The 288,358-nt window shown below is 37.6% G+C and overlaps 2 protein-coding genes and 1 long non-coding RNA gene across 27 annotated transcripts in view; 2 read left to right on the top strand and 1 right to left on the bottom strand.

Moving 5' to 3' along the window:
- Positions 1-1,253: 1,253 nt before the first annotated feature.
- Positions 1,254-146,772, top strand: Ica1 (islet cell autoantigen 1). 20 transcript variants are annotated; one of them, XM_078040349.1, is made up of 17 exons: positions 1,551-1,734; positions 19,791-19,871; positions 20,275-20,314; positions 23,134-23,296; positions 27,540-27,612; positions 34,420-34,543; positions 38,562-38,760; positions 105,083-105,208; positions 106,211-106,309; positions 118,723-118,820; positions 120,938-120,990; positions 123,894-123,956; positions 124,047-124,085; positions 133,720-133,989; positions 144,175-144,264; positions 145,556-145,600; positions 146,500-146,772. In XM_078040349.1, exons 2-17 carry the CDS (start codon positions 19,841-19,843, stop codon positions 146,619-146,621), a joined length of 1,635 nt encoding a protein of 544 aa, XP_077896475.1. In that variant the 5' UTR covers positions 1,551-1,734; positions 19,791-19,840; the 3' UTR covers positions 146,622-146,772. The 20 variants fall into 20 exon arrangements, with proteins under 20 accessions (XP_077896484.1, XP_077896479.1, XP_077896475.1 ...); XM_078040356.1 differs by lacking the exon at positions 19,791-19,871 and adding an exon at positions 16,512-16,552 and having other exon boundaries at positions 1,552-1,734; positions 23,131-23,296; positions 124,047-124,088; XM_078040360.1 differs by lacking the exon at positions 19,791-19,871 and adding an exon at positions 16,512-16,552 and having other exon boundaries at positions 1,552-1,734; positions 124,047-124,088.
- Positions 146,773-165,323: 18,551 nt separating this feature from the next.
- Glcci1 (glucocorticoid induced 1) lies at positions 165,324-250,632 on the bottom strand. Of its 4 annotated transcripts, none has more exons than XM_078040367.1 (8): positions 249,697-250,632; positions 220,254-220,405; positions 207,489-207,575; positions 195,523-195,636; positions 188,965-189,117; positions 183,314-183,524; positions 169,373-169,493; positions 165,324-168,195 (listed from the first exon to the last, which is right to left on the bottom strand). In XM_078040367.1, the coding sequence occupies exons 1-8, from the start codon at positions 250,133-250,135 to the stop codon at positions 167,850-167,852; spliced, it is 1,623 nt and encodes a 540-aa protein (XP_077896493.1). In that variant the 5' UTR covers positions 250,136-250,632; the 3' UTR covers positions 165,324-167,849. The 4 variants fall into 4 exon arrangements, with proteins under 4 accessions (XP_077896493.1, XP_077896492.1, XP_040147477.1 ...); XM_078040366.1 differs by having other exon boundaries at positions 195,523-195,639; XM_040291543.2 differs by having other exon boundaries at positions 195,523-195,639; positions 249,591-249,727.
- Positions 250,633-250,691: 59 nt separating this feature from the next.
- The window catches only part of LOC110598791 (uncharacterized), a 41,738-nt gene continuing 4,071 nt past the window's right edge, over positions 250,692-288,358 (top strand). The window contains exons 1-6 of one of the 3 annotated variants that reach the window (XR_013435283.1): positions 250,692-250,993; positions 254,053-254,198; positions 255,040-255,180; positions 281,490-281,552; positions 281,641-281,720; positions 281,887-281,992. This is a non-coding gene — a long non-coding RNA (uncharacterized LOC110598791). Of the gene's footprint in view, positions 250,994-254,052; positions 254,199-255,039; positions 255,181-281,489; positions 281,553-281,640; positions 281,993-288,358 lie in introns of all 3 variants that reach the window. The other 2 variants (XR_013435281.1, XR_013435282.1) reach the window with 2 other exon arrangements.

Consider the following 288,358-nt stretch of genomic DNA (forward strand, 5'->3'; position numbering starts at 1 on the left):
AAGGGGAAAAAAATCAAAATAGGGGCTGGAGTAGCTCAGTGATAGAGTGCTCACCTCGCATGTGCAGGACACTGAGTTCAAGCCTCAGCGTCACATAAAAATGAGTAAAATAAAGGTATTGTGTCCAACTACAACTGAAATTTTTAAAAAACCTAAGTAATTTTATAAATCAGCAGCCTTTCTCGATTCCCTCAATGTCTGTGCTCCAATTTTTATCTGCATTTTAAGGTCATGTTTCATGTTCAAACAATCTGCTATTGGACTGACTCTCTCATAACAAATGTAAATATCTGCCTCAGAGATAACTTTTGATATATAGAGTTTCTAATACATTTTCATATGACTGGCAAATCAGTATTCGTAGGAAAAAGAACATTATAGAATTGAAAAAAGAGAAAAAGACATTCCTGGAGTCTTATTCCTTTCTCAATGCTTCAGTTAACTGGTAGATATATTCATCCGTTTATTGAGTACCCACAATGTTAGCAAAAGCCTTTCATTCGGTTAAAAAATAATAATCTCCTTCTTTTTCAACTCCATTCTATCTTGAGATTAAGTAGGTTAAAACCCTTATTGATACTCTACAGCATTCTGGGAAGTATCTTCATCTGTAAAATGGGACAATAACGTTACCCTCAATATTTGGTTGCTCTAAGGATTAAATGTAAACTATACAACATATTCCTGGCACACAGGGAGCAGCACCTCATATTAGCTGTGGATTTCGAATTTGTTTGCATCATTTTCCCAATACCTATGTATTATTCCATCCTCCTAAATTGTTTCCATCAGTGACTGTTCAATAAACTTATTAAAAAATACATAATATAACCCGGATGGTCATTGGGATTTCATTTCAGCACAGATGTTAAGAAACACCTGTTCCAAAACTTTTTTTTCCTTAGATCTGTAAAGTATTTCAGAAAAAATTATTTGGTTCTTTCCATATGACAAAGGATAAGAGAAGAAGTCCATAAGTGTAAGTAATAAGTATAAAATAAATAGGATATATAGATTATTTTAAAATATGTATACATACACAGTAATTTTTGAACACGACCTTTTCCCTTTAAGCCCAAACTTGGTTTCCAGGTTCAGGCCTCTAACTTTCTTGACACCGAAGTCATGAAATCTCCTGTCCCCTAAAACCACCGAAATCTAATGTAGAAGCAAGTCCCACGCACTACACACCACACGGGGAGAATCCTAGGGCGTTCGTCCGCTTAGCTCCCACCTGTAGCCAGGTCATTGTGACGCAAATGCTATGGACACGTGGAACACCTGCGGGAGAGCAGAGGCGGTGACACCCAGGACAGCAGATCCGAGCAGGGGGGATACCCCAGGAGATGGGGGGTCAAGGAAAGACCCCAGGGAGTAAAAAGAGGGAGATTTACTCCCCTAACCCCCGACCCACCCCAAACAAGGTGAGACCATCGCGCCCTTCATACACCAGGTCCCGGGGTCTTGCGGTCCCCAAAAGGGGAGGAGTGGAGGGGCCGTGGCGGCGGGCGGAGAAGGGAGGGCGCCGGCTCCCCCCGGCCGCTGCGCTGCGCTGCGGCGCGCACACGGGCTCCGCCGGCTGCTATTCCGGCTGGCGGTCGCCGCTGCAGGAAGGGCCGGTTCCTGCGCTCCCCCGCCCCTTCCCTCGCCTTCTGCTGACGCTGACGTCGGATGTGGGATCTAGAGGGACACTCCGATCGCGGCCCGGAGGCTCCTGGGGGCCAGGGCTCCGAGGTACCTGCCCTCCGGGGCCGAGGCGGGGGCGCGCCGGGCGGGCTGCATGCTGCAGCGGGAAACGCCCGGCACCCGGGGTGATCGGGGGCGCCAGCCGGGGTTGCCTCCTCTGGCCTCTGCGGGCGGCGGGTGACAGGCGGGTCACTCCTGCGGCCCCTGATCTCCTTGCGGGAACCGCATGAGCTCCTTCCCCTCCCCCGCCTGCTCCCGCTGGCCTGGGAAGGTGTGGAGGATGCGCGCACCCTGAGAGCGTGCGTCAGCCCCCGGAGAGCCGGAGCGCTCCGGCCCCATCTCGCACTGGCCCGGCTCTAGGAGCACCTGCACCCGCACCCGCCTCAGTCCACCTCACCCTCCCGTGCCGAGCCTAGCCATCCGAGAGACTTCGGCCCAAGGATCCCAAGGTCCTTTCTGGGCAGGGACTTGCTTCCAGGGCTGACTTGTTGACAAGTTCACCTGCCTTGGTGCCTGATGTTTGCTTTATCTCTTCGCCCTATTGCCAGTCTTTGGCAGGGGTAGCAGATGGGTACCTTTTTATAACCACTAGTGCCAGGAGGCCTGAGCCTGGTTCCTAGCGGGCGAGGTGCTTGCCAGTCTTGTACCAGTCAGGGGCAAGCGTCCCTGATCAGGCCAAGTTCCTGCAAACGCTAGCGCGCCGGTTTCCTTTGGGTGCTGCTGACTCCGCCTTTCCTGCCCCGCGGCAATTACAGCTCCTGCTTCCTCTAGAAAGGAACACATCCTGTTATGTCTGCCTTTCCCTAAAGCAGCTCTTCATAAACCTTTCCCACTGTCTACTTGGAGTGCCCCAAAGCCCCTCAACTTCTCTTTGGGGGTCTTTAAAGTACGGTGTCCATAGGCTGGCGAAAGGTATTAACTGTGGTTGGGGAAAATTAAGGTTTAGAAAGAGAATCATGTTCTGTGCTTTTAGATAGCATTTTAAAAATCAGCACCAAAGAAAGCGTTTTGTCCATGGACCTGAGTGGCAGCCTTAGTAACTGAGATCTGGTAACTGTATAAAATTATCAGGCCCTGGAAAAATACATCACCAACTGGTTTGACAATGATGCAGAATGGAGGAAGAAAGTCATATGGCATTAATTGGCCATTTAGGCCCTATAAATTATGACTCATTGCAAACATGTCCACGTATGTACACTTAAGCAAAGCCTCTCCAGAAAAAAAAAAAAAATCTCACATTGTTTTCTGTGGCCCTTTGGTTTAGATCTGAAATCTGAACTGTTTGTAGAGGTGAGGAGTGAAGTTGCAAATGCTTATTAGTTTGAAATGAATGCCCCAAGACTCAAATTTCTTACCTTCTGTTTAACACACATCTCTCTCTCTCTCTCTCTCTCTCTCTCTCTCTCTCTCTCTCTCTCTCTCTCTCACACACACACACACACACACACACACACACATGCACACTCATTCTAAAATTGCTTTTTAATAAGTTTTCAAACCAAGGATTTTAGTCTTTATTTTTGAAACATGCTTTGTAGAGAATACAATAGGACAAAATCCTTAATAGTTCAAATATCACTGTTTGCTTTTAGACAAATACTTTTTTTTAAATTGCAGGAGATGTTGCTTTGTAATTGTATCTTTTTGTACTACATAGGCAAACAGTTGTTTTGTTATTAATGGTGGATCTTTAGGAAACAGCAGTTAAACTCCAGAATGCTAATTGTAGTAGAGGAGAGACCAGAGGTTAAAAGATTCACCCTAGCTCTTCTGCCCGAAGATTGTTGAATGCTAAATACACTGGTTGGTAATTGCCTGAGTGGTTTATTTGATAGATATTTTCTGTCTTTTCCATACACTTGAGTACTGACTGTGTTCTCTGAGCATCTTTATTGCTGTGCCTCTCTCTCCACAACAACCTTATGGGAAATAGCAGAAAATTTTGTTACTCTAAAAACACCCTCCAACATTGCTGCATTTTCAAGATATTTGACTAAATAGAAAATCTTTCAAATGTAAGCAGTTTTATCAGAAGTAGACAGGTGTATCAACTGTGATAGGAGGTAGTGCAAACCTGGGTTTGGTGTGAACTCTAGGATTACAGAAATCTTTTATATAAGAGGGGGTGGGGAAGTTGATAAACAAGAATCAGGAAGAATTTTTCCTTTATCATGGTTGAACTTGGAAGCTAGAAGCCTGAGAGTATGTAATAGCACTTATTATAACCTTATTGGTCACTATTATCCTTTTAATTCCATCTGCAATACTAGATGTAGAGGACCTGTGGTCAAGGATGGTATTGAAATGTTTTGGTAACATTACTAATTAATGAGCCTTATCCCTACCTCACCTCCATACAGAATCTGCCTTAGCTGAGCCTTAAACCCAACAACTGATAGAGGAGAAACATTTTCCCTCCATATTTTCTAGACTCTCAAGCAATTATGTTTTTATATTTTAGTCTTATCTAGCACCATGAAGTAGTACAGAGAACATACAGTCTTTGTGTGCCAAGTGGAGCAGGATTGGAACCTCAGTTACAGCATCTAATTAGCCATGTGGGTTTCAGCAAGTTACTTACACTCTCCAAATCACTATATTCTTATCTATAGAACAAGAATATACACCTTTTGGAATTATGGTGACTATTAGGCATTATATGTGTGTATATATGTGTATATACACACATATACAATATATGCTATATATATATAAAATACTGTATATGTATATAACATGTATATATATGTATATATATAAAACACTTTGCATAGTAAAAGACTCAAATAATAGCAATGAATTATTCTTTCATAGCAAAACACATGTGCTATCTGTATCTGAAAGGGATGCTACTACTTTAACTGTGATAGAGAATGTTACAATTTGGTTTTGAGTAGTCCAGGTGGTTTTGTAACAATACTGAGAGCCTGGGCTTTATATAAAATACTCTCTGAAGTTGATGGATGCAATCTATGGCCCAAGAACAAAGCAAAACGTATTTGTTCCTGTGGGGATAGATCTTCCAAGCCCCTGCTCCTCATATGGTTTGTGGATCAGCAGCAAGCTTTCTCTGGGAGCATATTAAAAATGCAGAATCTTGGTCTGTTCAACCCTTCCCTTCAGACCCACTGAATTCAAATCTGCATTTTAATAAGATTCCCATGTGAAAATGTTGCCATTTTCACAAGATATTTCTCAAGTTTAGTGTTCAAAGAGTCACTTGAGGACTTAATGTGGATTCTTAGCCTGGCTTTCCCATCTACCCTTAACACCTCAAGTAGTTCTGTTGCTCAAGATCTTCTCTCTGTTATTTGAGAAATACTGCACCAAACTATCCAGCACAGTGCTCCAAATTGTGCATCTTTTCTCCTCTTTGACAAGCATTTTGACAGACATGATTTGGTACACAATTCCCTTCGAGTTAAGTAGGTATTACAGTTTTACCTATATGATAAGAAAATTAAGATTATAGGCATGAATTGCCTTGGACAATGCATGTTGTAAGAGTGCCGTGGAACCCCCTGTAAATCCTAGTTGACCGTGATTTCACTATTTCACAATCCAGATTAACTTGGGTTTTGTTGTTTTTGTTGTTGTTTATTTTGGGTCTGTAAGTAATTTTCACAAATGCCAATGAATCTCTGGAGGTAAGGGATGACTGTACATGATGGAGCACTTTGTGCATGCTTTTAATACAAAGCCTTCTTTCCATATGACTGTAGCCAAATTACTTAAGATAACTGATTTTGAGCTTCATTATAAAAAGGGAATGGTGTCAACATGGCAATGTTGTGAAGATAAGAAGTGGTATGGGTGAACATATACCTCAGTGTCTGAGAAGTGTCCATTCTCTGATTATTGTTAACTACTGTCCCTTTGTAAACCTGGTGAGAAACAATGAGTTCACAAAAAAGCTGAGAAAAGGATGTCCTACATTGCATTGCACATGATGAGAATAGTGTCTCTCTCCCCCCCACCCCCAGTTAAGGCAGGTGACATCATTCATGAGGCCTTTGACCAAATCAGAGAAATGGGTCATTTGCTCAGTGTTCAATAAATATTTGTTGTATACATACCATGTACCATGCACTGTGCTAAATGCTGGGAATCTCTACACCAGACCCATATCCTACCATGATCTGGAGGAAACTGCATCCTGGTAAAGGAGAAAGCAGAGCCAGATGACAATTACCATTCAGCAAAAGCAGTGAGGGAATCAAGAGAGGCACAGGGAGTGATGAAGCCCATGGCACAGGTACTCCATCCAGGCAGAAGAAAGGGAAGAGGAAACCTGAGAGGGGGTCATGAAGGAGGTTACCCTTGAATCTTGGGGGACCAATAGGAATTCAGCAGGTGGATAGGACTGAGGATAGTGGGAGAGTCTAAACAGAAAATCCATGTACAAAAGGCACAGAGGTAAGGGAGAGAATGCTGGCAGATAGTCCTTTTTCTGGACCCTGATATGCATGTTTGTCCTCTATTTGCTGAATGGCCCTGAATAAGTTTGATCATCTGTGAGCTGAGAGGATTAAATGCATTAATCAGTGTAAACACAGAACAGATTTCAATTATGTGCTGGATAGTTATGGAGGTGGAGGTATCAGTAGAAAATAGAGGACTGATATTAAAAGGGCATTAGAATTAGAGATCATTGCAGGGGTCAAGTTTAGAACAAATTTAGCAGAAAATACATGAAATTAAACAAGGATGATTGAAAAAGACAATTGAATATAATACAGTACTGTGGAGTGGAAAATACAAAGTCTATGTGTTCAGAGATAGATAACTGAATAAATATATTAAGATGTTTAATTGCAACTCTTGAGAGCCCAAAGTAGAACAGTCCTCTACTTCTAGGTGGTAAGAGTATTGTACCAGGAGCAACTCTAGAGTGTTTTAACTACTTTTCAAGAACAGCATATCAAAATCCATTCCATTTTTATCATCACTACCATCATTACCATCACTTACTCCCAATTCTGTGTTCACAGACCAGGACATGGGCATCAATGTCTGAAATTATAGTACCTAGAGGAAGTCCAGCTTTCTGCTTGATGTTTCCAGGGTAGGGCACCCTTAATCAGAGAGCAAGGTCCTTTGATAAATGGCGCGCCCCCATTTCTTTATGTCCATCAGCAGTTGCAGTTTTTTTGTGCACAGTAGCACCATGGTTGCAGCAGACTTGAGTCCGTGATTGGGTGAGATTGTTTTATAGAAACAGCTCTTTTGCCACAGTCTGGCTGGGCACAAAATAACCGAGCCACCACAAAAGCCGTGTAGATTCCAACAGCAACTCTTTATTCCCGAACTCTCACCGGCACTCTACACCCACGTTCTGGGAAAATACACTCCCTCCACCGGGCTCTGCGTACCAATACTCTCAGAACCCCTGGAGAACTCAACTCAATGGGAACTCTAAAGGAGCGGGTGCCTGAGGCAGCAGGATACGCCCTAATCCTGGAGCCCCCTATTCCCATCAGGATCCACCCTAAACCTGGAGCCCTCCTAATCCCAGCAGGATCCACCCTAAACCCAGAGCCACCCTAATCCCTGAGCAGAGTCACCTTTCAAACCAAAATGCCATGCGTCCTACTTGGCTATGGCTCTCAGCACCCTTTAACCCAATTCCTTTCATCCAGGAGTAGAATAGAGTAGTTAAAAACAGGAGCACAGGGATTGAAAGCAGACTTGAGTTTAGTAGTTCTTGACTTTGGGCAGATTGCTTCGTCTTTCTAAGCTTTTTTTTTTTTTTTTTGTCATTTGCAAAGTGGGCTGCTATCCCCTCAATAGTGTTGTGGAAATGAAATAATTGTGTTAAATGCTTTACTCATGTAAAGCCTCAGTAAATGGTAGCCCAAACACATAGACCCTTATGCAGCATGTGTTTACTAAATTCCTATTATGATTCAGGTGTTGTGCTTGCTGTTAAAGAGGCGAAGGATGAACTTTAGGGTCCCTGCTCTCAAAGGATCTCTGATGTCCAACAGGATGTGGATGTAATAAGCCCATTGCAGGAGGGTCACAGAAGGGAAGTGGTACCCCCAGCATGTTGTAGTTAATCCTCCAGGGGAAGACCCCTGGAAGAGAGGGGACAGAGGGCCCATACTGGGTTGAGAAGGCTCTACTGAGGAGGTGATATTTACGGAGAGTCTTGAAGAAAGTTGTAAATTGGTCCACTTGACAGAAAAGGGGAGGGCTTTCCAAGTGGAAAAAAATTCTCTCAAAGCCATGAAATAGAAGAGTTTATTCAGGGAAGCTCTAGCTGTCTGCAATGACTGGAAGGAACAGATCCTTGTGAGGTAGAGTAAAACGGGAAGAAAAGAACCAGAATATGAGATAGCTTTGGGTTTTTGCCAAGAAGTTCAGAATTTCTCTAGTGGCAAGAGAAAGCAATTAAAGCATTTGGAGTTGGAAAGCAGTGTGATTAGATTTGCATTTCACAGTAATATTGCAGACTTAGTATAAAATATTAGAGTGGGCAGATACGGGGATAGTATTGCCTTGAAGGTCTAGTCTAAGGCCTCCCTGTGAAAACAAAAAGAAGAGGCACTTCATTGCTTTTAGGAGGAAGGATGCAGAGGACTGGCTACAAGAGATGAGAGAGACATCAAATTATCTACTTAGGCATTCAGTGGATTTAGTGGTAGCAGTTAACATAGGGGTTATGAGAAGAGTGACTTCAAGGTGGAGATGGGAAGAGAGTAGTTTAGTTTTAGATGTACCAAATCTGAAGTGCCTGTGGAATATCCAGGTGAAGATTATAGTCAAGAGATGGAGAGGCGGATGTGGTCCTCTGGAGAGGTGTTTAATTTTGGAAGATATTGGCACATAGCTGGTAGTTGAAGTGTGGAAGGGTACAAAAGCACCAAGAAAGAGCAAGTAAAGGGTCTTAAAAGGAAGCCAAGACTGAGACCTTATGGATCACTGATATATGCAACATAGATGCAGAGGAAGACAAACTAACAATGAAAATCAAATTTTAGAGAGTGTTTCTTGAGAAATCAAGAAAAGGGAGATTTTGAGAATGGAAGAAAGCATAGTCAAAGGTCAAGTGAGATGAGGATTGAGTTTGACCTATAGTGAAAGACAGTCTCCTGTATGGTGGAGAAAGGAACTAGTCTTTGAAGAATGCTGACTGTGAAGAAAAGGAGGAAGGTGGTAACCAGAGAGGAAAAGAGGTCAACAAATGTGTGTGAGGACAGAAATCTGGGGAGACGGATGGACTTGAAACAGGATTAATAGATGGCCCACCTTGGGGAAGGGTAGCAGAATGGGCCTTGTTCTTCCCAGAGAGAAGAAAGGGAAAGTCAGTGGCCCTGGTGCTGGATAGTTCCAAAGATGTGAGCAGTGGTGACCCAGGATCAGAAGCTTTGAAAGAAGGTGCCCAGCACAGTGCTCAGGCGATGGATTCCAGAATGTGTAAAAGTTCCTTCGTCCATCTGAAGAACGTTATTCCACCTGCTGCTCCCTAAGGGCCAGGAGTTAAGGGTCTTCTCATCAGTACCGTCTGCTCTGTGCTGTTCTCCACAACACTGACATCATTTTGAAGAATGTCCACTTTCTGCTTCTTGCTTCTTGCTTTTCTCTTTGCTATCTTGATCTGGAGCTTGGTGCCTTCATGCAACTTCTTGCTTATTCTACCTAGGCCTGCCCTACCTGGCATATACCCAGTGATTCCTGTCTTTCCTGATCCCCATCAAAACAATCTTTTGCCTTATAAGCACTGGGCTTTACTGTTTAATCTGATAAACTAATTCTGTGAGAAAGTAGAGAGAATCTGGAAAAAGGAGCCTTTATTAGTTCTTAAATAACACCAACTAGATGGCCCAACAGAGGCAAGGGTAACTCTGATGGCTGGGGGTATATGGAGAGTTTCTCATTTCTATCTGCTTCTCTTTGCTGCTGACTTGTCTTCCTGCTGTCCTGCCTGGAAATTCTCCTTCATTCCTTGCTAGGAAGCCAGCCCAAATTCAAACATGTTTTTCTTGCCATGACTTAACCAAAGAAAGTGCTAGAATTCAAGCCATTTCCAGAGAAAGGAGCCACGGTGGCTCATTTGTTTACAGGACTGACTCACGGCATTGACATTTTGTAAACCACACACTGGTGTCTGTTTATGTCAGTAATTTAAGACTAATGAAATGAGGTCTGTTCAGTGCTTTTGGAAATCTCCTTGAATCTCGATCCTTAGTCTCCTGATCCATGAAAAGAGGAGGTTGATCTCTAAATTTTCTCCTAGGTCTCAGCTAGGAAGTACTTGTAAAAAATAGCTTGACCATCTCTTTAAGGGGCTTTAAATTATGAATTTAGCCTTAAAGAAAGAACAGTGTCTCCCTAATTACCCTCTGATTGCTGACATTATGCAGTTTTTTTTGCATGCAATTTTACAAAATCATGGCCCCTACATTCATATTCTTCCTCCTCACTACATGATTAGTAGCTATTCTATTTATATATGAAGTATCTGTATTTCATCTACAAATATATGTGTATACTTTATATTTGTAGCTTCTGATGGTCTTATAGTAATACATACACTACAATTATTATCCACATGAATCTGATATGAAGAAAAAAAAAAACAAGACATTTTTCTCATAGATTTCTACCTTTCTGGAATAACTTATTTTGAAAATATTAAGTGTAACTATTTTGCATACACACACACATATATATATTCATATATATGAATATATATAAATATATACACACACATATATGTATAATTTTATGTTTTTAGTGACATCTCTGGCAGAATAATTATCAGATATTTGGCAGAAAACTGAGTAAAGATACTTGTATCTAGTACAGAATATTTGTGACCCAAGTTGTAGAATTAATTAATTGCTTATTTGCCTAATGCCACACACCAAGGCTCAAGGCTGTCCAACAAAAATATAATGGCATATATATATATATATATATATACACACACACACACAAAATTCTGGTTGTAGTAAAATATTTTTAGTTCAAGTACAAAAACAAGACAGGTGAAATTAACTTGATAATATATTGCATTTAGCTCACTATATCCAAAATATTATTTCAACATATAATAGAAAAGGAACTATAAAATACATACATATATAGTGTATAATATATATAATGTTTATATACATGTATTCTATAATATACATTTATATTTTATACTTACACATAAATGTAGTTACAAAATTTAAATATAAATATATCAATGAGATACAAATAATTTATATAAGTACAAATAAATGTAAAATATAGATTTATTAATGAGATCTTTTGTTTTGTTTTGGTTGCTGTCTTTGGAATCTACTGAGTTTAACATATTGAGCACATCTAAATTCAGAATAGCCGTATTTCAAGTGCTCACTAGCCACATGTGACTAGCAGCTGCTATATTGGATAGCATAGTCTTACAGGGTAAAATTCATTTCTCTCACATTATACTTACGTTAAAAAATTTCATACTTGGTGTCATTTTTTTAAAGTAACATAAGAACCTTCCAAGTTTCATAATTGGATCCCAATCAAAATGTAATTTAAGGATAACATTTAGTTCTATCATTTTAATAATGTTCTATGCTGACAGTTGAAGGGGATAATATTTCCTCCCGGAAGTTGATTGAGACCTTGTCTGACTAGGGTGTTCCTTCATTCTTCACCTTTTGAGGTTAAGCTTTTATAGAAAAGTCCACAGTAAATGCAGATTAAGATCTGTATACTAAATTTGAATTGGCATTTGAAAAGTACATGAACCAACCTGAATAAAGTCAAAGGTAAATACATTTTATACAGTAAATTTCAGGTTTCTTCCTTTTTAACAAGTACTCTTTTCTTTAGCAAAGGCAACGTATTTGTTCTTTGTTTCTACTCTACTAATCCATTTTATATGATTAGCTCTTGTAGATTTCCTTCAGATTTACTGTGCAAATGCCAGCCTCTTTGTTATTGCTGCTACAATTTTTGTTGGAACACATACTCACAGGATCATCCTTTGAAAGCAAGGCTTTACACAGGAGAGAGGTATAAGAATTAGACCACACCCTCCTTGAACATTTTGAGTTTGTGGTTTATTGTTTTTAATTTGTTTACTAAGGATATGGTATTTTAAAATAATACTAATGTTGAAGATGATAGCATTTTAAATAGCTTGCCCCCTTTATCTTCTGTTATATTTGATATTTTCCTTTGAGAACCATCTTTTGGAATAGATGAAAGGCTGAGGAGGTTATTAATTGGCTCATTGGTGTTTCATTTTCAGCATTTCTCCTTGTGAACTTGATCTTGAACCTGATCTTGGACAAGTTATCTTCATTTTTAGAACCCAATTTCCTCATCTTTTTTGTTCTTGTTATTTTTTTTTTTTCTGGTGTCACAGGCACTTAACCACTGAGCCATATCTTTTTTTTTTTATTTTGAGACATGGTCTTGCTAAGTTGCTTAGGGCATGTGCACCACCACATCAAGCTCCAATTATCATTTTTTAAAGAGAAAATGTGTTTTTTTATCTGTAAGCTTTTGCTTAGATGTAAATGTTTCTGAAAGCAGTTAAATAGTTTTGGTTACTGAGGACATCCTAGATGTCAACTAGTTTGGTCTGATATTTTAAAGATGAAAAAAGAGAAGCCAAATGGGTGAAGGGACTCAGAGGAGACACACATTTGTGGCATGGTCATAGATGTATCAGTTTTTACTAAAGAACGTATTGGGAGACATTAAAAATATTTACAAGCACAGTGGCACATGCCTGTAATCCCAGCACTCAGGAGGCTGAGGCAAGATGATCACAAGTTCAAAGCTAGCCTCAGCAAAAATGAGACATTAAGCAACTCAGTGAGACTCTTATCTCTAAAAATGCAAAACAGGGCTGGGGATGTGGCTCAGTGGTTGAGTGCCCCTGAGTTCAATCCCCAGTACAAATTATAAATATATTTACTTTAGGAATAGATTTTAATAGTTTTAGGGAATCATTAAGCTTCATTACTGCTTTTATATAACACCCGAGTTCCTTGGAAATGTAAATAAAATGATCTTTTGAAAATATAAGACCCCAGTAAGTGCAAATTTTAGCAGTGACTTGCATCTGTAGGGCTTAAATAAAAACTCATCCATCTTTTAGCTTCCTCGAATAAGGTCACGATTCTGTTTTCCTCTTGTAAGATTTGCTGACTCAGAAAATTAAGGCATGATCCTGCTTCACATTTGCTCATGAATTTATGAAATGTCAAAAAACATTTGCAAGAGACACAAAACCCAGAAATAGCATCCATTGGCATGCTCAAGTAATCAGAACCTTATCAAAATGTGAAGGAAATTCTGTGTGCTATCTGATAGGAAAAAAAAATCCCTAAAAACTAATCAAAATCAAATTACTTCAAAGTTTAGCTTTTTTAAAAAAATGGAAGGCTAATTGAACTTCCTACCTTCCCTGAGGATCTCTTTTCAATCACATGAGGACACCAACTGATGAATCAAGATTTTAAATCAATAGTAAATGCAGTTAATTATGGCCTGGAGAAATTGTTCCCGTTTTTTTCACTGTTTCTACTGAAGCCATTGCAATATTTATATTCAAAACACACTTAGATCACCTCATAAGAAATTACAGAAGACCTTCTTGACAGAAGAGAAAGTGACCAGGATCTAAAAATAATAATAATAACAATAATAATAATAACAACATATTCCACCAAAAGAAACCTGTAGACATTCTGTTGGTTTTTACCTTGTCACGTAGGACCTCTGGTAGATCTTTATTTCTTCTATTCATGAGGCTACATAGGAGCCAGCCTTGAAGCCCTGGCTTTGCACTCCCAGGCTGGCTGGCCCTTGCAGGATCGCAGGTTCCCTACTTCAGGAGGAAGGGGCTTCGTTCCGTTGTTTCTCACCTCACTTTAGGCTCTGAATTATGACTTCCCGTCCTCCTGAAGTGCCTCTGTGACTGGTGCCTGGGTTTGCCCTCATGCTTATGCTTGGTTACAGGCACCACCTGCAGCTCTACTGTGGAAGAATTTGTTCCTTTCTTTCTCTCTGCTTACTCTACACACACACTCCCACCCTTTGCCTGACCGGCAACCACCAATTCTTAGAGAGAGTTCAGAGCCTGCTTAGGAAGCCAGCTCTGCCCCCAATCCCAATGTCCCTGGAACCCCAGGCACCTTCCTCTATTGTGGCACTCATACTTAGCCACAGGCAACCTGGGGATTCTCTTTTCCAGCTATATGCAAATAGCATATAGCTGGGTGATGTGCAATTTCACTGAGGTTTAATTTTAAAGAATTGTTTTGCATTTCATCAAATATAAGGAGGTCTTACCATCCTATTTTCCTTTAAGAAAGAAAAATGACTGCCAAATACTTGACAAGGACATGGTCCTAAACTACCTTCAGTTTCAGGAATGTTGCAATGTGAAGAGATTTGCATCTTAAATTCAATGTCATGTGGCATTGAGACACCGGTATTTGGGAAGGAGTGATTTCAGTGTGGGTTGGTTCGAATGTACAACTTTGTACCTACATCACTGTAAGACTGTTCTTTTCTTCTGGAAAGTACATGTCTTGTGGGGGAAAAAATAGTTTACTTCCCAAATAAAACTAAATCCCCGTATGTACATCAGAACTGGAGAGCTACAAAGTTGCATCCATTTTTATCCAGAAAAAAAAGAGGAACTTTGAATAAATTAGAAAGGAAAATTACAAATTTAGCATTTGTTCAGGTATGTAATTCAACAGATTCTACCACATGCTCAGTACAGATGCAGGAAAGGGGGATTCTGGATTTAGGGTTAACTAGTAGTTCAACTAATGGAAAAACTACTCACTGAATGGAAGAGAAACTTCTACTACTAAAGTTGAAAAGGCAATTAATTTTAGACAAGAAACCTTGCAAAAGAAATACACCATGCTTAGAAAATGTGATTCAAGAGGAAGCCAGTTGTCTATGCAAATATTTTTGTGGATTGAGAGTACCAATATGGTGGTAATGATGACTGACCTTACCTTTTCTCTGAGTAAGGTTTGGTTTAAGAATTTTAGATTCTTCACACAATTCCAGTGTAATCAGAGGTACCATCAGCTAACTCCATTGTCTTGAAGAAGCTCATAGGAAAGGGTTTGAGGCCACACCAGTGCTCATTGCAGCTGAAGCCAACCTATATGAAATGAAGGTGCCTTCTTATATTTCCAAGGAGTGAGTCTAGTATCAGGTTCAAGGCAGCCAAACTTCTCTAGTTGGACTTCCTTTGGCATTCTGTACTTAAGGGTGATAAGGAAGACCTTTAGCTTATATTCAAGCTGTTCGTTTGTCCAAAATGGTTTCTAAGTGACACCTGGAAGTAAAGACAAGTGATACAGTTATTGCTGTCTTTTGTTCATCGACATAGGAGACTAAAATTGAGGACTCAGCACAAAAAGTATATAGAAAGAGGGAAAACGGGGCATCGTTATTTACATAACCCCCATACAAAACCTGAATACAGTATCCCTCTTCTCTGTTCTCAGTTATCTCTCAGGGCAAGATCTCTCAGCTGGATGGTGTGGCTGAGAAGAGCTGTGGCTTTAAAGCCTGGCCTTGGATCATGAGGTGAACACATTGCAACCCCATTGAGATGCAGCCTGCAAAGTCTCATGGGATTGGGTTGGTCATTTTAGTGTCACATAAGTAGAAGGTTCCAACCCTGAGCGGAAAGACATCCTCCCCCTTTACTGCTGTCACAGACTCACAGCCGGCCTCTCACCAATGTGTTCCCACCCTCCCAGGGTTATATCAAAATAAGATATTTCACTTCCCATTGATTTATTAACTTTTTGACCTCGACTTCTACAGGTCTTTCATGTTATTGGTGCAACCACTTTGTCTTCCTTGAGGAGATGATTAAGAGTGAAACAGACATTCACAGGGCACAGTACTGCTGACGGGGTCAGTACTGTTGCTTCAGGCTTTTTCTTTTATGTATTTCTTTTGGTCCTGGGGATTGGACCAGGTGCCCTTTAACCACTGAGCTATATCCAAGCCCTTTTTATTTTTTGCATTGGACACAGGGTCTCACTAAGTTGCTTAGGACCTGGCTAAGTTGCTGAGGCTGGCCTTGAATTTGCACTCCTCCTGCCTAAGCCTCCTGAGTTACTGGGTTCGGCCTTTCATCATGGTGCTCATGGTCCCTAAGCAATGATCCTTGCTCTCCTTTGTTTGTCTGCCAAGGTGAGACAGCTGCTGCAGTTTCAGGCATTCTTCTCTGTGCCCTCAGGAAGCTTGAGACAGGACACCATTCATTTGGGGCTCGTTTTGTGAGTGCCTTGTGGATGAACAGGAAGATTCCTTTGTAGAATTGTAAATTGAAGTATTAATCATAGACTTTACTCCATTTTATAGGGAAATGATATTTAAACAGCAAAATTTATTAAATGTTGAGATTCATAAAGGTCTTATTATAGTTTGCTTCCAAATGTTCAAGGTCTCCTTATTCTGGAAATTATGCTTATGCATCTGTCTTTACTACTAACCTTTCACTAAATACTCTAGTCACTAAATTATATTTTGGACACAAGGTATCTCCTCAAAGCTCATGTGAGAGACAATGCAAGAATGTTGAGAGGTGTAATAAGTAGATTATGAGAACTGTAACCTAATTGGTGAATTAACTCACTGGACTGGATTAACTGGGTGGTAACTGTAGCCAGGTAGGGTATGACTGGAGGAAGGAGGTCACTGGGGGTGTGACTTTGGGGTTTATATTTTGTCCCTGATGAATGGAGCTCTCTGCTTCCTGGTTTTCAAACTAAGCAACTTTCCTGTACCACTCCCTTCCACTATAATGTTCTTCTCCCTCACCTCTGGCTTAGAGCTACGGAGTCAGCTGACCATGGACTGAAGCTCAGAAACAGTGAGCCAAAATAAATTCTTTCCTCCTCTAAGTTGTTCTTGTTGGGTCTTTTGATCTCAGTGACGAAAACCTGACTAAAAACACTAGCCCTATGTAGCTACTGAATATGTAACATGTCAAGTCTGAATTGAGATTCACTCTGAATGAATATATTTCAGATTTGGTACAAATATACAAATGCAAACATATTATTAGTATTTTAATAATGATTATATGTTGAGATGTTTTAAATATACTGAATTAAATAAAATATTAAAATTTATTTCACTATTTCTTATTCATTTTTTAATACAGCTAAGAGATCATTTAAAATTACATATTCAGTTGATAGTGTTTTTTCTGTCGAACACAGCTATCTACATTACAAGTTCCTTGAGTCCAGAGACAGTGTCTACTCTAGATTTATTAGATGCTCAGTAAATGTTTGATAAACCAAAGTGTTGGACAGAAATCAGTGTTTTAGGATTATAATTATTTTTGAATTTTTTTTAGATGTTGATGGACCTTTGTTTTATTGATTTTTTTTGTTTGTTTTATGTGGTGCTAAGAATTGAACCCAGTGCCTCACACATGCTAGGCAAGTGCTCTACCACTGAGCCACAACCTCAGCCTCAATGATGATTTTTAAGGTAGTGATTTTGACAGTGTTGGGTTTGAAAAGTGATAGAGAAAGATGGGATGGATTGGGTCTCGTTATCTTAAGAATGTCTCTAATGTGGAGTTGGGACAGGTATAAAAAGAGATGTGAACACTGGCTTCTCCTGAGACCTTCACATGTGCTCTGGAGAGCTTACCTGACTTGGCCATCCACACTCCTTACTCTAGAGGCATTTAATACAGCAGTTTGTTGAAGAAACAAGGGACATATCCTGTGTGTCATTTAACTAAGGCTCTTAGGCTTTAATGTGCTTAAAAAATCACTTGTAATTTTTGTCAAAAACATGGATTCCCAGACCCATTCCTAGAGACTGTATGTCAGCAGGGAAGGGAAGGGGATCATAAATCTGCATGGTAATACTCCAGAAGGTTCCAATGGTTTGTAAATAGTATGTCAGCAAAAACTGCCACAAGCCATGATGATCTGGGAATAGCCTGGAAATCTACCTAGAGTAAGCAGTTTTCTCAGTAATTTTTGTCATTAACATAAAAAATTTCAATTGTTAGATATTTTAATAATCATAAAGTTGATTCCTTTGAAGCAATTAACAGAGACAAAATCAAAGGCAACCTGCAGAATGGGAGTAAATATTTGCAAACTATGTATTAAATAAGGAGTTAAAATCTGGAATACAGAGAGAACTTCTTTACCTCAGTAACAGAAAAACATAATCCAATTTTTAAATGGGCAAAGGATTTCAAAAGGTATTGCTCCAAAGAAAATGAACAAAATGGCAACAAATATGAAAATATACTCAATATTGCTAACCATCAGGGAAATCAAAACCATAATAGGCTGTCACCTGACTGAAACCACTAAAACATGAAAATGAAGATAAGCATTGACAAGACGAAGGGATACAGCATCATCCTGTGCTGTTGGTGGGATTGTAAAATTGTGCAGCCACTATGGAAAACTGTATGAAAGTCCCTCAAAAAGTTGAAAATAGAACTACCATATGATCTTCCGATCCCACTTCTGGTTATATATCCAAAAGAAAGATATATTAAAGAGTTATATAACATCCATCACCATTGCACCATTATTTATAATAGCTAAATGGGGGAGCATCCCAGATGACCACTGACAGCATGTGTTGCATGCAATGAATAATCATCCAGCTTTATCAAAGGAGGAAATCCAGTCACATGCTACGATGTGGATAAACTTGAAGAAGGTTATGAAAAGTGAAAGAAACCAATCATAAAGCCACAAATACTGCATGATTCCATTTATATGTAGTATCCAAAGTAGTCAACTCATAGATTCAGAAAGTAAAAAGGGAGCTGCCAGGGACTGGAAAAAAGATACAGAAGAGTTGCTATTAGGTGGGTATAATGTTTTAGTTATGCAAGATGAGTAAGTTCTAGAGATCCACTGTACGGCAGTGTTCATATATTGGACAATACTGAACAGGGTGCAGTGGCACACATCTTTAAGGGAGGCTGAGGCAGGAGGATCCCAAGTTTGGGGCCAGCCTTTGCAACTTAATGAGAGGCTGTCTCCAAAATTTAGAAATTAAAAAGGAGCTGGGGATGTAGTGCCATTGGGTTCAATCTCCAGTACCCAAAACAAACAAACAAAAAATATCCTGTATACTTAAGAATTAAGAGAAAAAAAGTGTTTTTGATCACAATAAAAACATTAATCAAAAAACATTAACTATCCTTATAGTTCATGGTAAAATGAAACTTAGGCAGAACCATGGCAATTTCATTTGTTTTGAACAACTTCTTTTTGTGAGAAATTTTGTTGAAAATCTTGAGCTAAAGGAAATGCGTACTTGCAAGCAAGCTGTGTGCGTTGTGAGAGAAATGGAAGTTTGTGGTCCCTCCATGGCCACACTGAGGGCAAAGCTATAAAGCACACTCATGCTGAATGTCATCCCCAGAGCCACTTGTCCAAATATCTGAGTGTCCTGCATGAGGAACAGAGGTCAATTATGGGATGCAATCATTACAGAGACATTTAAACATTCTTTCTCCTCTTCCCTCCTCCTCCCCTTCCTGAAATCTGGAATTTCAACACCTTAAGTTACTTCCCTAAACCACTTTTTTAAAGCCTAGGAAATTTCTAATCATTTTAGGGGTATGATTTTGAGGACCCTGTCTGAGACAGAAGGATTGGGTTGATTTTGTGGAGCATCTGAAGTAGTCACATGCTGAGCACTCACTGTGGCAGCCTGAGGCCACTCCTTTGGGGCAGTGAGCTCTCTATTTTTTCCAGTATCTACATAGGCAGGTGTTGCTCACGTAGCTGGGGCTGCTTGGCTCTGCCCCTGGGCTGGCTAGCTTCCCAGCTTCGAGCAAATAGAGTAAGGACAAAGGCTAGAAGTGGCTCCCATATTAAATAATGAAATGAAAATTCATTGCTGGGCTGCTAAATATCACATTGCTTCCTCCTTTAGACTCTCATTGGTATCTTTTGGTTTGGGGGTTTAAAATTTTTTTTTATTTGTTTTGTTTTTGCAATGTGCTTGTTCATTTCTTTAAAACATTGAATATGAAATATTTCAAATCTGGATGCAATAAATTCACCATTGAACCTAACATGTTGAAACTTAAATCATATCCCTTGCAGACAACCGCTGTCTGGAATTTATTGTTCTTCAGTGCTAAGAAATTCTTTACATGGAAGCATTACATGTTACCACATTAATAGGTACAATTTTATGTTTTTATATGTCAGTTAAAATAAATTTAATTTAAAAGCTAATTAAAACCATGGTGGTTTTATTACACAGCTCATTGTACATAATATTAGTATTATGTCAACAATAGGTAGTATTATATTGCCTGTTCATTTCTTAAGCTCCATTTGGGATATTTTTTCCAGTGTAATTTAGCTGAGCTATTCTCCACACTGATATGCAGCATTACTATGGAATAGTGTTTGGCCCTAAAATACAACCAGAAATGGATTGGGTTGACAATTTTTATGTGTCACATTAATATTTAATTGTAACATAATGTGTAACTGTTAAACACGTTTGTTTTATTTCAGGTTTAATATAACGTATCCTCTCATGCTTTTTCCCTGCCCCTTCTTCCCGCATCAACAACAGTAGAAAAAGAAGAAGAAGAAAACATGTCAGGACACAAATGGTAAGTAGTGTGTTGTCTTAACTAAATTGGGATAGGCTAATAAGGTAGAAATCACATAGTTCTTGCTCAGCAAATGTCTATTGAATGGGACAATTGAGACACATTAGCAGTAAATAACCTTTCCAGGTTGATGCATTTTTATTACTTTCTTATTTATACCTTCCACCTTTGGAAGGCATAAGGAATGTTATATAGGGTATCTATGAAATAAAGTTTGGTTCTGCTGTCATACACTATTCAGACTTACTAACTGCAACCTTCATGAACATTCGGAAGCCAGTCGTGGTTGAAGTGTATGATGCTGAATAGAACAGATGTGGTAACCAAGCTAGCTCTCCCATTTATGTAGAAATAACACATTATATGGAAATAGCATATTAAACCCCTGGGAAGTTCTAGAGCCCTTTATGCAGTGCTTCTAAACCTTTTGAACTTGTGACTCAACAAGCAAGCAGATTTTTGTCAAGTTGTACCTTCTTTAATTTGATTCATGAGAATGAATTCCATTTTATTTTTCAAATATACAATTAATTAAAACAAGAAATACACTTTTTAATCCCTCCTTTCGCATTAGAGAAGAAATTAGGCCCAAGTCCTTGGTAAGAACTTTTGCATATCCTAAAATGTAATTATTTTTTAAAAGTAATTAAGAATCCCCATTTGACAGTCATCTAAGAATTGTCAGACTTCTTATTCTCTGTCTTACCTTGCCTCCTGATCATGGGCTGGTTCCATCTTGTGACTCTCTTAGTGGCTGCCATATGCTGGCAGGAGTCTTGGGCAAATAGTTACTCACCTAAGGCAGATGGGAAAGCCCCAAGAAGTAGGCCCTCCCAATCTCTCCTGCTTACTATACTTTAGAGCTTGCTGCTAAAATACAAGGGCTAAGGAGTACATCTAAATGACTGAACTGTGGAAGAAAACATCTGGATTTTAATCCTGGGTGATTTTGAGCAAGATTCTTAAACTTTTGAAATCTGAGATTCTTCTTTTTTATGAGTGGTAGAGGCTGGTGGGTATTCATTAGATCTCTTTCCCCTCCTTTTTTGTTCCAAAATAAAATTTTTAAATTAATTCTTTATTTATATATGACAGCAGAATGCATCACTAATTCTTATTATACATATAGAGCACAATTTTTCATATCTCTGGTTGTACACAAAGTATATTCATGCCAATTCATATCTTTATACATGCTGAAATAAAATTTTTGTGTTGTTGTTGTTAATATGATGGCTGGAGAGAGAAAAAGAGAGAGAGAGAGAATGAAATTAAATCCATTTTATGCCCTATTCTTGAGACTCCCATTCCCCTGGAATAACCTTAGTCTTTGGGGTCAATCCTTCCAATATTTTAATGTGCATGTTATATAGACAGATTGTCTTTTACCTAAATGTTATGCATATTTTTATCTTATTTTCTCCTTTGTGAACTCATAATAAAATGTTTAAATACTACAGAAGGGTATAAGACCCACCATGAAAGTCTGCCATAAACCTACTTCTCTTACCAGCAATCACTGTTGTTAAGGAAATCATCTGAAATGCTGACTTCTTAAGACATGTGAATTAAAAGTTATAGATTTGATGAAAATGTCAAGGAAGGAGAGTATAAATCACTGTGTTTTGAGATTCTGGTATTTTGATCTAATTCTATGAAGCAGCTCACAGGACATAAGCTGGCATATCTAGAGCTGGGGTCGAAGAAGTTACATATCAGCAGAGGGCAGTTGTCAAGGGCCCTGTGTGGCAGTTAGGAACAGGAACTTTAGACATAGGAGGAACACAGAGCAGGGGGAAGGACGGAGCACCAACAGGAAACTTTGCGCCAGCATTTGGTGTACTCATTGCTTTCATTGAAGGAATCCCATTTCATTCTAAGTTTTGTTTCTAGTTTTTTTCTTTACATTCTTTTTGATTTGCTTTATGACCTTCCTGAACAATGGCTTTCTATCTGTGTTATTTGAAAAATTTATAGTTTATGACATCAGAAATCAGTAACAAATTTTAAATTTTTATTTATTTTATTTTATTTTTTGGTACTGGGGATCCAACCCAGGGCCACATTCATGAAAGGCAGGCACTCTACCCCTGAGCCATATGCCCAGCCCCATTAGTTTACTTTACTGCGGTAAGAACAACTAACATAAGACCTACTTCTTAGAAAAGTTCAAAGTGTACAATACAGTATTGTTAATTATAGGCACAGTATCATACAGCAGATCTGTTGAACTTATTCATCTTTCATAAATGAAAGTTTTATGCATGTTGATTAGCAGTTTATCATTTTTTTTTCCTCAGCCTCAACTACCTTTCTACTTCCTAGTTCTGAGTTTGATTATTTTAGATTCTTTTTTAACAGATGTTAAGGGTGTTATTTTTCAGCCTCTTTCTACTTTGCCATCACTTCATTCCATACAGGGGGATGGAGAAAGTGTGTGATGGTGTCTTCCTTCATCCCTGATTCCCCATGGTCCCTGGAGCCAGTCACCTGGCCTTCTTGGCCTTACTTTCTCCACCTCTAAAAGGAGTGTGTCCACTTATTGATATCTAAATTCTCCTGAAGATGGAGTTTTCTTGATTTCCTACAAATGATTCTAAATTTCCTCACTCTAACTTATGCAATTTTAGAGCAGGTTAGAAATAATTGATTTAATGTTCTTGGTGTAATATCTACATAAGAAAGTATTTACATGTTTATGAATGTTGTAAATGTCAGTGTATATTAGAACACCATATCTAGATAAATTTTTCATGCTATAATATCTTAAATCTTTATGAAAGTATCGAATAAAATAGCTCTTTATATGTTTTCAGCAGTTATTCCTGGGACTTACAGGATCGATATACTCAAGATAAGTCAGTTGTCAATAAGATGCAACAGAAGTACTGGGAAACGAAGCAGGCCTTCATTAAAGCCACGGGGAAGAAGGAAGATGAACATGTTGTCGCCTCTGATGCAGACCTGGATGCCAAGCTAGAGGTGAGCTCTTTACAGCTCACAGCCCCAGCAAAGTGTCTTGAGAGCATCACTTCACCCGGGCAGGCCTAGGTGTGCTTTATATTTGAAAATCTGGAAGATCTAGAATCAAATAATTATACCCAGTACATTTTGTTAAAATCAACACATTCTCCTGTAGCCACCAGCATGCCTTAATTTGTTTTTCAAGCTCTTAGTTGGAATGCATGGCATGTGGTAAATTCCCAATAAATGTTTACTGTCAAAATTATTACAAAGAGTTGCTGCTATTGATAGCTGAGGAGTCAGAATTGGGGAGGGTTCAGAAAACTAAGGTTCCTGTAGATGTTTACATTTAAAAATAATAATAAAATTAAGAGGACATGGGTAAAATAATCTGGAAAGTAGAGCCTAATAAGATGGTATTAAACCCTGGAAAATTCTAGAATGAATTAACTAAGCAGATACTTTGACTATTTAGTAATATAGCAAACTGAATTCCTACCTGGTTGATCAAGAGTATTAATGTAACTAGTAGAAGGCCCACTAACTGTCTTGCTGGACATTTATGCCAATGGTTTAGATTACAACTTTGAAACCATAACATTTCTGTGGGTGACAGGGCATCAAAAGGAGTAATACAATACATGGTCTGATAAGGATTCAACAGATTCTCTATATTTAATGTGCAAAATAAAGTTAATGAATCTAACATTATTTAATGGAACTAAAAAAAAAAAAAAAAAAGAGCTCCAAATTTCCCAGAAGGGTGGCTGGGGTGGTAGAAACCATGGTTATTCCAAAACAGAGAGGGTTAAAGGGAGACTTAGTTGTCAATTACATAGGAAAGTCTGTTATGTGGAAGAGGGTTTCCATTCATCTGAGGATAGACCTAGACTCAGGCAGAGCTTTCTCAAGTATAGGCTGCCCAGTGAGAGATGGGCTGACTTTGAGCCTGTGAATTCCCTGTCCAATCAATATGGCTACAGTTGCACCTGCCAGCTTTTGTGACCTGGGGAGAACGACCTAAAAAAAAATAATAAATTTCTCTTATCCTTGTTTTTTTAGTGCTTGAAATGGAAGCAAGAATAATTATTTACTTACAGTTATTATGAGAATTAAATTAGGTAATAAGTAGAGTGATAGCTTATGTTTACTTAGTTCTTATTATGTCCCAGGGACTATTCAGAATGCCTTCTGTAAATTATCTCTGGAACCTAACAAAGCTCCTGACACACCTGGCTCTGCCTCCCTGTCCTAAGAATTCTCTCCCATAACACTTACACTGCCCACACCACCCTCCGGGCATAAAGGCCTTTTCCTAGTTCTCAGGCCACAATCAAGCAAGTTCAAGCTTATCAAAATATTTCCTGTGGTCCTCCTGGATACTCTTTTCCCAAACCTTCCCTTGAATGGCTCCTCCTCATAGTTCCAGTCTGGCCTAAAGGTCACCTGAACTTGAATATGCTGTTTAAAGTCACTGAGATCCACCCCTGTTCCTCATGCACTCCACCCACTCTTCTCACACATGGCCTTGTTTTATTTGCTCAGGGTCTCATCTCATGGAATTATCTCAGGTGTTGGTTTGTTTGCCTCCCTTATCCCCAGTAAAAGGCTAAAGTCCGTGCTAGCATACCACTTTATCCCCACCAGTCTCACAGTACACATTCAACAGGTACTAAATGAATACCTGTACATGTTGGTGCAATTAATATCAGCCCTGTCTCTCCTTCTGTAAGTGGAAATTCTGCGAAGAAGCTGGGTTGACAAGGATTTTCTAAAGGATATTCCTACATTGGGGAAAAAAAAAAGTAGAATCAGGAAACATGTTCTGATTTTTATATTATAAATGCAGGGTAAATTGTTATAAGTTATAAATGCTTTTCATAGTTCATAGCTTTTTCCTTTTTAACAACCTAGTAAATACAAGTCAATCATTCAAAAAGAAAGATGCTAATTACTACTATATTAAATATTATATTTATATGTTGACTTTTTCCACAACACTTTTAACAAACCACTGTACTTTATTCCAAATAACTGCTGTCCTAACATGTGACTTTCAAAGTAGTTAGCAGTGAATAGTAATTTTACCCATGACAGAGGATTCTGCAGAAATGTTCATACTGATGTTGATGGTTATTGAGAAAATTGATACCATCAATAAAATATAAAAATGATATGCAAATCATTATGACATGTTTTTATACTGAGTTATCCATAGAAGCCTTGCTTATGAACCAAGACCTTGCTGGCTCAGAAAACTTGTGGGCCAAATTTTAATACAGGTCAGATACTATTGCAATTCATTGAGAAGTTAATATAGAAATGTTGTGCTAAGTTTAACATTTATCCACATTGCTTGATATTAAAATGATTTTCTCAAAAGCCAGTCCTTAGTACAAGGTCATAAAAAAAGAATCTATGGTGATAGAAGTTTTTAGTGGCTGCCAGAGTACAGTGGACAGTATGGATGGGGAAATGTTTCTTATCTTGCTTTGGACATGATTACACAAATGTTTATAATAATAAAAATTCATAAAACTGAACATTAAAGAACTGTGCATTTTATTGCATTCAACTTCTATCTTAATTTTTAAATAATGAACAGTCAGAACAGAACATCTCTTAGCTGTTATATTCAAGAATGAGAAAAAGAACCAACTTGGTCCTTTTCCGGTGGTCTGTGGCCCAGACTACTGACATCAAGCATTTGCTAAGGGACGGATTCAGACTGCCAGTTTTCTGTTTTGTTTTATGGTATAGGATTTTTTTTTCATATCTATAAACAGGTTGAGGATGCAATTTAGTAAACTCATATATTTATATTCTTCATGACCATGTTTTATTATATTAAGTATTCCTAGGAATGGTTTTAATCTTTCATGTACATGTGCATGCATCCATTTTTATTAGATAATTTGGTCAAATTTATAATGAAGCAGATCATCTGTTTTCACTCAAATATTGAAGTGCTTTGTAACATAATTTCTACAATGTGGCCAGTTAAGTAGGGAGAGAGGAAGAAAGAAAACCTTGCCTGGCCTCACTGAGTGACTCCGCAAGGCAATATGTTTGTCTGCCAGGTTTTCTAATTGTTCCCAGCCCAGGTCTCTTGAGTCTGTGGTCAGAGGTAAAGAAAGTGTGAAGTATGTTATGTTATGTTTGCTTTCTGTCACTGTAACAAATACGTGAGATAAATCAAGTTAAAAACAGGAAAATTTTTATTTTGCTTCAGTGATAGAGGGTTCATTCCATGGTCACTTGGCCCCATTACTTTGGAGGCTGTGGTATAATTGGAGGAAACGTGTTCCTTAGGACAGCCAGGAGGCAAAGACAGTGGGGAAGAGGCTGCAGTTCCTTATCTCTCTCAAGGGAACATGCCCCCCCCCACCAATACCTTCTGCTTGGTCCCACCAGCTCCCAATAGCACCACAGGTTGGAGACCAAGCTGTTAGCAGATGGGCCTCTGGGGGAACATTTAAGATTCAAACCCTACTATCTCTTCTGTCTTTCCTTGAGCTATCTTGGTTTCTGAAGCAAAAACTGAGACACCCCCCCCCCTAGTTAAAATCCAGTTAGATTCTTCACAATTCAATCCTGCTTACCTTTCCCCCAGTTTTCTCCAATATGACCATAGCAATGGCATTAGGTTGTCTCACTGTGTATATTTTATGAAATCATTAGGAAAATAAGTAGTGATGTTTGCTCCTAACTAAACATCATTTTTACCAGATGCCTTTCAAACAGACAGGACACTCAGATGATTGATTTTTGTTTGCTTTATCCAGTTTTTTAAGCTTGCCATAAAATACATTAAAATCATAAAACAAGTTGACGTCATCTTTTAAATATAATGTTTACTTGACAAACCTTCCATTAAAAAAAAGACAGCAAATGGTGAAGGGAATAAATTAGGTTATGAATGAATATTGGGTCTCTGGTTTACCAACTCCTCTAATTGGGCCCTTCACTTAGTTTTCTGTTTTCAGCTATTATTTCAATAGTCTGGCGGAAATAATTGTTGCTGTAGATCTTAATTTAGATCACAGAGATGATGAATTCCAATAAGTAAAGGAAAATAAGAACATATTTAATGGTGCTGGTCACAGTCTCTATATGATACTCTACATAACACCAAACACACTTAGACAGACATGTTATCTTGTTTTAGGTGGATAATTTATACACTATGGTTTTGTTTAGTGTAATTATTTTTTATTTCACTGCTATCTGTTTTATTCTGTTCTCTTTTTTTTTATTACAGTTGTTTCACTCAATTCAGAGAACCTGTTTGGATTTATCTAAAGCAATTGTACTCTATCAAAAGAGGATATGTTGTAAGTATATCATAAGTGTGACAGATAGACCCTAAGAAAAAGCAGTATGTTTCACCTTCATATATCATTTAACATGTTTAAGGAACTCTTTATGGGTATTTATTTGTTTAAGCCACGAAGAGAAAGGTCTCTAATAATTTTACCTAATTTACATAGGTTGTTTATCTTTCAAAGTAAGAATCATACTAGGAGAATATTGTATTGGATGTCCCATGGATTTAGACATACCATTTATTTTCCCAAGTATAAAAAAGTTTTCTCAGTTTTATGCCTTGGGCTTTTAAATTGGGGTTATTTTTATTTGATTGCCCTGGCTCTCTTATATCCAGCGTTGTCCCTTTTAAAGAAGTCAGGTGGAGAGAGAAGGCATATACAGTTAATTCACTGGTGATATTTTGTTGACAGTATGTCCCCAAGAACATTTCTCATGTCAGACATAAGGTATTGGGCTGGAATGAGAGTTTCACACAGTCATCCTGTCTTAAAAGCATTCGCAACAAAGTTATCCCTGAAATACTAAATATCAAGTTGTATGTTGATATGTTTTTAAACTTCATTTTAAATCATAATAAATATAATAGTATAATTTCTATATTTCTAAGACTAGAATACAGTGTGTCATTTTATTTCTGATGCTCTGCCAAAGCCCTTTTCTATAATCACAAGTTAGGGATCAGTTGTTTTTCTACATTAGTAATGTTTCATTGAGGAACTGTTTGAGGAAAGCCCAAAATTCATAGGACTTAGAGGAAGAATTATATAAATTATCTTTGTTAATATTTACTAAATGTTTAGGCTAAGACTTCTCCAGGGCTCTAACTCCAGGATCTTGAGCTATGAGGAAATTGAGGCACATGCGGACGGCCCTCACATCTCCCTGTCTCACATTTAGTCATTCTCAGTGCTGGCCTGATTTGTCTCTTAAATAGCTTTCAGCTTTGCCCTCCTCTTCTGTATTCTCTGCCACTACCCTAGTTAGGCCCCACCATCACTCCCCTACTTGGTTTACTAAATCAGCTTACTATCTGATCCCCTTGTCTACACTTCTGCCTCCACTAGCCTGTTGTCTACACTGCAATCAGAGTACACTTTTAAACCAGACCAGATCATTCCTTTGTTTAAACCCCAAGTTCGAAGAATTATTGGTCAAAATTGCTTTTACTCTACCTACCATGCTCTTCATACTTAGCATGAAATGGATCATTTTCTCCTCAGCAGAAAACAAAAGATATTTATAAAATTATGATTGTTTTATATTAAGTGAGTCACATGAAGTCAGTTGCCATATATATATATATACATATGTATGTGTATATATATATATATATATATATATATATATATATATATATATTCATAAGGGAAGAAAAGATGGGTGCTTGCAGATTCTATGTAAACAGTGATTCTCCGAATAGAAATTATAGAAATTATGCTTACCATCTATTTGAATGTTCCTAGTAGAACACTTGGAAAGATCTTTCCCCTCAACTATCTCAGATTAGTTAATAGAATTAGGATTGAACACTGTAAAATCTCATGATCATCTTGTAAGGGCCTGCAACAGTGAGCCCACCCTTGAAGGAGTCATCTGGTTGTGCCAGCAGAGCTTGGCTGTGGGTTGTGGATGAGCCCTTTGTGTCTGCCCACTAAGCTCCTGTGAGCCATGCTATCACAGTAGGGATGAGAAGGAGGAGTTCTGCACTGCTGGGATGGAAAGGAATCCCGACTTGGATGGAGGGCTAAAAATAGGGTAGCTAATGTGAGGGTGTTGCTATGCAGCTGTCAAAGAAAAGAAATGAGGAAAATCTCTATGAACTGATGATATGAAGTAATTTTAAGGGTATAATTTTAAATGAAAGGAGCCAAGCACAAATGCATATGGATAGTATGCTACCCTTCAGCAAGAAATAAGGGGGGTATAATAAAATAGAAATGTAAAGAATGAAAAGTACACACACAAACACACACTCATACACACACACACACACACGTGCACACACAGTCTTCTTATCATGCTAAAGAATTTCAGGAAAGATAAACCAGAAATTAAAGAGACTGGGGGTGGGTAGGGAAGTGTTGGAAAGAAGTAGGGATGAGAAAGGGGCGGAAGGGTGAGGAGGGAGCTGTATCTAGCAAGCTTAGTGGTGTTTCACATACTCAAAACATGCTTAAGACCAGCCAGGACCTGGGAGGCTCCAAAATGGAATGCAAGCAGTAACAAACAAATTGAATTGCATTACAAATGAATAGCATCACCACACTGACTAGAGTGGAGAAGAAAAGAACTAACCTTAGTAATTTGGAGCAACAGTATTTTTTTACAGGATTCTAAACCTAAACACAAAGTGTACATGGAAACTGCTTTTGTTAATATATTTATTTCTTATAGGGATAACGGTTAGCAATTCTGAAACTGTGTGTGTATATTGAGGTAAATACATTATAGATAATGACAGCCTGGGTTCTTACTGCCTATAGTAGAAAGAAGTTGTGAATAAAGGGAGAAGGCTAGAATAAACATGAGGTATTGGGCTGGAATCAGAGGTGTCAATGAAGTCTTTGTTATTAACATAGATACAGATGGAGAGATTCAGAAATGAATACAGATGAGTGAGTATACATGGGTTCCTGTGCATTCATATATTTCCTGCCTTTGCTGACAATACCTCAAAGTACTAATGCCCTGTAGTACTAATGCCATGTAGTAGTGAGCACACCAACACACAGTTCTTGGTTTCTAAACACCCTTATTCATATAAGCAGTGCTTCTTGAAGAAATGACTGATTTCAGGGCTGAGGAAGGGAAAGTTCAAAATGAGTCTGGAATATTTTATAATGGCCAACATATAAGAAAGTTTTTGAAAAAGGGTGCAAGTTGAAAGGGCATAGCAGCAAGCCTATGGTCCAAGCTGGTACAATTTAAGTATCAAGATAAACAATGATATTGTTGAAATATAACACATGGAAAAAAAAATGATTACCCATTATGTCTATCTGGATGTAGATGGATGGAAAGGCAGGTAAGAAAAGGCCTTATAAAATACTTCCAGTTAATATATATATATATAGAAAAAATACCACAAAATCACCATTAAGTAAACACCACAGTGAGAATCATGGCAGGTCAGAGTCACTGAAGAGTGTCACAATTAGTGAAAGTTTGTGGAAAGAAAGTTTTGTGTACTCTTTCCTCAAAGTTACAAAAAAATTACAAAATAATAATTGCAAAAGGAAAAAAAAATGTAACTTTACAGTGAAGAAACCCAACAGATACTACTTTAACCAAGTAACAGAAGTCAACATCCCCAGTGATAATACATGTTGTTATGTAAACCTGATACCATCCACTAAGAGTGGCTCTTCACCTCTGTATACTTCCCTCAAGTCCATAACCCCAGTCTTATCATGAGAAATCAGACCAAGCAAAATTGAACGACATTAAAAAAAAAAATATTTCAGGAAAGTTGGGGCTGGGATTGTGGCTCAGCAGTATAGTGCTCACCTAACATGAGTGGGACCCGGGTTCAATCCTCGGAATCACATAAAAATAAAGGCATTGTCTTATATCCATCTTCACCTAAAAATAAATAAATAAATAAATAAATAAATATTTAAAAATATTTCAGGAAAGCTGAAATGGGAAAAAGCATCAAAGTCTTGAAAGACAAGAAAGATAAAGGAACTATCAGATTGAAGTATCTCCATGCTGGAACAGAAAAAGGGCATTCCTGGGAAAACTGGTTAAAAAGAAATTAAGAAAGCCTGTGGTTTCATTGGTAGTATTATTCCAATGTTAACTTCCTAGTTTGATCTTTGTGTCACGGTCATATAAGATATAATATTAGGGGAAGTTGGGGAAGGGCATATAGGAATTCTGTATACTATACATAATTTTTCTATAAGTCTAACATTATTTCAACATAAGAGGTTTCATAAAGGTCTAAACGTAACATAAATTGGATTCTATTGCTCCCTACCTTTTAAAAGCATCCAGTAGTACTTAAAGTAGAATCCAAACTCCCCTACCATGGCTGATAAACAGCACACACCTCTCCAGCCACATTTCCCCACCTGACATCTGAAGCCTTGAACTTGTTGTTCCCCTTCTTGGCATGGCTCTGCCTTAATGGTATCTAGAGCAGCCCCTTCATGTCATTCATAACTGAGCTTAATGTCCTATTCCAAGATGCCTCTCCTAATCACCCAGTGAAAGACAGCTTCCAGTCCCTCTTATTCCCCATCTCTCTTTTTGTATTTTTCTTTTTGTTTTGTATTTGTGATTATGTATGTTTTGTTTTTCTGTCACATGCTGCTTGAATATTAGATCTGTAAGAGCAGGGACCTCATGTGTCTTGCTCATCACTGTATCCCCAGGGGCAGAAAAGTGTCTGGTACGTATGGAATCATCCATAAATCTGGGCTAAGTGAGTTAATGCTGTCAAGCTAATTGGTTTCATAGTTCTTTAGTTGCATTTTGAGAGAATATATCTGAAAATCTAATTAGCAATTAAATGTGGATAGGTTTTTATTTGAATTTTTAAGCCCCAGTTAATTGAAAACTTTGTACAAGTAGAAATTTTTGAGTTATCTGATACATAAGTTGCACCTGAATTTAAACTTCTACCAATTAATTTTAGTATTTGAATTGTTTAAATTAAACAATGGCCATCACTAATTGGAAAATTCCAACCTTGAGCCCCATGGAGCTCAAACCTCCTTTCACCTCTCTCAGAAGCACTGCCAATTAATCAGAGTCAGCACTTAAATGAAACTTGTTTGCCACCAGGTTTAATCCTCCCATGTATAAAATGACCAGAAAATTATTTTTAAAAGCTTCAATCTACCTAGATTTTTTTTTTTTTTAGGAAATAGTACATTTCATCAGCCGTGTAATCATCAAGGTACCATGAACTGGTTTCTTCCTGACCTTAAACTAAATGTGTTCATTCATACATGAGTTGAGGCTTCAAAATTAAAAAAAAAAAAAAGAAAAGTGACAGTAGCCTTATGATCTTAGGAGCAAAAATGGGAAATTGCTCTTCATAGAGAAAGATTCATTGTGGAATTGATTGATTGATATAATAAACAGTGGAGAAGAAAAATGGAAGGTACTAAAAAACAACAATAATAACACTTTTTATAGTTACAGGAATTTTTAAGGTACTTAGGATCGTGGCATGAATATGAAATAAGCTTTTAACTTAAAATAAAATGTACAGGGATAACAAAGCAAAAATTATCGTTAGTTCAACCTCACAAACATTTAATTACTTCCATAACTATAACGCTTCATATTTAGACTGGGAAATATAAAGCTTAGATGAGGTCCCTGTACTGGAAAGCCGAGTCTCATAGGAAGGTCACATGCTCACCCATGCACACTCTGACATGGGTCCTACCACAGTAAATGCTAACACACGTGCCCAGGAGGCATTGCTGTCCTGAGAAATAGGAATCCACTGCTTGACAGAGGAAGTAGCCTTCCTGCTTTGATCTGTGAGCATGATTTTTGAGCGACAAAAGTAGGAAGGAGGAACATCTTTTACCTCTCAGGAAAAATGGATTCTGAAGCCTCGTTTCCATGGGGCCCTCCCAGGGGACTGATAGAGTGAACTATAGTCACAGATTAAGAAGGAAGCTGTAGTGAGTTTAGCTGTTATCTTTGTATTCATGGGTCCTGGCCAAACCTCTACATTATGGTTGGAGAGATTTTTAGGAATGGGGTGCATTCTCAAAGAAATCTGTATGGCTCATGGAAATAGACAAGAATCCTAGCAGCATTTAGAAAGCAGTTTGAGATACACATGGTGTGGAAATGTATCAGTACAGAAATGAGGACAAGAGTGTTATTCAAAGTATGTTGATAGTAAATGTTGTGTTTAGAAAAAGAGAAAAAGACAAACAAAAAAAATCCTGGGAAGCTTGGTGGCATTTGGGTCTCCTTTACTCTATTATGTGGATGCTCTGTATTTTATCAAATTAGTCCCTAGAATAGGAAGCAAGAGTTTTTTCACCATAATAAATAATCATGCTGATTATTTTTGTGCTCACTGGACTACCTCCTTAGGATGTTCTAACACCCTAACAGTAGAAGCGCAGTGTCAAAAATGTTGCAATTCTATGACTATATCTACAGCCAAATCAATCTGTAGAAAGCTTGTAACAGATCACTTACCAGTAGTCACATCTGCAGTTGTATTTAAAAAGGAGACCAAGATCAGGCAGAACCAATTCAGAGCCGGTTCCAGCATGTGTATTTTAAAATCCACCAAATGATCAACCTGATGGCCTACCCAGCCTCCATTCCCACCCCCACCTCCTACCCAAAACCTGTGTCATGAGTGAGATATTTGAGTTTCTTAACCATGAGTAGAATGTAACTCAGGAAGCACAGATCAAAAAACCAGACAGATAGAATAATAGGAGGCCACTAGCACAGAATTCTAGGAGCCACAAAAGATTCCCACCGTCAAACCCAACTCCTTCATTTCAGCTGGAAGCAGCACATTATGGGCTGGCTTTTCAGTACAGAGGTCATTTTCTGGTTCTGATTACAGGCACCAAACTCACTGACAGATGTATTCAAGTGAATTTGATCTCTGGTATTGTACGTGGAAGAACAGCATGAACATTAAATGGCAGGGTGCGGGGAGGTGGGGAGAACTCACCTTGAAGCCTGCCACTTGGATTTAATTTCATCTCATCTTTGCCTCTGGGAGAGAGGGGACCTTGTGATTCGTCTCTCTCATTTTCTTTGTAATAAAAATGCTCATTGTTCATGGCTCCTTTCTGTCTTTTCTTCATCAGTCTTGTCTCAAGAAGAAAATGAACTGGGAAAATTTCTCCGATCTCAAGGCTTCCAAGATAAAACCAGAGCAGGAAAAATGATGCAAGCCACAGGAAAGGCCCTCTGTTTTTCTTCCCAGCAAAGGTGTGTGACCTTTATTGGGGCTCTGTTTTGGGGGATCTGAAGAGAACCTGGGAATCACCTACTCATGCAGGGGAATTTCGCTGTCTTTAGAAAGCTTTTGCCTGCAGTTGAGGAGCTACTCCGTTTACTTGATTTCTTCTGAACTCTTATGAATAAAATCACATGTAGGATTCCTTTTTTCCCTTCTTGTTCATTTTTAAATATTTTTTTCTTATTTCTCCGGGCCTATAGGGGGCATTCTAGGTGCCAATCACTGTGAGTGCTGTCCTAGGCTTATATTTGACCTTCAACATTGCTCATAACGATCAGTCTGCTTCCAGCAGCTGATTAAAGCAGGAGCCTAATGAGACCAGCTTGAAGGGTTTCCTCCCTGCTCTCTGTGGGCCAATTAACTGCAGAGGGGTGTTATTCAGGATGCCCTGGACCACACTGCCCAGACCCTGGGCCAGCAGCAGCAGCAGCAACACCTGGGAGCTTATTAGAAATGCAGAAACAGGACCCCACCCCCCAGATCTGCTGACTCTGAAATTTGCATTTTAACAAGATTCCCTGTTGATTTTGATGTACATTCAAGTTTGAGAAGCTCCAGTACAGAGAAAACTGTGAGTGATCACTGGCATTTTTTTTTTTTTTTAAATACAACCAGGATTCATTTTTATGGTCAGTATTAAATAAGCAGGAGCCCCAGCACACAGTTGCTCCTTGTGCCTGAGAAAAGGACACTGTTTCTCTCAAACTCCTCCAGTAACTAACAAGCCCCCAAACTGTCATCCACTAATATTTGGCAGATTCACATCTAAGTAAAGCTTGTAGGTAATTTCCAAAATATTTAGGCTGTAGAAATCTTACTTACACAAATTGTCCAATATTTTCTTCTCCTATTAATTTTTCCTTCTCATTCTCCTTCCCATGGACATATTGCATGGGTGTTCCTATGAAAATCCAAGATGGAGTAGAAAAGAAACCAGCTGTGTCAAGTTTTTAGTGATCCCATTCCTAGAGATTTGGGTTCTTCCTCATGACATTTGGACCCTGACTGTGTGGACCATGCCAACTCTCATAGTTGAAGGAAACCATTTCCAACAGTTCTCTACCCTAGGTTTCCAAGAAAGATACTTATTTTTAACCTTGAAATGCACCTATTATACTTATTTATAGTAATTATTGTCCTTGTAAAAACCGTACATACTCATTTTAGAAAAATTTAAAAACAGACAAAATAAAAGGAGAAAATTAAAATCAATTTTACTAATGGGGATAATCTCCTTTGAACCCCTTGATAGATGCTTTATGTATACATATGAGCTTCTCCAACCTTAGGAGGATAAATAATTCCTAAAGTATCTTTCATAGAGTAAATTCTCATATGTTGAACATGTACTATCACTAATTAGAAGAAATTCTTATGTATACCTACATACAAAAATTAGCATCTATTTTATGGAAAACAAAGCCAAATCCCAGAACACAATGCAAGGGTTATTATTACTGATAACATTGTTAATTATTCTCTTATATGACTATCCAGTATATACCCTTTCATAATTATGTACCAGATGATCTCACAGAGCACAAATATTGTTTATGTAACCTAAGCTTCAGATACAAACACAAACAGTAAAAGAAACCAACAAAAACAATGCGAATGGTATTGAAAGTATAAGCGCTGTGTGTTAGCAAACTGTGCTGTGTCCATAACTTAATGAGGTATGACAAGCTTTACCATTTGGAAGGTGGCCTGCACACTGGGGTCTGGTTTCCTGACACTCAACTGTTGCCAGGCACATGAAATCCCAACTAGTTCTCCTAAACATGAAGGAAACAGGAGGATTAAATGCAACTCTCCTGAGGATTAAATGCAACTCTCCTGACTTTGAATTCTCAGTCCTAAACGTGATTTAGGGTATGCAGGAATATATTCCAACACAGATAGCTGATATCATAATTTCTAGTGTTTGCATCTTATTGTATATAGATTATTTAGCAAATTGATTTTTTTAACGTCAAATATGCTATCATTTTAAATTTCAGTGTATACATTTTAAACAGCCACACCTTAGCATTCCACTGAGTACGTGTGAATAAACATATGCCAGGTATACATTTAACCTGGGCCCTGCTGTGCATTTCTTTGGTCATTTCCACCTTTTCCTGCTAAAGGATAACTGTCCTTGGAGTAGACCTTTAGGTGCTTTATTATTACACTTGGATGGATTCTCCTGAATGAAAATGTGGACCAATCTATCACTGAATCCGGATATTTTTTATTTATTTTGAGTCATGATCTAGTCTCTCATATCACAGTGATTGGGTTTTCACCTTTCTGATTTTATATGGAGTAAGTTACAAGAAAAAAATGGGGTGAGTCTATATGCCTTCTTTTCCCCCAACACTGGAGATTAAACCCAGGGACTCTCAACCACTGAGCTACACCCTTGAACTTTTTATTTTTTATTTTGAAACAGGGTCTCACTAAGTTTCTGAGACTGGCCTCACACTTGAGTTTCTCCTGCCTCAGCTTCCTGATCAACTAGGATTAGAGGCATGTGGCACTGAGCCTAGCATGCCTTTTTCTTTTTTATTACCAAGCTTTACAACTTTAAATGTATCTGTCCAATTTTACAATAGTGCAAAAAAACAAGAATAGTTCATTCACAAGACCTTTTTACAGCCAGTTTAGGAAAATAGTTGAAATCCAAGGGAAGAGAAAAAGGAGTCCAGAAATGAATACCATACTCAGGGAGACATCTGAGGACTGTTTGCAACTTTTCATAGAAGCCTTCAATTATACAAACCTTCACACCAGTGTTTGTTTAACTGACTTATTTGCTAGTCATTGCAACAATGGCTCATTCTGTTTGATGAAAGGTGAGTATTAAATTTAAACCAATAGGATAAAGCACAAGTTTCCTCGATGGGGTAACAATATGTATTTGAAAAAATTTCCAATGTCTAGGTAGGACAATGTGGGCAAGTTATTTTTCTAGAAGTTCTCAATATTTAAAACATTACAGACAAGAGGAAAAAGCAAAGGGGATTTTTTTTTTCTTATTGAACCATTTATACTCTTTCAGGTCTGCACACATAAGGTGGCATTGCAGACACTGATGGAGCCTCCAGGAGTCGCCCTCAGCTCCCTGGCACCATTGTTCCCTGAGATTGCATTTAAATTGAAATTGAAATATTCATCTCATTTTTTATATTTTGCACCTGTGCCCTGAATCTTTCTGGAAAAGAATGTATTTTAAAAGTGTAATTCATCTGACACTGCTCATTTTGGGTAGGAATATGAAAGAAGCAATATTTTCTACCCAAAGTAAATATTGTACTTAGAGTTTGATATATCGAAAATTTTTTTTTCTGAATAAATGACAGTGTGCTTGGCTCATATTATAATAATTTTACATTCATATAATATACATTTCTGATGTATATCTTTTAAGTTTGGAGAGGTTTTTCTTTTTTACAAGAATTAAATTATATACCCTATCTCCGAGGTAGAGCCTCAATAAATGTGCTTATCTCTCCTAACCACCTGAAAATGCTTCAGTTCATGCTTCATTTCTCCTGGAGCAAGCAGCACATGCCCCAACTCCTGAAAAGTAATCAAAATGGCCCTGGTCACATACAGTCTCTTCAAGGAGCCCACCTTTAAGGGATCAGGAGACAGGAAGTGGCCAAGATTGGAATGGAAATGGCATGCCTTGACTGTCCATCATTGATGCAGGATTGGTTCCAACTTCACTGCCCAAGCTTGAGGCCACCCCCAGCAACACTGAGAGAGGTGTTTCCCAATGGTCCACATTAGTCCCAGCAAACTGAAGTATGGAACACGGGTGGTCGTCCCTGACCAACTCATGGATTCACATACATTTTAATTATTATTCACCAAATCTGAATGGAGCATCTTCTCTTCCAGGCACTGTTCTAGGTTCATAAGTTTAAGACAAAGTGTCAAGGATTCAAACTGTGATTGCCTTGGTTTCAAGGTTGTCATTTTGTCTTTTTTTTTTTCCAGATTGGCCTTGAGAAATCCTTTGTGTCGATTTCACCAAGAAGTGGAGACTTTTCGGCATCGGGCCATCTCAGATACGTGGCTGACGGTGAACCGCATGGAACAGTGTCGGACAGAATACAGGGGGGCATTATTATGGATGAAGGACGTGTCTCAGGAGCTCGATCCAGACCTCTACAAGCAAATGGAGAAGTTCAGGAAGGTAGGAGGTTTTATGAGGTTTACCAAAAGGGGTACCTGCTAGAAGGTAATGAGGTGTGATTGAATCCCTCTGGTGAAGAAGGCTTAGCTCAAAAGCACCAAGGATGCAATTAATCATTGCTGACGTCTTTTTATGTGACAGAATACCAATTAATGTGATATATAATTCTCTAAGGATAAGATAGAAGAGACATCTGGAAATTGCTGGGATTCAGTAACTGGTTTTAATTGAACTCAGATTTTCATATAATGTGCACTTTTTGTACGGTTGTCACTTTTAAATGCCTTTTCACGCATAAGCATAACTAAAAATCAAGATCAGATAAAATGAATCTGGAAGGTGATAACACAATATTGGGGCAATCTTTTAAAATTGCTAATGTGTATTAAAATTAATAAGACAATAATACTCCTTTGTTTTGTGATGTGTTCAGAAGCAGTGGGGTTTAGTTGTAGGATTAGCTAATGTGGCATTGACTTTATCTGATATTGGCCTCTTCAGAAATTTCTTTGAGGAAAATAAGTACCCATAGAGATGAGTATGGTCTTAAATTGCCCTGAAATAACTGGTGAGTAGCAGAGCTAATTTCCAGTTAGTTTTTTAATTACCTTGTGTCAATGTAGGGTTTGGAGATTTTGACATACAAGGATGCATCCTACCACTGGGTGGCAGTGGTGCACTGAGTATTTATGAAAACATGGAGAGGGTTGTTTTTCTTGTTTTGTTTTGTTTTTTTTTTTTTTTTTTTTTTTGTGTGTGTGTGTGTGTGTGCAGTCTTGGTAGTTCTTTGTTTGGTCAACTGGATGTATTTCAGAGGGTGAAAGAAAAAAAAACATCAGCCAAATGTTGAGCTTGACATAATATTGTGTCAACTGTCTTACTCATTTAAAATGATCCACATGTAATTAGAGATAACTACTTAAAATTCCTGGATTTTCTTTTAAGTACATCCTTGCAGAGCTACTATGAATAGAAAAACTTACTGGTTTTGGAGGCTGGATGTGGAGGTGGGGTAAATGGAAGGAGGGACCTTCTATGTGTAAAAGAATGATCACCAGATCTTGACCTACACATTAGATGGATACAAATTCCTCTAAAAGTCAAATTTCCTCTTGGTTTGTAATTTAGAATCCTTCCGTAGGAAGGGAATCAACATCCATTTTCTTTCTGAACACAGAGGTTAGAAGGCAGACTTCTGAGTTCGTGGAACATCAAGATTGAATTACCTCTCTCCTTTAGAGATGATCTTATGAAATTCAGTAATCTTTTAAAAGGGAAAAATCAAGCTTTTGAGATAGTAAATAAAATTGTCACAGTTTGAAATGATACGGGTGAATCTAAGCTACTTTCGAAGTTTTCTGGCTTTCTAACCAGGCTGGTAACTTGCTTTATCTTTCATACTTTGGGGGAGAGGGTGAGAAAAATGGAATGGAATAGGTATAAAAAAGGAAAGAAAAAACATTATCTGCAGGGCATAGTGCTGATCACCCTTGTATCTGCTACTCCCCTAGCCCCTCAGTAATCAACACACAGATTTAGTTTTATAGATGAGGACAATGATGCCCAGTTAGGTAACTAACTCAAGGTCAGAAAGGGATGTGAAAGTCAGAATCCAAGAAAACATGCATAATTTTTTTCCCTAAGAGACAAAAAAAAGGAAGTTGAAAAGCATACCTAAAATGGACGAAAGCATTTTCATGGTAATTCCTCTCCTCTGATTTATTCACTCAATTAACAGTTATTGAGTCCCTCCCCTGTGCCAAATAATAAAAGTAAGCATACAGATATTCTAGAAGGCAGAAGAATTTCATGTGGAATTGTGTTTATTTGGTTTTGTTTGGTGTGGGGGAAGGTGGTTACTCTGTAAGAATGAAATAGAAACCAAGTCCTTCGTCATTTGGTTTGAACATTGAAACATTTCCCACCATTTAGTGTCATCAATTGGTTGACTTTGGAAAATATGGTTTTTTAAAAAAATCCTTTGCCATGCAGAAGTAGCTAAAACTATGGCTTACTCCCTAATCCTTGGTGTGCTGGATTTAATTTAACAGCTGAACATGGTGTACTCAGAATTTAGGGGAAAAGTATGTTTTTTAAAAGAAGCCTGTTTTTAAGTGTGTATTTGATTAGGCTGGACCCTCCACAGGACAAGGGACCATGTTGGTTCTCCTGAGAGCCCTAATCCCAGCACCTGGCCCCAAATTCACACTCCTCTATTGGGTGGCAGAATGCCAGGCCCCCAGTTTGAAGTTCCAGAGCCGTGTTTTCTCAGACCTCTCTGGCATTCCCACCACATGCAGCTGACCTCCCCATCTTTTGGAAATTGACATACATGGATGTGGGAGTAAGAAACAGAATTATTGATTTACAGGTTGCTGCCCTATTTGATGGATGACTTTAAATTGTGAAGTTTTCTGTTCACTTGAGTTTATAGCACGAAATCCAACTTTGCGTGATCGTTAGTGTTTTGTCCCAGTGGGACTGCGTTTTACACAGAGTCTCCATTGATCTCTCAGGAATGTGTTACCTAAAGGTGTTTCTGAGTCATCTGGGATAGCGATCCAGCTGCCGGTGGCTCCTCAGGAATTACCAGTGGGAGTGGGAGTTTCGGGCTCCTCTGTGCCAGCTCCTGCCTTCACATTTCATGAATCCTGAACTGTGGCCCTCCCTATCTGGAGTCTTTAGTGTGCCTTCCTTCATTCATGTGTTTTTTTTTCATTAGACAAATGATATTATATAGTAGTAGATACAGTAGTAAATAAGAAGGCATCATCATCGCCCATCCTGTCTTGTGTGGTCATTAGGGGCAACATGTAGTGCCACAAGAACACCTGAGAAGGGGCATCCTGGAGGAAAGGGCATCTAAGCAAGATGTGAAAGGCAAGAAGGAAGAGCTTGGGTTGAGAGTGTGAACAACAGAACACAGGACTCTATGGCGGACACAACTTGAACAGGCGCCCTAAGGGAAAGATAGCAACAGGGCATTTAGAACCACAGCACAGGAGAGGTGGGCAAGGGTACAGGGGTGGCCAGACCGTGGAGCTGGATAGGAAAACAGGGCCGGAGAAGACAGGACATCTGCACAGCAGAAGGCAAGAAGGGAAGGGTGTTGAGAAAGGGAGGGGCATGCTCAAATTTGTGATCTCAATGGCTCACTCAGATTTTAAGGTGGAAAAAGGATAGGAAGGTCCCACGTCTTGAACCTGGCACATCTGCTAGGAAGCTTTTATACAAACCCAGGAGAGACATGGGGTGACTGTGTAATGAAGCAGGAAGTAGTCCAGAAAGATAGGCACTGTTCTGACTCTTTAATTACAGAGCCCTTCATTATTTTTAGAAATAAGCAGAATAAGCATAAATAAATAAATAGCAAGTTCAAGTGTGTTTTCATGTCCAACCAAGATTTTTTTTTCAGTGTTTTCAGAATGCCAAGAAACCTTTTAAAGAGTACACAGTGAGTATAGCTGAAATGATGAATGAAACTTAAAATCAAACAAAGTGAATAGTCTGTTTTTCCTTCTGGCACCTTTAGAAGCTCAGCAGCTGAAGACAGAGCTGTAGCATTGACGTGGGACAATTTTTACCAAGCCTGTGTTACAAGGGGGTGGAAACAGAGAGGGGAGAGCTTGAGCCCAGCCTACAAGTAAGACCCTGCTAGTCATTTGCTCCTTGTGGAAATGACCCTGATCAGAAAGATACCTGGAGAGTGTGGCCACACTTAGCTGTTCTCCTCTGTCCAAATAATGGACTGTGGTGGGTGAATCTAAATGGGCCAAGGCTGGGTGACTGTGTGCAGCCTGAGGCGGCTCCTGACAGCGTGATTCACCCGGGAACACGAGGTATTTTACGAGCAAAGTTACAACGTGTGATATATGTGCCCTTTGAAGGCAGAGTAAAAGGGTATAATTTAAAAATAGAAGTCAGCTTCTTGTAGCCGATTACATCAGCTGAAGTTGGGAGCTTGCAGCCGAGCGGGTGCAGCCTGGTGCCCTTGAGAGAGTCCTCCTGTGGTCAATTAAGTGTCTTGTTTTTCTTGAAAGTCAGAAATGGGATGGTGGGTAATTATTCTAAATGGAATAAAAGCTGTGTTAGGTGTAAGAAAATAGTTCTGAATCCTCTAAAGAGAAAGTATGGAAATGTATACGTGGGCATTTGCAGGAGTCAGAGTCTTCATAGACAAGGACAGGGGACCAGTGTTTTAATGAGGGCCATCTATTAAATGACTTGATGAAATCCTACAGCATTTGTCTAGTGTTTCATCACCATAATTCAAAAGGATATCTGAGAAATATTATAGGAAATATCTTTGGTATATGCTGGTATTTGCAGGCTTGTATCTATTTAAAATAGTGTGAGGTTTTAGAGACCTGTTAGTCCACTGGTCACATCATCAAAGGATTATATTATGGTGAGAAGGTTTAACAAATGTCAGCAGATTACTAGGTAGGGGCTTATTAGGGCCATCAGTCAGTGGTGTCCCTGTGTCCCAGTTGAGAAGGTTTGGGTCTATAGGCTTGGTCAAGGACTGGTGAACAACAGTATTGATACTAGAGGGGTTTTTCCCTGTGAACAAAGACTTGGGTTAATTAATTTGACAGTTCCATTAATTACTGCTGAAATCATTGGTCTTTGTCAGAGGTCAGGCTCTTTGAGCAATTGAGGGCAGGTCCTATGGGAGCTGGAGACGCCACTTAATGCAGGGACTGTCACTGCTCGGCCATCTCCCTGCATTGTGATGAAGGCCTTTCATTTTTGCCTGGGCCATCAGCTCTCCAGTTGAAACCAGTTTTAGTTCAGTACCTCCATAGGTCTGGAACCCCCAACAAGTTGAGTTGAGTGAATGGAGAGTGTCTTAAGCTTGGATCTATACAGTAGACCAATGTGAAATGTCTAAGCAGTATCTTAACTCTGAGAGGTTTGCTGATATTTGTCTCCATTATCTCCTTTGCCTCTGTTAGGTCTAGAACGCTTACACTGAGCTGAGTTTATGAGACGAAAATTCCTTTTGTCAAGTTAAGGCTGTCTTGAATCTGTTTCACAACTCTGTGTTTTCATTGATTGGTGTTTGGTGTGTGCTTGTTGTTTGTTTTGTTTTGGATGTTTAACTAGGGCACTTGTTATTTGTGGTCCCCAATCAGATTGAATCTAGTTGCCAACACACCATAGGAAAAGCCTGCCATTTTCACATGGTACAACTCAGAATGGAACAAATAATTACACCCTTGCTTTCATTTCTGAGTTTGATGAGATGCGGCCTTTGGGGCTTTGTGTGTCTTTACTGATTTTCTCCCACTGAATTTGGTAAACAGCAAAGATGAGTTCCAGGGTCAAACCAACACCATTTAGAATAACATGTATGAAACAGATAACTCTTGCCAAGCTGGTGGCTGACTGGCTGGCTGCTGCTCCTGATTGGAAATAGAAAGGAGGCTGGAGCACATGATCTCAGAATCAAGACGCCCCCTCCTCTGGTTCCCTGTCTGCCTACACGAGCTATGGCAGCTTAGGTCTGATAAGTCTATTGCATTTTTCTCATCTACCAGACTCGCTTCTAGCTGTAATATTTTTATTATTTTTTATCTAATCACTAAATTCTAAAATCTTTAAGCTCATCTGTAGAGAAGTGTAGACACTGGAGTAGGGCTAACACATGCTTTTATCAGTGTAGTGTTTTCCTCCTACTTCAAGTAAATAAGGTCGGGTCTTGCTGAGTTTGCTCACCTTATTGCTGTTGCTTATAATCTTAGATGCTGGAAAAATATGAATGTTTCATCCATAATTTAGGGGTAAAGGAGACTTTGATGTTAACAAGCTGATAATTCTCCTCCCTTATGCAGATATATTAATGCTTTTGCAAGGATCAGCAACCTGGGGCCTACAGGCCAACCACCTGTTTTTGTAGATAAAGTTTATATTGGAACATGCCTGCACCCATTCATGCTCACTGTCTGCTGTCAACTTTCACAATACCATTGGCAGAGCTGAGTAATGACAACAGAGCTTCAAGGTCCTCAAATTTGGAAATATTTACCCTCTGCTCTTTCACAGAAACAGTTTGCTGGTAGCTGATTTCAGTAGCCATCACTAGTGCAAATGAGGTGAACGACTTGACTTTTTGCTAAATTTTTAATTAGAGTGAAAAAAATACATAATTTTAGCCATCTTAACCATGTTTGGGTGCTCTGATGAATAGCATTAAGTATATTCATATTGATGGACAATAGATCTCTAGAGCTTTTTCATCATGCAGAACTGTGACTCTTTATCTCCTACCTCTTTCCAATCCCTGGTAACCACTTTTCCACTTTTTGTTTCTATACATTTGACTACTTTATATACTTACCTATATCTAATATGAGTGGAATTCTACAGTGTATATCATTTTATGACTGGCTTATTTTGCTTAGTGTAAGGTCCTCGAGGTTCATAAGTGTGTAGCTTGTGATAGGATCTTTCTTCCTTATTAAAGCTGAATAATAATCCGTGACAGGTATATGCCATGCTTTGTTTATACATTTTTCACTAATGGGCATTTGAGTTGCTTCTCCCTTTGCTTTTCAAGAGTGCTGCTATGAGCATGGGGGTGCCGATATCTCTGAGAACCTGCTTTTAATTCCTTTGGACAGATACTCAAGGATTGTTGGATCATATGATAATGCTACATTTAATTTATTGAGGAGCCACTGTACTGCTGAGGTTAAAAAGTTTCATAATAGGAAGTTGTCATTCATCCTGATTTCCCTTGTGGAATATTTCCAAGTTTTTAAAACAAGTAAGGTCATGGAATTTCAGAGATGTGTGTGGTTCCTAAATATGCTATTTTAGAGTAGTGGAACTTTGACCTCTTAAGTCTCTAAGACAATTGGTGTTATTACATGTTTGAAATATTAGGAAATGGCCATGAGTAGGACAAGAAGACATGTATAATTAGCATATAGCTCCCTTACTTCAGACACCAGTCCACTCTTTATATTCTCCATATAACCAAACTCAGATAAAATACAAAGTCCACCTCTACATCTACATCTAGAGGACATTGAGGAAGGCAGAGAAAACTGGAACCATGTGTGAAATAAAAGCAACTCTGATACTTGTCCTCTCACCCAAAAATGAAAAGAAGAAAAAACACAGATAGATGAGATTAAAATTTATTTCAACATACCCACATTTATTAAACATCCTCTTTTAGATGAGGGACTAAGAAATTGTGCATCAAAATCACTAAAATCATTGGGAAGCTTTTCCCTAAGTAAACATGGAGCACCAGCATGTATATCTTTTATAGCATTCTCAGTAAAGAAACATTTTTATTAGACAGTACAGGTGGGAGTGAAATTCCAAATTTCGTTCTTTCATTTTGCCTGATCTTCACGGATGGCCTGCTGCAGTTCATGACTCAGTAGAAGGCGGAAATGGGTAGCACCACATGTATGGCAGGAAGACCAATGTTCCACTGGACAGATCTGCATGGAAAGGTAGATTCATGTACAAATATAAACCAGGAGATGATGTCCATTCATATTAGGTACTTAGCTGAAAACTCAAAACCTTTATTATAATAAGTGATGGTTTGGGTATGAGTTGTCCCCCAAAAGTTCTTGTGTTGATGCAAAAATGTTGGAAGATGAAATGATTGGATTATGAGAGCTGTGATCTAATCAGTCTATCCTAGTTCAAATGGCATGACTGGGTAGTAACTGTAGGCAGGTGGTGTGTGGCTGGAAGGGTAGTCACTGGGAGTGTTCCCTCGAAGGGTTCATCTTGCCTGCATCCCCTTCCCCTCTCTTGTCTCTGCTCCTTGCTGCCATGAGAAAAGAACTTTGCTCCTCCTTGGCCCCTTTGCCCTGATGTTCTGCCTCACCTTAGACCCAGAGAAATGGAGTCGACCATCTATGGACTGAGACCTGTGATACCATGCACCAAAATAAACTTTTCTTCCTCTTAAATTGTTCTCGTTGGGTATTTTGATCATAGTGACAAGAACCTGACTAAAACAAAATATGATCGAGTCAATACACTGTACTTAGTTTTTAAAGACATTTTTGTAGTGCAGTCTTTGCATCTGGCACCATTCCAAGTTATTTGCTAATATGAAATTTTTAAAATCCTGTTAACAAGCCTATCAAGCAGATGTAGTTATTATCGTCATTCTGCAAATGAGGAGAAATGCATGCAAGGTAAGGAACTTACTTGCCTTAGGCCATTCAGTTCACCTTGGAATCAAGTCATCCACACTCTTTCCCTGCTGCACAGCACTGCCTCCTTCTTAAGGCTCCTCAAATTCCACAGTTGACACTCTCACTATGGAGGCAACCCAGATGTCATCCCCATTTTGCAGATGAAGAAATGACAAAGCCCACGGTGTTAAGAACCTTACTTTGGTCTCAAACAGTGCAAATTCAGAGCTCAATCTGCAAACCTAGATTCTGTCTAAGTGTCAGACAACCCAGGACAACAAATTTCCTTTGGCCAGCATTGTGGGGGCAATCCAAGGTTGTCTAGGTATGACTGGTCACCACTGGCTTCCTCTACCACAAGTCAGCGACTTCCAACCCAAACTACAGTGACTCCCAAAGTGCCAGATTGTCCTAAGAATCCAGCTAATCCAGTGTTTCCTTATTGCCTACATTGTCTCTCTCTTGAGCTGCTGGTGTCCCTGTCTATTTCACTTTGAAATTTCCCTTGGCTCCAATGTGGTTAGACAACCCACCTCTGTGCTCTTAGGACTGTTTTTCCCCACTTCTATAATCTACTTTCAACTGAATGAAGTCTTTTTTAAAAATTAGCTGTCGAGCATAATTCTGCATTTATAAATGGATGGGCTCATTTGTGTCTTCTCTTCATGTGTGTCTTTCCTACTTGATATACCTTCACAGCTTTTATATTATTTCTGGTTTTAATTAGATTTCTTGGCAAGAAGTATTTCAGCTTAAGGAAATAAAATGTTCGTGGTGTGTTTATGTCCTGAAAAGTTTCAGGTTATTTCTGTGCAAAAGCAGTAAACAGATTTACATACAGCTCCAAAATAACAAGGAAGTGAAGTGCATTTCTATGGCATCCTGTTCCGTTTCCCAAGCTGGAGGTTTATCCTTAGCTGCTGTCATCAGTCACTGTCCACATGCAGGAGGTCTCTCATTTCTACTGATTCTACTTCCAAAGTATCTCTTGAATGGGTTCCTTCCTCTTATCCTCACAGCCTTGTCTGAGCTGGGTCTCTCTCTCCAGTTGGAGGACTGCCCTCAGTTCCCAGCCTCCACAGTAATGCTAGTCCCATTTCTGTAACACAAAGTTGATCCCATCATTCTCCAGCTTAGTGATTTGAAAAGTCCAAACTTAGTTAGCTCTGTAGGCCCTTCAACTGCAGGCCCTAACCCATCACCCCCTCCCACCTTCCCTCTTGAATGATACCCCTGCCACCTGCCTCTGTTGCCTGCTGACACCACACACATGCATACCTGTATTTCTAGCCTTATTAAAAGCTGTGCCGTTCACCTAATTCTTACATACTCTGCCCTTTGCAGACCCTGCTTTTCCTACCAGAAAGTCCCTTCTTCCTTCTTTTGTGCCTATAAAACTCTGAGGCTTCATTTAAGGCCACATCACTCTAGGGAGCCTTTGCTGACTGCCAAGGCAAAGCTTTTACCCTTTTGCACTTTTCCCATCATATTTGTGCATGTGTCTTAGCCTGTCATACAGTGGGATTCAATAGGTATTTTTATGTGTGAATTAGTAAATATAGACTTATAGTTTCTTTGAAGCAAGAATGGGGTCATACACATCTCTGAACCCCAAATGCACAATAAACAAAACACAATATGCATCCTATAAGTGTTTGTATTACTGAGTGAAATTTAATCCTATTGTTGAATAAAAAGGAGACTCAGGTGTACAAGTAAGGTGTCATATGATTTGAACATTCTAGAAGATAGCATCCACACATTCATATTCATAATTTCTATTATCTAAATTCTATAGAAAACAGGAAATATTGGTACAGTTATTAAAATAAGAATATTTTGTAATACCCGTAAGAGCCAATGCATTGACTTAAAATAGATTTTTTTGAAGGGTGGGGTGGGTGGGAAGGGCTGCTTCCCTCTTGAGAGGCATAGAGTCTAGAGTTGTTATATATGGCATTTCTCTAATTGTTTTGGGGGAAAACTTGCATAATTGTCAACTTTCAGAATGGACCTGGACAAAAGTAAATTATCTAAGTGTGAACTGATCCGATCCAAGATAGTTTTTCTTTTGCCAGATTGCCTGACTTTTTATTCCCAAGACTTACTGTACTGACTGGGTGGCATATGCAAGTCTGGTTTCTAGAATTTTATAGATGACAACACACAAAACATACAGACTTTTATCCAGTGGAACCATTAAATTCTAAAAATGCTGCCATATATGGAGCCCATTTCCTAAACAGGGCTTCTCATTGCCTCAGTAGCTAGAATTTGAAGCATCAATTCATTATTTCCATGTTTCCATCTTGTGCTTTTAGCTAGGGGGCCAGGGATATCTGGTGCCTGTGGTAGTTCCCCCCACCAACCCACAAATTGTTCCATTAGCCTCTGTCTTCTTTTAGAAGTTCGTGAAGGTGTCGTGTTAGATTTTACATCAATGGAAATTTATTCTGTCGAAATTGTATGGTTTACTACTTACTATCTCTTGCCTTTATAGTCTGTCTCCAAGTTTATCATAGCTACAGATCCCTCTAGATTACCCTCTTCCCTTGGTTAACAGCTCAAATATTAGCTAGTCTTTTTATTCTTCTTGATGAATTAGTTGCCATTTTACCATTTGCTAGACTTCAGTAAAGATGAAAACAAGTGCACCCTGCTGGGTTAGCCTAGCAGTCTCCTTTTAAAGTACTTATGCATTAGGGATCCTCTACACTACTATTTGCTTTTATTTTTTAAAGCAATGATTTACATAGGTACGTAAAATAGAATGTGGGTTTTATTTAATTTCAAACAGGAGCGGTGTATCTACTGATTCCTAAATACCAACAGCTTTACAGTACAAGTTGCTTTTATTAAGGTCAAAGAGAATTTTCTTCAAATCCTTTCTTCTTTGCAGAATTTTCAGTGACAGCAAGAATAATGGTTTGATGGTTGTCTAGACTGTCACTTTTACATCAAGCTGGATTTATAAGCTGGCTACAGAGAGTTAATATTTCAGAAAGATAGATCTAAATCACAATTGCTTTTGGGAAAAAAATGTATTCTCTGTTTGTCGTGGAGGGATATTAGACAGTTTTGAATAATGCTTTGTTAAATGATTGGATTATTTTTGTTAACCCCCAGCAAAGAGTTTCTAACAAGATTATGAAAGCAGTATTGACCTGTAATGGAGTTATGTGAGGTTTCACAGGTCTCCCAGTTTCTCAGTGAATCAGAATCCTTTTACATGCCAAGACCTGCATGTATTTGTATTTTAGTATTTAATCCATTCAAAAGAATGACTGATTAGAAAACTGGATTTTCCGTTCACAATTCTGAGATTAAAAAAAAAAAAGAAGTTAGATGATTTCTTGTTCTTTGATAATTGATATAATCCTCATCTAACAAGGACACCCTGAAAGAAGGGAGGCCCACATATTACCCACTTATGTCCTGGTCAGTGGGGACTCTGTTCTCTGAAAGTGCCTGATTCTCGAACACTTTCATCAGTCTTTTCTCCAAGAGTGGCTTCACTTTTCCTCCATGGTTTTTTGATTAAAGGAAAACCTTAAACAGAAAACAACTTTAAATTTTGCACACCATCCTTCTTTAAGCATAAAATTTTTAGAATAGTTCCATGTATAGGAAGATTATCGCAAGTGAAAAACTTCTGTTTTATCTTCAGCAGTTAGCCCACACTCAATCATTAAACAAGATCATCGAAACTCATAGATAGGAGCCCTGAAGTCTTAAATGGGCCAGTGTTACATGGACTCCGGAGCCCTATTAGAAGCAAGCCCTAAGAGCCCATTGGTGTAACTTTGAAATGAAATTCCCACATGCATTAATCAGACTCTGTTGTTACCATCACATGAAATATGATTTTAGAACTTGGTAACACTTCACAGTTGATTGGTTCTTTCTATCCAACCACCCATCTATTTGTCCATCCATCTTTTAAAATTCTCTCCCCAGCTGTGATTCCAAGACAACTATTGTCATTTAGATGCTGATCCCTTACTGTGGTTCTGCTGGTGTCTTCTGACATGGAAATAAGGGATATTTCTCAAGATAGATTAATTATATAAACAGATTAAGGGGTGAGGGTCTTTTCTGCTTTGTTCTTTTTAATAATTTCTGTCCTGGGCCTCTAGAGGTGGAACACTACAGTGCTTACAAGCAAAAAAATAGTTCACGTGCAGTGAAAGGTTCATGGAGCCTTAGAAAATATCCACTTAGGAGGAGGAAGAGCCATAAGCGAGAAGCCTTTGGATTAATGTGTGTGAAATAATGAAGAAATTCCTTAAATAGAGAACCTGAGAAGAAGCTAGCAAAGTAACACATATGACCCTTAGATTCTGGTTCCATTTTATTTTATTTTTCCATTTTAAATAGGGGGGGGGCACACAAGAGCAGCTTGTACAGCAATTACTTCCAGGGTAGGGAACCAGGTTGGGGGATGGGGTGAGAGGAGTAGAGATGAGAATGAGGTTGAAGCTTCACCATGTGCCCTTTAAATTTTGTGCCATGTACGTATGTTACCCATTAAAATAATCTATACTGAAAATAATGAGAATTAATAAGACTAGAGTAAGAATAGATGAGATTTGGTAGAAGAAAGAGAGAATAACAGAAAATTCTCTTAAGCTGGCAAAAATTGGAATGTTTTGTTTGTTTTTAATAATAATAAAGGAAAGAGAAAAGGCAGGCTTTAGGGGCAAAGAGGGGAAGCTGAGTCCCAAGGTGATGTCATTTGGGCAGCCGGATAGAGGAGGAGGGAGGATGAAGTCATTTTCGAAAGCCATCAGCAGGGAGAGCCATGTGAGGAGGTTAAGTCACTTGGGGATGAAAGGATCAGAAAACAGCGCCTGAGGGAAACCCACTGAAATCAGGAAAGATGAAGAGAATTTTTCTTCTGAAAGCCCTCTCTGTTCTCTGAGGGCTTCAATAAGCAGAGTTATGCTTATCCTGAAAGGGGGAAAAGGTGAGAACGTAGGAAGATAACTCTCCCCATGACAGCCTCAATTTTGTCCTAGAAGCAACGTGTCCGATGTTTTGCACCAGTGAGAACCTAGAGAAAATCTTTTCTCAAGGAAGAGTGGAGAGGGGGAAGGACGGCCACTTCCGAGGGGTGGCCTGCATGGTTCGCTTTCACTGGGGCCTCCGAGCTGCTTGCAGCACCCTCCCACGCTGACCTGTGGGCTCTTGAGTTTTCTGCTGGCTGCAATGACCTGTTCTGCTCTGGTCAGCCACTCCCGATTCTCACCCATGCCATTTCATAAGCTGTGACAAAGTCTTTCCCCACAGTGTCTCTCCACTCTGTTCTCTATGTCTAGCAATTTCACCAATTCCCTCTTATTGGTAGTCCTCCATGTCTTACAAAAAAACCCCAGAGTGTTTGTGCTCCTGTGAACCCTAATTTTGTCATTAACATTCTTTTTGAGAAATGGTATCAGTTGCCATGAATGACACTATATCCTTTTGGCTTCAGAACACTTGCTTCTTACTGACTTACTTTTTAATATTCTCATGAGGGTCTCCTAATGCTCAAGTTTAAAAAGAAGTTGAAATACATGCAGATTCTAAACCACACATCTTTTTGCATGCACATGATTGATTGGGCTCCTACCAACAAAGTGAGTGAACTTGTCAAAATAAGGCCCAACTAAGAAAACACAAGAACATAGTTTCCCACCACCAGGGTGTTCAGACTGTGGGGTGTACTTTGGTTTCCCTGGAGTTTTACCATGGCCATCACAAATCAAGTGGTTTAGAAGAAGATGCTGAAAGCATCTTTAATTGTGAAGATTTTTCATATCTTCCTCATCCAGGCTATGCTTGCAAAGCTTTCTGACCCTCTTTCCTCAAGTCCTGCCAGGAAAAACCAGTGATTTCTAAATTGAAGCTATGTCAGCTAAAGCTTTTATTGGTACTTATTATCTGGGACTCCGTCTGCTTTTAATTCTCTTCTGAAAGAACTAGCTTTGCTTTAAAAAAAAAAAGTCTTCCATTTTAAAATATAAAGGAACAGCTAAAAATCATAATGTGAAGCCAGACAATGGTTAGGTTTATAAATTAGACTCCCTCTTCCTATCCTTAGTAGATTTTAAATTTTAGGCAAGACCTCTTGGATTCCATATGGACTTACTAGTTATTCTCTCTTCTCTCCCTATCATTTTGTATCCAGCATTCTATAATTTCAGCTAATAAATCATGCAAGCAAAGTTGACATTAAGAAATTGATGTTATGAAAGAGTATATTGAAAATAGAATGAAGATTTCATAAACTTTTCCCTTATCCTTTAATCCAGAAAATAAGAACAACATATTTTAAGAAAATGTTAAACATGAGCTGTTCATTTTTTGTTTCTGCATATATCTTTTTTTTGTAGTACAAAAGCACAGCAGATATTTAAACTGCACAATGAATAATATGATAGGTTTATTTATATAAGATAATTACCATATTTGAATTTTTTCCCAGTCTAGGGCTTTTCTTAGCATTCTGCTTTATAGATAAATGCCACAGCCATTTATATTATGTACATAATGCAGAATATTTCCAATTAAATATTTGTAAAATTCTCTCCAGTTTACAAAGATGTTTCGTATCCATTACTTCATTAGAGCCACACAGCATTTCAGTGAGGGTGTGAATTCTCTGTCCAGTTCTCAAATAAGTCCAGTCAGTCACCTGGGTCTTACTGACTTGCCCACAGCTACACATACCAGCCTGCATTCCTAGCCAAGTTTTGCAACTCCAAAGTCCTTCCATCTCTGCTGTCCCAATTCTTCATAATCTAGTGGATGGACTGGCGTGTAGCACTAGGTCACTATGAGAAAAGGTATTTCTGTGGTAGAGGAGACACAGCTTCCCATTAAAGTAGCAGCCATGTCTTCCAACATTCTTTATTCTCTGAGCTCATTTTCACTGATCCCAAGAGCTCATTGGATAAGCACCTTAAAGGACTTTTTGGATTTTTTTTTTTTTCTCTCACAAAGCTGTCCATCAACCGTTATGTCTTCTGAACATCTGGTCACATTTCTGTGTTTAGTATTTAGTTCCACTTCTACTGTTCCACCTTGTTCTGTTGGGCTGAAATGACTGGTAGGCTTCAAGCTTCAGGCCCCAAACCTGGATGGAGGTAAGAGGCCCATGGATGGAAAGTAGATATCACAAAGGCCAGGATCTCAGCCAGAGATCTGTGCAAACTGGCCTAAACTTGTACTCTCTGGGAAGGTTTCCACTGTAGAGGAAAGTAACAGAGATTTCACTAAAGGAGAGCAGCTACCTGTGGATATTTCTGGGAAAGGACAGCTCCCTCAACCCTCACATACCCCTGAGTCATGTCCTCTCTGGCATGAGTTATGAGTCCTCTGGGAAGCAGGTTAGATACTTCCTGGGTGATAGCCCAGTGATTTGAATTAAACCTTGAGAAAAATTTTACCAGGATGCCAACATGAAGTAACCAATACTCAAATGATTGATCCATCAAAAACAGAAATGTTCCATTTAAGAAGACAACCCACGAGGTGTGCCCGTAATCCCAATGGCTCTGGAGGCTGAGGCAAGAGGATCAAAAGTTCAAAGCCAGCCTCAGCAACTGTGAAGCGCTAAGCAACTCAGTGAGACTCTGTCTCTAAATAAAATACAAAATAGGGCTGGGGATGTGGCTCAGTGGTGGAGTGCCCCTGAGTTCATCTCTGGTACTCTTCCCACCACTGCCCCACAAAAAAAAAAAAAAAAAAAAAATTGAAGACAATTTAATGAGACAAGTGTCTTATTTATGATTCCTTATTTTTATTATTTAAGAGTAAGCATGAGTTACATGGAAAAATCACGTACACCACATGATCCTGCTGTATCAGGCATCATTGTGCTTTTTTTGTACTCACCATACATGTTTGCCTTCCCCTAGAGCCTAGAGATGTATATACCACAGTCCACCAAATCTCTTCCTCTTTTAACTAACCCCCCCTCAGTGTTCACCAGATTATCTCAGAAAACTGAAAGATCTAGAATGAAGCCTCAGTTTAGTTAATATCTGGAATTCTCCATGGCAAACAAGTCTGAGAATTTCATTATAGGGAATTTTCTGGCGTGGAAGTGTTCTGTCATGCAGGTTGAAAATGCCTGCAGAGTCACAGGAAGTCTTCCCCTTGGCCATTTTTCTCCATCCATGAGGTTTGTCTGTTGCCTGTAGCTGGCTCATCTTCTGAACAGATCCCTAAGACAGAGCAGATTTCACCATCAGGTCCCACAAATACCTCCGTCATTTTACTCTGTCTTGTTGCAGCTAACATTATTCATAAGAAATATCATCCTAGTTTTGAGTTAGTTTCTGTACCATTTTAAGGACCATGATGTTTACCAATCTGAGAAAGAATCAGGGATGGTATAAAAGCAGTAATTCTTATTTATCCACAGAATGACATTTCTATGCTTGTGGGAATGCATTAGAGCCTATGAAATCATAAATGAGGAATGTCAGGAATATAGTACTTTGACACTTCTTGACAAATGTTCAGCCATTCTGAAACAGGACAAAAGGAACTTTGTTGAATGTAATAGTAGAAATGCTAACAAAATTGGGAAATACTTTATTTAAAGTTAATCGTGTGCAAGCATTTTACATGAATGGACTCATTAAGATCCCCCAAGGGAAGGATACTATGATGTCTTCACAGGATTTTGAAACTTAGATATGTTAAGTAACATTCTCAGTGTGACACAGTTAGAATACAGCAGGGCCAGGTGGGAAAAGTTGTAAATTTATTCAGAACACACACACACACACACACACACACAATCACACACAATCTCCTTATCTTCTGGAACTGAAGTGCTTTTTTCATAAATGTGTGTGATGGGGTTTTGAAGACTTGTCAATTAAACCAGGTTTAGTAGCCTCCCTTGTTTCAATTTAAATGTTGAGTCTATTCAATATTTGGCTTCCTATTAGCACTAATTTAAATAGTCTCTTTTTCAGTGGTATTTTAGAAGTCCTCCTCCCTTTTCTTCCCTAGGAAGGCATTGGGCTGACTGTCCTGAAAGTGGGCAACACAGGTGGTATCCTTGAAGCTATGGTGTATGCCATGGTTTCTTGCTGTTATGCTCTGGATGGGTGGTGTCCCCCAAAGCTCACATGTGAGAAGATGCAAGAAGCTTTGAAGGAGAAATGACTGGGTTATAGCATTAACCTAATCAGTGAATTAATCCCTGATGAGATTAACTAAATGGGAACTGGAGGCAGGTGGGGTGTGGCTGAAGGAAGTAATTCATTGGGTGGGGAGGGCATGACTATGGGATATATATTTGTATTTGGCAAGTGGAGTCTCTCTCTGCTTCCTCATCATCATGTGAGCTGCTTCCCTCTACCGCTCTTCTGCCCTGATGTTTGACCTCACCTTGAGTCTTGAGGAGTGCAGCCTACTGTCGTGTGAATTGAGACCTCTGAAACTGTGAGCCCCCAAATAAACTTTTCCTCCTGAAATTTTTCTGGTCAGATCTTTTAGTCACAGCAACTAAAAATCTGACTAAAACACTTTCTTATCTTGCTCTAGCATGGCTAGTCTGGGCTTACATGGTGTGCCCTGAAACGTGCCTAGGGAAACTCTGATCTCTTTCTTCAGTGCTAGCAATCATCTAGAAGCCTTAGCCATGTTCCTTTGATGAATCTTCCCAATGATGACTCAGATTACTTTACTTCAGTTTGGACTGCAACTCCATACCACTCCCTGACACTACTCTCCCTTTTTTCCATACAACATGTGAGATCCTCTGGATTTCTCCTCCTCGTACCCTCAAATTCACGTAAATGCTAGGGGAGCTCAACTCTTTCCTTTTCCATTGACTGCAAGGTCTGACTCTGGTGTAGCTGATCTTATTTAGAAACAGGTCTGAGAGGAACGTCTTCACAAACCCCCAAGCAGGTGGTGGGCTAGAAAATCTTTGTCAGTACTTTTCATCTCTGGCACAAAGTTGGGCCCCAGGTCTCCTTGCCAGCTTCCCTAACTGATGGCCTACCCTGAAGGAGGTGAACAGGCTTTTTCTCTTTCTCTCCTTTATCATTAACCCCATCATCACCACAATTAGTTTTTAAGTTTATGATTAATTCCACCTGCTAAAGTGGATATAAGATCCTGGAGTCCTTTATTGTCTGGCTTAATATATATGAGTGTCAAGGTTATTATCTTGCACCTTTGAAAACCCAATTCTGAGTGTAAGAAGCTAGAGAGTATCAATTTGTATTTGTCTGCAACATCCCAAAGGCATTCTCCTCCTACATTATCTCAGGCAGGGGACACCTAGACTGGCCATGGAGATCAGATGTGTAGACATGCAGGCAGGAGAAATCATGTGGATGTATTTCCAAAAATATTACCTCACTATCCGCTGACTAGAACATAGCAATCTCATTCCAAACATATATTTTTATTAATTCTTTTCTGCTATACTCACTGACCTCTTACAGCTACTTTGTTTTGTTTTGTTTATTTGGTTTGGTTTGCATTGACAGAAAAGGAGCATGAATATAAAGAGATCTGATACAGTCAGTGCATAACATCTACAGTTACAAAAGAAGCTAAGGCTAGAAGTGGATTTCTCAATGGTAGACGATGGGAGCATAGAGCAGAGCGACAAACTGTGAAAGGGCACCAGCTGACTGGACATTTTGATGAACCCTGAGTCATTTTCTCAAAACTCAACGAATGTTCCTAACGGTGGCTTCAGTCTTCAAGAAACTCTTTCCTTCTGTTCAAGGATCTAAACTGGCCTTCTGTAGTGAGCTGTATTACCTACAGTTTCCTGTAGTTAGTCAAGTGTTCTTTAGCTCCTATTCATTATACCTCATCAGTGTCAACATTTTGATTCCCAACAAAACCCCTTCCACACTCATCAGCCTCCACATGGCAAACTCCCGCTCTGTTCCTGTGCCCCTCCTGGGAGCATCACCCCAAACAGGATGCTCTCTGTCCCTTCACTTATCCCTGGTTAAATTATGGGCACTAAATCCCCTAACCTGGCTTAAAACCCAGAACTTCCTGGAGCTCACTTTTTAACCAATATACTATGTCATTTTTCTAATACTCTCTTCTGTGGTTGCTCTGATACTTTTTCCTTTCCTTCAACTGTGCTAAAGGATCTCAAAGACTTTAAGAAGCCTCCATTATCTCTGTGTCACTCTGAGATGAGCACTGTGCTTTATGTCAATTAATATTTAGGAAGTACTTTTCAACCAACCTGCTTTCTTAATTTAGTTTTATCTACAGTATATGGGTAGAGTGATCTTGGATTAAAATATTTCTAACATTATTTCCATCCCAGTCTAGCTTTCTAATATTTCATTTTGTCAGAACACTGAATACCTGTTTGGGGCTCCAAATATAAGTACACATCACCTTTATAAGAGAGGAATCTAAAATTAGGAGGTGCTTTATTTTGAATGTGTGTACAATCATCAACACATGAGGGACCTTGGGGAGTGATGAAGGCCTGTATTTAATTGGGTTCAATTTATTCATTCATTTTTGAGCAATGGCTCTGTGCCAAGAATGTGCTAGGCACTAGGTGTGCAGCATGATCAATGATTTTGCTGTTACGGGTAGTGACGCTAACACGTCTGGCTGCTTCCTGTGGGCCAGATTCTAGGCCAAGACATTTTTCATGCATTTCTCTGTTAATCTTCCCTACAGCTCTATGAACCATAGTATTAAAACTGCTATCTTTGCCTTTTTGAGTGGAATATAGCCTAAATCTGTAACAAGACTTTTTGTGTGTGTCTCCATGTATAAAACCTTAACTGAAGAAGTAAGAAGACAGGGGAATTTCTTCCTTTGACTAGGGTAGCAGGGGGCACATTGGAAGGGTCTGTAAAGGAGCAAGGGTAGAGAGATCAGGTTAAGGAGAAAGGAGGTCCTGAGGTGGACCTCTGGATCTGAAGTTATAGCTTCTTTTCAGTTTTCTTTCTTGATGCCAGGGAATTGAGTACCTGCAAAACTAGCAGTGTCACTGTATAGGCAGCCACTTCTCCATTCTCCACCTGTGCCCTTGATCTGGATGTCATGGCGAGTAGGCTTCCACGGAGGAGGTGCACTGGATAGATACTGCAGGAACTGAGGAGGGATGCAAGGACCCTGCCATGAACAGGCTTCTAGACAGACTGGAAGAGTGGTAGACAGGTAACTCCAGTGCAGTGAGCTGCACTCACAGTCCTGGAAATAGAGAAGAAATTGATCATTTCCTCAGCATTTCACTATTCGGCTGCTTCTGATAAATTGCCTCTCTCCTTCTCTCGATTTCACTGATTGGTGTCATTTTCTTATCTTAAAAGTTCAACTCCACATTTTTAGTACTGACCCCTCAATATTCCCCTTTAAGTCTGATTTTTCACTTATAATGTGAGAACTTCTCGGAAACACCAGGTCACCTCCTCATAGTCCACATTCTGGGTTCAAATAACTCTACATAGCCCCCTCCGCCTCTCGGTTTTTAGTCTTCTCCCCAGATAAGCTTTCTTTCCTTCTTCTTCTTCTTTTTTCGTTTTTAAAAATTTATCTGGTTTTACTGATAGCCCCACACAGCTGCTAGACTCCCAAACTCAAAAACCTCACTCTTGCCTCGCCTTCATCTCTTTTATCCAATCAGACATCATATCTTCGTGAGTCTTTCTTCTTCAAAATGTCCCTTATATGGACCCCTTCCTCCTGCTTCTCACTGTATCCATCCATCGAAGTCTTGAATTTTCATCACCTGGAAACTGGAAGAGAGACCTCCCAACAGGCAGGACTCCCTCTCTTTTCTTGCCTACTTCTTTCCTACTCTCTCTTTTCTCTTCCTTTTTCTTTCTTTCTTCCTCTCCTTTCTCCCTTCCATCTCTCTCTCTAAACACACACACACACACACACACACACACACACACACACACATACATATACTAATTCTACCTTCTTCAAATAGTGGCTTTGTCATGCTGAGTGCTGTGTATCTTCTCTAGGATCTGTTAAACCTTCCTCTCAGACCCCATACTCAGTGTTCTCTGTGACCTTGATGACCTTGTCCACCCAGTGCTGGCCACGCTCCCTGATAGTAAAGCAGGAGCTGCTCAGGTTCTACAGTCAGGCCAGGTTGCAGCCCTGGGTAGCCGTAGAGATCTTGAAGAAATAAACTATAAATGTGGAGAACCTCTAAGGGAGTCAGATATATCCCCCCTTGACTGTAGATTTTAAAAGAATAAGAGTAGAATTGTTTGGATGTTTTAGATGTAGGAGCCTTTGGCTAATATGGTGTCCACTTCAGATTTAAGTGTGTACCTGGCCACATAACAGATGCATTTTCTACTGACAAATTCTGAAAAGCCTTTGGCAATTAAGCCAAAGAGATAATTTCTCTATCAGCCCTTCCTGGCTGCATTGCTTCTACTTTATTAATGAAATGTACATGTTTACTCCAGGGTCAAGCTTCAGTAGACCCGATAAGAAACTTGAATTAAAGGGGCTGTGCTTTGTGACTCCAATGAATGCTCTCTATTGTAATTTTTTCCTCTCCTTTTGGTTCAGTCAGAAATTTGTTCCTTCTTAATTTGTTCTGTTGAGAATTTGGTATGCCTGTTTGAACATTACCTATGAATTCTTACTCCTGTCATTCAAGAGCATCGTAGGGTCTTACTGCTGCTCCTCATCCTCCTGAGAAGCAGGTCAGCTAGGCCTGCCTTGTTCTTCACATAGCCTTCTTATTCTGTTCCCTTTCTAGGCAGAGTTTTTCACTGAAACAGTAGTCAGGTTTCTGGTTCCCAGAGGGTCAGAATGACCCTTCTATGAGGATCACTAGCTACAAAATTAGTGCTGCAGAGATGGGAATGTTGATGTAAAAAAGAATGAGGTCTTGACAAAATGTTTGAAGACTACCACAGCATGAATCCCTCCATTTCCCTTCTCCATGGCAATAGTATGCCATATACCATTTTGCTGTTATTCTGAAGCACAAGTTATGTTTAGCAAAGAGAACATTCACTTAAAAAATAAATTGACCGATTGGATCAATTTAACAGCAATTTCCAGGCTTATTTTCTGTTCTTTGGCCTTTTTCACTGGCTTACATGCTCATTTTTTTGAATTTTTTTTATAATTGTAGGTGAACACAATAATTTTTTATTTTATTTATTTATTTTTATGTGGTGCTGAGGATGGAACCCAGTGCCTCACAATGTGCTAGGCAAACGCTCTCCCACTGAGCTACAACCCCAGCCCCTACATGACCAGTTTTGATGACTGTTATGGGAGATAAAACAGAGATACTGGGCAGTCCTCTCCTTGGTTGTACAGTTTAGATGGGAAAGAAGACATGACAGAAACAGAGGGAGATAAAATCTGCTTTTTTTTTTTTTTTTTTTTTTTTTTGGTGATCAGCAAGTAGTAAGGACCATGTGTGTCATTTATTTAGAGACTTCTGTCCCCCCAGAACTTTAAGGGGAGGGGGGACATGAGGTGCCATATAAATTGGAGAAAATTGCCACTTTATTCTAAACTAACTGTATTTCTACTAAAATTAAAATTCACAAGCCAGATGAAGGAAAGATCCCTAATAATAGCTAGTCATATTTAAAATACTTTCATCTTCCATTTTTTTAAAGTGCCAGCTTGAGTGCCTCTGAGAGACATGGCAGGATCAAGGAGAGACATGGCAGGATCAAGGAGAGACTGCCAGAGTCTGGCTTGTATGTGGTTAACAGCAGAGAGTCTGATGTAACTGGAAATCACTTCCCGCCCCTGGCTCCGGATCCAGTGCCCCTTGCACTGGAATGCAATTCCTTGGTGGAGGGATGGTTGCAAAACGGCTCAGACCAGCCAGAGTTTCTGGCTGAGAAATAGTGGGAGAAAAGCTTTTAAGTTCCTGGTGAATGCTAAGACTCTGCTATTTTTAGGGAAGATAATAAGGAAAAACAAGCATTGTGGTAATGATCTTACTTGGGAAACCTAGAGATTTCCACAACAAGTGGTGTGTTTATATTTGTGTGTAACAAAGTGCATGCATGTGCCCATGTGCAGACACAGATATACATAGGTGCTTACAACCAACAATGTAGCTGCTTCTTAGCAATTTTCTTGCCTGTCCTTCACCATTAACCCTCAGTTGAAAGAGATGAGCTTCATCAGCTCTGTACTCCCACAGGACACTGTAATCAGCAGCTCTCTCCACAAAGCAGGACCTCTTCTTCATTTCTTAGCATTCCATCTGCCTCTTACATCTTCTCAGTTGTTCCAGAACAATCCTGGGGTTTCTTTGTGCTATACTTACAGTGCTTTGGAAGTTCCTTCACATAACTCATTCCTCCAAACATGCATTGGGTTTCTCCCATTGAGTATATGTGCAAAGCAAGGTTCAGGCCACTATCCTTGATTGAAAGGCACACAGTTTAATAGCACACAGCAGTAAAAGGAGCCAAGACATAGAGGACAGGTAGCATCCCTTGAGGTGTTTCCTAGATAACTGACCATCTCATTACCTGTTAACCAGTTTGTCTATATAAAATAATAACAGTGATGATATTTTTTTATTTATTTTTAACAAACTTAAATTGTTATTTAGTCCAGTGTAACGATTCCAAGGGAAGGGCAGTACTTCGGCTTACATGCGCTATTGGATATTAGTATTCATTTCTTCAACAAATATTTTGAGCCCCTTCTATGTGCACAGCACTGAAGACACAATGCTGAGCCAGTCATAGGGTGACAGATATGTGATCATACAAGAACACATAATTAAAACTTGTGACATATGCTTTGAAAGGAAATCACAGTGTGCTATGAGAGTGCATGGTGGAACCTCACTTATTTGGGAAGGAAAAACAGTCTTCTCTGAGTGGAGTCACTAACATTGGCTAAGGGTGTGGGAACATATTGGTGACAGCCAGGAGAATAGATGCAAGGATGAGTGTTGTGTGAGACGACAGCATGTGTAAAGTCCTGTGCTGGGAAAGGGTTGGAAGACCCACATTGTTGGGGTGTAGTCAGTGAAGTTTAGGAGCCAGTCCACAAAGGACTTTGCAAAATGGGTTAAGATTTTGGAATTTAAACCAAGTACACTGAGAAATTATTGGAGGATTGTAAACAGGAGAGTGAATTGTTCAGATTTATGTTTTTAAATGGTCTCTCTGATGCACTTCTATAATATATTGAGAAATTAATGAGGGAGGGTGTAGGAAGCAAGAATGAATTGAGGGAGAACATTAACATAGAGTTAAGATGACAGTGATGGTAGTTTGGAGAAACATAAGACAGTGTGGGGGAAAGTGGAGGCATTTGAAATCTGCTTTGGGGTTAGCATGCACAGAATTGATGTTGAGCTGAGGATGGAGGAAGAAGAATCGAAGATATGTGCTCAATGGTTGGCATAGTGAATAGATGTACCATCTAGTGAACCATGGAAAACAGGTAAGAAGCAAATTTGTGACTTAAGAACAATAATTTAGTCTTTGGGTATCCTATCAAACAGATGCATGTAAGATAGATACAAATGGAATTGTGTCTTTAAGTTTGGAATGCTAAAAGAGGTTTAAATGTTGGTACCTGGAATCAGTATATATAAGAAAAGGTTTAAGGAGAGTTTGGAATACGAAGAGGAAAAGACCCTAGATTTGGGGCACTTAAGGGTCAAGTAGAAATGAAACCAAACAAAGAAAAAAAATTATTTATTGTTATGATAATAGAAACAATGAGAGATTTTTCAATGAAAAAAAATCTGTCAACTCTGAATTATAGCACTGTTTTATCAGATATGGCAAAGAAACAGATATGTTGCTAAATTTAGCATCAGAACCCAGGTAGCAGCCATTGCTGACCACTTGACCTGTGTGCCAGCTGACTTTCCTCACAGCTTGGTACCATCCGTCAGAAGTTGTGTTGCTGTTGCTTTGGAAGTCACACTGCATCCTTTCTGCACTCTCTTCAGGGAGAATGAAGTTGCAAAATGTCTCCCATGTGGAATTAGAAATATTGCTGTGGCTATTTTGGGAAAAATACCCTCTGCCACATAGACCTAAATTTCCTGTAAGCATCATTTACAGATGTCTTCCTGTGATCCATTGCATACCCATTTAAAATATTTATCATTTCCTGAATCTGTGGTTGCAAAATGCTCTGGTTATATGAAAGAGCCCAAGAGACAGACAGACCTCTCAGAATTCCTAGAGAACAGTTACCTTTCCTGACACCTTCATAACCCTCCTCCACCCTCATTCTCAGCACATGACCATTTCATTTTAGTGAGGAACTTGTGATCATGAGCACCTTTGAGATACTGCTTGGTTTCTTCCCAGGCTCTTTCCATCAAAGCTCTTAAAACACATGTCTCCATTTACCTCCTTAGAATTCAATGCAGCTACTCTCCTCAAATGTATATGGCTCCCCAGAGGCCAAATCCTGTCACTGTTGTTGGGGCCTTATCTTAAGAAACTTCCTCAAATATTGACCCTTCACTCTTGCCTGACATTCTATGCCCTCGTCTTCCTCTTACATCACTAGCCCTTCCTCCACTGCCCTTTATTACCACTTGTTTCTTTTCTCAGCAAAACATTGTGTTGTTTTTTTTTTTCCCTCAAGAAAAATGTTGTATTTCCCAGAGTCCATCGTTGGCTAGATATTTTGTTTAGCTTTCACTTTTTCCTGTGTGATCCATTTATATTCTTGATTTAAGTAAATATAACTCCATAATCATTATCTCTAGCCCAGGCCTCTCCCTCAAAACCAACCTACTGAACATGTCTGTTTTCCTGTAGAGTTGGGCCACAGCTTTGCATACAGTGCATCAAAACCTGATGTCATCTCCCTGTGCTCCTGTACCACACCACACCCATAACAGCTCACTGTATTCTAAAAAAATCTAAGAAACATCCTGATGCCTTACTTTCTCTCATACCTCCTTAATCCAACCAATCACTGTATTTGCAGAATTTGACCTTTTGGTGTTTTTCAGTTCTGTTTCTCCTTTAAGCCTACTACCCTGGCTCTTGTCCAGGCCTGGCACCCACCCGGACTACTCGTCTCTGCCTTGGCTCCCTACTTCAAGTCTGCCTTCCATATAACCCAGTATGCTCAAAATGAAACCCAAGTGCAACCACATCACGTCTCTGCAAAGATGTCTGCTGAGGACACAGGATCAAATTCAAGCTCCTCCACATCCCACAAAGCCACTGTGGTTTCTCTCTTGTCCAAATCTAGGTACTTACCTCACACCACTTCCAGCCTCGTATTTTATGTTGCAAAAGCATTAAGCTGCTTAGTTTCCTCTAAACAATGAGCTATCTTTTATATTCATTCCTCTGCTTGTGTTGTCTTCTCTGCCAGGAGAACAGGTTGAGGTTGATGTCTCATCAGGTATGTGGTTGATATTGCTTCAGCCTTGAAAAAAAGAATAGAAGTATGCAAGGGAAGGGGTGTGGGGTGGCAGTGTGTAGGGCAGGATGGGTGGATGTTTGTGACAGTGGGTGACATTTGCTCAAACCACATTTTGTGCCATAGGCCATTAGCTTGCTTTCTACTTCCGTATGTTGGCCTGTCGTATATAATATCAGCATTCGTTACATGCACAATTTATGGAAATTCGATGTTTCAAAAGAAATTTGGTAGAAACATGCCATTCCAAAATATATTCCATACTCTACCAATAAAAGCATCTCCTATAGCACTGTTTGTGTTTGATTCTCCAATGTCCATTCTACCCCAAATAGTTTAAGACAGTAAGTTCTTAAAGTGTGGTTTCCAGACCTGCTACAACAACATCACCGAGGAACTTGTTAGAAATGTGAATCTTGGAGCCCTGTCTCAGACCTATGGAATCAGGAATTCTGGCAGTGGAGTTCATCAGCCTCTGTTTTAATAAGGTTCTCTGGGTGATTCTGATACATGCACAAGTTTAAGAACTGCTAATCAGACAATCCTGATAGTTCCATTCTCTCCACTATGAACTGACTTAAAAATATATAGGTAACCCAGTTCTGCCCAGTGAGAAGTAAAACATTGGTTAGGGCAGTACTGAGCCTTGTGGAATAATTATCATTGCTCCTAAGATGGAAATGCAGAAAAAAGTTCATTCTGTATTTATCTGGATGTTGTCATGTCTGGATGTGACATGACAAGATGCTAAGAGTGGTGAAGCCAGAAAATGGAAAGAACCTGAGCCTGAGCCTTTAGATTCTCTCAGACCCATCAAATGAGCTAACTTTGGATCTTGTCCTGCCTCTGGAATACGAATTAACGTTTCCTGATGATTACTTAATTCTGTTCCAACCATTGTGAAACCAAGTGAAAACCAGATATCATATTCACTTCTAGAATGTAGAGGTCATGCTTCACTTGAATGATCAAGTAATGATGCTCCAAACACTTTTCCTGGCTTCCCTGAAACACAGGACTCTTCAGGAGTGCCTGCCCAAGCTTTCTCAGCTTCAGGAACACTCTGTGCCCCTTCATTCTAGTGTGGCTAGAACTTGTATCCTTAGGCTCTCATTAGCCTCCAGTCTACCAGGCTGCTCTTCTGCAGATGGTCCTTTGTCATCCTATAATGGAAGAGAATTATAATGCACATGTGTGACTCATAGAATTCCCCAACCCAGTACTCCCAGATCCACTGTAGGGCTCCATCCCTCTCCCACCTAGGAGTGGCCTCAGCCTTATCTTACCTCCTGCTAAGATCTTCAGCAAAGATTAAAGTCTTACTTGTCTAAAAGGAAGTAGTTTGAGACACAATCCACCCACTAGGATGATTAATATCCACTTTATAATGCAGAATCCTGTCGCTCTCCAGGTCTCTGACTTCTGCTTCCATCCCAGATTATGTTCTTGGCTTTGCCTCTGTGACATTTTGAGATCCACTGAAGTGTTTTTTTTTTTTTATTGTTGTTGTTTTGTTTGTTTTCCAAAAACAACAAAAGATCAGGTGAATCAAGGTGAATTCAGATCTTAATTCCAAGGCATTTTCCCTGCTTTTTGCCATCAAGATTTTCAAACACATGGAGTTGAATTTTTGCTGCTCTCTGAGGATTGCTGATCAGCATGGGGATAAGGATTAGAAGGAGGAACTGGAAATCAAGCAACAATTGGAACCACTGTGCCAGGCCTTTAAGAAGATAAAGCAACTAGACCTCGAGGACTGTAGAACTAGAGGGTCCACCAGAGCTTGCAGACTAACTCACCACGTGTCTCCCTCTGCAGACAGACCTCATGGGTTACTTAGAGTGCCACCATGCTCTGGGACTGTCATACTCAGTTCTCCACTAATTGTCTAATAGTCCCCTGTTCAAATTTCCAGGAGAGAGAATTTGAGCTAGTTCATCAATGTCTTTTGTATTCGAGCAGAGCCTTTCGCACCAGTTGACCTCGCAATCATTCACCCAGATGGAGTGGCCTCCCTAGGTCTTCCCTGCACTGGTGACAACCCCAGGTCTAATCAGCTGAGATGATGGAATGAGGACGAGGATGAAGGACAGGGTCACTGGGCAAACACAGAGCCACTCTTCCTCAGGGCAGGTGAGGACCATCTTACAACTGAGACTGGATTCAGGCAGTTTTCCTTAGAAGAGCCGGTGGGCCTGGCTAGGACAAGGATGACAGTGTGACTGTGTCATACAGTGAAGCTTTTCCCAGGGAGCACAAGGGAAAGCTGACTTCCAATGAATGCTTGACATCCACACTTTGACTCAGCAAAGTGCCCTTTCTAGGCCTTCGTTCCTTCACTGTAAAACCAGTTCATCTTGGTAATTCCTTAAGGAGCTTCCATTGAGGGGGAAGGCCCAGGCTTAAATAATGTTCGAAGTCTTCTTTAGGAAAAAGAAATATAAAATTGAGGTGCTAAGTCGTGGCAAGCTTCCTTAGCTATGTATAAACCCTCCTGTGCTTCCATCCTCCAGGTCTGGGATTCCTCTGTGGTCATTGCTTTGAATTCTGCCCACCTCTTGTGCTTACAGCCTGAAGTCTTTCTGATGAGCTAGCCACAGGCTAGTCTACACCTTCATTCCCCAAAACAGTGATACCCCCAAGGGAGCCAAAGTAGACTATAGGCAACTTGGTGTTTTGAGAGGACACAAACATGTCACAAATTTCAAATGTATTATTATGATATTGAGTTTAATTATCACTATTTTGCCAAAATATTTTTACTTTCTAGCTAGTCATTCTTCAAAATGCACCCATGCCTCAAAGTTGGAAGTGATCAATAGTCAGTGGTCTTTGTGATTTGGCAAACATTCATTTATCAGGGGACAGTTTGTCATAGCAAGTGTGTCTTCAAGCTCTTGATGTGTTGCTGCTTGTATTTGTTGAATTTGCATTTTTTTTCCTGAGACCATTATATTGTATTATACCTACCGATTCACAAACATGGATCAGTAGATCCAAAGAGATTCATAGTGATGCAGATTTTGAGACAAAAATATTGATGTTTTAGCTCAGAATAATTGCTAGCTTTATAAACATTGAACAGCACTCCATTTAAAAGGGAAAAATTCTAACAAGAAATATGGCACTATGGGAAAAAAAAGAATGACAAGCACCATGGAAAAGCTGAGTTGACTAGATTTCGTTAGCATATTGTGTAAGATGAAACAATGTTGGATGGGGGCAAGAACTATCGATGTTTCTGTAGTGGCATTTCCACAAAATGCTCACTGACATATCTGTAAACTAACTGAGGAGTTTTGTTTTGTTTTTTCCCTCAAAAGGAGACATGTCTTTTTTCTCTATGAAGAAACTGAATTACCTGCTTTTGAGTTGCCCTCTGAATCAGTACTTTAACAAGCACAACTGCTCATTTCTGGGTGCAGGTATGGACCAGGCTTGCTCAAGAAGACTGAACAGGCATGCAAATGCCATCATTGCCTTGAGTTTATTCTTTACCAACACCTGATGGAGAGCACAATGGATGGCCTATTGTTTGGCACAATTTAAAACCATGATTGCTTGAACTGTAAAGGCATGTTTTCCAGAGCCTAATGTAACTAACACCTGGATTCAAATGTTTGCCTCCATCATCCAAGTAGACACAGTCTTCCCATGTGAAATGCCAGTCAGTGGTCTAGAGAATTGAGAGTGGTCTTTGGTTACCATTCTTTCTATAGTATTGATTCATTTGCTCAATAAGAATATGTAAATTCACCTGGCTAAGTTGTCAGGTAGTTTTGTTGTCATTTCTGCTGACTTAAAATTGGGAAACAGAATGAGAAAATTTAGAAATAAAAAATACATTAGAGCCAGGCACTGCAGTATATTCCTGTAATCCCAACTACTTGGGAGACTGAGGCAAGAGTTTCATAAGTTCAAAGTCAACCTGGGCAACTTAACAAGACACTGTCTCAAAATAAAAAGGTCTGGAGATGTAGTTCAGTGGTAGAGTACTTGTCAAGAATGTGGAAGGTCCTGGGTTCAATCCCCTGTACTGCAGTTCAAAAATAATAATAATAGTAATGTTATCCAGCTTCCTGTTAATGTAACAAAATGCTGCCTGGGATAATCAACTGAGAAAGCTTAATATCGGCTTGTAGTTTGGGAGGTTTCAGTCCATAGTTGGTTGGCCCTGTTTCTTTAGGGCCTGTAGTGAAGTAGTATATCGTGGTGGGGAGTACAGAGTAGAGCAAGCTGCTCAGCTCATGGTAGATGGAAGAAAAAGAGAGGAAGAAGAAGAGAACAGGGTGCCACAATCTCATTTGAGGGTATGGACCCAGTAATTTAACTTTCTCACAGTAGGCCATACCTCTTCAAATTTCCACCACCTTCCAGTAGTACCAAGTTGAAGATTGTGTTAGTCTTTCATTGCTGTGACCAAAAGACTCAACAAGAGTGACTTAGAAGAAGAATAGTCTATTTTGGTTTATGGTATCAGAGGTTCAGAACATGATTGGCCAACTCGGTATTTCTGGATCTGAGGCAAGTTAGAACTTCATGGCAGCAGGACATGGTTGAAGAAAGTAGCTAAGGATATGATAGCCAGGAAGCACAGAGAGAGAGCTTTGCTTACCAGGGACAAAATATTAACCCCAAAGTCACACCCGAATGACCTACTTCCTCTAACCACACCCTGCCTATCTTTACCACCCAGTCAATCCATTCAAGTGGATTATTGCAATGATTAGGTTACATCTGCCATAATTTAATCATTTTACCTCTGAACATTCTTTCATTGTCTTAAACGTGAGCTTTTAGATATGAGGGGGACACCTCATATCTAAACCATGGCAAGGACCAACCTTTATTAAACACATGAGTCTTCAGAGGCATTCCAGTTTCAAACTATACTAAAGAATAAGACAAGAAAACAAATGGATATGGAGCTTTCCTATAGCTCAAATGTTCATCTGTTGCCTGTTGCCCATTGATGTGAAATTACAACTACTATTATTACTATTGTTTTTAATTTTTTTATCCTTTTTTTGTCTTCTTGCTCCACTTTATAAGAAAACAGTTAAACTTCATTTTCTAATCTATTGTGGGAACTTTTTTAAAAAAGAGGTTTTTGCTTATTTTTGAATGTCCCTATTTTGTAACATTTTGTTCATGTTTAATGAGTAAAATATTTTTCTCATCTGCATAAGGATATGACTTATTTAATTTTTCTTCTATCTGAGATAGCTCTGTTGTATTTTCTCATTTGCATCTTTCAGTTTGCTATTATTTATAGGATATGGAAGCTTCCCTCAGATGGCTAAAGTCTTTGGCTACATGTTCATATTAAAGAATAAGACTCAGAAAAGCAGATTAGAATGTCATTCTATATATATTGGTGGATTTTGTCAACTGTGCTTTATTTTCCAGGTTTGATAGTACAGGCCTATAATTCCAGTTTCTCAGGAGACTGACAAAGGAGAGTTGCAAGTTCAAGTCCAGCCCCTGTTTAAAATAAGAAAAGGGAAAAAAGAAAGTAAGAGAGAAAGGAAGGAAGGAAGGAAGGAAGCAAGTTCACTCAGTGGTATAGCATTAAATAAAGAAGAAGTGATTCGGCTGTCAGTATCTTTAGTGTAGTCTAACATGCATATTATGTTTAACATATATTTTTCTGACCTTAATGTTTTCTACACTGAGACTGTTCCATTTCTTGCTTCAAAAATTGCCAAAATTGTGGCAGCCAGAGTAGGCGAAGTCATGATAGTCAACACTTAGTATGTGAACTCCCTCTATCCCTCTCTATTTCTAATTACATCCATTCCTCTGATGGTGTCTGGATTCTCCAGACCACAATCTCCTCTGTCTTTGTTCATTTTGTGTTGCTATAACAGAATATCACAGACAGGTTGTTTATAAGGAAAAGATATTTATTTCTTAGAGTTCTGGAAGTTGGAAATTCCAAGGTCAAGAGGCCAGCATCTGGTGAGTGCATTATCCCATGGCAGAAGGCAAAAGGGCAAGAGAGCATATGCACTCACTTGCAGTTTCTCATAAAAGAAAGAGGCAGAGGACACATAAGAGAGGGCTGAATGTGAATTGATAACAAATCCACTCTTACAATAATGAACCCACTCCCACAATAACATGAATCTGTTCACAAGCGTAGAGTCCTCATTACTCATGAGGGCTCTTAAAGATTCCACCTCTCCATATCCTTGCATAAAGTTTTGAATACTCAAACTTTGGGGGACACATTCAAACCATAACACCCCATTCTTACATTGTCCAGAAAAGCAGCCTTTTCTGCTTGGTATAGAAGGAGGAATATGGACATTTAACTACCTAAACATATTCATCCAAGCTTCCCGTTAGTAGCTTCCATTTCCAAAGGTATCCAATCCTCAGCTCTTTAAAGTCTGAGGTTTATGGATGAACCAGGTGATTCCTAGTTTTTTCCCATTGCCAGATTCAGGTTCAGCTTTCTTGGATCTGTTCATTCAGTTAGGTATTTTTCCACTTTGCAGCCTTCCATTTTCAGTAGTTGTAGTCCCCCTTCCCACTTCTCATTCTTTGTTCTTGTTTGTGCCCCTTTTTAATTTTCAATGGATTTGCAGGGGTTAAATAGAGCTAAATGGATGGCTTTCACAGCCCTCATCTTTAATAGAAAGACTCCATTGTTTCCTCTTTTGTTGTTGTTGTTATTATCTTAAGTGTGTTTGACAAATGGTAGACATTATTTTTTAAGAGTTTTATTATCTTTTTTTTTTTTTTTTTGGTGGTGCTGGGGATTGAACCCAGGGTCCTTGTGCATGCAAGGTAAGCACTCTACCAACTGAGCTATATCCCCAGCCCCCTTGTTATCCTTTTTTTAATCTTTACCATTTCTGGTTTTTTCTACCCTTTTCATAGTTGCATGCATTTTAATTGCTCATTGTAGAAAAAGTAGACATAAATATGTTATATACATGTTAAATTAATAGATTATTTTTCAAGCAATTTTAGGATCATGGCAAAATGGAGAGGAAGGTACAGAAAGTTCCCACATACCCACTCCCCTCTTCCCTCCCCTCCCTTGTATACACACTGACTCCTCCATCACCAGCATGAGTCCAATGCGTTTGTTATAATCAATGAGCCAACATTAGCACATTTTATCAACCAAAGTCTGTGGTTCACATTAGGGGTCAATCCTCATGTTGTACATCCTGTAGGCTTTGATAAGTGTATAGTGACATGTGCCATGACAGTAGCATACAGAGCCATTTTGCTCTCCTAAATACCCTCTGCACCACCTATTCGTCCCTCTTTCTACTCAAACATATGGTTTTTTGTTGTTGTTGTTGTTTCACTCCCCAACCAAGAGGTAAGCAATTTTTTCTACCTCACCCTTCTAATACAGGCCCCAAAGAAACAGGCTCAACTGATCATGAACTGAAACCTCTAAAACCATGAGCCAAAATGAGCCTTTTCCCTTTTTAGGTTGATTACCTCAGGATTTTTGTTATAGAAAACTGATTAACATAACACTGAATAATATTCCATTATCTGGATATATCACAGATTATTAGTCCATTCATCTACTGAAGTAGGGCATCTTGGTTGCTTCTATTTTTAGTATCTATGACTAAAGTTGATATAAATTTTGATGTGAACATTTTTTTATAGATTTTTTTTCGACTCTTTTAGATAAATACCAAAGAACACAGTCACTGCATCGTATGGTAAAAACTTTAGTTTTATAAGAAACTGCAAAATTGCCTTCCAAAGTAGCCATACTATTTAGTATTCCAACCAAAAATTCAGAATTCTTATTGCTCCACATCATCTCTAGCATTTGATGGTGTCAGCATTTTGGATTTTAGCCATTGTAGCAGATGTATAATGCTACCTCATTGTTGTTTAATTTGAAGTTCTCTAATAAAAATCTTTTCATACGCTTATTTTCTATCTGTATGTCATCTTTGGTGAAGTGTCTGTTCGCATATTTTTCCCATTTTTTAATTGAGTGGCTTATTTTCTTATTGCTGAGTTTTAGGATTTTTTTTTTTAATAACAGGCCTTTAAACCATACAAGTATTTTCTCCCAGTGTCCAACACTGCATGCACTTCAGGATTCAGAGAGAACCAGACCCAGTCCTAACTTTAAAAAGACTTGAATTTGTTATGAGCATTTCCCTGTGTCTCCCAAAAAACTCAATTAAAAAAAATTGATGATTATGACCCAATGCTCAATTATATAAAATTCCCTAACATTGGACCATTAGTTTGCTACATATGTGAAATACTTATGAATAATGCTGCCTGAAACTTCTTTGTGCACAAATCTTTGCCCATATTTCAGAAAATTTTATTGGAATTTTGTAGGGATCTGCTCAAAAATAAATAAGTAACTTGGTCAATAGGAAGAAACATTTTGAAAGTTTTCCATGACTGAAAGAAGTATTAGGTCTTACTCTTGCTTGTTGATAAAATTAATTAAGCCAGGAATGGTAGGAATTTAAAAAGGATATAGATTCTTTCCACAAATAACTAAGCTGTAGTTAATAAACTGTTAGCAGCCTAAATACAAAATTAAGTCAAAAGAGTATTTTGAAAGATGTGTGTGTGTGTGTGTGTGTGTGTGGACAAATATGATTTTTTTAAAGGGCTGTTGTTAATTTTTACCTGAGTTTGTCATTTTCACTGATATTGGTATCAATTGCATTTAGTCTTGAAGGCTGAACTAAGTCAATTCAAAATGCTTATCTTAACAGTCACTCTCAAATTTTAAAGTGCTTCAGAAGCAGCCAGATATCTTGTTAATGATAAATAGGGTCCCTTCCTGAAAATTCTGCTTCAGCGAACCTAGGGCATAAGGGAAGCACTTGGAAAGTGTGTGTGGTGTGTGTGTGTGTGTGTGTGCGCGTGTGTGCGCGTTTCTGTGCATGCACATGTGCGCACATGGGTGTGTTTGTGTGTGCAGGATTCTAGAGCAAGACAGATGGGAGACACTCTTCCAGATATGAAACACCATCAATCAAACCTGCTATCAGTTTACCAGGGCAAAGGTTTTAAAAAAAAAACATGTTCACTATGAAGATAATTATATAAATACACACAGAGAGAATGAAGGTGATCTTGGAACAACAGAGAGAGTGGTGAGGGTATGGTAATTGAGGTAACCAGAGGCAAACACGGGCACCACCCATCATAGTCACTAAGTTTCCTTCTTGTGAGCTTTGTAGCAATCCCTGATCCACATAAAGTCATCTTCCTTTTCTGGGTAAAAAGCATTTATTTTAGCGTTTCTGCTTAGATAGGTTATTGCTCTAAGGTTTGTTATTGAAGCAAGCAAAGTGTAATTTGATTATTGAAAAACATGTAAATGGAACAAAAGAGTTTTTTCCTTGTCATACCTGGCCGAGCTCTAAAACTTTGGTAGAACATCACACACTTGTGGGAACTACACAGGGAAGAATTTAAAGGATAGAGTATTTTGCCACCAAAAGCATTTTCTTTCTGGTTTTGGCAAGAGGACTCACTTAAAAAAATAGATATTTTGGCACGTTTGACCAATGTCATGCCTATTGACTCCCTGGGAACCTTCAGTGATAGTGAGTAGAACTCTGTTTGGTGAAAGCATGAATTAGTGATTCTGAAATTACTTTTATACATTCTTGAACAAATAAGTTGTGAATAATGGAGTCTGTACTTTGGGGGAAGAGAACTATAATTATGCTAAAAGGAGAAGATAAAATAAACTTTCAGTATTGAATTAAAATGAGAGACACAGGTATGAACTTCCAGTTTCTAATATACACATATATATACACACATACATATATGCATCTAGATATTGACATGCATGTATGTAGAATGGATATAGATTAGCATGGATATAACATGTGGATGTGCAATGAGTTTTGGAGTGCATGTGTGTACATACACCTCTGTTGATATGTGTGTATTGTATTCCCCAGCTCTGAGCTCCAAGATGCCCTTGGCACAGTTTCACTGCAACAGTGGTGAGCATACCTGGATCTCAGAGCTTTGACTCTGTAAACCTATTCTTCATTAAAATGTACCCAAGTCTTGGAGAAACGACTAAATGCAAGGAAAGGATGAGATGGTCTGGAACATCTTGTTATGCCAGAAAAATAAGGAAGTACTTAAAAAATAATAAGGACATGTCAAAATGACACAGGAGCCAACGTCAAGGGACCCTCATTAGCCAAATGTGGGAAAGTTTAAGCATTTAAATAAATTATTAAATTAAATAAATAATGATAATAATTTTAATATTATTGAATAATATGAGTCCATGAGCTATTTTGATATAAACAAAGATGATGGGACCAGTTCAAAATCCCACTAGTAGATACAGAAGAAATGATGAAATTAGAAAAATCACATTTTGCAAACAACCATAAAAATAACTGATTCAGGCATGAATCCAAAACCAATGTGTGGAAGTTTAATAAGAAATGGGATTTTAGCCAGGTGTGGTGCGCACTTCTGTAATCCCAGCTACTTGGGAGGCTAAGGCAGGAGGATCACACGTTTGAGGCTAGCGTGGGACATTTTTTGAGACTCTGTCTCAAAATAGAAAATATATATAAAGGGCTCTGGGTTTAATCCCCAATACCAGAAGAGAAAGAGGAAGAAGAGAGAAGAGACAGGGAGACATGTGTTGTTTACATTGTCTCAAAGTATATCCCCACAAGATACTTGCTATTAACAAAGGATAAAATAGTAACTCTCAATAGGGAAACCTGGAAAATACCACCTTAAACAAAAGATTAATATTAACATCTGTGGTAATGGGACTAACCATCAACACATGACTGATGGACAGCTACTGAGCAAAAGCCAGAGTCACTTTGGCATGCAGCAAGAGGCAAAAACCATAATTTAATTATGAGGACACATCAGACAACCCAGAATGGTGGGCACTTAAAATACCTGGCCTGTACAAAGACACTGTCCCAGATCAAAGAAGATTGAAAACATGATAACAACTGCATACCATGCATGATCTTAGATATTCTTCTGCTATAAAAGATCCTGTTGGGACAATTGGTAAAAATCACAGTAAGTTATACAATTTAAGATCATATTATTTCAATGTTAGTTTCCTGATTTCAAAAATTATAGTATTTATGTAAGAGATTCCATATTTTTGGAAATACACAACGAAGTATTTACAAAGAGGGAAACATTGAATCTGTAATGTATTCTTAAATAGTTCAGAAGAAAAATCCCTGCACGCGTGTGTTTAGAAAAAGAAAAGACAGATGTCGTAAATGTTAATGTTTTGAAAATCTGGGTGAAAGGTATCCAGGAATACAAAGATTCTTGCAACTTTTCTAGAAGTCTGAAATTGTGTTTACTGACTTTGTGATTTGAACTTTCATGTTGTTAAAATTAAGAAATTAAGCATTTAATGCATGAAAGCGTAAAAGAAATGACACCAAAATAAAAGCGACATTAGTAAAGATTTATATTAAGTGCATTGTTGTTATAATATTGAACAATATTTTAATGCATATACAATAATATTAGAATATTGTATTTATATTGTAACTTTTGTGATATAATTACTATAATGTGCCAGTATGATTTTTTTGCAAGTTTAGAGAAACCTGGCCTGTGTCGTTCAGACACAGTCACCTAAATAAAACTGGATGGTATCAGTCACATCATGTGCCAAGATAGTGATTTCAGTTGCTGTGGTAGGAGTCAGTGTGGGAAGGCAGATGGGCAGCTGTAATCCTAAATGCTGCTTGGAGTCAGACAATGGTTCCTTACATCTGCTGACTGTTCTGTGACTGTGGAATAAACAACTCTGATGGACATTTAGTCACCATCATACTGGAGTCATGTCCCTGAGGAATCCCAGGGCAGTAAAAATTTGGAAGCTAAATGTTTAACTTTCCAGAATGTTTAACTTTTCTGCGCAAGACAAAGCAAGGCTCACAGAAGCAAACTTCCTTGTTCACTAAACACTCAGCCCAGAGAAATTGAGAGATCACACATGCAACTGTGAACTTTGCACTGTTGGATTTATAAACTTCACAAGCCAAAAATAGATTCTGTTGTTGGTCCAAGAGCCTGCGTTCTAACGACAAACTTATGGTGGTTAAAACCTGTCAAATGTTAGATTTCACTCCTCCTTTCTCTTTCTCCCTCTGTATGTGACTGAGCCAGGTTAAGTTGATCTGAACTGGGGAAGAGAAACACATTGCCTCCGTAGGATTTTCTGGGCCATGTAAAGGTACTATCTAACTAGTTCCATTAGGTTTTAGAATCCTCCAGGGGGCACCAGAACATTCCAATGTAGTTGACCACATTTCATTAAGTCCAGAAAGGCTAACTGAATTACCTTATTATAATTGATTCCCCTACTGCAAAATTTTCAGTCCCATTAAGATTTTTTTTTCATATATTTGCTTTTACAACATTTGTGCATTTATGGAATATTTCTGCCTCTTTGAGGAGGCGGAGGAAGGAAAGAGATCATCTCTTGGATGAGTCCTTAGAAACTAGAGCCATGTCTCCTCTGGGTAAATACGAAAGCTTTCATCCCACACCGAGGGAAGGATTTTCCAAATGTTCCTAATCTTGCTGGGGGAAATAAAACTTGAGGAAACTGAGAATTCAATTCATTTTCTTAGCCTAATGCTATGCATAAGCCACCCTGTTATTATCATTATTAATAATAAACGTCGTGAATGTCAGACAGGCACTTCATGGTAGATTTTTATATGAATTTTATGCAAAAGTTAAGGGGTTGCCAGGCTACTGCATAATATTACTCAGTTCTGGTCCAGGAGTACAGAATTCCAGCAGGCCTCCTGAGCCTGTCCCTCCAATTAGTGGCTACTTCATTACGAATAAAGAACCCTCATTACTGTGGGCCTTCAAGTGAAATAGGATCCCCTACCTCTTGAAATCCGCCTTTCTAAGTACAGACAGTTCCCAACTTACAAACAATCCACTTAAGAACCACCAAGGCATTCAGAGGCTGCAGTAGCCTCCTGCAGCTGCCGCCCGGGCCCCCTGCCCAGCCCCCCTGCCCAGCCCCCGCCAGCACTCGTGGTCTTCTCAAGGGAGCTCTGCCCCCCCTCCACACACACACACACACACACACACACACACACACACACACACACAGAGCCAGCTGCCCACCTGCCCCTCAGACTGTGGACTCTAGCTGGGGGTTCAGTGAGGCCTCAGAGCTACCGCTGGTTTTATAGTTGAGCTCAGCTATGGGGTAAATAAGCTTTTGTGGCCTGGCCTGGGAACTGAACTACCATTTAAAAAAAAGAAGAAGAAGAAAGAGGAGGAGGAGGAGGAGGAGGAGGAGGAAAAACCTGCCTCCATGGGAAAATGTATTCCAAGATCCCTACAAGGAGCCAGCAAACATTAGAAAGACTGCGGGAGCTGTCTTCATGCTCCTCATGGGGTGGGGAAGACAGGGTGAGCCTGTGTTCTGGTTATAGGTCCAGCTCTTAACTCTAGACCCACAGTGGGGCCTTAGGAAGCCCTTTACCCCCTCCAGATCTCACATCATCGGTAAAATAATAAGATTGGTGTAAATGAGGTGTAAGCATCCTTCTAGTATAATGACTCCAACTAATCAAAGCTCTGGCTTCATTCATTCATTCATTCAGAGGCATTGTGCTCAGGGCCCCTGCACTGTGCCAGACTCTGGGCTTAGTGGTGGGGATACAGGCAGAAAAGGCAGACCCAGCTTTCAAGGGGCTCACCGTTCAACAGGGGAAATAAATACCTAAGTAAATGCTTATAACAGTGCTGTGATAGAAATGCGTACTGGGTGTTTTAAAAAAACGTAGAGGGTGGCATCTAAATCACACGTGGATTTCCTCAGAGGCCAGGCCTCCCTCCTCCCTCCTCCTCCTTTCTGTTTTCATTGTCTCCTCTCCCCAGTTATCAAGGCTGGCTTGCTGGGAAGTGTGGCTTCTGCATCTGTGGCTCCAGAAGTTTGGCTTAGTCTCTTGGGCTCTTCAGGGAAGTCTTGCCATCCTCCTTGCATCACTGAGAGGGAGAATTCAGGGGATACTCCCATCAAACTAGAAGTGCTGTACTGAATGCTGCTTTCTTCCCTGCCCTAGAGAGCCACAACCTAAAAGAGTCTCTCTTTTCTTGGGGCCTGGCTTGCCTTGAGACGTGGAAGGATGAACCGCTCTTTGATTGCCAGCAACTCTGTACTCCCAGGTATAAAAGTTCTGTACTCACCCCCCCCAAAAAAAATAAAAGTTTCTGGAGGCTCAATCACCTCCTACTCTACAAATTAATCTGTGATTATAATTCTGCCAAAAATTCCCATCAGGTTTTCATTCTTCTCCACACTATTAAAAATAACAACAATAAAGGTGATTCAAAATGGTCACCTATCATCTGGATGGTGACATAACAGAATGGTTCAGATTTGAATTTTGACTCTATGCCTTGATGTGTCTGACATTTTGAAATGATAACATTTTGATGTTCCTCTAGCAAGAAAATGATGGTAGTAGCGTAGTTTGGGGGAGATTACTTCGGTAGTCCCATGTAGGGTGTTGCAAGAATGGAGAGTAGGGAAGAGATGAGAGAGAGATTTTCATGGTGGAAATAATGAGACGTACAAACCAAAGAAATGTGTCACGATGCATTATGAAATACATAGCTTTTTTTTTAATGTCCTCAAATGATTCTATTTATTTTGCATGTATGAAAACGGTTTGATATTTACAACTGGAAATAATGCCTCAAAATCCTTCCCTTTGAACACAAACACCCCAAGAAAATATTAGATAACATTTCCATCATAACCTTAGGATAGCTTTAGTATAAGAAATCACCTGACTCTACAACCAGAGTCTCCCAGGTTCAAATCATGGCTGCATCACTTCGTAGCAATCGAGTGGTAGACAGACCTCTTAACTTCTCTGTGCAATGGAGACAATATTAATTGTATCAACCTCTTAAAAGATTTTTACATGGATTAAATCTGTTATGTCTGTGAGACTCTTAGAACAGAATGAGCCCCATATTACACCCAAGAGTTCATGTTGCCCAATTTTAATATAAACAAAATAGTCTATATGTTGAATCAAGATAATGAATGGCTTATATGTTGAGAGATAGAGAGAATAATACTGAAATACTTTTAAGTAACTATAGCATAATTCCCCATTTCAGGGGCACTTTGAGGCAGAGTCACACATAAGTGATGGAGCCCATCAAACAGAAAACTTACATATGGAATTTTTATCAAGTTCCTTTTAGCCTGCTCTTGCTCTTGTTGACCTAGGCTTGAAAGCTTCGGGTCATCATTTCCCTCCTTCTCTCATCCATTTATTTGGTTTAAAAAAAATCTCTCTCACCCATTCCTTTTCTCCATTCTTGAAGTAGCCTGCACAAAGCTGCTAAGTTATCTTTCCAAATAACTACTCCACTAGGAATAGAGGACCTTTTCAGTAGCTTTATTACCTAAAGAATGAAGCCCTCAGATTATCATTGGAGACCCTTTAGAATCCAGCCAGTCTCGAACCCTGTTTCCAATATTCATCTCCCCAAAAACCTGTTCTCTAGGGTGAATACATGATTGGTTTGTCAGCAGTGGTCCCCATTTTTATCTTTCGTTCTGACTTAACTATTACATGGATGCCCCCTTTCACTTGCAAAGTATTCCTGTTTAGACAAAAATTATGGTCACTCTGCTGTTCTCCCTTTGGTCATACTCAATATTCCCTGCCTCCTCCCTGTGGTCCCTTCACCTGGAAGATTGTGCCTTGATCGGTGTTTATCCAAAAGCTTCCCTTTTCAAAGCCCATCCAAATGTTTCTTCTTCTGTCCTTTCAAAATTCTCCCAAGGTACTTTATGCACCACTGCAATGCCACCTAATGCTTTCAACTTTGTACCATATCTATACGCTAGTATAGCTCTAAGGTCTTTGAAGAAAGAAATCATATCTGATTAATAATATGTTTCCTGCAGCATCTAACACAGGATCTTACATGCCTGGAAAAAAATGCATATGTTTGTTACTGAGTGATTACTGTGCACTAAGCACTGTGTTACGATATATAAATTCTGAAGATACCATCTTATATATAACTTCATTTGATCCTAACAATAGTCTTAAAACATGCTGTTTACTAATGTGGAAATTAAGACTTGGATTAAATGACTTTTCCAAGTCACAGAAACAGTAAGTTTAAGCGTGAACATTTGAGCCCAAGTTTCTCTGACTCCAAAGAGCATGCCCTTCACGTTTTCACTCTAGATGCATGGTTTTCAAACTTCAGCATGCAGCAGAATTACCTGTGGGGCTTGTAAAAAGATTGCTGAGCCCATCTCTGTTTCTGATTCAGTGGGTCTAGGAAATTATATTTTTATCAAGTTCCAAGGTGATGCCCATGTTGCTGGTGCAGGAAGCACATGGAGAAAGCACAATCACTTGTCAGTGAGTGGATGGATGGATGGACAGACAGACAGACTTGAACACAATCACTTGAATTAAAGTTCAGTAGATCTCTTTCACACTTTATACATTAGTCACAATCTTCACAAGCATATATTTACTTAAAATTCTTGAAATTTTAAGGATAAAGTTGTTTTACCTTACTTAGTAATTTTTACTCTCTCTTTTGAGTCTGAATTTGAGCTTTTCAATTTTTCTTTTCTTTTTTTTTTTAATCAGAGGAGGTTAGAATTCTCTTCGTTTATATTTTATGTTTTAAAAATGTATAATCCAAAATAATGCTAAGGATGGTTTTCAGATCTCTCCCATCTCTCTCCAGTGCAAGTTTATCTTCTCTATACATCTGGGTATATATTTACTATACAATCCATTTATAATCCACAAAAGGTCATTAGGTTTTATTTCAAGTATGAATTATTCCTCCAAACCCAAAGGTACTCTTAAGAGATTATTTGTAAGTGACCTAGGAAGAAAAAAGGATATCTTGTAATTTTTAATTGTGATACATTCCCCAAGGAATATAGTCAAAGCAAGCCCCCCACCACCACCACCATCTCTTCCCCATGGTGTTTCACTTCTTAACAAAATGACCCATCCTATGAATTCAGCTGTTATTTTGAAGAGCAGAGCCCTTTCACTGTTAAGCTTGGTGCATCTTATTGACAAAAGGTACAGCTGGAGCAGCAGGAAGTGTGCCTGCTCTTTCTCCAGTCCTTTTGGAGCCTGAGGATGACACCAGGCAGTAATGTCTATAACTTCAGGCCTTACATTACTCTACAGAAACGGAATGAGATGTGCATTACCCTTAGGAAATGCAAGCCTTAAAAATGCACCTGAGCACTTTTCTGTTTGACTGGACGCTACATTTACCAATTCAGAATGCACAATGATTGTGACCTTGCCTGTTTGTGGAAGTTAAAAGCCCATTGATTTCTGCATGCAGAAGATGCTGGTAAATTAACTAGCTCTTTTTATTTTATCAGTGAGAGAAGCATCTTCTTAAACATTAATAAGTAACTTCCTGTGTCAGTGATAATATACAACATAAAAAATAAATGTATGCAATTCCTATTCTATGTTTATTCCATTTTAGGGCATTTTTTTTCCAAAATGTTTTTGTTTTATATTATTGTTACCCATGTCTCATTGTCCCATCAACTTGAAATTTCCTTGAGTGAAGAGTATGGCTTACTCATAGATTCTAAGTGTTTATACTTCCTATCACCCTCACAACCACCCTTGTAGAAAAACTTAATTGACCATCATGATGCAAAATACAGGATTTTTGCATATAACTCCAATTAATAATATTAAGCATTGCAGTATTGAAGAGAGCTACATAAATGCATTCTCTCTCCTATTTATATTATGCTTATTTCCCAGATCTAATGGCAGAAATTCAGAAAGTTTAGATAATTTTCCCAAGGCTTCAAAGCTATGCAGTCTCTTATCCAGGCAGTGAACCCAGAACATTTAACCCCAGCTTGGATGCCTTCTCTGGGGGATTAGTACTTATTTGTCATCTTACTGCATCAAGTTGTATCAAAACAACCCCCTCTGCAAAAACTTCTTCCTCCCCTCCAACCTGCATTAGCTTTCTGATAGGGCTGCATTGTTCAAGCTCTAGGATAAGACCACATCTGCAGATGGGGGTTAAAATAGCCTTTAAGGGAACAAGTATTTGGGGAAGAGATTCCTCAGAATGGTGTTTAACAGTCAAGATAATCTAATCTTCCCTTTCATAGGTAAAGACGTCTTTTCATTAGAACTTTTAAATTAATGTATTATAATTAATTTTAAAAGTGGGATTCATTGTTACATATTTATACATGTACACAATAGAACAATAAATATCACTTGGTCAACTGTGTAAAGACTTTTAAGATCACAAATGAATTTAGGTGTCAGTCTCTACTTGATGATTGCTAAGCTGATCTGCTTTCAATCCCCATGGGAAAGACAAATTTTAGAAATGCACTAAATATTTTCATCTATCTGTTTAGCTGTAGCTTCCGCCTCTTAGGTCTGTTCCCCTTTTGTTATTCTCAAGTCTTTAGGAAAAGTCACGGTCAGAGACTGTAACCTGCACACTATCATGCCATGGAAAAGTGAGGGAATGTCATTGCACAACCCTATTCACATCAGTGTTTTCAGTAGGAGGCTGTGCTCTAAGGACGCTATGATGGAGGCAGCCAATGCACGGACATGCTGTCCAAGGACATGGTCTCCCCATATGGAGATTCTTAGTCACATTGCCTTTGTAAGGTGACAGCAGGTTTCCTATTAAAATGAACTATATTCTCCAGAAGTGAATTCAAAGAAAGCTATAACACACCAAAATCAAAACAAAATTGAAATACTGTTTAGTATGATATAAATGATACTAGTATTTAGATTTAAATACTATTGGTACTATTTATGAAGCACTTGCTTATTTTTAGCCACATTTACAATTTTAAGGTGAAAAATACTTTAAGGATACATTTAACAAAAGATACATGAGGTTTCTCTGCTCAAAATACCAAACGTTGCTTAGAACAATCAAAGTGGACTTTAAAAGGAGGAATATACCATATTTATGTTTTAAGAGATTCCATCTTGTTTAAGATGTCAGGACTCTTCAAATTATTCTACAGATTGAAAGATCAAAATCTTCAAAGGAAATTCACAAGATGATTATAAACTTACACAAAAATACAAAGTTCATGAAATAGCCTTGGTAATTTTTAAAAAGAAGAGCAAAAATGGACGATTTGCTTTGCAGGTATTAAGATTTATTATAAAGCTAAAGCAATTAAATTAGTGTGCTATTGGCTAAAGAAAACCTGACAGACCAATAGATCAGACTAAATAGTCCACACAGACTCACACATAAAAGGCTACCTGATTTATGTCAAAAGCATTTCTGCATTTCATTGGAGGAAATGCTGGTCTTTCTCATAAATGGTGCTGGATTATTTGGATGACCATAAAGAAAGCAATGCACGTGACCCTATTTCATATCATACACAATCATTAATTAGAGGTACATCATAGCCTTTAAAGTTAAAACAATAAATATGTCAGAACAAAACATAGGCAAATATCTTCAATGACCTTGGAAAAGACAAAATGTTCTTAAACCAGACACAAAATGCACTAAGCATAATAGAAAATAGTAAATGATACTTTATGAACATTAAAAGTCTTTTCACTAAAAGACACCATTGAGAAAAAATGAAAGCAAACTGCAGATAGGATGAAGATATTTTTAATGTGTATATCCATATTTTTAATGTGTATATCCATCATGGGACTTGCATCCAGAATATTTAAAGTTCTATAAATGAAAAATGAAATACTGACTACTTTAACAAAAATGAGGAAAACTTATGAATAGGCACTTAGCAAAAGGAAACATCAGAGTTGCCAAAAAAATATGCAAAAGTACTTAAAAATTGTCAGTCATTGGGTAAATAGTAATTAAAACTCACCAATGGTTAAAATTAAAAGCACTGATGATAATAAGGTTGATCTCACAGCCATGATGTTAAATGGAATAACTGGACATTCCAGAGTATGTATTATATGATTTCATTTAGACGAAGTTAAAACTCAGGCAAAACTTATATTTGGCAATAGGAAACAGTGTTTATATTTTTGAGGCAGTACTGACTTAAAGGAGTGTTCTAGAGTACGGAATCTCTATATAGATGTTCCTAAGTGGTGGTTATATGTGTGTGTAGATATTGAAATGTTTATGAAAATGCAAACTCATATTAGTGGAAACTAGACCTCAATAAAACAGTAAAGAAAAACAGTTGACTATGAGGAGTAAGGAAGGAATATAGTTAGAGAGCATGCGTGAAAGAAACCAGAAAATGAATTGAACTTCAGTAGCATGATTATTTAGAAAAACCTTGAAAAGCACCATGTAATTAGGGATGTCCTTCTTATTCACATATCCAACTTTTTAATTTCTTCACCATTTCAGCCAGAAAGCTTCCAACCTTACATCTTAAGAGATCTATTTTCTGTAAAACTGTAAAAACAAATTTAAAAAAAAAGGATTCTCCCTTTTCTTGGAAAGTATGCTTAGCAGTTGGAAGCTGGTTTAGAGAGTTAGAACAATACATTGAGAATAACAGAAATTCTCTAGAGTCATCCAGTTGTTTTCAGCCCTAATTATTAAGAGAAAAGAAAACACTGAAGAATTATTTACCAGTTTCAAACATCTTCAGATCCATTTCCTCATACTCACACCCCAACAGTTGTGGCACAACATTTCTAAAAATTTAATGGGATTAAAATGAAGTTAGAGACTTTCTTTAACACATCAGCAATCACCTGATACTGTTGATGATATTTTTGTTGATGATCAAACTAGTATCTGAAATAACATATTTTTGGATAGTTGTCAACTTTCTGTGGGACTGTGAGACTTTAACCGACTTCCTGTGTTGTATCTAGAAAATGAAGTCATCTAACTAAACTTTCTTAATGCCATCCTTGCATGGGGCAGGATAGTCTAAACCAGCTTATGGTACAAAGAGACATCGAGAATCCCTTGATTTAAACCAATAGAAGATTTTTTTTTACTTTTCATTCATAAAATAGTCTCACACAGGTGTCCAGGTCAGTAGGGTGGCATTCCTGTAAGAAGTCATTTAGAAACCCACACTGAGAACAGCTTTCCAAGCCTTAAAACGTGCCTTTCATTATTGCCTGGATTTGAACATCCCAGTCATCCTGGAAGGAAAAAGAGGACACCACATCTGGAAATGATGCACGCTACTCCTGTTGGCATTCCATTGGAGAGAACTTTGTCTTGTGGCTACATTCATGTTCAGGGAAGTCTAAAAAATATTGAAGAGTGAATGGATTTTGATGGATGGCTAACTGCCTCAGGTGCTTGCTCATCATAGTGAAAGACTGAAGTGTTGTCAGGCCTGTGGCAACAAAAGTCGTCATGGTCGGAACAAAATGTTCATGGATCAAATAAGCACCATGGACATAGAACCCAAGGCTTCCAGAACAACTGATGTAGAGAAAATCGGAAGGCAGAGATTTCCAGCACAGGAAGGAGCCATGAAATCCTCTAACAATGTATCAAATATGAGTATGGCAGTAGGGGGGGGGGCATGTGTTTAATGATGGGAAATTGAAGCAGCTGACCCAGCTTTTTTGCTGGCACATAATTACTATGACAGTATCAGAAAGAAAGAGAGAGAGAGGGAGAGAAGGAAGGAAGGGATGGAGGGAGGAAGGGAAGAGAGAGAGGAAGGAAGATAGATTACACCAAGTGACAGAATGTCAATCATCAAACTACAAAAAATAGAAGCTATAGACCCAAAGCCCAGGATGGAGTATATTGTTGTGCACCTGGTTAAAGACTATTTAATTAGCATTTTTAGCACCGACTGTCAGTACAGAGACAACAAAATCAAGATATGGTCCCTAGGGCTGGGAATGTGGCTCAAGTGGTAGCGCACTTGCCTGGCATGCGTGCGGCCCCCACGTACAAACAAAGATGTTGTATCAGTCGAAAACTAAAAAATAAATATTAAAAATTCTCTCTGTCTCTCTCTCTCTCTCTCTCATCTCTCTCTTAAAAAAAAAAAAAAAAAAGATATGGTCCCTAACACAAACTCCCTGGAAAATAAAGAAGACAGTCAATTAAAACAGCAGTGCCCCATACAAAGTGACAAGTGTCATGTGAGGAAATAGAAGTATATAACACGGTGCTGTGGGAGCCCCAAAGTGGAGCATCAAAGTCAGAGTTGGGAATCAAGAATTGAGTTGTTTTTCCTAGAAGAACAGGCACTATCTGAATTTTTGAAGAGCCAGCAAAGAAGAAAAACATGTCATCAATGGAAGCAACGTGTGAAGAGGAGGGGGATGATTCCCCTTTGTGTGTTAGGAGTTGCACACAATTTAGTTTTGCTGGGGAGAATTACGAGAGAGAAGCCAAAGGTGAAGGCCGAGAAGTAGGTCAGGGCAGATCACAAAGGCTGCGTGCTCAGGTTATAGAAGCTGGGTTTGTCCGTGATGTTCTGGAGATGCTCAGGGTTGTTCAAACACCAATCTTTTCACACACTTTTGAACCCCCAGATTAGCCACATTTTGCAACTCAAGGAGGGAAAAATGGATCCATAAAGAGAAATGCCTAATCCACCCCTTGCCATGTTCTCTAGGCAAACCACTAGAGAGTGAATAAACCCTTCTCCCCAAACAGGAACACACTCTGCAGATCCATTCGCCTGTCAATTTATTGGGTGATTTGTGTATGGAGGTTACAGTTACTTACAGTGATTGGCCATCAATAAGCATAATAAAAGGAGATTATAATATAAAATACGAGCAGGTTGAGCTTGGGCAGCCAAGAGACACAAGAAAATTCTTTGGCCTCTCACATGACACATCAACCTGAATAAATAATCAAAAGAAAGAGTAACAAAAATAAAAGGAATAATGATAAATTTTTTTAAAACCACAAGAGTACAAGAAATACTGGAAGGATAAAGAGACAGCATCATAGGCTTTTAGTGTCTGCTGAAACATGTGCTTCTTGGATTAAAGAGAAATTGATAAAGTGGCTACCCTGGGCTCCATCTTGTGATCTGAGTTAATACTTCCACTGATGACCTGAAAGAGGAAGTGACCCCAGTCAGTTAAATTTTCTGATGACAGAATTGCTTTCTTAAGTTAAAAACAGAAAACAGGAAAAACAAAAAAAAAAAAAAAAAGAAAGAAAGAGAGTCACCAGCTGAGCAAACATTAACAATGCTGAGAGTATGATAGTGGGCTAAATTAATAGGAAATGTATTTGCATGCTGTATTATAAATTATATGGTTGTGAAAGTTTTCAATTGTATTTATTTCAACTTGAAAGTAGAAGTTGAAATTGCTCTTTGATCCTGCATCAGTGCATATAATTGCACCATGAGTTATAGTTTGTATTTTACAATAAGAAGCCAGCATCTCAAACTTTTAAGGCAATAGAATATTTTTATGTCATCACTTGACCAAATGATAAAGGAAAAAGAGCAGTGGACGAAGTGCTGACCCCTGTTTTGGGAAAAATATAGTTAATCTCACTGATCTGGTTCAATTGGGAAGGCAGAGTGATTTAGTGAAACGGAATGTGGACTTTCACATCCTGACCCCACCCCTACTAGTTGAGGGAGCTGGGCAAGTTGCCTAATGGTTCTGAAACCCAATTTCCTTCTTTGTGAAATAGAAATAGTAACAAAATTATGCCGTAGGCGTGTTGTGAGAACCGAATGAGAATATGTGCATGTATGTATAACACCTACACAGTAAATGGTGGCGGGAGTGATAAGCAAGAGTGGTGGTGACTGAGGAAGTTTGAGCAGTAATTCAGCAAGCAATGCATGGTGTGCACTTTGCAGAGCAATAATAGGTGGCCGGGAAGTGAAGCCTGAGGAGTGATCAGTTCATTCATGCCAGTGTCCTCTCTTCATTCATTCAATGTTTGGCATCTCTGCTACCTGCATGGCCCATAATTATGGACTCACACACACACACAAAATTTGAATGCTGTAGATTCCACCCTCATGAAGCTTATAGTGCAGAGGATAGCCAAGCACACATGGGAGCACTTATTGTAGTTTTGAGCTGTAAAAGGGTGTTTGCAGAGTATATTGCCTGCAGAGAGGAAAAGGCTGCAAAGTTTGCAGAGGAACATTGTAGGAAAACATTCTCAGAGGAACAAAGCTTTGAGCAGAAACTTAAAAGGTGAGTAAGGGTAACCATGTGGACCAGAAGGGGTGGGCTTTCCAGGTGGTGGAAATGTGCAGAATTGCGGAGGCAGAATTGGCCTGGCATGGTTGGAGAGTGGCAGCTCAGTATGCTGTGCTCCAGCACCTGGTGCCCAGGAGGCGATAGGGGAGAGGAGGCAGAGAGGCCAAAGGCATGTAGTGGGGTTTGTATTTCATTTCAGAATAGAACTTCCAACCCAGCCCAAGTAGCAGCTCTTCTGTTATTGGGCTGTTTTGTTTTGGGCAAATTATTTGTGCCTTGGTTTTCTCCTCTATAAAATGAGCAGAGTTGCATTATGAAACAGTTGTATAACAGGAACCATTCATAGTGTCTTTTGGACCCATTTAACCTTTGTTTTGAGATCAGAACACATTATAAGCATGAACTTCTGAAGAGCATTATAGGGAAGAAGTTGGGTGGGTTTTTTTTTCCACATGAGTATCTGAAAATGAGCCTCTAATGAAAGTTGCATGCCATTGCACATTGTACCAGCTGCATGTGTGCCTTATCCTGATGTCACAGGCAGATACAGAATCCTTGTCTTGTAGAAACAGTTTTCGTGTGTGTGAAGATGCTAGCTGAAGGATTCAATTTAATCTCCTGTAAATTCAACAGAAATGTAGCTGGAAAACCTAACATTGTCGCCGTTTATTTATTATTGCTGAATCGTTCAAGTTCAAAGTGCATGTGTGAGAGGAAATGAAGTCAAATGAGAACCACATCTTCCTTGTTTTTGTCAAGATTCTGATTATCTATTATCATAGCATTAAACATGTACAGATTCCTTCCGTTTTTTGTTTTTGTTTTTGTCTCCTTGTTTTTTAACTTCAGCCTCCCTCTCCCCCGTGTCTGCCTACTCCCGTCCCTCCTTGAGTTAGACTAACACTCAACATGGCCAATCTGTTCTGTCCCCCTCCTTAGATGGCCTCTCCATGTCCTTCATACTCCTTTCAACCCCTGACTTGAGACCCTGCCTGACATGGCTAAGAGTTGAAGCCGTCTCCCTTCTGCCTTCCAGACTGTGGAGGGCTGTCTCCAGGGTCATGGTTAACCACCCATCTCTCTACTTCCTTGTATCTGTGCAACACGCCTCTCTTCATGGCCTTGTTCTAAAATCTCTTATTCTTCAGGATGTTCCTGCCAGGATATAGATAGAATTTTCTTGGGTACATTGCTAGGATGGTACTGCTAAAAGTGGAGGTGTTCCCCGTCCCTTGGAGTAGGAGTTGTCTCATTTTTTTTCTTGCCTTCTTGGGGAAAACACCATATGGTAACCTAAAAGGGCAGGGGGAAGAACACATTTAAATATGCTATTCCTGTGGACTAGACCCATTATAAAAGCATAAAAGATGTGTATATAAATGAGTTTTCTGTGGATGAATAGTACAATCATTCATGTTGCCCTGCGCTCATTTTCATAGACTTTTATTGAGTTAGGCTAAGAGGATCCATTTGTTAACCATTTGCTGATGAGCTTATAAGGAATGTAAAACAGATGAGAAAAGGAGCACACAATTAAAGAGAATGACCACAGTCTCTAGAACAAGCCAATCGTACTCTAGCCTCAGGGCCTTTGTACCTGCCATTCTTTCCCCTAATATCTATATGATTTTCTTTTCCACTTCTTCCAGGTCTCTGTTCCAATATTACCTTCTCAGGGAGCCTTCCCACAATACTATATAAAACACTACTCTCTACTACCCCTCCTAAAATCTGCACTTATATTTTTCTCACTCTCATTTTCATCATTGAATAAACTATATATTAACTTTTGTCACTTATTATCCATTTTTATGCACTACAGTGTACTCTTGAAAGCAGAGACTTTGCTTTATGCCTTGTGTAAACCAAGCACCTAGAACTGTGGTATTCATTAATATTTGGGGGAAAGAGAGAGGGAATTAAGTGTGGCTGGGCACAATGGCGCCTGTAATCCCTGCTACCTGGGAGGATGAGGCAAAAGGATGGCAAGTTTGAGGCCAGCCTCTGCAACTCAGCAAGATAACTTAGCAAGATCTTAATAATAATAATAATAACAATTAATAATAATGGCCCCTGGGTTCAATCTCCAGTTCCACAACCAATAAAAACAAAAACATTAAGATTAGCATTTGGAAAAGCTAAAGCTTAGAATGATCTTAGATTTATGAACATTGTAATTTAAAAAAATTGTGAATGTGAAGCAGTACCTTGGAAGACATGCTCTCTATTGGGAACAGATGGGTATAATGTATTTCTTATTAATTTTTTAAATTTATATATGACAGTGGAATGCATTACAATTCATAGTACACATATAGAGCACAGACTTTTCATATCTCTGGTTGTATACAAAGTGTATTCACACCAATTCATGTCTTCATACATATACTTTGGATAATGATGTCCATCACATTACACCATCATTTCTAATCCCATCCTCCCTCCCTTCCCCTCCCACCCCTCTGCCCTATTTAGTCTCTTCCTCCCATGTTCCCCCTCCCTACCCTACTATGAATCAGCCTCCTTATATCAGAGAAAACATTCGGCATTTGGTTTTTGGGGATTGGCTAACTTCACTTAGCATTATCTTTTCTAACTCCATCCATTTACCTGCAAATGCCATGATTTTATTCTCTTTTATTGCTGAGTAATATTCCATTGTGTATATATGCCACATTTTTTTATCCATTCCTCTACTGAAGGGCCTCTAGGTTGGTTCCACAGTTTAACTATTGTGAGTCATGCTAATATAAACATTGATGTGGCTGTGTCCCTGTAGCATGCTATTTTTAAGTCCTTTGGGTATAGAATGAGGAGAGGGATAGCTGAGTCAAATGGTGGTCCTATTCCCAATTTTCCAAGGAACCTCCATAGTGCTTTCCATATTGTCTGCACCATTTTGCAGTCCCACCAGCAATGTATGAGTGTGCCTTTTTCCCCACATCCTTGCCAACACTTATTGTTTTTTGTATTTAAAATAGCTGCCATTCTGACTGGAGTGAGATGAAATCTTAAAGTAGTTTTGATTTGCATTTCTCTAATTGCTAGCAATGATGAACATGTTTTCATATATTTGTTGATTGATTGTATGTCATCTTCTGAGATGTGTCTGTTCAGGTCCTCAAACCTTTAGCCATACTAACGAAGACAAGGAGAGAGAAAACTCAAAATACTAACATATGGGATGAAAAAGGAAAAATCACAACAAACACTACAGAAATACAGAAGATAATTAGAACTTATTTTGAAAACTTGTACTCCAATAAAATAGAAAATATCAAAGGCATCCACAAATTTCGAGAGTCATATGATTTGCCCAAATTGAATCAGGATGACATAGACAATTTAAACAGATCAATTTCAAGTGACAAAATAATAGATGCCATCAAAAGTCTACCAACCAAGAAAAGCCCAGGACCAGATGGATACATAGCCAAGTTCTATAAGACCTTTAAAGAGGAACTAATACCATACTCCATTTATTTCAGGAAATAGAAAAAGAGGCAGCACTTCCAACTCATTCTATGATGGCAATATCACCTTAATTTCAAAACCGGGCAAAGACACATCAAATAAAGAAAACTTTAGACCAATATCTCTAATGAACATAGATGTAAAAGTTCTCAATATAATTTTGGCAAATCGAATACAAAAACATATCAAAAAGATTGTGCACCACGATCAAATGGGATACATCCCAGGGATTCAAGGTTGGTTCAACATACAGAAATCAATAAATATAATTCATCACATCAATAGACTTAAAGACAAGAATCATATGATATCTCAATAGATGCAGAAAAAGCATTTGACAAAATACAGCACCCCTTTATTTTCAAAACACTAGAAAAAAAAATAGGGATAACAGGAACATATCTCCACATTATAAAAACTATCTATGTTAATCCCCAGGCCAACATCATTCTAAATGGAGAAAATTTGAAGGCATTCCCTCTAAAAACTGGAACAAGGCAGAGATGCCCTCTTTCACCACTTCTATTTAACATAGTTCTTGAAACACTGGCCAGAGCAATTAGACAGGCAAAAGAAATTAAAGGGATACACGTAGGGTAGGGTATAATGTATTTTCTATTCCTTCTTCATTATTAGCTTAAATGCATCAATACTGAATCACTTTACTTCACCTATCAGGTCATCCTTAAGTACCAACAGTTTAATAGGAAAGGCAGAATAAACATTGGTTCTTTGTCAAAGTGTTAAATTGGTTCACTGATATTCTCTACAAGTGCCCTATGAGATTTTCAGGGTTCCCACTTATTTGTTCATTTGCTGATCTATAAGTATCATTATAAAATCATATACTTAAATGTATTTGATGTATTTTAATCATTGCCTTGTGAATTTTGATGTTCAAATTGTCTCATTTTTGGCTAATAGAATCCTCTTCAGTTACCTCCTGTGTCCTTTTAACCAGACCCCAGAAATAGTCTCCCTTGCTTGGTGTAGTACAAGATATTTCAGAATCTACCTAAATGCTTCCAACTCCAGCCCTGGCTACCTGAAGAGGGGCATGTTAGTAAGAGGCCATATCTGGATGCTAGGGGTCTTCATTGCTTCTGAGTTAGCCATTATTCTTAGAGCTTTATAATACACAGAGCTAGGAAATACATTTTATGGGATTTAATCTTAATAATGGAAGCAAAGAAAGCAGAACTAAGTTCCTCTTTTACTTTCGTTTCCATTAAAGAAAGTGGTATTTAAACTGGAGAGGATAAAAAGGTGCTCTTAAGGAAAAGTGGAAGCTCAATCTATCAAAAGAGCTAATGTGCACTAGTTATGTTTAGATGCATTTAGTCACCAGATTTAGATGAATTATGTCTTAGAAAGAACTCATGTATGCAAGCTTAGAAATGCTGCCAGTGAGCTTTAAGAAATCAAAGATTCCAGAAAGAGCATAACAAGCAAATATTGTCCTGTTTTTAAAAGACAAATTTTTAAACACAGAAATTCAAAATGCAAATTGCACTGTGATTCTTAACCAAGTATAAAGTTGATTATTGTATAGATAGTATATAATCAACTTAGGAATAAAGTGTAATTATTCTGATGCAAAGTGGTTCACCTAAATCCAACAGAAGACTAACCCCATTTCTTCTAGTTATATTTTGTATGTCTCATAGGTGTTACCTGTAGAAAAAAAAATGGAGGAAAGTGAGTTAGATATTGGATTTTTTTTAAAAAAAAGCAAGACTCAATTCTATGCTCTTTAAGGATCTACTTTAAATATAAAGCCTCAGGTTAAAAACAAAACAGGATAGATTAATATGTAGTCTATTAATCTGTAGTCTGCAAATCCCAATTTTTAAAAATCTGAAGTGGTTATAATAATATTAGACAAAATTAGGGACTCTTACTAGAAATAACGAGTGATTATTTATTAATGGTAAAAGGATCAATTCATAAAAAGCTTCTGTCAAACCCAGTTTTGTTATAACTGAGTATCAAATGAAGCAAGGACTGGTAGGAAAAATAGACGTTCATACTAATAGAGATTTCAGCACTCTTATTTCAGTAATTGATAGACAGGGTAAACAGAAATCAATAAGCCTATAGAAAAGAAAACTATGAGCTACCTTGACCTAATTTAGATCTACAGAAACTTCTATTCATCCAACATCAATTGTACATTCTTTTCAAGCACACATGAAATGTTCAAATAGCCAGTGTTTTTTTCCTCTCTGTTTTTTTGCAATGCTGAGAATCAAACCTAGGGCCTCACAAATGCTGGATAAGTTCTCTACCACTGAACTAGACCCCAAGCTCTTGAACACATTCATAAAAATTGAAATCATATAAAGTTATCTTCTTGAACTACAACAGAACAAAGTTATAAATCAATTAAAAATAATTGGAAGTTTAAAAATATCCATCCAAATAACTTGTGAGCCAAAAGAAGACATCACAAGAGAAATTTAAATATATTTTGAATTGGAGGAAAAACACAGCATATCAAAATGAGTCAGATGCAGCTAAAGCAAGGTTTAGGGGGAAATTTATACAATTAATGTTAATACTAGAAAACAATGATGTTCTCAAATGAATAAAATTTTATCCTAAGAAATTAGAAAGAAAGCAAATTAAACCTAAGCTAGCATAAGGAAGAAAATAATTAAGAGAGCAGAAACAAATGAAACTGTAAACAGAAAATAGAGACACTCATAATCAAAAGCTATTCCTCTGGGAAAAAAATATTTTTAAATTGTTAACCTCTAGACATATTGATCAAAGATATAAATCATCAATACCAAGATAAAAAAGAGGGCATCACTAAAAATACTATATTCATTACAAGAATAATATATATTATTTAAGCCAATAAATTCATTTCACCATAATTCAGGTAAAATGGACAGATTCCTTGAAATACACAAAGTACCAAAGTTACTCAAATGGAAATAACATGATAGCCCTATATATATTAATATATTAGATTTATAGTTATAAACCTTCCTACAAAGAAAGTTCCAGTCTCACATGATAAAATTTACCAAACATTAATGGGAGAAATAATATCAATCCTATATAAACTCTTTAAAATATAGGAATAAACACTTCTCAATTCCTTTTGTGAGACCAGCATTATCCTGACAGTAAAATCATAAAGGACATTTCAAGGAAGTATAGACTAATGTCCTTCATTAGAACAGCTTTTATTAAAATTTGTTTATTACAAAATAACAATTCTTATTAAAATATTAGCAAAATGAAATGAGCCTGGGTTTGCTTTGGGGCTGATGAAAGCATTTTAAAACAGATTCTGCTTGCCTGCACATATCGGGGAATGTATTGACAATAATTGAATTTTACACTTTAAGTGGGTGACTTGAATGGTACGTGGATTATGTCTCCAAAAAGCTGTAAAAAAATATTAACAAGTTGACCAGCAATATATAAAAAGTGTACTATATCTTTACTAAGTGTGATTTATTGAGGAATGGAGATCAATTTAAAATCAGTCATTGTACTCTGCTCCATGAATAGAATAAAACAAAGGATATAATCATCGAAATAAACCAAGAAGAAACATTTGACAAGATCTGATATTCATTCCTGATAAAAATTCTCAAGAAAACTAGAAATTAAAAAAATCAATCTGATAATGGGAATATATGAAAACCATCGTACTTAATCATGAAAGACTAGCTGTTTCTCAACTAAGATCAGGTGCAAGACAAGTATATTTGCTCACATCAGCTTCTATTCAGCATTATCATAGCCAATTCAATAAGACAAGAAAAAAATAAAAGACATATAAGTTGGAAAAGAAGAAGTTGTCTTTATTCTTGGGTGACATTCACTGGCACACACACACACACACACACACACACACACACACACACATACACACACACACAGAGATCCATCCATGTTATATATTCTAAGGAATCTCAAAGGAAATTTTAAAACTAATAATCAAATTTAACAATGTCACAGGATATAAAATTACGTTACAAAATTAATTGTATTTCTAGTAATAATTACCAATAACTTTTTAGAAATTGCAATAGCATAAAAAATATGACATGACAAAAAAATAAATTTAACAAAATAAGTATGAGAACTGTGTATTAAAATCTGCAAAATAAAATGCTAAGACCACATTTAAAGCCCAATAAATGGAGAGAGATACCATGTTCACTGGTCAGAAGATATTGTTAGCTGTCAGTTCTTTCCAATAACTGTGGGTCCCATGCAATCCTAATAACATCTCAAAGGCTCTATTGTAAAAATTGATAAGCTGTACCTAAAACATATGTAGAAATGGAATTACCTGGAATAGCCAAAACAATTTTTTAAAAGAACAAAATTTGGTATGGGGTTGTAGCTTAGTGATAGAACACAAGCTTATCACTCAGAGAAAATAAAAAAGAACAAAATTATAGAACCTTTACCACCTGACTTCAAGACTTATTAAAAGTGATAGTAAATAAGACAGTGTAGTGTTGGTATCAGGTTAAACATATAGATCAAAATAGTAGAATAGGAAAATGTAATCAAGAAATGAGCCCATATATGTACGACTTTTTGATTTTCCTGTATGTGTCAAGTTAATACGTGATTGAATAGTTTTTAAATAAATAGTGCTACAATAATTGGCCATCTGCATGCAGGTAAAACAAAATGAACATTTACTCCTATCTCACACAGTATCCAGAAATGAACTTTAAATATTATAGATCCAAAGATAATAACTAAAAACACTAAATTTCTAGAAAAATAAGTATTTGTTGCCTTGGAATAGGGAAAAGTTTATTAAGGCACAAAGACTGTAAACCATAGAAGAAAAATATTAAATTGGACTATCAAAATTAAAATCTTTTTTCTTATAAAAGAGTATTACTAAGAAAATGAAAGGCAAGTTTCACACTTAAAGAAAACATTTCCAAACTTATGTCTGATAATGACTCATTCAGAACATATAAAGAATCTTATAATAATTCAATAATAAAAAAGTTTAAAAACTAGGCAAAATATTTGAATAGATATAAAGTTATATAGAGGCACATAAGACACAAGAGTTCATCATCACTAGGCATTAAACAAATGCAAGTAGAAATCATGATAACTATGACTCATAACCACTAGAATGGTAGAATCTAAAGGACTGAAAATATCAAGTGTTAATGAGGATACGAAGCAAATGGAACTTGCATTTGTTACTTGTAATGCAAAATGATATAGTGACTTTAGAAAATGGTTTGGCAGTTTCTTACACAGTTAAACATACATGTATTTTGTTCCTGTTTGTCCAAGGAAATAAAAAACCATGTCCACACAACGATTTGTATTCAAATGTGCATAATAGCTTTATTCAAATTAGCCCCAAATTCAGAAGAACCCTAATGGATATATAAAGTACACTCTATCCATACAGTTAAGTACTACTCAGAAATTTTTAAAGAATATACTACTAATATAGCCAACAACACAGAGCTCAAAAGGATTATACCAAGTTACAGAAAGTTGCCATTTATGCCAATCTCTAGAAGAGATAAATCTAATCTGTAGAGACAGAAAGAAGATGAGTAGTTGGCTGGGACTGGAAGAAACTGACTGGGAGATTTCAGGGTGGAGGAAAATGATCTATATCATGAATGTGATAGCTATAGTAAGGCTGTATATATTTGTCCAAAAACTCCTAGAATTGGTCACCTACGATTAAATTGTAGCACAGTGAAGCAGATTAGTCATGATGATGGCAATGAAGGCAGCAATAGTGTCTTCTCCCAGGGCCCAAATATACAAGCACCCTCTCTACATATTTCCCTTAGAAAACAAGGGATCCATTGACCCCAGTACACCTGAGAGAATTGGATGGGCCAGCCAACTTCTTTCCACTGTTGAGAAGCCTGAGCTAACAGCTTTTAGTAGATTTCAGATAACAGAAGTTCTGCTCAGGTTTCATGGCTTGAAGCCTCCCATATTGCATCCAAATTGATATGGTCAGCATTGTCCACAGGGAGTCCTGAGCTGGTGTCTTCACATTTTGGAAAGGTCTAAGACTCAGGATACCGTGTCACATGGTCAATGGTAGAGAATGATCTTCGGTCTCACAGATTTGTGTAAAAGGATGAATCATAGAATCAAACACACCTGAGTCTAAACCAAATTTTTATATGTTAGGTAAGGATGTCAGTCTTAATTTCCTCTTTTGTAAAACAGGGATTTTGAAAATTTATGGCATATAATGGGTGATATATGATATATGAAAAAAGGCTATTTCAAATTTTTTTAGAAATACTGGAATAGTCAAAGTTAAAAGGGGATCTTCATCATAGAACTTCTTAGGGTCTCTCAAATGAATTTCCAAGAATGCAAATGTGAGTAGCTTGGATCAGTGCTATGTTGGTTCCATGTAACAGAGATCTTGAGTTCATTAAGGCAAAGGAAGGAGTTTATTAGAAATCTCATGTAGCCATAGGAAGGGCAAATTGGACCCAAGAACTTGTGTGCTACGAGGGCTCTTTCTCCATCTCTTCTCTATTTTCCTCTGTATATCACCTTTATTCTCACAGATCAATTTTCTTCACACCACAACCAACTCAAATGACAGGACTGTCTCCAGTGCGTTAGCCATTAGAGAAGGATTGAGACTTATTTTCTGTAGTTTCGAGTTCAGATAACCTAAGGAAGGGTTCTGTTTCACCTAGCTTGGATCAGATGTCTTTCACTGAGCTAACAAACCTTGGTTCAATTCAATTGATTCTACTTGGGTTAAGGTACCCATCCTGGGCCAGTCAGTGGGAGTGGCCTATAAAAACACCTACCAACTCCCACATGAACCACATTGTTAAAGAGAAGGAACATTTCTAAAAACAGAATAAGGCTGTAAGTAGCTCCTAAGATCTACACCTGCTACTTACCCAAATGAACGGTGCACACAGTCACACGGACTTCTTTGCATAATACAGTATCTTTGCATAATACTATATATGATAGTGTTTTATCATATACATATAAGTATATGATAAAACACTAAAGCGTCTGCGTGATTCAGCAAGGCATTTGATTTATCTGACCATTGAGAACACTTGCTTCATTAGCCTCAAACAAAGATCTTCTTTTAATGAAGCCACATATCTGCCTTTCTTTTTTGTATGTGACTTCGGAGTGCTCCCTTAGATTTTCTCTTGTGGCCCCTTACCACAGAGGAAGTAGTTGGTGTCTCCTATGATCTTAAATTTTTTCTGAATGAGAATGCTGCCTCATAGGAAAATAGGAATGAACAGATCAAGTTCATGAGGGAGGAATGCTGAGGGCTGATTGGGAAAGCAAGCCAAGAATTCGGCTGTGGTCTGAGGATAGCCACAAGAATGGGTATGAGTAGAATCAGCTGGAGGAGAGGCAAGTTCAACAATAAGGTGGGCGTTGGGATGTCAGATACATAGGAGTCCTCCTCCAAATCTCCGACATTTAATTCATCATCAGTTCCCATTTCACCCTCTAAAGATCTCTCAGATGAGATAATTCTTTTCTATATCCAGCGTCACTACCCAAGTCTAATACCACCATCGTCTTTCCCCTTGACTTCATATCTCTCCTTATCTACCTTCATCTCTCTCCTCCAGTTCATCTCCACAGTGCAATGAGGGATCTTTTCAAACTGAAAACAGAATCCTCTCTCTTCCTTGCTTAATAAGAGACTACAGTATTTTTCTAGGTAGGACAAAACTAAAATCCGGAGCATACCAATAAGGTCCTGCTCCAGAATGTGACCCAACCCACCTCTCCTGTCTCATCTCATACCACTCTACTGCAGTTCTCAGCAACCGAGGTACATTAACCTACTGTCAGTTCTAGGACTTGCCCTATTCTCCTCCACCCGGGGCCTTTGCACATGTTCCCCCCCCCATGTCTGTCTGTCTGTCTGTCTGTCTGTCTCTCTCTCTCTCTCTCTCTCTCTCTCTCTCTCTCTCCCCCCTAGCATCATTAATCATGCTTAGTCCTTCAGCTTACATGTTGAGCACCATGTCCTTGGAGGACATCCATTGAGTCAGAACCATTAGCCAATCATTTTGTGAGAGTGTATGACTTTTCTTCTGAGCATCTCACTTAACCTGTAGTGATATCTGCACAAATATCAAAATATCCACAGGACTGTCAGACTCAGGAGGGCAGAGACTATCTTCATTTGTTCTCATTGCTATCAGCATAAACAATATACTCAGTAAATATTTGACTAATGAATGGATTGAGGGATCCGAGATATCTTCTGAAAGAAGATATAAAAATGAAATTATTTTGTGTTATTTTGTTCTTAACGGAAATAAGCACTAAGGAGAAGGCAAAAGTACTCTCTGATTATTTGATTGTAGAGTAATACGAAGACCTTGTCCACTGGATAGGAACTGAGAAGATGAATACCTTTGGCTTCCCTCTGTGTAGTTCAAGCTGGGGCTTAAGAGGTAGAATTTCAGGTTAGGAAGAATAAGTACAGAGAAGTGCCCTGTAGTTTTGGCAGTCAAAGTCATTGCTGCTTTCTCCAGTAAATTGAATTTCTGTGGCCTGGGGAAGGCAAGACCCAGAGTAAAGAGATTCTAATATGCGTGGTCATTTCCTAGTTTGGGGAATAAGAGGAGACAGGTGAGGTAGCTGAAATAAAATGAAGAAATAAACAAAGGGTACATTTATCTGAGTGAAAAAAATTTTTAAAGAGCCTTGAAAACCCCAGGAGCTCCTCAAGATGTTTATGTAATTGAATATAATTTATCTGGGATTGAGAGGAATAATAATCAAAACATTTTTCACTTAAGTGCATCTGGAGGCATATGAAATTATACTCTTGTTGGTGGCCTGTGCTGGGTGGTGTCCTTGGTGTTTTGTCCTTGGGCTGCGGGCTGGAAATGTGTTTTATAGAACAGACATGGAGCACAAAATATTAAACAAATTTTACCGTATTCAAAATGCCCAACAGTGAAACATCCTCCTTGTTTGGCAGGGAGAGAGCTCAGCATTTGGAAACTCAGCAGTGCATTAAGTATTTTAATAATCATTGTTGACACACAAAACATATGGCCTTTCAGAACTCACTGGGTCAAGTGTTGAAGTTGTCTTCTTGGTTCCTTAAGCTACCTTTCAAAATTCAATCAAAATTTAATTAGGGCACATTTCAAACTATATTAATACATGAATTTTGTGTTATAAACAAGTGAAGTTTTTTTGTTTTTTTGCCCTAGGATAATAGAGTATTTTATGAGTAACTGATTGTATTAATGTACAGGGAAAAGTGAAATTCACATCCCTGCCAGTTAATTTGCATTTAGTTAAAAAATCTAGAACCTCCACATTTAAGTAGTCAAGTCTTAGAGTACCTCCTAGCCATGCTTTAGGGTCCACCACAGATATCCCCTCATCCCCAAATCCTTCATTGTCTGTTCCCTTACTGTTTATATCCATGATTTTTGGCTATAGCAGTGCCATGTGGTAAGCAGCCATAATATGCAGTGGCTCAAAACAGCACGCATCTTTTTATTGCTCACAAATTTAGAGAATAGCAGGGCCGTTCTGGTCTCCTATAGGTGCATGGAGTCATGCTGGTGGTCAGCTATGGGCCAGGTAGGGGCTCTGTTAATAATGGCTGGGCTGCCCTACAGCTGGGCTCTCCTTTTCATGTCTCTTGCATGCACGCATCTCTCACACCCCTCCAGATGGCCAGCTGGGCTTATGTTCAGGGCACTGTCAGAGAAGCAAGACAGAAAGTAGAAACATGCTAGCTTTTTTTCAAGCTCCCAGTTTCATTACATTTTGTTAGCGAGCTCTCGCTAGCCAAAGCCCATCACCATCAAGCCCAGATTCCATACAGGAGGAGGCTACAGAGTTAGAAGGCAAAGGGTAGGGATACGGAAAGGACATTACTTGGGGCTTTAATGCCATCACCCTCCAATGCCGCCCCAACTCTACCAGCATTAATCATTCTCTGTTCCTCACTCTTAGCTCTGCTGTTATAGTTCCACCATTGTGTGACAGTTGCTGACTTAACTGTCTTCCTTAAAACATACTGTCCCTTATGGCAAGGTGCATTTGTTCCTAGACATTTCTTGGTCACTTGTTTTATGTCTAATCCTTTCTTGCCACCCCAGTGCCCAGCACTAGTCCTGACACAGGACAGACACTCAGTGAGTGAGCGTTTAACAAATGCACATGTGAAAGTCCCTCCCCTTCAGAGTCCCACTCCTCCCCTCTGGAACGGGGCTTTCTCTCCCCACCCCCATGCTTTTCAAGGAAGGTTGAAAATCCCTGATACTTAGCTCATTTTAAACTCTTTTTAGTCAGAGTTCCTGAGTAGCTCCCAAGCTCCCACAGCTCTGCAAGCTTCCGCGGTGAATGATCGGGCACCGGGATTGTGTGAGCTCATGGTGTGGGCAGTTGCAGAGGAGCTGATGGCTGCTATTTTCTGATCTTCCCAGATCTATGGAGAGAATACAGAAGAATTCTTAGGAAATGCTTAATACAGCTATAGATGCTGCTCATACAGCTTCTAGTCATATAGGATATTAATTCTATTGATATGGTATTAAATGTACCCCTTCCTTATTTTCCAGTTTCATAGAATCCTACAGGGATTAAGCTTTTTTGTTTTATTTTCCAGGCGGTAATAAGTTGATTGAGTGGCAGAGTAGCATGACATTGGAGTCAGGCAGGCTGATTCAGGATGCCAGCCCTACTCCTAAGTTACTTTCCTGGTGAAGCCTGTCTTCATCAGTAAGAGAAAGTAGTCAGAATGTCCAAAATAAAATAATGTTGGAAGGCATGTGGTCAGTCAGTTGTATTAATTGGTAATTTGGCTCTTGTTGTGTAATGCCCTATACTTTGATAAGCTGAGAATGTGGTAGTTGTATTAGTGACACAAATTATTGTATTCTATTAAAAAATAATCTACTTGTTTTCTTAAGAAAATAAAATCACCACTTCTAAAAAGACTTCAAACATTCCACTTCTAAAACCACTTCAAATATTATACTTTAATATGAACCCTTAGAAATGACCTGGAAAAGTTACTCATTCTGTCAACAAGTGTGTACTGTGTACCTGCTTCATATCAGCTTGTCAGGTGGTGAGCATGACGGATACTGGCCATGCCACCTGGTTTACCATCAATGAGTCATTGTTACCTCCAACTCTGTTACCCACCTATATCTAAACTTCACGAACTACCTGAGATAAATTAATATTTTAACTCACCATGTTGAATATATTAAATAGCTACAGCTTCTTATTTATCAGTCATACCTCAGTAAAACAAAATTGGCTGGCTTTCCCTGGTGAGAGTATGATGTGCTGACACCTTTGGATTGGAGGAAGGAGAACTTTTGACTTAGCAATTCTTCAAGTAGCTGCATTAAATGTTTAAACTTTTTATTTTATTGTGAAATAATGCAGAGAATTAATATTTGTGAATCTTTTCCTGGCCTTCACTCCCTCCTTGATTACTCTTTGGTGCAGGGAAAGGTGGAAGATTGTTATTGTACATTACTATTAATAAACATTGAGTTTGTCAGTAAGGATAATTTTTTTAGACTGTGGCAAAAGTGTAATATCGTAGATTGGCTCCTGAAACAGAAGAGAGATATTCATGGAAAAACAGGTGAAGTCCAAATAAAGTCTATAAATAAGTAAATACGTATCAGTGACGATTTCTTTCATTTTAACAAGTGTTGTGTGAGATATTATCATTGGGGAAAGCTAAGAGAAGAATGTATGGGAATCCAGCTTCCAAGTACTATGGGAAAACCATAGGGAAAGACTAATTCCATGCCACCTTGGACTTCTCCCCCTGTGATTAATTTGTAAATGCCCTGAGAAGGCATAAATTTTAACACTAGTCTTAAGAAAATCGTAATAAGAATGATAAGTCGGCTGTAAAATTATAATATTCAGTACTCTTATTTGGGCCTTTGGAAGTAAAGAATGGATGTTGTAGGATCTTTTCATTTGTCTGGAATGTTCAAAGGCATATTCTGGTATAAAAGAGAAGCCCTGCTATTGGTCTTTTGTCACCTGCAAATTTTAACTATTTGAGGGTCTGAGTGGTTCAGAGATGTCCTTTTACTTTCATAGGTACAGACACAAGTACGCCTTGCAAAAAAGAATTTTGACAAATTGAAGATGGATGTGTGTCAAAAAGTGGATCTTCTTGGAGCAAGCAGATGCAACCTCTTGTCTCACATGCTAGCAACATACCAGGTAACAAAGTGATGTCTGTCTCAATGAACAAGGAGTGGCATGAGGCTAAGACAATAGAAAAATGATGTTAGAGCTCAAAGTATGGTTTAGGAATTAGTAAGTTCTGAAAGCCTTTCTCATAATTTATTTCTGACATCTCTGCCTTCCTAGCATCTCACGGTTTCATCAAACCATGTCCAATAGTAGCTGTTCCCTTGTACATACACTGTATTTTTGCCTTCCCTGTATTGACTTGGGGAGTCCTTTCTGCCTCCAGCACCTTTCCCCTCCATCTTTGTCATTCCAAATTCGGCTCTTTTCAACGTACTGGACCAAACGTCAAGTTCTTCAGGAAGCCTCCTCTGGTCTCCCTTAGCCCTGTCCTTTCTATGTCTCATGGCCTTCTTTCCTCCTTAGGTTGTCATAATTCAACATACTTACTTTTGTCTCTCCTCATAGCCTCTGAGTTCCTTCAGGATAGCATCTGTGTCTATCAACAGTGCTGTCGACACCAACTGAGTGTGAGAGACTGAATGCTGAGTGTTATAGGGAATATAAAATTAATAAGACCAGGTTCCTTGTCCTCAAGGAGCTCACAAAGTTTTAAGAAGAAAAGTGGAGAGAGTAGGGTCTGACTATAATTCCTAAACCTGTTAGACAGAACAAAGGGGACACTAAGCAGAAAGTTCTAAAAGCCAAAGAGGGTTTAAAGAGGGAGTAATCCAGTCATTGGAGGGATCCCAAAAATAGATTCATGACCAGCCCTGGCTTTTGGAGGACAGACTGAATGAGAAAGAGAATGGAGAGAGAGGGTCCCAGGTGGTGGGAGCCGCAGAAGCCAGGGACGCATTTACTTTGGCTGAAATGCAAGGTGTCCCAGGGCAGAGAGGGAAACTCAGTGTAGAAAAGCATCAGAATCACATCTTAGAGGATCTGGAAAGTGACAGATGGTACCCTTCTCTGGGGCACAGGACTGGGACTGCACATTCGAAATATTAATAGCTTTACCATCTCTCTTGACAGACCACTCTGCTTCATTTTTGGGAGAAAACTTCCCATACGATGGCAGCCATCCATGAGAGCTTCAAAGGTTATCAGCCCTATGAATTCACTACACTGAAGGTAGGAAAACTGAACAGTCCACCAGAGAGTCTTATGAAAAATCCAGTTTTGCTTATATTACTAGCAATGTCCATTACAGTGAGGTTTATTATTCAAAGACCCCAAGTGTTAAAGAGAACTGTGATCCCTGGCAGAGTCTCTTTTACCCTATCTGTAGTTAGTACCATGATAGCCCACTGCAGTCCTAAAACATAATGAACCTTGGGACTCACATGACTGGGAGGTGAATTGTGGGAAACTCAATTACTTCTTCTTTATTTGATTTTATGGTGCTGGGAATTGAACCCAGAGCCTCTCACAAGCTAAGCTCTGCCATGAGCTACACCCCCCGCCCAGTCCTACTTTTTAATTATTAAATTCAAATATGCTTACTTCAGAAGGTATATCTTTTTTCCTTCTTCTGAAAAAGACCTTTTTTTAATTCTGAGAGTGCCATCCGATGTAGAATTGGATTTTTCCATAAGACTGGTACTAGTTTTTCTAACTGAAAAAGCAACATTAGACACAAGGTCTTCTCAATTCAGAAGGAATGCATGCACACTGTCTGATTCTTACTGTTGAAACTGAATCGGAATTGTTTTGCTCTCTAATGGGTACTAGAGATGAATGCATATCAAGGTAAGGAAGCATTTGGGTTCCAAAAGGATTTTAAGAATGCTAAGAGAGTAGTGGGTGCTTTGTTACTAGATCATATCTTTGAAAGAAAAGTTCACCTTGAAATTGCCTTGCTTCTAATTTTTTAGGCAATTTGTGTCTTATCACCTTGCTTGCCGTAACATCAAAACATTAAAAAGCTGCTTTTTCTTAAAATGCTTCATTGATTTTGAGATGTTTATAGTGTATCCGCACTTATTGAAGTACTGAGATGGAAACATTTTAAGACCTGCCCTGAAAATGAAAGTCCCAGGAAGAGGAATCCAAGAAAATCTACTTACCCTGTGAGACACCTGACCTGACTCTAGGCAGGACACCTACTCCCCCCCTCTCCCTTTCACTGGTGCTGACTTGCTGCGTGGTAATTACATTCAGAATATGCTCTGTTTGGCTCTGTGAACTATTAAATATGTAAAGGGGAAACATTTGTGTGTGTGTGTGTGTGTGGGTGGGTGTGTGTGGGTGTTATTAGGGATTGAACAACCCAGGGGCATTCTACCACTGAGCTACATTGCCAGTCCTCTTTATATTTTGAAACAGGGTCTCACTAAATTGCTGAGGCTGGCCTTAAACTTGCAATCCTCCTGCCTCATCCTCCTGAGTAGCTGGGATCACCACCATGTCTCACTGAGGAGAACCAAAAGATTGTATGTATCCTCCCTTGTATAGCCAAATTTTTTGCACACAGTTAGGCAGCAGATGTCTTTACTCTGGCAATGTTGCTGTTGTTAGTAGGGCTGTGTTTCTACTCTGTGATTTACTGCTGCTTTCAGCACCTCAGAAAGTAGCCATCCACCCCAAGGCAGATGGGTCAAAATGATAACTCGTGCCATTCGCAGTTCTTACACAGGCCTGAGCAGAATCCCGTGGATCACTCTTCTATAAGGCACATTGAGGAATCAGATTTGATTTTATTTACAATACCCAGGGTTATTTGCCTTTTGAAAGTCAACTGTACATAACATAAATTGACCAACTGTAAGATGAAATGGTGCCTACCCTAAACACAATTCCAACGAACTTCATATTTGAGTTAGTTGCATATGAAGCACAACATAAATTCATGAGATTGAGGCTGTTACATGAATGAAAAAACCCACATGTATATCCTTGGCTTTCTGTGCTAAGGAAAACACAGCTCTTCAATTTTCATCCTGCTCTTTATCCTGCAGAGAGAACCAACCTGATTGCATCAGAGGATCTCTGAGCAGAGAATTTAGGGAAAGGTTGACAGCCATGGTTCAGGTCATAAGTCCACTCTGGGCAGAGGAGTTTCCATTACCTTTTATATCACCAGAGCCTTCCTTAAGTTTTGGTTTAAGTGATAGCTCATAGATTAATTATAATATATTAGGAGGAGCGCTACATCATTAAAGTATATTGATGTTATAATAATATTAAGAATAAGTTTCAGGCTGGGATTGTGGCTCAGTGGAAGAGCGCTCGCCTAGCACGGGTGGGACCCGGGTTGGATCCTTAGCACCACATAAAAATACAAGCATTGTGTTGTGTCCATCTACACCTAAAAAATAAATATTAAAAAAAAAGAATAAGTGTCTCCAGGCATGGTGGTGCACTCCTGTAATCTCAGTGGCTCAGGAGGGTGAGGCAGGAGGATCACGAGTTCAAAGCCCACCTCAGCAAAAGTGAGACACTAGCAACTCAGTGAGACACTGTCTCTAAATAAAATACAAAATAGGGCCAGGGATGGGGCTCAGTGGTCCAATGCCCCTGAGTTCAATCCCCAGTACCCAAAATAAATAAATAAAAATAAAAAAGAATAAGTGTCCAGAAACCAACCAAATAAACAGTTCTTTTACTATCTCTCTAGAATATTATTCATCTTGGCTTTCAGTGATGACATATTAGAATCTCAAGCTGATAGCTAATTATTTCATTGGATGAAAATCTGAAAAACACAACTGAATCCTGTTGTACATGTCTCATTATTTTATAGATAGAGGCATGTGCATATCAAATTATCTGCTACAAAACATAAAAACAAAGACCATAAATACCTTATGTAAAATGATCAAGTCTAAAGATATTGACTTCTCAACCCTCTTAAACCACGTTTTTTAAATACATGTCCTATATTTATCAGATTTTTATTTTATCAAGTCATCTTTTAACATGTATATTTTTTGAATGGCACCTTATGTTGATAATGGCTATTTTGAAATTTAAATAAACGTTTTCACGATTAATTTGTTCTCTGGGTTTACCTAAGCAAATAGCCCCTTAAATGCCTTTTGGGACTCTGACTGGAAAGAAAACATTGTCTTTGGAGAGGCTTGCCAAGCTCTGTTAATGAAAAGCAAGCCATTTGTTTTCTTTGCTTCAGGGTGTATTCTGAGTGTGTTGGTAATTGTGCCATTGCAGCTGTATTTCCTGACTGTTAGTTTTATGCTTGATGAAGGATGATAATTAATGTGTTAAACACTTGGTGCATCCTGTTTGGAGGGAAGACTCTTGCTGCAGTATTGCAGGGATAAAATGTGTACCCTAAGAAGTTCAAAGTTTCACTTAAAGTGAATCTTCCTCTAAGAAATATATAGTAACTTCTTTAAAGCTAATTGTATTATAAGAGTGAATTGAGTCTCCACCTCATACAACTTGAAAAATAACCAAGTGACTCTTAGGACATTTTTGTGGTGATGTTTTATGTGAAAACAGCTATTGCTTTTTACCCAGGCCTGATGTAATTATATTGATTCTACCTTTATTAGCATATTCCTTCATATTTTAATTTTATAATTAATAAATAATAACTTGTGGCATTTTAACTTTATAGAAAAGTTAGCTTTGAAATTTTTTTATGTTATATGACAAATTGCCCTTTATTTATGTACAATTAAATGGATATGTGGATATATTCATTATATTACCTAGCTTTGACACTAGTGCTCACAACATAGATAAGATGCTTTAAAAGAAACACAAGGTGAAGTAATGATGCAAATAGCTTTGAAATTTAAAATCACAAAAAAGTTTTTAAATCTAATAATTGTAAACAGCTCAGATTTAGAGAGACTATCTTCTAAGTAGTTTCTCGTAAAAGAAACAATTCCCTCAACTTATTTTCAGACAACACTTTTTGATTCATTAACATGCGGCTAAACATGCACATTTTGCATGCATTATCATTAGTGTATGAATTTTACACTGATTCCAGATCATCTGGGAATGTCTGTCTTCACATGGCAGAAATTACCAAGTCCTGGGGACATGAATGGAATATGTTACTTGCCAGATCTTGAAAGCATTGCCCCTTCTTTGGGAAAAGTAATTGAGACTGAGTGTAAAGCATTTTTTAAAAACTAAATGAAATTCTGTCTTATTAGGAAGGCAGAAGCCTGTCTTAAATTGCCAACCCTCAGATGTGGTTCTGTTCACTCCCTCCTTCTAGGATCTTATTTACTTACTCATTTCTCCATGGACCCCAAAAGGGCATCAGCTGAAAAAGAAAAAGAAAAAAAGCTCCTTGGAAGTCAAGTGTCTTTTCCCTGAAAAATCTACAATTCTGTTTGTGTCAGTGATGGTTTCCTCCTCTCTCTGGCATCCCGGCAGTGGGTGAGGTGGGCATCTTCACAGAAGAGTGAGGATTGGGCCCTTTGCTGCCCAGTGGACACTCTTGCAGGGCTGACTCGGGAAGGCATGTCCTCGAGTGCCTGTGTTTAATGAAAATGGTCAGTAGTGAAGTATATCCTGTGACATGCTCCACCCCCTGTGTTTTTAGAAGAAACACCAGGTTTTTGCTCTGCTCTTTACGTTCTCTGCTCATGTGATAAAGAAAAGTTTGTAAAAGCACAAGCAGCTAGACCTGGTTTTGAGTCCAGCCCAGCTGTATGATGGTGGAGATGGTGGTAGGGCTGGTGTGACGGTGGCACTGGGTGGTGGAGGAAGTAATGGTGATGGTGGGTAGTGATGGTGGTGGTGGCGAGAGTGGTGGTCACAGTGGCGAAAGCTCCAGTAGCACAATTGGGAGTGGTAAGGGGCATGAACTTGCCAAGAATTCTGTAGTGGATCCAGAAGTCAGCCATTGGGAGCATCCACACAGGAAGGCGTATTGAGGTTGCTGGGTTCAGTAGCTCAGCTTAAGTTACTTTTATCCTCACTGTTTTCATTCTAGATTGTTAGTTTTGTAGTATACTTCACAGGCAAGCCTGTGACTGGCTGCACGATAAGAGGTCTCCCCAGACCTTGCCTCAGGGTAACCCAACCCACTCCCTCCCTGGCTCCCACAGACACTCTGGCAGCTCCATTCTCAAACCTGTCCTTCAGCCCTGCAGGCCTTGGTCTGGCTCACAGAACTCCCATCCAGGGCTAGGAGAGGGCTGGGCAGGCCTGCAAGCCAGCAAGGCAGGAGGGCTTGCCTTTTTTGTAACAGGGCTAATTCTAAAACATGCAATTTGGCTTTGCAACTGGCTCTTGATCTGTGCCAAGGCTTTAAGGAAACCTGAATTTGAAAACAAATCTCTGAGCCTGTTCAAAAATAACCGTTGAAACAGATGTGCCCAAGTTTCCTTTTTTCTCTCTCTCAGGGTGTAAGTCTCAGCACTGTGATGTAGGATGTCATCCTGAAGACCAAAATGTTTTTAGTGTTCCAAATTCGAAAAAACATCCTTTTCTAAATTTTGTTTTTCTCAAATTCATATGCCTAGCAGCCTTCTTCCACCCACCTCCACATTTCTCAGTTAATCATTTGAACATTTACCGACAGGCCACATGGCTCTGTAGTTACTTGCTTTGAAAATAAAGCCATAATAGTTTTTATGAAAATTGGGTAAATATCCCTGCAATGCTATTTTAGTTACCAGTCCCAACAAGGCAATTACTCGTGGCCAGCATCCAGAATATCCTTTTAGACTTTCAAGTTTTCTCTCGGTGTCATTACTTTACAAGGCATTTAGCAAAACCTATTTTTTTCTTTTCCTTTTTTTTTTTTTTCCCAAGCTGCTCTAGGCCAGATCATTGGAAACAGCAAGTTGGGAAGCATCCAGGTCACTGGGGAAAAGGGAATAGATGAGCTGGGTGTGGCCTGTCATTGATTCATCTCTGCCTTTTGGTGATTGGCATTACTTCCCCCAGGCAGCTGGTAGCTCACTCTCCTTGCAACAACCTAGGTCATCTCCTTCACCCACCTTACTCATTGAGGGGAAAGGAAAAAATATTTCCGTTTCATGGAGAGTTACTCTGTGCCAGACACTCTGCTCAGGGTGAGGTGAAATAACGACTAGGAGAGTTTGTCATATGATACATATGACTCTAATGTACCAAGGATAGTTTTCTAATTAATGATACTGTGAGGTTCTACATAGTCAGATGGAAAGTGCATACATTTTAGCCTCAAATTAACCTTGGGACATTGGGTATACTTGATTTTGTTCTCATGTTTCAAATGAGGAAACTGGAGCTCAGAGATGTCTAGGAATTTGCCCAAGGCCACATGCAGTACGGGTAGATGTGGGAACCTGGAAGCTCACACTTTCTCCACCCTGACTGCTTCCCACAGGCACTTCTGGCTATGAGGCAGGTAGGCAGGAGAAAGAAGAAGTGCCACCTTTAAATAATACAGCCAGAAACTTTCAATTAAAAACAACACTTTGAAGTGTTTGCTTATAGATGAAAAACTTAATTTATATGGCAGTCCCTCAGACACCTGGGAACAGGTGGCTCTTCTTTTAGAGTTTGGAATGAACCCTTTCCTTCTCCTCAGCATTTGTCATTGAAATGAGAGTTCAGTGGAGCATGGTGGCACAAGCCTGTAATCCCTGTAATCCCAGGAACAGGGGAGTCAGAGGAAAGAGGATGGCAAATCCAAGGGCAACCTCAGCAAGCTAGCAAGATCCTGACAAAATAAGGACTGGGGGCATAGCTCACTGGTGGAGCAACCCCCTGCATGGCCAAAAAAAAAGAAAGATAAGAAAAGAAATAATACCAAGTGAATTACTCCATAAATATCCTTGGCTCTTCATTTTTTTAACAAACAGTAGAATTTCTAGACCTGGACTCAAATATTACTTCTACCTATTGGCAGTTGAACAGCCTGAAGCAAATTATTTCATCTGAGTCTCCATTTCCATGTCAGGAAGTCAGGAATACAGTGTTTATCCACATTTCATGAAGATTAAATGTAATGTGTAAAACTTGGAGTGCAGCACCTAACACAGCAGGAGTGGTGAAGACACCTCACTCCTGCGAGACCTTTACAAATGATTGATTAGGAAGCTGTTTGGAATTCTTACTATGAGCGTGGTGCTGTGTAGATGCATCGTCTCAGTTCATCCTCACAAACATTCCAAGATAGGTGTACTTGGCCTTGCATGCTCCAGTGTTCTGATGGGTAAACAGAGGCCCACAAGCCGTGAGGACCATGTCCTTGTCCCAATCCTGTTTGATCTACTTCCAGAGACCATCTCTTTCCAGGACAGTATGATGCCTTCCCTCTGCCAATTTTCCATCTTATTTTTCCCCATCTTATTTTAAAGAATAAGATTATATGTCCTGTATGATTGTAATTATTTTTTTCTAATTTTATTTAATTTTTCCCCCTACAGTATAATTCAAGATTACCTCTCAGCTTAATAGCTTTCCTTGTGAGGTGTCTTTATAGGTGTCTACGTGCATGGTATGGGCTAAATGGCCATAAATTGGGAGGCTCATCCACATGATGGCCCCTGCTTTTCATTTCTCATGTGCTACTAATCATATAAACATACAAACGCCCAGCTGAGTTCAGTGTCTTTTAGCCATGCCCGCCATTCTGAAGACTTTTATTTCCTTCTATTGACAATTATTTGACACCTTCCTATTCACACAGTGTAATTAATGGAAAGTAGAATAAGGAAATTAAGTTGTCATAATTAAAGATCAGAGGAAACGCTACTCAGTCCTCTAAGTGAGACTTTAAATTTAGATTATTAGAACTGGCTGCTGGTCTTTTGTCTGGGAAATTTGTTTTGCTCAGTAGTTTTGCATCTATTCAAATGAATGTTGTTGTTGCTTTTATTTTCCTAATACAGGAAGTAGTAACTCCCATTATTCTATTAAGCTGTTTCCTTTCCAAGACGCTTTTGCAAGCTGGGTCTGCTTATTTCCTCTGCCATGATGGTCTTACATATTGTGTGTGTGCTTTCCAAAGCCATTTAAGCCTTGATGGAAACTATTAGCATGTTGGGGCAGCCCAAACAGAGCAAGTTACTTAGTCTTAGAACATTCTTTCCTCTGCAAAGAAGCTTTCTGTCTTGTATGATGTTGTGTGCTGCTAATACCAGTGATTTTCACAAGCGGTTTTAATGATGGACTGAGGGGGTTGAGGGTTTAGAGACAATGCTTTGGAGTCCTCATTTCTGGACGTGAATTCAGACGTGGCTTCTTCAGCCAGCATTTGGAAACAGTTCCATCGGATGCCGCCCCATCTGCATGCGGCCTGCCACACCTGACTTTCCCTCACTAGGCCTGAGCAGGTGTTCATGTCACATGAAAAATGCTGTCACCCCTGACTTCCACGAATGCTGTTGAGTTAAATGTTTTCAGCTGAGCGGTGGACTTCAAACTGATCTGACAATTCACCTCAACCCTCTCGCCCAGGTTGAGGCTTTGTAGTCAAACTAGGGAGAGGATTCATGCGCCCTACAAATCTAACAGTCACACCCAGGAACTAATTTTCGGGGTGGAAAGCTACATGATCTGATCTGTCCTCCATGATCTTTCTGAGTTCCCTAACTCAGCCTCTTTATATCTTCAATGTGTACCATCTTTAGAGAGAAACAAGTTCCATATGTGGTGTTACTTTATTCCTTGCTCTAGAGAAGAGCATTTAGCTTAGCTTGATCTAAAAACTCCCTCAAGAGATGCCCTTTGAAAATGTTCTAAAATTAAACATTTTGACAGAAAAAAATGGAAATTATAAAAAATGATAGATGATTTGCAAAATATCAAATCTTAAGACAAACTTTTAAAACAAGTACTTCTTCTGTATTAAATACTTCCCGATATATTATCTGCTTTTACTATAATAACAATAAATATTTCCATTAATAAATACTAGTATTGTGAAGACTTTAAAAAGAGAAAATGTTCTAAAATTGATTATGGTGACCATTGTGCAATTTTGTGAACATGCTATACATTATTCACTTATACACCTTAAAAATATCCAAATTCTGGGGTTTGTGATCTATATTTTGGTTAAGCTCTTTTGGGCGCACAAAAGAGTCCTTGGTTCAAAATTCTAATATTTAATAAACAAGCTCACATGCTCATAATAATTTTGCTTGTGGTTTTATAAACCTTTCATATTATTCCCCTGGGTCTTTACATATCCTAGCTAAAGAGAACTAATTTTTTTTTCATTTAACCTTTTGCACATTAATTAATCAACCAACAAGTATATATTTAGCACCTCTCTCAAACTTCAGAAGCCAAATTGTTATAGGGACAATGGTGAGTAGGAGGAGAGGCACAATTGTCACAGGAATTATTAATAATAAATTAAAGTAGCAATTGGAACTGCAGCCATTCTGTTGGGGAAGCACAATAGTGTCTTAACTGTGATTGTGGTGACAGGGCGCCAACAATTGAGTCCCTGCTAATGGCCCAACAGGGGAAGGGGTTGAAAAGAAGGAATGAGTGGTTTACATTACAAAGGGATTGTCTGAGAGCTGCTCAAGTGTGGTCAGGAGGGGAGGTCAGGCTAGAGACAGAAGGGATGATAACCGTGGAGCTGTCAAGGGCATCTCAGGGGTTTAAGCAAGGGCTGTGGCAGCTCGAAGCAGCCGGCTGAGGCAGACATGTCCTGGCCCTGCCTAGCGTTGATTGATAAAAAGGAAACACAATGAGAAGATAATTGAGCAAACCAGGAGGCCTGGGCAAGTGTCACAGAATCTGAAAGTGAGTCCTGGGAGGCATCAGAACCTTGGCTGAAAATATTCCTGGCTTTGCTGTGACCAGAGTTGGACCATTCTGTGGGGAATAAAACTGCTGTAAAGGGTGAATGTTTGTGTGAATAAAATGCTGTGATTGGCAGATCTATTGAAAAGAGCGCGTTCTTGACGTCTGATCAACTCCTGCAACTGCACATTTCCAGAATGTGTGTGTGTGTGTGTGTGTGTGTGCAACCTCACTTTTACCGGTTGCTGGAGTAGATAAAAAAATCATGACTGTCCAGACTGAAGTTCATACTCACAGTCTTATTTGTTCCAACACTGTCCTTTGTAGCATTTTTCCCTCTGGTCTAGGCTGCAGCAAAGGATCATGGGTTGCATTTAGTTATTCTTTATAGAGAGACACATCGAGCAGAAGAATATGATGAAACGAATGGGGCAAATGTTAAATATTGATGACTCTGAGTAAAGGAATGTCTCGCTGTGTGACCCTGCCGGCCTCTTCATCCTGGTCTCATAACACTTGTACCCTTGCCAACTACATCACAACCCCAGAGGCAGCCTTTTTGTTCCTTAAACAAGCGAAAGCCATTCCCACCTTTGGACCTTTGCATTGGGGGGCCCTCTCTTATCCCTGAGCTGCACAGGACTGTCTCCTTGTCATTGAGCTCTCAGTTGAAATGTCTCTTCCAAGAGAGAACAACCCTGCTCCCTGAAGTAAAAAAAAAAAGTCCTCTCTTTTAATTATCTGCCTACGCCTATTACTAGCTGAGAATTCTGTCTTCACTAGTGCATCCAGAACAGCACCTGGCACTTGGTAGGTGCTCACCAACCAGCTATTGAATGGATGTGCTAATTTAAATGTCCAGAAGGAGGGCATCATTAAAAATGATAGTGATGCCTTATAGATGGGCATTATGCAAGAAAATGCTTCAGAACTCCAATCAGAGGACAAATGCTCAGAAAACCTTGATCCTATGTTACAATATAGGTGAATAAATGCAGAGAGATATAATCATCTTACATTCTCCACCATAATAAACGTTATTTATTATGAATACTTACACTGATTATTTTGGTTAAGAGGACCTCTACTCTTCTACAAAATATATAGATAACAATGATTCCAATATCTAAGTAGGATGAGTACAAAAAAAAAAAAGGAAATGTCTAAAAAATAACAACTCATCATTTTAAAGGAATGAAATATGAGTAATTTTTATTTTCTGTATTTTTCAAACTTTTTGCATATGGATTTTATTATTTTTCTAATTTAAAAAAATATTTTAAGAGTAAACAATACAAGATAGATACGGTCAGGTATTAATAAGACACTAAATGCAGATTGGAATCAGAAGGACTCTTGAATTTGGCATGCTTAGTGAAGCTTTATGGAAAATAGTAGTCATCGATCTGGGCTTTGAAAAGACTCATAGGACTTTTGAGGGAGGAGACCCGAAGAGGAACAAAAATAGTAAGGGAGAAACCAGCCGACTGTGGTGACAGGAGGAGACAGGACTAATCAAATGGAAAGCTGGAATTGGGTTGGAGAGTGTGGATAGTGGGATTCCAGCTGAGAGAGGAAGATAGGGTCACATTTTAGAAGATCTTTAAAATCAGGTAGAGATTTTTAGATTAGAAGTAAAAATAAATTAGGAACTATTGTAAGTTCTTGCAGATAAGGGTTAACAGGAAGGCTTGAGTGTTTGGGGAAAATTTCTCTGTGCAGGGCATAAAACGGAGCTGGCAGTTAGCAGGATATAGCACCAACATCCATCTGGTGTCCATGGCAGACTCCAGAATCAGTCACAGCTCTGCTCTGCCTGGACACAGCCTTAGAAGCCTCTCCACCCAGGCTTCCTGTCAGCCATTACTAATTCATCTGCATTGGCTGTGAAACTTGCCTGAACCTTCTGTGATTGTCACACTGGAGATGTGAACCATAGGAAGGAGAAAAACAAGAGAGATGAAGGCCCAAAGAATTAAGACATTATATTCTAGGAGTGTAAGAAGGCTAAGCATCTCGAGATGTTTCTTTTGTATTCATAGGTCTGTATTTTAATTAGGGCCAGAAATAGAGATCTTTTTGTATAAGTCATTACTCCGTTGTTAAAGAAATGTTTTGCTTTTTCTTTCCCACTCCTTTGTCACTAGTATACAATCTGTGGGCCCTTGCTTTAAAAAAAAAAAAAAAAGAGAATCGTTCCTTAAATATTTAATGAACCTTGAAAACAGTAACTTTGACAAATGATGTGAAAAAAAAAAGACTCACCCATTTAATCTACAAAGATTTGGGCCCACCTGCTCTGTCCATTTGTGGGAGTTAAGTTGTCAGAATATGTTTAGACACTATTTGGGGGTTTTTTAAAAAAAGGTTTTGTTTTCTCTATTTTTAACACAGTTTTTAGATTACAAAATAGCAAACAAAATTAAAAATAAAATGAAGTTGTCTCATCTTTGGTAGCAGTGGTAGAGGAAGTTTCGACTCTGTCAGTGTGTGGGCTGAAGGAGAACAGAATGTTTATCTTAGCTGCATGTCGAAGTTGGAAAATAAAGTTAGCAATAGCCAAAAGGCCTTCTTTTGAATAACTTATCACAAAAGGGAAAACATGAATCTAGTGGCAAATCAACTCTCCTTTAAAATTGCTTGCATTGGGCCTGGAAATATTGTTACTTTGCCATATAAAATTTCACTTCTGTCCACTTGATTGGTTCATGGTAACCTCTCAGTACCTTGATTCAAATGTTGGGTCTCAGGGACCAATGGCAATTGGTTTTTATTGATGACTTTTTGTTCTTTTTTCTTTTTTCCTTTCTTCTTTTTTTCTTCCCCCTCTTTTTCTTTGTCTTTATCTATGGCTCGTGATCCAGAGCTTACAAGACCCTATGAAAAAACTAGTCGAGAAAGAAGAAAAGAAGAAGATGGCCCAGCAGGAAAGCACAGAAGCAGCAGAGCAGGAGCCGAGTCAGTAAGTCAAGTCAGCCCTCCGTCTCCTGAGGTCTTTCTTCCCACGGGTGTGGGCGACACAGTCTTGTCCACACAGTCCTGACGGGGGTCTCAGCCATGTAGCTTCCTCACTTCTTTACCTTGAGGACAAGCTCCCTCAGCCCAAGTTCCTGCTAGACCTGCCTCACTTGTCCCATTTAGAGACCCATTTCTGGGGTCATTAGAAGGAGCACACTTGTAAGGAGTTGATTGGGACAAGAAAGAGCAAATGTCCACATACTGTCTGGCTCCCTGTCTTGTGGCCTCAGCCTCAGCTTCATGTTCTTTCTGGCTTCTGTACCCTATCTGGTCCCATGGTCACCACTGTTCACAAGATGCTATGATGGAGACCCCCCTACACACACACACTGCCTGGGGCCCCGATGGCTTTTCTCCCATTGAAGCTGATGATGTAGGAGATTGCCTTAGGAATGCACATAGCATCGCCCTACAAAAGTGTTGGGTTGTGACATTTTGTTTTCACTGCTCAAACTTTCAGTTTTCTCCTCTGTGAAGCGGAGAGCAGCTTCCTGTGCAGGAAGTGAGGGCCCATCCCATCTATTACCTCTTCACAAGCAAGGCGCCGCCTGTTGTTATAAATACCCAGATGAACTTTTCAACATAGATGGCTCACCTATCCCACACAGTGAGGAGGTTTAGATGTGACTGATCCCACACAGTGAGGAGGTTTAGATGTGACTCCATGTCATTTTCTATGGAGATATAGCAGCCTTCAGGAATGCAGTTAATCTCTGAACTGGCTGACCCAGGAAAGCGAAGTAGATGACATTGCCTCTATCCACTGTTCTTTACACACACACACGCACGCACGCACGCGCGCGCGCGCGCGCGCGCGCGCGCGCGCGTGATTTAGGTGACAACTTTATGGCAAAATGGGATTATATTTTTTACTCCATCTCTGAATATAATTTCAAACATATTTTTGTATCCTATAGAATTATTTGCTGTCCTTATAAAAAAAAAGAAAAAAAATTTGCTGCCAATATTAGCTCTTTTTAATTTCAAAACAAATACTAGAAAATTTCTGAGGTGCAAAACAAAGACAAATTTCAATTTTTCATCATAAAACAGATGTAGAATATGATCTAGATCTAGTCCAATTGACATTTTAGGGGAAACCTATTCCTGGTAAGGGTAATAATGGTAGCTACTGTTTGGTGAGCACCTACTACATGCTAGGCATAGTGCCAACTGCTTTATTTGTTATTCATTCTCATATTAATCCTCCAGGTAGGCCTTTCCCTGATGTGTATAGTAGGGAGATGAGGCTGAAAGAGGCTAAGGGACTGCCCTCTGCCCCTTGTGAAATAAAAGACAGAGCCCAGAGCAAATCTTAGCACTTTCTTTTCTCCATATAAGTTAATGCAATAAAAATAAAGCACTAGCCATTATTCAGAATAGAACTACTACCTAGTATTTTTTTATTCCTTTTAATTAATTTCAGGTTTCTCAAAAATGATTGGAAATTTAATAAGAATTTTTTTTCAGAAATAGCAGGTAAAAGTGAACCACAGTGCTAAGAGGATCATTTGGAGGAACCAAAATGGTCTCAGGACTGTAACGTGTCTGTCCTTAAAGACACTGGAAGAGTTTGAGTAGTTGCCTGTCCACCTGGATTTAGAGTGGTGCTGTTGTGAGCCTTCTGTGGTCTGGCTCATCTCCTGAGGTGACCTCTTCATAACACCAGGAATCAGAATAAACCACTGCTGGGCCATCAGTTTTTTTTTTTTTTGTTTTTTTTTTTACTGTTTTAAAAGTAATAATTGTATGTATCTCTCTTAGTCATCCCTAATTACCCTCTAGATATTTACAGAAAATGTGCCTTATTAGGAAACCAAACTCATAAATTAAGATGTTACAGAATGGAAAACAAAGCCAGCAACATTTATTTCTCCTTTAGAAAATATACAGCATATAAATGACTGTGTGTGTGTGTGTGTGTGTGTGTGTGTGTGTGTGTGTGTGTGTGGTTATAATTGAGGTAAAAGATATTGTACTGAAAATCTGGCTGTATCATAACTATAATATTTGCCAGACTTGATGACTGAAAAAAACAACTTTTTTTTTTTCAATTTTAAGGTTAATTTCATTAGAGGATGAAAACCAACACAAGGAATCCTGCAGTTTTAAGAGTAAGTATTGATTTTCATTTAGAATTGCTTCTGAAACACTACCTAATGCTCAACTGCCAACTCATTTTCTTTTGGGGGGAGCTCCCTCTAGGCCTTTCTTCATTCCCAATTGAAAAAAGATTATATGGATTAGCTTCCTGCTATTTCAGGATTTTTTTTTTTTTTTTGGTGGGGGAATGCTTGGGATTGAACCCAGGGGTACTTTACCACTGTGTTACAGTTCCCCAGTCCTTTTTATTTATTTTGAGACAGGACCTGGCTAAGTTACTGAAGCTGGCCTTGAACTTGTCATCCTCCCATCTCAGCTGCCTGAGTTGCTAGGCTTATAGGCCTGTGCCATGGCACCCAATGCAGTTTCAGTTTTAAATGTTTAAATATCAATGGTGTCAATCAACTGCATGGCATTACTGAGAGATAGTGTATATTTTGAACCTGAAAATAGTATCCTTGGTCTCTCCAACAGCAGCCCTTCTGAGAAGTAACCACAAATGGGCCTAGCAGAAAGCTCTCTCTTTCCATAGAAGACAATATGATTATGATGCCTTTGCTTGTTCAAACTGTCGTGTGGGTGCAGAGATAGTTTTAGCAGGGTCACATTACTACGTGGGGAGGGTTTGTATGTGGGTGTTGGCCATTATTAGGGACAGATAGGGAGAGCCCCGACTCTGCTCTGTTAGGCAGGTCTTCAGGCTGCCTGTTGTGAGTGGCACCAGCTCCCTTGGGTTAGGGAACAGGGTCAGAGCTTTGGGAGGTGACACAATGAACAGAAAAAAGCCTCCAGCTTCTTCTGTCTCCTACATTCCTGCCAGCCTTCGTTGGCTCTTCACCTCATGAAGGCGTAGAGGGGAAAATCACAGTAGAACTAAGGTGATGTAAGACTGAGCCTTAAAACAAGGACTCAAAAGCCTCAGAGCTACAGGGGAAGGTTGTACAAGTTTTATGAAGAGAACTGAAATCACCGGATCCTGTGCTATGGCAGCCTATCCAGGAGGTGGCAAAGCAGATTCTAGAACTTTCCCTCTGTTTCATTCTTCTCCTTCTTCCTCTCTTTTCTCTCTGTCTTCCTTCAACTTTTCCAATCACTTGCCTCAACTATATTTTTCTTCCCCCGCTTCACACCTTCATCTGCCTTTCAACAGATTTAAAAAAAAAAAAAAAAAGAAAGAAAAATATCAAAAAACAAGGGCAGCCCACTGTTGGTCTCCAGTGCCTGGCTTCCTGTCATCTGCTCGTGCGTGTGAGCCTTCACGTACTCAGAACTCACAGACTGCTTTGTGTGTGTGGCAGCTGTGTACAGGGATCTGCCTCTGTGCCAGGCACAGCACTGGGCTCCAGGCAGACCGTGGTGTAACACACATAATCAGGCCCCTCCAGGATGGGGCTTACAGTCAAAAGGGGAAGCAGATGGTAGCCTAATAATCACACAACCGGGCAACTACAACTTTGGTAAGAGCTACAAAGGAAAACTGCAGGGCTCTGGGCACATAACAAAGTTGCCTCACCTATTTGAGGGGATCAGGGACACATCAAAGCCAACTACGATTGCAAGACTTGTCCAAGCAAAAGAAACAGCCCAGGCAAAGGCTATGCTCCAGGAAGGACCACGCAAAGTCAGAAGAATGATATTCTAGACCCTGAGAGGGGGCAGCAAACGGTGGAGAGGCTGGGCCTGACCTCCCTGGCCATGGAAGTGCTCTCTGTCTGTATCGATCCAAGCTTTCCAGCCTCAGTGACCCTCAGTGGACCTACAGCATGCATTATTAATGTTGTGGGACTCGAGGTCATAGAATAGGATAAACTTAGTTCTGTGGTAAACTGTAACTCCAGTTTATTATATTTGTATGCAAGTTAAAAAATCTATACAAATTATGTATTCATACAATATGTGACTATACATATTGTATGAATATATAATATGCAAATATGGAATATGCAAATCTTCTTATTCCTTGTACAGTATAATTGCATGTGGTATTTGCATAATATTTTGAGACTGCAAATGTCTGTCACCTTGTTTATATATACACAGGATGGAATTCATTACAATGAAGTGGCATCTGCCTTGTATTTTGTGACCTGCAGAAAGTCTAATGAACATATGGGCAAACTGAGTTCTAAGGTGGTTCTATTACATGTGCACGGGCACACACACATACACACAATTTATTGTTTAGAGCAGTTTTTGGTTCACAGCAAAATTGAACACAAAGTACAGAGATTTCCCATTTGCCCCTGTCCCCACATAAGCAGAGCTTCTCCAACTGTCGAAGTCCTACACCAAAGAAGTGTTTGTTATAATCAATAACTCCACATTGTTTTACATTTTATGGATATTAAAAACATAAAAGGACATGTATCTACCCTTACAGTATTATACAAAATATTGTCACTGCCCTAAAAATCCAATGTTCCACCCATTCATCTCACCCTCTGCCACGCTCTTGGCAACCACTGACCTTTTTAGTGACTCCATGTTTTGACTTTTCCAGAATGTCATATTGTGGAACTTACACAGTGTGCAGCCTTTTCAAATGGGCTTCTTTCACTTAACGATCTGCCTTTTTATCTTATCCAGGCCCATGTGGCTAAAGTTCATTGGCAACATCAAGTAACAGCCAGTTAACTTAAGTCACACATTTGTCCACGGAAGGAGAATTGTTAGGCCTGTGTCATATCATTTTGAGGGTTATCCACCAAACAAAGCAGAGGTTTAGGATTAATTCTACATTCATTGAGAGCCAATAACTGAAATAAAACATAATCTGAGGACCCCTGTTTCTGCATGAGTGAGTTTATGGGTGCTATTTCTTCCTGAAGCTGTGCATTTGCCAATACTGCTGTCAACCATGCATGCACACAACATTTTGAGTTGGTGATGACCAGTTGCATATGTTTGCTTACAGGTGAAGAAGGAAAAAGTATTTTATCTGCCTTAGACAAAAGCTCCACACATAATGCATGTTCAGGTAATCTAGATTAAGGAAAATGTAATCATTTTACTCAGATTCCTTATAAAATGACACTAACTCATAATTTTTCTTTCCCCTCCTCTGAAGGACCTCTGGATGAATTATTAGACATGAAACCTGAGGAAGGTGGTAAGATTTATGCAGTTCTTTGAGGCTGTGATTTGTTTAAGTTTTAGTTCCTTTTTTATATGCAAGAAAATATAATATTTATCTTTTTATGCACTCCAAAGCAAAAATTTTTAGGTGACAGTCTTTATAAATGACCTTAAATATGCCCAAACACATATTAGTTTGTGCTGAGCTGCCATTGCTACTATAGTCAATTTCATAATGTTCAAACTACTAAAGCTAAAAGTTATATCAAAAGTCACATACTGTCAGAGAAAACAGTGGCTATGGATTATGGTTCTACCATAAATGGCCTGTGTGGCCTTAAATAATTTGCTTCATATTTAAACTCTTTACTAAGCCTCAGTTGTTCTCATTTGTAAATGGAACTGATAGCAACAATCTTGCTGGATTACTGTCAGGATTGGAGCTCAGGTTTGTGAAGGGGTAGTTCATGGTCACTGATACAGAACATTCTTGATTTTGAAACAGTGGGACGAGGGGTTTTGTATAGGGCTTTGCTTTGCTGCCTTTCCATTGAAACCTCCAATGAACACAGGAACAAACTGAGTTTTAAGGCTGTTCTAGTTCATGTGCACACACATGCATGCATGCACAGTTTTTATTCCCAGCAAAATCGGATAGAGATTTCCCAAGTTCCCCTGCCCCCACCTAAGCATAGCCTCTCCCACTGTCAACTTCCTGCCCTGGAGTGTGTGTTTGTTATGATCAGTGAACCCACATTGACACGTCTTTATCACCCAAAGTCCACAGGTTGCATAGGGTTCACTCTTGCTGAAATACATTTTACAGATATTAAAAACATCAATGGACACATAATATTACCATTATAATATTATAGAAAACATTTTCACTACCATAAAAAATGTAGAGGGAGAGTTTGCCTAGCTAAGTCTGACTCCCAGGTTGACCAGCCTGAAAATCCCTTACTGTATAAATCCTCAGGAGAGAATGTAGAACCATGGATTCATATGTGACTCTCCAGGGCCGAGTGATCCCACAAAATTGAGTGTGCTTAGTTTAATCATAGCCTTTGTTTTCCATCTCACCAAGGGTTTCCTTTTAATGATTTACCCAGGTTCGAAAATATTCCTGAGATTCGGAGTCAAACATCAGAGCATCTTTGTCTTGGTGACTGGGACACAGTCTGCCCTGGTCATGCAGGTTTTTTACAGGGTTGAAATAGGCCAGAGTCATCCAGTGGGCCTCAGTTAACTGGGGTGGATGACTCAACTCACTCTGAGCTTGATGTGGATTTAATTCACAAAGTGTGAGAGGAAGGAAGTCTCTGGGAAACAGAGGACATTGATGAAAGATTTTTCAAAGGTGAAAAGCCAGGCTGGGGTTGGGGCTCAGCGGTAGAGCGCTCGCCTAGCACATGCGAGGCACTAGGTTTGATCCTCAGCACCACCAAAAATAAAATAAAGGTATTGTGTCCAACCACAACTGAAAAACAAAAATATTTTTTTTAAAAAGGTGAAAAGCCACTATAGCTCTGGTGTTACGTTTCCAGGGCTTGGTGTGCATAAACCTGAGAACAGAAGTCTGTTTTCTTATTATCTTACTGCAGGCAACATATTGTGCAATATTTTTTGAATGTCTGTGCATATTTAATCAATATGACTAGTCATTTGTAAATGCTGATATTATATCATGTAATGAAATTAATAGGTAAAGAGTGCAGATTACCATACATGCTTCCGTGTTTGTAAAAATGTCCTCTTCTTGGCTTAAAAGTAGAATATTTTGGTGGAATGAAGGTGTCCTTTACAAGTTATTATTATTATTTTTTGGACAGGGATATATTTTAACCTTACCAAAATAATATAAAGAGAACAGCAAGCTCTAGATACCCACCACCCAGTTTCACTTAACAAATGTATTTATAATCACACATAACTTCAGCTTGTTTTGATAGACTGACATTCCTCCCAATCTCAACATTTTGTTTATGTCATTTGTTCTTTGACTTTATTCTTACCCTATATAAATTTGTTATTTTAATAGATTAAACTTTTGAATAGGTAGCATATTCACATTAATATTAAATGAAAATACTAATAAAAATGGTATTAAAAACACTCGCTCCCATTCCTATTCCCCACCCCACCCCCATTCCAATACTCCCAACCCTGGCACATCCTGCCAGTATTTTCTGTACTCAGACACAGTAATCATGACGCTACATCCTCATATTTTCCCCCTTTCTTACAAAAATTGGTTCTTGGCTTTGGGTTTTGGATTTTTTTAGAAAACTTGACAGTAATTCTATAACCCTAACCCACTATCCAGCATTTCTTCATAGAATTAAATCAAAATGTTTCTGCCTGAGATATATACTTACTTTTGTAAGTCTCTGTGTGTGCCAAGAGAGATTGCAGTAAGCTGGGTATCCTCCTACTCAAAACAGCCTCCAAACCTCATTGGTTTACAGTTACCATGTTTGTTAGTATTGTAGAATAGAAACTCATATCCTTTTGGGGGACAAACAGTGTAATTCTAAAGATGCAAATACAAACATGCTCTTCCCTAACATGTGTATTTGTTCTCAGGCAGAAATACTGATTTGCAAATCTTCTAAATTGAACAAAGTGTCACATAACTCCTGCTTCCCCTTTGTCACGCCAGCCCACAAGGCCCTTCTCTAGGCATGAGTTATACGTCCCCACTGTCTCTTCTTGTTGCCAACCCATAGGGTGGCATCAGCTTACATATTAATGTGACCACTGGTATAAGTATCTTCTCTCAGTGTTCAGAGAACCTGTGATGGCCAAAGAGAAAAATACTCATTAATTTGTTGGCTTCCACATGTGTGCCCTGTGAAACGCTGCCTGAAGAACCAAACCCTGAATTGAAATACTGATTATAATATGCAAGATATTAAATAGTCAAGAGATAAAAAGAGCTTAATCCAGGAATGGCTGGTTTTATAGGACTCCAGGCTACAGGCTCTAGCACCCTGCTGCTTTGGGGCCGGTTCACTCCCAGTGGTAATTCTGCCAGACATAATGACTAATCTGGGGTACAGTGTTATCAAAAAGCAGACTGCTTATGACAACAACAATGGCTCTCAAAGCGCCACTACCCAGAAAATTACTGTAAGTTAGTGTCCTAATGAAATTTGCTTTCTCCTACTAAATGGTAATGTAATAGGGAAACCATTATTTGACCACAGTTCCTAAAAACGTTTTAAATGAAGAAGAAACTCAGTGACATTTTTGAGATACTTGAAAGTGGCTCTGAAATCACTTTGTGTAATACATGTGAAAATCAGCTCAATTCAGGAATTATATAACATGTAGAAGTATTGGTGTTCCTCAAAGTTTGGCCAAGAGAAATAACTAGCATGTAAATGAACAGAATATATATATATATATATATATATATATATATATATATATATATATTTTTTTTTTTTAAAAAAGACAAGATTTGGATAAATTCAGTTCACCTAAACTTTATCACTTGACCTTCCCTAAAAGGTCCCTCTCTAGGACAAGACTTACCTACTCCATTTAAGACACAATTTAATTGTTCATGTTGGAATAACATATCTGTTACTCCCTTGGTTACTACTTGGGATTCTAAACTCTGGTCACCTATCAGAACGACAGTTCATTCAGTCGCTGCCAGAGGTCTGGGTGAGAACCTTTGACGTGTAGTAATCATACCGGTTTCTCAGCGCTTTGCTTCTCCTGAGTCACTTAGAACTGTCTCGTGCAGGCTTCGTATAGTCAGACTAGGGACCTGATTGCTTCCTCACACGCAATAAAGCAAGTACTAAGCTGCTAAGCTCTTTATCTTTCCTCATACACTTGTCCTCCTTCCTGCCTCCCTCCGTCTGTATTCTGGGGTGTTCTGCTGGTTTTGTCCTTTCATGAATAATGACATACTTTAGGTTTGGAGGTTTTTTTTTTTTTTTTTTTTTTTTGAGGTGTTGGTGATGAAACCCAGGGTCTTGCACACACTAGGCAAGTGCTCTATGACTAAGCTATGTCCCCAGCTCAATAATGATAGACTTTTACAATCAAATGCTGTTTGTACTTAATAATCATGTAGGCAATAGTGTTCTACAAAAATTTATCACTATCAAGATTCTATAAAGACTCATCCTAGCCCCACGTGTCTTGTTTTTCACTGAGACTGCTGGGTTGCTAAGATCTAAGACTAAAAATGGAGGAATAGATTGGGGGATCAGAACAAGAACTTTTTTAGTGCCTATTCAGGCCTAGCCCTATGAGACTGTTGTTTCTTTTCTTTTTATTTTTTAGAGTTGGTAAGGATGGTTCCCTCCCTCCCCTTACCTGTTCTTATAGTCTGTGTTGTTGTTGTTGTTGTTGTTGTTGTTGTTGTTGTTTTTAAGCCAGAAGTGACTTTCTAGAAGCAGCAGTCTAGAATTCCAAATTAAGCACAGTTTGTTACCAGAGTCTTGTGTAATGAAGAATATTTTTCTGGTTAGACATTTTTTGTAAGGTGGTTTCCTACCCATCTTCCCCCATTCTCTTTTGGGCGATGTGAGGATGGTGTTGGTGTTTGGGGTTTTCATCGGCAATGCAAGCATGTGGCCTTTAAGATTAGTCATCAGGTTGAGAATGGGGGCCAGGGAGAAACCCAGAGAAGTGACTCTTCCTGTTTCACACACAGATGAAGGTAAAATAAGTGACATTTATCTGTTTGTTTTCCTAGGCTATCGTTTTCAGTCTGTGTTGCTATGTTTCCATCTTCTGTTTTCCTAATTTATGCTGAGGTCATGAAACTCAGTATGACTTCAAAAATAACACCTGTACCAGCTGTCACCGGTTTCCCACACTGAACTCGAGAGCTGCCTCTGTATTTGAGTTCTCAAGAAATAGAGCCCATTGGTTCGGGACCAGTTCTCCTGGGGAATGTTTTCCCAGGGCCTGGGGCTCTTACTTCTGAACCTGGGCCATGTGTGCTGCAGTCCTGCCCCAGGGCCTGCATGGTACCCAGCTGCCAGCAGAGTCCTCTGACCTTTGAAATTCTCAGCACTTTACAAAAGCTTGGCAAAAGCTTCTTAGTATCTTTTTTGTATGAGATACTAAATGGGTTTTTAACAAAAGAAAGATACCACAGTGAGAAAATTGACCTTTAAGTCTAGGGTCCATGGTTAGATTATCAGTAACATTATGTGACCTTCAGCAGGTCATCTAACCTGGGTGTCTTCTTCCTCGTTTGTAAAATGAGTTAAAGGAAATGGTTTTTAAGGTCCCTTTTGGATGCAAGAAAAAAAAGAGAGAGAAGGAGAACAGGAAGGGGAAGGAGAAGAAAAACAGAAGAAGGAGGAAAAAGAGGAGGAAAAAGGAAAATATGATTCTTATTGGGAGAAAACATCAGGTCTCACACAGGAAAGCAGGAAAGTGCATTTGAGCAATGGTAAGCAGACTTTTGCCAAATTGTGCTTCCCAGGAGAATGTTGATATACGGCTGAAAGAGTTTTATTAGAGCTTGACTGTGGAGGTCCTGAATGCCAGTATTGGGAGTCAAAGGGAACCACTGAAGGTTTTTGAATGAGGGAGTAATCTTACAGTCCTATTGAGCAATGGTGCACAGTAGGAGGCTGCCTCATGGGGCACCAGAAGCCCCTCCAGTGGGCAAAGCAGAAGGTCCCTCTGCCCCAATTTGTCATCAAAATTGAAGGAAGAACATGGAATCAGAGCAGAGATTTGGAGATTTTTAAAGATGAGTTTGGAACCATGAAAATAGATAAGATCTCTGATAGAATTGTAGGGAAGGGAGGCAATGGTTTAGGATGAAGGCTAAGGGCTACCAGGGTAGGAAGAGGCAGCAGAGAAGACTGCCCAAGAGGGCCACCGCACTGGGACTCCCAGGAGATGATCACATTTCCAGAACAAGGCAGCACTGCAAAATGCTAGAGGTCTCAAGGCCTGAAAAACGGAGTTTGGTGGATTGGCCTTTAGGATCTCCCCAGTAACCTTCCAGAGAGTCACTTCAGTGTAAGCATGGGGATGGGAACTTAATTGCCAGCAGCTGAAAAAAAAAAATAGAGACACAGTAGAATAAGTGACCATGGAAATGAGAACAGCAGGGATAGAGGTGGCCGACAGCAATATGAAGCCAAATATTGATTATCACTGGCCAGAGGAAAGAAGCCCTGGAGAAGGAAAGGCTAAAGCTACTGAAGTAGCATATTGGTAGGAGCAGGGGAAGCTTCCGGAAGGAGGGGGGGAGGGCATGGAGAGGGCTAATTTCAGAAGGGCAGAGAGAATGCACAGAGGGTCACAGAGTTGGAGACAGAGAGGTGAGCCTGTGTGTGCGTCATGTCTGTCGGCTTTTATTTGTACAGTAACGTCTGCGGCTAGGTCATCAGATAGGAAAGCAAACGTGGAGAGTGGGAGTCTGCACCAGAGAGAAGGGGGCTCGGAGTGGCATCTGCGGGGCTGGCACCTGTGTGTGGCACGACCTTTGCTTGTCTACAAGACAAAAGCAGGCTGAGACACCACCCAGGAGCAATCCCTGCTTGTCTCCATGGGCGGAAGCTCTGACCCCAGGTGCGGCTCCCACCAGGGCTTCTCTCCGAGAGCTTATCATATCTCTCTGTGTGTCTCCATTTTCTCTCAGTTGAGTTGAATTAATTTCAGAGAAAATGATAGCATGATAGCCTAATGACTGATGTTATTTCTCAAGTCTTGACTTGTCCAGTTACAGACCTAAACCTGTCCTTTTCTACTTGCAATTAAGTTTTTCTTACGAGTTATATGTAGCAATTTCAGGCATCTTAATTATCAGTGCAATAATTGGGAGGTTTCCATGTTTTATGGTTCAAGTCAGTGCCAGTTTCATTGCTTTCAGCTAAGTAATAAGTTCTCTTAAAAGAGAAAATGTTCACTGGGCAGCCGCCTTTAACTATTCAAGAGCCAGGATGCTCTATCAGAGGGCAATTCCAGGACTGGCCACTAGTGGTGTCATCCTGACAAAGGGGGGGTCTTTTCCTCATTTCTGTGACTAAAATGTTTGAGTTAGATAAGACAGAGTATTAATCAGGAATTGTTTGGTTGCAAGAATAGAAAGAAACCCTTCTTGAAATAGGTTAGGTTGAGAATTTTTCTTTAAAAAAAAAAAAGAATATATTAGTTTGTGTAAATGGGGACCCATAGTAGTAGATTGTCTTCAAGTAAGACTGGATCCAGGGCCTAAAGCTGTCAAGTTTCTCTTCCCAACTCTTTAGGTTGTTTCCTTCTCTGTATTGGCTTTACTACTATCAGAAGCCTCAAGTCTGCATCTTTGAATTCTGGAATCCCAGAGCAAGAGAGATAAACCCTCCTCCATCCGATTCCCATATGCCCAACTCAGGGAAGCCTCCTGGCCTGTGCCCTGAGCCAGTCACAGTGGCCTGAGCAATGCCTTGGCCACAGCATATCTACCTGGGTGGAGGACGATGAGGCATCCTAAGAAATGCCTGGCCAGGATCACAGGCTCATGGCATTCAAAAAGAAAAACTGAAGAAGAAGGAAGAGACGCTAAGTTAGCAAAGACACTCAAGTCCACTCTAAACACCACCCCACAAAACCTAAGCAATAAAAGTGAAAACAGAGCCTTGACAGCCTGTGGTTCTTTTGAGAGGGCACAGAATGTCTTACTTGTCGTTGGCATGTCAGCAGTGGTCCTCCCTGCGGGGCCTCTGGATTGCAGCAGAGAAGCCTCCCTGGGGCTTGACCCAGCCGAGGCCTGAGTAAAATGACTGTGGAAGGCACACACTTCGCTTCTGAGGCTCATTTAGAGTCATCTGCCCATTGACTTGAACTGGTTCCAATTAAAGGAGTTTGGCTCAGTAATCGTCAGGTTTCAGTCAGATCAGAAAATAAACCATGAGAAAGATTTGGGCATTCCAGTCCCACCTGAAAGTAGGAAGTACAGAGATTTTGAAAACTCCACATAAATTTGAAGGCATGACTGAGAGAGACACTGAAAGAGGATGCGAGTGTTGATGGCAGCTGAACAGTGAGTCACTGTCCCACACAGAGGTGGGCTGCCCACCTCACCCCGCCAGCCCTGCCTTCCCTGGCTGGTCCCTGTGTGCCCCCATTCCTACAGCACTGTCTCAGAAGTCTGTTTAAGGTGCCATCTCCACATCTTCCCACCCACCACACCTATAGGTTATGTCTTGGTGAACATGTCTTTGATAATACAAACAATAAAAATGCTTAAATTAGACAGATGTCTGATTAAAGTGATGTTTTGCTACTCTTTTAAAACCACAGTGATATGAGTGACTAGACTTCTCCCTTCCCTGATTTATAGCAAGTCTGCTCAGCACATCAAAAATCCCCTTAATCTTTAGATCTTTAAGTAAAAGTGTGGGGGAGAAAATAGATCCAGTAAAGCCTACACAAGGAAGCTTCAAGAAAAAGGAAAAAAAAAAAAAAGAAAGAAAGCAAGAAAAAGCCTCCACTTCTCATATATATTTGAGGAAAACTTGATACTTTCACTTTATATGACTATATCAGAATTCCAGTGTAGCTCAGAAAAAATGTCATGATTTTTTTTTCCCCTTCACTTTATGACTTAACCACCAAAAGGTTTAGTTTCCAGGTGGCCATTAGATACCACAAACAAAGCCACAGTTAATCAAACTATCAGTTTACAAAATATGTAGAAAACTCAATGAGAGAGTTGCTATAGGATTTCTGATATTAATACTCCCCCACCACCATTCTACATGTATTGACTACTGTTTGCCAGTGTTCATCTGTGAATAGTCTTCTTTAAAGTTTTCCTTCCACACATGCAATGAGTTGTGAGGTGGTGTATTCTTTCACTCACACTGACCACACTCTGAGGTGGGCATCACTAATATCGTAACTTTTAGAGATAAAAAGACAAAGGCTCAGAGGGGTTATGGATCTTGCTAAGTCACACAGTAAGAAAGATGTGGAGTTGGGCTCCTGTTGGGTCTGGTGTTCATTTCTACCCTCCAGAACTGTGTCCCTGGCCTTAAATCCCAGCCTCTGGGTCAGTCTTTCATTTGCCCGCTTTCTCTATTTCTCCCTCACTAGGACCACCAAACTAATCAGACCCAATCTTCTTTGCTTCCAGCAGTTGTGTTTCAGCAAAGAAGCAAAGATGCTTTTCTTGGGCTTCCGACACTCTCCCCTGGGCCAGGGTGTGGTGAAATTCTCTCCCCAGCTTGGGTGGCAGGACAGGCTGCCACATGGTGTGTTGGCTGCTCCAGCCCAGGCAGTGTGCATTGAGGGCTTGTGTGGGAAGGTTCAGGAAGCTTCACAAACAAGGAACCAGGATCTCCAACAGGCTTTCAGTCCTGGCTGTGTTTCAGATCTGAGAAATGTTTTGGTAAATCTGCTTTTATGTTAAAGATAAAACAAAACCCTAGGGTTTTCCTGGAAAATCGTTCAATGCAATTCTATTGATACTCAGAACCTGGGCTTGCTCTGGAGGAAGGAGTATAAGGGAACATGGAATTCAACGTTTAATTAGGAAATGTGTTAAGAAAGGTTATTATGGAATAAATTCATATTGTGATTCACTTTTTTCTTAAATCTAGCCATAACCCAATCTGTCCCAATTCAGCCCCTGTAACAGTTATTTCTAAGGCTGAGCCCTGGGAAGTCACGTGTGTTATGCTCTACTCCAGCTTGCCTGGGCCCAATGGCAGGGACCCCAGAACCCGAAGGTGCTGACAAGGATGACTTGCTGCTGCTGAACGAGATCTTCAATGCATCCTCCCTGGAAGAAGGCGAGTTCAGCCAGGAGTGGGCCGCTGTGTTTGGAGACAATAGGCTGAAGGACCCAGCACCATCGGGGTCCCTGGGAGAGCCAGACTCCAAGCCTCAGACAGGCTCTGGATTCCTTCCTTCACAGCTTTTAGACCAAAATATGAAAGACTTACAGGCCTCCCTACAAGGTATGTACCACTATAATTGAAATTAGTTTTTTACTTGTTCATTCTTTGCTTTCTCCTTTTAATCCAAAGGCATATTCATTCTTTCTTTGAATTTGCTGTGCGGGCATATTTTCTGCTTTGTTTTTTTTTTTTTTTTTAATTTTATATCCAGTGTCTTGTCTTTGTTTTGTTTTTAGTTTTTGTATTTTAATTTTATATCTACCGACATTTTTTTTTAAATCTGAAGTTCCTAAATTACATTCCAACCTTAAGATCTGTTACAAGGTTTAAGATCCATTTCTGCTCATGATTTTCTCCTATGTTAACATGTCTTATTAGGAAAATATTAGAGGGTCCGTTCTCTATTTTCTTGTCATACTTCGATTTCAGGGTTTTTTTTTTTTTTTTTCGTGGCACATAGGAGAGGATGTGGCCGTCTGTTGTCTTGGCCTATTCTGCCTGGCCACCAGCCTGAGTTTAATGTGTATTCATGAGGCAGATGTGTTAGTCAGCTAACCTCTCTGTGACCAAAATACCTGGAGTGAGTGACTTAAAGGAATAAAAATCTATTTTGGCTCATGGTCTCAGCCCCTGGTTGGCTGGTTCCTTTGCTTTGGGCCTGGGGCAAGGCAAAACACCCTGGTGGAAGGATGTGGCGCAGAGCAAAGCTGGGGAAGCAGAGAGAGTGAGAAGAGACTGGGAAAGATGTAGGAGTGGGCATGTCCCTCAAGGACCCACTCCTACCATTAGGTCCCACCTCCTTCAGCTCCCAGTAAGGACTTCAAATTATAAATCCACTCGTGAGATCATAGTCCTTGGTTCATTCTCTTCCCTGCTGCACTGGGGACAGAACCTTCAACAGGTTGTCCGAGCCTTTGTGAGGTCTTCCAGATCTGCACCATAACAGCAGAATTCCCCACTTTCCCCTAAACATGCCCTTTTTGGGGGTGTGCTGATTGACATTTTGCTGGGCCTTTTAACTTCTTGTCCATCTAAGTTTTGTCCCCTGCTGGCTCTTGCTCTCTTCTCTGTCATAAGCCTCCCCTGTCCTCAGTACTCCCTCAGCCCAGCTGCTCCGATTTTGCCTGAGATACATGGACAATGAATTTCCACCCACAGCTTCAGCAAAAATAAGAGTTCCCACGGTGATCAAAAGTAGTCTGCAACCCTGGAAGGGTTCAAGGTGTGTGAAGGCTCCCTAGCAGGCTATGTGCTGGCTGAGGATGGCTGGCATGTCCTCACAGTGATTTAAAGTTACAAACACAAAAACTCTGATGGAAATCTTAAAGCTTTGCGTTTCTAAATAGACCTTGAAAAGGAAATCATTTTCAATATTTTTTTCCTCTTTTTATATGATATTAATTATGAGACAGGAATTATCATGAAGAAATTCTCGAGTTGTTTTGGTTTTTCTACAAATTTAGACTATCTCCTTCATAAACAACGTGTTTATCTGGCGCTTAAAGCTGAGAACAAACGGCAGAGCTAGAATGATTAAGTAATTATGGTCTATTAAAATCTCAGGTCTTTAGAGATGAGATCATGGATACTAGAGTTGGTGGGCAAGACCAAAAAAAGAAAAAGGAAAGAAAGGGCTTCCCTCTTTTTGATGACATACCTGATTCCTTTTCTCGTCACTGGGGGGTCCTGTTTTATAGCCCTCTCATTGATGAGTGGTAATGGGGATAGAGATCACAGGGATAAATGAAATCCCAAAGTGCTTCTCCACCTGAGTTTCATCCCTGGGTTTTCACCATCTCTCACTAAAGCTCCAGAGAGCAAGCTGCCAACTGACTTGGTTTCACCCCCACCCACCTGTGGCAGAGGTGCTAACAGGCGTGGGAGAGTCAGAAGGCCAGAGCCCAGGATCCTCAGCCCGTATCTTTGGGGTGCTGGAAATTCTCTAGCTGTGTTGCAGAATGAACCTCACTTAGGCCCCCAGCTTTAGGGCCCCAGATACAAGAGCCCCAGTGCAGAAGAGAGCGGTGGTGGATGAGTGTCCAATGCTGTGAGCCCCACACCCCCTTCCTGAGCAGGCACAGAGAAAAGAACTCAGCTCACAACCCGCCAAGGAGCTAAGACAAGGGCAGTCTTGGCTTAAGACATGGGGCTTGGCTTTGCACCTCAACCTGGCTGCAGGTCCAAAAGAGAGCCAGCAAATCACCTGTGGGGCAAAAGAGGGAGGTGCTCTGACAGCAAGAGAAAGATGCGAGCTCTTCTAAAATGAAGAGAAAGAGGTTCTACGTGGAAGGCCATTTGTTTCTCCAACAAAGCCTCATTTGTGGTTGCTATCCTACCAGCACCCTAGCAAGTGGCTTATTCATTAGCAAATATTTATTGGGTACCTGGGTGTGCTGGACACTGGGGACTCATCTGAGAACAAAACAGACAAAGCTCTCTGCCTTCCTGGCACTCACGGTCTCCTGAGGAGGAAAATAGTGAACAATAAACGTAATAAACAAACAAATCACATAGTTAAGAAGTGATCCACGTTAGGGAGAAAAGAGAAAGTGAAAGATGAGATCCAGACAGAGACTTGCAGGGGGTAAGAATTAGCCACATGGACAAATGGACAGAGGGGACATCTTGTACTCATGCCCTAAGGTGAGGACATGCTGCATGATCAAGGTGCAGGCAGAACACTCTGGTTGGAGCCTACTGAGTAAGTTGGGGGGAGGCGCTCAGAGGACTCGGAGGCTGAACCACGAAAGCTGAGCTGTGGAGGGTCTTGTAACTATTGGTAAATATTGGACCTTCTTCAAGTCCAAATGAAATTGGGAACCAGCACAATATCTTCAGCCAAGAACTGAAGTGATTTTTGTTTACTGTTTAAAAGGATCATTTTAACTGCTGAAAGTTTCCTTTTCTCGGTTCTATCAAGGTCAGCATTAAAGGAGTTATCTTATAATTACTGAGTGATCCTGTTTCCTCTGCAAACAAACATCTTCCCATTGAATACCTGTGGGACTCAAAATGAGAGAAAAAAAAAATTCCATAGCTAAGTGGTTGAAAGCAGCCCCTTCAGCTTCTACCACCCATCTAGATTCCTGCAGGTGCAGCCCTGATTCTACTCTGACACTGCCCTGATGCAGGGAACCTTCAAAACGTGTGTGGTACAAATAAAGAAGGGGCTCCCTGCTTCAGTGATTGATTATGTCATCAGACTATAACCACGTTCTGTGCTTCTGTCAGGACTCCTCCCACCTCCAAAGAGGGAAGATGAATGTTGTCTTGAGATTTTTCTACACTATGTTCATGGTCCAAAAATCCATCTACAGGAACATATGAACAGTCACATATATAACAATTTAATGATAACTATTAAACTGTGGCCACCTTATATTGAAACTGCTTCCCCTGATTAACCAGATCATCTCAAAAACCAAAGTCAATAAACCCCTGAAATGACTCAGTGGCAAACTGAGCACGGGAGAAAGGCTTGTTGGCATATTGGTTCAGTGAAACCAAGAATATGGCAGGGCATTCAGAGGCCAGTTTCATACTGCACAGCCCCTCCCCTGCAGCACTGCTCAGGCCCCTACCGCTCTCCGAGTTCTTCCCTTCTCATCTGTAAAAGGAGGTATCAGGCTCAGCTTCTCATCCCTGTAGCATGTTCCTATCCACGGATTAACTCCGTGTCAGTGATGCTGAGGACTGACGATTAGCATGCAGTTCTGTGACTCTGCCATCTGTAGATGGTAAGGTAACGTTAGCCATTGCTCAAGATGGCACACATTGTGGCCAAGAACTGTCTCATGTGCTTTTTTTAAAAAATAGTTCTTTAGTTGTCAATGGATCTTTTATTTATTTACATGAGGATTGAACCCAGGGCCTCACACATGCCAGGCAAGCACTCTACCGCTGAGCCACAACTCCAGCCTCTCCATGTGCTTTTTACATGTGTCGATTTATTTAATCCTCACCATGCCCTTCCCAAGCAGGTGTTATCATCTCTGCATGTTAATCAGGAACATTGAGGAAACTAATGGCTAAGCCATTGGCCCAAGGTTACACACGTAACTTTGGTAGGGGCAGCTGGACTTCAAATCCAGGCTTCTGACTCAGGAACCCATCCATGCCTTTCTCCAGTCCCTCTGTGGCCACTCAGTCCAGTGCGTCTGATTTCAGCAGTGGCTCCCCAGCTGGGCCCTTCAGGCAGCTCCTTGGATCCTCGCAGAGGAGCTGGACTTGTAGTGAACAGCCTGGCTGTGGGCATCCTGGCTGCACATGGGCATGGGAACTCCCAGGTAGCCAAAAAGGGATGTGGGAATAGAGAGACAGGATTCCTGGCCACACAAAAGCTGAACGGATGGATAGCATATTGAAGTTGGATTGTCCAAGGAAGCGTTTATGGCTTGTACACACCCATGCACAGCTTCCCGGAGGGGCTGGGGCCACATTCAGGCTCAGGGAGTCAGGGGTCTGTCAGAGGTGGAGGGCTCCTGCACCTCCATGGGTTCTTAGCCCCTGCCATAGCCTACGTTCCCCTCTCCCTCCCCCTCTTCCTCCCTCTCCTCAGTCTTTCATCTCACCTGAGTCTCCTCTGCCCACCCTCCCCTCTTCTTTGACCTCTTTCCTCATTCTGTTCCCCAGCCTTCTGGGAAGATGTAAAGGAAAAGGGATTTAGGAGGAGAAGAGTTACTCCTCCCTTCCCTCCTACTCCATGCTCTAGAAGTCCAAAACAAAGGAATACATGTCAGATCAAGTTGTGCTGAAAACTTGAAGAAGTTAATTTTAGCTGAGATTTCTAAGAGTTTCTGAAGTTGTCAGCATGATAGGGGCTGGGGTTTCCTGTATCATGCAGTAATGAGAAAATTGGGCCTTTCTGGTGCCTCTTAAAGAGAGTAGGAAGGAGAGCCGGTCCAGACAGACTAGGCAAGGTAGGGAGAATTCATATTTGACCTTCTCAATTTTCCACCAATGTCTAAAATTTAATTTAGAAGTAGACTTTGATACTAGAAAGATTACCAGCTGCTCAAAATAAATGCACCAGGAAATCTTTCAATTTAGGATTCTGCAAACCAAAGCTAAGAATCTCATTCCAGATTCTCAAAAACAGAGCCTCGTGTTCCTTCAGGATATTGATTTATCTAATTCTCAGATGCCGTTGCCCTCTGGGTGGGTTTCCATTTAAGGCTAGTGTTACATCAAGCTTTGGGTTATATCAAGTAAACCTTCTCATCCAGGGCTCATCTCCTGCCATTCCTGGCTGAGCCCAGTGCTGGATAATGGACATTTCCAGTTCTCAAATGGAATAATACAAAAGAAAGACTGTGAGTGTGTTGATAGTTTGAATGAGAGGCAGGCACTCCTTGCACAAGCCAATGGAGTTGTCAACTTCATCAAAGTACCAGCATTTTCTAAGCCCACTGAGGAGTATCTGTAAAGCAGCTGTCGGAGACCTACAAGATTCAAGTGCCTCTCTTAGTCCCTAGAAGGAATCTTGACCATCTTCTCCAACCATATTTTGTAGTTGAGGGAACAGAAAAACTTCAGAAAGATCTTGTGATTTGGCAAGTTTCTGTGGCTTTTCGACCATTCAAGTATGGTCTAGATTCCTCAACTTGGTTTACAAAGTCCTTCAGGACCTGATCCCAGTTTCACAGCTGCCCACACCACCCACACCTTTACTTACCCTGACTTAATGACCTTGTTCTGCTGGAGAACTGAGTATTCTATCTGCACACTGGACTCCAGCCATATGGAACTTCAGTGTGCCCTGCTCTCCCCACCCCCGGGGCCTTGGCATGTGCTGTCCTGGTGTATACCACCCACCTACACATGCACAATGCTTTACCTGGCTGGCTCCTCATCCTTCCGGGTCAACAGTGTCATTTCGTCCAGGGAGCCTTCCTCGACTCCTCCGCACCCCAGCAGTCAGTGCTAGGTGTTTCTGCTCCCCACTTCCATGATGCCCCACACCTCATCATCGCACTTACCTCACCTTATTAGAAAACGGAATTCATTTCTGTCTCTTGCTCTGGGTTGTCATAGGAACGAAGTCCGTATTTGTGTTGCTCACTGTATTTCCAGAACGCAGCTCAGTGTCTGGAATTCAGTAGATGTTCAAAAAGTACTATTGGACGGGTAGATGGATGGATGGGTGGATAGCAGGCAAGAAAGGAGAGAAAGGGACTGACAAATGACACTAGATTAGAAGAAAACAAGCCTCAGATGTGAATTCCTGAGCATAATGCTCTCAGGGGTTACTCCAGATGCCTGCTGAGTTACACAAAAACCCAGTTGCAGCTTAGATTTATTGAGGTCCTGTTCTCTAGCCTCTCTACTGCCTGGTCTCATCCACAAATCCCAATTTACTCATGCAGTCACCTAATAAGGCAGGAATTTTTATTTATCCCTCACAGGTATGAAACTGAGGCTGCAAGGGGAAATGTGGATGGCAGGGTGATGCTTGGCCACCGTGACTATGGTGTTCCTACTTTGCCCTTCACAACCAACCCCACCCCCGAGCTCCCCAGACTGTGATTAGCTCCCCAGACTGGACTGCTTCTCTCTCTGCTGGTGAATTACGTTCATAGCAAAGCACTTCTCTGGGTGGTGTGATTTGGCTTCGCCTGCAGCTCTTGCTGGCCAGTGTTACTTCTGGCCAATTTATATTTTCCCTTATGTAAGTAAAGGGGGGAGGGTTGCTCTAATAAAATTTTATATGTGTTTTCTGCAAATGGGTAGCACATTTGACATATCAAAGGAACTGAGAGCTGAGATGGTCCATTTGTTCACAGAGCTCACTGTGCCCTCCTGCCCCGCCAGCCTTCACCATCCCTCCTGACACAATTGCATCTTTCTTGCCACACCTTCGTGTTACAAACGTCTCAGCCAAGTAACACCGACTAGAGAACAGTTGATGGCAATTACTAGAATATTAGCAACACTAAGTTCTCTTTAGCATTTATTTTTTTTCCTGACAGAAGCCAAGACATTTGAAATCTGGCTTGGCATTCCGTCCCTAATTACCCACATTGCACCCTTCCCCTAAATAATTTCCAAAAGTGATATGAGTGAGGGTGACATTGCAGCTGAGCTTCGTGTTTGTTTTCCTCTTTATTTAAATAGCTGGTGTCACAGCCATGCTGTTTTATCCCTTCATGCATGTATAGTCAAACTGTTAGATGGATGCTTAATAACTGTTCTGGGGAGGGAATGTGACTTGGCACAAGAGGCTGTTGTCTCTGCTTCGCACCATGGGTGTCTGCAAAAAAGCTGAGATAAACAGTCTCCAGAGATCTTTAGGCTCATCCTCCTCCATGTCCTCTGCTGAGGAGAAGCCCCCCAAACTATGGATTCTAGATGTTGCTTGTGGGTAGGCAGTGTTCAGAAACCTGTAGTTACAAAGGAACTCAATTATAAGACATTTGTGGACTGGGGGTGTAGCTCTGTAATAGAGTACTTTAGCCTGGCATGCACAAGGATCCAAGTTCAAACCCCAGCCAGTATGCAACAACAACAAAACTGTTTTCTTTATAAAGAAAACATTCTTTAAATGATATATTTGAAAATATTGTTTACATTTCTGGCACTTCCAAAATATAGTATGATGTACAGATTTTGCTTATTTCTGGTTTTTCAGGTACATGCACATTACACAAAGGATGGTCGCACTCTATTTTTGCATGTAGATTATTTTCTGTCTCCTTTGAAGAATGTGTTTCATTTCATACTCTGAAAACTACAGTGCTCTGAATCTGCCTCTTTCTTCCAGTTCTCGGGAGCTGTTTTTGAAAATGAGTGTTGTGAATTTTTTTTTTTTTTTTTTTTTTTTTGCAAAAGGGATGAATTTTCTTGATGTGCTCCCAGTGTACAGAATAGCATGTGGAGATCAGGGACCCCTGTACCCCTCACCTGGCCTTAACTACTAGACTTCTCTCTTGAAAGGCGCCTTCATAAACTCAGAGAGCACAACACAAGCCAAGAACTTAAAGGAAGGTGGGATCCTGAAGTGGGCCTTCTGCTACCTAGGAGGGCCTCTCTCCTTGTCCTGGCTCTGGCCTCAAAGACCTGCTACAGTCCTAAGGGATCTGCTGATGCAGGCAGCTTCTGCTCCCTCTAAAGCAGTGCTTCCTATACTCCATTCACATAACAGTTGCTGTTGGTTAAAACAGGTTCCTGGGCTCCATCCTAGGGATTCTGATCCTGTAGGTCAGCACTGTCCCATGAATTTGCATTTCTAACGAACTCATTGTTTGATGCTCATAATGCTGGTGAGGGTTTCACACTTACCAACCACCAACCTGGGAGAATGAGGCCAGGCTGCAGGGGTTAGTGGAGAGGCAGCAGGGGCTCTTGACTGCACTTGGTTGGGGGCAGGACTGCAGTGGAAAGGGTGTTGCCCAGTTAGATTAGACCCCTCTCAGCTTTCCCTGTGACTGGTGTTATTTGGCACGCACTGGAACCACAATGTTCACTTTCCACATTTACCACTTTTATGTGATTTGGGTCCAGAAGGAAAAATGGTTGTGGGCCAGTTTTCTAGGAACCAGGAGGTTATGTTATTCCTGGATCACACCAAATACTGGTAATTTCTTTAAAATTGTTTTATTAGAGTCTAATTTATATGCTGGAACAGTTCAAAGTTTTCTCATAAATGTACATTGTACAACTGTCACCGTAGCTCAGGGTTAGAACCTTTCCATCATCCCAGAAGACTCCCTGCACATCCGTGGCTTTGGTTGTTTATGAATCATGTTAACGGTATGTTCAAGCACCTCTTCAGTGGATAGCAATGGCTTTTAGAACCGTTTATAATTTTTTTTCATTGTTTTAGACCAAGTAAACAGGTCACAGTCTGTGTATTTCATTACTTATTGGTTAGTCTTCATAAACAAGCTGGTATGCCAGGGAGTTAGTAGTACAGCACTTACGGGGTTCCAGGTACTGCTTTGTCAGCTCTTCAAATACTTCAGAAGTGCAGTCCTCACACTTTACTAGTTCATCCTAATTCAATGGTCATACATTTAAAAACCTCCACGGAGTCCCAAGCAGAGTGCTAAGGAATCTAAAAAGAAATAATACATGGCCCCTGGCTTTGAGACACTTGTGGCTTGCAGAGAGGGGACAAAAATACAAACTAATAAATACAGTAAGACTCTATAATTAAGTCTTCTGCAAAGAATGAATCTTAGAATGACAGGGTAAACAAATGGCATTAAATTCTACAATTTTGTGGTATCTACTGAGTGGCTTCTTGCACTGGAAACTAACTTCTCTGCTCCATCTGAACTCTTCCATCCAAACATAAGTCTCTCTTGAAGGTCAAGACAAAACCTGATGGTCCATATTTTACAGGGAGAAACAACAGGACTTAATCAGCAAATGTCTACCTGTTCTGTGTTAACTATTTTGGAGCCCATTGAAGAAAAATTCCTTGTCTCTCTCAAAGGACAAGACTTAACACACAAAGAATTTAAGCAGAGGTACAAAGAAGTATATGGTAAAGTTCTAATTAAACATGAGTCCTGCAGAAATATCCAGGACACACAGTAGATGGTGCAAGGTATCAGGCTTGCATTTCAAGAACAGGAGTGTTGAATCCCTCATCCATTGGTAGGTTTGGCACATGAGCCACACAGCACGTTGAGTTACAAAAGCTAAGTGCCATTTTAAGTTATAGCGTAAAGATATAAAGAAGACTTTCTTTCCCCTCATATGTTTGGGCTAGGCTGCCATTTATTTGTCAATATTAATTAAGCCTCCCAATTTAAATTAGCTGTGTAGAAAATAAATGAACTGGACCACATTGGCAGTAGACTTGGAAAGTCTACTAGTGCTACTGCCACATCTTCTCTTTTAAGCTTTCCCTATTTTTGACAGAAAAGCAAGGGCCTTGATTTCCTTGGTGCACTATTGATGATCTTTGGTATGATCATGAAAGGACCATAGTTGGGAAGAAAAAATGGGCGTAAAACTAAAAAAAGCAAAAATACTTAAATTTTAGTAATTTCTTGTGTGCCTTTCAAAATCTGATCTTTTCCTTAGCTTTCCATATTTTTGAATTGGGCATGATTATACCAACCTCTTGTCCCCTGAAACATATTCCAGTGCAAGAAACATGGAGAAGGGTCTTGTCATACCATCCTTTGCCCTCTCTTTAGGAGCCACCATGGTTGAGAACCATGTCTGTGCCCAGCAGCTGGTGGGTTGGTGTGACTGCTTTTGTTAGATCTAATGTCCTCTGGTTTTGAATATTAGGCTGGTCAGAGAGCAATGTCAAACCTCCTCCTACTCCATGGTCAGCACCAAAGACATGCAGTTCAAATGACAACAGCCCTGCACTGAAAGGTAATACGGTGTCCTGTCCCCTGATGTGACATTTGCCTCTTTTTCCAGCAGCCTAACACTATTTTCTGTTTCTTTACTAATTTTCTATTTGAGCATCTAGGGCTCAAAGCAGGACTATGGGGTAAAGAGTTTTCGATGATCTTACAAATTAAATTCAGAATTTTTTCCTGGCATACTGTCCTAATTCATAATCCCCTTTGTCAAATTGTATCTGCTGAGGATGAATCAAATCTGTCTCCATGTGATCAGGTGCTCCCCAAGATTGGCTGGAAATATTAAGGTGGGAAGGGCCACTGAGGTTTGCTATCATTTGCTAAAAGCACCATTACCACCACCAAATAAGGCATCTAATTAGTGCTCCTCAGAAACGGGGAGGTTTCTTAGTTGTCAAAAGAGGTCCTTTTAAGCTCAGGAGATCTGTGCTCTATGGGGACAGCTCCCCACCTGCTAAACTGGCCCACAAAGAACATCTGTTTGACAGATTATCTTGTGTATCTGCAGCTCTATCTCTTTTCCTTTGGTCATCACCCACTTTCTCTTTGGCCTCAGGAAGTTAAATGAAAATGTCTATTTCATCATCATCAGAAAGGGTCCCTGAGATGTTCTTTTAAGGGTTGTGCAAATAAGTCACACCTGGTTTTGCCCTCAATAGTGGAGGCCTGGGGAAATGGAAAGGTCCCCAGAGTATAAGCATCTGGCTCCTCACAGGTGAAGGCCATGACCACTTTCTGATGATCTCTAAGATCTTTTACAGAGGTAGGAGGAAGGGGAAGTGAGCTTGTAACCCATTTTCGCTGGAGATGTCTTTAAGATATCTTGACAGCCTATCAAGAACAGAGACTAAACCACCTAAGTCAGTCTTGCCCCATAGAATATCCTTGCATAACATGATGAAGATGAAACTCCCTTTTTAAAAGTAGTTCCCACATCCCCCTGACCCTCAATCAAACTATAGTGAGCTTTCTCAAGTACCAGTTTATCACAGCAAAAGAAACCAGGTGTTTTGGAGGCTGACCACATGGAATTCAATTAAGGTTACATATAGGAGTAACTTGCATATTATCAGCTCTTCTTGCTGGCAGTATTTTTCTTTCTGTAATAGATACTTTGATTATGTCACTAGAAAGTAATATAACTCCTAGAGATTTTGAAGGGAAAAAGGGTGAAGGAAATCAGGAGTCTAAAGTGATCAGATCAGTTCAGTATCTTAGCATTTTGGTGTCATTTTAATGAAAGGACCAAAGTCCCTGTGGATATAATCCCAACACTTTCATCCCTTCACCACTTTTAGATACTTGCCCTACCAACATTTCTGGAGACTCTTCCCAGCCAGATGGTAAGCACATTCCTAGCTGCTCTTGGCTAGAAGGACACCCTATCAGAGTGATGCTTTCTTTTTTCAGGCTCTGACACTCCCACCTGTCAGAGAAGAAGAAAAGCATGGGTCATCCAAGGCAGTGAACTTAAGATTCTCATGTGGAATGATTTATATATAAAAAAAAAAAGAGCCATGACTTATTTAGAAATCACTTGCATGAGGCCCTCTTTTGAAAATGTTCTCATCTGGAAAATAATTGGACTGTATGATGGTGCTATTCAGGAAGTTAGGTGTTTTGGTGAAAAAGCAATAGAAGGGAATGCTCCCGGGATCTTGGAGATGAGGAGATTTTGAGCTCACTGGGGAAAGAAAGGCACATCCAGAGTCTCCTTCCTATGGAGTGAGAGGGTGAGAGAAGAAGGTAGTGACTCTGATAGAAGAGGAGAAGCCAGCCCTGGGCACAGCTCACTGTGCACTTATGGCTTGGAAGGGTAAAGAGAGAGGTCACCATCTCTCTCCTGACCCAGGAAACTTGAAGGAAGGGATTCCTCCAGTACACACTGGAAAGCACCCTGCTCCCTCAGCCTGATATCTGAAATAACTATTTCCTGGTTGTGGTAAAGCAAGAAGGGTCTGAGGTTTTTGGCAGCTAACTCCGTGGGCTGTGGTCATTAGCTGGGGTTGGAGTAAAGGTGAGATTAGTTAACACAGAACTTTGTTTTTCACTGATCTTCAGGCCATGGCTTAAAAAAGTGAACCAAGCAGCCAACCAGGGACATGCTATTTCCTGGCTCATGAGAGACAGGGTAATGGGATTTAGCCCTTTTTAAGATGTTGCTAGACTGCCTGCTACCAGCATGGTGGAGGCAGGCATTCCTACCTCCTGGGTTTATTGACCTTCTCTCTTCTCTCCCCAGAGCCTGCCAAGGCTGCCTCGGACCTGACTGCCTGGTTCAGCCTCTTTGCTGACCTCGACCCCTTATCAAATCCTGATGCTGTTGGGAAAACCGATAAAGAACATGAGTTGCTCAATGCATGAGTCTGCAGCCTCTGAGAAGGAGTTCTCCTGCGGCTCCGCAGCACCTCACCTGGGGCTAGCAGAAGTATAATGCGATCAGTATGCTGTTTTCATATTTACGTGCCATTTTAATAAAACAAAAGGGTCAAGGGCCCTGTTTATATTGGTATAATTATTTACTCTGATTTGGTATAGAGGGTTTTAGTGTGTTCTCTATGTGGATCCAAATAGTACAAGAGTGTCCAGGAGCAGTGTCCCGGCCACTGTTCTCCTGCCGATGTCCCATCGTGGCCACTGTGGTGTCGCTGGGCTACTGTGAGGTCAAAGTTCATACCATAAGCCTACTTGGTAATAGGTTTAAATATCACGTCCCACAGTCCTTAGCGGCAGCAGGAGGCTAACAAAGCTTAATGTGTCCTCCTGTACCCCCGCCTCTGTGTGAGGGGGTCTTCTTCCTGCCAAACCAACTTCCACTGAGCTCTGGATGAAGCTCCAGCCAACCAAAGACACTGTCCCCACAGCACTTGCCTGGTGGGCCACATGTTCTCCCACTGACGGAGGAGCTGGGTGTCTCTGCTGCACAAACCTTTCTATGGAAAGCAGCCATATTTCAGATATCAGTGTCTTCTTTTGTCCTCTTCATGGCTGGAATTTAAAAGCATGTATTTCTAGAGCCTCTTGTGACTTTTTTTTTAATTAAACAGAAAAAAAAAAACATTTGACATGCAAAGTCATGGAGTCTGTTGTGGGGAGCCAGGGTTGTGTGCTGAGGGAGACACCATGGGTGTGGGGGATTGGAGTGGCCCAGAAGAGGGGGATGAGTCCCACCTGCAGCCTTGAAGCTTCTGATTGGACCTGATACATCTCTCTTTCAGAAAAGGCAGCCTGACTGGTGGCCATGGAACTTTAGGGGGACCCAGGCAGGGGTGGGAGCAACAGTTTTGTATTTGGGCACATCATCAGCTCTGACTCTCTACCAGTATTACAAGTTCCAGAGCTGGCACCACCCCTCCCCTCCCATGTCACAGGTGACTTGATAAGTGAGGGCCACACACACTCACAGGAGCCAATACACACCCCTTTCACTGAGCTCAAGGCCCTGAGTGGGAGCAGAATCAGTGATCAGCCAGGAAATGGTCCTATCTGCTGAGGGAGGTCAGGACACCTGTCGTAGGCTCCTGAAGCTTCAGCCCTCAGCTCTGAAGGGGCTTCCTGAAGTGATCTCCAGAAATTCCCATGTTCACAGAAGCGCCCTCATGGAAGGGCATGGCCCACGGCAATGAGTTTTGTCCTCTAAAAACCTCCCTGGAGGACTGGAGGCAGACTGGTGAAGGTTTGCTCTTACAGAAAAGGATCCACGGGTGATGGATGGGCTCTGCTGGCTTTCCAGCCCAGCACAGGCCCCTGGGGAGTCTCATTTGTTAGAATTTCACTTCACAGATCCTTTACCCTGTTATTCATGGACTTTGAGGATATCGAGATACAGGACCAGGACCCTACCTCACACCCTTTCTTGCACCCATGGGAGTGCTTGCTGTGCCCAAAGCTCCCCTCTGTGGACCTGTGTGCTGGTGGTACACCCCATCTGGAACACCATCATAACACCTGTCCACCTCAAAAACCCCTCAGAGACCCCTCTGCCCCAGGGACCTCTCCAAGTACAGCCCCCAGGTCTCCTTCCTCCTTGAGCATTCATCAGTTCTGCCCTCCTGTCATGCCAGGGTGGCACTCTACCTGGTTGGGTCACGCCTGTGCTTGAGGCATTTGCCTCTACCATGAGACACTGCAACCCCAGAGAACAGAGTCCCTGTTTCCCCAGGTTTCTGTCTCCCCGGCAATCAGTACCCTACAGTCACCAATGGGAACAAGGGATTAATGATTGAAACCGAGCTGTCCTGCATGGAAAGCTGGCTAAGGGTCCAGGTTCCATCCTGGGTCACATTTGTTTGTGGCTGCGAAAACCCACAGCCGCCTCCAGGAGCAGAAGCTGGAGGGCCTGGCTCACTCTGCCCAGGGGGTGGGGTTCTTCTATTTTGAATGGATTACTTTAAATACTAACAGGCTGCATTTTAAAGTTGATCTGTGGGTGGAGGGGAGAGCATTGTGGTGGCTTGGACAGGCTTAGCTACAAGGAACAGGAAAGAATTGCCCTTGGAGACATTTTCTCCCTGAATTTTCTTTATATTTTTGTAAAAAAAAGAAAGAAAGAAAGAAAGAAAAGAAAAGGATTCCATTCCCCTTCCCATCTGCAGTCCACTTGGCCAGCCTCTTGATCCCTTTTGATAGGCGTGTTTTGATCGGGGCTCACACAAAGCCCCTCAACCACCTCTCCAGTTTAAGGAGAAGCAGCTGCTGTGTGCGCCAGCCCGCCAGGGGCTTCCTCTGGGATCCTCCTCAGGGGCCCTCCCCAGCTGCCCACAGCCTGGCTCTGGCACGGAGATGACAAAGGTGCTTTACCCTCTCAAGTCCAGTCTTGTTTCTCCCTTGTTTTCATTCCATGCCATGAGGCCAGTGTGAGCCACAATGGTGGTGGACCCCTGGAGAAGTGCAGAGTTCCTGTCCCTGGACCACTTTCCATGGTCTGAAATGCCTCCCCGCCAACAGATAAAGAATACACACATTTGAGGGAAGGAGCCAGAAATGATTCTGTTTCCTCCTTTTTTTTCTTCCCCCGGCTGGCATGTGTGCTTGGTGCACTTTATAGATTCATTCCCTTCAAAATGTAATTTTAGAAATGTCAAGTTGATTTTGAGTTCTGGGAGAGTGAGAAAAGCATCCGTCAGCTGCAGAATTAGAAATGCACCAACTTAGGAAAAACCAACACTTTCTGCTGGAGGTTCATGCCTTGAGAAAACGTGACGTGCTTGAAGCTGACAGCCCTGGGAGAACCCTGAGTGGCCGGTGGGCCTTGAGGATCAGGCTCACCCATTGTGCTTTAAGCCAGTTTTTTACAAGTGGTGTGGGGCCAGAGCTGAGCGCTGAAGGTGCCATGTGAGGCTGCCCAGCCATCTGGGTGAAGACAGCACCTGCCAGGCCTCTCTCGCTTCTGCCCAAGCTGCATGCAGCTCCTGAGCAGGCTAGCTAGACTCCAGACTTCCCTGCCTCAGTGGCTACTGCAGAGACCCCTCCTGGGGAGCCACTCTGGCCAAGACTCGGAGCTAAATATTAACACTGTTTGATTTTGCCAATATATCAAAGTTGCACCTGTCTTTGTGATCAACGAGTGTCCTCCGGACAAGCCATGGAACTTAATCCTATGCTTTGATGTCAACGGGCTTCCCGGTCCTCCAACTGGCACACTCACAATGCAGTGATGCAGGTCTCTTCAGCTCTGTTGGAAAACAGACTTCAGCCTGGACACAGCTCCAAATGATTGGCAAAGGCTGCCAAGAATTCTGCACGGAGAAGGAATCTTGTAAATGAGCAGTATTTATGATGGGTGTGGGACAGGGAGTGGCAGCAACCAATACTGCCTTAGACTCCATTTTTTCATGGGGCTTTTAGAGTTAATGTTTTTTTGTTTGTTTAAACAAAAGTAACTGGGATTCCAGAAGAGAGAGAGAGAGAGAGAGAAAGTTCAAAGAGCACAGCATTACTGAAGTGTAACCCAACACAAACTGACTTACTTGCTCAGGTAACTTAAGTCTAGGTGAAGGCTTCAGGCACAGCTGGATTGAGGAGCAATGGGACTCAGCTGATGTCCTCCACAACTGTCCCCTCAGCAGTACCCAGCTCTGTTTCCTTCCATTTCTTTCAACAAACTTCTCACCAAGAGGCAAAATGGCCACCAACATCTCCAGCCAGTTTCTTGGAATTGAGCCTGCTTTGGGTCCTGTGTTACTCCTCCATTGGGGTCCACTGGGGTCAAGAGGCAAGGTGGGGGTGGGGTAAAAATATGTTGTTTCTTTATTTCTTTGTGGTGCTGAGGATTGAACCCAGGGCCTTGTTCAAGCACTCTACTAACTGAGCTATATCCCCAGCCCTTGAATGTGATGTTTACCAGCTTTTATATGCCTGTCCCTGGACTCTGTCTTCCATGAACTGAGAAAAAGAGAAAGAATGATTACTCCAAGTAAAACTGGGATGCTGTTGCTAGAGGGAAAAAGATGGACATAAAAGGCCTGGAAGGTTTTGGGGGAAAACCCCCTGCAGGGTCCCTTTTAGAGGCTACCCCTCCTCCCCATCTCACCCCTTCAGGTACTTGTGCTAGAAGTTTAGAGTTCCCAGTGGCTACAGAAGTTCTCCTACCTTCCAGCCCACTGCAAGGCAGCACAAAAGGAGTCCTAGGGCCTTTTGCATCCAATACACTTATCTCCAGATGAGGAAACCCAGGGACCAAAGGTTTACCAAAAACAAACTCAAAGTTGGTGGAAAACCAGACCTAGAGCCTATGTCATCCGACTCCCAGGCCAAGTTTCTTCTACATCCAGTTATTTGCAAGAAATTCAGAGCTGTAGGAAAAAAAAAAAAAAAACAACTCAAAGACAGGCAATGTTCCCTTAAGAACCAATCTTTCTTTTCCTTCTTCACACCCTTTATTTTTCTTTTCAGAAGCCAGTTATTAAATACACCCCTGAAGGTGGACTCTAGGATAGCAGGTTAGAGCAGTGTCAAGAGTTTACTCTGAAGCCAGACAAACCCATGGTCAAACCAAGACTCCCCCAGCTGAGCTTCCATTTTCTCACTCATGAAATAGGGACAGTAGCAGTCGTCCTCCTCATTATTTCAAGGATTATGTGCACCCAAGACTTTAGCATTGTGCTTGCACACAAATGCACAAAAATGTGGTCACAAGTGTCCCCGGGGTTTACTTGGTAAAATGTTACTGAAGTGGGAGACAAGGGCTGCTCCCTCAGTTACCTTAAGTTCCATTTTTCTCTCCCCATTACTACTTACTAACTCATTCTTAAATATAATGGGAATGGAGTGGGGAAGAAGACAAGGCCCAAAAGTCTAACGAATAAGTTGTCGCTGATTTTTCCATAAAGCTGAACAAGATGTGCGGAGGCTAGGAGACATGAAGCAGGTTCTTGGCTGGACTAGAGGGGCACACTGCAAAACTCACCCATCTTAAAGGTATTTTTAAATGCATCAGTAACTGGAACACTGATCAAAAGAAGTTAGGAGACAGCAATGAGAACACTCCTGTGTTGTTGCTGGGGATGCAAAATGGAACAGCCACTTTAGGAAACAGTTTGGCAGTTTCACAGAAAGTTAAACACAAACTTTCCATACAACCCAGCAACCCCACACCTAGGAATTTATCCGTGGAGAGAAAAAAAAATTATGTTTGCACAGAGACCTGTCTATGAATGTGTAGCCGCTTTATTCATAATCTCCAAAACTGGAAACAACCCAAATATCCTTCAACTGCTGAAAGGATTAAAAAGAAAAAAGAAAACCTATGATATATGCAAATAATGAAGTATTATTTAGCAGTAAACAGAAGCAAGCTATTGACACCACCCAACATAGAAATTCACACTGATATCATGTACCCCCTCCTAGGATGCAACTGGAGCGGCATTTTACCTCTGTGGTGTTCTTCCCCCCAGACACACACCCCCCAATCTAGAAAGAACAATTTCAAACAAATCCAAATTGAGAGGCATACTAAAGAATACCTGATCAGGGTCAGTGCTTTTCAAAAGTACCAACATCACAAAAATAAATAGATAGATACATAGATAGATAAAAGAAGGAAAAAACTGAAAAACTATCTCAGATGTGAGAAGACCAAGGATCCATGAGGACTAAATGCTATGTAGAATCTTGGGTTGGATTCTAGAGTAGAAGAAGGACATCATTGGGAAAAATGGGTGTGATCCAAATAAATATTACTCTGTAATTAAAATGCACAAATATAAATATAATGCACAGGTGAAAAAATATGGTACTGCACCAATGTAGATTTCTTGATTTTTACGACTCTCCTATAGCTATGGAAGATGTTAATAAGAGGGGAAGTGGGAAAATGATAGTATATGAGAATTTAGTATTATCTTGGAAACTTTCTGTAATTCTACAAGTATCCCAAGGCAAAAAGTGGTCAGTTGTCCTTTGGCCAAAGCTTCATATTGTGTGATTCCATTTGTATGACAGGAAATGGCACAGCTATGTAGACAGATATCAGACCAGTGTTAGCCAGGGGCTGAGGTTGGGGGTGAGGGTTGACTTCTGGTGGCCCAGGAGAATTTGGGGGTTAATTGATTATATTGATGGTGACACCACTGTTAGTGTTTGTCAAAATCCATACAGCTATACACTAAAAAGGATGAATTGTACTGTATGTCATTTATGCCTCAATAATGAAGTATGACTCTAACAAAAGAAAGAAATTCGTTTCTGGATCCTCCAAAAGGGACGTCAGCACTCATGGGAAAGTAGAGCCTAAGACATCCATCTCCTGAAGCAGAGAAAGTCAGCCTGGGATGCAGATCGGGGTGATGGATGCACCTCCTGGTGAAGGAAAGTGGTGGTATTCGTGGGGTGTCTGCCAACACCCTTCCGAGTGTAAGTCAGGATAGGCCAGAGCGTGCTTCAGTGAGAAGCTGATCACATGAAACAGGTGAGTTTCACAGTGTCCTCAGCAATAGAGGTTCTGTCGGCTGTTCTAGGCTTCATCGTAGTAATGGCACCCTTATTCTCCCTTCATTACTTAAGAATGGCCACATGGCTTTGCCTCACTGCAGGGGCTGGGAAATGGGACAGGGTAGCTGGAATATATTGCAAGAGTGCTACCATCCCTTTAAAAAAGACTCTGGCCAGGTGTAGTGGCACATGCCTTATGCCTCTCAGGAGGCGGAAGCAGGAGGATCACAAGTTCAAGGCTAGCCTCAGCAACTTAGCAAAACCCTCAAAATATAAAATAAAATAAAAAGAGCTGGCGATGTGGCTCAGTGGTAAAGTGCCCTGGAGTTTAATCCCCAATACAAAAAAAAAAAAAAAAAAAAGAGAGAGAGAATAAATAAAAAAGAATTAAAAACTCTTGATCTAAAATTGATTTTGAAAATCCTGCAACAGTGGAGTCTATTTAGTCTGAAGGAAAGACAAATATATTCATGTAATACTTAGAAGAGGTTTTATTTTGTTTTGTTGGTGGTGTTTGGGTTTTAGTGTACCAAGGTCTTGTAATATTGGCAGTTCTGTTTTCTCATGGGAGATAGCAAAAATTCCATGAGAAAGTACTGTTACAGACCAACATTCAAGATGCCTGCCACACCCCTGTCCCCACTTTTAGGCATTCCTGGCTCCTGTTCTGCCAGGAAAGACACAGTTGTAGTCAAGTAAGTCATGCTGTCAGCCACAGACCTCCTGGTCTCAGCTGACTAGCTCAGGAAGCCAGTGCGGTGGGCCTGGCAGAATAACTTTTCACCCAGAGAAGTGTCAGAGTTTATCAGATTCTCTCCCCTTTGATTTTGGGCTGGAGATAATATGAATGAATCTGTCAATTACAAAAGCAGTAGCCAAAATTAACTGAAGAAATGAATAGTTACCACAAAGCAATAGGAGCCTTAAGCCATTGCAAAGAAAGAGCCAGCCAGCCAAGTAGAAAGGTGCAGAAAAGATGCGTGGTGGGGTGGTAAGATGGCTGGGAGTGACTGGAGCATGGAATCAGACCCAGTTGCTGTATCACTTTAAGGACACAGTGTCACTGAACACCCACAGCTCATCTAAGCCCCTTTGATGAGTTGCATCTCTTTACGTTCTCCTCTGAAAATAGAATCTTTGCCCTTAATATAAAATGAACACTTATGTTATGCCTTCTGACCACTTGGAACAAACTGAACTGAGGGTCTTGTTGTCTTCAAGTTCCCAAAGTCTTGCTTTAAAACTTTCAAGCACTCAGCAGCAGCCATTGAGCCCATGTTCATTCTCCTTGAGAACATGATTAAAAGCAATCAAATTCTGATGTCCCTCAGGCTCCAATAATCTCTTCCCTTTCCGCCTTGTCCGGCACCCTGAGCATTTCAGTAGAATGCCCAGGGTCGCTAGGATGCCCCTTTCTCTGTTGCTGGATAGACCCCCTGAACACAGCCTCAGCGTGGGATAAGTACCTTCTCCATGACTTATTCAAGAAAAGAGTTGTGCAGACGTGCTCAGGAGAACTCTGAAACCAGAGAGAGACCGACACTTTGCTTGCTAGTGAGGACACCATTAATTTTAGAAACTCCTCATCAGAAGAAGTTGGATTAGTGTCACCTCTCTGGAGTTTCCTTTTCCAGCTACTCTGCAGGGAGTCCTCTTATTGATTTTGGTCTGAGGTGTCTCCTGCTGGTATATCTGGCCCTGAACCTCACTTCCGGCATCCTCCACAGCTTCCCTGACCCGGCACTGAGAGATCCACACCCTGCTTCCATTCTCTTCCACCAACTCATCTCTATTTCTGATGGCTGAGTTATAAATTCTCTCTGCCCTGTTAGAAACTCTATTCTGGTCTGGGGATTTATGGGTGTCTTAGTTTCACGAGTCTGTACATCCTCTGAGATCATATGTGAGTTTTTGAAAATGCACCTACTGTGGTTATTTAACCCGAGGAAATGGTCTAGACCTTCCATAAATTCTTAAAGAGGTCGATGAACAATTAGAGTCAGAAACATTCCTGTCCCCTTTCTCAGCAGGGAAGCCCCAGCCTTCTGTACTCTTTCTTTTCTCCTTGCCCTGAAAGGCTGAGATGGCCATGCGTGGGCCTCAGCGGTCACACTGAGGTGTATTTTTATCCTGCCAATAGGAGCTGTGTCCTGGGTGAGCTGTGACTCTGGCTCCAGCTGGAAAGGAGAAAGCTAGCAGGGAGACAGCAAATCCTGAGCGCACACTAGCCCAAGTGCAGCTACCTGCAGTTTGCCACCCATCTGTTACCTGCCCTCAGAACCAGCCCAAGGGGCGAAGCCCAGAGCCGAGCAGGCTAGTTTTCTACCCTGTAAACCAGGTCCCTGATTAAACAGAAAGCACCTTGAAAAGACAGAAGTTGGTCCAGACTGAGACTCAAGAGTCCTGGACTCCTGGCCTTGTTTTCCAGGCCTGGTCAGGGTGAGGGCACAGGCACTCAGGATCTCAGGGAAGATGGTGGAGGAGTTCTATGGGACGTGCTCCTGCTCTGGCCTCCTCCCTGGGCAGCCAGGGAAAGTGGAACACCCTCTGCACACCAGTGAAGACACTATTAATTTTAGAAACTCCTCATTAGAAGAGGCTTGATTAATGTATGGACTCTCGGGAGCTTCCTTCTCCAGCTACTTGGCACGGAGTCCTCAGACTGATTTTCCTGACTGCCCACTCCCCGCCCAAACCAAGGAAAGGTGCAAACAGTTTAGAGTAGACAGTGGAGGAGGAAGTTTGCTGCACACTTGTTGGGTGACTGCCCTTGAGCTCTGAGCAGTGTGTATGTGTTTACTCCCTTACTTCATTCTGATCCTATGTAGCCTATGGACAATAAAAACAGCCACTTTCCTGACACAGTCACTCTATACCAGGCACTGTGCTATATGCACAAAAACCCACTTCCTTTTTTTAAATTGCGATTACTTCACATGCCACAAATTCACCCTTGTAAGTGTATGATCCCATGGTTCCTGGTATATTCACAAGGTCACACAACCATCAGCATTATCTAATTCCAGGTCATTTTTTTGTTATCCCCAGAGGAAATTTGTATCCATTGGGAGTGACTTCCTATTTCCCCAGGCCCAGACCACTAAATTCCTTTAGAACTCTAATTATTTTCTTATCATGGACTTTTCCTATTAGTGGGATTATACACTTTGTGGTCTTTTAGCCTCTTTCACTTGGCATGATGTTCTCAAGTCTTATATATGTAGAACTTATCAGTATTTCATTCTTTCTTATTGCTGAATAATGCTTAATTTTATGCAATTGACAAACACAGTCATCAATTACTGAATATCTGGGTTGTTTCTACTTTGGGGCTATTATGTATAATGTTATTATGAATGTTTGTATACAAGTTTTTATGTACATATACGTTTTTATTTTCCTGAGTGTCTACTCAGATGTGGACTTGCTGGGTGATATGGTAACTCTATATTTAGTCTTTTGAGGGACTGTCAGCTTACTTCCCCAAGTGGCTCCATCATTTTATGCTCCCCCACCGGTAAGCAAGGGCTCCAATTTCTTCAGTCTCACCAATACTTGTCATTGTGTGACTTTTTCATTATGGCCATCCCAGTGACTAGGAAATGGTTTTCATTTGCATTTCTTAATGGAAGTAAGTATCTGCTATGGACTGAATTGTGTACCCCTCAAAATTTATATGTTTGAAATTCTAATCTCCAGTGACACTGCATTTGGAAGGTAACTAAGTAAGGGAAAATGAAGTCATAAGGCAGAGGGGTGATCTATATAAGGAGAGGCATCAGAAAGTTTGCTCCTAGTCTCAGAGAAAAAGCTTTGTGAGGGCAAAGCACCCTCTTCAAACTAGAAAGCACTTCACCAGAAGCCAAACCTGCCAGTGTGAGCTAAGACTTTCAGTCTTTAGAATTGTGAGACAGAAATTTCTGTTGTTTAAGTCACTCAGTCTGTGGTATTTTGCTATGGTAGCTGAGGAGATCTAGACAGAAGCATTATCTCCCTTATATAAATGAAAAATCCCAGGCTAACAGGGCCATCACTAACCCCTGTCTGAGGTCAATGTCTGGCCCATTTCTTCTGTGTCACTTTGCTACTGAGTTCCCTAATGAAGAAGAGGCATGTTCTACCAGGTGCAGACTGCCAGCTGACCAGAATCAGCACAGAGTGTAGACCCGGTTTTGTGAATGAGGGGCAGAAACTTGCCAAGAAGAATAAACGAGTCAATGTCTGAATCCCCAAGTTGTTGTCTGGCTTATGCCAGCTGTAGATTCAAAGACTTACTAAGAACGTCCCAAGGTCTTTTCCACTGTGATTCCCAACCAACATTCCACTGCAGCCTGTCTAGTGCTCTCATGCCCATCATCTCTAACACAAATTCCAGGGTAACAAGCTCCATGACTAAAGCATCCACGTCTGTCTCACAGGAACCCACTTCAGGCATCTCTGTAAAACTAGATCAAACAACACTGGATAAAATAAAATCACATAGAAATGTGAATCGTGTTCAATAATCATCTTTCTGCCATTTTCAGGCTTCTATGGTTTGGTGCTATGGGAGTGGGGGTAGGGATCTCTTTTCAGTTTTCTAGATGAGGCAGTTTAAGAAGCAGAGGACAGATTTCTGGGCTTCCTGGTGCCCACTTCACAAATCCATCTCCACTGAGCAGAAGGCTGTCAGTATGGGCCACACTCCAGGAAACGCTATGTGCTCTCATTCCCCACAGGCATCTTCAACCTCACTTCAGGCCTACATAATTTAATCCTATTTACCTTTGGGTAGGATGATGTTGGGGCCATTTTCTCTGGAAAAAGGGGATAAAGCCTGAAGCTCTATGTCACGTGTGGATTCTCCCACTCAGCCAAAGTTCACGCTGCCAACGAATTCTCTCAAGCTACCTTGGTTTCAAGAGACCTGCTGCTTATTTCGATTGAAATGAAATCCTTTGCTCCCATTCTTTTTCTCCTTTACCTTCCCCCCTTGATGTTTGGAAATTATCATGCATTGTTTCCTAAATTACAAGGTTATCAGGTGCTAATACACAAAACTTAGAAAACAGGAAAGCAAATGCTATAGAATTACCCACCCTTATAAAACCACCGTTAATTTTTTATACCTTCTTTTTACTCACATATTTTCACAAAACATAGGGATCACACAGTTTTTTTAAAAATTCTTTCTAGATACACATGACAGTAGAGTGTATTTTGACATATTATTCATACATGGAGTATAACTTAATCTATTTAGGATCTCATTCTTAGGGTGAATCACGCAGGTTTGTGACCTGCTTTTGTGCCATGGTGTTGAGTGCTGCCATGCTGTTGTTCATAAAGGATATGCCAGTTTATTCTTCTCACAGAAAGATATGAGTGACTGACTGTGTTAGTCAGCTTTCTGTGCTGTGACAAAATACACAACATAAATAACTTATAAGGAGGAAAGATTTATCTTGGCTCATGGATTCAGAGGTCTCGCCTATGATCACTTGACTCTGCCACTGTGGGCCTATGGCAGTACAGTATATCATTGTGGGGAGCACATGGCAGAGGAGATCTGTTCACTTCATGGTGGCCAGAGAGCAAAAAGAGAGGCAGGAAGGGGTTGGGGTCCCAAGATCTCCTTTGAGGGTATGGCTCCCCCCAGTGACCTAACTTTCTTCCATTAGGCTCCACCTCCTCAAGTTTCTACCACATTCATAATCCCACAGGCTGGCAACCAAGTCTTCAACATAAAGGCCTTTGAGAGATGTTGGAGATCCAAACCAAAACAGTGACCAGACCCCTGCCCTCAGCATTGAGATTTATATCTTCTATTCTTTGCCAATTTAAAGGCAACAACCTGTTGTAATTTGCATTGCTTTGATTACTAGTGAGGCTAAGCATTAATTTTCATGTTAATCACTTCCTTGATTTTCACCTTGACTTTATGTTATAAATTATATAAAATAGCCTGTTAAGCCATATCTGCTTTCTGCTGCAAACTGGTTGACAGATGGAAAGTGAGAAGGTGGTACGGGCAGAGGAAAGAGGACAATTGTCAACAGTCCAGCAAAATGAAGTTGGTGTTGCCTCCTTGTCTTTTACCAAACATTACAACAGGAATATATGCTTGTTTTATGGAAAAAAAATCAAGTATTTCAAGAGGGCATACAAATATTGGGAAAGCTCACCTTAACTATTCCTTCACCCACCAGAGCAAAGTCCTTAGTCGCCTGTCTTCCTTCCAACCTCTGTATCAGCCATATTCTATCTCTCCTCCCCATTGTTTTCCCACAGGATCTGCTGCACTGCCCATAGACTTAGGAGAGCAATCAGGACAAAGACTCAGGGATTTGACTAGGAATAGCTTCTACATACACAGCTCCTAGGCCTTGCTCCAGGGTGGTCCTTGGGAAGGGAAGTAGAAGAGACCACACCAGGTGTTTATAATCAAAGAGGCAGATGAATGGAGAGTCAGATAAGATTACCCTGTCTGCCTTGATTCCAGTCCATATGAAAAATGGCAGGCTGTTTATTGCAGCACATGAGCAGTGTCCTTTGTTAACTCCTGTCCCTCGAGTGTAGCTCTTTTCCTTTACAAAGTGGAATAGAAAACCTAAGAAAAGGTTGCTTTTCCAGCATGAACCCTTCTCCCCCCTTTGGCAGGTCCTGGCGGAGCCCTACATCCACCTTTTATCCACCTTGCTTCCAGACAGGGGTTTGAAATAACATCCATCACTTGCAGGGCCAGACCCAATTCTGGCTAAAGGAATGTCATCAAAGTCGTGCTACAATCAGATGCCAAGAGCGAGTGTAGTGTGAAAGGGAACCCATTCCTTGTTATCAGAAAATCTTTTGGAGGAAAAATGATCTAATTGTTCAAATTCTTAGTGCTAAGAAAATGGCTGTTAAGAATGAGAGAAACCATCATGACACTGATCTGGAACCTTTGAAAACATTTATTTTCTTTCTCCTCTTGGAGAGATACAGATGCCTATGGAATGGAATAGGCCATTTTAGAGCCAGTAGGTCATCGGACTCCTGTCAAGTAAAGGAAAAAACAAGAAGTTAAAGCTAGAAATATTTCTAATTTTCTTGAGAAATTCTGTCCTTACTCCTTTTTGGCTTTAAGAACTGATCACCTATCTCACTATTTCTTGTATCCTCTTCCACAGGAAATCCTTTTCTCCAAGGATTTTAATTCCCACTCCTCCCCCCCGCCCCCTCACACTGGATTCTCTTGTTTCATGTTAGACAAATTAAGTTTTAGGTTTACACAACAGAGACAGAATATCATATGAGCTGTTCAAATTGCAAAATTTTGTATTGGAAAGTTTTATTTGAACCTAGTCCAAAAGGGCTTTTTTTTTTTTTTTTTTTTTTTTTCAAAGTACCCATTCTAAAACTGCAAGTCTCATTTTCTGGACCCAGAGGACAGAATTATATAGAGGGCTTTGGGTAACATTAATGGTAATAATGGGTATATGTGTTTGGAGGGGAAAGCTGCTGCATGTTTTAGTTCTCTAACACTACATAACAAATTTCCCCTCAAATTTGTACCTTAACACAATGTGTATTATCTTACACAGTTTCTGAAGGTCAGGAACTCAGGAGCACAAGGTGTCATGATATTGCAGTCATCACAAGGCTCAGCTGGGCCTGGAGGATGTTTCCACATGGCTGTTGGCAAGGAGCCTTAGTTCCTTGAATGCTGGTGACCAGAGGCCTTCACTACTCACTACTGGGGCTCTCCATTGACTTTCTGAGTATCTGCACAATATAGCTTCCTCTGTAGCAAGTGATCGAAGAAATCAAGCACACCCAAGGCAAAGCCAGTCTCTTCATCACCTAATCTCAGACATGACATCTCATCACTTCTTTCATATTCTATTCATAATAAGCAAGTCTAGCCCACGCTTAAGGGAAATTAAGCTTTGCATCTTGAAGGGAGGGGTATCAAGGAAACTATTTTTAACACAATTATGTTTTATTACAAAGGATATTACAGAAGATACAGAGGAAGAGATGCATAGGGCAAGATACAGGAAAAGGGACACGGAGCATCCATGACTCTCAGGAAACACTACTCTCCAGCAATCTTCACACGTGGAGCCATCCAGAAGCTGTCCTAACGCTGTCCTTTTGAGTTTGATGACAATTTTATTACATAAGCATGTTTTATTTTTTAAAATAGTCTGGTGAGGAAATCCAACAAAGTCTGTCTATTTAGATTCTTTCTGGTCTTTCTTGTGTGAAGTACTCCTTCTTCTAAGGCATAGGGCAGGACCCCTGTGGAATAAGAAGGGTCTTATTGCCTGTTCATGGCAAAGGGTGGGTCAGAGGATTTCTTTATGGTTAGCTTCTAGAGTTTCTCTGACTCACTTCAAGAGAGAGGAATTCTAGTTTCTTTGGCCTGACTTAGAGAGGAAGTTATGGGTTAGGAACCATGGATAAAACCCCCAAAATGTCTATCCTATCACAGGTCACCTCTGGGTTTTTCAATAGATCCCTTTCATCAAAGGGGTATACAATTCAAGAGGTAACACATTATTAGATCCCCTCAGTGACTAATAACTAGTATAGTTTATCATCATATTGAAAGACTATGTCTCCTGAGGCCATTCAGGTTCCCAGGCTTTCACATGATCGCCTCAAGTCCCAAAAGCAGAGGTTTCAGCAAACATGCAGCTTCACCCTTTCAGGCAGTTGAGATAATAGCTGTCAGAGACAATGTCATCTCCTGCTCTGAGCCTCTTTTGAGGTGTTAATACTGAATCTCTCTCAATTCAAAACCCGTTTATTTATACTTTTGCCTTTGGCTTCTATTTATTCCTCCTTCTTTCCATTAACAACCTTTTTCACCTTTGAAAAAGACATTAACTGCAGCTATGGTGCTGGTCTAGAACCTAGGCAGCAATACTAGTCTAGCAAGTGCTTCACTCTTAGTCCACTCCCATGCAGAAGAATAAGGTTAATGGGTACAGAACTAGTGGGCTATTTCTGCCTCCAGGCAACATGGCTGCATTCACCATTAACCCCCCATTTTTGCCAGATGCAGTGAAGATACAACCCACACCCATGAGGCCCTTAGGAATTCTGACATAGGTTTAAAACTACACTTAAAATTTCTTGCTGAGGAATCATCCTTACTTCAAGTACATACTGTTCTGTGGCAGTATATATTTTCCTTTTCAGGTGATGTGGGGGGAAAAGAAGACATTATCATAGTTACACCAGCATCCTTTTCCAGCATTTCTCTCTCCAAGGTGAGTTCCCCTCTCCTCCACATTCACCAGAAAAACAGTAATAACATCTAGTGGGGACACTCCTCCAGTTCCTCTCAGGCCAAGTGGGGTCACATGTGTGAGAAGGTGGAAGCCAATCCTCCATGCTGTTCTCTCTCCACTTTAGGTGATCTACTCCTAAAACTGTTACTCAGAGGATGTCTCTCTGCCCAGCGTTGAATATTATGAGCTATAGTGTGTGTTCTTTGGTTTGAAGCAATGATGGTTGCTGATCTAAACTCAGGCAGTCTTCTGCGCTGAGTCCTCTTAATGTTTGTATCCTTCACTGGCTAAACAGCCCAGCCTGGAATTGGTATCTATTCCTGTCAGGACCCCCCTGGGGCTAACAGCATCAGTCTCACTTGCCAACTCTGATGAATGCCTTCCCACCAAGGAAGCTGCACATAGCCATCCCTTTTGCTGGTTCTTGTTGCAATTTTGTGTTTCAAAGGGTGTGAGAGGAACATGTCTAGATTCAGTCCACTTTCACTGCTGCATCTCCCACCATTTCTTCTGATTAAATGAACCCAGGAGCCAACTTAAAGTGACAGCACAGGGATATCTGCTTGACAATTCTTTGGTAAGTTCTTTTGGTGAACATCTTAAATGTACCCGTCAAATTTCTATAGGGCTGTGGCTCACATGGGCATTTCTTTAATAGGCCAGGTTCTCACTGCTTTCTACATGACCATGTGGCCAGGTCATTGGCCACTGCTTGTAAGTCGGTGAAGACCCCCAAATGGGTCTTCAATTTTTCAGCATTTTATTCAGTCTGCCAGGTTATTTTTGGCTTCTTTAATCAGGTGGCATCTTCTCAAATAAGTTGTTGTCCATTTACCTTAGAACTGTCATCCACACAATAAGCAGCTCATGGTCAGTCAGTTGAGAGCTACTGTGGGGTACTGTCCAAATGCTGACAGAATCCAGTAGTTTCAAAGGGAGTTCTAGGATCATTCCTAGGGGAACAGAGACTCCCTTCTCAGATCTCCTCCTTTTGTTCCTTAGGTAGCATGATCTTATATAAACCATTTAAAAATTCTCTAGTCATGAAAATAATCACATATGATACCAGCTACTTACATCTAGTCTCTAGTCTGCTCTTTAGTCTACACCAGAGGTCAGCACACTTTTCTGTGAAGAAACAGGTAATAAGTATTTGAGGTACTGTGGGGCAGACTCCCTTGCAATGACCTGTCATTGTACACTAGAATAGCTACAGGCAACAGATAAATGAGTGTGGCTTCAGTCCAGTAAAACTTTTATTTGCAAAAATAGGCAGCTAGCTGGCTTTGGTCTATGGGCAGTAGTTTTTCTAACCTCTTGTCTAAGATACCAAGGTTTTTGGAAGTCTACCATACTCAATGATTTTTGTCTCCTTACTATCAGAATCTTGTTCCAAAGTCATTCATCTAGATGGAACAGCTGTCCAGCACACCACCATCATGTCCCCACAGCTTGAAATTCAGTAGTGAGATAACTACTGGCACATTTGAGATTTAGGTGGAGAAAAAAAAATCAGGACATAGTCCTTGTCATGGGAAGGAGGAAACAGTGTAAAGGAGAATTGGCTTGGTACACAAGGATAAAGACAGTGCCCTCATTATGTTTAATCACTGAGGTGGAGATGAGGTGAAGTCTGGGAGGAGGGGTTCTAGAACTGTGGGACCAGGCTATAGCATCGAGATTTTGTACTAAGTAAAGCTTCTGCCATTACAGAATCCCTATTCACCAAAAGAGTAAAATACTGGTGGTGGCAGGGAGGAGGGTGAGACACTAGACTTGTGAGTACCAAAGATGTGGTAAGGTAGGAGCTGCCCTCAGAGCCACAGGGAATATGTCGGGAAGAATGAAACTTCAGTGCTAGTTGCATCTCAATGTGGGATGGGAGATAGGGGCAGGGGGTAAAGGTAACTCCTTGGTCTGCAATGTTCATGGATATACTTCATGTGATTCTTTTTAATTAACATCAGTTACTTAGCACTGAAACATATAAGTTATTTGGCCTAATTTATCCTTTTTTGATTCTTAAATTTTATTTTGCACAACACTAATTTCCCAGGGGCATTTTTATTAAGCTTATTATGCAATCTGAGTATAAGGGTGAAAAACTGCACTTTCCTTCATGTTCATTTGCAATGAGATTTTTTTTTAATGGTACAAGGTAATTTCCTGCCTAAATTATATATTATCCTCAGGAAGACAGCTGATAAATCACACCCTTTAACTTACATTTTACTTTTCTCAAAAACATAGCTACTAAGTAGTCATTTCTAAGTTAAATTTAGAAGCCAAATCTTATCAATGTCTTTGATGAAATGTCCTTTGGCAATGAACAGCACTCTGCTGGAGAATTATTTCTTAAAGTTATTTTTTGCTGAAATTGAATGCTACCCACATGGATCTCATGACCCTATTTGGATAGCAGGTTTAACGTCAACCTTCTTTTATTTTGTAAAGCTTTTCTCCCTCTTATTTTGAATCTGATAAGAATTTCAATTTTATTGCTACAATTTTCTTTGAAAGAAATGTACAACTTCCTTTGAAGTGATTTCACTGAATTTAAACTCATTTCCATACATTCTTAGGTATAAAATAATAATATAGGGAACAATGTTTTTTCTATTTAAGGAATTTACAGTTGGGAGCATTACAAAGGCATGGAACTGAGACATCTAGCTTCCTACTTTTTGATGGAAAATATGCAAATTAAATGTTAAGAGGAAACCAAGTTAGAGAAATTGAATGCATGTGAACACCCTGCTCTAAAGACACAGGCCAAGAACTGAGTGAGCATTAACTACCCTGAATACTGCCATTACCCTGAGCTGTGGGTAATGTGCCAACAGGCCGTCCTGCCAAACGCATATGTGAATGATTCCAGTTTTACTAATAACTTTATTTAAATAAGACACAGGAACTTCTATACTGAAAAAATACAAAACAGAAGCCACACATTTCCTTGTGTAAAGCCATATTGTATGATAACTCGAATACTGTTCAGCGCAGTGGCTAAAATTAAACAGTACAACTATATACAAAATTTAAACAATTTCTGACAATTTTCTACAGCTGGATGTAGGATACATTTGAGCTCAACAACTTCTGGAAAATTTACATGGCAAAGCACAAGCTTTAACACATTTGGTTCAAAACTTTAATATATGCTAAGAACAAATGTACAACACAATATTTAGTTTCTCATGAGAAAATAAAAGCACATCACTATAAATATCGTACATCAGATTTCATCACGAAAAAAGCATATTCAGTCCATCTTTCTGAAATTGATATTGATACTATTGCATCTTATTTGGACAAAGCAGAGCATAAGATCAACACATCATGTAATGCTAAACCAGATATCAGAAGTTAAATGGAGCTCATATTTATCTTACGGAACTAGCAATTCTCCCTTTAACCATAATCTACAAAATATAGTATTTTCATCAAGGCCTGAGATTATTAGGGTTAAAGGTGTCTGCTGCTGAAAGATTGTTTTAAAAGGTTCCCCTGTGAAAAATGGCAAAAGTAAACTGAGTCTTTTTCTCCATGACAGTCTCCTACAATATAACACTGACTAATTTAAAGGAGCCAAAATGCACCTTCAGGAGAGAATATTACTGCAAACTTTGGTGGAAAGAAGAGAATTGGGATCATGACAAAATAACACATGGACCACACATACACACAAACATTTACATATACATATAATTTCTTTGAAAAAAATAATGGTGTTGCTTTCTTTTCTATCATCTCATCCTTCTTCAACCTCCTTAGCAAATAAAGAAAAACTGAGGAATGACTGAAGAAAACTGAAATATTCCTTTAAATATAGGCACCTTGTTCTCCCCTTCTTCTTAAGAAAATATTGTGCCACACACTTTGGGTGCAGATAAGACAACTCTAGGTTTTCATAACTGAAATCAATGGAATAAAAACACAAAGCTTCCTTTGACTTTTGGATACTTTTGTTGTGCTGCAGAAAACTGTCTGAAAGTCAGGTTCTCCCACTGACTGATCAGGAATATCTAGGGCTCTCTTCACACTTTACAGAAAACTTATTTCAAGTCTTCAAGTTCAAGGCTACTTACTTGGATATATTCTCTACTTCACATATCCAAAATATTAACAAAACTATTCATGATAGTATTATGCAAGGCTTAAATTAGCTTTGAAATATTGCTTTTGTAAGTCACCAAATCACCTGCTTACTTATGTGGCACCAATTCTGAGACCCAAGTATTCTCTGCATGAATGCAACTTCATGCACCTCAACTGCTTGAAGAAACTAATAAACAAAACTTTGTCACTTTCTAACCTGGAAATTAAACAATTTCCAAAAGAGAAACTAAGCATAAATATGCTTTCAGATAAAAATGGTAGCAATTATGACCCTGATGGCCAACATAAAAAACCTCAATCATCCCCTGTGAAACTTCAAAACCCTGTTTTGAAATTAAACCTAGACATTCTTGTCTTTAAATTTCATCACACATAATGTGGAATGTTTATGTACAATCTAGTACTGAATACTTTATCTGCAACATTGTAACAGTCACTAACTGAGCAACACCCAAACTTTTAATTAAAACAGCCACATTTACACATTGGAACAGTGAATGCAACAGTTGTTTAACTTGTTACCACATGACAAAAGTGATGTCACACCACAGATTTGCTGGTTCTCCTCATGTTCACCCATGTCCAGGATTATCATTCTCCTAGGGTTGAATGCACTTCTTATTTTAAGAATGTGGAATGTAATGAGGAAAGGGAAATGCATAAAATAAGGAAAGGCAAGAGTGATGTTCCCTCTTTAGCTTTTTAGCTGTGAAATATTTAATATCCCAATATGATATACATTCCAAGTTACCTGAGTTTAGACTTCAACTGAAGTACCTGAAGCTAGGCCATAGGGTGGGCACTGTGCAACTGTTGTGGCCATTTTTTTTTTGCATTGTATGTATTACAGAAATTAGAAACAAACACCTGGATCAATTGTAAACATAATCCTGAAGTACAGTATTTTCCATAGGACAAAACACAGCAAGACATTTTCTATTTAGACAGGCAACTTTTTGATATAGAGCTTATTTATACTGAAGAATCTGGAACAACACACAGGACACAGTACTAATCTGTCAAACATACCATGAAATGCATAGTCTCCACTTAAACGCTGAATGACATACACATTTTGCAAGCATTACTGCTTTCCACAAAAACTGCTGAATAGGAGTTCCGTCCCTGCCAAGATCAGTGTTAAGAGATACTTTATGATGCTGATAAGTATTTTGTTGTTGGTGGTGGTGTTCAGAAAGTTTGTCACTCCATGCAGATAAAAGTCTGAGACCTTTTCCCAGTCCATGGAACATGGGGTGGAGGCCAGCTCCCCCTATGCTTAGATCATCACATAGTTCTGAGCAGAGATGTGTTCCTCACCCTGCAGTTCCTGCAGGAGCTGCTGCTGCTGGGATGCCTGTTGGACAGAGGTGTCTAAGGAGCTTGCTGTGCTGGTGTCATCTGAAAGAGACGTGAAGGAAACCCGGGAAGAGAGCTGCTCAACGGTCAGAGTTGCCAGAGTTGAGCTCTGGCCAGAGTTAGGAGAGTTCTTGAGCATCAGGTCGGAAGCAGGTAAGAGAGGGCCTAGAAGTTTCACAGGACAGAAAGCTGATCCAGTTGGGATGAAATTAACCTTGTTTTTGTCAGGACATGAAAAGAGAGGGGCCGAGAGAGGCTGACGAGACCTAAAACCATAAAACAAAATTAGGTTTACGATCACCAAGGAGTTAAGCACTTTCTGATTAAACTGGAGTTCTCTAAAATGGCTAAAATGTGAATGGCAGGGAATGAGTTAAGTGTACAAAGAGGAGTAAACATCTTCCATAGCACAAGTCAGCTGGCAGATATTCATGTGCACAGCACTGAAGTGATATTTGAGTCAAAACAACTTTCAAAAGGACTGGGCAGAGAATTTTTTTTTATAGAGATCATTAGTTTGTTTTCAACCATTTAGGAATATGAAAAAATTGTCTAAATTATAGTTGAAGATTGTGCAAGGTTAGGATAACCTTTTCTGTATTTTTAAAAGAAAAAAAAAGCATGGGGATAGAGAAGCATTTTTTTGTTGTTGTTTTTCTCCATCTCTAGACATACTCCGGCTGGCACATACTGGGGAGAAAAAGTTTCAATGGTCTCTCCAAGAGCCAGCCACCCAGCAGAGGAGGATCCATAAGCCCTTCCTCTCCTATTCCCAGAACTAAGCCATCAACTCCCGCAAGACCCATCTCTATCCCCTTTTAAGTTGCAAGGGTATAACAGCCTTCATTAGGCACCTGTGATGGGACAAAAGGATGATAGTCCAAAAGCCAGTCTTCTTCTGAGCTATTCTGCCCAGGTTTATAGCATGAACCTCTTTTTTGAATTTATTTCTAATTTATACATATTAAAATTTCAAAAAAATAAAAAAGAAAAGAAAAAAGAAAAACCAAATCTGTGAAGAGAAAGTTTGAATTAATGAATAAACAAGCTAGAAGTGTCTCTAGGGAAGGAGACTTTCCCTCTGGCTTGTGGAATACACTGTGTAGGCTAGTCATGTGTGCTAACTTTGCTCTTAAATGCCTTTTTGTCAGGCACCTAAATTAATACAGCTGTTGAAAGGAAAATTCTTAAAGATTAAAAATAGAACTTTTAGGTAAGAAGGATGAATTTCCAAGTTTCTCTGCACTGGCTTAGACATCCCCAGCATAGACTTCAATTCTCCTTCAACAGTATCTCCCTTTGCCTATTTGAATCTTTTTTCATAATTTGCTTTGAAACACATTATCAGCTGGATGGAGTAGTTGATTCATCAGTAATCAACTGGTCTCAGTAAAAAGCTTCACAGCTTTGCAGAACCCAGCTGATAGAAAAGACATTACTTACGCCATTTCCTCAAAGACTTTCACTCGCTCACATCCCTCTGGGGGCTCCCGTTTGAACATGTAGCTGTTGTTTGGTTTGGGAGATGAAGCATACTTGGGTAACGGTGAGCTACTCCCACTGTCTGTAAATTTAAAGCAGTTAATATTAACTAGTGATTGAAAGTTCTTTTGAATTAAACCTGATTTCCAAACAGCCTTCTGCACAGTTTATACACTGCTCCCCCTTTTCCTCTTACCACAGAGCCTCTTTTATTGTAAAGTTATTTCTAACATCCTTGTGAAATATATTTCATTTAAATAAAAACAGAAATCTGCCATAAAACACAACATAAAAGGAAGATGCTTTGGTCTGGAAAACTACTTTTTGAATAAAGTGGAGCTATGATACTGAAAATAAATATACTATCTATTATGTACTTCAAAAATGTAAATGTGGCATATATACACAATGGAATATTATTCAGCAATAAAAGAGAATAAAATCATGGCATTTTCAGATAAATGGATGGAGTTAGAGAAGATAATGCTAAGTGAAGTTAGCCAATTCCAAAAAAACAAATTCTAAATGTTTTCTCTGATATGAGGAAGCTCATTCATAGTGGGGAAGGGAGGGGAAGCATGGGAGGAATAGACAAATTCTAGATAGGGTAGAGTGGTGGGCAGAAAAGGAAGGGGGCAGGGGGTTAGAATTGATGGTGTAATGTGATGGTCATCATTATCCAAAGTATGCATGAAGATATGAATTGATGTGAATATACTTTGTATACAACCAGAGATATGAAAAATTTGTGATCTATATGTGTAATATGAATTGTAATGCATTCTGCTGTCATATATAAATTTAAAAATATTAATAAAAAAGACATGTATTAAAACAAAAATAAAAAGAATGTAAATAAATGAGGTAACATGTTATAAGTCATACAGAAGGATTATAACAGATTATAATAATACAGCATTCTCTATATGCTTTCTGTTTTACCAACTGAAATGAAAAATTTAGTATGTGTAATATTTTAGAAATATTTTTACTAAACACCATGAATAACATGTGGAGAGAGGGGAAAAAAGGCTTATAACACTAGTCTTCTTCCATATGCCGTCATAAAATAGGTAATTTGCTCAGAATTTTGTCTTTAAAATGCCTATAAAAGGGCTTTTTTAGCACAGTTTGCATTTTAGCTACTAAAGACATGGGAAATCCAAAAACATCTCTACCTAACATGTTTCCCTCATAATTTTTCACCAAAAAGAAAATGGTCTATTCATGAAAAGCTGTAAAACCTATATGCAATTCTCCCTTTCCTATTTGGCAAGGGATTTTGGAAATTCAAATCCACCAAAATGTGTCATTAACGCTGTAAGATGCCAAGTAGTAAAGTCAGTAATGTATTTGTATAAATCTAACAGTCCTATTTAAACAAATTCTGACTTAATGCAAACCAATTCCCACTGCTAAAATACCAAGTACAAGATCAATGGTGATATATTATTATCATCTATTTTGAAAGATGGCATCACCATCACAATTATATTAGAATTTTGGTACACTGTTTTAGTTTAGGGTACAGAACAAAGTCCAGAAAAGTTCAGAAACTCAGCAACAGGAACATTTTTATCATCATTAATGAGGTTTAATATGAGATTTGGAAATAGACTCTTGGTCTATTTTCCTAAATAATACTTTATTTTTTGAATGATTCAAAGAGCATCTATGTTAGTCTTGAGAATACAGATGAGTGCTTAAATTTGAGTATGGCTATATCTCTAGCTGGAAAAGCCACATAGTTCATCTATCACTGTCATTCATATCCTATAGATTATGCACGGGAGTAAATAGAATGAAGCACGTTTCTTCATATACCATTCAGATTTGAGGATTTTCATATATCCAACATTTATTCTGTATCTTGATTAGATAAATGGAAGAAAAAAAGGAAAATGTGATTTTCTCCGTTAGATCAATACAAAACATGAGACTGAGTAGGGTTCTGAATTTGCTGTTTCTATTTGAATGAGGCTAGACAGACACACTGTTCAAAAACTGGTGTGAATAAGGTCCTGAACTCAATGCAATATCCAAAATATACCTTGACCTAATTTTACTATCTAGACAGCAACAATTCATAAGAAGGAAATAAACTGGGTCAAGAATACAAGAGTATGTCATAAAAAGCCTCCATGGAGATTACAACTGAACACAGCACAGCCACACAGTATACAGAATCAGTAAAATCTTGTGCTGATGCCTATCAGTAAGGGTATGACCATGTCACTAGTCAAGGATTCACTCAAATTATCATGTAAGAAAAGTTATTTCAGTCAGTTGCAGTCTTCTGTGCTCTATTTCTTATTATTATAAGGGCTATTTAAGTTTTGTTATTGGTTTCAAAGGATCTACTCAGAGTTGAAGCTGCAAAACTAATAACCTTTTTCATAAACATTCTAAAATGAAACAATTTTTCTTAAACTTTTTTTCTCATTCTAGAGATTACAAATATATTCTTTTTAACAGAGCTGTACCTACTTAACCATTCTTGCTTTAAAATATTCATTTGGGAGAGGGTAATTAATATTAAACAAAACATATTATCAGCCTAGACAAATAGTATTCAGTGCTATTATATTATTTTGACTTTTCAGTAAAAGAGCATTTGGTTTTCTGTGGACATTTAAATTTTTGGGGGGGTCTGGAAAGACAATGCTTAAAAAATATTTTGAGAATATAAACAAAGATCTGTGAAATCTGGACTTTGCCCCTCAGGTCAGTATATAATCTTAGTGCAAAGAGGAATGAGGAACAGAGACATGTAGTTTGTGGCTTTATCATTTGTTGAATAGTTGTGTTACCTTGAACACAACTTGCCTCTCTGGATTTATATGTAATTAAAGCAATCATCACACATGAATTCTAAACTTCTGTGATTTTTTTCTTCTTTAACAGTTTTAACATACTAAGGAGGAAAATTGTATCAAAATATTTTTTTGCTTTACAATGTAGAATGCTTTAAAAATAACCTATATTACCAAACTGTTCTACCAATTCCATATATGAATGTATAATGAATCACCTATTCAGTTAAAACTGTATTAAATATCATAATTATATTTCAAATATTCTAAATATGAAGCAAGCATGCCTGCTCAGGAGATTCAAGATGAAAAGCCTCGGTAATCTTAATTATATGACTTTTCTATTATCCTACAGAGGAATAATGTGTGTTCATAACTAGAAATAAAATTGAGATTAAGTTAAATGTTACTTTATGGTCTTATAACATTATAGCCAACTGTCAATTAATAAAATTAAATGCAATGAACATGCTTATTTACATATCTTTCTGTACTTACAACAGTCTAATTTATATTTGTAACAGAATCATGAGAAAATCAAGAGCATGAAAACATTTCATCGATTGTTTTATTATAACAGATCATATTTATGTATGTGTACCATATTTATATTAAAATATAAGTAACTTGTAAATATAACTTGTAAATATTTTTAAACATGATAATGAATTAAATCTTGGGAGAATTAGAGAAGTTATTGAATTTGAAATTCTACAAATAAAGAATAAATGATGTGTACTTTTATGGCTTAAAAGTTTCTGAATGAAGAAATTTTCAGAAATGGTCTTTATTATCTTATATAATATATATTATATTTATTATATTACTAGTCTTCATTATTTCTCATATATTACGTCATGTGATCTAAATTCCTGTATTAAAATAATATATATATATAAAGGTTGATTATGTTTATTATTTATGTAAATAGGTGTGTAAATTCTTTGCCATGGTTATATTCAAGCTCTAAATCTTTAGATGTGCTTCATCTCTATCAAATTAACAAATTAAATATGCTTATTCTAAAAATAGCAAGTATAATTATACAATGGTGATTTGTAACCCAAATTCCACATTATTAAAACAACACAAGATGTTTTAGAAGTAAGAATATATAGCCTTCATTCCTAGGAGATTCTAATTTAATTAGTATTGTGAGGAAATACTTCTTTTTTTGCAGGGGAGTTTCCAATTGCATCTGATATACAATCAAATTTTGAGAACCAACCATGAATATTAAGAACACTGGTTTGGAATCAGGTTACCTTTTATGTAGATGTAACTGCATGATCTACAATCATCTCAAATTTTTGATCTATAAAAATGGGAATGGCTACTGATATATTAGCTATAAAAAATGTGTACAGAAAGAACAGTGTCTGAAAACACAGTAAGTTCTCAATAACGTTGTACTGGTGGAAATAATACATCTTATCAAATTTTCAAATTTAAAAAGGCAAACTTTTCAGAAATTAAGTACCTATTCTACTCTCTTGGCAGAAATGGGTAAAAAGAAAAAGTCATTTTCAATGGATTTGCACACTCTATTCAGTTAAGCAAAGATAAAATTTTATTTCTGGCAGGAAAGCAAAGTAATATTTGGAGTACCAGATTCTTGTGGTTTGCAACTGCCTAGCATGGACTCTGTGGGCTTATGATGGCATCCTGTAGTATATAGAAATCTATCATCCTGAAATTAAATTAAATTCCTTAAAGCATGTAGAGAAATAATTTTATAATATACACAGCAATAACCAATAGCATGGAATTCTTATTCTAGCTTTCCCAGGTAACTGACTGGGAAAATGAGAATAGTGTTCAGCCAACACTGTACTCAATGACATACTAAGAGTATAATAAAAGTACCAGTTAACCAACAGAGTTAGATTAGAAATATGATTGAATAAGTAGGGACCAAACAGAATTACTATTCTGCTGCTAATATTACTTATTTTGCTTCAGGACATGAAATTATCAACTGTACTGAGGTTTGATGGCTAATGAAATCAGGAAAACCACACAATCATATAGCGCTTCTTAGCAACAAACTTTTAGAACCAGGTAGCATTACTAACTATATCGAAAGGCCTGCATTTTCTGCTAACTCTAAAACCAAATCATGATATTACATGTAAAGAGAATTTAACAAATAGTCTCCAAGCTTTTTGTAAAACTTCAAAGTTAACCCTTTATGAGAATGCATATGATTTCAAAGAGTTGTAGTTAAGATCTCTATAAGATCAACACTAATCAAAGGGTAAGGAGAAAAAACCCAACATTATAACCTTTTGCTACTTATATTTTTTGAACTTCAAGTCAGGTTATTTTTAGTGGAACTCAAATTGCATTTCAAATGTTAGGCCCATTAATTAAATATCATGGAGGTGTTTTATATTTTAATCACTTGTCATTCTTTTTAGTATTAATTTAATTGCTACCAATTCACAAATTAAGCAAATTATGGTTGCTCTTCTGTTTTTGCATACTGATAATAAGACACTGAACAACAATGTTGATTGTTATCTCCAAATTTGACTGAGTCCTTGATATGCTAAGAACTCATTCTGGAATGATAGTTAAAAATGAAAGAAAATCACCTCATTGAAGACAGTCCTTCAACCCATTTATAGACTAAAATTATGCCTCTTTTAAATATAAATCACAATAAAACTAATTAAACTAAAAATAAATTGCAAATTATACCAAGTATTTTATATCTTGAGAAGTAATGAATTTAAGGAAGCCTAGTAAAATCATGTACTATAACCTTAGTTTTTATATTCTCAAACTTTTTAATGAAAAATTTCCAGGAACTTTGGTTTTAAAAAAACTCAACATATTATTCATATAAAAGGATCCTAAAATATCCTACAGGGGGAATAAAAGAAAAAAAATCGAATACAAGTCTTACTACAATTGTAAATGTTCATTTAAATATTTACTGAGCACTATATGCAAACAGAAGACAAAAGAAAATGCTATAAATGTCATCTTAACACAATACTAGCTATTAACTCAGTATTTTTAAAAAAATTGCTAAAGGGAAATGGTATTATGACATCTTTGAGCAGACATCAATGAGGAATCTTAAACTTACCCTTACAGTCACCTTATAGCCTATTCTTTCTCCAGTATTCTCTGACTTACTAATGGTGGTAATCATTTTCCACCATTCCCACAAGGTTTGTCAGAACCTTGCCATTATATACATCTCCTTCTCCTCAGCTGATACATCTTAACAGCCACAAAATGCTTTTGATTCTTTTTCAGTCCCCTTCCTTTAATTCCTCTGCCCTTGTTACCTTTCCTCATCTTTGCCCTACATCTGTGGCCTCCTAAATGAAGTGTCTACTAACACATGGCAAGAAAAGATGAAACCATTTATATTCATTTTTTATTTTTAAAAGAACAATACACTTTACTAGCAAGTTTATGTAATGAATTTACACATATATAACTTAGAAGTATCTGAACTTATATTAGGAGAACCCTTGTCAAAACTGATGACAAGAGTGTATAATAAATTTTTAAAAGCTTGAAAATTATTAAAAGATCATATTATCTTGCTCTTCTTTATTTTATCTTTATTTATTTAATAAAGTTTATCTTTACTTAACTCCACTTCTATAATTCCACCTGAATTATGGTTCTCAAATATTAAACTGATCATGTCCTTTAGCTGACAAAGGATCTTTCTTGTCTCTTCATTTCTCTTAGTAATTTCTACAAGACCCATTGTGAATTACTAGCCTACCTCTCCACTCTCACTTCTTTCTACTCCTCACTGTTATATGCCTATGCTCCAACCATACAATTTCTTACTATTATCTCATACCAGGCTCATACACCAGGCTCTTTCACAGCTGAAAGTTATATAAAAACTATTCCTTCTGCAAAGGCAGTTAAGATGTAATATGAAGTTCCTACAGAAGGTCTTTGTTAGCGTTTGAACTCCACAGAAGTTAGGAAAATTAATTTCTTTAAGCCACAACCTACCTTTAAATAAAAATATCATCTACTCATGGGTTTGTGATAACAGGAAATAACAAAAGTAAAATCACCTGAGCATACTTACTCATAACAATTCTATGAGGTAACTATCCCCAATTTACAGTGGAGAACATTGAGATACAAGGAGGATGAGAAACTTGTCCAAGGACACATCATTAGTAAGTGGCAGAGCAGGCATTCAGCCTGACTGTCTCAGAGTCAAGAGTCATTACCATCATGCTATCTGCTTCTCTAAGTTTTGATCTACTTCAAACCTAGTGTCTTGGTGAGGACAAGAGGAGACAGCTAGATGATCAAGTTCCTTCCTGTCTAACATTCTGTGCTTCTAACTAAAGGCCTACAACTTGAGGAATAGCTTTCTGGGTTGGCCTCCTATTAATATCACAAGGAAACACTTCTATGAGCTTATTTTTCTTAGAGGAACACAAAAGATAACATGGAGAAAAAACTTCAGATTTTCTTTTCCTTTGAGTTCACATGTTATTATTTTCTCCCCAGGCATGATTAAGGGTGTGTGTGTGTGTGTGTGTGTGTGTGTGTGTGTGTGTGTGTATATATATACACATACACACATATATATATATATGTATATGTGTGTATATACATACATACACACACACACACCTTAAGATAGGTCTTAGTGAAGTTATTTCCTTTCTTCTAATTTCAACTGGATTTTTAAAAATTCTTGGCTTCTTTCCTACCAAAAAGTACCTATCTTTATCTATATATCATAGCATAATATTTGTCTATTCTTTATTGTTTTTATAAAAAGAATTTCATACTCTTCATGAATATCAAAAAGCATAACACACATAATTTAACAACTTAAAGAAAAAGACACTGGATCGGGATTGTGGCCTAGCAAGTGTGAGGTACTGGGTTCAATCCTCAGCACCACACAGAAATAAACAAATAAAATAAAGGTATTGTGTCCATCTACAACTAAAAAAAAAATTTAAAAAAGAAAGAAAAAGACACTGATGTTTTCAACATAGTCACTGAAGATGTATCCTTTTATTTTAAAATATGGACATATTATGAAAAAATGTCTCAATCTTCACTCATCACTACACCATGCTAGACATTCCTGTATTTGCTGGGAATGAAGCAATCAGCAATATTAGGTTACCTGTTTTTGCTATAGTTCACTTTCTGGTAAACAGGTAACAAAAGATTAAGTGAAATATATATGCAGGAATGTTAAAAAAAATTGGCTTCCTTATAATCTAAACTCTGATCTATAACAACTAGAATTGAGCTGTATACTTACTAAGTAGTTTTAAATTATGAATAATAACGTCCACATAGAGCTATCACATTATCTGTCATGGGTCCAATTGTTGAACCACGCCTTTATTGGATGCTTATTATGTGCTGTCAGATCCTGGAAATGCATGTACTAGTACATGTCATCTTGAAAAAGACAAATAGGGAAAATGACATTAAGAACATAATTCTTGAATAGATCAGTTTTAACCTATTAATAAAAATAAAACTCTTGCAAAACTGCAGAATTTTTTAAACAACTACTTAAAATCAACTGTACCAAAGATCAATGATGAGTGGCATGATGAAATCTAGATTTTTGTGGCTTTCCCAGTACCTATTTAATAACTCCTTTGTTGGAACAATATCTTTCCAGTTTGTAATGTTATAAACAATAAGCATCGCAGAACTAAAATGAGACAATCTTTTGATAAACAGATCCAGGTTCAAAAACAGTGATTTTTAGTACAGTCACTAAAAGAGGTGTATCCATCATCATATTTGTTTTCATAATATAAAACACCCCCCAAAAATGTCATAACCTCTTAGTTAGGCTATCTAGAAGACAAAGGGCCAAAACACAGAAGGCAAAAATTTTTAAAAAAGGCTAAGAAATCAAGCCGTAGAGATAAATACAAATAGGGTTGAAATGTACATAGAAAAGAATAGGAAGAGGTCCAGCGTGGGCAATTATGGTTTGGATGTGAGGTGTCTGTCCCCAAAAGCTCATGTGTAAGACAATGCAAGAAGGCTTAGAGGTGAAATGATTGGGTCATGAGAACCATAACCCAATCAGTAGATTAATCCCCTGTTGGGATTAACTGAGTAGTGAGTGAAGGCAGGTAGAGAGAGTATGGCTGGAGGAAGTAGTTCCTGGGGGGCATAACTTTGGGTTATGTATTTTGTATCTAGCAAGTGGAGTCTCTCTGTTTCCTGATCATTGTGTGAGTCACTTCCCTTTGCCACACTCTTCCTCCTCAAGATGGAAGATGTTCTGCCTCACCTCAAATCCTGAGAAATGAAGCCAGCTATCTATGAACTGAGACCTCTGAAACTGTGAGCACCCAAATAAACTTTTTCTCTTCTAAAATTGTTCTGGTCTGGACTTTCAGTCAGAGTAGTGAAAAATCTGACTAAAACATAGGCTATTTCAAAAGTCTGCCTGGGATCAGACCTAGACCTTGAAAAGACAAGATAAAACCCCTATTTTTTTTTTCTTTCCTGGGACCAAGGACTGACTATTCCTAACACTCAAAGTTTGATAATATTTATGACATTAAGTAGGGTTATTTTCATTGGCTTGGGAAACTGTCCAAATAGCATACACTGCTCCTCCAAGAAAACACAGTTTAAATTTCAAGTAATCAATTTATGGACTCTTAGAACACAACTCTCAGTAGTTGGCCTAAATAAAATGATTCCATTTACTTCAAGATTACAATAATCAATGTTTCCAAAATATCTTGCAAAACTGTAGAATTTTATAACTGCCTATGAATTGCGCTAAAGATCAACAATAAGTGGTGTACTGAAGTCTAGATTTTGTGGCTTGCCCAGCACCAATCTGACTACCAATAAATAACACCCGTAGAGCTGCTAGAAGAACTAATTATGACACCGCCATTAGTATTATATAATTGATTTTTTTTTTTGTGCCTTGTACTGTGGGCATTTTGACGAGGAAGACCACCTCTTAGGGTACATTCAGAAAATGTCAAAGATGAGATCTCTTATTATGGATCCCTGAGTTTTTCACACAGAGCCACAGGAACCACAACTCTTATTAGGTTAGTTAGCCTGGCAACTATACACATGTGACCAGGCTACTTTCAGACTTTAAGTTTCTGGGAAAACCTAGGAGAACAAACAAAAATAAAATAGAATGACAACAACAGTAACTACAAAAACAAAGCAAAAACAAACAAAAAACCATAAGACAATCCCCACCTGAAATAAGTCTCTCAAAATCTATAACTTTCTTAGTAGTCAGAGTGTTTCTCTCCTGGCATTGCAAATGATACAAAGAAAAGAACCAATGTGCTATTCAACTAAAATTATTTAGTCTCAAATTATAGATGACTCATGGAGAATATATGATAGAAATAGGCAGAAATAATGTTAGCAAAGTCAGAAAAAGTCTAAGCATATAACAGATGAATACCAGAAAAATAATCAGCTTACCAGCACATTCCTCATTAGAACATACATTCACCATGGCTGTCCCTCTCACCTCCTGTGTATGTCTATCCAAGCTTTTAGGGGTGTATGACAAGCCATTCTATCAAAGAACAAATTTCTTATAGCAACTGCAGAGTAAGTAGGTATTCTAAATTGATCCTAGTTGACTATAAAATTATACCATTCATTCAGTTTTCATAGTTGATGAAAACCAGCAAGAAAGTTATACAGCTTCTACTTTTTCTTTACTGGAAGTAAATAAAAGAACAACTTATAATTTAGTATAAAAATACAAATCATAAGACTGAATTAATATTTTAAAAAGCTCCCAAAACAAAAATGTCAATCCAGAATTTAAACTTTACATAGAGAAATAATGAAACAGAGACTATTCTACAGTTTAAATGATAAAATATATATGCTCCAAAAATTGTGGAATTGACAACTCTTTCCTTTGATTTTTAGTATCCTAAACATAATTATATTATGCATATTATTTGTTCATAAAGACTGAAATCACTTATACTTCTTTATTTCTTCATTCTTCAGTATAGTATGTGACCTACAATAAATGCTCAACACATATTCCTTAAGTAAACTAGAAGTAAAAACTTAGATTAAAAACATAAATTTCTACTCCCAATCCTAAAATGCATAGGCATGTATATATGTACATATACATACATAAAGGCAAAAGATGCTATTTTAATTTTCGCTTTGATTTGCTGAAGAACTAGAAATTTCACATGTAAGACATACATTTTTCTAGGGAACAGTAATATCAACTTGATCTTAATCACAAGCAATGCCTCTAAGTTAAGATATCTTAAGAAACTGATGTTATGTTATAAGGCTTTAAATCCCAAACTGAGGTTGTCATATAGAAAATGGAAAAATATATATATATATATATGAAATTCTTCTGAGACCTATCTCCATAATTTTTAAAGAACTTAAAAAAAGTGTCAGCAACACTCACCACCCTTATTGTTTACTGTGTACCAAGGATTACACTGAATACTTTGCCACAGTATGTCATTTAACCCCCCAAAATGATGAGATAAGTATTATCACCCTATTTTACTAAGAAATATCTTTAAACTATCAGGAAAACAACTCTTAGCTTTAGGAATGATCTGGACCAGCATTCACATTTTAAACACTGAACAAAAAATAAAGGAAGAATAAAAAGGTATCCACTAAGGGCAAATAAATAGACATTGAGGAAAATATACAAAGGGCAAAGTCTTAGGAAAAGGTCTAAGTTGTCTAAGAAATGATCAGGATGTAGATCATTAGTTAACTAGCAGGAACTATGTAGACCAGAGAGAGAAGTTTTGGATAAGCTGCAGAGGAAAAGTATTTTTTATTTTTTCCTGAAAGTACTAGGGAAATAAATAGGTAATAATAATGATGATGATTTTTATAGTAGCAGCTACTATTTACTGAATAGAATTAATGTAGGATTTATGTCCAAAACTTCACAGAATTCAAATGCACTCCTGTGTTGTTTCAAAGCCAGTGCTGTCCTTAACTTGTACGTTATAATGTCTCTTATAAATATAAAAGATCCTGGTAGGTCACATAATTATATCATCTTATTTAAAAAAAACATAAATCTTCAGGAAAAAGAGATGTTAAAGAACATGTACTGCTTGAAACTTAGATCTAAGTGAAGACCTTTTCTGAGCTACTGAAACCATTTATTTATTTGCTTTCTGGACATAGTCACTGGGAGGCTCTAAAGGCAATCCCACAACCAATCAACCAAAAAGAAACTCATCTATCACCATCCTAACACATTTCCTTATTTCCTTTTTGGTTCAGAATCTCTCAATTATCTATACTATTATGCATAAAAACAAAACAAAACAAAAACTCCAGAATTAATTGTCTAGTCTCACTATCACCATTATTTCTACTTCTAATTTTACCACAATTATAAATGTTAATAAGTAGCAAAGTAGGCCAACTTGAACTGTACTTATCCTTTCTACTGGTATGAAAAAGAGTATGAGTTTTAGAATCTGTCATATAGACCAGTTTTAACATTTCCCACCTGCATGGCCTAAAACCAGTTTACTCTATAACACTTATATTTATCTTCAAAGCAAACACTCCTACCAGAAGTAAGGTTATTTTTCTTAATTTTCCTGTGAAACATCCACAGTAAAATGGTTGTAAGTAGTGATCAGAGTACCATAGCAGTGAAATGACAATGTCCTAGTATAACTTTCTAAGAAATGAAGACTTCTCACTTGAAGTAAAGAGATGTCTGAGATAACATCAATACACCCATAATGGAGGAAGGGGCTCTACAAGAGCTTCAGTAACAAAAGGGTAAAGAAAGAAATCAGAAAGCTGTTGAGATATAAATGCAAAGCACAAAGTCCCAAGTAGCTTCCATTTAACATCTCAGAGGAGTTAGTACAGTGAGCAGAATAAGCCCTCAAAAGAATACATACCATATCATTCCTTTTGTATAAAATCTGTTAACAGGCAAAACCAAAATTTTGATGGAAAAAGTTAGAACAGTGGTTACTTTCAGGTGCAGAGGGAAAGATACTGTCTGGGAAAGAGTATTTATGAGTTATAAACCTGTTCTCCATCTGTATCTTGATTCTTCATGAGTGTACACATACATAAAAATTAATTGGGCTGAACATGTAATATCTGGGTACTTCACATAAAATAGTACTCCAAATAAAAACAAATCATAGAGACTGGAGGTCAAATTAGAACAAGGACCATAAAATTCCTGAAGGGTTTTGTAAATTCTAGATTTTCCATTTTAATTTTTTTGTTGCCATTGATTTCTTTATGGTGAGAAACAGTACATATTATAAAAAATAAGTTCAGGGCTGGGGTTGTGGCTCAGTGGTAGAGTGCTTGCCTAGTACGTGCGGGGCCCTGGGTTCGATCCTCAGTACCATGTAACAATAAATAAATAAAATAAAGATATTGTGTCCAACTACAACTAAAAAATAAATATTCTTTTAAAAAAATAAGTTCAGTGTTTCTTTGAAAGTAGTTAGAAGGTGGCAGCTGGGTAGTCTAGTTAGGTTTTAGGGAGTCAGAAATGGAAAGAACCAAGTAACAGGTGGTAGACAAGTACCTGACAGAAGAAAAAAAGAATACAAGAACACAGTTTGGACCAGATAAGGAGGTAGAAATTCCAGAGCTTCTCAATAGTTAATCTATCCACATATCATAAAATAATGATGTCCTGGTATCCTATAGATAATTATTAAATTTATCTACTTGTGTGATTAAAAATATACTTCCTCAAAAAAATTTAGGAAGTATTTCCTCCCAAATCACTATTTATAAGATCTAATTTTATATATATACTCTACCATAACAATCGTTAGCTCTGGAAAATGCCAGGAAAAGGCTTCATTAGCTGTTGAACCATGCGCTGTGCTTCTCTGACACATTTATGGAAGATGTTTCTGAGTCACAAAGAAGGGGGTATGAAACCAACAAACAATCAAACCTAGATTAAATAATTTTTTATAGTCTCACCATTCAACAAAAGAAAAAAAATGATGTAGTGATCTAAGACAAAGACAATATAACGAACAAGACTCTACAACAAACCCTCTATCTAAGTGGATTACTCCACTCTCACCTTTATCTCGATCATAAAGCAAATCTTCTGTTGAACAAGGGCTACCATCCTGGGATTCCGGAGGACAAAAAGGGGACACACAGGGTGAATGACTGCTGCAACTACTGCTGCGCTCCTGCACAGAAGGTGTCTGAGTATCTATGCTTCGAGTACTACTGCTTCGATAGTGAGCCGGGAGTGGAGCTCTTCGACCATCTGGTATGTCCAAAGGCTGTTAAGAACAACATTATTAGCATGAGGACAATAGTGTATACTCTATATAGAAAGCACATGGTAGAATTTCTGATTTTGTATTCCACCACTATTAATTTATTCTTCAGACAATAGATACCACAGCCAAACACGTTAGTTTTATAGAACCAAAAATTTCTTTCAAATCACACTGTTTATCTTGAAAATTCTATGGCTCCCTGTATGTATTTGAAGGTTAGCACTTCCCACAATACTCCTCAAAAACAGGAGGAGTTTAACACTGTATCCCTAATGCCCAGTATATGCACATAACATTCAATAAACAATTGCTGAATTTAATGAACAGTAAAAAAAAAATTGCTAGTAAGAAAAAGTAAAATCTCCTTCATAGGTATAATTTTTCTGTTTGCTAATTCTCATTTTAATTTTCTAAAAGCCAAAAATAGAACCATATTTCTATTTCCTTTGCAAATTACCCAAGATTTCTGAAAGGTTTATTCTGCTAGCATTCAATAAAGGATATTAACACAAAACAATTCTACTAATTTGGTTCCCAACTAAGTATGACTAATCATAATTCTTAGTTCTAAGTGCATTGTTTTAAAGTGGTAAAAAGAAGAAATAAAAAAGAAAACCAAAATGTATTTTAAGAAAAACAATGTATTTTGGATTAGAGGCACTTAAAACTTGCCAGGCCAATGTCTTGTTTTTACAAATAATAAGTTCAGAACTCCTGTTGCCACAGCCTATTAAGTGACATCTGTACTGCTAAGTAAACTCTTTCTATTCTACTATTCATCTACTACAAAAAAAGATCTCACTCAATTTTCCTCATTTGTATTCTAACAAAGTGCAGTCAAAAAGTAAAATTCTATATGTTAAATTCTTAAATAACATTAGTTTACTTACAATATATTTTCACTACAGTGTCTAAATGTTCTTTCTCTGACCTTGGTCATTTCAGAGATTTCAGAAACAAGGTCAGGGAGGAAATGGAAGAAAGTAAAAACTAGGCAAGATTCAAAATGTAGCAATATATTCTGCAAAAAAACAAGTGAAGGCTGAAACCTGACACTACTGAAATAAAAACAATTTATTGATGTAATGTTGCTTAACAAAAATGATGCCAACTTTATAACCTGAAAATGACTACTCCACTGTATGGGGAATATTGAACTATTTAAATGTCAGTTCTCTTTGTAAATAAAGTAAAACTCTCTAATTTAGGAATTAAACAAAGAAGTATTAATTTAATTGGTCAAATTATGACAGAAAAAAATGTTACTGTAATCAAAGTGTCAATGTGGGCAATCAGTTAAAGAAAAATGTACCAATTTGCAGCTAAAAAAGTATAAGAATGTGAAGTTTTTTTCATTCATGTCCTATTTGATAAATACAATTTCTCTGTATTTCCACTTCTTAGTCTATAACTGAATAAAATATATTAATTTACTTAACCAACTTTTGTTTTGTTTGGCAGGTAGAATTACAACAACAAAACATATTGTAGAAACCCATAAATTTATACAAAATAACAATAGAAAATATGAAGGCTTGGAATATGGGCATAGTTAATATGACAATTTTCATTTTTAGCTACAGGCAGACATTTTGATTTATTAAGATTTTAAGGTATAGTCATGAATCTAAAGTTTCTAAAAATTAGTATTTTAGTACAACTAAATAGATTATCCCAAAATAATCCTGAAATGTCTACCCCTAATTAGAATATAAGTCATTTGAAAGCAGAACTATTTTAACATAGAATACAGAGATAAACCCACACAGATATTGTCATCTTTATCTTTGACAAAGGTGCCAAAGTCAGTCTTAACAAATGGTGCTGGGGAAACTAGATAACTATTTATAGAAGAATGAAATTAGACGTATATCTATCACCTAGCACAAAAGTCAATTCAAAGTGGAAGAAACACCTAGACCTAGGAATTAGACCGGAAATTGTGCAACTGATAGAAGAAAACACAGGGTTAACATTCTGACATAGGGGCACAGGCATTAACTTCCTTAATAATATCACCAATTCACAAGAAATAAAATCAATAAGCAATATATGGGATGGCATAATATAAAGTTTCTGCATAGCAAAGGAAACAAGAGAGTGAAAAGAGAACCTATGAGAGAAAATCTTTGCCAGTTACACTTCTGACAGAGAATTAATATCCAAAATATATAAAGAACTCAAAAAACACCAAAAACCCAATCAATAAATGTGCAAATGAACTAAGCAGACATTTCTCAAAGGGAGAAATGCAAATGGCCAACAAATACATGAAAAAATAATCAACATCATTAGTGATCAAGAAAATGCAAACTTAAACTATACTGAGATTTCATCTCATCCTAGTTCAATAACCTTCAAGAGTATAAATAATAAAAAATACTGGCGATTCCATTCCCAGCAATCGCCATACTGCTTTCCAAATTGGCCGCACCAATTTGCAGTCCCACCAACAATGTACAAGTGTACCCTTTCTCCACATCCTCGACAGCACTTATTGTTGTTTGACTTCATAGTGGCTGCCAATCTTACTGGAGTGAGATGGTATCTTAGGGTGGTTTTGATTTAGCTATTGCCCTTCTTGAACTATTCCCTGAAGACCTTAAAAGAGCATACTACAGGGATACTGCCACATCGATGTTCATAGCAGCACAATTCACAACAGCTAGACTGTGGAACCAACCCAGATGCCCTTCAACAGATGAATGGATAAAAAAAAAATGTGACATTTATATACCATGGAATATTACGCAGCACTAAAAAATGACAAAAATCATGGAATTTGCAGGGAAATGGATGGCACTAGAGCAGATTATGCTTAGTGAAGCTAGCCAATCCCTAAAAAACAAATACCAAATGTCTTTTTTGATATAATGAGAGCAACTATGAACAGAGCAGGGAGGAAGAGCAGGAAGAAAAGATTAACATTAAACAGAGACATGAGATGGGAGGGAAAGGGAGAGAAAAGGGAAAATGCATGGAAATGAAGGGAGACCCTCATTGCTATACAAAATTACATATAAGAGGTTGTAAGGGGAATGGGAAAATAAACAAGGAGAGAAATGAATTACAGTAGATGGGGTAGAGAGAGAAGATGTGAGGGAAGGGGAGGGGGAATAGTAGGGGATAGGAAAGGTAGCAGAATACAACAGTTACTAATAGGGCATTATGTAAAATTGTGGATGTGTAACCAACGTGATTCTGCAATCTGCATTTGGGGTAAAAATTGGGAGTTCATAACCCACTTCAATCTAATGTATGAAATACAATATGTCAAGAGCTTTGTAATGTTGTGAACAACCAATAAAAAATTTTAAAAAAAGGAAAAAAAATACTGGCGAGAATGTAGAGATAAAGGAACATCTATAGAATTTTTGGTAGAGCTGCAAATTAGTACATCCACCTTGGAAATTAATATGGATATCCCTCAAAAGACTCTGAATGGAATCACAAATGACCCAGCTATCCCACTTCTCAGTATTTATATAGAAAAAATGAAATCAGCACACCACAGTGATAACATGCATTCCAATACTTATAACAGCACAATTTATAATAGTTATGAAACCAGTATGGAACAAGTTATGGAACCAGACTAAGCATTTATCAATAGATGAGTGAATAAGAAAATGCAGCATATATACACAATGGAGTTTTATTTAGCCACAAAAAAGAATGAAGTTTTGCCATTTGCTGTTAAATGGGTGGAACTGGAGAATATCATGCTAAGTAAAATAAACCAGACTCAGGAAGTCAAGGGCTGAATGTTTTCTCTCATATGTTGAAGCTCATTAGAAAAAAAGGAAGAAAAAAGGGGAATTTCATCAAAATAGAAGGGAGATCAGTAGAGTAGAGGTAAGTTCAAGAAGGAGGGAAAAAGAAAGAAAAAGGGGAAGAACTGGGGAATAAAAATGACCATTTGTCAAAATAAATACCACTTTTATGTATAATTATAATGCACTAATAAAAAAGTTTGAATAAATAGAAGAAAGCTCAGAAGTGTAGAGGAAGGAAAACAGGGAAAGAGAGTAGAAAAGGGGGAGGGGAAGTACTGGAGAAAGAAACAGAGCAAACTATGTGCATATATGGATATTTACAACAAATTCCATATTGTGTACAAATCATCATGCACTAATAAAACATTTTTTAAAATATGACCAAATAGAAGGTTCACATGCAATAGTGTCCAGATTTCATTTCTGGGATTGAGGTGGCATTTTACAAAGTATTTTTGATTAATTCAAAATGGATCCAAGGCCTAAATGTAAGAGAGAACTAAAACCATAAAAGTCAGAAGGCAGCACAAAAGTAAATCATTACAACATTGGATTGAACAGTGGTTTATTAGCTTTGATACTGAAAGTATAAGAAAAATAAATAAATGACTTTTTATTAAAAATAGAAATGTTCTTCGAAGAACATAATAAAGAAAATGAAAAGACAAGTGATGGAATATAGGACATAGTATTTGCAAATGATATATCTTATAAGATGCTTGTCTCTAGAAAATAAAAATCTTCATAAAGTACTTTTACAACTCAGTAATAAACAAAAGAATCCGAATTTGTAAACAGAGAAAAGGGTCTAAATAAAAATTTCTCCAAATAAGATATAGAAGTCACCAATAATTCGTGAAAAAATGCTTAACATCATTAGCCATTAGGAAACGCAATTCAATATGATAATGAGATGCTACTACAATGGCTATAATAAAAAAAAGACAGATAATTACAATCACTGGCAAGGATGTAGAGAAACAATAACCCTCATACACTGCTGATGGGAATGTCAAATGTTGTAGACACTTTGAAAAAGTCTGGCAGTTCTCCAAAAGGCTAAATGTAAGTTACCATATTTGCAATTCCAATCCTAGGTATACACTCAAGAGAAATGAAAAAATGCTAACATGAAAATTTCTATAGAAATGTTCATAGCAGCATTATTCATAATAGCCGAAAACCAAAAATAACTTAAATGTGCATGGGTTATGTCTGGATAAATAAAATCTGTACAAATGAGTAATGTTGGGCAATAAAAAGAAAATACTGGATATGCTAAAACATGGATGAATTTTAGAAATGCTTTGCTAAGTGAAAAAAGCCAGTTACAAAAGGCTACATATTATATGATTCTATTTTTCTGAAGTATCTAGAATAGGAAAATTCATAGACCCAGGGAGAAGATTAGTGGTTACCTAGAGCCTTGAGTGTTAGAAATAAGAGGTTACTGCCAAAGAGTATGAAGCTTTTTCCTGGGGTGATGGAAGTGCACTGATGTTGGTGATGGTTTGCACAACTCTGTGAACTACTGAATTGTGTACTGAGTAAATTATATGGTATGTAAATTATTTTTCTGAACAGCTGCTACCAAAAAAAAGTATTTTTGAGATAGTTTGTAATATTACAGAAAAAAAGAATTCAAATATCCCATGGAACCTTACCTTGGACACTTCCTCTTTCCCATTGTTTTCCTTAATAAATACTTTTTCCAATTCAGGACTTATTCCTTCTACATTGCAGGGCACACGTGAAACAGACGATTTTGGCATTGATACATTTGACAGTGGCATAGGAACTGACCTTGATCCAGTAGCCTGAGACAAAAGATAAAGTAGTGTCAAATTATTTGTATTCAAAGCAATCAAGAACTAAAAAGAATGGTAAATCTTAAAAAATCAAAAAGCTATGGATATACTCAGTAGTAGAGTTCTTGCCAGGTATATGCAAGGCCCTGGTTTAATCAGCACCACCAAGAAAACAAACAAAAAACCCTTCAAATTAAAACTCATGAATAGTGTCACTTTGACATTTTAAAAACAGTAAGAATTTAGGTACATGTACAAAAATTTAGGTTCTAAAGTAAGGTAAAAATTACATAAGAGTCAAAATAATCCTTGAAAATCCCTTTATACAAATGTCAAGGTGTAACTGTATAATGTACACATTTATTCAATAGGATGGCAGACACAGTCTTCGGCACAGTTTCATTCATTTCTCTTTTAATGTTTTATTGGGAAAAGTATAGTTGAAATCATGTAAGTTATAATATGTCTCCACCATACAGATCTGTGTGCTTAAAAGATATTTCCTATACAGTGACAAGTGACCTTTTAGTATAATTTTTCATTTCCACTTTGTTAACCACTTAAGAAAACCTACTAGGGGCTGGGATTGTGGCTCATTGGTATAGCATTTGCCTACCATGTGTGAGGCATTGGGTTCAGTCCTCAACACCACATAAAAATAAATAAAGGTATTTCTGTCTATCTATAACTAAAAAAAAGAATACCTACTGGATTATTAAGCAATATAGCAATAATATTGCTAAATTCAACACTCATTTAACAACTTTAAGGTTTTCAAATGTTTTTTGCCGGCATTCTCCAAAATTAAGCATCTCTGATAGTTGTAACGGTTACCAAAAAGTGTCAATGAATCCTTTCCATGATCAAGGAAATCATAAAATGGGAAGGAAATAAGACAGATTAACAAGGTAAAGGTTAAAACAATGTGTGATCTCAGCTTACACGATTAAAATTGACAACTGACGTGATTCTGCAATCTGCATTTGGGGTAAAATTGGGAGTTCATAACCCACTTCAATCTAATGTATGAAATATGATATGTCAAGAGCTTTGTAATGTTGTGAACAACCAATAAAAAAAAATAAATAAATAAATTTTTTAAAAAATTGACATATATGATCTGTAATGAGGCAGACTTCCAGTTGCTGGTCAGCATGAGTGTTTCCCATACTCAGTGCTATGCTCCTACCTACCATTTGTGAACTGGTGCCCATTCATGAGCTCTGTCTTTTATATTATCTTCCCATCCATTAGTATGTGAAGACTTCCCATTTATATCTCTCTTTTATTTTTCATGCACTCAATAAAGATATATATATTCTGCATATTTCTTTTAAGTTTAATTTTATATTTTTTCATTATATTTAACATTATTGCTACTGCAAAAAAAAACTAACAAAATTTTTCTCTTTACACTTTGGCTAGTCATCTCACTAAATTTCAATTTCCCCCCTTTTTTATTAAGCAAAATTCCAAACATAAACAAAATTAGATAGAATGGCATAAGCCCTTAGGAATGTATCAACCAGCTTCAAATAGTATCAACATCTGACAATTTAATCTAAACACCTTTTTTTGGGCTGCTGTTCTTTAAGTACTTTAAAGCATATTCTAGATTTCATATGTAACTAAAAAATACTTATGTATCAAAAGATAATTTTTCCCACATTTTTATTGGTTTTGAGGGTGAATTATAGTTATACATATTGATGGGATTTGTTGTTTCATATTTGTACAATGCTTGATCTTCAGAGCTAGATTTATTTTGCTTAATATCATGGTCTCTAGTTCCATCCATTTTCTTGCAAATATCATAATTTCATTTGTCTTTATGGATGAATAAAATTCCATGGTGTATTGTCTTTATCCATTCATCTGTCAATGAAAACCTAGGCTGATTCCACAGTTTGGCTATTGTTAATTGTGCCACTATAAACACGGGTATGCCCTCCTTACTGTAGTAAGATGACTTTTATTCTTGAAGATAAATACCAAGGAGTGGTATAGCTGGGTCATCTGGTGGTTCCATGCCTAGTCTTTTGAGGATCCTCAATACAGACTTCCAATAGTGCCTAAAAGAGTTCCTTTTTCTCCACATCCTCTCGAGCATTATTATTTTTTCTTGATGACTGACATTCTGACTGGTGTGAGATCTCAGTGTAGTTTTTGATTTGCATTTCCCCAATTGCTAATGATGTTGAACATTTTTTCATGTATTTCTTCTTTTGAAAAGTTGTCTATTTAATTCATTCACCCATTTATTAATTCAGTTATTTGATTTTCAGTCTAAAAATTTTTAAGCTCTTTAAAATATATTCTAGACATTAGTCTTATTAGAAGAACAGCTAGAATAGATTTTTTTTCCCATTCAGTGATTTCTCTTTATATTCCTAATGTTTCCTTTGCTGTCAGGACGCTTTTTATTTGATGCTGTCCTGTTTATTAACTCTTAGTGTTATTTATTGAGCCTTAGGGCTCCTATTGAGAAAAGTCATTGTCTATGCCTAAAAGTTGGAGTGCTGGTCCTACAACATTTTCTTTTAGGAGTTGCATTTTCTTTTAGGAATTCCCTTTTGATTTTGAAGGACAACTTTCTGGACAAAGCAATACTGATTCACAAATATTTTCTTTTGGGACTTGGAACATATCATTCCAAACAATCCTGGCTTTTAGAGTTTGTGCTGAGAAATCAGAAGTAACCCTGATTGGCTTGCCTCTAAACCATTTGACATTTTTCTCTTGAGGCTTTTAACATTCTATCCTTATTCTGTATGATAGGCATTTTATAATAATATGTTATATATTATGGAGACATTAATGGTGGGGACATAAGTTATAAGAGCAAATTAGTGCTAAAAGATGGTAAAAATACAGTAATTAAGAGGAAAGACAATGTGTTAGGAAGACAAAAGAATTTTCAGTTTCAAAAAGTGAAGTGGAGAGGTTCTTTTTTGATCTTTTCTATTGTGTTCTGAATGCCTCCTATATTTGGATATATATCTCATTCTGAAGGATTGCAAAAGTTTCTGTTACTGTTTCCCTGTAGAGTTTATCCATTCCATTAGCCCACATCTCACAGCCCTCCTCAATTCCAGTGATCTCTTCATGTTGTCCCAGAGTTCTTGTATATTCTGATCATGTATATTTTTTCCTTTACTACTATATGAATGTTCAAGGCTGACCACTTTGTCTTACAGCTCTGAGATTCTGTCTTCAGCATGTTCTATTTTATTAGACTTTCAAATGAACATTTTGATTTATTGAGTCTTCCATTTCTAAGATTTGTTTGGCTCTTTTTCAATATTTCTATCTTCTCATTGAATTTCTCATTCATATTCTAATTCACTCAGTTGGTTTTCTGTGTTTCCTTGGAATTCACTGAGTATTTTTATAATAATTCCTTTGAATTCCTTATCTGATAATTGCACTCAATACTTTTGGGGTCATCAACTTGAGAATCATAAATTTTAGCAGGTGTTGTATTAGCTTGTTTTTCCATATTTTTTGTATTCCTGTAGTGGATTTTATGCATCTGTTAGAAGAGATTTTTCTTCCATTCTTATGTTTGAGCCTTTTTAGGATACAATCTTTACTCACTAAAATTTCCTAGAGTGATCTAGATTGAGGCCACCTTATAGGTGTGGTATCTGCAGTTTTTCTGTTATTTCTGTTTTTGCTATAGCAATGGATGTCCCTAGAGGTACCTGGGGGCCACATCTAATCCTTTCTGCTTGGGGGCTTGGTTGTTAGATTAGATTTTTGTCTCTTATTCTTTGCATTGAAGTATAGCTGAAGATTAAGTGTCATGAATTTTTGTGTGGAACAAGGAACACTGTCGACGTCGACAAGAAAAAATAGCTACATTTAAAAATAACTAAAATGGGGAAAAAAAGAAACAAATATGCATATGTGTCCATTAACCCTCAGCACAGCAAACACACACACATACACACACACACACACACACCAAAAAAAAAGAAAGAAAGACATTCTTAATGAAAAAGGAAGGCATCATTTCTACAAGGTGGTCAAAATAGTCGGTGAGAATAGATGGTCACCCTCTACGCCTGACTATCTTTCTTTCCATTTATACTTGAGGTAAATAAGAGGCTGAGAGCTATATACTAAGAGATTGTTAACCCCTTCCTCTTTTTTGTGTAGCAGTCTTGGAGTGGCCCAAGACTGAAGCTGGTTCAAATAATTCTTGCAGCTTCTCTTCTCCCCAGTATGAGGTAGCATGGGATGGGAAGTACCGTCAATTGAATTTTGTCTACACAGACCAGACAAACGTATTCAATAGCTGCTGCAGAATTCTATGAGTGGAGTTTCGGCAGGTAGGACTTAGTTCTAATCAGGCCTCAGGGGCTTTTTTTGGGTGGTGTTTGCTCTGGGGTAATTAAATCAACATACCCCTGGCAGCTGCCAATCTCTGCTGCATGTCTGGAACTCAGAAATCTCTGAAGGATTTTACTCATGGAGTGGGAACCAAACCTCAATCCCTTTGCTGCCCATGAACACAGGCTTCCTGGACTTAGTCCCTAAGTATATACACACTGGCCTATTCAGATTCCCAACCCACTTCAGCAGGTCACATCAGTTTCCAGACTCAAAGCAGGAAGAGGTTTGGGCTCCCCTTCACTTTTCTGACTTGAATCCTCCTGGGTAAAATATTCTCTGTGTCTGTTTCGCTTTCTTTTGCTAGCTACACCCTAGGTGACATGGTAGGCACTTGCCAGGACAGTGTAGCTCAGATCTTCTGGCTCCTGCAGCAGGAGCTATAGCGTGGCCACCTCAAAATGGCTCCAGCTCAGTCTCTGAGGCCAGTTGGGAAACACAGGGCACTTTTCAAGCACCAGTTCATAGTGCAGCCTTTGGATCAGGTTAAAGGCAGTTTAATCTCAATTTTTTTATATACTAAATCTTTCCATTAACTTTCTTTCTGTGTTTTCCCTCCACTTTGTGCTGAACTAGTGCCACTACCACTGCTGCTGCAACCGGCTTGGCTTCAAGGTAGTCTCTTTCTTGTTTAATATACCCAAATTTCTGAATCTCTAAGACACTCTGTCCAATACTGAGTTTTAATGAAACCCCTCCTTCACCTACCTCACTGAGAAACAGTACTCCTGCTGCTTGAGTCACGAGCCATGGAGCAACTAGGAATGTAGCTTTCCTCTAATCCACCTTCTTGAATCTCAAAATAATTATTTTTAACTAAATTTGAAAATTGTGTAAGTTTTTTCACTAAATCAACAAGTCAATTAATCTTACATAAATGTACTATATTCCTAGAGATAGTGTTTAAAATAAATTGAATAATATGCCAATTTTATCAGATTAAGAAGAAAAGGCAGGCATATATAAATTTTCATTTCAAATGACTAAGGTTTGTCTGTTTGCTTTATACCTTTGATGAGGTACTATCAGTATATAATAAAATCACCCCATTTCAAGTATGCCATTAGTTGAGCTTTGATAAACATAGTCATTCTCATTATCAATATAGCCACATTTATAACCTCTATCCCTCCCTCTGCTGCAAATTCCCTAGAACCTTTCTGCAGTTAATTCCCATCTCCAATACTTTGTTTCTATAATTTTGTCTTTTTGAGAATATAGCAAACCATACAGTATGTAGATTTTTGCTCCTAAATTTTTTTGCTCTTAAATTCTTTTACTCAGCATAATGTTTTTGATATTCAACCATCACATCACATGGATCAGTTCTCCCTTCTGTTTCACTACGGAGTAGTATTATACTGTATGGATATGGATTATTTATTGACTGGAATATCTATTGACTAGTGATTAATATTTGTTTCTATGTTTTTATTACTAGTAGTAATGCCTTCAAAACATCCATGTTCAAGTTTTTGTGTGGATATATGCTTTTATTTCTTGTGAATAGATACCAAAGAGTGGAAATTCTGGGTTGTTCAACGTATTTTTAATTTCTCAAGAAAATGATGAACTGACAATGTGGTTTACATCAACATTTGTAAATTTATTTGAGCTAGAGCAGCTTTCTTAAATTTTTTTTCCTTGGGATATATTTCTTGCTACATTTTTTGAGGGGGGGGCTTAAAAACTCTTTGAATTCCTTCATAAGTAAAATAGAGGTAAAATATAGGGAGGGATACAGAAATACATGTGTTAAAAAACTATTAAGAAGATTAAACAAGAAATGCCCATACTTGTTCAATAAGTACATCAGGTCAGTATCCGCCTTCAGACCACTATATTCTGTGATATCTGTTATTAAAAGGTTAAAAATAAGTTTTTTGAAAAATCTTATAGCAATTTAACAAACAATAGTAAAGGTTTCTTTGTATTTTTTAACTCCCCAAATTATTAATTCTCCATTAACAATGAATTGAAAGGAATTGTTCAAATCCAAACAAGAAGAATTCTGCTTACCTGAGTGTGACTGATTGTTATATGGGTGCCATGGAGAGGAGATTGCCGATCCTTTTCCTTACTGTGACGACTACTTTGTTTACTACGTTGAAGCTGTTGCCTCAGTTTGGCAATCTGCTTTGGTGGGAGGGAAGGAGAGGTAAGAAAACAACAAAAGTGAATATCCATTTCTTCAGGTTTGGGAAATTGATAAATGACTTTTTACTCAAAGGTTTCAAGAGATAATACTTAACCATAATGATTTATTCTTGCAAGATTTTTTAAATTAAGGCTATTGAAAATAAGAAATGTATGCTACAAAAGTTTCACTTCTACAAATTTAAATACTGTTATTGGTAAATAGGTAGACTCAATTCCCAATGATTATTTCAGATTTTATCTATATAATGCCAGAAATAACTTCCTTTGTAAAAATAAAGTGAGAAATATTTTAGTTGCCTATTGACTGAGCTTAAACTTGATTTCTTAAAATAGGGACCACATTCATTTCTGAGTTCCTATCTTATGTAAACAAATGAATTTCACTTATAAACTACTAAACATTTTAAAATTGGAATCCCAATAGTGGTAAGAAGTATCGATACTATTTAGTATTAAAAACTTCTTAGTACCTTACTATCTTATTACTCTTTAGTCATATTGTTTTAAAAATAAATCTAATTTACAATATGTTCTCCTAAATGGGAAGGTCACACTCCTATGTTTAACAACAACAAAAATTTGACTATAACATGACCTGAAATCATTAAACTACTTAAACATTTCAGGCAGTATATAAATAACAGTAAATTCCTGAGCGTTATAAAGGAAAGGGAATTACTATGGTATGGATACAGTTTAAGCATGTCTCTCAAGCATTCACGTTTGTTGGAAGCTTAGTCCCCATGTGGCAATGCTAAGAAGTAGCGGAACCTTTAAAAGGTAAAGCCTAGTGGAAGGTTATATGGAACCTTTAAAAGGTGAGGTCCAGTGGAATGTGATTAGTTCATTAGGGGTGCTGTCCTCAGAAAGAATTAGTATACTTCTCATGGAATTCTGGGTAATTTTCATAAGGGTTGTTACAAAACACCAAGATTGGCTCTCTTGAGCCCTGTATCTCCATGTGATTGCTTTCTCATGCATCCTTCCACCACAATGCCATTTGTCATGATGTGACAGAGCTAAGAGAGTCCTCACCAGAAGCCAAACCAGATGGGGTTAGACTTTCCGCCTCTAAAACCATAAGCTAAATCAACTTTTTTAGACAATATTCAGGTATATTGTTTAAAGAGACCCAGAACAGCTAAAGCAATTCTAAGCAGGAAGAGTGAAACAAGCGGTATCACTATATTCAACCTTAAACTATACTCCAGAGCAATAGTAACAAAAACAGCATGGTACTGGCACCAAAACAGGATGGTAGACCAATGGTACAGAATAAAGGACACAGAGATTAACCCACAAATAGACAACTATCTTATATTAGACAAAGGTGCCAAAATCATGCACTGGAGAAAGGATAGCATCTACAACAAATGATGCTGGGAAAACTGGAAATCCATATGCAACAAAATGAAATTAAATCTCTATCTCTCACCATGCACAAAAGTTAACTCAAAATGGATCAAGGATCTAGGAATTAAACCAGGAACTCTGTGTCTAATAGAAGAAAAAGTAGGACCTAATCTTCATCATGTGGGGCTAGGCCCCAACTTCCTTAATAAGACACCTATAGCACAAGAATTGAAACCAAGAATCAATAAATGGGATGAATTCAAACTAAATAGTTTTTTCTCAGCAAAAGAAATAATCTGTGAGGTGAACAGGGAGCCTACATCCTGGGAACAAACTTTTACCCCTCATACATCAGATAGAACACTAATCTCTAGGGTATATAAGGAGCTCAACAAGATTAGCACCAAAAAAAAGCCAAATAATCCAATCAATAAATGGGCAAAGGACCTGAACAGATACTTCTCAGAAGAGGATATACAATCAATCAACAAATATACAAAAAAATGCTCATCATCTCTAGCAATCAGAGAAATGTAAATCAAAACTACTCTAAGATACCATCTCACTCCAGTAAGAATGGCAGCCATTATGAAGACAAACAACAAGTATTGGTGAAGATGTGGGGAAAAAGGTATACTCATACATTGCTGGTGGGACTGCAAATTAGTGCAACCAATTTGGAAAGCAGTATGGAGATTCCTTGGAAAGCTGGGAATGGAACCACCATTTGACCCAGCTATTCCTCTTCTTGGACTATACCCAAAGGACCGTACTACAGGGACACAGCCACATCAATGTTTATAGCAGCACAATTTACAATAGCTAAACTGTGGAACCAACCTAGATGTCCTTCAGTGGATGAATGGATAAAAAAAAAAAAAAATGTGGCATTTATACACAATGGAATATTACTCAGCACTAAAAAAGAATAAAACCATGTCATTTGCAGGGAAACAGATGGCATTGGAGCAGATTACGCTAAGTGAAGTTAGCCAAATTAAAAAAAAAAAACAAAAGTTGAATGTTTTCTCTGATATAAGAGGGGTGACTCAAAATGGAGTAGGGAGGGAGAGCATGGGAGGAAAATTACCTCTAGATAGGCAACAGGGGTTGGAGGGAAAGGGAGGGAGAAGGAGGATAGCATGAATGGTGGAAAGAGACCCTCATCATTATACAATATATAAGTATGAAGATGTGAATTTGGTGTCAACATACCTTATATACAAACAGAGATATGATAAATGATGGTATAAAGATGTATTAAAAATTGTATGCAAAAAATAAGAGATCTAATGTATAATGGCATAATTTGGTGTGAACATACTTTATATACAGAGTTATAAAAATTGTGCTGTGAATGGATAATTATGAATGTAATGCACTCCACTATTGTCATGTATGTAAGAAATAAATTTTAAAAAGAAAAAAAAGAGGAGCTAAAAAGAGAGAAAAAGACTAATATAGAAACCATTAGTAATTTTTGGAAGTAATTTCATACCAGTATTTTTTTCCTTGTATATAAGATGATAATATTAACCAATCAACAAATATTCTTTGAACATCTACGGTGAGCCCAGTTTTATGTTATCCTACAAGGTAACCTACAAGGTTAAAGGTAAACACAAAATAAAGTCTGTAAAACACATACTCTTTTCTCAGGGAGATACAGCAAAAAACACAGTGTATCATGAAATTCTCTAAATACTTATCTTAAATAACCACAGCAATAAAAAGCACAATAGACAATTATGATTAAAGACTATAAATGCTCAAAGGGAAAATTATTTGGGTTGTCGTCTTAACCAGAAGCCCTGGCCATTGTTTGTTTTATACTGTAGTCAATTGTATGTTCAGTAGTGGTAGAATTTCCTTGGTATTCAGGAGCTATTTAGGTATGTTGGATAATTTGCACGGCTTCTTTGAAGAAAATAATACATCAAAGAACTTCCTTTGCCATGAAAAAAAAAGTATTTGGGTTGTTTAAGAAGCTAAACAAGCTTTACCTGTGGCGAAGAGTACACAGGAAACAGTATGCTACAAAATTAAGCCCCCAAACAAAGCAATAGTTTTCAGGTCTTCTTTTATATTAAGATCATTAGATCCTTTTTAATTTTTTAAAAACCCCCTTTAGCTTATGAATCTGTCATACAATGTCCTTTAAAAGATATACAAATAAATTTGTGTTAATATTTGTATTCCCTCTATTTGTTGAAATAGTTTTTTATAGAGAATATTAATTTTCACAACAAAGAGATCAAAATTAGTAATCATTCAATTCATAGTAGCTACACTGTGGAAACTACTTAGACACCCCTTCAATAGATGAATGGATAAAGAAACTGGGGTATATATACACAATGGAATATTACTCAGCCTTAAAAAAGAATGGAATAATTATGGCATCTACAAGTAAATGAACAGAGTTGGAGAATGTTATGCTAAGGCAAGTAAGCCAGTCCCCAAAAAACAAAGGCCAAATGTTTTCACTTATAAGTGAATGCTAATCTATAATTGGGTGAGGGAGCAAGGGAAAAATGGAGGAACTTCGGATTGAGCAGTGGGGAGGGAGGGGAGAGAAAGGGTGAGGTGGAGAAAGATGTTGGAATGAGATGGACATTATTACCCTATGAATGCGTATGACTGCACAAATGGGGCTGGGGATGTGGCTCAATCTTAAAAAAAAAAAAAGATTGCACAAATGGTGAGACTCTATACCATGTACAACCAGAGAAATGAAAAAGTTGTGCTCCATTTGAATAAAATATTATTTTTATAATTTAAAATAATTTTTAAAAATTCTTAAAATTAGTAATTATTATAAATCAAGATAAACTAGTCTCTATGATAAAAAGTTAACAGAATTTAATATTGCATAAATTATTTCATTAGGATAGAGATATGAAATTAAGTGCTTTCTGGATATTAATGTTTCAATATAGTATTTTGAAAATGTAAGAGCTTGTATAGAAGAACCCAGAATGCCTAGAGATAAATCAAAGCAATCTGTAATTATTTATTTTTAAAATAGTCTTTACAAATAAACAATCTTAAAAATTAATCTTTTTATTTGTTATTTTTAGATATATACAATAGTAAAGTATATTTGGACATATTATACATACATGGATAACTTATTCTAATTAGGAGGTTATACATAATATGGAATTTCACTGGTCATGTATTCATATGTGTACACAGGAAAGTTATGTCTAAATCATTCTACTGTCATTCCTAATCACAGTCCTGCTTCCCTTCGTTCCCCTTTGTCTAGCCTAATGAACTTCTAATATTCCCCTCCCTTGTTATGGGTTAGCATTCACATATCAAAGAGAATATTCAGCCTTTGTTTTTGGGGGGATTGGCTTATTTCACTTAATATGATAGTCTCCAGTTTCATCCATTTACCAGCAAATGCCATAATTTCATTTTCCTTTATGGCTGAGTAATATTCCATTGTGTCTATATACTACACTTTCTTTTATCTATTCATCGGTCAAAGGGCACCTAGGTTGGTTCCATAGCTTTGCTATCGTGAATTAAGCTACTATAAACATTGATGTGGCTGTGTCACTGTAGAATGCTGATTATAAATCCTTTGGGTAAAGACTGAGGAGTGGAATAACTGGGACAAATGGTGGTTCCATTCCAAGTTTCTTAGGGAACCTCCATACTGCTTTCCTTAGTGGTTGCACCAACTTGGCGTCTCACCAGTAATGTATGAGTGTGCCTTTTCCCCGACATCCCCACCAACAACATTGTTACTTGTATTTTTTATAATGGCCATTCTGCTGGAATGAGAGTGAATCTCAGTATAGTTTTATTTTCGGATTTCTCTATTGCTGAAGATGTTGAATAGTTTTTCATGTATCTGTTGGCCATTTGTATTTCTTCTATTGTGAAGTGCCTTATTAGTTCTTTTGCCCATTTATTGATCGGGTTATGTTTTTTGGTGTTAAGTTTCTTGAGGTCTTTGTATATTCTGGAGATTATCACCTTCTTGATTCCTCTGCTGTCAAGATGCTTTTTAGTTTGATATTGTCCATTTATGGATTCTTGATTTTATTTCTTACCTTCTCACCTTTTAGGGGTTTTGTTAAAGAAGTCAGTTCCTAAGCTGATATGATGGATATTTGGGTCTACTTTTTCTTCTAGCAGATGCAGGGTCTCTGGTCTAATGCCTAGGTCCTTGATCCACTTTTTTTGTGAAGGGTGGGAGATAGGGATTAAATTTTATTCTACTACATATAGGTTTCCAAAATCCCAGCACATTGTTTGAAGAGGCTATCTTTTCTCCAATGTATGTTTATGGCACCTTTGTCTAGAATGAGATAACTAATTATATATATATGTGGGTTTGTCTTTGTGTCTTCTGGCCCATTCCATTGGTCTTCATGTCTGTTTTGGTGCCAACATCCTGCTGTTTTTGTTATTACAGCTTTGTAATGTAATTTAAGGTCTCATATGGTGATGCCTCCTGCTTCACTTTTCTTGCTTAAGATTGCTTTGGCTAATCTGGGCCTCTTATTTTTACAAATGAATTTCATAACTGCTTTTTCTATTTCTATGAAGAATGTCTTGTAATTTTAATAGGAGTAGAATTAAATCTGTACAGTGCTTTTGGTAGTATTCCAAAAACATGAGAAATCTTTCCATCTTCTAAAGTCTTCTTCAATTTCTTTCTTTAGTGTTCTATAGTTTTCACTGTAGAAGTTTTTCACATCTTTTGTTAAATTGATTCCCAAGGGTTTTTGTTTCTTTTTTTCTTTTTTGAGGCTATTGTGAATGGGACAGTTTTACTAATTTCTCTTTCAGCTGATTCATCACTGATGTATAGGAATGTAATTGATTCATAGGTGTTAATTTTATATCTCACTACTTGGCTGAATTCGTTTATGATTTCTATAAGTTTTCTGTTAGTTTTTTTTTCTAAATATAGAGTTATAGCATGAGCAAATAGGGATAGTTTTTTGAGTTCTTCTTTTCCTACTCATATTCCTTTAATCTCTTGCAGACTCCACATAAACCAGGTAGTTAGTCCAGAAACAGAGATATCCCACACACAAAGACTAACTCCAAAATATTTTGCTAGCTTTGGGAGAATTTTTATATATATAAAGTAAGTTTTAACAACAATCATTAAGGCATAGTTGTCAATAGAGGCATTTTAACAAAAATAGGTTAACTTTTACACTTTGCCACAAATCTACTTGATTCACTGTATTTATTTACTTATTTTTTAGTTTTAAGTGGACACAATGTCTTCACGTGCTAGGTAAGCACTCTACACTTGAGCCATAATCCTAGCCTCATTGTATTTATTATAACCATTTTACAGATGAGGAAATACTTGAAAAGAAAGGACCTATCCCAATGTGAGAGAGAAAATAAATAGTAAATCCAGTAATTTATCCTTCAATTTATAACCTCTTTTAATTACCTGACAATGTTGCTGAAAGTAATACCGTATTAATGTTTAACTGCTAATATGTACCAGTAATAGTATATTTGGCTTATGATCTCAACCACTTCACAAACTAATTTCATTTTTTAATGTTGGAGATACTACAAGCTATAAAATTAAAATTAAAATGAATAAAAATTTGTTAAGGCAATTAACTTACTGTATGTGGATCTACTGATAAAGTTTCTTTCTTTTTTTTTCCCAATAAGCAGTTTGTATAATCTTAAAAACTGTTCCTATTTATTGACCTTCTAAAAGATACTAAAAGGCCAAGCATAGTAGCACATGCCTATAATCTCAGTGACTCAGGAGGCTGAGGCAGGAGGATCACAAATTCAAGGTTCAGTCTCCGAGATTATTAGGACCCTATCTCAAAAATATAAAGGGCTAGGGATACAGTTCAGTGGTAAAGTGCACTGTGTTCAATCCCCAGTACTAAAAGAGAGAGATAATAAAAGGATTTTTGTGCCTCCACTTAATTTAGAGACTTTCTTAGATGAAGAATATATGTATGTATAAAGTTTCTCACAAAATTCCTTTGAACAATAAAATCTGCAGATTGCTTTCTTAAAGGTCTAGAGAAAATAAAATACAATTATTTCTCCTACCATAATTTTACAAAACATGAAGTCTATGAAATATATTGATTTTCTCATACAGAGCTATTCAAAATAAAATGTATTATTAAGTTCTCTAAATACTTAAAAAACCACGGCAATAAAAAGCACACTAGACAATTACTAATAAAGCCTAAATATTTAAGGTATACAGACCATTGAGGGAAATAACTTTTACCTATGGCAAATAATAAAGGAGAAACAGCATGTTAGAAAGTTAAGCACCTATGGAAAGCAATAATTTATAGTCTTTCCTTTATATTAAAATGTTTAAAAAAAGAAAATTTACTGTTATATGATTTCAATATTTTGAAATCTATTGAAGCTTGTTTTATGGTCCAGAATATGGTCTAACCTAAAGAACATTTCACATATACTTAATAGATATTTTTCACAGTAACTGGGTGGTGTTTTCTATACATAGCAATTAAAATATATCAAGTTAGTTGGTAATGTTGGTGAAGTCTTCAATGTATCATTTTAATTCTTTTAAAATTAATACTTTTAAGTTATTTTCTACCACCTTGTAATTCTTTGTCTACTTCGTTGTTAAAGCAAGTATTGAGAATAGGATGCTGAAATCCCTAGTCACTACTGGTAAGACTATTATTTCTCCTCTTACAGTTTTTGTTTCATGCATTTTGGAATGCTATTGTTAGAGTCATACATATTTATAACTGTAACATTTCCTTTCACACTGACCTTTTTACTATAATGAAATGTCCCTACTTGTCTTCAGAAATACTTTTTGTTGTAAAGTCTATTTTGTATGGTATTTATATGCCCACTCCAGTTCTCTTACCACTACTGCTTTCTTTGTATATCGTTTTCCATCCTTTCACTTTCACTGTGTTTGAACTCAAGGTGTGTCTCTTACAGACAACATATAGCAAGAAATTCTCTCAATCTTTTGTTCATATGGGAATGGGAATGCTTTTTGTTTTTCATCCTCATTTTAGAATACTAGTTTTACTGGATAAAGAATAGTTGATTAACAGATTTTTTTTCTTTCAGCACTTGGAATATGTCATACCTGGTGGTCTCCATAATTTATGATAAAAAGTTAGTTATTAAAGGTATTGTTAGTTCTCCATGTATGATGATTCATTTTCTTTTTCCATCTTTTGAGATTTTATATTTACTTTTGGTTTTCAACAGTTTACCTATGATGTATCTGTGTTTTATGTTAGTTTAGCTTCTTAACATTGCAGTTTGTTCTTCACCAAATCTGGAAACTTTTCTGCTATTATTTCTTCCACTTTTATTTATTTATTTATTCTTGCTCTGCTCTGCCTCTTCTCTCTTGATTCTGTGGCTCTTTGACTTTTATTTCTCCCCCCCCCTCCGCCTATCTGTTCCCTTTCCTTAGGGGATACAAATTCTACTGAGTTACTGGCATATTTACTAATTTTGTCTGTCATCTCAAATCTGTGGTTAAGTCTATTTGGTAAAATTTTAATTTTAGTTACTATACTTTTTAAGCCTATAATATCTTTGCCTCTTTCTTATAATAACTCTTTGTAGAAACTCTTCATGCAGAGAGTGTCTGCAGTCCTACCAGTCTTACTTTTCTTTTATCATGGTTTCCTATAGTTCTTTGAAAATCTTATAGCTGTTTTGATGCCTTTGTCTGCTAAATCCAATATACAGAGACACTTAAGATAAAATTTCTACTGACCATTTTTTTTTCCTGAGTATGTGCCATATATTTGTTTTTTGCATATATCTAAATCTTTGGTTGAATGTTGAACAATTGAGATAGTAAAATACAGCAATTCCTGGTATTGATATTTCCCTCTGAAAGCTACTGTCACATCTGTTTGTTGCTTCAGTAACTTGATGGCCTAAAGGTCTGTTTCCCTTGTAACATAGGTCACTAATGTCACTACTCCATTATTTTAAGCATGCCTTTTTTATACTCTTTAAAGCTGTTCTCCAGCGTTGGTTTGCCTCAGTGTTTAGCAAAATATTTATCATATATTCTTAAAAACTATCTCAAGCCAGTAAAACTTCCTCTTCCACTGATAGAACTTATCTGTGGACAGAGTAGTACATTTGAAATTCCGGACTTTTAGAATCTTACCTGGTTTTCATTTCCACTGAACCACTTAAATTTGGTTTGCACCTATTCTTAGGCTTTACTGAGCAGGAATGCATGGGTGGTTTGGGCCCACTTTGTTATCTGCTGTGCATATCCATTATCCCTAGTCAACATAGAACATATGGGGAATTTATCAAGTCTCTGACTATCTTATCTCTCAAAACTATTAAATTCCACTAGTACGTAAGATTGTTTCATGCTCCAAATTGGACTACAACCTCAAACTAGTTCATAAATTGGCCCTCCCTGTTACTTGCCACAAAGATCCATATTCTAACTGACAAGGCTCCATATCAACTGATCTCTTTCCAGTAAGGGCAATAAATCTGCTGGTTTTCAAGGCCTACCTCATTCTAGTTGAAATGTCACCAATAGACCTAGGGATGAGGAAGAATGGAAGAGAAGTAGCACTAGACAAGAATACTAGAATACTTACTACAAGCTTGTGCTATTCTTACTTTAAGTTCAGTAGGTTTTGTTTGTTTGTTTGTTTGTTTGAAGTTTCTCAATTTATTTTGATTAATTTCCAGAGCACTGAAATACTTGTTTTGGTAGTTATACGTGCATTTATGGTTGTTTTACTCATAGTCTATGCATGAATTTGTAGCACTATTTTAGTCTTGATATATTAGACTCAGCTTCCTTTTTTGTTGTTGATTTTGTGGATATTGTGTTCCTGTGTCAGGTAGATGGGAGATCCAGATTTACATCCATAACATCAAAAGGCTACTAAAGAGATGTAATAAAATCACAGGCAAAAATCATGCTAATAGTGGGACACAGTGGAGCATGCCTTTAATCCCAGTAGCTCGGGAGACTGAAGCAGGAAAATCACACATTCAAAACCACCCTCAGCAACTCAGTAAGGCCCCATGCAACTCAGTGAGATCCTGTCTCAAAATAAAAAATAGAAAGGGCTGGAGATGTGGCTCAGTGGTTAAGTTCCCCTGGGTTCAATCCCTGGTATAAAAAAAAAATCATGCTGCCAGACAGTATATGAGGGATATGGATAATGATAACCTATGGTATATGAAAATGATAAAAAAATCTGGAAACTATAAACATGAAAAAATTCAATAGTAATGTCAATGTTTACCCTAAAGGAAAAAAAATGAATTATTGCTAACCTTTCAAATAGTTAAAATGGATTTCCTATGAATCCAAAAAGGTAGAGTAAAAACTAAGTAGTATAATATCTCATGCAACATATAAAAGAACACATTTAACAACGTAAGTTAAAACAATTGAACTGGTTCTCTTAAAGTAATGAGTTCCCCTTGCTGAGAATGATCATTAAGAAATATTAGATAACCATCTTTTAAAAGGGTGATTACAGAGGAGATGAACAGACGACATTTCCACTCCAAGTTTCTGTAATTTAATAAAAACAGATAAGAATGTAGATAGATAAGATTAAAGATACATAGTTATATCTGTAGTTGTTTATAATAAGGGAATGAATAATAAGAAATAATTTTAAAAGATATTAATATACCACAGTGAATCTCACCATCATATACATTCACAAAAAAATAATTAAAAAAAATAACTGGGTAAATGGAATAAAGAGCAACAGAGGGAAAAGAGGAGGGGAGGGAAGAGAAACAGGGAAGGAGAGGTAATGGGATCTGAATTAGAACAAGATATATTCCATGCTTGTATAATTATGTCAAAATGGATTCTACTGTCATGTATAACTAAAAAGATCCAATGAAGGGCTCAGTGGTAGAGTGCTTGCCTAGCATGCATGAGACACCAGTTTCAATCTGCAGCACCACATATAAATGAATAAATAAAATAAAGGTGTTGTGTCCATCTACAATTTAAAAAATGGTTTTTTAAATCCAATTAAAAAAAGATATAGTTTCTACTGTACTATTAGGTCCCAAAGGAAAACAGTATGCTAGACATCATTAAAAAAATGTATCAGAAACAATAAACACTATCCATCACTGTACAAACCTATGATCTCTATCTCTATTTGCCATAATTTAAAAACAAGCAGGTAAAGGAGGAACAAAAAATACCTAAATGAACAAAACATAGAATTATTATATAAAATCAGACTTCATTCTAGAACAGATATATCAACTGGATACAGAACAAATATTTATAAAGGACATAAAGGATACTAAAGGAAACTCTTGTCTTGTTCAATAAAACACAAATTCAACCCTTAAATTCTGAATGAAGTAATGTTAGGATAAATAAAAGAAATACCATTATATTCAAAAACAGCAAAATAATCTGCTAGCACAAAATAGGTTATAGACAAAAAACAGAAATAACTTACCTCTTTTAGTTGATCAGCACTCCCCCATGATGCAGAACGCTGATGTGATCTCTTTTCTGCTCCTTCTTCTGCCCAACAGCTAGGTGTCTTTAAAAACAAACAAACAAAATATAAAAAATAAAAGAATTTGGTCTTTATTCCTTAACCTCAAGCAACTACAATATAATTCAAATTTTTAGTATGTACTGGTTAGGAAGCTATACTGAAATCCTCTAAACAGCAAAATCCTGGGAAAAAAACATTGTTACATTCTGAATTAGTCATAACTGATTCAGGAAGTCTAAGTTATCTTGTTTAAAAAATATGATATCCTCACATCAATACCATTAATAAATTAAAGTTATCAAATCAAAGAAAACTGAAGATTTCCATATTGGTGTTTTTAAAGAAGAGACAAACTAAATACAAAATGGTATTTCTACTAAATATAATGGACAAAAAAATGAATGTAACTCCTTCAGAAGCAATGATAGTATAGATGACTTAGATAACAAATATTCTAGCCAGATGGAGGGCTGATTGTTCTATTCTTCCTGTACCTGACAAAGAGAGTATTAGCATTACTATCTTTTTGGAAAACTAACAGGCATCTTTACATTAAAAAGTTACTATAGAATAAACAGAGAAAAGGAATAAATATAAACCAAATAAAGCTGATTATAAATGGAATGCATCTTTTTTAAAAAGGTAAGCTCTGTGATAAAATAGAATCAATTATAACATCATTTTCAATTTTTTAATCTTTAATATACTCTACTCACATATATATAAAACACTAAATCCCAAATAATGCCATAAAGTGGTAAGATAATTTATTAATTATATTAAAAATAAAAAAAATAAAATACCTTCCTTAATATATGAGAAGACTTGGTGTAATATAAGTTAGGAAAATTTGTGTAAAATAAAATTTACATAAAATACATAAAATAAAATTTATATAAAATAACCTCTATTTGAAAGACAGACAATGGTAATAATTATCACAGTAAGTATATATTTCTTTAAAAAAATTTTATTATATATGGGAAAAATTACTGCTGACACTGCACTTGAGGATCTACATAATATGTAAGCTCTTATTAAAAAGCCATCAGTTTTACATACAACTTGTGGGCAACTTATAAAATAATTACCATCTCTTAAAAGCAATGATACTCCAAAATGAAACCAGTAATAACTGAATGCTAGCTAAACAAATACAAAAATTACCAAATTTCAGAGCCCTTTCATGCTCTGAAGTTACGTATAACATTTCTATACTACTATCTCCCAGTCTAAACTTAATGTTTGAATTATATTATCAATTTTTAATACTAGAATAATGACTTTTTCTATCTACTTAATGCAATATTATTAAGTTTAAACTTGCTAACAGTAAAATATTATAGATTACAATAAAAAGATGACTGAAATTTATCAGTGTCTATTACCATTATAGAAGTTTAACATGGATTATTTAGTGTAATTCTCATTGCAATAGGCATTGGAATTATCCCTCAAATGCTTTGAGAATACCAACACAGAGAAAAGATCACGTATACTATTTCCCAAGAAGATAGCTCCCATATCAATCATTCATTTACAGAAGTTACTAACACCTTAAGAGGTCAACTCCTTTTTCAGAAAATATCCTAAACTATAACCTAATTTTAAACTGTGATCTTAATTCTTAATCTTAATTCTTAAAGTACATCATCTCTAACATATATAATTCTTCCTCAGTAAGTGCTGTTTAATACTATCACAGGATTTTCAACATTAGTGAGTTATGAGATATAACTAGTTGAGAACTAATGTACCAGACAAGAAAGGTAAAAAAAACAACAACAAAAACTAAGAAAGAAAGTTATCCCAAATAAATATGACCTATTTCACAATTTTACCTAATGATAGCTGAGGGGCAAAGGTATGGGAAAGTGATGAAAGAGAACAGATTAATCTTGTTACCAGTAAAATGTTTTAGGTAAAGGAAAGGAACTGAGTATTATGGGTTACAGGAGAAGAGGAAAAGTCCTTCACTACATAACATTTATTTTGAACCAAGGGAACACATTAACTATTAGAGGTCAGTAAGTAGAATTTTTGAGTTTCTGGCAATTTTAAACTATTTAAAACCACTGAATAAAATATTAACAGTTTTGTCATGGATTAACGTTTTTCTTAAATATAGCTGAATACATTCCTTTAGCAACCAGAAACAATATTACTTTGGTAAGGATGGCTCAACTCTAGAATTATAAAATCCTCTCTATTGTTGTCAGATAATGAATAAAAGAAACAGTAAAGGTGATTTTCTTTATTTATTTTTAGTTATAGAAGGACACAATACCTTTATTTTATTTATTATTTTTATGTGGTGCTAAGGATCAAACCTGGTGCCTCACATGTGCTAGGCAAGCACTCTGCCACTGAGCTATAATGCCAGCCTAAAGTGATCTTGCATAGTAACAAATTTCTATGCATTTATTCAACTGTCAGAAGCCAGCTCCAAAAAATAACAATTTAGGACCCTGAAATGCCATCTAACAGGCTCATACAGGACACATCTTCAGACTTGCTTCCATTTCATGAAGAAGTCTCCTACCCCAAAATGTTTCAGCAATTGCTGCTACTTAAACAAATTGCAACAGTAAGCTCTTCAGAAAGGGCACAGGAAACCCAAACAGCTGTATCAAGAGTGACTTTCAGTCAGGAAATGAGTTTCTGATCAGACTGGTAAAACCGAAAGTTCTCTTTTTCATCTATTACTATTTGAGGAACATCATCTATTCCTTTGATAAAGTCTTCCCCAACCAAGCTTCTTTCAGAAATGAAGGGAAAGGCTAGATATTTTAATACAATTTCAATAGCAAACAATTCATAGTTTAGTTCAGAGTTACTTTACTTTATTGAGTTTTGGCTAAAGCCAAATGTACTTAGTACAGATCTGGTTTCTTTGTTTGTTTTACAGTACTGGGGATATCAAACCTAGGGCCTCATGCATTCTAGACAGGCACTCAACTACTGAGATCTGTTTCTTAAAAACAGAATCTTAGCAAATAACACTGAAAAAGAGTAGGATCATAAAACTCTCTACACTATAATCTTAATGAGATTAAGAAAAATTAACCAAAATGTCATTTTATGTACTTTTTGGCATGCCAACATTTCATAGTTGAACATATTTTAAACAATAAAATATCAAAGAAAAACATTACCAAGAGAAAGGGAAGTTTAATTATGTAAGAATTACATTTAAGATCTCATCTTATTTCTCACCCTTTGAAGAATACAAGTTTTTTTTTTTTTGTCTGTTTTTGTTTTTAAATACGGGTTTCACCATGTTGCCCAGGATGGCCTCAAATTCCTGAGTTTAAGCAATTCTCCTGCCTTCTCTTGGCTCAAATGATCAAGTTTTGAAATTTCTTTCTGATACAACTAAAATATACTAAGACCATGGAAGAAATTGAAAAGATTTTCTCAAAAAGCTAAAATCAAAAAACATACTAGGCTATTAAGTTCATAGATAAAATTCTTTCAGATCCAAATGATAGATAATTCAGATGATATTTACACCATACTAGAGTATAGAGGAAGGAAATCTTGCAAACCCTTTTTATGAAGCAAGTATAACACTAACCTAAGGATTACATCATGAAAAGGAAAAAAATTTAGGTCTCATTTAAACAAATATAATAAATATTAACAAACACTTTGTTTGCCACTATATATATTACAGGCATCTATAAACAAATAGCATTTTCCAGAAATATAACCATGGACCAAACATTAGATAATCTATTGAAGAAATTCGTCATATTATATGTTGAGTCAAAACAACATATTTAATGATAAAATGGAATTTCCTACGTAAATGATCACTCCTGATTAAAACAAGAAAGACCAGTAGTAAAATAAGCATATGTGCTGGATGTATGTAAAATATACATGCTTCATAGCAAAACTGAGTGTAGAATGTCGAGTGGAATACAGCAGAGAGCTCAGAAATAAATCTTTACATATATGGTCAATTAATTTTCAATAGGGGTGTCAGAAGCATTCAATAGCGAAAAGGACAGCCTTTTCAACAAATGGTGCTGAAAAAGCTAGATTACCTATAATCAACAGAATGAAACCGAATCCTTACCTTATAACCATTCACAAACATTACCTCAAATGAATCAAAGAGCTAAACTTAAAGCAGAAACCAGAAAACTCTTAGAAGAAACACTGGGATAGCTCCATGATACTGGATTTGGAAATTATTTCTTGAATATGCTACCAAAAGAACAAGCAACAAAAGGGAAAAAAATCAAGATTCTACAAAAATAAAAAATCATAACATTATAAAAAGAATTAAAAGGTTACAGAAGGGAAAAATGTGCAAATCACATTATTTTATATGGGATTAATATCAGAATTAATATAAAGAGTTCCTAAAATATCTGTAATAAAAACCAACTAGTTTGAAAATGGGCAAAGGACTTAAATAGACATTTTACCAACAAAATACAGATGGCTAAAATGCATATGAACACCACCACTCAACATTTAGGAAATGCAAACAAAATCACAATAAGGTACTTACTTTATACCCATTAGGATGGCTATATATAAAACAAAAATAAACAAAAACAGAAAATAACAACTGCTAGCAAGGTTGTAGAAAAAAGGGAACCCTGTGCATTGCTAATAGGAATGCATAATGGTACAGCTATTGGAATAAAATAGGATAGTGGTTCCTCAGAAATGTAAACATAATTACTGTATGATCTAGCACTTCTGTTTCTGAGTAGATACCCAAGAGAAATAAAAGGACTTGAGAAAATGGACCAAACATTAGAGAATCTATTGATTCCATACACAAATGTTGGTAGCAGAATTATTTACAATAATACTGCCCAAATGTCCATTAACAAATGAATGAACAAAATGTGATATGTACATATAATAGAATATTACTGAGCCTTAAAAAAGAGAATTTTGACACATGCTAAGATAAAGCTTGAAAACATTACACTAAGTGAGATAGGCCAAGTCAAAAAGAACAAATACTGTATGATTCTTCTAATATGAGGCTCCAGAGCAGTTAAATTCATAGAGACAGAAAGTAGAATGGTAGTTACCTGATTCCAGGGGAAAAGTGGATGGGGAGATAGTGTTTAACGAATACCAAGTTTCAATTAAGGAAGATGGAAAAGTGTTGGATGGTGGTTAACAGTCATACAACAATGTGAATGTACTTAAAGCCAGAGAATAAACCGTTAAAAAAATGGTTAAGATGGTAAATTTTATGTTATGAGTATTTTACCACAATTTCAAAATAGAAAAAAAAAGAATATTGAGGTAGGGATTTGCAGGTCATGATAAGGAGGGATGCCAGTGATCCATCAAATGGAAAATGCAAGCTAGAGATAGAATATAAAGTATGATTCCATCACTGTGTATATGCTTAAATAATTTATTTCTATAGGTGTAGAAACTTTCTTAAAACCTATACACCACCCCTCCTAAAAACAAACAAACAAACAAAAACCTCTAAAGATCATTTAAGGCAAGATCCAGGGAGTCAATAGCTATTATTCATCTCCTTCCTTTAAAATTTTATAGATTATTTTACCACCAAAAGGTATTGTTTTCAAAACAAAATTAGATAAAACCCAAAAATTTATAATCTAAAATAGTTTTGATTCTTTTAGTTTATCTGAATTAAGAACATCCTGAGGCAGTTGGGAACAGTGTTGTGTACACCTATAATCCCAGCTACTCAACAGGCTGAGGCACAATAATTTCAAAACAAAGAACTTGTCTCAAAAGAAAAAAATAGAGAGAACTGAGGATATAGCCTAGTGGTAAAATGCCTCTGGGTTCAATCCCCAGTACTGATAACAATAATAATAAAAACCCTCTGAGACAATTATGGAAGGTCTATAAAAAATGTCACCAAGCATTACTGAAAGAAATGAAAGCACAGGGATTTCACAAGATATTATGATAGAATGCTGACCTGGGCTGGGGATGTCTGAAGTGGAAATTCTGTGTTTAGACAAGTAGCTTTTTTGTTTTCCAAATTATATGTAAAAAGCATTGAATCCATCATTTTATTAGGATATAAATCTAAAGCATTTTAGCTCTTTGCTTAAAAAGAAGGTGATAATGCTTTCTCGTAAGAATGAATATATTCACTTGCATATATATGTATGTGTGTGTGTATGTATGTATGTATATATATATATGTGTATATATATATATACACCATATTAATTGAAATTAGCTATAGAAGAGTTAATATCCTAAAGTTTATTCTAGTTTAATGGACATTTCACAGAAGCAACGTGCTGAGACTCAAGGTAGTAGTTTGTTCCACGGACAGCTTTAGATGAACTACTCACACAGAAAAAAACTGCTTCCAACTGTATGAAAAAGTCAAGTCTGTAATAGGATGATAAATTATTAAGACTTTGTTCTTAAAAAGTTGAAATAAAATTAAGAGACTGACAAAACTGTGGCGGGGGAGGGGCTCATTGCTAGTACTTAAGTTTTTTCTTTCATTCTATTTTGATACTGATTTTATGTCCATATTGAATCTTTTAACATTTTAGTTAAGAAAAATATCACTATGTTCCAAAAGGGCTAAAAAAAGTTATATTCTGCATGTTAGTCAGCATAGACTAGATTATATAACCACTTAATTTTTAACTCTGAATGTCTTCGAACTACAAAGGTTAAATTTCTGCTTATTATTACATGCATGGATAAAAAGGCTATGATTTTCATGGTCATGTAGTGAACCAGATGTATCTAACAGAGAATGAGTGAACACTATTATTATCCCTTGTCAGAGGGAATGCAGCAGATTTTTAAGCTTATTCCTAAAGTCTCATGGCACAGAGAAGACAGAATGCCAACAGTTGTCAAGAGCCTGTACCTGGGAAATTAGAAGAAACATCTCTGCTTATTGCTGTATAGATCCTTCTCATTTTACACTTCATAAAAATATTAGTTTCATATTTAAGAAACACTCAAATACAGAATCTAAAAATCACAATATGGGAAAAAGGTTGAGGTACTACTAATATCTGACTCTAGTAACCTTAATCACAATTAAAAGAGTTGGTGGATAAACTTTTTTTTGACTACAGAGGACTGAACTCAGGGGTGCTTAACCACTGATCCACATCCCCAGCCCTATTTTATGTTTTATTTAGAGAGAGGGTCTCGCTGAGTTGCTAAGTGCCTTGCTAAGTTTCTGAGACTGGCTTTGAACTTGAGATCCTCCTGCCTCAGCCTCCTGAGCTGCTGTAAACTTTTGTTTTAAAAAGGTTGTATCTGTAAGGCTAAAGTAATAAAGTAACATCAAATTCTACAAATGGTTTTTAGTTTTTCCTCTACTAAGAAAGATTATTCTAACTGGCAAGAACCTATCTCTTCAGTGGTCTTAATAACTGTGTGAAGTTGTATCTTTTTATCCTCAAAATGAATGTGTGACAATGTCATGTATTATTATTATTTTTATTGGTTGTTCAAAACATTACAAAGCTCTAGACATATCATATTTCATACATTAGATTCAAGTGAGTTATGAACTCCCATTTACAGATTACAGAATCACATCGGTTACACATCCACATTTTTACATAATGTCATATTAGTAATTGTTGTATTCTGCTACCTTTCCTATCCTCTACTATCCCCCCTCCCCTCCCCTCCCATATTAATTTGACTTTACAGAAAAGGAAACTAAAGCCTGGTGAGACAGCAATTAATTCAGTGGGCCATATATTTAAAAAAAAACACAAAATAAAACATTTTCTTAAGAAAAACTTCCAACAGAACAGTTAAAAAACTAATGGTATGGCTCAGTGGTAGAGCACTTGCCTAGCATGCCAAGATCCTAGGTTTGATCCCCAGAAGAGCAAAAGTAAAAACAAAAACTACTCAGTGAATATCTATAAATCCAACATTTAATTCTCTTTATAATAATTTTTCTGTATTTGCTTCATTACATATTTATCAATCTATACATTAATCTATCTTATTTTTTATTCATTTCAAATTAAGTTGCAAGAAATAGGCCTAAACATCCTAAGAGTCCAGTTTTTTAGAAACTTATATTCTATATTTTTAAGGTTAAGAGTTATGTGGTAAAATGCACAAGTGTATTAGGATAAACTGTGATGAATGTATTCATATTTATAACCCCCAAACTCTATCCAGATATACAATATTTCACTCATAGAAACAGAGAACTGTGGTAACCAGAAGATGGGGAAGGGATAAAGGAGATGTCAAAGGACACAAAATTTCAGTAAAGACAAGAACAGCAGCTTCAAGAGATCTATTATATATCATCGTGACTGCAGTTAATAATGGCATGTTGAATACAGTTTAGTACTGCATAACATTTTGATAAAGCAACAGGGATACCATATTATTATAATGGAACTGAAAAAACTCCTATCATCTTATCAGAGCCCTCTTAATATCATAGCACATAATTCAACTACTTGTGATGCTGCTGATAAAAAGAAACCTATTTCATTAAAAAACCTATTGCCATTTGTGCAAAATTATAGTACATATTGATATATATACATTACATACTATTTTATCATGATAATAAATGATTGCTACTTATTTATGTATTTCCTATGCTGTATTTTTCATTGTAGAGTGTACTCTTCCACTTGAAAAACAGTATGCTGTCCTATGTCAGAAGTAGCCTCACACAGTATTTAACTGTATCTTCATCAAGAGGCCACACTGAGGGCTGGAGTTGTAGCTAAGTGGCAGAGCACTTTTGATGCTCAGCACCACATAAATAAATAAAATAAAATAAAGGTATTGTGTTCATCTACTATATATATAAAAAGAGGCCACAGTAGGTGATTAACCTATGCCAACTAGGTGTATGAAAGGAACTCTGCTATGGATGTATAATTATGAAATCAACTAAGGATGCATCTCTCTGACTGTACTCCCAACTAAGTCATGTGATATATGACTGTATTTGAAAATTGCTAGGAGAGTAGATTTGAAGTATTCTCATAAAAAAAAATAGGTGAGATGAGGCACATGTTAAATAGATTTAATTTAATCATATATATATAAATATACACGCTTTATAATACATATATATGTTTTATACAATAAACATAAGTTTTACTTAAAAGAGGATGGAGAATTTTACGTCTAGCCCTAAACAATTACAGTAGTTAAAACATAACTATAAAAGAAAGAAGATGCTGGAGATACCCCTCACCCAAGGGCAGGCAGCCCAGGTGTTGAATATCTGTAGTAAATTGGGCAAACTACCACCTCTCCACCAAATAACAGAAATTTACTTATTCACTCCCTAAAAGTTCAGAAATTAATCCAGGAGGAATAAATGTGGCCATAAAAAGCAGCTCGTATGCTCACCTTCTGAATCTTCAATTAAACTAATAGATGCTTGGGGGAAAGACACTGCTTGTGAGGCAAGTGCTAGTTTAAATGCTGCTTATCTATTAGTGGTTTTCTATGAGAGGCAGTGCAGAACTAGAGAAAAGGTAAACACTTTGAAATCAACATAATCTGGGTTCAGAGCTCTTCAAACTTAACTAGCTACTTAAATTACCTAACTTTTCTAAGCCTCAGGTTCCACATCTGAAAAATGAGGCATATTTTTCCCTTTTTTTAAATAACAAGTTTCTCAAATAGATGACCTTATATAGAAACAGGCAAGACAAGTCCTCATCCTGAACCTCAAGATTTAGGGGAAATTACTCTGGCCCTCTTCCAGTCATATTCCTCCCCAAGAGGTGAAGAGAAGTTGGGGTCAAAGGAATGCACACCATGAATTAATGCCCTGCTACAGATCATGTATGCTCTGGGTCTATCTAGAACCAGGAATTCCATGTCCATACAATGGAAGTTTGACTTCTAGAATCTGCAAGGATCTATCCCCTAGGTCTCACTTCCTAAAATGGTATGGAAGGACCTTGACTGTGAGCACTTGGAGGTAGGAAGATTCCAGAACTGTGTGTAAAGCCACCTCAAAGTAAGAATAGAGTATGACATAGGAACAGAATGGTGTTTAGGCTCAGAGGTGAGATGGATTTGGCCCATGTAGACACATTCTGGCATATAACTGAAGAGTCCAAGAATTCTTAGTTCAAACCTGACCTTTTATTATTATTTATTTATTTGCAGTGTTGGGGACTCAACCCAGGAGTGTGTTATCACTGAGTTATACCCCCAGTTCTTTCTATTTTGAGACAAGGTTTGCTAAATTGTGGAGGCTGGACTTGCACTTAAAATCTTCCTACTCAGCATCCCAAGTCTCTGGGTTTATAGGCATGTACCATAGTGCTCAACTTAAATCTTACAGGTCCCTATGAAGATTTATTTGTCAAAAATGGGAAGATGAAACATATTACACACATGTGCTATGGGGGGTCTTTATATTTGGTACAGACTTCACAAATGTTATAAGTAGGCTGGTCTATAATAACTCAACACGTATTTACAGTATTTTCCATGTTTATTTTAAAATATTATATTTAATAATGCAACATTTCAAGGTAGACTTAATTATTGCCACTGCACAAAGAGATATGCAGAAGAAATCTATCCAGCTCTCTCTTCTCTACTGAATCTGTCTTCTTATCTACCAAGTACTCTGAGCATACTACTCTACCATATCATTAATATTGAATTTTGCAAGATAATGTACTCCTAATCCCTTAGTTCTATTCTCTATGACCTCTCTTTAGCATCTGATACTGTCAACAGTGTTTCCTTTCTTAACTAAAACAGTTTTCTCTTTTGGCTTCTAAGACTACACTAACTAGTTTTTCTACCAGTCTTTTGCTCTTAGATTTTTTTCTTTTTCATTTCTTAAGAGTAAATAAGATAATGTTTCTGAGTCATTGTATCAGCCAAAGCTATGTTCAATGAAATATTTTCTTTTTTATTACTTTTAATTGGTGCATTACAATTATATATAATAGCAGGATTCATAGTTACATATTTACACATTAACAGAACAATATAATTTGGTCATCAATTCCCCAGTATCTCCCCATCTCATTCCCCCTCCTCTAATTGTTGTTGTTATTATTATTATGTAATCTAATAAAAATAGCTACCATTTTTAGTAGTGTCAGTTATTGCATGTTAGAAATGAGTTAACACTTTCTAGCTTTATGATCCCAAATAAGTCATTTAACTTCCCTGAGTTTCTGCTTTCCCAGCTGAAAAATGTTGTAATATTCTTTATAAGAATTAAATGAAACATGGACTATAAAACAAACTATGAAACATAGTTAATAAATATTAACTCTCTCCTCTGTCTTAGTGCTTCTAAGTGAATAAATTAGTTTTTTCCTCTGTGTGCCTTTCCAAAAACAAAGTTCTTGGCCACTGGACTTTCTTTATCCTCTATGTCTGCACTTATTGCATCTGTATCTCCAACTCCTCTGGAGGGATGGTTCTCAATCATTTGGGTCTAGATCTCTCACTAAATGTTTAGACCCACATTAAGTTTTAATAATTATTTCTACTTAAGAATCCTACTGCTTTCCACATAAAATTTGTTCTTTTCTTTACTAAAAGAAGAGAGGAAAGCAAAAGGCTAGTAATATAAAACATTACAAAGGTAGAACTGATGGGATGGATGATTAAGCAGCAGATAATTTCAGTTTCAAGCTTGCCTTAAAAAATGACAAAAATTAAGAAGCAAGGTTTTCAATGATCATGTTCAAAATTCTCCATTTTTCCCCATTCTTCAGACATGAAACTCTAATCCTTCTATTTTTTAATCTATAAAGCCCAAAATGTACTCAATTCTTTTAAATGCCCTCATGTTTACATGCCTCATTCATCTAATAATGTAATATCTTCTATTATCAACTTTTATAAATTTATCTTTCTAATTATACTGCAGGTCAAGTCTATTGACCACTTTTTTTGTAATCTTCTTCATAATGTCTATAAATGCTGATGAAGACATGGTCAACAACTCAGATAATCATAAATAAAGATATTTTCAGATTTTTTTTCTGTCATCGGAGGAATTGTTTCAAATTGAAAGCTTAGAAAGTCTTCCACATAAAAAATGTGAACAACAGGGAAAGGAAACAACCTTCAATTTAAATCATTTAGCCATGTGTTAATTCTCTATAAATTATTTTCAAGAACTATATAAATTTTTCTTCAAAAACTACTTATATTTTAGCACATGCCTGTAATCCCAGCAGCTTGGGAGGCTGAGCCAGGAGGATCATGAGTTCAAAGCCAGTCTCAGCAAAAGCAAGGTGCTAAGCAACTCAGTGAGACCTTGTCTCTAAATAAAATACAAAATAGGGCTGTGGATGCGGCCAGTGGTTGAGGGCCCCTGAGTTCAATGTCCAGTACAAACAAAACAAAACGAAACAAAACAAAACAAACAAAAAAAGTTTATATTTTCAACATAGGTTGGGGTTGTGGCTCAATGATAGAGCACTTGCCTAGCATGCATGAGGCACTGGGTTCGATCCCCAGAACCATATTTAAAACAAACAAACAAAAAAAAAACAACTACAATGTAAGTCTCTAAAAGGATAGACTATTGTTATTTATTAAATATTAAATGTGCTTAAAACTTCTAAAATCCACATGACAAAAAATTATTATACAGTTCATTTATAGTAATGGATTTTTTTATTAGACATATTTCAAGTTCAGGAAAATTTAATTACATTCCACTTTCTTTAGTATGATCAAAACAGATAAACTGTAAGGTAATAAAGCTGAGTACTTTACCTGAGTAGCTTTATCTTTCATACACGAAGGGTAGTGAACATGAGGATCCCGTGGCCACTGTCCTGTGAGGTAAGGTCCTGTTATCGTATCCAAAGAAGAGGTTCGCCTTATTGTACTAGAGGTTCGAACTTGCTGAGATTTTGGTCTGTCCACTATAAAAAGTGAAAAAAAAAATAGATTTTAGAGTACATCTTTTAATTATTTAAACTTTAGTTTGTAAATGTCATTAAATCAATTTGCCCTATAATATATACATTTACCCAAATAACCCTATTGTCTGATCTAATAAAATTCACAGATCTTCTCCCAAGAAAAACACATTTCATTTAACAAATCTTGCATGTACTTTCAGGATTTCTGACCCATCCTCAGAAGCCCATCCATTTTAGAGATATAATAAAATCTACTTATCATCTCTACTGCCTTTACTTTTAGACTTTGTCATATCAACTGCCAGTTTTCTAACTGCTGTTTCTGCATCCAGTTCAACCAAATCTTTTTTAAAAATTTGTTCTTTCTAGCTATACATGATGGTAGAGTGTATTTTGACATTTTATACATACAAAAAGTACAACTTGTTCCAATTACGATCCCGTTATTGTGGTTGTATGTGATGCAGAGTTACATTGGTCATGTATTCACATATAGGATAGGAAAGATATGTCCAATACATTCCACCATCTTTTCTATTCCCATTCCCACTCCCTTCCCTTCGTTCCCATTTGTCTAGTCTAACGAACTTCTAATCTTCCCTCCTCCCTTGTTGTGGGTTAGCATGCACATTCTGAAAGAACATTCTGCCTTTGATTTCTTTGGGACTGGCTTATTTAACTCAGCATGAGAGGCTCCAGTTCCATCCATTTACCAGCAAATACCATAATTTCATTCTTCTTTATGGCTGAATAATACACCACTGTGTATATATACCACATTTTCTTTATCCGTTCATCTGTTGTAGGGCATCTACGTTAGTTCCATAGCTTGGCTATTGCAAACTGAGTTGCTATAGACATTGAAGTGGCTGCGTCACTATAAATCTTAAAAAGCCCTATGGTTTTTGTCTTTAAGAACCATATTCTTCAATATAATAAGAAGCATAATATTTTGCTACTCCTCCATAAGCCCATGCTTAGTGTCACATGAAAGACTTCTACTTTTCCAAAAATAAAATGCAGTTTCTGCCTCTGGATCTTCTATTTCATGAACCTAGAGCTCTCTCCCCTTCCTTGTTCACTAGATAAACTGTTATTAATTTTCAAGATCTGCTCAAATGTTACATTGCTTCTCCTTCCTTCTCCGTTCAAGATATACTCACTTCCCTCTGTTTTCATGGCACCCTAAGCTTTTCTCTCTCCCCCACCAGAGCATAGTTTCAGTCACTGCAGACCAAAAAGGAGTTGATGTTTAATATTTACTTAACAAATTGATTCACAGCTACCTCAAAATAACATGCATAAAGAACTATGTATCATAATTCTTATAGATACAGAGTTTGAAGCACAAAGAAGTTGAATTATCCCATGAACTGGGGCTGTTAAAAGGGGATAGAGTTAAAAAAAGAACCAAGATCTCTGGGAATTTTATATAGTTGAATCAATCTACCCTAATAATCTATTTCTTTTCTTCCTCATGAGTACTATAATCATCTCTGTTGAAAATTAAAATCATCACACAGAACACTAAACCCATAAAGAAATGACTGAAGATTTTCCATATGTTCATCCCAAAGAATTTACTATAATAAAGTCCAATTGATCATAAGTTTCCAAGGCTCCAATTCTAGTTCTATCTCACATATAACAAAGTGTTTTGTATATTAGAGAGGGTCAGAAAACATTTCAAATTCAATGCTTTACTCAAACTATCTTCCTGAAACCAAAACACACACAGTCCATCAGAATAAAAATAAAATACAGAAGGGCTGGAGTTGTAGCTCAGTGGTAGAGTGCTTTACTCAAACATGTGAAACACCGGATTCAATTCTCAGCACTGTATATAAATAAGTAAACAAAATAAAGGTCCATTGATATCTAAAAATATAAAAATAAAAAGTCTACTCTAATTTTATCATATTATCTAGATAATATCTTAGAAATGCAGTTCTGATTTCTTCTTTGACCCAAGAGTTGTTAGAGAAAATCTGAAAATTATCAAATTTCCAGGCCAGGATTGTAGCTCAGTGCTAGAGCACTTGCCTAGTACATGTGAGACACTGGGTTCGATCCTCAGCACTACATAAAAATAAATAAACAAAACAAAGGTATTGTATCATTTCCTCCTTATCTTTATTAGTTAGCTCATTTTCATAAATGTTTCATGAGTAATGGAAAAGATGTATTTTGTTCACAGAATATGGAGTTATTTGTCTTATATATCAATTAAATTAAATAAAAGTTCAGAATATAGAATGATCAGCTTGATCTGTCACCTAGAAAAATACTCTAAAATCTGTAAACTTCTACTGAGTTCTAAAAGTTCTTTTTACTTGAATATTTTTTTACATATTTTAGATCTTAATAATTTGGAAGTTATAAATTCTTGACATCATCATTATGGCTTACATGTATAATAATTATAATATGACCCATTTATTAATTTTTACTTTTAAATTTTGTCAAACTAAATATTGACTCCCTTCTGTTTTCTTTGCTCTAATTTGCTCTGAATATTCCCCATCTTTTCATTTTCAAGTTCTTTGAATGATAACTTTTATGTGTATCTCTTATAAACAGTAGGTATACTTTAGTGAGCCTTTTTGTTGTAAAAGGTAAGTTTATCCTATTTACATTTATTGTTGTAACATGCTTCATTTAACTTGTTATATAATTTACCCCCTATTTTGTACTGCTTCCTTGCTACTTGTTTTCTGTTTTATTGTTGTTCCTTCTCCCCTCTCCTTACACCATTCTCTTAGGTAACTTGGAAGATATGGAACTTATCTTTAGTTCTACTAGGAGGTATTTCTATGCTTTTAAATGTTTCCTGGTTGTAAAAGCAGTATCTACTAATTTGAGGAACACTGAAAATAATCTGACTTATGATGACTTATTTAAAATTAAAGTTACTTTGTATTCCTTCCACCCAAAAGACACAAAAGGCAAAAACAAATTGTCCCTTGAAAGACAACATTTATAGCAATTGCCAATTTTTAAAAAAGACTGATCTAAATGTCAGCTATAAACTAAAAAGGAAAAACCATTACATGTGAAAACTTGTGCATATACTTAAATTGCTTAAAACTATTTGAAAAATTACAGTTTATTTGTCATTAAAACTCAATTTGGCGAGTAAAAAACAGGGATAATTTCTATTTTATGATGAATTAAATATCTGAACAATCAATCTATAAATGAGCCCACTGGCCTGTATAATACAATATTCTTATCTGTATTTCACTACTTTTTCTTTGATTATATTTTAAATCTTTAGACATCTGTGTATCATTTTTTAAAAAGCATATGTTCTCCCTTTGGTGTCTATCAGTAGGTAGGTACTTCGTTAGAACTTTGGTCTTTTAAAGTTTTTTTGATTAAGTATTCCTACTGGTAACTATGTAGACAGGCAGTAATAAGTGTAGCTATTTATTTACAACTGGATATGTATGTTATTACTAATACATTATGCATATTCTGAAATAAAATATAAATGTATATGTATGAATTTTTTTAAAAAATAGAGAAATTCTATTTGCTTCATGTGTCTCAATGGGTATCCTTCTCACTTCAATATGACAACTATTAGGGTAAGGCACCTGAAATTGAGAACTAAATTCAATCTGGAGATTGGCCATCTAGCTTTTTCTAATTCTGTAACTATAATCTCAGTTCTTAATTGCATAAGAATATGTAGACAAGTTCCATACATCATTACTAATAGGAAGAAAATATTAAAAAGAAAGAATAAGGATAGCACAGTATTCACATCTTGTTAAAAGCTTCACTCTACCAGTCATCATTTTAAAAACTTAAAAAAACATAAGGCAGACACATAGTCACAAACCAACTATGCTTCAGTTTTGGACTACTATATGATTGTGGTCCTACAGGATTAAAATGAAGCTAAAAAATTCCTGTGAACTAGAGACTTTGTTGCCATCATAATATATAGGAGTGCAATGCTTTGCTCATGTTTGTAGATATGGTTAATATAAATAAACCTAGTGCACAACTAGTCAGATAAAACTATAACACAAACAATTGTGAACAGTACATGTACTTGATAATAATAATAAAACTATTGTTACTTGTTTACGTATTTACTATTCTATTGTTACTATTTTAGAGTGTATGTCTTTACTTGTTTTTTAAAAAAAGTGAAGTATAAAAAATATATCATTTCATCAGCAGGCTTATACATTTCATGTTTACTTTTTCCCTTAATGTCAAATGACCAACCTATAACATCTAGATTTGTCTAAGTACACTCTATTATGTTCACACAAGAATGAAATTGCCTAATCACTTAACAATGCATTTTTTAGACTATGTCCCTGTTATTAAGCAATGCATGACTGTACGTGAAAGGCTATATACTGCAAACTTTAAAAGAAAGATTCTCACCATTCCTTATGCCAGGAAAACTTCAAAGATGTGGAGCAGTTAGGAATTTTCTTGTAGATTATTTAAAGAGTAGAAATTCTGAATTAATTTAAAAACTGACAATCAGCACACTCTTCCAAGATATAATTTGCCATAATAGCCCCGTTTATCAAATACCACTAGTACCTTAAATTTATCCAAAGATCTATCATAAACTCAATTCTGTTTCAACAAACTGACATTTTCATATTATCCAAACTACCGGTGAGTTAGTTTTTGACCGCCTCAACATCTAAGAATATATACCCATAAATATTTACTTATTTTACTTCTAGTATTATTTATTACCAATTCAGATTTTACCATTTCAGTACACTAATGAAATTCAATACTAGTTTTGCATTATTTATACATTCAATACAATAAATTGTTTATTTCATTATGAAGGTATGATTACAATATTTACCTAACTTCTGAGTTGCGTGGAAATACTATTTCTCTACTAATTAATACAAAATTACCCTAACTCAAGTAGCTCAAACAAGACATCATATCAACCAGAAATCCACATTAGTAATGTGAATCGTTGGATTACTTTACAATAACTTGAATAACTTAATTTGCTAAAATGCATTATCAGTCATACACACTAAAGAATGAAAGAAAATCAATTAAACAAATACATATCATCATTTTTTATGGTAAACCATGCATCAGAAAATAGTACTTTTATAGATGGTGAAATCAGGTAGTCAATATTACTAAACAAAACTTGCTCAGTGTCTACTTATATGGAAATACTATTCCACATATGAAGGGGTATTGCAAAATAAGTTTCTGACTCTTCCTGTCCTCAAAGAGTTTACATTCTGGTTGGGAGAGATATGATATACATATTTTAACTCTATATAAAATAGTGTATGTGAGGCATATATACACCAATGAGGAACAGAAGGCAAGCAAGGCAAAAACAAAACAAAACAAAACAAAAACCTAGGCAGCAGATAGCAAAAATGATGCTCTATAAGAAGGAAAACTCTCAAGGAATAGTAAAGAGTCTAGGCATGCCACATAGCACTCTGGTTGCTAATCTCTATCCCATAAATATTTGAGGATAAAACACAGATTACTGTATAAAGTAAGTAAATATGACAGTTTAAAAAATACACCTTTTTCGAAACAGTCAAAACCCCTTTTCCAAGTCCTAGTACTACCATGATTGTTAGTACCAGAAAATGACTATTAACAGTAGGTCTATAAAAATGGCTCCTCTATTACATTCATCTACTAGTTGTGCTTTGCCTTCCCTTCCTTCAGAAAGCAAAATCAGATAGTAGACTTGGGACTTCTCTGAGGTACATACTAAGGACTATTCAAAATAATTCTTAGTCTCTAGAAGCCAGTTGGAAAAGTGGCTATGTTATAGTACTAACAGTAAAACAGGATAAAAACAGGAATTCTTACAGAACGACTCTGAATCTGAATAGCAAGCCACTCACTGTGCAGACAAACAAATCAAAAAACCTTAAAATCTAACTGCCTGAGTAAATGTAGCTAATTAATTTGTTTCCAAAACAATTCAGTAGCAATTACCGAAGACTAATTGGTGAGCTTGAAAAATGTTATTTTTTTCTTTCTTTTTTTTTTTAATACTGGGGTTGAACCCAGGAGTGTTTTACACTGAGCTACATCCCCAGTGATTTTTTATTTTTTTGAGACAGGATCTTACTAAGTTGCCCAAGCTGGCCTTGAACTTGTGATTCTCCTACCTCAACCTCCCAAGTCACTGGGATTATAGGCATGCACCACTGCACTCAGCTAAAAATTTGATATTTTAAGAAGCTAATATCCAGCAGAAAGTTAACAAAATTAAGTGAAATCCCCAAGACTCTCAAAAAAAGATGTTAGAAATTTTAAGATCTTGAGCTACAGGTTAATAAGTACAAACCACCATACCCTCCAAATTACAATTACTAACTGGTAAAGAGGATGCAATATTGTTGAGTGCCACAATGTAGCTGTATATAATGTAAGCCATACAATAAGCAAAGCACTCATATTCTTTCCTTGAACTTTAATAATTAAACTCCAACCTTGTTATCCCATGTTCCATCTGTATAAGCAATTTTAAAAAAATGTCATTTCTCTGTAGTTAGCTCCTAGTCAATTGATGATTACCTATCCACTGATTATACATGTAAAACGTACATAAAATTAAAATTTAAATAATTTATTTAAACCTTTGAGGAGATATCCAACTACTCTACAAGGACTATAACTCCACAAAAATTAGCTGTCCCAACATCATCAATGGAAATCGCTTTGTACTTTATTCAAAAACGACCATAGAGGGGCTGGGGTTGTGGCTCAATGGTAGAGCACTCGTCTAGCATGTGTGAGGCCCTGGGTTTGATCCTCAGAACCACAAAGATATAAATAAAATAAATGTATTGGGTCCAACTACAACTAAAAAAAAAATATTTTGAAAACAAAAAAAACTACGATGGATCACAATTGTAAAGAATCCTAATTGTGGAACACTGTATAGTTCAGCAAGTTACTTCAGATAACTAGGTACTAGTATCAATTTTTCTAGTTTTTACTACACAGAATTTATATTAATAACTGGCTTTTATGTAAAATATTGTACTAATAATACTACTGAACAGTACAAAATATAAAAAGATATTTTGTCTTGAAGTAAGACATGTAAGTAAGTATGTGAAAATATTTTATTCCATGATAGTCAACAGAGCATAAATAATCAAGTCCATAAGCTAATTTTGAATCACAAGTTCAAAATGAAAACAAGTCAACAGGTCCTATAGTAGACACATGCACACACATATATGTATGTGCAATTTACCTAGTACTGAAAAGAAAAATGTTAAAAAATGTCTTTAGAAATAAGTAATCCTTTTAAAGCCCCACAATGTCAACATATGGGCATGTCTGAGAAGTAACAGAAACAGTTAATATTTCACCCAGAAATTAGATCCTAAAACAGAAAGGCAATAGGTCCTCCTCACACAATTCATAGTGAAATAATTATGCAACGGGTCTCAAGAATGGGATACTGTGATTTGGTTTTCTATAAAAGGACTACCAGACATCTTATTAAAAAATTCAAATTACTGGGGGCTCCATTCCAGAGATTCTGATTAAATAGTAATAGGGAAGATGTAAGAATTCACAATTTTTAAAAGCAAATCAGGCAGATTTGATGCCTCATCAGGTTTGAGAACTACTGAGAGCTGAAAGTCATGTTTCTCAAAGTCTTTTTTGATAAAATTTTTTTTAAATGTTGATTTCTAGGCTTAATTTCTCATAAATGAAATAAGACGCTGGTGGTGAAACCAAGAAATGTGAATTTTTAATAAGCATCTCAGGTGATTCAAATTCTACTAAAAAAGCTTAAGAACCAAAGTCTGGAGTTTTGAGACTAGATCTTTAGAATTTAAATTCTCAACACAAAAATCCTTTTTTGATAATAAATTTAAGAGGCCTTAAAATTTTGACTACAACATTCAAGAAAATATCTTATTGGAAAAAAAAAAAGTCAACCAATTCTTTGACATCTTTGATATTTGCAACTAGCAGCTAAACATTTAGATCTACTAAATTTAAACATCTATTAAACTTAACTAAGTGCTGGCCATGGTAATAAGACCTTTCAAACCTAAGTACAGAGCACTCTAAGGCAGCATATGCTTATGAACACTAGAAAGATGAAAAAAAGTTAGCTTTTTTTGAAAAAGACCCACTCACTCAACTAGGGCATTCTGCATACAAATAAAATTTAAGTACAATTTTCCTGCCACTGGTTCACTGAGATTAAACATAAATTTCTAAAACTCTATTTTGTTAATAAGGTTGCTTTTAGTACTTCTGTAAGGAAAGTTACTATCTTGAAAGATATAGTTGTGAATTATCACTACCAACAGTATGAGTAATTTCCTCCTTGCCTCACAGTTACAAAGAATGTTTTCAAAACAAATTTAAAAAAAAAATTAAGAACTGGATAGCAGAGAATAAAATGTGGGAAAAAAGACTGCTTTATCTTTCTACCTAATCTATCGTACAATAATATTGACCCTCTAATAGAATAACTACTAGATTTTGTTTTCCAAAGTCAGCATACTCTGGGCACTTCACCATTAGCCTATTGGTTTTTCCCCTAGGTATATAAAATGATGAAATCAGCCACATATGTGTACCATCTACTTTGTTACTATAATACAATACCTGAGACTGGGTGATTTATAAAGAAAAGTGGTTTATTTAGGCTCATAATTGTAAAGGTTAAGAAGTTCACAAGAACAATGTACTTGAACACTAGAATGATAACAAAATCTGCTCAATTTCTGGTGAGGTTTTCAAAGCAGAGGGCAAGCGGGCATGCACAAAAGAGGCAAAAGGGTAACTCTAACCCTGCTTTAGAACAACCCACTCTGATAATTAATTCAGTTGCTCCTGAGCAAGAACTCATTCAGTCTCTCACTCATGTGAGACAGCATTAATTTAGTCTTGAGGGCCACAGCCCTTATGATGCAAACATTTCTCACTAGGTCCCATCTTCCAACAATGCCACATTGATGAATTAAGCCATAAGTTTTGGGGTAACAAACCATATTAATCACTAAAATAAAATCACCAAAATGAAATTATATCAGATAAGAGAAGGACGCTAAATCTCAATAGGCTATCTAAAATAAAATCATAGGGCAAAAATTAAGTTCTTTCATTGTAAGAGGATTCTGAAATACTAAATACTAATATCAACTAAACCTGGAATCCTACCACAGAAGTAATCTAGAAAACATGCAGAAATGACCATGTGGTTGCCTTGCAGAAATCTGCAAAGGACACAATCAAGAAGATGACAAGAGAAACAAACATGCTTCTGATCAAATGAGGCCTAGCACAACACTGTAACCTCAAGTCCACCTAGGAAAAAATGTAACTCAGGCAGTCAGTTAGACATGACTGTCTAGGCAGCAGCTCACCCAAAAACTTATGTCAAATGACACAAATTGAGAAGGCATTTGTAGGGAGACCTTCAATCTGTTTTCAAAGAAAACCCAAGAGAATCTTTTTATACTAAAGCTATAAAGAAATCATCACTAAGATGGCCTGATAATAAGTTTTGGAACAATAAAAACAAATTGAAACAAAGCTCTGATATTTGGAATACATCACCGAAACTTCATATAAACTTACATAACAGGAGACACTGAAGAATTTTTTTCTAAGTTCATTTTTTTTCTGGTGGTACGATGACAGTCCTTTAAGGAACCTTGGGAAATAAGTAATTAGTATAAGAAATCACTAGAATAGAACTCATCATTTTAATGAATTCTATTATTAGAAATTTTAACTGTCAAAAATCTATTATAATTAATGAGCTCAAATATTAAATAATCACAAAGTATCAACAATTGTAATAAAGAACAAAATAAGTGATTGAAGTGAAAAGTCATGTTGCAAACCAAAGGAATGAAAATATATCTTAATCAGAGGACTGAACATTTCAGAAATTTTTCTTTTCAACTGCTTAATTTCCACTTTAAGCACCGGGATAAAATTTTTGCTCAAATGAGACAAATTATTAGATCCTAATTTAAAAAATAATAAGATGCAGATACAACAAAGGTTATAGAATGAGTTATATGTATCACATAGTATAATAACCAATATTATTAGCCAAACTCTTTGATGTTTAAAGTAGGGAATAACTTCCCCTCAAGAACATGATGTCAAAAAGTATTCCCCTCAATCTATTATTTAATGAGGATAAAAGAAGAAAGTAATAAATAGAAAATTAATTAACTATTTTAGTAGAAGATATTACCAAAATATCGCCCTCCCCCTTTCCCTCTCTCTCTAGCAGTTTCACTTTGTAACACTAACCTACATGTTACTATTTTATTATTAAGGAAAGTTATAACATTATGTAGCATTTTCTGTACATTCAGTAGAATAGTAAGTCAAAATTCAATATAGTTTATTATCTGTAAAAGTTTTATCCAAGTATTACAAAAGTATGAAGATGATAACAGAATAATTTAAAAATAGAGTAATTAAGAGAGCCAAACCAAACACTCCTGGGCAATACAACTTAACAGTGTCACAAAACAGACCAACAAAAGACTAATAAGCAAGTCAGGACAAAGGATCAAAAATTATTGGACCATTGTAATATCACCATCTGTATTGAGAGCAAAAGGAAAGAAAGCATTCAGTCTTCTGATGAATCTCTGAACAACAGAACAAAAATCCCTAATAGGTAAAGGGTCAGTGTGAATGTATGAAAGAAAAGTACCAGCAGGTTCTACAGAATCCAATTTGCATGTGAAAGCAAAAGTACCCCAACTCAATAGTCTCAGATACTCTCAAATCTTAACATGCAGAGGTGCCTCCAACATAAAGAGTCCAAAAGAGGAGAAATTATGAAGTTGAATCCAAATTGAGTAGAACAAAGATAACAGAAGCAAAGGAAAGAGAACACTGAACAAAAATGTTGAGAAAGGGAGTCAAGGAGGGTGCCTGCAGAAGCAAAATAATAATAATAATAATAATTAAGTACTTTACAAAAGCAACAGAGACTATGCTAAATGATCACCCTCTTCTTAAAAATGCAATTAATTTCATCTAAAATATGAGCAACAGAGAAGAACAGTAGATCAGTCCCACATAAAATTATAATGTAGGGGACTAAAAGAATAAAAGAGCAGAAGAAATTTAAAAAATAATAATAAAAATAAATGTCCCATAAATTATGAAAGCATGCCAGAAAGAAGTGTTCATTTAAAATGAAGACTGTAACCTAATATTTCAAAACAAGCTAAAAAGTTTTACTTTATTATTATTATTATTATTATTATTATTATTTTGGAGCAAGGGATTGAACTCAGGGGTACTTAACCACTGAGCCACATCCCCAGCCCTCTTTATTTTTAGGCAAGAATCTTAGTAAGTGGCTTAGGGCCTCACTAAATTGCTGTGGCTGTCTCTTGTGATTCTCCTGACTCAACCTCCTGAGTATGGTGGTGCATGTATTACAGGCATGCACCACCATACCTGGCTGATAAATACCATTTTTTTAAAGAGAGAAATAATGAAAAACCTCAAAACTAGAAAAACTCAGAAATGATATGTTTGGAGGCAAGGGAGATATCTTACAACTAAGATTTAGAAATAAAAAACATTTCAGGAATGAAGACTAAAGAAAAACAAGAATCAATAAACATAGTGGATAATACCTTAATAGAATTAGAAAATGGAAAGGACAACAAATGTTAGAATTAAAAGAAAATAACAACAACAAACTGGTAAAAAGACCTCAAAAAAATTGATATGTAACATAGAAGGTCCAATATATATATAATAGGAGTCCCTAAATAAGATGACCAAAGCAACAAACAAAAAGAAACTATAACAAATTCTCTTAAAAGATAACTTAAAACCATATATTGAAAGAAAATACATATCTAGTGAAAATGATACAGAGAAGCCCACATCAAGCATATTTTAATAAGGCTTCAGTGACCCTGAAGAATAAGACCACAGATAAAAACTATTAGAATTCTTGCTACACAAACTAGCATGAACTCAGTAATACTGTTCCTATTAGTATTTCCTGAGGAATCTATCAAGGAAGATATTTCAACAAAAAACTTTGAAAAAAAATAACATAAGGATTGGTGGAACCTGTGGATGGAGAAGAGAGCAGTAGCATGCTTAATAACTCTAAGGCAAATACTGAACTGAAAAAAAAAAAAGGACAGAAAAACACTGAATTAGTTTCTCTCAGCACATTTGAATTTAAGACTATGGACTTCCAGAATATCTGAAAACTAAATGTGACATATCAGATTTCTTCAAGAACCAATCAATCTCTGTGTATGTATCTCTACAAGTAATTTTCATATTCAATACATTTTCATTGTGTTGGCTAGTCTTACCAGAGATATATTTTTTTCCTAGATAACATAATTAAAAACATCAGCTCCTGACCAATGTATAGGAGAAACTAAAACTGAAGCATCTACATTCATGACCTTAATAGAATTCTTGCTTTTCTCTCACTCCAAAGCTGATAATCACAGAGCAAAGCCCAAAGTGCATCCTATGGAAACCTATAGCAAGAACCTGGAAGGAACTAAGAGGATCCTTTTTATGGGAAAAGCATTTATCATGGAAAATGGTGGGAATGCAGACTAAAGGCCTAGAAGAGAGTGCCAATTAGAAAAAGAGAACATGGAAAGAAGCACTGAGGATGACTTTTTCTTTGCAATGGGGTCACCTAAAAGCACTTCTGAAAAAACAGAGAGAATAACCACATTCTCACCCTACCACCTACCATCAATTAGACATGTTAGTAAAGAACAAAAGAGTTCCTAAATTATTTTCAAGGTTAAAAGAACTGATTGTGACTATTATGGAATCACTACAAAAGGATAATCAAATTATGACATGCAAAATGAGATATTTAGGTATTTGTATGACTACAGTTTCTGTGACTGAAAAACAAAATGAAAAGTGACATTCTTCATAGAAAATTATCGGCTTTCTTATCTTCTATCTGAATAAAAAATGACTTAATATGACAGAGAAGCACATCAGTCTCTAGACAATGAATACTCTTCTCATGATAACTGAAAATTTATGGAATTATAAATTTATTTTAAAATAATAATTTGTAAATAAAAACATTCAAGAATTTAACAACTTTGCTTATATAATAATAACTACAGATTAGCTCAGAACAGCCTAGTAATATGGGGAAAAGTTAAATCCATAGTTAAATGTACAAGAGATTAGGAGAAAGGCTTAGGAAAAGAGTAACTGCTTAACTCAGTAAGATATGATAGCCAGTTAAGCTAATCTACTAGTGAGAGGAAAATGATAAAATTCTGTACAGAAATCTGTCTGGATCCACCCATATGCTTCATGAAAAATAATCTAGTAAATTAAATCTAGCTTACAAGCTGTACTTCCCCAAAAACTCTATCCTGAGATGCAGCAAAGGTAAGTATGTTGTTGACTAGGAAATACACAACTAACACCACCTTTCTAGAGTAAACCCAGAATAAACAGGCTGAACAGAATGAAGGTTTCAAAAATAAGAGAACAGATGTTTATTCTAGCATTTACTTTCATAAATATTGACACTAAAGAATCAAACATGTAGTTGTGAAGCAGTAGTTTACCCAAAACTGAATGCTTCATTAAAGTTCGAATGGCCAAAATCTGCAGGAAACATCCTGAAGGAAAATGTCTCATACAAATGACACCTTTGTAGAGACCAGGGAGTAAAACAGAACATAGTAAAACACCAGTCAATGTTTGCATACACAGACAGAACACCTTCCATCCCAACAATTCTACAAATATTGTACATAAGACTGCCAGGAAGCAATTCCAAGAACCGAGAGCAACTTAAGAAGAAATAAAGAAAGACTACTAATGGCATGATAAATTGCAGGGGGAAAGTATCATGAAATATCTTAGAATGCAACCATACTTTATTCCTTTAGTTGCCACAAAACTGGCCATTAAAATCTTAGTCAAGCTAGGCACGGTGGCACATGCCTGTAATCCCAATAGCTAAGGAAGCTGAGATAGGAGGATTTTGAGTTCAAAGCCAGCCTCAGCAAAAGCAAAGGGACTAATCAACACAGTGAGAACCTGTCTCTAAATAAAATATAAAACAGGGCTGGGGATGTGGTTCAGTGGTCGAGAGCACGAGTACCCCCACCCCCAAATAAAAATCTTAGTTAAGAACAATTTATTGATTGAGCAGTACATCAATCAAAATGACACTGTCAAAGAGACAAAAATGAACTAAAGATACAAAGTCCCAGGATTCACCTTTAATAACTAAGTTAATTTTTATTTAATATTTTCCTTAAATAATAAAAGAGCATTGTTCAACTTCAATGCCCCCCAAAATGAGTGAATTAATCTCAGATTACAGTTCTGTGTATAATTTAAGAAGAGCTAGGACACTGAAAATAAAAACCACTATCACCTCCAGATGTACTACAGGCTTATTTCAATGTGGGAGGAAAATAAAACCACACCAACCCAATTATACAAAAAAGATGGCTCAAATCAATTTTTTCCCTTTCTCTACCTCTTCACCTCTAATTAATTTTTTAATTCTTTTTATGTAGTTTGAGATAGGACAAGAACTGAACAATGTGTTCAGAGCATTATAAATAATGCAGTTCACTTATTTTTCATGGAAATGTCCCATCATTCACTTCTATCTGCCTCACCTTCCACCTATATTTTAACTATTCTAGTTTCACTTAAGAATGATAGGAAAGAAAAATTTTCCAATAAAAATCCATTTACTATTCATTTAATGATTAATGCAAGACTTAGATACCAGAAGAAGGACTCCTTAAAAGCAAGGTTTTTGTCTATAACAAAAGCAAGGTTTTTTCTATAACACATGAAACATCTACTCAATAAACTTGTTGAATTTATAGATACTACATACTGAGTCTCTCCGCGGCCCTTATATAGTAAATATTCAAAACTAAAAATTGCCAGGTATATATTCTGGACCTCTTAATTAAAAAGCAGATTTCCTGGAAGAGCTGCAAATAGAATAGCTCTATATTTCGCTTTAACAATCTTTATGCGGTCATATAAAATCACTGTGAAAAAATTTGAATTCATTCTATTGTCCTCATTTATATAAAGAATCATGTTTCTATGCTCAAATATTTCACAAACAGGTAATTAGAGCAGGTTCATGTGATACAGAACTCTCCATACAGCATGTGCCCAATTAATATGTTTATATAAAATAACATGACTACTTAGCAAAGACACTAAATTTCTTTCCTTGCCAAGTACATATGGTCTTATTTGCACAGGGCTGCTATTGCTTAAAACATCTTCAAACTACTTTGAAGATGATTTTTAAAATTTTAATCAGTAAGTAGTTATAAAATCTTTAGTTGGTGATAACCAATTATATCCAAATAAATGCATTCCACCAAGATCACACAATCAAACTTAATGGAGTATCTCCTGCATACTGACAGATTTCAGTGTTAGTTCAGGCTTTAGAATTAGGAGGCATTTGGAGATTAGGTACTGCATTTTCACATCATTCAATTTTATTGAAAACTAACACTTTTTCTCAGGTAAAGGATTTATACCTTTCCCCCCTCTTTCAAGAAAACTCTTATTCTCTGTATATTATTCTCAGCTAAATATCACAAGAAAAATAATCTAACTGAACTAATTCATTTGAAGATAGTCTCAAGGGTATCCTTTCAGAGAGAACTGTACTTAAAAAATAATAATTGTCAACTTGAAAGAATCTTTAATTAGTAAAATTTCAGGAAGAGTGATAAAATGTAATCAAAACATTCAGGTAGAGAAATATATTTGGCAGGCAGTGAGATCATTATACCAGAATTTCTACCCTGAGAGGCTGACATTTTAGTTTAAGTACCTTAAATAGCTATACAATATAAAGAGGTAAATATAATACTTGGAATATTCAGAGGAAGTAACAACTATCTATACCTGGAACGTTTTTCACAAAGAAGGATGATAAATGAAAGCTGTATGCAAAGAGTAACTGTGGGATTTTTAGGCAAAGAAGCCTACATACTGGAAACACAGATTTCCTTCATAGGGAACATGTATTCAAAGCACAGAGCTAAAAAAGTCAACAGTACCTTTAACAAAAAGTACGTTCAGTTTGGAAGAAGACACGATACCCACTGGAGGATATTAAGATAAGTCTTTTATGTCAAGCTAAAAATGTTGGAATTTACCCCTTATTGCCCAGGAACCAACAGAAATTTTTCATCAAAATTAGTTTTTTTTCTTTCCTAAAGAAAGACTACTTGTAGCAATAAAATGGCTAAATTAAAGATGGGAGACTAATGGCATGGAAAAAGAATCAATTCCAACAGTCCAAGAAATAAGTGATAATTAGAACATGGAAGAGATGAGCCAGATTCAGGAGATAATTCCAAATAGATAGGAGAAGATACCATGACTTGTCAAATGAAAAAAAAAAAGGGTGGGGAGGAAGGAGAGAGAAAATAAGGATTATGGTGGCAGGAAATAAGAACTCACTCAATACAATGATGCTCTGAGTCTGAATATCTTATAACCAAGGTGGTGTCCATAGCAACAATAAACTAAAGAAATCATTTTCATACTGAATCCTAGTTTAAACTTATACAGAAAATATTTGTCAATAAGTTATTTTTTTTTCTTCTCTCAGCACAGAAAAATACACTAGGCCACTTTTTCAAACCATATAAGCTCAACATGAATTCCCATACTAAGGAAGTATGATATATTCTTCTCTGTGAAACACAGGTCCAACAAGATAAAAAGCACAAATAAAACATACAAAGTCAGTTATTATGATATTTTAAAATATTTAGACGTGTAAGTTTATAGAATATAAGGATGTTTGTTTTAATTTGTTGTAAAAATTATGAGAATAAACATGGTCAGAAGAAATACAGTGACTACACTTTTCAATGCTTGTTTCAATTCTAACTTTGAGCAAAATATTGTGCTTAAAAATTACAAAGTCAATCCCAACTGAGAAAATTACATATCTGTTAAGAAGTTTAAACTATAGGTAACTAGACCATCATATCAAACTATGTTAGATGATTCCAAAAAGGGAATTTATATTTAAATTTAAACTGACTTGATTTTTTCCCCAAACCACATAACAAACTTATTTCTTACCAAATATCCTTTAAGTAAAGGGTTCTGTCAAGGAATTTGGCATTCAACATGCTTCCATGAAGGAAATATAACTGTAATACTATAAATAGTAATTTTTCCCATAATCACAAGAAGTCCTTCAAAACTGTGTCTAATTGGAATTCAATTGGTTTTATCTTATATAAGGTGAGCAAAATCCCTAAGTACCACTAAGTATATTAAAATTATTTAAAAGTATTACAAAAAGATGTCCATGAACTACTACCCTCTATAGACAAAGTATCAGGAGCCAGTGATTCATGTTTTCAGAGAAAGGAATGTGAACTTCAGTTCTCTTTGTCTCACATACACGTACAAAGTGAACCTATAGGAGTACACAAATCAATTGGCCTTATAGGTGTATTGATATACAGGAACTTCATATGTTAAAGTCAGCCTTAGGAATATATAATTGTAAATAAAAGCACAATCCACAGCATTAATACTATATTGAGTTTAATTATGCTTACTTATTGCACTGTCTTCCTGACATTTTCATAAGAGTACAGGGTTTTGTAAAAGTTTTTCGTAAGGTAGGAATACTTCTGTAAAGCTGGTTAGGAACAGTTTGCTAGAAAGTTATAACTCAACCAATGCCTTTTCTTCTTCTTCTTTTTTTCAATAAGGACAAATATTCCAGAAAAGGCCTCAGAATATTTATCTAACATAAATAATACTATATTAGTATAATATAATCACATATTTTTTCACAGAGATATAAAATCTTTAGTACATGAGTCCTCTTCCTTTTAAAAGTTATTTGAATTCCAAATTTGTTTAGAATTCTAAAACTCATAGAAAGGAAATGGAAAACATTTATTTATGCTGAGTTCTAACCCCTTCTTAGGATACTGTTAATTTGCTAAATGTCAGAACATTTTATTCAGCAATGACAAATTACAATATTCAGTAATATGTTTTTACCACCTGAGATGATTGAACTTTAACCCTGAATAACTGACTTCCTAAAAAGTTTTGGTAAATAACATTCTGGGAAGTTGAATTATTTTATTTGTACCAAAGATAGACATTCTGTAAAGCAAATAGTCACCCTGAAATTTGCATTACAGCTTAAATTTTACATTATAATAAGGTACACAAAGAGAATATGTAATTCACATTCTCTCTACAAGCTTAGTATAATATAATCATGACCTTTAGGAGAAACTATAAAAACATCTAAATTCAAAAGCCCATCAAATTTTGGGAATGATTTGAATTACTCCAATTATATTAAGAAGCTGATTCCATGGAGCTTCACCAGGCCAAAATTCACTTGACAGAATTCTAAATATAACAGACAATCTTTGTGCAGAAATCTATCTTCCATCTTTAAAAAGTGGACTATTCGACATAATTTATCTTTGTCCCAGCCCATCTCCATCAGCAAAAGAACCTGTACTATACAAAGGTCTAAATTAGTGCTTTTAGAAGCTTGTACACTAACACTGAAAGACAGGCCCTAAACAAAGATAAAAGCCATTAGTTACATAAATGACTAAGCATTCTAGAAAATGGGTGATATAAGTATAATCCATTAATTTCAACCTCTGTCACATATTTATAGGACAGCATGACCTAACAATCACTGTTGAGTGATTTAAATACAGTATGTACAAACTTGTGCTCTTTCCATGTATGTGTGTGTGTGAGTGTATTTACACACAAGTGTAAACACCTAAATTCCCACCCCCCACACATGTACGTATAAATCTCAAGGAGAAACTGCTATATAAACCCTATGTAAGAATTTAAACAAATATTTACTGCAGGATAATATAAGTACTAGAAACTGTATGACAGATGCTAAATGCTAAAAATGACATGTGTCATTAGATGAAGCAGACACATCTACCCAAATTATCTTGAACAGAATTATAAAAACAATAGATGAGTTTAACGTAAATGAAAGTCATAACTAAACTTCCAAGGCCTTTCAAACATTTGTATTAACTACAGAATAATACAGTGGGTCAAATATTCAAAGATTCCATGACTGTACTATAATATTACTTTCTCAAACATTTTGAGGAATTTTAAGAAGTGAATAATATTTTTAAATGACTAAAACAATAATAATTTATATTATTACTTTTCCTACTTGTTCCTATTTCCTAAAATTCCTATGTACAATTTAAAATGACTTCTTATATAGTTATATTCAAGGGCTAGAAACTTATTTTCCATGTTCCAAGTGCAACATTAAAAAAAAAAAAGAAAAAAGACACACAAAATATGATTCATCTAACATCTACTTCTTTTATCATAAGATTTAAGTGTAACATTTCTTCCTTTAAATAGAAATATTGGCACAAAGATGTTAATTTTTTGATCACTTGGCATAGTACAAAATAAAATATGGCACTGTCCAAAAGATTAAATCAAATAGTAATGCTAAATGTTATAATACTAGTATTTCTTTAAAAACTAAAAGTGGACAAAAATAAAAATAGGTAAACTCTGATTATAATAAGGTAAAATAAGTCACTATGCTAAGCTATCAAGTAAATGGTAATATAACACATGATATGCTTACTACTTTCCATTCTAACATAGTGATAACAGATATTCAGCCAGAGCCAAGCCCTACACATTTCAACAGCCTCTCAGGACATCACTAAGTTTTACTATGCAATATTACTACATAAGAAACCACATTGGACAATACAGTTCAGACTTCTGTAGCAGTGGATATGTATATGTGTTCAGAGACAGAAGGGTCAGTGACATCATCCTAAGCCAAACACAACAGAATATATACAAAAATATTCTACATGTAATATAGAAGCCATAGAATGAAGCTATTCTAAGATTTAATAAAAGAAAATACACACACACACACACACACACACACACACACACACACGGTGGCAACTTTAAAATAGAAAACCAAAAAGCCCAAGTTAACTCAGAGAGGTAAGCATAAAACCATAATAATTCACAAATGATTCTGAATACTGAATCAAACTAAGGCAGAATTTTAATGATTAACCTTGCTTAGAAATACAAATGTGAGCACACCACTTGCACAAAGTATGTTTTAGAAGTCAAACGGCATATGGTAGGGGTTTAATAAATATTAAAGAGGTAGAAAATCCCTTTGCTTTACTAACCAGGGTATTGTCAACAAGTACAATACCTGGCGGAAACATTACTTGACTGAAGTTATCACTGGAATTTAAGCTATACTAAAAAAAGGCTTACTTGAACATAGCATATGGATATATGTTATCCAAAAAGATAAAAAGTAAGCAAATGTGGTCAATCGAATAAGGTGTTTTTAATAATGGGTTGTTTCTGGCATAAAAAGTATTAAAACAATTTCAAAATAAGTTTTTTTAATAAGCTATCTGATCAAAATGTTGCAGAATATTTAGGTTTTTTTTCAAAATCCTAATTTCTCAGTTTAAATCCCCAATTTCACAATACTATAATAAACTGTGTTTATTAATATTTGCTAGCGCCATTTAGTAAGTACTAGACCCTTAAAGGATCTGACTAGAAGCAGGAAAAGTACAGTTGATACTTTCTAGGGGTGAAACTATCAAATAACCCAAAATTACAACTTTAGAAGAAACAATGTTGTCACATAACTTTAAAAGATACTATGAATATATTTTGTTTTTATACCACCAGCAAATATATAAACAAGCCCATATTTTATTATGATCTTTTTGTATGGTCTTTTTGTATCTTCATGTAAGGCTCATTTCACAGGTTTACATGAGAATAGAATAATTTGTGTGGCTAGACCTGATGCAATCCTGAGCAAAAACTAACTTCTACTAGTTTTTATTATCTTCTAAGATACCAATATTACTTAACCAATTCAACTTGTAAACAGACCAATGTATTTAACAAGTAAAAATAATTATAGAAGAAATGTCATGAGAAACTTTAACTACCACATAGACTCTAAATAAAATGATTTTAAATTTCTTAATAAAAATACAGTTTCTAATGTTATTTATGAAGGGTCTCATTTCCACATTCAGACTAGCTTAATAGTAAGCACAAATAACACTCACAAAAAATGCCCAAATATTTTTATGAAAAAAATTGAGATTAAAATTTATTTTCTATATTACATCAGCAAACCTAGAAAAGAGTTAATTAGATATAAATCAAACTGTTTTTAAGGTAGTATGCCTTACTTTGCTATGGCAGTGCTATATAAAAGATACTGTTTTAAATATCACTGAAATATTAAGGGTGAGCCAGGTAAGGTGGCACACATCTGTAAGTCCCAGAACTCAGAAGGCTGAGGTGAAAAAAATCATTTGGGTACAGGAGTTTTAGACCAGCCTGGACAACATCATGAGACTTCCATCTCAATAAATAAATAAATAAATAAATAAGATATCAATGGATGAGGAAAATAATCATATTCCTGGAGGTGAATGGAAACTTATGATACTTTATTATAAATAGGCAGGTCTTTTTTCAAGGTTTACAAACTCCACACAAATTTTAGAGTTATACGAAATAAATTTTTTAGTTTTTTAATTAATGATAAACTGATAAGTTAATAAGGTGGTATGTCCTTTAAGGACAAAGGGAAGAATGTCTAATAATGACACAGTAAGGTTTCATATGCTATGCCATTCTTATATGCATACCTGGGGCCTCAATTACTGGAGACACACACAGCTATTTTAATTTCATGGTCCCTAAAGTATAGTTCTATTTAGCTTTCTTCACCCAAGTCTCCAAGCTATTTTTAGCCTATGTCTTCACTGAAAAGGCAGTGAAGTTACCCACTGTGTATGCTTTCCTGCCCCATAACTAAATAGATTCCAAAAGAAAACTTCAGCTATCTGGAAGTCGGGCCTTAGCATTCACAAGGCACTCTGTACCCTCTATGTATACTGCCTGTCTTTAAGCCAAGATTACTGAACTTTAAGGACCTTATTTCTTCCTCTATGAAGAGGTTAATAAAAGCAACCCTATGGTGAGTTCTAATGAAGGTTAGTAAATGACATAAAAGTTCAATAACTAATTTTATTAAGAATCATCAAGTATAATAAAATTTCTTTTCCTTTCATTAAGAATCTTTTCCTTACCCAGCCCAAATCTTAACTATTCCTACCCACCTAACTTTATTTAAAAGATAAAATAAGATGCAAAGAGTCAGTGACTTGTTCAAAGTCAAAGGTTAAAACTGAAAGTAGAACCCAGGTCTCTTAACTCCAAATCTAGTATTTTTCAGTATATCTTTCTGTTCTAAGACACTTTCATGGAACCATTTGGAAAATAATTACTTTGGACTTTGATTTGGTCATTAACTCTAGAGGAAAAAAAAGCCAAGTCATATTATCAAGGAATAATGTAGTCACTTTTTTCATTCTACCTTCATTGGAAAAAACAAATAATCCCCAAAATAAAATTTCAGAATCAGTTATAGCATAATTCTAGTTAGTCAATAACCAGTCATACAATATTCACTACTACTAAAGTACTCATTTTATCAGGTATAAAATAGATATTAATAAAGCTAATTAAACCACAAACAGTTCATTTATATCTTATTGATTCTGCTCAAGAAAAGCACAACTGTTTTCTTCAGCAGCATACCAATAACTTTTCAATAATATAAAAGGCAAAATCAGCAAATGGACTATTTACAAAACTTTTCTAATGGACATACTAGAAAAAATAAGGAACTATTACTGTTAATAGGTATTCAGCTTTCAGTAATATTCAGCAGCAAGTTAAAGCGGTTTTTACTATTTTGTTATGAAACACATTTAGGTGATTGGTTGATTTCTTCACAATTCTAATACCTTGGCAGACAATCCTGGACACTAACCTTGCCACACAATCACGGGCTTCATTGGTTTAACTCATCCTTATTTTTGGCAAGTCATTATTAAGGTGCACTAGGATGACATTTCATTATGTTGTATAAAGTTCAAACCCACAATATGCATAAGTAACCATCAGTTCTTAGGAAGGTTGAATCAACTCAGCTCTGGGCACAAAGATAATCACTTGTGACTAGTAATGTTTAGTGATTCCTGACATGAGTTTATCATAAATACAACTTTTATTACTAAAGGAGAAAAGTTCTTCTGCTCACTATATTCAAAGACAGCACAGATTCTGGTTACTATAAGGGGGGCCAGACACAATCAAGTTCATATTGAGCCCTCAGGAAAAAGCATGTACAAATGTACACATGCTCATTCTCTCTTTATGTAAGAAACAAATGAGAAAAATAGCCAATCCTCCATATTCTAGTTTACATTCACCAAACAATATTTCACATTTTTAGACATTCTGAAAATGTCAAAGCATATCTAGTGCAGCATAATAGTGCCATGGAAACAAAAAAAAGTCCATCCATTTGTCATTTTTTAAGGTCTAAAAGCTCAGCTGATCATCAACACCAGAATTTTTTAGTTAGGTACAACAGTACAGTTTCATAGAATGAAAACTGAATCCAGAATCTGAATTATAAATCTATTTTATTGCTCAATGAGAGTATGTACTGCTTGGTATATATTTAGCACTCAAAAAAAATTTTTTTTGGGGGGGGGGTGGGTTTTTTTTGTTTTTGTTTTTGTTTTTGTTTGCTTCTTACCTACAACCAAAGACAGCGTAAGATAGGGGAAAGTGCTTGAGGTATTCATGAATTTGCCCCCTCCTGGTATTTGCCTCAACAACACTCCCTTGAAGTAAACAGCAGTGCTTAAAGGTATCTGTCATGTCTGTTCCTTGTAAAATGAAATACTAGAAGAGTACTTTTCTAGAATTTGTTCATAAGTAAAATCCTTAGATTTTTCAGAATTACTGATAATCCATTATACTTTGTTTTGCAAAACAAAGAATAGTTGGATGATTGATGAGTGAAGTCACAGTCATTTTCAGGGATCCAGAAGAAGGGAAATATGGGAAAGACAGGTGGCTTCTGGTACTTCATCAGTTCCCCAGACTTTCCATACCTATAGATGAGTAGTGTTCTTTTTCTTCTGCTTGCTTTTGGCAAACCAGTTAGATATCAGAATACACAAATAAGGTGTATTTGTGTCAAAATAATTAAATAGTGTACAGGACAGAAAAGAGTGTCAATGATTTGTTCTTAGACATTTATTAGTAAGAGCACAAAATTATATACTGAAAACAAAAGACAACAAGACTCAGGATAGGTACTGTAGAAAAGCCTATTTGGGTGGTATCTGAGAATTCTAAGTTCTGGAGAAAAGATCAAACTAAAATTAAGAAAAATAAAAGTTTTTAGCATATACTCTTAGGCAGATTATTAGCTCCATGCTAACAGTTTGGTAAACTAGGCATTTAGGATTTAAATTTCAAACTTAAGGAAAACTCTTGCCTATCTGTTGAACATTGTCATTTATTTCCATTTTATTCATGGCAAAGGGACCAATTACTCACTTGTTTTCTTATTCACATGAAGTATACATTATCACAAATAAGATCAAAATTTCAGAGATATCATTATACTTCAACATTATTCCAGTATACAAATCCTAATTTGCAATAGGTCTTTGCAGAAATGTAAACTACAGTGAGTGAAGCATGTTGTGTAAAAAGTACTGAAATTAATGAAATGATTTTCAGTTCCACACACACACACAATCCTATATCTAGTTAAAAATTAAGGTGCTTTTATACACCACAGACATTCAGTATTCAATATGCTTAGAGTAATAGAGGAATACAATATTTAAACATAACATAGTATATTGATAAATTCACTTGTCTATTTGGCTATTCACTTATTGATCTGGAAATTTTATGCACCATGAATTAAGTAATAGGAAGAATTAGATCCATAAATAATGACTATTGTTGCTATTTAGCATAATTCTCAGAGGCTGAAAACCTTTCCCCAAATCAGTATTTGAAATCTGTTATTTTAGAAAAAGCTAAAACTTACACATATTTCTACTCTAATACAGCAAAGCTTTGAAAAAATTTCCTTTAAATACTATTTAAAAACTTCATCTTAAAAGGGGGAGGAGAGACTTTAATATCGAAGAATATCAGTCTAAGAAGAGAATATGACTATCTCTAAAGAGAGGAAAAAATTACTAAAAAATGTTTGCATTACACAACTGAGCCCAGCATAAAAATGACTGAAAAAGGAGGATTTAATGAAAAGAATAAAAAATTGAAAGTGGACTAATTAAAACACAAAGACATACATAAATGGCACACAGTCACTAATATATACTGGCTTGGCTTTACATTATCTTTTAAAATAAAATCATAATTTCTGTATGTATAAACAATGAGGTTTTCAAGGTATTATGAAAATTTCTAATCAAATTTCACTCTATAGAGTATTAAGTCAAAATAAATCTGATATGTTAAATCAGAAACCAACACATGCTATTTTTCACAGGAGGAGCTATGTAAGTTTCAAGTTTTTTCATATTTTTGTTACTAGATTCAATGCATCTGAAATATGCAATATTCTCCAATCTGAGGTTCTCTGATGCAACTGTTTTTACATACTTCAGAATTTATAATTCATCCCAATACTCAATCTTTACTAAAAAACCACAAGAGGATCTATACTTGCTACTTACTATCTCACACAGTAAAATTGGATTTCTTCTGAGTTTAAATCCATGGGTTTTGCTCAATGAGGTTTCAGAAAGAGGCAACTTTATTATATTTTCTTTTGGTTGTTACTAATGCTTTTAAAGATCATTAATTTTAACATTAACATTCTGCTGTAGTCTCATTTGAGCTGTTCTATTTATCTCAAAGGTAGACTTTATGTATTACCATTACAAAAAATAACTATTTGCATAATACTTTATGATTTTACATCTATTACAAACACATCACAGGGAGTCTGAAGACACATTCAGTAGCTTGTCATTCACCACTTCAAGACCCTTTAGAACCAAACAAGGGGGAGGGTGACATTTTGTTAATGGCAGAAGTACAGAAATGAACATAAATAACAAACCTTGTAGTTTTAATAATACAAAAGAAAGAAAAAAATACAAACAAATTGAGGATGATCCATGAGCATAAACAAAACAGTTTCAATTTGTAAAACTCCGTGTCTTCTAGATAGAGCAAGATCTTTGCCAATTTATACATCTTCTGTTATGATACCCATTTAAGCTATCTAGGACTATGCCATGTAACTAAAGAAAATTAATCTTTTTTGCTGGGTTTTATAATTAACATGATATTATCATTGCTCCTATTTATAGATGTTAGCTTTTCCTCAGCTTTGTGAAATAATCTGAATATCAATTCTCTACCAGTCTAGCCTTAACCCTATAAATAGGTATACTACAAATGTTTAAGAGAAAAATAATGACATAATGTGTTTAGAGATTATGTTGTTTCATAATTTCTTTTTGGTAAAAGAATTAGAGAATACTCTGTAAAGCCTCTATTTTTCTTCCATAACCATCACTCCAGATAAAATGCACAAAATAATGAAAGCTCAGTTGTCGTCTCTAATCCAAATGCCCACAACACTTGGAAGGTTTCTGTAAACAATATGCCTCTATAGGAAATACATATCCCCTAAGCCACCATTTACTTAATATTTTTAAATGTAGCTTCAAAGCACAGTGCAATACTACTATCAAACACACACACTCTGAAATGTACAGAAAAGGAAGGGGGTCGAGAGAGAGGAAGAAATGGAGCACGTTGTTGTTTTTCATTCATGCAGTATAGTGATGTCAGTGTCTGCAGCAGTAGTGGCAGCGGCAAGAACCCTGACCAGCAGAGGCTAAAATCTACTGAAGTCAGAATCTTGCAGAATTCAAAAGAAAACCAGTGTTGAAAATTATATCAACTCATAGCATGGATTTTAAATGGCTAAATAGGATAGAATACTTGTGTAGTTTTAACATAGGTAGAAACAAGGCAGGATGTGGAGAAGTAACATAGAGGTAATATAATCAAGGAACTAGGGACACAGGAGCCTGCATTCAAAATCACTTCAATGGAAGAAGCTGACAAAACCACCTGGTGTTAAGAACAGCAGAAAAACATCTCTAGCAGAGAAAGCCTTTCAATTCCCAGCACAAGCTTTGACACTGCAAATCTGTCTAGTGCCCAACCAGACTCAGAAAAGTGTTTTCATCATGTTTGCATTAAAATTGCATTAAACTTGGATGTACCATGCTACAACAAAGGGGAGAGTTTAAGCTTGATTACAAGTTTCATTAAAACTTCTTGATGATAGGGCATGTAATTTCCTAAACCATTAGGGCTTTTGAAGGATGCAGAAAAACAAGTTGTACTATTATCTGTTGTAATATGTTACTGTTTATCAACAAAAGGAAAGGAGATACTAGATGGCCATTAGAATGTTGCAGGAATTGCCAAAACTTCTCTTACTCTTGGCCCCAAGATCCTCTGTACACAATCTGTAACATTATTTTATGCTTTTTACATTAGTCCCTAAAAGAAAATCCCAAAACTCAATTTATGCATTGTTAAAGCTAAATCATGCAAAAATTTATTTAACTGCCTTCTTTTCTTTCTTTCTACTACCTCTCATTTAATACAGATCTAGAAAATGTGCAAAGGAGTTGCATATGGCATTAATCTGTTGGAAAATAGTGGTCTTTTCTATAAAATACAGCCAAAGATGTGTGTTCAGTTGTGGTCATTATTAGGGAGATCACGTTGTTTTCATTCATTCATTCAGGATTTGCTGGAGGATGTCAGTTTCTGCAGCAGCTGGCTTGACCTGGGGGAGGAGTGGGGGAGCAAATTCCTCCTGGTGCATACAGATTACAGGATGTATTCCTTGGAGCTCATGTACTTATCCCATTGCACTACATCCTACACTGGGGCTCACCATCAAGTGGTCTGAAAACAAGTGCCTTGGCAACGTGCAAATTATACAGGTCTGAAATGTTAAAACTAAAAACACCCAAACTGATCTATCATAACAAAATCGCTTTTCTAACACTAACACTTTCATCAAGAAAACTCCATTTAAAAAATTCCACATACCACATAAACATCGAACAGAACTTGACAGTGTTTCCCCTCCAAGCAGAGATTTTTCCACTCAGTATGATCCCTTCCCTCCACAATGCAGCAGCAGCAGCAACTGTAGCCCTTAACTGGTGCCTAATAATATTAGCTACTTCACTCTCCCTTATGGGCTTTAAGTCCCTGTTTTGGCTTATCTTTTTCTCCCCCAGGACTCAACTAGATCATGCACTTTGTCCCTAGACATAAACAAAACAAAACCAAAACAGAAAACATTATGGGAAGCCCACAACATCCACTAGCTCGTCATTACCTCTGACATCTAACAAAAAAGAAACTTGAGATCTTTACACATCTCAACTGAACTGTTAAGTGTACTTAAAAATGAACAGAAAAGGTGAACACATTCCACAAACAGGTTTTTAGAAATTTATCGTGAAAACTATGAGTTTGGCATAAACCGTTTCAAGGGGCAATTGTGCTCTGATGCATGACTATATAAAGTAGAGAAGAGAGATTGGAAAGAAAAAAAAAAAAACCTATACAATTGCACAGCCCAAACTGTCTTCTTTACACAGCCTTATAATGCCACTATTTCTCCGGAAATGGAATAAATATATACATATCCATATGTGTATATATATATATATATATACATATATATATACACATACGTATGTCTATACGCGTGTGTGTATGTCCCGATAGTTACAGGCACATTTTACACACACAAACCCACACTCTCACATATATCCTGGTAGTTACAGTCACGTTAGGAACTTCACAGGAAAGCACAAAGAGACTGCCGAGATTACAACTACCAGGCACCTTATCCGCAGTTGGAGAGTTTATGTGCGTGTTTTAAGTGTTTCGCCCAGCTCTTCCTTACCCGGTTACAAACAGCACACACACGGGAGAGAGAACTAATCAGCTCTTAAACTGAAAAACCTTTCGACGCAGGCGAGTGATGGAAGATAAAATCTGAGGGGCGACAAGAGGGTCAAATAAAAGTTGCTTTTCAGTTCGCTCCTCCAAGCCCCGCAGCGACCGCAGGGGGGTGAGATTCCCAAAGCCACTTTCACACCTTCAATAATGCACTATCAAAGAGAAGCCCGGAGAGGCTGAAGTTTCCACGGAGGACACCATCGGGGAGACGCAGCCCGGGAGGACAGGAGGATTGGGCTCGCTACCTCTGCACACCGGCGAGCCGGGGCTCCGTCTCTCAGGTGAGTTGCTCCTCCGGTGGCTCTCAGGGGACCGTCTCGGGCGGCCCTTGGCCCGCGGCGCCTGCTCGGCAGGGGCTGTGGCCGGCGGCGGCGTCGGACTGGGCGGGCTGGGGCCGCGGGCCGCGCCGGGCCCCGGGAGGCTGCCCAGCGAGGCGGCGGCGGCGGGCAGGCGAGTGGGACTGTGCTGGCTGCCCCGCAGGAGCTGGTAGGGCACCGTGGCGCGGATGGGCTGCAGCAACCGACCGGCTCCTGCAGCCGGGGCGCAGCCCACGCCACCTCCCGCACCATTCCCGCTCCCGGCGGCGGCGGCCGCCGGCGGGGAGCCCGCGGCGCTGCGCCGCATCCTCTGCGGCGGGGGATGAGGGGTCTGAGAGGAACTGGAGGAGGAGGAGGCAGTGGACATGGTGGCTCCGCGGGCCCTGGACGACGCCGGCCGACACTGAGGCGCGCGAGCGTGTGGGAGCCGGCGCGATAGTGCGTGCGAGTGTGTAAGGGGGAGGGGCGGGGGTATGAGGAGGGGGAGGAGTCTCTGGGCTCCCCCTTCCCAACGCGCACCCCCGCCGCCTCAGCGAGGGGGGAGGGGAAGGCTGCGAAAACAAACGTCCAACGGCCCCAACCGCCTGGCTGGGATCGGCGTGGCGGTCACGGCCGGGGCCGCGAGGAGCCCGGAGACGCCGCCACCTCCCCGGGCATCGCGCTGACAGGGCACTCGCCCGGATCACGCAGCCCCGGGGCCGCTCGCAGCCTTCTCCTCAGCCCTTGGGGACTGCAAGCGCAGGAGAACTCAGCAGCTGCAGGGAGGGCCGCGGTTCCTGCTTCTAGGGACGGGGGTAGGGGAAAAGGGCCTCAAGGTGCCTTGCGCTCCGCGGAGCCCGCGCCACCGCAAACGCCGTCGCCGCCGCCTCTACCCGCTTCTCACTGGGAATGGCAACTAATCCTCCACCCGCACCCCGCCCCCGGCACCGCCTCCCGGCGGTCAGGACCCGGCAGCTGCCGCAAGGAACACTCCCATTGGCTCCTCTGCTCTCCACCCCAGCTCGAGTGATTGGTTCTGGAATAGGAGTGAGAGGAACTTTAGCCAATGACCTTGATGTACCCCGCTTTGGGGGAGGGGCGTGAAGGAGCGGAGGACTGAGGAGGGGGCGTGCACGCAGGGAGGGACCTTAGAGTTGACAGCCTTTGAGGTGAGAGCGAGACTCGGAAAGTAGGTCCATGTGTGCCCTGCGCGTGCTCCGACACCCACCGACACTCACATGCCCGGGTAAGCAGGTTGCAAGGGCTCCACCCTCTTGGGCAGTCTGTACAACTGGAGACAGAGGATTCTTAAGGCAAACTTACTTTGCACGTACACCTGCATCCGGTGGGATGTTTAGAGTTAGAACCAAAAGAATCCATTCCTTCCCCTCTAATTTCAGTAATCTGAGCTTTCATGGCTTAGTAGCCTTATAATCAAAAAAACTTCATGTGATTAGAAGAAATGTCTGGAACCTGAATTAAACAAAGGGCACTTACTTTTACAGCCTATCCTAACATTTGTAGTTATGCAGTGAAAAGAGATAATCAAATTCTATGTTCCAAGACAATAACTCCGAATGGCAGAGGTCAACAAGAAGTTTTACGTCATTACACCATCAGATATATTAATGGAGAGCACCTTACTGCCTTTCCCGAAGCAGATGGCCTCCTGAGAGGAATAAATACCCGACATAACGTAACAATCCATTGTGGTAAATTATTTTTTTTATTCTGCAATGAAACTGAGGAAGTATAAAGATTTTAAAAAACTAACGTCACCCTGAATTTACCCCTACAGTAAAACAAGGTTTAATCTGTAATCAAGAACAAGTAAGAGTCCACATTTGATACCATCCATTAATTTCCACCAGGTTAAAAGGAGAAGTGGGATGTCAGATTGGTCTACTGGTGTCTGCTTATACTGACAAGCTTCCTCTGTTTTCAGGCACTATATGCAGGGGGTCAGTTTCACTTAGAGAAGTCATCCCTCTCTGCTTCCTTGTGTGCTCATACCACAAAGCATACTAGCTTTTATTTAAAAAATTGATGAAATCCAATAAAAATACAAGAAATGTATCTAGCACTTTATTCCATTAGGCTAGTGATAGTTCCTCACTGTGTCACATATTAAAAGCATAGCTAACATTTATTGAACATTAACAATGTGCCTATATGTGTCAACTCATTCATTCCTCATATAAGCCACAAGGTATATCTACTATTAATACCCACTGTGTTGCCAGCTGAGGCACAAACAAGCTAACACTGAGATTACTAAGCTAGTAAAGGAGGAGCTAAGAATCTAAACCAGAAGGATTGGCCCAAGAATCTGAGTAAGCCCTCTGCTCTAGTGCCTCATAGCTTAGAGCTGTGAGCTCATGATCAATAGAGTATTTGTAGTAGTCCACAAATATTATCTGTGAGATAAGTTCCCATTAGTTAAAAAAATTAAAAGTGAAGACAGTTCTTTTTTGTTTTCCAAATGATTCTACTTGTTCAAATTTTATGTAATTGATCTATTGTATTAGTTTTCAATTTAAACATCGATGATTCTTAAGAAATCAATTCTTTCTGTGAGTAAAAAGAACAATAAATTGCTTTTCTTTCTGGTGACATTTTCAGAATAGCAAGAACAAAATTTGACAGATAAAAAATATGTAAAGTTAAAAAATGTGGGTAAATGTCTAAGTTGATTTGATTACAGCATGGTTTCATTTCAGAATGTCATCTCTGACCACTCCTAAGTATGGAACAATCTGAACACATTAGATTACAATAATTCTAAATTGGTGCTACACCATAGTCACAGTGATCAATACTTGATTTGGATCTAAAACAAGATACCTGGCCATATTTTAAGGCTTTCTGGTTTGTTCAAATCTATCATAACCAATTTAAATCTAAAAGCAAACTTAAGGTGATCATGGAGAGAATTAGTATGATGCTAATATTTTCAGTTCCTGTTAAGTCTTATTTGTAATGACTTATTTGGAAATTCAATCACCTTCTCTTTGCTAAAGATATTTTGTTTGTCTTTAAAACTACTAATTCCATGAAATAAGTAGTGATCTTCATATCCAAGGGATTCAGGATTCAAACAAATCAAAGATGGACTAAAATAAACTCTATACCTGCTTTGAAATGTCTTTTTGTTGAGCTCTTACTACTTTATTCTTATTGAGGATTCTAGTGGGCTTCAAGGGTATGTAGGAGCTTTAAGAAAATGTTCTCCTCAGAGAAATGGAACCTCCTGAAATGAGGTATGGATTGCTGGGCTTGGAATCTTTGTTAAGCTACTATGCTAGCTTTGGAATAAATAGGCCCAGTACAGGTTTGTTGAACGTTAAGTGTAACAATCTCTGAAAATTCTACATAGGACTTAATGTTGGTCGTGGCACCTTTACTATGTTGCCCTAACTAAAAGAAGATAAAATTGAAAGCACAGTGTGTTTTCCAGAATGCTACAAGAAATACCTCTGTTCCCAGCAGCTTCATGCCTTGGCTGTCTATGGGACAAGAATCTACCATTAGCTGATCTCAGGTAGAATTCTGTTATACTTACCTTTTAGTTCAAAAATGGTAATGGACCATATTTGAGGTTAATTTAATACTTGGAGTCACTGACTACATATGATTAATATGCAGTTCCACGTGGTGAGAGAACAAAATGAAGAATCAATCAAGCCTACCTTGTCCTTTAATTTCATCTGGGTTTTCCAGCTGAGCATCTGCTATACTTTCAACATGGTTTTTGCCCCAGAATACATGCTGAGTTTTATCCTCACTCTGAGATATTAAGAGGGCAGAAACTTAATCTGACTGTGGGGTTTAGAGGTGAGATATTTGGGAAGTGATTAGTATTAAAGTCATTAGGGTAGAGCCCCCATGATTGAATCCTGGTAGGCTGATAAGGAGAAAGACAAGGCATACTTACACACATGCTCCCTGTCTCTTGCCATGTGATGCTCTGTGTCACCTAAGGACTGCCACCAAGAACAACATCACTCAAAGAGACCCTTAGAACTTGCACCACCAAAACCATGAATCAAAATAAACCTCTTTCCTTCATGAAATAGCCTGCCTTTGGTATTTTATGTTAGCAAGAAAAAATGGACTAATTCAGCATCAAAAGCCAAACTGAATCAAAAAAGTAGTCTAGGTTGTCAGTGTTAGCAATGAGGTCATGGCCCTGAGAGAACACTGAACAGATCTGTACTGATGTTCATCTTAAGCTGATTAAATTCTCTTGTGGGTGGATTCCTAATAGCAACAACAAAGCCTTGACTGTATTTTTGTCCCTAACAGATGCTTTAAGTAAAACTCCTTACTGCTTGTGACAGCCTACGTGCGCCTTTGTACTATGTGTTTCCTCTGCCTGAAAGGTTCTTGCCTTATTTCCACAAGGCCTTTTCTCAAATGTCATCACCTTCATGAAGATCCTTCTTAAAACTGCAAGTACCCCCTAAGCTTCCCTTATACTCTTTTTTTTTTCCAGAGCACCTATTACCATCTAAACTAGATAGATGGATAAAATGATTTTTTGTTCTGTCTAGAAACAAGAATCATGAAAGCAAGACTTTTTATTAGTTTTATAACTTCTAAATCTTCATAACAGTGCTTAATACATGCTAGATAACAAATATTTGTTCAATGGTGTTGAAAGAATGGCAAGTTTTAGCTACTGCTGGTCTTGTGAACTAAAACTGGAACCTTTCATTTGAGGGAGAAAAAAAAAGTAAGAACAGGTGTATCTCTGCTGCAAAGCACAGATACAGAGTAGAAAAATATTCTATGTGGCTATTGTAAACCACACAGATATTTGCATTCAAAGATAAAGAATATGTTATATTATGGTCCTTAGATAGCAAAGCAAAAAATAGTAGTCCTAGTTGTTCGTGGAGACTAACCAGAGGTTAAAAATTAGAAATGAAATTGGTAATGCAGAAAAGGCAGTTGAAATTTACAGGAAAAAGAAATGACAACTGAAATCAGCAGGGAAGTACAGTTGAGAAAGATCAGTTAAGGAGTGACATCTGCTGATTAGGTAGTTAGTTCTATTTCATTGTTATAAACAGCTATTCTCAAGAGGCCTGTATAAAGGAACTGAAAAATAAATGATATTTAATTCTGTAGAAAAAGTTATTTCTATAAGTAAAGAGAGCTTTCTTTGTTTCTAAAGGAAGTTCAGGAGAAAAAATAGAAATAAGAGACATTCAATTTTTAACTGGTAAGGTCATCAAAAAAGTAAATATGCAGTTCTCACTGCATTAAAAGGAACCACTGGTTTTCCAGCTTTTATCTCCACAGCAACTCTGCTTGCCAACTTTGATGCCAGTGGCATCAAAAATTCCCTGAAATGATACATAGCGATACTAGCATCAGTACCACCACTGAGCTGAAAGACTGTGTTGCATAAGAACAGTACATTCATAGGTAAGACTTGGGGACCAAATGACATTCCTTTTGTTCTAGTCCCAAATATAGTGGTCACAATATACTAAAGCTATAGTAGTCCTGTGGAGGAAATATGCTTTATTATCATAGCATTTTTAATGAGAGTTTACAACTGATTAAGTGTGTGATAGATTAATCTCTTCTTCTGTGGCTGAATCTTATTTTTAACTACCTGAGTAATATGGTAAGTGTTCTTAAGGTGTGGTCAATTCATTAGCAGTGCTTGACTAGAGAGTTTCTCTTTATTATTTTTAACACTTTGTAGCATACAATGTTCAGAGTGCCTACTCAGCATCTTATAGAATAGGTCCATATTAATGCATCTGATAAGCCTGTATGAGGGCTTAGTCGCAACACCACTAGTATCAAGCCAAGGTAACCCCTTATCGAGTTACTTGTGAAACGTCTTCAAAATGTCAGACATTGTTCTACACTCCATAGAGCATGTCTGTTCTCACATTTTAGTAAACTGATCTATTTAAGAGTAAAAAAAAAATCCCTCCAAGTCAAGTTTAAAATCATGCTTAAACATGACTGCCACTGCAGAGATATAAATGAAGCACTGTGAAAGCAAAAGTAGGGAACTCCGCTCCCTTTTGAGAACAGTCTTCAAGAAGAAGAGTATGAAGAAGTAATGTAGTTAGGAATGCTCAGGGCCTGCTAGAGAATGATTGCAGAGTCTGCCTTGGCTGATGTTTAATGGAGGGTAATGTCAATAACAGTTCAGGGAAGGCTGTGGATGTTAGGCAAGACTTATACTTTACTGATTATTCAGTGGGGAGCTATTGTAGATTCTTGAATGGATGGGAAAACATGAGTGGAGCTGTGCTTTAGTTATTCTCAGAAGATGCTTCTGAGAATAGTTTACAATATTCATTGGAGACTAAAGTATGGAAGATAATTTAAGAGACTTTGAGAATAGTTTATGTGAGTTCAAGTAACGTGAATTAGGGAAGAGGTAGAGGAAATGGGTGCAGTGATACAAAGGGTGCTCCTCAGATGCTTGTCTTATGGATCAGGAAAACATCAAGCTTGGATGCCTGAGAAGACAGTCATGGCTTTTAACAGGAACAGGGCAGCCAAGAGAGAGTGAGTAGATTTGGGGAAAATATAATGAGTTCAGCTATAAACAATAAAACTAGAAAAGAAAGCTGAAGACTACTCCTAACAAAATAGAGAATTAAATATCTCAGGAAGTAAGTTTGGGAGACACTTTGGTTGTCTTGCAAGCTAATATCCTTCTTCCCCAAGAACTAATCCTCCAACACACAGAAAACTTACACCTGACAGCCATATTTGTACAAAATGGCCTTGTTCCTCTAACCACAGATGATTTGACCTGAGTTCCATTATAACTAAGTCTGGACCAATCAATTTGTCTCCCTTGGGTATCTGGGCTTAAGAAATGAAAGGTTATTCTATTAAGGGCATGAACTGGATGAACACAAAAATTTATATATGGGGTGACCACTTTCTGTCATGGGCACAGTGAAGCAGAGGAAATCTGCCTTCTGAGAGAAAATGACAAAGTGATTTACACAAAGGAGAAATGAGACCAGATGACCAGAAAGAGGAAGACAGCCTGAGAGTACCATCAAGACTATTCATACCTTGTCCATTTTCCTCAACCCTCCTAAACCACCACCATCCTGTCTCACCCCTGCTGATACAACTCCAGTGCATTCCCACTCATCATATCAGTAAGTTTTTCTGCATTAGGACCTACCTCTCCTTCCTTTCTGTACAAAACATACATGTTCTCCTCTCCTAGGAAAAGCTAAGAGAGGAGTTCTCCTCTACTTATACTTTAAATTCCTTCCCCTCTTTTGCCTTCTCAGGAACGTCATCCCTTCAATTATTCCTTACCTCTTCTTCATCATCAAATTCCCAATAATGTATGAATATATAGCCATATGAAAAGTTTAAAAAGCAAAACAGATTCTTATGCCATTACTTTCCGTCTGCAGTTCCAAATTTTTTGATCCCCTTACCAAAGTACTTCCAGAGAGAAATATCCACACTTTCCTTCTGATTTCCTATTTAACCTACTCCGAATCTGGCTTCCACACCACACCATGCCACTGAAAACTAATCACTGTCGACAGTTTCTTATTGCCGGGCCCAGCATATATTCCTAGGACCTCATCCTAGCCCAACTTGTAGCAGTTTTCCACATAGTTGGTCAGGTTCAGCTTCTTGGAATATATCTCTTCTGTTGGAGTCTAGGACACTGAACTCCACTGGTCCTTCTTCTCTAATCATTGGTGCTCAGTGTCCTTCAATGATTCTTCCTCCTCTGGACCCCTCTAGAAATGGGGTTCTATCCTCTGCTTGCTTCTCTATAAACCCACCTACTTGGTAATATCAACCATTCCTGTGGCTTTAAAAAGTTGGTAACTCTTAAGTTCATTCTATAGCCCAGACATTTTCTCCAAGTTCTATATTCATATATCCAGTGGCCTCCTTGGCATGTCCAATCCCCATGAATACCTCTGAAGAGTGCGTCCAAAATGGGATTAAACTTTTAATTTCTGAATTCCTGCTTTCTCTCATCTTGCAAAAAATCTGTCCCTGTTTTTTTTTTATTCCTCCCATTTCTGTAAATGGTATCACTGTCTACCCAGCTATTTTTATAAAACACACACACACACACATACACACACACACACATACACACAAAGCTGGGAGATAGTGTTGATTTTTCACTCTCCTTCCTTCCCTCCAACGACTCAGCTGGTCTTCTCCTTTGTTCCTTATAAATAGATGTTTGATCTGTCCACTCCTCTCCATCTCTTCTGCTATTACATTCATCTAAACTGTTGTCATCTTTTACCTACATGATTGCTGTAGCTGCCAAGTAGACTTCCAGCTTCTTTAATCTAGTTTCTACTTATCAGTCAGAGTAAACTTAACAATATATCAGACGATGTTGTTTCCTGCTTAAAACTGTTCAATGTCTTCCAATTAGTTTGCAATGAAATCCAAATTCCTTAAAATAGCTCAAAAGGCCTGGCCTGTTCTGACTTCTACCTCCCTTTCCATCTCAGCTTGATCTGCTCTCCCCATCCCCCGTTAAGTTCCAGCCACAATGGCCTCCTTTCACTTCCCCTGAAACACCACACCAGGGCTCTCACACAGGTGTATCCTCAACCTAAAGCACACCTTATACTTCCCTACTCTGCAAGTTCTGAGTGGTTCCCTCATATTTTTCAGGTCTCAATCTAAATGTCATGTCTTTTCTTAATGTGCCTTTTCTTAAAGTGCCTTCTCCACCCATCACTAATAACCTATAATAACACATTAAGTCAGTTTGTTTCATCCATAGTGCTCATTACAAGGACTAAATATGCATTTGATTAGTTGCTTATGATAAGCCTTCCCTACTAGATTGTAAAATCTCCAAGGACAGTGACCTTGTCTCTTCTGCTCACTATTTGATCACTTATAACCTTCCTAGTGCCCAGAATATAGCAGGTGCTTGATAATTATTTTTTATAATTTTATTGCTTGCTGATGGCTTCCTAGTTCCATGTCCCAATCTTTCTACTACCCTTTTATAGTTTCTGTGAGTTTCCTGTGGCCTTATTAAAATCCTCCTTGTTTCAATCATTTGAGTAGATTTCTGCTCTTATATCAAATGATCACTAATTGATGAAGTTTTTAAAAGGAAAACGTGGTCAGCAACATTACATGCTGTTGAATGAGCAAGAAGGTTGAGAGCTAAAGCATGAGTTATTGAGTTTCATCACTCATAGACTTTAAATCAATAGTATCCATAAAATGTGGCCCCAGGGGCAGTAGAGACAATAGGGTCAACGATAAGAGTGAGAAAGTAGATGCACCAATGTGCAATACTCTTTTTGGGGAAGTGTGACAGTAAAAATAAGACATGAAGTGAAATGGGATCCTGGGGTTAAGCAGAGTCAAAGAAATCTTATGTTGGTTTAGTTTGTCATAGGGAGGAAATGCCTACTGATATACACATACACAATTTCTCTTGAAAGACTTCTCTCAAAAATGAAGATTTGAATAGGACAGAAGTTCAATAGATTTGGCTTCCATGAGGCAGTAGGAAATTTGATCAAAAGCACAGTGTTGACAAAAAAAAAAAAGGCAGTGTTTACCCCTCAATTTCAGGAAGGAAAGATAATAAGAGAGTAAAAGTAGAGACAAAATTTTGGATACAGAAAAGAGGTTGAGCATGTCCATGGAAAGCAGCAAAGTCATCTACAAACTAGTTATCAAAGGCAGGATCAGAATCTCTTGAAAGACTTCTCCAAAGCTACCTCCACCTCTCTCCCTTCTAACCGTGACTAGCTGCTTTCTATCATCACAAGAGCAGAAACTTGGGTCTGCAGAAAGTTCCAGTGGTTGCTGTAAGTGTACCATATTTCTTAGGTGTGATGGAGCAGAAATTAGGCAGCAATCACTGAGGACAAGGGAATCAGAGATATGTTTGAAAAGCTCTGGCATTATGAGGAATATGACACAATGTTACAAAGAATCAGAACTCTGTTTTCCAAATACTAATCATCAGGTGTAACCTTGCTTAAAATACAGATTTCGGCACCTTTCCCTGGAAAGTCTAATTTAGTAGGTCAGGTGATAGGAGGGATAGGGTTATATAATTTTTAACAAGTTCCCCAGGTGATCATTATGGTCAGGCAAATTTGGGAAACAGTGGATTAGAAATAAATATAAGCTCACCAAGTATTAATTTTTACAAGCCCAAAATATTTTCTCCATTTTCAGCCAAACCCAAAGAAACACTGATGCATGACATCAATTCATGGAAATTACCAAAAGAAAAACATCTTCCAAAATTTGACCTGAATAAGAGGTCTATCATTTTACATATTGGTATCTACTCTATGGTTTCAAATAAGCTACAGTGATATTTAAAATATAAGACTAGCGTATAGATATTTCTTTATTATAGAGAATTTCATTGAGGAAAAGATAAATGGACCTGATGGCTAACAGTTATTACAATATAATAATGACTCACATATTTTAAAGCCTGTTCTGTTTCTAGTTTGCTCAGCTCCCAGATTAATAAACTAAACATAACAAAATCAAAGAATGTAACTTGATCTTATCCATTCCTAACATTCTTAAACAAAATCTTCAGCACACTGGCAGTAGAGCTGCTGAAGAGATCAGGCCTGTGAAAAATATTTTTCTATCCTCCTCCAGAAACGGCGATTTGTACAAGTGACAGTTGGCAGCCCTGTCACTTTCTGGGACCACAGAGTCCCACTAATTTGTACCAGTTTTCCTCCATTCTAGTTGGCCCTGACCAGCAGGTATAAATTAGTGCTGAATCAATATTAGCTGATACTTCCCCAGGTGTGGAAAGTGAGGAAACCCGATCACATGAGCAAACACAGCCCTTCCTGGCTACATTTAAAATAAGGTGGTGGTTGATATTCTGTATGGGAAAAGTCCTGTTTTTAAAAACAAATCTTATGCTACCTTAATTTGCATTAACTAGATATATCAATATCAGTAGTTAGAATCAATTTTCATGTGTTATAGATTACTTACCATCATTCAGACTTTTTTCATTCTTTTGTGGAGCCTTCTCCTGCCCTCCTATTTCTTCTCTCCCCCACCATACCATATGGCCCACACTCTTTCTCATTTCTGTTCCTGCTAACTTACATATGGGGTTGAGTGGATTAGCTAAAGGGACTGAGTTTACATACCTACTTTAATTGCTCACCTTGGGTGGAACACTGTCCTAAATAAATTTTAGTTTTGCCACTACACCATTACTCAACAAAGTATTTATGCAAGTGTCACTTAATAACACAAAAACAAACAAGGTCCTTAAAGGTGTTACTGAGAAAAGCAGCTTGAGCTGCCCATTCTCCTTATTCAATGGTCAATCTTACCACATTTGTTCTTAGAAAACTCTTTAGGGTTTTCTTTAAAGAGTTAAGCAGAGCAGTTACTGTGAGCCAGGTCTAAGCTACCTTTGCACTTGAAAGGATTAGTTCATTTGTTAATTATCAATGACAAGAAATCTTGTCCTTTCTTTCAACATTCCCCAGTCAGTCATAGTTATTCATGGTGCAGCTATGTATCCAATGCTTCCATAAAAACATGTATGTTCAGTACTTAGCTACAGATAAAAACAAACTACTTAAAATTCCAAGGAAATGGCTTGACTCCACACAATATTTTTTTTTTACCCTCTATGTCCTGAGTTTTATGGAAATCTCATGATACTTTTAACATACTTTCACACCTATGACCTTTTTGTATTACAATAATTCTATAAAGTAGTTAGACCATGTAAACTACCTCCATTTTACAGATGGGGAAACAGAGGACCACACCCTTGGCTGGAATCACAGCACTAGAGACCGAGAAGTGGAGACTAGGTCTTCTGATTTCTAGCCCAGTGTTTTTCCTTCACTATAAAAATTGCCACTGTATCAAGACTCAGGGATATGTTCACTCTGTAACAGAGGCATGGATCTTTTCCACCTTGGCCTTTGATGGCCCTGTGAGCTAATAATGTATGTAAAAGAGGATACTTACTGGCAGTGAGATTGATTACCTACAATTCAGGGCAACCTGATGATGCACTCTGATAGGAGAAGGGCCCTACTAAAGGTCCTAATTTACTAACATCCTGAGTTCCTGATAGGAAGGCAGGGTGTGGTAATTACATATCTTGCTTTTGGCTTATCTTTCCTGTACCATCACCCTCACAGATGTCTTTCAAACATTACTAATTACAGCTGTCAGAGCCAAAGCTCACAAACTCATAATCCACAAAAATGACATATAAGTCTAAAGAAATTTTCAGTGCTACTGGACTTACATTAAAAGAAAACTGCTTTCTAAAGAGGTAGCCTTTATTTCCATCCCACTGCTATCCTAAACTATGGAAGAGTGGAAGGGTTCCCATTGATATGAGGAAGTGTATGTAAACCCATTTGCCTCTAAATTTAATCAGTAACTTAAAAATCAGACAAATGTGTGTAGAAAAGACCATAGTTCACTCAAATCGTTTAACCTTGAAAAACTAAACCAAATTCATGAAGCCAACTTGAAACAGTAAAAAAAAACTGCTTCTAAGCAAGTTGAAGAATCAGCATCAAGAAGCAGCACAGCAGAGAAAAGCAGCAATCTCTGCCACAGAGGCCTATATGTAGGACTTAAATTAACAACACCTTAACTTTTTTTTTTTTTTTTGGTACTGGGGATTGAGCTCAGGGGCACTCAACCATTAAGCCACATCCCCAGCCCTTTTTGTATTTTATTTAGAGACTGGGATTACAAGCATGCACACTGGGCTCAGAAAGAACACCTTAACTTCTTTTCATGAATTCATCAAGTACTTCCCACAGTGCCCTGAACATAACAATATATAAGGCACAGTGTAATTTCCCACCATCTGTGTCACCAACTTGATCAATTGTAATATATTTTCTCTAATTTAGGGCCCTACAACTTTAAAGAATTATGAAAATAAGCTGGGCACAGTGGTGCATACCTGTAATCCCAGAGGCTTGGGAGACTGAAGCAGGAGGATCATGAGTTCAAAGCCAGCCTCAGCAACTTAGCAAGACCCTAAGTAACTCAGCAAGACCTTTTTTAAAAAGGGGCTAGAGATGTGGCTCAGTGGTTAAATGGCCCTGGAATCTTTCCCCAGTTAAAAAAAAATTATTATTAAAGTAGACTTTAGAAAAAATCAACTGGATTAGTTTTCACTTGGAGGAGAAGTTCAAAGAGGGCCTTCAGGTTTATTTCAGGCCATAGATTTGGGTGTTTGTGAATATTTTATCATAAAAACAATGCAAGAAGTGTTAAGGATTTAAGAGGGACAGGATGAGTACAAGGAAGTAGCATATGTTAGCACCTGTACTATACCACACACTCATGGAATCCTCACAGAAACCCTGCAAAACAGATCTGAACTGAGAGCAAGCAGTAAATTGAAGGCCAAAGTCAAAGGTCAAAGTTCTTTACCTGGTATTTGGTAATAAGGTCTGTTCCCCTCCAAAGCCTGTGCTACCACATCAAGTCACCATAATACTACATTGAACGAGGCTGTGGAATCTTCTCATTAAATTCAAGAATAGTTTCTAGAGACATATATCTAGGATAGTGACATGGTCCAGTCTAGAAATAGAAAAATGGGCTAAATTCCTCTGAGGTTGCCTTTAGCCTTGTAATTTTAGATTGAAATTCAGATCAATACAGATTTAGTCCGAGGCTTTTACTGGGCACCCACTATTTTTTTTTTTTCAATCATTAAAAATCTGAGGCCTACAGCATAAATAACATTTTAGGTATTTATACCTCAAGTTTTCGCCACCTACTTATATATCCAACAACAAAGAATTAGTCCAATAAGTTAGAAACCAAGTCATGAAATTGTATGCTACTGCTAGAATTATGTGGTAGAAATTTAAGTGACATGACAATGTTTATGATATATTATCAAATGAATAAGAAAAGAAAAACCAAATTATACATATTTTTTAACTTAACATAAATATACATTTATATATGCATGTATAGAAACAGCTGAGAGAATATATACAAAAATATTAACAGTGCCTGTGGGCACTTAGACAATTGCTGACTTTCATTTTCATCTCTAGGCTTCTCTTGATTTTTGAAAAATGAACATGTCCTATATATTACTAGAAAGAATGGTTTACACACCACATGTATACACAAACGCACACACACACACACACACACACACACCAATTTTCTGTAATTAGAATATTTAGAAATAGAATAACAATGTATTATAAATGCAGTTATGTATAGAAAAATTTATTAAATGGCATAGAACCCATTGTTGGTAGGGAACTGTCATTCTGCACAACTGAAAATAAAATTGGCTTTTCATGTAATTTCTTATTATCCAGAAGTCATTATCTGTAGCTATTAGAGTTCTTTTGGCCCCTACCTAAAATCCTCTATTCAAAGGGCACCCAGAAAACACATGGCTAAGCACACAGTACCATGTGTGAAAAATGGAGACAATAATCATTCCTAGCTCATGGGTTCTTAAGAAATTTTAAGTAAAAGAAGCCTTATAAAGCTCCTAGCATAGTTCCAGAAACATAGTAACCACTAAATAAATGTTAGCCACTTTGGTAGTTATGCTCTTACCAATAAGCCAAACAGAATTCTACAAAGGTGGTTATTGATCTAAGAACTTCCTATCAGTCACCTGGCATACATACTTCATTTTAAAATAGTCTTACAATTAATATAGATGATGAGCAAAGAAATCTTTGACACATCGTAATTATATAGTTCATTTAATTCCTGTACATATCAAGGTTTTAATGAATAATGAAAACAGGAAATGAAGCCACAATATCATTCAATTCTTCTTTAATCACTATGTTTATAAAACCAAAAATGGTTGAAATATACTAGGACTTTGGGGCTGGGATTGTGGCTCAGTGGTAGAGCACTTGCCTTGCATGTGTGAAGCACTGGGTTTGATCTGCAGCACCACATAAAAATAAATAAATAAAATAAACATATTGTGTCCATCTACAACAAAAAATATTTAAAAAGTACTAGGACTTTAAAATTACACTGTTATTTGAATTTTTATTTGTAATTAGAAACAGCTTTGAATTTAGATATGCCCTTCACCATTACATAAACAAAAATCACATCTAAAATTCTACTATGAAAATAAAATCAGTCACTTGGAGATACACACACTTGTTTCAATGCATTGTACTCATTTCCATTTAGTAGAATTGGAATGTTTAAATGTCTCTGATTTTTAAAGGGGTCATATTTCTAGATGAGGACACATTAACCCAATGATTTAAAGGATCTTGGGTCCAATATCACCTTCCACAATCAAGAATAAAAACCTCAGTTACCTAGTAAAAGATGGTACAATTATATCTGATAAGATGTTCAGAAATATGAGTAGGATTTTAAACATTTAAACTTAGACTTGTTTGTCTTCTACTTGAATTGAGAATGCAAGTATTTATTTAGGGGAGCAAAAAATCCAGATGACTTGATGGCAAATGATTTTATTAGTTGAAGAATAAGGAAGTCTCCTGCCAAATGCAGCCAGTTCAAAAATGCAGTTAGGGCCTATACCTCACATAGAAACCCTGGTCTTTTCAATCTTGTCCTCTGACCATCTTAAAAGCCCTTATCTGGGTCCCTTCCAGGACCATTACCAATCAATACCTACTGGGGTCCACCTTCATTATGGCCTTTCAGGGTTCTGCCTTTTCAGGAGAAAGTTTGTCCTGAGTGATGAATGCCAAATCTTGTCCAGCCTAATCTACTTTGTTTTCTAGTTAACAGATTAATTGGGGGAGAGGGGGGCAGCTGGTGAAGGAGAAGCTGGAGGTAGCTCAATATGTTGAAACAATTCAGTATGTAGCTGGGTAAACTGATTCCAACAAAGATGGCAGGTTCCTGTATTTCCTTGCATATGCTTAGCATGATTTTAAAAACTTCATCAAAATTACACATTTTAAACATTTACATTTATGTTCTTTTCTGTTTAAAACATGTACTTTAATCGATTTTAAAGCAAGAAAACAAGAGGTAAAATTCAAAGGGGAAAGGATGAGTCTATGGGAAATTGTTCCATTACTCGGTATCACTTAGAGCTAATTTGTATTTGACCACACAGTGGTTCTATGTTTGTATTCCAGATAACAGATTACTCTTGTGGATAAATAGGGGTTGTCTCTTTCTCTTCGCCCGGGTAAACTATGTGAATCTAGATTTGGAAACCAAGAGGCATCTGTCAATATGAGGCAGAATAGTTAAAAACAGAATGGATTTCCATTTCAGAAGATTTATCAGGAAACAGATTTATCAGGTAACTGAAAGAGCACATTTGGACCTATAAGATCAAAGCAGGCTTCAGGAGGACTGGACTTTGTGTTGGATAGACTTTCCTAGACAAGGAAAGGCTCTGAACAATGAGGTCCTAATCAGGTGACTGACCCAAGTTTTGCTTCATCCGTAAAATCTGGTGATTAAACTGGCCCAGCAAAAGATGTAATACTCATAAATTAGAATGAATCTTTCATTTCCCAAGCCTGATGAATTTTTAAAAACTAAATGAAGTGACTAACTGGAAGCTTGAAGATTAAAGGAAAGAATCCAGTCATGCTTCTTGAGGTAAGAGGGTGGTTTGAGAAATCTGTTGTCTCTGAGGACAAATTACAAGAAGGTAAAGACATTTAAGATGACATGGATGGCTTCTGTCCCACTCTGGGACTACATGTAAGGTCTGGAAAAGGAACATTCTTTACAAAAACATAAATACTAAAATGTGAGCATTTTTCCTTTTTTCCCATCTAAAAATAAATACATTAATTAAATGTCAAAGATGTCCATTTTAATTTGAACTTCTCTATACATAATCCAGTTTAAGTAGTAACACTAAAAATCTATTCACGGTACATGACTGAATATTTTTGATGCAATGTGTAGGTGTGAAGTAAATGCCATAGTTCACTTATTGTAAGACACTTGTTCACATTTTAACATCTTTGAAATTTGAATAAAATTTTAAGTGAAAGGCATACTAAATTTAATTAATAGTATCTTTCTCTTAATACCACTTATAATAATAATGCAACCAATAATGGTGTCTTAGATTTAATGAAGTATTTCATCAAATGATACAGTCTAAAAATAAAACACAGTTTAAAAATCAAAACTCCATCTAGAGTTCTGAGGATCTCATCAATGTTTTGGTATTTCCAAGTTAAGAGTAATCTGGGAAATGCTAAAGAATGCTGGTCTTGGGAGCAAAGATGACAAGCATTCTCAGGACAAGACTGGTTAGAAAGACAATGAGCAGAATGACAACATTGGTGATCTTTTCTACGTCTCTCCTGCTTCACTCCCTATGCTCCTAAAGTCTACTCAGTCTCAGTCTCTTGGCATTGTGCTGGACATCACTAATACTTTGTCACCTGTGGAAAAGATTGGTTTTCCCTAATAATGTTTAGAATAGTAGGTACAATATGTTTTCTGAGTATTTATCCTAGATTTGACTGTATAAATTGAAATTGTATACTTTTTTTTTTTTTTTTTGGAACTGGGGATCGAACCCAGGGATGCTGAACAATTGAACTACAATCCTAGTCCCAGTACTTTTTACTTTTTATCTTAATACAGGGTCTTGCTAAGTTGCTTAGAGCCTTGCTAAATTGCTGAGGCTGGCCTTGAACTTGTGATCTTCCTGCCATAGCCTCCCAAGTCTTTGGGATTACAGATATGCACCACTGTGCTGACTCTTATACTTTTAAAAGATCTAGAACCTCATAACTTTACCATAATCAACATGTCTTGCATTTGCGGTAATTACAAAGGTAATAAGGGTTTTCCTTTTTGACAAATTATAGTTGGCATCTTTAAGGATATATTTTCTTTTAATTTTTTTAAATGCTGATGTACCTTTATTCATTTATTTATACGTGGTGCTAAGAATGAAACCCAGTGCCTCACACATGCTAGGCAAGTGCTCTACCTCTGAGCCACAACCCCAACCCCTAAGGATATATTTTCAAGAATAGGTTTGCTTAACAATTTCTTCCTGCAGAGTTACAGGCATCACCCAGTGCAGTCACAAAGTCAGATTTAGATTTAGCCATACATGAGACAGCAGGGGCCCACAAACTGCTGCAGAATGAATAATTCTGCCCTCTATATTGACAGAGATGGCGACTTCTGCACGTTTCTGTGTGGACAGTCTATGCATGTACACGTGCAATTTGCCTTCTCCAGCCAGGCCACAGAAGGGAGCAATTCCCTTAAAAGCATAATTTTCTTGATCTGGATTTTGTTCAAAATGCTGGAGCTGAAGAGTCTTTTATTTGGATGTTACTTCAATCCCTTAAAGCATAAACCCCCTTTAATTCAGGCCTTTCTCATTCTGTAACCATATTTGTGCCAAATTAAAACTACCAGTAAGCTCTTTGTGAAAATAAGTGATAAGGTAAATAAAATCTCCTCTTTTTTGCTTAGCTGTTAGCACAGTTTAAGGATACGGTGCCTCCCTTGACACATATTGAGTACAAAATTGTACTTCTGCTTTTTATATTATTCATACATAAAAGTCAAAAATATTCTGCTCTTTGTTTCATCAAATCGAGTTATTAACATTTATTGAAATAAATCTCTTTCCTTTTTTATCTTGGGTATATATAACCTCATCAGCTTTGCAGGGAAAACAGATACCCTCAGGGACTGAACTAGTATTTGAAGAGATAAGCTCACTTTTAGCCCATGTCTAATAATATTGCATTATTGTTTAGAAAGAGATAGCAAGCTGTATCTTTTAAATTTTAATATACCCTTTCTGTCATCGAATAACAACTAAATTATCCTATTGATAAGCATTAGGGCCCATATCAAACTGTGGATGATGTCTAGTTACTCTATTTTTGCCAACCAAGAACTCAGAAAGCAATGCCCTGGCCAGCATTTCAGTGACATTAGGAACCTGCATGCAGTTACTACCTTTTTACATATTACTCAGAAAGACTTTTTTCCCCAGTGATTTCAGAGGGAGAACAAGAGGGACTCTTTTGAGAATTTTTTTGGTATTTGTGAAATTGGATAATAAAGCCTCTCTAAACCTCCCTGATAAGTAAAGGAAATTCCCTCCTTGCAGGGTGGTTGTAAGTATTAAATGGGGTGATATACCTAGATGAACACAGTTTGTAATGTCTTGTATAATGCTTGTGTTGGTATTATTATTGTTGCATAAATATGAACATTGTACACATTAGACCAGACCTTGTTAAATCCAGTGCTTTAGAAGGTGCCTTAGCAAGAGGGTAGCCATTAATTGGAGAGGGGTACCTCATGAGGGAACAGGCTGAACACTGTTGAAGATTGCATTACAAAACACCGGCCAAGTCTCCTGATTTACAGTACCTTTTCAGCTTATGCAAGGTAAAGGAAACATTCTCCCTTGCAGAAGAGAACTTCCCCTCCAGCAAAGGTGTTTGTGGTTGCTGATGTCTTCCAGTTTGGCACCAATAAACAAGGGAATGTTAGTGGAAAGTAGGAGGTTTGCATTCCCTCAAGGGAATTCAAGGAAGCTTTTCCATCTGGGAATTTAGATGGGCAGAGAAATGTGATTTAAACAACCACTGGTAGTTAACAAAATATGCCACAACAAAGGCTGGCCAGATGAAATACAGATCGACCACTCCTGTCCCCATATGCACTCTTAACTGCTGTTAACATAGCAATCCACACCGAGTAAGAGTCAAAGATAACTGACTAGATGATGACATTGTCCTGGGTAGGAAGATGCCTGGTAGCTGAAGAGCTCTGCTCTGCTTTCTATAAGCAGACATTCTGCTACCACCATCTTCTTATTTTGCAGCAACAGAGACAAACAAAGGGGATTTTCCTGAGCACAGTGAGTGACAAAGAAATGAGGCAAATTATCGAGAAACGGATGGGCATTCGTTGAAGAGCAACAAATATGATTTATAAGTCTGAAGGGACTGCCTTCAGAGGGAAGATGAAAGAGACAAGTCTCCCAGCATGACCACCGGGCTCTAACTAACAGGGACTGGCTCATCGGCCACAAGTACTTGAAGGGTGTAAATAGCAGGGACTGAGAGAAATTATTTAGTGTGGTCCAAAGGGACAGCAGGAGGAGTGATGGAAATGAAAGTCAAAACAAAGATGATTTAGGCGGCTGAGCGGGTCACATGCCCTAATGGAGAGATCTATTATAGACTGTGCAGTGCTATCCCCCTGGGAGAGGTGGAAGCTCCTTTGCTTGTGCCATTTACAATTGGAAAGGGACTAAAAAGTAGATCGGTATATTGGAGAGGAAAAAACCACCACATGCCCTCAGAGAATCAGTAGGATGACTTAAATAGGTCCTTTCCATCTTGAATGACTGTGATGTAGCTTGTGTGCATGGGGACCTGAGTTTCTAGAATAATTTTTCCATCATTTGGGCCTCTTTACTGTTACAATAAGAACTTGGTGAAGAAATGAGAATAGGTAATGGAAAGCAGAGTCTGCACTGTAAATAGAAGCCTATAGTGTACTAATGTTTAGTGTGAAAGCAGCACCAACTAGGCTACATTGCCCAGTGTGATGTCTGTGTAAAAAAATACACAGATTGAGACCCAAAACAACAAACATTTTTTGATTGAGATCTAAGACAAACACAATGGAGTTCTGCCACCTTTGAATGGTGCTGCATAAGTAAAGTCTAAGCAGTTCTCTAACCTAGAAAAATCAACGTCTTAATAATCTATTAAATTTTTTGCCCTTTAGAAACTGTCAAGAAAATATTACTGTGTATTAACTTTAGGATCACATGTTGAATGTGTTTAATTATAATTCTGCCCACAGCTGCAGTTGTGATTAGCAACTGACACATTCTGAAACTCATGGTGGCCCAGAAGGGCACATGTAGGCACAAGGTTGTGCCAATCTGGGATGACAACTACAATGGAAAGAAATGGGCACCGCTTGGTGAAACTGGGGTAGGCAGAGAAGGGCTAGTATTACTGTGATTGCTAGAAGGAGCACAGATGTGACCATCAGAACCCCTCTGAGCCACAGGATGACGCAGAAATAGGGAACAAAAATAGTAAGAAGGTAAGAGGAGGTTGAGGCAGCAAGAAAGCAAAAGAATCTAGAGTGGGGAAACCCACAGATGTAAGCTCCTTACAGGAGGAGAATCAGTTCCTGATAAAAGAAGTCCATAACTTAGAATCTTTGATTCAGATATTTTCTTTTTGTCACCTTAAGATCACAAGGGAATTCCCCAAACAATAAAATATTGTTTGTGATGAGTAGTAAGTTAAACTTGGCGTTCTGGAAGACTGAAATTTGCTGTAAACAAATTCAGAATTTGACCTACACTGAACAGATATAGGTCAACCCTCGACCTGCTGCTCTCAGCAGCTGTGGCCAATGGAAAAGGGAGCTGCAAGCACGTTAAGCTGCTGCTAATAGATGGAAATCAACCAAAGCCCACTTCCTGCCTGTCTGCTGTCCTCACTTGTATATTCAGGGCCAATTTAGGCACAGGCTGAGCCGCTGGCTTACTGTAACTGCTGGAAGACTGATAAGTGGAATCTGCTGCTGGCATATATACCTCCCATCTCATACAGGTTAAAGTTCTGTTTCTAAGCCTTTAAATGAAGACAGAAAACACAGTGCTTCCGTGGTTGAAGTGCTATCCTAAATTCATAGAGCCACAGACACTTTTACAGATCTTTCATTTCAACAAAACAATAGAGATTTAGGCAAAAGAAAATCCACACAGACAAATGTTTTCAGAAAGGACACGGTGGAGGTTAAGTGACTGATGCAAGGTTACCAAGAGAGTCTATGGTTAAGACAGAAAGAACTGTGGGAGTGATCTGAGAATCGGTGGGAGAAATTATGAAATTAAAACTGAAGAAATAACCTCATCAGTGAATCACTTTGGGTTCAGTGTCTATCAGAAATTCCAGTTCAGCAACTCATGTTCCTTTATCCTAGGTGTTCAGACTAGTCTTAAGGATGAGTTCAGATATTTTCCTATGCTCATGTTTTTAAAAAATGCTCAACCCAGTTTTCTCCATGAATGAGACATTAAACCAAGATAAGTCTGGTCATGTGGCCTCAACTTCATAGCTCTAGAACTGGCAGGCAAGGAAGAGCCTATTGAGGTGAATTAGAGGTTGAATTAGAAGAACACACAACAAGGCTGGGGATGTAGTTCAGTGGTAGTGTCTGTTTTGCGAGCGCATGCATACACACACACACACACACACACACACACACACACCCTGCAATAAAATGCTAATTTCCTGTTGTACCTACATAGCTTTCTGAGGAGTTTCATACTTTCTTTTCCCCCTGAATTCCAGACCCATCAGGCTAGAGAATTCCAAAACTTAGAATCTTTGATTCAGACATTTTCTTTTCTTTCTTTTTTTTTTAAAGAGAGAGAGAGAGAGAGAGAATTTTTTTTTTTTTTTAATATTTACTTTTTAGTTTTCGGCGGACAGACATCTTTGTATGTGGTGCTGAGGATCGAACCTGGGCTGCACTCATGCCAGGCGAGTACGCTACTGCTTGAGCCACATTCCCAGCCCTCAGATATTTTCTTTTTGTCACCTTAAGATCACAAGGGAATTCCCCAAACTACTTTTTCCACTATTAACATTTCTTAGAAGAGATTATTAACTGTAAGTTGTCCATGTTCTGAAATAATGGGTTACTTCATGTTTTTTTTTCTTTTTAAATAGTGTAATTAGACTTGTTAAAGAAAATGTGAAAAACAGTGAGAATAAAAATCACTTATAAATGTATTATTCAATGACAACCAGACGAACACTTTGTGTATCCTTCTTGTTTCTGTGCACACACACATTTTCTAAGATTTATTACAAATGTTTTTAAAGGTTTTTAATATATCGCCAAATTGCCCTCCAGAAAAGTTACATCAATTTACAACCCATTTTCAGTGAGTAGTATAATTTTCAAAAAGCAAACTTTAAATATAAGAGTCAAAAAATGCCTCACTGATTTTTTTGTTTTCTTGATTCTTCCTCACTCCTGACATTGACCATTTCTCTCTTATGCGCATGGTCAATGATAAGTGGGCATTGTAGTCAACTCCTTTCTGGAATGGACCTCAGCTCTAGGAATAGGCCCTGATTAAATAAAACAAGCATGGCAATCCCATCTCTTTTACTAGTGAATAGCTGGTAATCCGAACATGACATTCCTCTGACTAGCAATTTGATTCAGGTTGGTACTAAGTTGAACCCTTAAGGCTGAGAAGAAGTACTTGTGTTTCATTGTTAGGAAAGAGACTCCTCTTCTGATGGATGAGAACAAGAAAGCTTGTAGCCCCTAGTTGCTGCTGGGTGTTAACTTGTCATGTTGAAAGAGGTAAGCCTGTGGTTCTGGTTACATGAGATAATGTTTTCTTTAATGTTTAGATCAGTTTGATCTCGGGTTCCAATTTTCATAATGAAAAGTTGTCAGAGCTCCTTTAGTTGGAGTAGGGGACTTTTTGTTTTATTTTTGACATTTCCTATTGGGTATTATCAATATTTTTATTGTTGATGTGGTAAGAACTCAATTGAGCATATATTTGTCTTTACATTATAATTATGTCTTCAAGTTTATTCCTTGTTATTTGCTCTTTATTCTTAATATAGAGAAAATAATTCTAGTCTAATTGAATCTATAAGTGTTTTTCTTTATGATATATTCCATTGCTTTTACTATTATACGTTTTCCTGAGTGTGTGTGTGTGTATGTGTGTGTGTGTGTGTGTGTGTGTATGTATGTGTACATCTACTACAAGATGCCAAGCACGTCTACAAAAGTGAACCAAAAAAGAGAGTCTCTGTCCTCATGACTTTGTGTCCTAGTAGGGGACTGAATATAGGTCAGACACTAGCTAAAAAGCCACACAAATGAATATGAACTGCTAGTGGGTAGATTGTGCAAAAAGAAGGTACATAATATATGAGAACTTTAATAGGATAAGCTTAATAGGGAAGTGAGGGGAAACTTCCCTGAGAAAGTGGTGATTAAACTATGAATGATAAACAGAAGTTATGCAGCTGGGGAAGAACATTATAGGCAGTGGAAATCATAGGTATAAAGATCCTCTCGGGAACAAGTATAGGAAATAAGAAGGACTGAAAGAATGTAAAGGTAGCCCAGATCCCTCTTCCTTCAAATCTTCCTCCTTTGCCTCCTTCTCCCATTCTTCTTCCAATCTCCACTTCCCCATCATCCCAGCACTGCCCCTCCACCATTTCCACCTCCTTGTTCCTTCAGGCCTAGGCAGTAATTGTTCCCTTGTTTCCTTCTTCCCTGAGTTACTATGCCATAATCTTTTGTTGCTTTCCCTAAACATGTTGCAAATGATCTCTTAACTAAGATCTACTTAATTACTCATTTTGAGTGGGCCACCTGTTTCCTGCATAGAGTCTGACTAGCTCTAATAAGTTAGAAATGGGTGGGATAGAGTTAAAAAGTGTGAGTCACCTGAGTATAGGTGGTAATTGGGGCCATGGGTATGAATGAGAATGCCTGGGGAGACAGTGTAGAGAGGAAATGAGGCCTGAGGAACTCAAACATGTAATGGCCTCCAGAGGAGGGATAATCCTGCAAAGGCCCTGGAGAAGCAGAGGCCAAAGTGTTAGAAAAAAAATCAGGGAAATGTGTTATGAAATCTAAAAGAAGCAAAGGGAAGAACAAGAGGGCCAATGGTGTACACTATTTTTTGGCCCTGCAAAGTCATTAGGCTTTGTGATTTATATTATTCTAAATCTATTACATATTTTCTATGTTCTCATCTAATTTATAATTTTTAAAAATTTCTTTATCTGGAATTTATCTTGTAATACATTTTAAGGTGAAAAATTAACTACCTCTTTTAAGACATTACTCCAAAATCATTTATTAAATGATTCATCACTTTATTAGAAGCACTTCATCAGACACTGTTTTTAAAAGTACAAAGAAAAGTTTAAGTGCTTTCTATTAAGTATTTAATAAGAGCTCCCTATTTTCAGGATTGGGGTAAATCATTATCACTTTATCATACATTTTAATATCTATTAGAACAAACTTAACCTCTAATTTCTTAATTTTCAGAATTCTATCAATAGCCCCATTTATTTTTCCAGATGAAATTGAGAACCTTTTTATCAATTTAAAAAATTCTATTGGGATTTTTTGGGGATTATTTTAATCCTGTAAGTAAAATTTAGAATTTAACTTTATTACATTTATTTTTTTTCCTAGCCAGAAACTTACTAAATTCTCTCCCCCTCATATATACAATCCACTTATCTTCAAGTCTTATTTTTTAACTCAAAAAAGAGTCTAATCATTTTCTTCAAATAATAAGCATATTTTGTGAAGACCATTTCCAACTATTTTAGCTATATTCATTCTGATTTTTCTTAGATATTCTTTGCTATTCTTTTTCTGACTGTTTTCTGACATAAGAGTAACACATGTCTGGTAGAAAATGTAGAAGAAATCAAGAAGAAAAAAAACACCTATGAACTAACAACAACCCACTACTGTTAATTTTTTGTTATGCTTACTAAATACTTTTTATATTCTTATATATGTGTATCTCTATATGTTCCAACACAGATGAGACCCATATTGTTCTGTAAATTTCTTTCTTCACCTACTATCGGAGAAATGTACGTCAACATGAAACCCATCATCCTTCATGGCTGTGTGCTCTTCTGTTGGAGAGCAGTACTTTCATTTATTTGATTAAAATCTCATGGAAACTTTGCTGTTTCTTAGCATGAAAAAAATGCTATGATAAACTTTACCCCCGCAACTCCAAAGAGCTTTTAAATTTTATTTTTTATTAAATACTGATTATAGAAGTTTTAGGTGAGTTTAGTGGTAGAATATATGCTTAGTGTAGGTGAGGCCCTGGGTTCAATGCTCAGCACTAATGATGATGATAACAATATATTGAATACAAACAAAAGAATATTTATAAAGTAAATGTTTGCACATAAATAATAACATAATGGTCACAACATACCCACTATCCTGTGAGAAACAGAATATTTGAGCCCCTATGTGTCCCTCTCCAGCCCCTATGGTTCCCTTTATTTTGTTTCTATTTTGCCACATGCACGTAGATGCCTAAAAATGTATACTCTGTAATTTTGCATGTTTTTGAACTTTAAATAATTGGAATTTTTATACAGATCTTTTTTTAATATTTATTTTTTAGTTTTAGGTGGACACAATATCTTTATTTTATTTTTATATGGTACTGAGGATCGAGACCAGTGCCTCATGCATGCCAGGTGAGCATGCTACCACTTGAGCCATATCCTCAGCCCCTGTACAGATCTTTCTGTGACTTGTTTTTTCTACTCAATATCTTCCCGAGATCTATCTATGTTCTTACAAATAACTAGAATTTATCAACTTTTACTGTTGTATAGTATTCAATCATGTGCATATGCCATTAATTTTTAGTCCATTCTACTGCTGATAAATAGTTTTGCTATTACAAATAGTAGTACTATGAACATCCTTGTAACTGTTTCATAGTACATCTGTAAAAGAGTCTCTCTAGGCCAAATACTAAAGAGTGGAATTGCTGGGTCAAAAGGCACATACATATATTTTCAATCTGATGGGTAATGTCAAATTATGGTTAATGACTTACACTCCAACCAACAATGTATAAGAGTTCAGTGGCTTCCTTTGTCTTCTCTTTCCTCCCCGCTACCCCTGCTTCTACTTCTTCTCCCCTGCTCCCCCCCAACCTTTCCCTCAATACTGGGGATTGAACCTAGGGGCACTTTTCCACTAAGCTACACCCCCATATATATATATATTTTTTTGAGACAGAGTCTTGCTAAATTTCTGAGGATCTCACTAAATTGCCCAGACTGGCCTTGAACTTGTGATTCTCCTGCCTCAGCCTTCTGAGTCTCTGGGATTGTAGGCAGATGACCCTAATTCTTATTTCACATTTAGAAATATTTATCAAATTGATAAGATTGAAATAATATGCCACCATAGTTTTAATTTACATTTCCCTCATTACAAAATTGAGCATATTTTCATATATTTATTTGCTATTTGTGTGTGTGTGTGTGTGTGTGTGTGTGTGTGTGTTCCAGTGAAGTCCCCATTCAAATCTTTTTCCCATTTAAAGTAAATTAGATTGTCTTTTTGCAATGAACTTACAGTTTTTATGTAGTTTGGAAATGAATTATTTGTCACATAGGCAAACACCCTCTGCCACTTTATGGCTCTTCTCACCCCCATGGCATCTCTTGATGAATAGAAAGCTGTAGGTTTCTTTGTTTGTTTTGTGGTGCTGGGGATTGAACCCAGGGCCTTCTGCATGCATGGCAAGTACTCTACCAACTGAGCTATATCCTTATCCAGAAAGCTGCAGTTTTAATGTAGTTAACTTTAATAATGTTTTCCTTTACTGTTTGTGCTTTTCTGCATAGCTTCAGAAATCCTTCCCTTTCTTTAATTGAAAAGGGCATTTCCAAGAGAGTAGAATGGTGGTTACTAGGGACTGAAGGAATGGTAAATTGGGAGATACTGGGCAAAGGAGAGAAAGTTTCAGGATAAATGTATTCTGGAGCTCTATTGTACTATATGTCGATTATAGTTAATAACATATTTTGTCCTTGAAATTTGTTGGGAAAGTAGACCTTAAATGTTCTTACCACAAACAATAACAAAAAACCCTACAAAATGTGTAAAGTGATGGATACATTAATTAGCTTGATTTAATCATTCCATAATATATATAAATATCAAAATATCATGCATGCCATATGTAATTTTACTTGTTAATTAAACCCTAATAAAAGGGGAAAAGGAAGAAGAAAAAAGAAAAAGAAAATTTGCATCATTTATTTAAAACCAATACTTTCCCAGCTGATTTTCAATTATAGCTTTGATACACTTCAAAATCAATCTATCAAGTCCCATGACATGCCTCTTTCTAAAAAACAAACAAACAAACAAACAAAAAAAAAACAAACCACCATGTTGGGAGTTTTGAATGTAATAAATTTATGCATCAATTTGGAGGGAAAAAAAGGTGAAAACTTGACCATACTATAACCTTCTATCATAGTATCTTTTCCCTTATTTAGGCTGCCTTTAATTTTTATCAGTACTTTTCTGATTTTCTGTGGACAAGTCTTCTACCAAGTTTGTGAAATTAATTCTTCAGTATTTGCTATTTTACATATGGAAGTAATGTCTGGTTTTAATTATACATTCTTAACAATTTCTATTGGGGTACACTATAGAAATGCATTTTTAAAATATTGATATTTTAGGGCTGAGGCTGAAGCTCAGTGATTGAGCGCTTGCCTAGCATGTGTGAGGCACTGGGTTTGATCCTCAGCACCACATATAAATAAATAAATAAATAAAATAAAGGTCCATACATATAAAAAATATTTTTAAAATAGCAATTTTGTTAAAAAGTCTTCATTCTAATTTACATATAGATTCTCCTGTACTGTATGGAAAACATATCATCATCATCCTTAAATGATTACCTAGCTTCTACCTTTCTCATCCTTATGTACTATATATAAATCTTGCACTGTCTGATATTTCCAATACCTGGCTAATGTTTTTGTGAATGATATTCAGCAGCTTGTTATTTGTGTTGGGTATCACTCATGGTCCTTTTGCTTTTTCACTGTGGATTCATATTTCTATGGGAATTTTTTGAAGCCTTCTTGAAGAGAGTTCATTTAAAGAGGATTTGCATTTGTTTCTCCCTGATGCCCACGGGTACTACTGAGGGAATGCGACTTTAAGCTAAATTCTCAGCTTGAAGTTTTTCCAGACCACCCAGGTAGTGAAACTCAGGCAGCAAAACACACATAAAGGCCAGCTTGTGCTCAGGAACTTTCAGAAGATTTTTCTTGCCCTTTACCCAATGCCAAGCTTTAAGATAGGCGGACTTACTTGTTGTCTGCCCTGGGACAATTTTCTTTGGAGCACCCTCTTCAAGCTTTATGTAGGACATCATCTTTTAGACTTCTTTCTTTGGACTGGTCCTGGATTTTGTGAACTATTAGTTTTCTGTCTCAAGGCTGTGAAAACTGAAACTCATGGTCACCTAAATCTGTCAAAGTCTTCAGTGTAAAGACAGAATCAGTATCTCAGTCATATCACTAGGCCTTGCTTTTAATTCATTTTTGGCCTTACTTTAATGCCATCAACATTCACTGATGTATTTAAAATCATATTTATATATTTCATTCATCATTTTAAATTATTTTCAATAGGAGGGTAGTAAGGGTATCAAGTTTGCCAGTGGTCTCCCATCCATCCCACTTTGGCTACACACTCTCATATCACACCCTAGAACTTTTCATTTTCAATATCTGTTTTACCTCCTAAATTTCAGTTTTAAATATCTACTGTTTTGAGTCTCTGATTCATCACTCCCACTTTAACAATCCTTCACTCCATTAAGACTGCCTAACCAATCACCCCCAAATGTTTACTGTCCACCTTCTTGAATTCATCCTTACCCAGATTATAATCTATGTAGGGTCACTGTGTGCCGAAACACAGTGCAAATAGTGCATTGAGCCACTGAGCAATGTTGCGAGTCTGATTTTGTGTGTTTTATCATCATAATCACTCCTTATGTACACCTGCCATGTTCTTGTGCCTTTTGCCCATCTATATGTAATCTGACAACAATTACTGATTAAGCCCAAATCTATCTGTCCCCTCTGTACCTAAACCTGGAGGGAAACCAGCAACTATACTGGCTGGTTCCTTTTAAATTTATGGAGCTTCAGTGTGCTTAGCCATCCTACTGTATTTCACCACTCAGATCACTCTACAACTCTTCAAAATAACTAGTCCGTACCTTCTCTCTGTGAATCCCCAGCCTTCCCTGATCCTCTCCTTTCAAGGTTATTTTATTGAGACAATTATTTCATTGAGACCATAGAACCCAACACTAGAGAGCTTCCTCATCCATCTACCACTAAATCTATGAAATGCCTTGAATTTGTAATCTGTTCTCAGCTTTCCCTCTGTGACTTGGGATGAACTGTATTTGTGTGTGCATAGACTCCAATCCCTTTTTCCCCTTCCACCTATCACGATAAATGATTCTCTGTCATTCTGCTTGCCTTCTGCTCTGAGAATGGGCATAATACTGTCAGATTTATTTCCTCTTAAAACAAAACAGGAGACTTCTATTTCTAGAAAGATGGAGTAGACATTCTTTTTCCTATTCCACCAGCCAAGTGAAATGAGAATTCCTGCACATTACATATTAAAAAAAAAAAAAAACACTAAGAAAATCGAGAGTTGGGAAGGAAGAAGGCATTCAGCTGCGGTGGTTCCCTTTGCTCTTTATTCATTTGCTTCACATGTCCCAGATGTTGTGCAGAACAAGCTAGCAACCAATAGGCAAAGACAAAAGGGACTCAACAAAAGCCTGTTCAGTCTAGCCAAAAAACAGGAAAGGGTCGGCCTAGCAAAATGGAAAACTTTCAGACAACAACTACTCTGCTCCAGCAAAACAACAGAAAAAATGTTGCCTCCACTGCCCTGCCTGCCAGCAAAGTCCTGGTAGGGAGATTAGACTTCAGCCCTCCCCTGGCTGCAGGAGATGCTCCAACACAGCTGCCAAGGTGGTGTGAGAGAATGCAGAGTAGGAGATGGAATTTTCATCCCTGTCAGGCAGGAGTGACCAAATCTCTCCTCCCAGTGCCAGCAGAGACCATGTATGGAGCCTGGATTTCCACCTCCTCCTGGTGGTAACAGACTTCTCTTCTCTTCCTGTTGGGGTGCCATCAGCTGAGGCCTAGTGGAGCTTCAGGGCTTTCACCATGACCCAGCAGTAATGAGGCCACCTTCAAACCCCCTATCAGCAGAGCCATGTGTGGAGCAGTAATGAGCTACTTCTCCCCCTCCCTGCCTGGATGGTATCAGTGGTGGCCTGCTGGGAAGCCAGAACTCCTGCTCCTGCCCAGCAGTAACAAGAAAGAGCACGAACTCTGCCTGCCTCAGTCACTGCTATAACCCCAGTAAGCCCAGAAACACTCTGGGCATACAATAGGGACGAGTCGCACGATCTTGTTCAAATTACTCATCCTTTCCATGCCACAATATCCTCTTCAGTTAAGTGAGAAAGAATATAATAGTATCTACCTGAAGGTTGCTATAAAGATTAAATGATACATGTAAAGCTCCTAGGCCAGTGCCTGACACTTCTTGTGTCAGCCATTGCAGCTGGTACTGTTGTTACAACTCATTCCTTATTGATTTATATGCCTCTTAAATATAGCTTTAGGCATGTCACTTGTCTTTTGATTTGTAACATTTTCATTATTCTTATTTATATATATTCTATAATTGCAATCATATTTCCCTCTTTATTCCCAAGAGATATGTGGAAGAGTATTTTTAAATTTCTAAGTGGGTGGGAATTTTTTGTTTAAATGTTTGTTCCTAATTTGTAGTTTTATTATTCTGTGGCCAGAGAATATGTCTGTGTACTTTTTGCCTTAAGAGATTTATTGCTGTTTTCTTTATAGTCTAGTACATGATCTATTTTTTAAAAATTTCTTCAATTAAAATAATTTCTCCCCTTTTCCTCATTGTGAAGGCTTTTATGCTAGGGATATATCCTATAAACATACTTTCCAACACACCAAACTAGACAGTTAAATGAAATAAAAGCTTCAATCACGATGAGTTAAAATGCTTTATTCCTGTTCAATTTGCAGTAAGCACAGATTGCAAAGTTCCCCAGAGGGAAAGGAATGGGAGCAGGCACACTCAGCCTTCAGGTATGATTTGTTAGTTGTTGTTCTGCTGCCTTTTTTCTCCCTCCAGTTTTCTTCTTGCAAAGAATGCCTTTAATTCTAATTCTAGCAGACTGTAATTTCTAAAAGTGGCCACAGCAGTAAATCTGGTCCCATATGATCTTCCAGGACCTTGCTGCTTCACATTAAGAGGTAAAGTCTACTATCTTTCCCCTGAACTGGGGTGGGTTTTTAAGGCTGCTTCAACAAAAAAGAATAGGGTGGAAGTTAATGTTGTATAACTTCCAAGATGGGTCATAAATGGTAATATGGTCTCTCTGTCTGTCTGTCTCTTGTAATGCTACCCTTTGGAAACCAGTCACCATGTTGTGAGGAAGCTCAGGCTACATGCAGAGGCTAGTAGGTGTTCTGGCCCACAGCCTCAGTTGATCTCCCAGCCATAACTATAATCAATCAGAAGACAGGTGAGTGAGTAAGCCTTGGAGCAAAGACCAGAATGAACCCATCTCCAAAGCGCCTTTCTGAATCTGTGATGCACAGACTCAGTGAGCATAATGAGTGTTATATCATTGAGTTATGGGATAATAACTTAGCCACAGTAACCAGATCACTGAGGATGGAGTGACCTCAATTTATCAGAAAATTACACATAGAGGGAGGGTGTTATGAGAAAAACTAAGAGATTTGTATTATAGGCTAGATTAGCTCATAACTGGTCTTGGGCCCTTGAACAAATTATGTAGCCTTTCTGAGTCTTAATATCTACATCTGTCAAAGAAGGTATTTAGGCCTTTCAGGCCTCTTCAAATTCTACCAATAATGTCTCAATGTAGAATACTTAATATTATATAAAGGTTTTCATATTGCAAACATTCTGTCTCTTAAAATTTGCATATATGTTTTTGATTAATGATATTCTTGATTTGATAGTTAACTCTCAGACAGCAATCTTATTTCCCTAATTTCCAAAACTATTGTAAATAATTTTCCAAAATATTAATAATAGGGAATAGGATCATTTATCTGGACCCAATTTTTGCATAACATAGGTTAGAAATCCTGCTAGGCATTTGCTGCAGAACCAAGGGCTTCCCAGTCTCAGTTCACAGTAATATATTAACCACTGCTTTGATTTCTAACTTTTATGTTCCATGATCTCTGGGTATTCTTTGTTAGTTACAAGGTGACACGCTGCCAGAATATGCTTACTGAGATTTTACTGTCTCTGTCTAGATCCAGCAGTTTGAGAATTTTAAGTACGCTTTATAAAGCTAAATCGGTGATGGGAGATGTAAGGCCAGTTTCTCATAGTTATAAGTCTCTGAAAGTTGCATTGTTAGGAGGAATAATCTATTATTCCACAAACTACATTCCAGAAGAGGCTAAAGCCAGTGCTTAATGCGTGGTTTCCAACACACAATACTCCAAGGTCCCTAGAGTAGGATGACTTGGGACAGCTGCCCCAAGTCAATATTCAGGGGACCCAGCCATGCTGGCAGCTTGTCAGTTACTCAAGGAGCACCAGCTGGGGCCTGTAAGATGCTTGCACCACCCTTGATGAAAAACACCCTTAACCTGCCTCCCCTCCCTGAACTCACCAGAATCACAGACTCTCTATTTCCTTTGTATCGTAACGTTCCCACACACAGAACAAAGTTAGTAGGTGATGCCCTGATATGCTCCCTGAAAAGCAATTGTTATATCCTAAATCTGCTTATGGGAGTTGCATTTTGTTATTATAATGAGGTGATTTCATGATATATTATAGAAACAGATGAAATGGAAGAAAAGGGTTGTTCCTATAAAAGTGAGTTGAAACTTCACAGAGTATGAGTGATGCGATTACAAGATATTTTGGGGAAAAATCTAGAAGGATTTGGGGTTCAGATCACCACTTATCTATAAGTTCTCATTCTCCTTTAAAAAACCCATACCACCTTAAATGGTAGTTAACCTCAGAAATGTATTTTACTCAAGTGCAATGCCTGGTGTTCAAAGAAAAGGCCTCACACTTTTGTCAAAAGATTGGTTAACTGATGATATATACTTATTTTTTTAATTAAGTTTGTGGAAAACACCATTTTTTGATTTGTTGCTTTAACTTACTTTTTAACAGACCAACTCCTGTTCCTGTGAGGGATAAGTTGGCTTGGGCTATACATAAATTCAGCTCATCTCTACTTTCTGTTCCATCACAACAAATAAAGAGCAGTTGGGAGTGTGTTTTCCTGCTGCCAAGCTACAAACTGCCTCTTTGTGATTTTGTTTTCACATCAAGCATACCCTTGTCATGAGCCTTAGCCTGTTCTCCCCAACCTATCTACCTCCCTTCCAAATTAATTCTAGAGGAATGGGATTTAGTTCAGTCTCCACAAACTGCAATGGGATGGTTGCATTTAACCTCATTTATACAGGGAATTCTCTGCTATCTACTCAAATCTAAAAATGATTCCCTATCCACCCTTTTTTTTTTCTTGTAAACATTACTGTAAATATTAACTTATATTATATAAATTAGTGGACTTCACTCTGACAATTCCACAGTGCATATATCATGTTTTATGTTTTACATGTTTTTATTATAATAGTGGGGTTCACTGTGACATATTCATAAATATATATAACACAATTTGCCCTCTCTTTCCCCACCAGGAAAGATCTCTCCTTCCCGAAGATCCTCTACTCTTACCCCAAGTGACCCCCTAGTCCAACACCTTTTCCTTCCTCGTTTCAACTAGTATGTATTAGACATTTCTAATGTGCCAGACTCAGCTCCAAGTACTGGCTCTGTCGGGGTGAATAAAATATGCTTATTTGTATTGTTAAAACCAGGCATATAGGATCAGCAAAGAACAACTGGTATCTTTTTTGTGGACATATCAGTAAACTGACCCAAGAGACTTTCCATGGCACTTTTGCATGGTGACAGAGATTGCACCTGTTTGGTTTATGCATTTATATATGTATATATTTATTTGGTTTCCCAGGGTTAATAAAATGGGTTAGGGCATGTAATCTTTTAGCTTGATCCAGGCACTGGCAAACTTTTTCTGTAAATAGTTTTGCTTCGGGAGGGTCATAGGTGTCTCACCACTACTGAACTACTCCATCATAGCACAAAAGCAATCCTGGACTATTGTATTGTATTCATAAATGAATAGGAACGGCTGTGTCCCAATATAACTTTATTTGCAAAAAGAGGCCAGGTGTGCCAGTTTGCAGACACCTGGAATCTATACAAATACCTTATTGGATTCCCCACTTACACATCACTGCAAAAAGTTGCTCTGTACTCACCATGTCTCTTTGCCCACTTCTCTTTTACCTTCAATGCTCGCCAAACAGCCTCTTTTTTACCACCTACTAAAATTGCTCTTATTAAGGTCACCAACAATCTCCATGTTGCTAAATCCCTTAGAGACTTCAGTCCTCTCTTTCTTAATCTCTCCACATCTTTCGACACAGCCAGCCACTCCCTCCTCCTGGAAACACTCCTCACTCTTGGCTTCTGCAACTTCACATGATTGCTTTACTTTGAGCAGAAGTAGCTACTAATCTTCAGCCATTAAAGCTTCTTCTCTTCATAAACTAAATATTGGACTTGGGCAGGGTTCTGCCCAGGCTTCTGTTGCTTCTCTCCCTCATATCGCCTTAGGGGACTTCATGTGTTCTGTAGTTTAAAATGACACCTCTATGCTAGAAACTCCCAAACTGATTTCTTCAGCCCAGTTCTTTCCCCTACTTACTTACTCTATAACCAAATGCCACTTTACAGTTCAAGTCTCTCAGGTGTCTTAGCACAAATGCTGAATAAATATATTGAGTATATAAATGAATTTACCTGGTTGCACATGCAGAAACCAGAACCTAATTACTAGGTCTTCCCACTTTGTTCCCTTTTGCATTGCCAAAATGTAGTGGAGTGACAGTGATTGCTCTTTGCTGGTATTATATGTGTTTTTAACCAATAGGCATATTTTATTCATCATGATATATCCAGTACCTGGAGCTGAGCCTGGCATGTGATAGGAGTCTAATACATACTAGTTTGCTCCCTTTGTATTACCAAAATTCTCTTTCCTACTTATCCCCTAAGTTCTTCCTTGGCTCACTATTTCTAAGTCCCAGGCAGGTAAAGCTTCACCTGTTGCTAAAATATTGATGATATGCTTCCACATTGGTTGTAAAGACTGCGGGGCTAAGCCCCTGCCTTGCTGATTCTACCTCTGCGATACTCCTGCTCTACCCTGCCTGCCCCTGAAAAGACCATAGAGTCCTGCTACAGTGCTGAGTCTAGTATCTATTCTGATGGGTCAGTGCTCATGCTAGAAGTGTTGTTAAGTATTTTCATATTTTCCCTGCCTAATACCACTGTTACCAAGATATTCTAGCACCTAGATTACTGGAAAAGCCATCCAACTGGTCTCCCTATCTGCTGTCTCCCTATCTTATTCATCTCCATATTCTGCAGAGTAGCCAGAGTGACATCTCAAAGGCAAGTTGACTGCATCTTTCCCCTGCCTGAAACCTTTAAATGTAGATAAGCCTCTAGATAAAACCCCAACTCCCTGATATGCTTCACCAGATCTTCATGATCTGACCTTTCTTATTCTTCAAATCCCCCCTCCTCAGAGCTGCCATCCTCATCTATTTAAAGCAGATTATTCTCCTAGAAACTTGTTTGTTTTCTTCCTTGCATTTATTGCAATTGGACATTGTTATGTTGATTATTTTTATATTTGTTTCCCCAACTAAACTCCCTAATGGCAGATACCTTGTGCATCTTGGACACTGACATCACCCTACCCCCTTAATATTTAAGTGGATAAATCTGAAGCCCAAAATGTTTTCTAGCTTTATCTCTCTCTCTCTCTCTCTCTCTCTCTCTCTCTATATATATATATATATATATATATATATATATATATATTGGAATATAAAAATTAGTTGTATGCAGTCAACATTTATTTTATAAATATTCAATAATGAAAAATGTTCCACATAAGCTACTCTCCTTTGCCTTGAATATTTTTGACTGTACCTTCATGTCCTTTTACCTGGTGAGCTCCTGCTTATCTTCCAGGTATTCACACTGGCATTACCCCAGGAAGCCTTGCCTGGTAGTTCAGTAGAACTCCTTATGCTGCCATTAAAATGTCTGTTTCCTTTTCTACTTTTCTTACTAAGCCCTCTGAAGGCAAAGACTGTGTATGTGTCGTTTTTCACAACTGCATCTTACTCTGTTACTCAGTAATGAACATTTAGCAAAATAATTTAGTTTTAATGCAGATATCCCAAACTTCTGAGAAGAAACCAGTGAACTCGTTTCCATTTGGGTGGTAAGGTTTTTAAATTTGTAAGTAGTTATAAAAAACGGGGGTGTTTTTTGGTTTTGAGGGTTTTTTCCCCCTAAGAATAAAATTTCCCTTAGCTTTCTGTGCTTCTCTAATACATAGTGACTCCACATGCAATTCACTGTTTAGCTTTAAGGGCAGAATCTGATTCATAAGTTGCTAAATTTACTTATAGTCTCATTGGGAAGTACAAAGTGTGCATTACTAAAAAGTTCTATAATTGAACTGGGTTTTGTGACGTCCTAGGATGACATAATGGGATAGCAGTATCTCTTTCCTGGAATATTTTTGTATATATTCATCATAAATTCATGTAATTTGGTTAAAAACAGAACCTCCTCCCTCTACTTGTTAATGGCAGTTTTATGGTTTTATTTTGCCATGCACATAAATGTCTTATAATATAAACAAGTTAGTGGTATAATGAATCATTTCAGTCCCTTTGTGCATAGGTTTTTACTACAAATCTTGGGTAAAAAGCTATTCATGCTCTGCATTTTTAAACATGCTACTGTGATTAGTCATTATGGTTACTTACTCTTTATGATGGATGCAAGATGTTTTAAGTCCCTGATAATACTTGTGAGGGGCCTGATTAGTGTTTGACACCCAATCAGGAAGCTGTTGATGAAGTTCAAATAGTACATTAAAAAGTTACATATGACAGAAAAATTGTTGTTCACATAAGATTATGTACACTAATAAAATAAATATAAATTGTATTAATGTACATTTTTATTCCTCCACAAAAATGTTGCTTAGGATGTATTTTGCCAGGATCTGACCAAGCCACTGCTTTTTGCAATAAAAGTGTAAAAATGACAGAAGAATTTGCTGTTAATGTTAAATATGAGAATTCACATACATCAGCATCACTAAGCAGGTGTTTTCAAATCCACTGTCAAAACAGTTCACCCATTGTTGCATTTCGATGTTGTGATCAAACAAAATAAAAAACAGAAGAGACATTTTGGTCATTATGCTGCCAAACCAGATTGTGTCTGATATTATCTTGTACAAATCCCAAGCTCACAGGAAGAAGAAGAAGGCAGGAAGAAGAGTAAGCATGTGTGTGAAGACAGCAAAGGAACAGTTTAAAAATTTTAAACAAAACTCAATAGACTGAAGTCTTGGTTGGCAGTCTAAGAAACAAAGTTCAGGTTTTTAAAAACTTTATGTTATAGAAATGGAATTCTTTGTCAAAGTAATCATATGAATAATCACAATTCATATTAGAAGGAACATATAAAATAAAACTATTTTTAGCAAACATTTCAATAATTCAAATTCATCACAATCATGCAAAATCATCAAGTTGGAAAAGACTGTTTTGATAAACACCAAAAGTTAAAATAAGAGGCTTTGATGACAATTATCAACTTATTTTTTTTCCCTGTACTGAAAATTGAACCCAGGTCCTTGAACATGCTAAGCAATCATTCTGACACTGAGCTACACGCACAAGCGGACAATCAT

This window comes from Ictidomys tridecemlineatus, chromosome 2, assembly GCF_052094955.1.
Source record: "Ictidomys tridecemlineatus isolate mIctTri1 chromosome 2, mIctTri1.hap1, whole genome shotgun sequence".
Classification (NCBI taxonomy): domain Eukaryota; kingdom Metazoa; phylum Chordata; class Mammalia; order Rodentia; family Sciuridae; genus Ictidomys; species Ictidomys tridecemlineatus.

Coding starts and splice junctions, on each gene's coding strand:
- Ica1 (XM_078040346.1), top strand. CDS start 19,841: ATGGAAGCATTACATGTTACCACATTAATAG. Junction 34,544..38,561: donor TGTTTTTCTTCCCAGCAAAG/GTGTGTGACCTT, acceptor TTTTTTTTCCAG/ATTGGCCTTGAGAAATCCTT. Junction 144,265..145,555: donor CAACAGCCCTGCACTGAAAG/GTAATACGGTGT, acceptor CACCACTTTTAG/ATACTTGCCCTACCAACATT.
- Glcci1 (XM_078040366.1), bottom strand. CDS start 250,135: ATGTCCACTGCCTCCTCCTCCTCCAGTTCCTCTCAGACCCCTCATCCC. Junction 207,576..220,253: donor TGAAAGATAAAGCTACTCAG/GTAAAGTACTCA, acceptor TTGTTTTTAAAG/ACACCTAGCTGTTGGGCAGA. Junction 195,640..207,488: donor GTGCTGATCAACTAAAAGAG/GTAAGTTATTTC, acceptor CTCCCACCAAAG/CAGATTGCCAAACTGAGGCA.